At 37.9% G+C, this 288,358-nt stretch overlaps 3 protein-coding genes, 1 long non-coding RNA gene and 1 pseudogene across 5 annotated transcripts; 4 read left to right on the top strand and 1 right to left on the bottom strand.

Moving 5' to 3' along the window:
* The first annotated feature begins 60,092 nt into the window (after window positions 1-60,092).
* On the top strand, window positions 60,093-60,972 carry LOC101706084 (14-3-3 protein zeta/delta pseudogene; annotated as a pseudogene).
* A 36,032-nt stretch (window positions 60,973-97,004) lies between these two features.
* Window positions 97,005-190,723, top strand: Htr1e (5-hydroxytryptamine receptor 1E). Of its 2 annotated transcripts, XR_001184449.3 has the most exons (3): window positions 97,005-97,324; window positions 144,805-144,940; window positions 145,770-146,436. XR_001184449.3 is itself a non-coding variant. In XM_004860245.3 (2 exons), the coding sequence occupies exon 2, from the start codon at window positions 189,344-189,346 to the stop codon at window positions 190,439-190,441; it is 1,098 nt and encodes a 365-aa protein (XP_004860302.1). In that variant the 5' UTR covers window positions 97,011-97,324; window positions 189,158-189,343; the 3' UTR covers window positions 190,442-190,723. The 2 variants fall into 2 exon arrangements, 1 of the variants encoding a protein (XP_004860302.1); XM_004860245.3 differs by lacking the exons at window positions 144,805-144,940; window positions 145,770-146,436 and adding an exon at window positions 189,158-190,723 and having other exon boundaries at window positions 97,011-97,324.
* Window positions 190,724-207,490: 16,767 nt separating this feature from the next.
* On the bottom strand, window positions 207,491-210,895 carry LOC101704631 (discoidin, CUB and LCCL domain-containing protein 2-like). The gene is given in 6 exon segments (XM_087187890.1): window positions 207,491-207,579; window positions 207,582-209,621; window positions 209,774-210,029; window positions 210,031-210,152; window positions 210,155-210,272; window positions 210,881-210,895. Coding segments are annotated over 6 exon segments (2,625 nt in total). The 3' UTR covers window positions 207,491-207,505.
* Window positions 210,896-213,069: 2,174 nt separating this feature from the next.
* Window positions 213,070-220,457, top strand: LOC147824991 (uncharacterized). The gene is made up of 2 exons (XR_015441549.1): window positions 213,070-213,486; window positions 218,747-220,457. It is a non-coding gene; the product is annotated as an uncharacterized LOC147824991 (long non-coding RNA).
* Window positions 220,458-274,570: 54,113 nt separating this feature from the next.
* On the top strand, window positions 274,571-275,933 carry LOC101705347 (hsc70-interacting protein). The gene is given in 2 exon segments (XM_021240761.2): window positions 274,571-274,679; window positions 274,682-275,933. Coding segments are annotated over 2 exon segments (504 nt in total). The 3' UTR covers window positions 275,077-275,933.
* Window positions 275,934-288,358: the final 12,425 nt, after the last annotated feature.

The raw sequence follows: 288,358 nt of genomic DNA, 5'->3' as shown, positions 1-288,358 counted from the left end.
AAGATGGGACAATTTAGTCACAAGAAAACAATTTCAGGGCTCCCATGGATTCTGCATTATGGTGAGTTGTATAATTATTTCATTATATATTACAGAGTGATAATAATAGAAATAAAGTATACAATAAATAGACTATTCTTTAATCCTCCCCAAACCATCCCACCATGGAAAACTTTTCCACCATGGAAGAGCTGTGTTTCATGTAACCAATCCCTGGTACCAAAGGGATCAGAGACCACTTCCTTATGGCAAGCCCTTAAAAGAGTTATCCAATCACTTCTCAGCCTTTTGGCTAAGATCAAGTGAAGAGTTATCCACACTCATTTTCTAAATCTCTTAACCATGTGCTATTGATTCTACAGTCTGTACTCTTCTTCATTAAACACCTAAAAGTCCTCTCTAAAAAGGTCTTTAAGAGGCTTCTAAATATGGTTGCAATAAATTTTATTAATTGTCACCCTACAAGACTGCTGGAAAACTTCAAATTGTCAACCACTTCCTTCTAGATAGTATCTTTACGATTAGCTTTGTGAAACTGTCATAATGCTGACTCTCCCTTACTATTCTATTTAATCAATTTCTCCTGTTCCATTTTCTCATCCTTTATGTATTGGTTCTTCAATAGTTGTATTTTCAGATTATTAATACATTTTTACTCCAATAGTATATAATAACATGGACTATCCCTTACCTTATTTGGGTTAATTGTCTTCTAATCTTAGTCCACCCTAGTTTCTCTCCCAAACTGTAGATCAACTTTCTATCTCTGTGCTGGAAATGGTCAATGAATGATCCACAGCACTTGGAATCAACACTGGAGGCATGATCCTTGAGTAGTGAAGACACTGGGATCAGAGGCAACCAGACATCACTTCAAAATCTGATCCTGTTTTTTTATGAATTTCATTACCCTAAAGAGGAGTTAATTTCTCCATGCCACATTTTCACATCTATAAAGTTTGTGATTAAATTAGATAAAATACCCAAGCATGGTGGAGCATTCCTATAATCCCAGCACTTCAGAGGCTGAGGCAGGACAATCACTGTGAGTTCAAAGCCAACCTGGGCTACATAGTGAGTTCAAAGCCAATATGAACTACATACTGAGATCCTATCTCAAAAAAAAGAAAAGAATTAGATGAAACATATAAAATGCTGAGCACAGTGCCAGGGTCACGCCTGGTACTGAGCAGATATAGTAACTGCTGCTGGTGGTGGTGCTATCATCATCATCATCAACATTATCATTATCATTTTCATTTTCTCATCTGAAAGTTATAATAACCAAACCATCTTCTTCCTTTTCTCCCTCTCTCTCTCTTTCTCTCTCTCTCTCTTTCTGAATAATACAACACCCTCCAAATTATACTTTCTAAAATTCTCACTGCCATTTTTATCTCTTATCTAATCATTCAGTACATCTTGTCAATTCTTTTCTGTACACTGCCTCTCACATTCATAGCTTTCATATATTCCAGGCTGAATAATTCAGGCCCTATTTCAAACCTTCATCCCTTTTACCCTGGATCATTGCAAGTGATTTCTAACTCGCCCCTTAAATCTATGTGCAATTTAATCCATATTAAAGTAAGTTCTCCTCTTCCTCTCCACTCAGATTCAAATGGTCCTCCAGCTTCCCCAACTTCTGACACCTCTTGTCTCCATATGAGTGTCCCCACTTCTTTATATGCCTTTAGACTACAGCATATTCTTAGTATGAAACTCCTTCCCCATCTATGGAAAAGTACATACATTTGCTGGCCTACCTCGTCTGTGAAGTCTTCTCCAAAGTCCTCATAGTTAATATATAGGGGGAGAAAAGCAAAACACTAAGATAACAATGTTATTTCACATTCTATATGTATTTATAATTATACTGGACAAAACTGGGCAAAATGTTAACAGCAGCCATTTTAAGGTACAATGGTCTGGAAACATGTTATAGAACTTTAAGAAATTCTTGTGTTTTTTTGGTAAATTGTTCCAAAGAGTTAACATTTACTAAATGTTTTCTATGTACTAAAATCTTTACATACATTAATTGAGTAACACAAAGTCCTCTAATGTAAATATTATTATCTTTGTATTCATTAAGGTGTTGAGAGATAAGCAACATTCCAAAGTCATATGGCTTGCAAGAATAGCCTGATTCCACCACCTGATTCCACTGAACTGCATGAAGGATTTTGATAATTGGAACAAAATATCTTTAATTACCTTCTCTTGTCTCTGCTGTCCACCCACCCTCACCCTCATCCCTTAACACACCAAACTCCAAATTCTCCTTCTATTTCCTTCAGAAAGAGTAGTCTAGATGTTAAGGAGAAAACAATCAGATTAAGAAAATTTGCATGAATTTATGAATTAGCAATTGCCAACTTGAAGTAACTGCATCTTTAAAAGGATCCTTGTTAACATAAATGAATTCTTAATTAGTGGAATTTCAGTTGCTATGACTAAGCAACTATGTCTACTACTGGCAACATGTGCAGGAGCAGGGGTGTATTTTAAGAAAGAAAGATTTTCTTGTAACTCCTTAAAGTACACAAGATGCCCCATACACAAGGTCTCACTCCTTCTCACACAAGATTGTGTCAAAGAACCAATAATCCCCAACCTGAATCATGGGTGAAATTACATTCTACCATTCTGATGCTGTTGAGGCTGCCTAGAAAAAGACTAAGAGCTAAAGGCCCCAGAGTTTGCACCAAAGTGTGTCTTATTTTAGCCTCAAAGAACACTACAGTGTGGCTAATGAGCAATAGATATGCTTACGATAGTTGTCCGGCTTATAACTTCCACCTGAAAAAACCCTCCCAGGATAGGTATTTAATCTAACTTCTTTCCTTTGGACCTCTTTCAGGTTGGTTTTATTGGTATGATTTTTACTTGCTCAACATTGATAGCACATTGATGACACTTTTAAATGAAGGAATCTACTGCATGTTTGGGACCTCAAAAGAACACTAAGGATTTGTATGACATTTTCTTCCCCATACCTTACTAGGGACAGAATGTCAATCAAGTACGTACTTAGTGTGGTCTTGTCAGGATGGAAATCTGGTGAACTGAGCACAGAGGTATCAAAATCCATGCAAATTCTGTTTGCTGCCAGGGGGAGCAGCTGAGATGAAATAATGAGGTAAATGCATTTCCATTTATTTAATTAAGTTAAGGATTTAAAAATGATGTAAATGAAATGTATTGGGTTGAAAGATCCCTTGTAAGAACTTTAGAAACACTTGTTGATTGGATGGATGGATGGAAGAATTGATTGGTTGATCCGTGAATAAAAGACCTTTGGAAAAATCAATCATCTTCCAGGGAGAGGGAAAATATCTTTCCCTTCTACTCTTCTAAGCTCATCATTGGGACCCATATAGAAATGTAGATTAACAATAGAAAAGCATATAAATTTATTTAATATAATTTTTATGTGTAAAAAGAATTCACATAGGAAAATGAAGACCCAAAGAAAAATTTAAGCCTGATTTACATAATAGGGCTGATGAAAGATGGAGAGTCCTGAAGAAATATTAAAGGACAAAGAATATGACATAAATGTAGTATGGAAGAAAATTGGAAGAAATTTACCAAAGCTATTTGTTCAGATTCTTCTTAGTGTTCCTTTATCCTCTCAGATAAGGATACTGTTTTCTTTCAGGTCTAGACAGAGCTAATTTGAATAAGGGCCTTAAGACATTCTTCAGGGTTGAAGTGTGGGGAAGACTAGATAGACTTTCTTGCTTCTGCAAATTCCTTCAGCCTAAAATATACAATATCCCAAGGTACCATATTTTGGTATAACATCTCTTAAACCCCATCACAATATCATAGGGCATAATAAAAAGGGAAATGCAACAAGGGAAAAAATGAAATGTGCCACATTCCTTCTTCCTTTTAAAGGTTTTGGATAGAATTTTGTTTTAATATATATTTAGAGAATTGGGTACAAAGGCAAGAGCTTTGCTCTATCATTCTTCTGTAAGACAGCACCAAACAGTGAGAAGAAAGACTGATGCATGGAGGCAAAGCTGAGGAGAATCTTGTTTGTTCTAAGATGCCACATGTCACTGAAGTTCAGAAAGTGCTAATAGAATTATTCTAGAAGTGTAATCCACAGTCTTGCATATCCCTCAGAAAAAGGAACACCACACCAGAGGGAACAAGTGAGGTAGAAATTAGACAAGCTAAAGTTGCCTAGAAATTCTGATTACATGTTCTCTCCTGATTAAGTGTTTAAAATTTATTAACTTTCCTCTTGTATAAAACCTTTAAATAAGTTCATAGTGAGAATAGACATGGCAAAGACACTTGCTCCACAGTAAGCATTCTTTGCTCTGATACATTTCTCACCATCTTGCAGTGAAGCAGGGACATGTGACCAGCCCTGGAAAATAGGCTGTAAGCAGAAGTAGCTTTTACTGCTGGCAGGTGGAAACACTTAAGTGCCAGCATGTGATCCTCCACTCTTCTCCCCTGCTGAATAGACTGAGGAGTCTGCATGTTCCCGCTGATCAGTTACATAATGGCAGTGCCCTTGGAAGACCTGGTAAAGACCCAAAACACCACCATCTCCTCTCCCCATAACCTCTGTATAGCCACACTGAATATGCAGAGTAAGAAAAAGATTTCATGAGATTTCTTGTGTTAAGCCATTGAGATTTGGGTGTTGTTACTATTATGTCCTAACCAATCTTGACTGATACTGCATTTGCTTATGAAAACTTGCATAGATGATCTGTCCACAAATACAAAGTATACACACATAAGCACACATGCAGATCCATACAACATTCACACATATATTTCAAAGTAGAAAGAGGTATACTGGAGATTTAGTCAGGGAGAACTCCTCACTGCAAAATAGCAGGTTTAAAGGGGTAGTTATTGAACAGCAGTCTAAAGAATGCACTCTGTGCAATCTGGGCTGAATGTAATATCTCTTACATGCTAGTTGTGTGACTTTGAACATGCTGCTTTCCATCTGGGCCTTGGTTTGCTTGGCTGTAACATGAGTATATAAAAATAGTGCCTATCTTCGAGCTTTTAGGAAGGAACAGAGTAAGCACTTAATAAATGCTATCTATTATTAGTGACCTTGGAGATAGTAAGAAAAGACATGCATCCTCTAATCTTTATCTCTCTCAAAATTGAGATAAAGCTGACATTTTCAAAAAATAGTTGGTAAGTATTGTAATTTACACTATCATTTATGTGTTTTCTTGTCATTTGTTCCAAACTCAGAACCAATCTTCTGCTTTAAAATCGAGTAGAACATTTTTAGATTACACATATTTAAAAGATTTTAGAATTTCTTTTTTAAAGTAAGTATAATTTTTTAGAAAATAAGAAATAGTGATAGTGATTTACTTTGTCATTTAATGAATAGTTCAGAAAAATAGTGTATAAAAGATTGCAACAAGAAGAAAGGAAGAGTTCAGTTTCAAATAAAAGATTGACTATAAAATAAAACCTCTAAACATTCCTAAAAGCCAGTTCTCTCTAACTTAACATCAAATCTCATACATTATGTTAAACACTTCAGTACTTATAAAGCTACAAGAAAATTTTCAAAAAACGGTGATACTAAAGTTGTGTATTATCTAAGAATTATGTTAAACATTATATCAATTCTTATTTTCATAGCTGTTTGCATTACCTGTATCACACCATTTCCACTCTGAAATGAAAGTGAAATAAGTTTGTGTCTACTATTATAGAAAGTTTAGAGATTGAATCAAGACCATGTTCTCTGAAGAAACTCTGAATGTAAAAATGTCATTGATTAACCTTTAAGCATCCCTTTAAGGTTGATGTAATTTAGAGGGTACAAGCAATTCTCTTTTCCCAGAATATCTGTTTCTTGTCTGCTGGTAACTTCCTACTCCATCCTGAGTTGCTCCTTTCCAGACTTCGTCTTTTTCCTCCTATCTTCCCTGAAGCAGCAGCAGTCGTTTTTTCTATTCTGACCCTTCATAGCTGCATGGATTTCCTCTACTGTCCTTCCCACACACACTTTCTTTGCATCTCTCACAGCTGTGAAAGCAAGGTGCATGTCTTATATACTCAGGAGTCCCCAAACTTAAAAGGTCTCTCAGGGCTGGGGATTTAGTGCAATGGCACCAGACCTGCCTTGCAAGCACAAGGTCCTAAGTTCAATCCCCAGTACCTAAAAGCAAAGTCTCTCAAATATCTATTGAATGTCAAAGAAATGGTTGTCCAAATAGTTGAACATGTAGACAAAGGATTGATATTTATATACACTTGATATGGATTCATTTTGCCTTTGTAGCCATTCTAATACAACACCCAGGGTTTTCAAATCAATGAATTTTATGAATCCAGTTCCTTCACTAAATAGTTGAGATACTAGAGGACAGCAATTTTATGTCATTTACCTTTGTAAACCTTCACATCTTCTAAAAAAGGCTTTAAATACTATTTACTGAAATTAAATCATTAAGCCAGACATTGGAACTAGATAACTCATTCAGTAACAAAGTTCAGTCTCATTGTGTCATGCAATTCTAATATTTAGTCCTGAAATCATCAATATACTTATTAACTGGCCCAGTGCATCATTACATTGTGATTCTAAGGCTAAGCACAGAAGCTGTTCAATTAAATCTAACAAATTGTCAAAGTACCGTAAAAACTGCAATAGCCTTTCTGGAAAGCCAGTTTTCTGAGATATCAAATTCATGTAGATTGTATTTAAAATGTGCATGGCCTTTCTGAGTTTACAGTACAGTCACAGCCTTCATGAATTAAGCAGCACCATCAATTTCTTAGTATCAACATTTCCCCAAAGCCCAAAAAAGATACCTATTTCCTTAGAAGCCTAAAATATGAAAATTTTCTACGATTTTTGTATGATTTATGTTCCTCTATCATGTGCTTTGTTCACACACACACACACACACCCCACATTGAGATACTTCGTGAAATACTGAGGAGTTACCTCATGATTCATACTCAGGGTGATCTGAGATAGAAGCATAATGAAAAGGCAGCAATCTGGTTCTGTTACCAGAGATTCTAAGGTATTATCTGATGCTCTTCACCCACAGAAATGTAAATGCTGGGAGTTTTCTTTTCGTTCTTTTTTTTATGTCCTCTCAGTATTAAATGAAGAATGACAGACCCACAAAGTCTTGGTCCAAATGTTCGTGATGTGCTGAACAAAGCCACTATCCACACTCAAAGACAAAATATTTTCATCACTTAGATACCTCATCCTAGGTAGCTCACCTGACATCCCTGAACCCTAGTTTCTTCATCTATAAAATGGAGGGCTTATTTTCTCTCTTTATTGTCCAAAGTGAGCTTTTGAGGATATATGTGAAATATACCTTAAAGACAGTAGGGAAAATACAAATAAATGACATTAAATATCCAAAGAGGCAAAGGACATTTTCCTCTATCCATAAGAAGTTTATAATCTGTAAGTGGATTTTAAAACGTTATATTGCTTGGTGAATGAACAAATCATTCTCACATAGAATCATACTGTAAACATGAACCTGTAGAATGTCTTCAATAATTGACAGGTGAGATCAATTTGGGGGCAGAAGGATTATTGACAATTTGTTTGCAAAGCAGAGAGGAAATCCTGAGCAATCATTTAAAACAGTGAAGTATGGTTTGGTCATGAACTTTTGTTTTTGGCTTTGCAAAACTATTGGCTTATATAACATTTATGAAGTCAAAATAGGCAAGTTTGAGTCTCACAGTGCTATAAGAAACTACATCACAATTGCCAAATGTCATTTCAAAAATAATTCAAGTTCTTTACATGAATTTCTTGAACTCTGTGAGAGGTATATGTAGATCAAAACAAAACTTTATTACAATTTTCCTTTCTATTCACCTCATCCCCCTGCCACTGCCCTCACATACCACAATTGTTCTTGCTTTAAATGCTCTGGGAACATTTTATTCCTTCAGAAATCAACCACACACACACACACACACACACACACACACACACAGTAGCCCACAAGAATGTCACTCCTGCCTCCCACCATAGTGCTAGAAGTCAAAGAAACTGCAAGCAAAATCTCCATGCCACTGCCACCAACATCACCTGCTTGTACACAGACCTCTGGCAAGCACCTTTTATCTTATCTCCCAATGCTTTTTCTTTTGATAACTGTGATAAGCCCCTCCCTATCCTCTTTCATATTTCTGCAAGAATAGGAAAAGCTATAGACACCGTGTTACTTTTTATCCCGGGAACTTTATTTAAGGATATGTTTAGTACTTGCATTTGAAGTTCCAAATGTGACCATGGGGCCACGGAAGGCTGGCTTGACATTAAACAGAGGATATGAGCAGGCAGTCAAAGGAGGTTTGGTGCAGACTCAGTTGGGATGAACTCAGTGTCCAGGGCCTCTGCAGTTTTTTTGGCCACAAATGTTTGGATGGGAAAGTTATTGTGAAATAGTCAAATTCAATAGTAGAACTTCAAATTTAGGAATGAAAATTAATGTGTATGTGTATTCTGTTTTCATCTTTTAAGCATGGGTCTTCAGGAGTAGATGAAAGACATTCAGATAGCTCAACCAGAGAATCTCTCTCTCTCTCTCTCCTTCATCATTCTTTCTCCCCTCGCCACCTCTTTTCCTCTCTCTGAAGAATAATACTTACAAAATATTTACCATTTTTCAGGAATTATTCTTAGTACTTTATATATATTGGATAATTTAATTTTTAAAACAGCACAAGGTAATATATCCTCATTTTTCAAATGACAAAATTGAGTTAAAAATTAAATAACTGACTCATATGGGACCATCAGTGCTTAAGCTAACTCATAACAGATGGCATGGCCTTGGGAAGGATGCATATGGAACAGAAACATAAATTTTCAGGGTTCAACAAAATGAGATAAAAGTCCATCTTGTTACAGAAGCCAAAGAAAGAACAACTTTAAGGAGGAAGTTATAAAATATGTCAATGTGCAAAACAATCAAATCATAAAAGCCTGGAAAAGTATCCCTTGGATTTGGTAGTCAAAGAGTGACAGATGATATGCTCCAAACCAGTTATTGTGAAGTGTAGGGACCTAAGCCAACATGCTTAGCCAAGTGCTGGAGTGAGAGAAGATTTTGCTCATTGGGAAGGAATAGTCAAAGGAAAAACAGTGTGTCTCTTTGAGATGGGGAGCTGTCATGAAAAAAAAGTCCTTTCCTCATTTTCTTCTCTTCTTCATTCTTAATGCATTTCTAAGGAAAGAAAAATAGAAGCTAAAAGGATGGTGTAGTTGGTAATGATGCCTTTATGATATGGAGATAGGCACAAGAAAGGCTTTTGGGGCAAGCTCTGTTTGCAAAGTTCCTCATTAGGATGGGTCTGCTTGGGTAAAAAGATGGAGAAAATCAAGGAGAAATGAAATAGCAACATAGAGATGATAAGCCACAAACACCAGAAAACAAGGCCTGATTTAGGTAATACAATGAAATTTCCATCCTTCACTGATCCAATTTTTGATTAACCACTGAGATGAACTAACACCATTAGACTGTAACAGGAGCTCAACTTAACTATGGGAATCCATTTCCACAACCTAAAAAGTGAGAACTACAATCATTTCTGATACCTTCTGCATCTTTAAATTCTGTAACCCTAGGAGTACTAATCCAACTACAGCATTAGCCAAAGATAGCCATATTTCTCTCTAACCATAATGCCTCCTTCACTAATATCAATTTCCATAGCTGCAGGTATGTAAAATAGCCTCACTATTGAAACTAAGGCAGTTCCTGACACCAAACTTGTCAGGGGCCAGAAAACATCTTGAAACATTTTGGTAAAAAATTGAAACTGTCACAATTTTGGTAATTGAGAATGTCAGACTGTAAAAATATAAGCCTAAATGTTTTCTTAAAACCTTATCTGCTACAAGTAAGTAAAAATAGAAGCTTCATGTTAATAAAAAAAAGCTTTATTTGTCTTTGCATTTATTTAACCATGGGACATAAAAAGCATTGTACATTGTAGAACATCTATATGACTGTTTCCTTTAAGACATCTACTAAGAAAGCTACACCAGCATGCTTCAGAGATAGGCTATGAGTTCACCAAGTTATAAGGAAACAGAAAGAAGAAAGATAAATCAGCTGAATGTGTTGTGACCATGTTTCTATGAAAATAAGATCTAACTAGAGGGCAAAAATGCCAGCCCAAATCAGCCTATTATAAAGTACAACAAGCAAGATAATACTGAGGTATTATCTTCTACATGACCCTCCCATCACCATGGTAATGACCAGCTATTAATTACAGTTGCAGTTTATTTTCTAGTTAGGCCTTATTTTCAGGGAAACAAGTTATGAGGAGAGATCTCATTCGAACTGGGTCACTGAGAGCATTACTTGGAGGAGTGTATCTTGTTTCTGGCTCCTCCCTTGTCTAGTTGTGTCCTGGATGCCATGGAGTGAGCAGCTTTTGATTGCCATGCCCTTCCACCATGCCATTTCTGCCTGGAAGCCAACCAACTGTGGGCTAAACCCACTGAAAATGAAAGACACAATAAATCCTCCTTTAATTTGCAGGTATTGAGTATTTTCTTTCAGCAAAAAAAAAAAAGTGAATAATATAGGAAACTGGCACTGGGAGTGGAGTTGTTGCTATGACCCAACAATGTGTACCAGAAGCCTTTGGACCTGGTTTATGGAGGAGTATGTGTGTTTCATTCTGGCAAAAAAAAAATTGTCTATATTTTGGCCATGGTCTAAGACTTTGTGTGAGGCTGAATTTAAAGGTGATAGACTAATTGATCTAGTGGAGGAAATCTCAAGGCAATACAATATTCTGGCTGTGGCATGGATATATCTGATTGCTTTTAGCCAGACCTACATTGAGAATCAGGAGCAAAAAGCCAAACTTAATTATTTGAAAAATGTGCGGTTTGGCCAGAAAAGAAGTGCCTGTAAAGTTGGAGGTAATAAGAATATGGTTGCTGAAAAGACTAACATTATAAAGAAGCCAAGTAACTTGCATCAGGACAATAGGAAAGATGTCTTGAGGGCATGTTAGGAAATGGCCAGACTCTAACATTTGCAAAGATGACAAAGGGTAAACTCTTTTGAAAGACTTTGCATTGAGAAGAGAGCCCCAGGGCACCCTTCTCATTCAAAGCCACCTAGAGAAGTATTTCCCTGAGTTCAGTCATTGAGCCACTTAGAGGCTGCTGTAGCCATGGTTCAAGGACGCACAGCAACTGCTTGAGCAAGTGACAAACCTTGGCATCATCCACAGGGTGTGGATTTTACAGGCATGAGTAATACAATTACAAGCCTAATGAACACAGAGGCAAAAGTCATTAATAAGATACTGGCAAACAGAATGCAGAAGATCATCAAGAAGATCATACACCCTGAATGAGTTGGATTAATCCTGGGTATGCAAGGATGGTTCAACACATGCAAAACAATAAATGTAATACACTTATTAACAAAGTCAAGGACAGGGCCAGGGATTTAGCTCAGTGGTTCTGCCTCCTGCCTCGCAAGTGCAAGGTCCTGAGTTCGATCCCCGGTACCAAAAAAAAAAAAAAAACAAAGTCAAGGACAAAAAAACATTTGACCATCTCAATAGAAGCAAAAAAAGTGTTTGATGAAATCCAACACCCATTCATGATGAAAACCCTACAGAAAATTGGAATATATGGTCTTTATCTCAGCCTAATAAAAACCAATAGCCAATACCATACTAAATGGTCAAAGACTGAAATCTTTCATGCCAAAATCAGGAACAAGACAAGGATACCCACTATCACCACTCTTGTTCAATATAGTTCTGGAAATATTAGCCATGGCAATTAGACAAGAGAAAGAAATAAAAGGAATAAAGGTAGGAAATGAAGTTAAATTGTCAGTATTTGCAGATGATATTATACTCTCTATAAAAGACCCCAAGAACTCCACCAAAAGTCTTCTAGCCTTAATAACTAAATTCATTAGAGTAGCTGGATAAAAGGTCAACATTCAAAATTCAATAGCCTTCCCATAGATAAACAACAGACTCATTGATAGAGGAACTGGAGAAAAATTCCTTTCACAGGGCCGGGGATTTAGCTCAGTGGTTTCGCCACCTGCTGCACAAGCACAAGGACTTGAGTTCGATCCTTGGTACCAAAAAAAAAAAAATTCCTTTCACAATAACATTCAAAAAAATTAGATACCTAGGAATCAATCTAACAAAGGAATCAAAAGACTTCCTACTCTAAGAACTATAGCACTCTGAAAAAAGAGCTCAAAGAGGACATCTGAAAATGAAAAGACACCCCTTGTTCTCGGGTAGGAAGAACCAATATAGTGAAAATAGCCATACTTCCAAGGCTGCTATATAGATTCAATGCAATCTCAAAAGAAATCCCAACAGCATATTTTACAGAACTAAAGAAAACAATTGAAAAATTCATTTGGAATCAGAAGAGACCTAGAATAGCAAAAGCAATTCTGGGCAACAAAGACAAGGCAAGGAGTATCACAATCCCCAACTTGAAACTACAGCACAAAGGAAGTGTGATAAATACAGCATGCTACTGGCAAAAAAAAATGGACCCAATCCAAAAATGGGCACCTGAAATGAACAGACATTTCTCAGATGAAAAAGCAGTGAGCAAATAAACATATGAAAAAAAATGTTCAACATCACAGGTCATTGGAGAGATGCAAATGAAAACAGTGCTGAGATCCCACCTCACTCCAGAAAGAATGGTTTCTATGAAGAAATCAACTAATAACAAATGCTGGTGGGGCTGTGGGGAGAAAGGAACCCTTTTTCACTGTTGGTTGGAGTGTATACTGCTGCAACCACTATGGAAATCAATACAGAAATTTCTCAGAGAACTAGGATTAAAAGTCCCATTTGACCCAACTATTCCTCAGCTGAGTATCTTCCCAAAAGATTTAAAGTATCATAGCACAGCAATATATGCACACCTATGTTTATAGCAGCACAGTTTGTAATAGCTAAAACTTGGAAGTAATCCAAATGCCCATCAGCTGTTGACTGGATAAAGAAGATGTGGTTTCTCTATAAAATGGAGTACTACTCAGCCATAAAGAATGAGAAACTAGAGACATTTATAATTAAATGGATGGATCTTGAGGCCATACTCTTAAGTGAAATAAATAGGACACACATGTGTAAAACCAAATAGTTTCTCTGGTGTGAGAAACTGAAAGTGTGAATGAGGACCAAAATGTATAATAGATAATGTAAAATAGGAAGAAAATGACTAAAAGGGAAGAGGAAGTAGAGGGGGAGTGGGGGAAAGAAATGAAGGGAGAAAATATGAGAAAAGAAGAAAAAAATGGAAACAAAATTTTTGTAAATAGGGAGGGGTGGGGGGTGGAAGGGTGGGAAGGGGAATGGGGAAGAAATGAAAACCAAGATATATCATGTAAAGGTACAAATTCCCATGTTGAATGTGATCATAATGTATACCTAAAATGTACCAATAAATTTAATGGAAAAAAAAGACGATCAATCTGGAAAAGTTTCTTGGCACCAAGGAAAATATTATTTTGATCTCTTTCAAATTCCAATTCAGTTGTATCTCCTCTATGAAGCCTATTATTTGGCCTATCCCAAACACCTTGATGTGCCAAATTTGCAGTTTATTTTTTGGATGTAACCCTTCAAATTATTAATCTGCTTGTTATGGTAGCTATGAAAACTGCCTATTTCATTCATTCAACATATTGGTGGTTATAAAAATATGTGCATCCTCTACCATATGTCACATTTACAACAAGCAGGTTTCTATATTTGTCATTTTAAAACATCCCAAATCAGCTCATAATTAATAACTATGATATATCTTTGCCCCACCAAATCCACACTGCAAATTAAATCACTAAATTTTGGCTAAAGTAAAATGATAGATTACAATATTACTGTTTTGAGCCTCTCTCTCTCTAACACATACTCACTCCCACATGTGTGCACAGACTTGCAATGGGAAAGGAAAAAAGGACAGCTGTAATAAAATCTGCCATTTGTAAAAGACATCCAAGAATAGCACATGCACAACAATGGGCTGGTCCACCATGATCATAAATGTTGCCAGGTGGGATGTGGACCACACTCCCTATCTAGTTGAAATATGGTTCTTCTCACTGAGACAAACATCCTGAGTTAGTAACCCTGGCATTGCTCTGTGGAAGTTTTTTTCTCATTCACCATTGTGTTGACCCCATATCCACAAGAAATGGATATTGAAAAAAATACAAGCTTTGTGCCAGTAGTGGTTCAGAAAAGGAGGGAGAGGAGGTTTAGAACAATCACAAGGCTTATGTTGGCCAGACTTGTGATTTCTTGGACAAAATAATTTCCTTAATAATGTCATAGGCTGTTGTAGTTTTGTTTCTGCCACTTTCCATGTGCATTTGTCTGGGTTTACTTGCCTTTTGAAAGTGTAGCAAGAAAGAGTCTATGAACATCAAACCTGAGTTTTTCCATGAAATTACCCTAGACCAGCAACACTGTAAGTCTGTCCCATATCTTTCAAGTTATTGTAGGTAAAATTGTGTCAAATATTTTAGCATCATGAGAGCCTATAATACTTATTGCCTTATAATCTACAAACAGACTAGTAAGCACAAGTTTGCTTATTTCTCTGTAGGACCCCACCATTTGTACTATCTTCTATATTAGTTGCTATAACTTTAAAAAGATCCCAAACACAGTGACTAACAGTAAGAACAAATGGAGCTCCATCATTGGTAACCCTTGGTGTTCCAGGTTGCTTCAGTTCTCTATTTTCCAACCAGTAGGATGAGTGAATAAACAACCAAGTCAAACACACATTTCTGTTCACATCCCTAATGGCTTAAACTTACTTACATGGCCACAAGTGGGTACAAATATGTTCTCTAGCTGGGTGAACACTACTCCGTTAAAATTGCTGGACACAGATTATATTACTAAATGGGAAAGGAGGCATGTCTAGAGAAGGGCAGCCTTTGGACTTTGCCAGATGTGGATTTCTGAATTCCAGCTCACTGTAACACTTCTCTTCTGATTCTCTGTTTAAATTTAGGTTTCTAAGAGTCTGCAAAGCAGGGAATGCTATGTAACATTACAAATCCAGAGGCAGGCTCACCTTTGTCGAGTTTATGTAGCCCATAATCCACACATACTGCATATTCCCAATCAGCCTCCCATTGCCACAACATATCACATGAAGTTTAAGGAGGAAAGAAGGAAGCAAACAAGCATAGTAGTCTGTTGCTTCCATCTTGAAATATTTGTACTGGAAGATTTCCTTTCTTATCTTTTGTTGATATTGAATTTCTTTTCAAGTTCTACCACACAGCACTCTTCTATTAGCCACAATACAATCTCTGGATAGACCAGGGCACTATCAACATTTTGAGCCCAGAATATCATCTTCTCCAAGTTCCACAAACAACAAAAGTATGACTCACTGAATATGACTTCATCATAACATAGTCACATATAGTATGTAACATTCTAAAATAAAATGGAAGCCAAGCCCTTATTGATTGTAGTGAACTGTCCCCAAATCCAAGTGTGCAGTATTCCCTTTAGTCCTTTTTAAGGCCATTACAACACATTCTTTTTCCAGGACTATAATTCTATGCTAATCTTCTGATCAGTAATAAGCTCACTTCCCAGTTACCTTAATGCCAGGAAGTACATACTTTAGACAAGGGACTGATAAAAAAAAAAACTATCACTACCTATAAATTAAGTATAATGTCATTGTGTAGCAGGTACATGTGAATTTAATAGCATTGAAACTGCCAACAAGAACAATCTCTGAGGGGTTGAGGATGTACCTCAGTAGTCTAGTGCCTGCACAACATATATAAAGCTATGGATCCAAACCTCAGCACTGGAGAAAAATGAGGAACAATCTCTGTTTCAGATAAGCAAATTCATTCCTACACCTGAAGGAGAATAATATAAACCACAGGAAAATGGCAATTAGGAAACTTTTTTGTGAGGCTCTACCTATAACAGAATTGATCCCCAGATGACAACCTCGGACTTCTCTCAAACTCTTATACATACATTACTCATTCTCATCACTAGGTCTCTTGTGAACTACTAATCTAAGGAAAGAGTGAGATGAGCTTGATAGTTACTTTTCAAAATTTACAAATGGAAATAACCTCCACTAATTAAAGGTATATAATTATTTGTGCCATCTTATTTTCTTTAATGAACCCCAGGTTAGGAGGAGGAAACACACAAATGACACACACACTTGTGTATGCATGCTCCAAAAGACCAAATACTCTCAACATATTCTTTGTACAATAATGAGTTGGCAACATGCAACATTCCCCATCTACACCCACAAGAGATATTCTCAACCATTAGCACCTTTTCCCACCAATGCCAGAAGTAGCATAAGAATCATTCTTTATGCAAAACTGCAGGACATTGTCATCAATTAAGTTGCTTCTTGGTGTGAAAATAATTCATCACTCTTACAGTCACACACACACACACACACACACACACACAAACACTCACATGAAGTCCAAGATCACACAGAAAACGAGTGGTACATCTAGGACTAAGAGCCAGGGTTCCTATTTTCTGGGGCTTGTGCTCATCCTTTCACAAGGTGCTGTGATGGCTAATTAATAAATTAACAAGATCTGTTACAGCTATAATAGACTTTATTTGCTTAAGGGAAAATTGCTGAAAGCTGAACAAAATCAGTTCATAGTTCCCTGGATGGCATTTTCAAAGCTCTGTACTATAAAAAACTGCTACAAGGACTTCTAAATGTTAAGGAGGTTAAAAAAAATACTGCTATTAATTAAATGCTCAATATTTATAATACATATTATATTATTATTCAGTTACATTTATTAGGTTAAATGTGCATTTTATACACTTCATGGTATATTCATGCTCCCTTTTATAATCAAAGTTTGTGAAATGTCAATGCCAATTTAGGGCCTTATAAGAAATATAATTGGCAATATTCTAGCAGATCAGGCAAAACAGAGGAAGTGAACCCCCATCTTAGAGTAGATATACCTCTATGTACCCCAATTTTCTCACCTTTAAGTTCAAGGAGACTCTAGAGCTCAACTTCTATCATTCAAAGCATAATTTTGTTGTTTGTACATATATAAAATATTTTCAATTTCTTGACACCATAGTTTTGAAAAATTACATACTTCGTATATTTTTAAATTGTCATCTAAATTTTACCTCAAATGTAATAGGTACAAAGATACAATTTCTAGTATATACGTATTATACATGACATTTAAATATGTTAAGGTATACTTGGATTTGCAGATCTAGTCCATTAAAATTATAAAATATATCTGCTACATAAAATCTCACTAGAAAAGCCAGTCCACCTGCTCAATTAATCCAATCATCTTCATTTTTCAATTTAAAAAAAAAATCAGTATGTGCTCCATAGCAATAACTTTATTTTCTGAATCCTAACTCTAATATAAACAGAGACAATGTGGGCATAGAACCTTTCCATGAGTTTATTACCTGAGCAAAATAAAATCATGCTTTATATATACACACAAATACACATACATATACACAAATGTGCACAAATGCTTCTTGACTTATGATCAGATTATGTCCTGATAAATCCATCAAGAGTTGAAAATATCTAAGTTGAAAGTGTGTTTGATACACCTAACTTACCAAATGTTGGGGTCTCCTCGGTGGGAGACTGGAACCTGAAGACAGTATCTGATGAAACCTATTAAATGAAGGAGCATGGGGGACCAGAACTCTGTGTGGAGTTAAGGCAAGGTTTATTGGTAATATTCTTCTTTTATACATTTTTCTGTAGGATACATCAATCATTAACAGTTTACAATGCTAGTCAACTAACCACCAGTTATATCTGTGAGTACATAAAGCATCTAAAGAACCATCTATGCTCCTTTAATCTTGGTTCATTTTATCTGAATCATCCTGGCTACTTAAAGCTTCTAAAAAGTTAGCTATTCTTATCTAGTTTTATACCAAGCAAATATTTGAGATTCTCAAGGGACCGTGTGGAATGAACACTGTGGGATTGACAAACAGCCTTCTGAAGTTATCTTTAACTTCTCTATCTGGGCCTGGCACAGACATCAGGACAATCTGTCTTCCCAAGGCTGTCCAAGGGCCCAAGAACTTCTCATATCCTCCGCAACCAAACAGCACAGCTTAGCTCAGCCTACCTTTAACACACTGAGTACACTTACATTAGCCTACAGTTCAGCAAAATCATCTAACACAATACCGTTAAAATAAATTATTGAATATCTCATGTAATTTATTGAATACTATGCTGAAAATGAAAACTATAAAGTTGAAAGGATGCTCACCTTTAGCATGCACAGTGGAAAGCACACTGGGGCTACAGAAATGTGAAACACTGAACTAAAGTTAACTACTGAGTAATGAGGATGCTAGAGTGACAGTCATCAATTTCTTTCACTTCTGAGGAAGCTTGGGAATACAGTAGCTGCTAGAAAGTGCCTGGGGCATGAATACCTACTGATGGAAAAGGGCAGCTTTCTTCAGGAAGATATCAAGTTTTTGACTATACAGTTTCTTCTTTTCATTATATATTTCCCTAGCAAGAAATAGCATCCTGTATTTTTCTGTTAGCTCTTGTGAATCTCTCATAACTGACATCCATTTCTTCTAACATCAAAGGCCAGTGCTGAAAGTGGCAAAAGCCACCATCAATTTCTTTGCTCTGAACTTTCTTAGTACTTCAGATATAACTCCTTCATCTATCTCAACTGCTTTTCCTCTTCTTTCCTCCCGTTCTGTCAGTTCCTCATTGGAAACCTCCTCAGCCTCAAAGACAGCAAGCTCACAAATATCCTCTTCATCAATGTTCATTTCTAGCTGGTTTCTAAGCACTAATATCTTTATTACTATTTCATCAACAGCAGAATATTTGTTAGATCCTTTGAATATGTTCACATACATCTTCAAAATTTTCTTCCAAATACCAACCAAGCATTACTGCGTGGTTTCTTCCCGCGCTGTGGCAATGTTCTGGATAGTACTTAGAATGTTAAAACTTTCCAAAACTCTCAGAGCATTCAACCAGATTCAATTGCTTCTACACTTGCTCAAATTGTATAGTATAAATATCATGCTTTGAACATGGCTATTGTGCTTTAGTCCACTGGTTGAATGAGTCCTGTGTTCAGCAGCAAATACACAACCTTACATTAGGAGGCATGTCACTGATATGCTGTGCATGCCCTAAGTGCAAAAGAATCTCGAATGGCATGATTTTGCCTACAATATTCTCTTGGCTGAAGAATAAAATAGTTCAAAAACCAATTTCCAATAATGCTGATGTCATCCATGTTTTCTTGTTATGGCAGTATTAAACAAAAAGCATATACAAGTGTTTGATTAGGAAAAGCTTTAATCTGATCACTGTTACAATTCCACCAAGCACAGCCTTTGAATGTCCTGCATCCTAGTATTGTCTTGAACTCTTGATGAATGTATGTACATTTTGGCATGCATTTCCAGAGCAAGCTCATTTCACTAAGAGAAAATATTCAATCTGGCAAATATTTTTCATCCCAGTTATCCTGTGAAGCTCTTCCTTTAAGACTCCAGCAGTACCTGGGTGTAATGGCACATACCTATAGATACAATTACATTGGAGGCTGAGTCAGGAGGGTCTCCTAAACCCCAGATTGCAAGAATAACCTGGCAAACATAGCAAACCCTGTATCAAAACAAAACAAAAACAAATAAGTTTCAGCACCTTCAGTATGGACACTTTCTGTCTCATTGCTGATCTTCATATTATGAAAATTATGACACTATTTGAAGGATTGAAACCAACCATGAAAAATAAACATTTGTGGGTATGCAGAAGCACCAGGATTCTCTTTTATCATATGGGAAAAACTATTGGCTTAGCCTGGATTGATAGTAGTGTAAATAGTATGTATGTCTTCATAAGGTCTTCCACCCATATGAAAAGTAATTTTTCCATATCACCAATCAGTTCCACTCTTTTCTTTGTGATGACAGTAGATCTAACCAAAGTTGATTTCATTGCACCACTGATTTGTTTCTGTTATGTTAAGGTAGTTGTGAGGATCTTCACTCACATGTAATAGTCATTACTACCTTGTTACCTTAATGTTAATCAATTATCTTGAGTTTCATTTAAAGAATAATTGTCTTTCTCCTCTTGTCATCAGACAGGGATTTTATAGATATAATGGGTTGAAATGACACAAAACACAACATTTCAGTAATGCTGGCAATGCTCCACGCTATGTAGTAGGGAGTGTTTATCCACATGATTATGTGGCTAACTGGGAAGTATGAATCCCTGCTCCTGCTGAGTATCACCAGCATCAGTAGCCCAGGAAAGATCAAAATTCAACATTTAAAGTACAATTTCTTTATGAGAGCATATCGCTCTCATAGCATCTTAAAGCCAAAATATTGTAAGTTGAACCAACATAAGTTGGAGAATGAATATATATACATGTAATTTTCTTGCTGGGGAATATATATAATAATACATAAAATTTTATATATTAATATATTATATTTTATATTTTATAATATATTTTATATAATGTATTGTGATTATATTATATATTATATATCAATATAATGTGTAATTATTTATACTGTTATAATATGTAATATGTTGTATTATCATAATATATTATATATTAATATATTATATATAATTTTGTTACATACATGCGTAATTTTTCAACCAGTGCTAGAGCTCTTATTCAGGAGCTTCATATTTTCAAACCCCCCTTTATTTATTGACCATAAGTTTTATTTATCCTGGGAAATGCACCAAAGGGAGATTCAGGATGGACAAGATGTTCACATTTCTTTAGTAAAGTAGAAGACAATCATTGTCAAGAAAAAGGTAGGACAGAACACAGACTCCAGGAACTTTTCTCAGACAGATCGGTTTTAGGAAGGAATGCAGAAGAAGCTGGCCATCTAAAAAATAACTTCATTGAAGTAGTCCCAGCCATATGCCCCCAGGAAGTCTTCAAGTATAATCAGGTGCATGCACATATGAACTGAGATTTCTCTCAAGTTAAAAATGAGTCTTCATTGGAAGAAATGAAACAGAAAATAAATTCCATAAAGCATTCACTTCTCTGAGCCCCTTTCCCCTCAAGTTTTCAGAAAAAAAAGAAAGGAAAAACTGCCTGTAATAGCCAGGCACACAAATGGCATAGACGTTTCACCTTAACATCCTGCAGGCAGTGGCTTCCTGCTGTACTCAAGATGAGGGTGGGAAGGCTGAGTCTGTGGTCTTCAGAACAAGACATGCATACTTGACTGGTAATATCTGGAAGGAAGAGACAGCAACAGCGTTAAGTGTCACATCATTCCTCCCACATCCATTCAAAATAATCTTCCCCAACAACTTTATTTAAATTTTAATTGGTTATCAAATAAATTGCATGATTCCTGCAATTCTGAATGTGGGCACACTTTCAAAAGGGATATACACGAGTCTTACTTTATCATACAAATGGTACCATCTGTAGATTTTTCTTGTATAATGAAGGTTTGACACATTTTTTTCAACTGAGAAAAATAAGATTTATTCATTCAATTACTAATAAATATTTTTTGCAAAGCATGAACATGCTTTATTAAAGGAACTCAATTAATTTTAGTAGATTAGAAAATAAAATGTGAGGGGAGTAAGCAGTAAAGAGACTACTGTTTAGCAGGGACTATGTCATGAACAACCTTGTAAGTCACAGGACTGATGTTTTGGCAATGAAAACCATGACAGAAATTTTTTTAATCCATTTTATTTTTTAGTTTTTCAATTTTTATTAATACATGTTTGCAGTAGATAATGATTACATTCCTTGTGGGGAGTTGGTACTTGTACATTACACATCGTAATTCCTTTTTTCATCTCCTGTCCATCCACTCCTTTCCCCTTCCCTCCATCTCTTTGTCCCCTTCCCTTTCACAAAAGATTTATTTTCCTCTTTCCTATTATCTTTTATTTTGCTCCTTAATTTATTTACACTTTGCACTTTTCATATAAAAGAAATCATGATATTTAAACTTGTGTGTTGATTTATTTCACTTCACAATATGTAAACTAGTACAACCACTGTGGAAATCACAATGGAGATTCCTCAGAAAATTAAAACTAGAAATTTCATTCAACTGAGCTATTCCCATTTTAGGTATCTTCCCAAAACAATTAAAAACCTGATATTACACTGGTACATGCATACTCATGTTCATAGCAGCACAATGCATAATAGCTACTTAGAAGCAGCATATATGTCCATCAACAGATGAATGGATAAAGAAAATGTGATCTTTATATGCAGTGGAGTATTCCTCTGCTAAAAAGAAGGATAAACTTAAGTCATTTGTAGGAGCATGACAATTTTAATCTTTTCATGCAATTGGGTTTACACTGTGGACAACTCTCGCTGGTGGTGGTGCAGGGAATCAATACTGTAAAGGACAGTCATAAAAGAAAAGCATCTAGGAGCCTTGAGGTATTCTAAGTGAAAGAGATTATTAAGCAGAAATAATAGTAATTGCAGTGTGGGAAAAGAGAAGTGGAAAGACTCAAGATTTAAAATAGTTGGACTCTCCCAATCTTCATTGTCTGTGGATTTAGGCAGTGAGGGAGATGTTGGTGTCACTTTGTGGACTAAAAGGAGAAAAGACTTGAAATGAAAGACAAGCAGTTAAGATTTGAATGTACAAAGTAATACATATGGGACTATAACACAAAACAGAGATCAAAGCCAGAAATAGAAAGAGATGCTTCTATTCTTAGAATAGTGATAGTAATAGAAGCTATGAGAGTGGGTGTAGGGAATGTGAGAAACCATGAAGCATGGGTGAAAAGGAACACTATGATAGGAGAATCTATATGACAGGGATGATTCAGAAGGAGGAGCTTGTAAAGAAGACTGAGTGAGACAGAGAGAGTTAAAGAAAAACTACAGTATGGTGGGGTCATGGAAAGAAGACAAAGAAGAAAGTACATCTGAAGGGAGAAATAAAAGGTATACAATGTTTCAAGTGAAAATTAAGAAAGGACAAAAGCTATGTAGACTGTAAGCATGTCAGGGTATTTAGTGATAAGAAGTTTTTCCTGCTTTTGTAACTTAAAAGAGAATGTGAAGAGTTGAGAAGCAATGAGAGAAGGAAGAGGAGATATTTGAATATGAAAGGATAAGAGAATTACAGTAGCAGAAGAGGAGTACATAGGATTAAGAACATTTTTTAAATAAAAAGCATATACATTTAAAGTATACAGCATGATATCTTGATATACATACACAAGGTAATGATTACTACAGTCATACAAATTAACATATCTTTCACATCTCATAGTTACCCTTCTGCGTGTGTTAACAGCATTTGAAATCTACTTTCTTAGTAAGTTTCCAGTTTGTGACATAGTATTATTAACTCTAGTCATCATAGTGTACATTAGATCTCTGAATTATTGGATTAGTCATCTCTTCCATTGCAGGGACAAAATATTTGTTATATACAACTTAAAGGAGTACAGGAATATTTTGGCTCATGGTTTTAGAGGTTTTCAGTCTGCAGCAGAGGAAAACTGCTTATCTCGTGGCATCTATGAAGCAGAAAGTAAAGGGCAAGAGCCCAAGAAGCAGGGGCAGTGTACAAGACATACACATTCTTCAAAACCATATCTCCAGTCACCTGTTTAGTCTACTTTGGTCCCAACCTCCTAAGAAGCCTGGTGAGCTATGAATCATCAAAAAATGAATCTACTGGTTGACGACAGAGCCTCAAGATCCACTTACTTTCCCACAGGCCATCAAGTGGAAAGCCCACCTTTAGCACAACTGGGGGGAGGGTGTTAATATCATAAAACTATGATGCTACATTTATTACAGCTTTGCACCCACTGACCAAAATCTCTCCATCTGCTCACCTTTCCAAAACTAGTAATAAACATTCCACTCTCTGCTCCTATTGTTTTGGCTCTTTTAAAGATTCTGCATGTAAGTGAGATTGTGTAGTGTTCTTTCCCTCTACCTTGTTTACTTTACCTATCATAATGTCCTTCAGGCTATGTTTTGTTTTGTTTTACCTATTTAACATCTGAAATATTGGGAAAACTTTCTAGTGATGAAAGTTTTTTCAGAAAGCTACCAGAAAAGGAAGTTTCAGACTACAGAAATTTCCTCCTACAGAGTTGCAAACAATCACAGATTATAACAGCTATTTGAAAACACAAATACTTGGAAACAAGCCTGAGACACCCAAGTAGTTCACAGAACTGAATGAAAAATAAAGTATAAAGATCACAAAAAGGTCTCACATTGTCTGTGCTACTCCTTGCCCTCCCACAAATCTGTGTAATGCCAAGTAGAGGATTCTCCTGGGCACACAGTTTCTACAGATGAAAAAGATGGAGTCAGTCATCCAGCTTCTCTCATATTACTGACAAGGACCAGACGTGCACTCCAGGCTAACCTCACAGAAAACACTGGGAGTAATGACAAGGCTAGACAGTGCAAATAGAAATGAGACAGAGATCACAAGGACAAGCACATAAATTTTGGTGATACCTGTTTGCTGCTGTGAAATTTGTCACTGTTTGCTAATAATATGACCTTATAAAAAGAAAACTCTAATGACTCCATGAAAAAAAAAAACCTGTTAAAACCAAAACTAAATTCAGTAATGTTGCAGGATATAAAATTAACAAATATGACCAGGAGTGTTTCTACAATAAACTGTCCAAAAAATAAAAACCACAACAGACCATCAGGAAGTGCACTCAGATCCAGTGAAAAGCAAAATGGACAAGAGATTCATGGCGCCAGGGAGAAAAACACAGGGTTCCTCTATGACCCCAGTGGATTGGGCACACAGGCTGAAGTCAAAGGCCTGCATGGAAAAAAATTGCATAGGTGCACAAGCAACAGCCAGAGGCTTGCCCTGATACCATTGATAAGTGTATGAAGACCCTGGCGAGAAGCCTGCACAGAAAACAGAAACAGGGTTACACAGCCCCCAGCCAAAGGACCTCCCAGACAACAGCTACATAGGGGCCCCAGTGAGAGGCACACCTAGATACCACAAGCCCCCAGCCAGAAGCCTGCCCAGACAACAGGTAAGCTGAGGGATCCAGAAATGGATGCCTAAACCCAAGAATTGGTGTACTGGTGAGTAGCAAAGTAAAGGCTGCTCAGTGGCTTGCTGAGAATTGAAGACCACAGGGTGAGCAAAAACTCACCTCAACAAAGGCACAGCAGGCTGCATCTGTTGAAATGAGAAGACATGTAAATAATTCTCAAAATCAGACTTCCACAACAGCTAATGCAACCCCAAAGGGCAATGACATGGAACAATCTGATACTCAACCACCTGGACTCCCTGAACTGTCAATAAAAGAGGACTTAAAAAATAATGAAGAGTCACACAGAAAACACTGAATCAGCCCACTGCAGACAGGCAGGTCTGCAGATGTGGTCCTGAGGTAGCCAGGAATGCTGAAAACACTGAATCAGCCAGCGCCGCAGCAGCAATCCACTGAACCCCCACCACTCCTTTGGCCTCTTCTCTGTACAGCCACCTGGTTCCATACTACAAAGACACAGAGGACAGTGGACCACCAGACCACTGTACTGGACCTAATCAAGTTCTCAGCATTTAAAGAATTCCTGTCCAGAGGTAGGAGCTTCTGAGCTGCCGTCCCACCGCCTGGCCACTATCCCTCCCGACACTCCCAGCCCAGACAAAAGGGCTTTTGGGCTGCCATCCATCCCACCACTAATGAACCAGAGGTAGGGACTTCTGAGCTGCTGTCCCACTTCTCCTGGCATAGAGGAAGGGGCTTCCAGGCCAATAAACATCCTGCACCACCCAGCCCAGAGGAACGGGCTTTCAGGCCACCATCCCTACCTCCACTCCCAAACCCTGGCACACCTCTCCCAGCTTAGAGGAGGTGAGCTGCGTGGACGTCAACAGCATGCCCCCTGCCCCCCCAGTCGAAATGAGAAAACACGTAAATAAGTCTCAAAACCAGACTTCCAGATCACCTACAGCAACACCAAAGGGACATGAGATGTAACACTCTGATACTCAAACACCTGGACCCACTGGACTGGCAACAAAAGGGATTCTGGAAAAAATGAAATCAGAAATAATTTCTCAGATAATAGGAGAAATTGTGTTCCTAGTGCAAGCCATGATTATAAATCTAGAGAAGAACTGAGGAACATGATGGAATCCCAACATAGGAAACAAATGGAATCCATAAAACAGATGCAAACAGATTTCCAGGAGATTAAAAACTCCATTGAAAGTCTACACAGCAGAATGAGCCAATGTGAGGACAGAATTTCAGATATAGAAGATAAGATTGCAATTAGTGAGGAAGAAAAGAAAACTTGCTTCAAAATTATAAGGGAACATGAGAAATCAATCCAGAAGCTGCTAGATGATGCAAAGAAGAATAAAATAAGACTGATTGGAGTCAATGAAGAAACAAGAGAGAGTGCAGATGACATAAAAACGCTTCACAGAAATAATGGCAGAAAACTTCCCAAGCTGGGGAAAAGAGCTTGACATACAGATAAGTAAGGCATATAGGAATCCAAATAGCCTTGATCAAAATAAATCTACACATAGGCATATAATTGTTAAGATTCCAGAAACACAACAGAAGAACAAAGTTCTACAAGCAGTCAGAGAAAAGAAACAAATCACATACAAAGGAAAGCCCATCAGAATCACAGCAGACTTCTCAACACAAATCATCAAGGTAAGAAGAGCGTGGAGTAACATATTCCAAGCCCTAAAAGAAAACAGCCTCCAACCCAGATTGATGTACTCTGCAAAACTATCTTTCAAAATGGATGGAGAAATAAGATACTTTCATGACACAGAGGACCTTAGGAACTTCATGCATACCAAACCAGCACTTCAAAGAATTTTACACAGTATCCTAGGAACAGACATTAAGGATCACAACCCAGGAAGAAAACTGCAATGAACCCATCTGGCATGACAAGAAATTAAATATAAAAGGGGAGAAGCCAAGAAAAAGAAAAAGTCATGCAATGATAAGTTAATATGTTTCAGTTTTAACCATCAACATTAATGGTCTCAATTCACTAATCAAAAGAAAAAGACTGGCAGAATGGGTCAAGAAGCAAAATCCAACAATATGCTACATACAAGAAACACACAATTCAAAATGAAACTCATAGACTGAAAGTTAAAGGGTGGAAAACAATACTCCATGTGACAGGAACCCAAACAAAAGCAGGAGTAGCTACCTTCTTTGCAGATCAAGTAGATTTCAAGCCAACACTGATTAAGAGAGATGACAAAAGACACTACATCCTTGTAAAGGGAAGAATCCAAGAGGAAGAGATAACAATCATAAATATCTATGCACCAAACACTAGTGCACCCAACTATATAAAACAAATACTAACAGACGTGAAAAGTCAGATATGTACTAACACAATTGTAGTGGGGGACTGCAGCACCCCACTGTCACAAATAGATACATCAACTAGACAAAAAATAAGTAATGAAATACTAGAACTCAAACTCTTGAAGAAATGAACTTAATAGATGTTTACAGACTCTTTCACCCCACAAAATCAGAATACACATTCTTCTCAGCTCCACATGGATCATTCTCAAAAATAGACCACATACTTACACATAGAACATGTTTAAGTAAGTGCAAAGGAATTGAAGTTATCCCCTGTATATTATCAGACCATACTGTGATGAAATTGGAGATCCATAGAAAAAGAAACTCAAAAAATTTCATAAACACGTGGAAATTGAACAACACACTTCTGAATAACAAATGGATCATAGAGAAAATTAAAGAAGAAATCAGACAGTTCCTTCAATTAAATGACAATGATAGTACAACATATCATAATCTATTGGACACAATGAAAGCAGTCATAAAAGGGAAATTCATAGCAGTGAATACAAATATTAGGAAAACAGAATGAGCCCAATTAAATAACCTGATGCTTAACCTCAAGCTTCTAGCAAAAGAAGATCAGGTCAACCCCACAATGCATACAAGGGAGGAAATTATAAAGATCAGAGGAGAAATCAATGCAATGGACACTAAGAGAATGATACAAAAAATCAATGAAACCAATAGTTGATTCTTCAAAAGAATCAACAAAATTGACAAACCTTTAGCCAACCTTATCAGAAAAAGTAAAAGCCCAAATCTATGCAATTAGGAATGAAAAGGGTGAAATTAAAACAGACCCAGCAGAAATCCAGAGGATCATCAATACCTACTTCCAGAACCTATACACCAATAAGATGGACAACACAGAAGAAATGGACAGATTCTTAGATACATTTGAATTACCAAAGTTGAATGAAGAAGACCTAAAAATTCTAAACAACCCAATATCAACCAATGAAATTGAAAATGTAATTAAAAACTTATCAACTAAGAAAAGCCTGGGCCCTGATGGCTTCACTGCTGAATTCTACAAGACATTCAGAGAGGAACTGCTGCCACTGCTGTTTAAACTCCTCAATGAAACTGAAAGGGAAGCAATACTCCCAAATTCATTCCTGGAAGCAAGCATCACCTTGATCCCCAAAGAGGAGAAAGACCCAACCAAAAAGGAGAACTATAGGCCAATCTCGCTAATGAACATAGATGCAAAAATCCCTAACAAGATACTGGGAAATAGAATGCAGAAGATCATCAAGATCATACACACTGATCAAGTGGGATTCATCCCAGAGATGCAGGGATGGTTCAACATATGCAAATTAATCAAGGTAATACACTATATCAATAGAGCCAAGGACAAAAAAACATCTGATTATGTCCATAGACACAAAAAAAGCATTTGACAAAATCCAACATGCATTTATGATAAAAACCCTACAAAAAATTGGAAAAGATGGTCTCTACCTCAAACTAATAGAAGCCATCTATGAAAAACCAACAGCCAATATCATACTAAATGGTCAAAAATTGAAATCCTTCACAATAAAATCAGGAACAAGACAAGGATGTCCACTAACACCACTCTTGTTCAATATAGTTTTGGAAACATTAGCCACAGCAATTAGACAAGACAAAGAAATAAAAGAATAAAGATAGGAGATGAAGTCAAATTGTCATTATGTGCAGATGACATAATACTGTATATAGAAGACCCCAAGATCTCCACCAAGTCTTTTAGACTTCAAGACCAAATTCAATGGAGTAGTTGGTTACAAGGTCAACACAAAAAAATCAATAGATTTCCTCTACACAAATGACAGACTCACTGAGAGAGAAATAGGGCAAATAATCCTTTTCACAATAGCATCCACAAAAAGCACTAAAATACCTAGGAATCAACCTAACGAGAGAGATCAAAGACCTCTTCTCTGAAAACTATAGCACTCTGAAAAGAGAGATTGAAGATGATATCAGAAAATGGACAGACATCCCTTGCTCCTGGGTAGGAAGGATTAATATAGTGAAAATGGCCATACTTCCAAAACAGCTATATAGATTCAATGCAATTCCAATTGAGATCCCAGCAGCATACTTCATGGACACTGAGAAAACAATCCAAAAATTCATTTGGAAGAAGAAGAGACCCAGAATAGCAAAAACAATTCTAGGTAAAAGAGACATGGCAGGGGGTATCACAATCCCCAACCTGCAACTATACTACAAAGCTACTGTGATAAAAACAGCATGGTACTGGCAAAGAAACAGACCTGAGGACCAGTGGAACAGATTAGAAGATCCAAAAACAATGCCAGACACACTTAGCCATCTCATCTTCGATAAAGGAGCCAAACAGCCTCACTGGAGGAAAGATAGCCTCTTTAATAGTGCTGGAAAAATTGGGTTCCAACTTGCCAAACATTAAAACTAGACTTAGATCATCACAGGCTCCTAGGTCAGAGAAGGCGAGCTGGTCTCAGTACCCAGAAGGAAGCTCCCCACCTCCATCCCAGGCTCCAAGGTCAGAAAAGCTCAGCCAGTCCCAGCACCAGAAAAGAAGCTCCCCCGCTGCCATTCCTGGCACCTAGACCAGAGAAGGTGAGCCAGTCCCAGCACCAGGAAGGAAGCACCCCCACCGCCATCTCAAGCTCCTAAGGCAGAGAAGGTGAGCCCCATGGGCATCAGAAGCACCCCCCTATGCAAATGATAAAACACATAAACAAGCCTCAAAAACAGAGTTGCAGATCATGTACAGCAACCCCAAGGAGAAACCAGATGGAACAATCTGATATGCAACAACCTGGACTCTCTGAACTGGCAGCAAAAGAGGATCTGGGAAAAATGAAATCAATCAGAAATAATTACTCAGATAACAACAAAAATTTTGCTCATGGTACAAGACATGATTAATAAATCTAGAGAGGACAAAGATAAAAGCATAGAGGATCTGAGGAACATGATGGAATCCCAACATAGGAAACAAATGGAATCCATAAAACAGATACAAACAGATTTCCAAGAGATTAAAAACTCCATCGCAAGTCTGCACAGTGGAATGAATCAATGTGAGGATAGAATTTCAGATATAGAAGATGAGGTTGCAATTAGTGACTAGGAAAAGAAAAATTGCTTTAAAATTGAAAGGGAACATGAGAAATCAATCCAGCAGCTGCTCGACGATGCAAAGAAGAATAACATAAGACTGATTGGAATCAATGAAGAAAGAGGATAGAGTGCAGATGACATAAAAAAAAACCGCTTCACAGAAGTGATGGCAGAAAACTTCCCAAGGAGGGGAAAAGAACTTGACATACAGATAAGTGAGGAATATAGGACTCCAGCTAGCCTTAATCAAAAAAATCTACACATAGGCATATAATAGTTAGGATTCCAGACACCCAATAGAAGAACAAAATTCTACAAGCAGTGAGAGAAAAGAAACAAATCACATACAAAGGAAAGCCCATCAGAATCACAGCAGACTTCTCAATGCAAACCCTCAAGGCAAGAAGAGCTTGGAGTGATGTATTTCAAGCCCTAAAGGAAAACAGCCTCCAATCCAGATTGATGTACCCTGCAAAACTATCTTTCAAAATGGATGGAGAAATAAGATACTTTCATGATAAAGAGCACCTCAGGAACTTCATGAATACCAAACTGGCACTCCAAAAAATTTTAGACAGTACCCTAGGAAAAGACAATGAGGATCACAACCCCAGGAAACCCAGCAGAATGAATCCATTGGGAGTGACAAATTAATGCAAAGGGGGAGAATCCAACAAAAAGAAAAAGTCATGACAAGGCTTTTAAAACTTTTGACTTCATCTCCCTAATGAGTGTATAATTCAATCTTATTATTGCACTGATTAGTATTTTTCTGATTCTAGAGTTGCAAGCCATTCCTTATGCTATACTGGCTATTTATCATCCTCTTATGTCTACATTTTAATTGGGTTGTCTATTAATGAGCTCTAAGAATTCTTTATATATCCTGGTCATAGGTTATATGCATTGTAAATATGGTCTGTTTAAGGACTACTTTTCATTTTAATGATGTCATTTAAAGTTCTAAATTTTGATGGAATCTCATTTATCAATTTTTTTCTTTTATACATCATGGTTTTCTATTCTAGGTAGTTCTTGCCTACCCTGAATTCATAAATATTTTCCCTTATAATTTCTTCTTAAAGTTTTACACTTTTAGGCTTTCTTATTTAGGTTCATAGATCCCTTCAAGTTATTTTCATGTATGGAAAAAGAGGGTTGAGGTTGATTTTTTATATACAGATAGCAGGTATTCTAGTGAAATTTGCTGAAAACATTATCTCTTCCTTGGCTCTTGAATTGAGCTTATATTCTATAAAATGCTAATGTTAAATAATCTTTCAAAACTCAGTGGACCATATATGTGTGGTTCTATTTCTAGATTCTCTGTTTTATTCCAATGATCTATATGTCTTTCTTTACACCAACACTGCCTTGATTACTGTAGCTTTAGAGGAAGTTTTAAAATTAGGTACTAAATGTCTTCCAACACTTTTTGTTTTTGTTTTTGTTTTAACTTTTCCAGGTCCTTTGTACTTCTACATAACTTTTAAATTTCAATATCCATTTCTTCATTTATAGAAAGTATACACAGACCTGAACTTTTATATATACCTTGTGTTTTCTAATCCTGCTAAATTCAAGTACAAGTTCTAGGGGCTTCTAGAGATTTCTTAGTTTTTTCTCTGTAAATGATCATTTCATCTACATATAAAGATTTTGCTTCAGCCATGCCAATCGAATCCTAGTTGTATCATTTTATTACCAGACTATTTTGGTGGGGACTAGGTTTCAAAGTTTAATGGACAGATAAAGAGTAAGCATATCTGCCCTTGTTCCCCACCTTAAGGAGAAAGTATATATATTTTCCATTTATACAAGGCATTCTCCCTGGAAGTATGGAGTACATGTCTTTAATCTGTTGAGAAGGTTCTGTTCTATTTCTAGTCTCCTCATACTTTTTACCATGAACAGCTGTGGAAATTAGTCCAATACTTTTTCTCCCACTACTGACAGGATCATATGGCTTTTTCCTTTCCTCTGATTAAATGATGACTTTTGGGGTTGGATCTTCCAGTGCTGAACCAAAACTGCCATCCCTATAACAGAACCACTTTCTACATACTGCCAGATCTGACTTCCAATAGTTTGTTTTGTTAAACAAATTTCTATCTATGTTCATACCTTTTTCTTCTATTATCTTTGTCCAGTTTTAGGATTAGCACAATGTTGATTTCCTAAAATAAGGGGAGAAGTGTTCCTTCTTTTTTCACTTTGTTTGATATAATTTATCAGTTAAAATGTTTATGAGCCTGCTGTTGCCATATAGTTAGGTTTTCAAGCTAGGAATATACTTTCTTTAATAGGTGCTATTCAAATATTGTATTTCCTCCAGAGTTAGTTTCATTAATTTGTCTTCCAAGGTACTTCTTAGAAGTTGTCAAATTTATTTCAAAAACGATTTTTGCAATATGCTTTCTACATTGTTTTAAATTCTGTAAAATCTGTGGTAATGTCTGCTAGGTCTTAATATTTAATTTAAAAAATGTGTAACTGATATTGTGTAACAGGAAGAAAAGGTCTAAAAGAGCAGGGGAATTGGGAGGGGTAGGGGAAGGGAAAAGAGGAAAATGAAAAAATATGAAAAGAGAAAAAAATGAAAACAAGGTCTTTGCAAATAGGGAAAGGTGGAGGGGTGAAGGGAGGGCAAGGGAAGCAGAAAAAAAATAAGAACTAAGAAACTCATGTAATGGTACAAGGTCCCAATGATGAATGTAACTGTATTTTATACTGAAAATGTACCAATAAACTTAATGGGGAAAAAAATAAAAATAAAAAAATAAAAAATAAAAATAAAAAAATAGACCTATATCTCTCGCCATTCACTAAACTAAAATCAAAATGGATTAAAGATCTAAATATTAAAATAGAAGTGCTGAACCAGTTGGAACAGAGGTTAGGTAGAACTCTGGAAGACACTGGTGTAGGAAAAGATTTTATGAACAAAACCTCAGTTGCCCGTGAACTAGCACAAACAATAAACAAGTGGGATCTCTTCTTATTAAAAAGCTTCTGCACAGCAAGAGAAACCACCAACAGTGTGAAGACAAAACCCACAATGTGGAAAAAAAGTCTTAATCTGCTTTTCCTCAGACAAAGGTCTACTATCTCATATCTATAAAGAATTTAAAAAGATCAAGATCAGCCCGCTGCAGACAGGCAGGTCTGTGCACGCCCTACCGAGGTCCTGAGTCATGCAGAAGACACCAAATCACCCCGATGCAGACAGGCAGCCACCTGATTCCACACTACAAAAACGCAGAGGACATCAGACCACCAGACCAAGGTACTGAGTCCCACTGCTCCTGGTCCAGAGGAAGGGGCTTCCTGGTCACCATCCCTCTCGCTGCTCCCAACCCAGAGGAAAGGGCTTTTGGGCCACCTTCTGTCACACTGCTCCTGGCCCAGAGAAAGGGGCTTCTGGGCCACCATCCCTCCTACCAATCCCGGCCCAGAGAGAGGGGCTTCTGAGCCACCATCCCACTGATCCTGGTCCAGAGGAAGGGGTTTCCTGGCCACCATCCCTCCGGCTGCTCCCAGCCCAAAGGAAAGGGCTTTTGGGTCACCATCCCTACCGCTGCTCCTGGCACCTGTCCCACCTCACCCAGCTCAGAGGAGGTAATCCGTGCAGGGGCTAAAAACCCCCTGCCCCAGTCGAAATGAGAAAACACGTAAATAAGTCTCAAAACCAGACTTGCAGATCACCTACAGCAACCCCAAAGGGAAATGAGATGGAACACTCTGATTCTCAACCACCTGGACCCACTGAACTGGAAACCAAAGGGGATCTGGAAAAAATGAAATCAGAAATAATTTCTCAGATAACAGGAGAAATTGTGCCCCTAGTGCAAGATATGATTAATAAATCTAGAGAGGAGCTCAGGAACATGATGGAATCCCAACATAAGAAACAAATGGAATCCATAAAACAGATGCAAATAGATTTCCAGGACATGAAAAACTCCATTGAAAGTCTACACAGTAGAATGAGCCAATGTGAGGACAGAATTTCAGATATAGAAGGTTGCAATTAGTGACCAGGAAAAGAAAAATTGTTTTAAAATTATAAGGAAACATGAGAAATCAATCCAGCAGCTGCTAGATGATGCAAAAAAGAATAACATAAGACTGATTGGGCTCAATGAAGAAACAGGAGAGAGTGCAGATGACATAAAAAATAAAAAATAAAAAATCTCCATTTATTAAAGAGGCTATCTTTACTCCAGTGATGGTGCTTGGCTCCTTTGTTGAAGATGAGGTGGCTGAGTGCATCTGGAGTTGTTTCTGCACCTTCTAATCTGTTCCACTGGACCTCAGGTCTGTTTCTTTGCCAGTACCATGCAGTTTTTGTCACAGTAGCTTTGTAGTATAGTTTCAAGTTAGAGTTTATGATATTCCCTGCCATGTCTCTGTTACCTAGAATTACTTTTGCTATTCTAGGTCTCTTCTTTTTCCAAATAAATTTTTGGATTGTTTTCTCAAGGTCCGTGAATTATGTTGCTGGAATTTCAATTGGGATTGCATTGCATCTATATAGCAGTTTTGGAAGAATGGCCATTTTCACTATGTTGAGTTTTCCTACCCAGGTGCAAGGGATATCTTTCCATTTCCTCATATTGTCTTCAATCTCTCTTTTCAGAGTGATATAGTTTTCAAAGAAGAGGTCTTTGATTTCTTTTGTTAGGTTAATTCCTAGGTATTTCAGGTTTTTTGGATGCTATTCTGAAAGAAAGCATTTGCCCTATTTCTCTCTCAGTGTGTCTGTTGTTTGTGTAGAGGAAAGCTATTGATTTTTTTGTGTTAAACTTGTATCCAGCTACTGTACTGAATTTGCTTATTAAGTGTGGAAGACTTGGTGGAGTCCTTGGGGTCTTCTATATAGAGTATCATGTCATCTGCAAATAATGACAATTTGACTTCTTCATTTCCTTTCTTCATTCCTTTTATTTCTTTCTCTTGTCTAATTGCTGTGGCTAATGTTTCCAAAAGTATAGTGAACATGACTGGTGATGGTGGACGTCCTTGTCTTCTTCCTGATTTTATTGTGAAGGATTTCAGGTTTTTACTATTTAATATGATATTGTCTGTTAGTTTTTCATAGATGGCTTTTTATCAGACTGACTTAGAGACCATGTATTCCAATTTTTTGTAGGGTTTTTACCATAAATGTGTGTTGGATTTTGTCAAATGCTTTTTCAGCATCTATGGAGATAATCATATGATTTTTATCCTTGGCTCTACTGATATAGTGCATTACATTTCTGCTTTGTCTATGTTGAAACATGCCTGCATCCCTGGCATGAATCCCATTTGGTCAGGGTGTATGATCTTCTTGATGATAAACTGTATTGTACTTGCCAGTATCTTATTAAGGATTTTTGCATCTATGTTCATTAGTGAGATTGGCCTATAGTTCTCTTTTTTGATTGGGCATTTCTCTGGTTTGGGGATCATAGTGATGCTTGCTTCCAGGAATGAATTCAGGAGTATTGCTTCCCTTTCAATTTCATTGAAGATTTTAAACAGTAGTGGCAGTAGTTCCTGTCTAAATGTCTTGTAGAATTCAGCAGTGAAGCCATCAAGACCAGGATTGTCTTGGTAAGTTTTTAATTATATTTTCAATTTCATTGATTGATATTGGGTTGTTTAGAATTTTTAGGTCTTCTTCATTCAACTTTGGTAATACATATGTATCTAGGAATCTGTCCATTTCTTCTGTGTTTTACATCTTATTTGCATATAGATTCTCAAAGTAGGTATTAATGACTCAGGATTTCTGCTGGATCTGTTGTAATTTCACCCTTTTCATTCCTAATTTCATGGATTTGGGCCTTTTCTTTTTCTCATAAGGTTGGCTAAGAGTTTGTCAATTTTGTTTATTGTTTTGAAGAACCAACTCTTGGCTTCACTGATTTTTTTGTATCTTTCTCTTTGTCTCCATTGCATTGATTTCTGCCATTATCTTTATAATTTCCTCCCTTGTATGAGCTTTAAGTTTGTCCTGCTCTTCTTTTTCTAGGAGCTTGATGTTCTGCATCAGGTTATTTAATTGGGCTCATTCTGTTTTCCTAATATGAGTATTAACTGCTATGAATTTCCCTCCTAAGACTGCTTTCTTTGTGTCCCATAAATTCTGGTATGTTTGTTGTATTGTCATTGTCATTTAATTGTAGGAACTGTCTGATTTCTTCCTTAATTTTTTCTGTGACTCATTAGTTATTCAGAAGAGTGTTGTTCAATTTCCATGTGTTTATCAAATTCTTGCAGTTTCTTTTGCCTTTGGTCTCCAATTTCATCGCACTATGATCTAATAATATACAGGGGATAACTTTAATTCCTTTGCATTTAAACATGTTCTATGAGTGAGTATGTGCAGCTGAAAAAATGTGTATTCTGATTCTGTGGGGTGCAACAGTCTGTAAAAATCTGTTAAGTTCATTTGTTCAAGAGGTTTTATTTTTTTGAGCCCAGAATAAGCCTTTATTGCAGGGATGATCTTCCAGGCTGTCTCTGAACAAAGGTTAGACAAAAGCAATATGGCCAGGACTGGGAGTCCTTTTTATAGGAGCTAGGGTGGGGCTTGTAGAAGCTGGGGTATGGTTGAGTGAGGTAGTGGCTAGGGACTGGAGGAGCCAATGATGTCACTAGTTTCTAGAAGAGCAAGTATTAGGTTACTCTTTTGGCAGGAATAGGGGCATGTTGGGAAGAAGGAGGTCATCCTTTGGTGGGAGAAGCCATCTTGGGGTGACTTTAGGTAGGGAGATAGAGCAGGGTATTATGAGAAAATGGCAGCTATTATATATAGTAGCTGTATTAGGGTTAGGGAAATCTATCATTCCAGGCTTTTGTTTTATGGTTGGGCAAAGGTCTTCCAGCTGACAAAGGGGAGAGGGTTAGGGCTAAACCTGGATCTGATGGGGGCAGTGGTAAGTAGGGGGCTCTTTCTCTCTGCCACAGTGGCTGGTACCCTACCATGATGAGCTCCGTGACTATCTGGTTGCTAAATGCCCCCATGTGTTCCTGCAAGAAATTTTGAAAACTGAAACAAGCACAGTCCAAAGCAGAGGCTCAGACAGATAATACTTAAGGGTCCCAAGAGTGGTAATAGGCAGGGGAGCTATGAGCTCCAGTAACCAAATGTATCCCACCATTGATTATCACCTTGGGGGGCATATCTGGCCCATTGAGTCTTAAATCTTTCCCTCATTTGACTTGTAATTTCTCTCATTATTTACATAGGTCTTATAGAGACAGCTGGATGTTTAGGGGCTCATCTCTTATCTAAGTATGAGACTGTTAGAGAAGTAAGAGATCATAGCTCATGATCCAAAGGCCCATGTGTCATGTCCTTGCTCTGAGAGAATGAGTGGAAAAGTGATAAACACAATTTATATAATCTTTATAGTCTTTTTTGGAATATAAAATGTGCATGTAACTGAGCAAATGTCTTTCGGAGGCCAACATACCAATGAGTGCAGTGTTACTATAAACCTGACTTGTCCTTTAAATTCAAGGCCATGAAAATACACATTTTAGGTTGATGGTTTCAGCAAACCCATGGAATAGTTGTGTAAAGGACAGTTTTATTCCTGTATCTCTCAATTTTTGGAGGCCTCCTAGATATATTTAAAAATAAAGGCAACTGATAACCTCAACAAGGACACTGGCCAACTTAAGGAGATCAAGTGTAACCTAAAAGGCTTGATCTTTTCAGATATGGGTAGGTATCCAGGAAAGATGAGCACAATGAGAGAAGAGGCATCATAAACAGAGAACAAGGATGTACATTATTTTAAGAGGAATAAACCTTGTAGCTGCTCAGTATAGAACTTATCCTGACTGTGGCTGACAAGCAGGTGATCTTCTCCCCAATACTCTTACTTCATGTTTTTTATCACTACATGATAGTTAATTAGTTATCACAGAATCAGAAAAAAACACTTATCTAAAAGGAGAGATCTGGAGACCAATGGTTTCTAGGACTGGACATCTGCAAAGAACTTATTTTAATTTTTCTGAAAAGAATCTATGCACACTTGTAGCTAAATAATAATTTCCCCATTTATTTAGTCCCCAAAGTTTTGGTCTTTTGTTTTATTAAAATGACTGTGTCATGAGTGAACCAAAAAATTTTATGGATAAGCTATGTCTTAATTTCTTTGGAGACTAGCTTTTTTTATTATGTCATTATTTTATACCTCTTTTGGTTTTTTTTTTTCCTGTGGGGTGTTTAAGACCAAGTTAAAGTGAGACCTGTGTCAATCAATATGAACCTCTTGCTATCTATCAAGGTGAGTTAAGTCTCCCCAGGCCATTACTTTGGAACCATGCATAGAGCCTCTCTGCTCCTCCATAAGTGTCAGCCATCAGGTTGGGTCATGGCCTTACTTGACCAAGTTGTTTTCAGTGAAAACATGGGAGATTTTTTTTCTTGGTGACCCTCCTTTGGCACATGGTACATTGTCCTCTGGTGTTCAGAAATCTCTCTGTTCAGGAGGTTGAGTGACTTACCAAAGATGTAAGATACTGTAGAGAAGGTTCCCTCATGTCCTGGATCTTTGTTGACCTTGAGGGGCCAGGGCCAAAATATTGGCTGTCCTCATAGCCCAGTTACCTTTCTAGTTTTGTCTCCAAACTTCAGTTGTTGAACACCCAGAAAAGAAGGTCAATAACATTAGCATTGTAACAAGAGTAATGAATTTAACTATTACAATTATACCTGAATAGCAAACATTTTGGAATTTAAAATATAGAGAACTGTTATTGTTATCAGACATGGTTATTCTAGTAGTTCAATTCCTGTAGAATACTAACAGAAAAAGAGCCATAAATAAAATTTTAACATGACAATTATGATGACTTTACCTTTGTAACACATTTAAATGCCCATCTTGATATAAAATAGCCATTGTTAAGCATACTCATTTTTTTAAAACACCAAAAGTTTTCATCTAAATTATTATCTTTTGATAGGATACCATCTAAAGAAAATATCTCGGTCCATAAATGTATCTGTTATCATAAATAGCTGGAGTGTATGTAAAAGGCAAATACCTGAATCAAAAGAGGTTATTATCAGCCCAGGGATTTAGCTCAGTGGTTTTGCCACCTGCTGCACAAGTGCAAGTACCTTAGTTCAATCCCCAGTACCAAAAAAAAAAAAAAAAAAGAGGTTATTCTCATAAACAACATATTAGAAAAGCTGTACAGTCAGAAAGTATAAATATATTTAGTACACCAGAAAAAAATAAAACCTTGTTATTATTGTTTTTTACAGGAAATTTAGTCCTTTGAAAATGACTGGCATAAACATACCATAATAACATATTTAGAATTTATCCCTTTGATGACAACTGATGTAAACATAGTACAATAATACATTTAAGTAATATTTATTGATGTAAGTCTTTTATAAGGCTATGAAAACTATCAGGTCAGTCTGTTGTAAGACTGAAAGCTGTTGAGGTCCCCCTAGTGAACAAAGACTGGAAAATATTTCCATGCAGCTGCTCCTTTGTTTACCAAGGGGAGCATGCCTTGAACTTAATAACCTTTATCTATAAACAAAACAGCTGTATGATTGGACAAAAAACAAACATATAAGACAATTTATAAGACTAGAGTGTACTCAAATATATTTAGCCCAATGGAATTATAATATCTCTTTATAATGTTTAGTTTTATAATTATAAATAAGACTAGTCAAAACTTTGGTAAGTCAATTAACAGAGATCTCTTGTAGAATTAGAATCAGAATGAATGAAAACTCTATTCCTGTAAACCTTTTATAACAAACTTGAAACCAACAAGCAAACATACATATTTCCTTGATAAATCACTTCTGCACATGTTCTCGATATACCTAGGATTTTTGGTCTTGTCCTTTTAACAAGACAAACATACAAAATCCTTTCATATCAAAAATGTATTTCTTTTACTTATAGCTTTTTTAATATTTTTCCTCCAACTCACTATAAACCTTCTATAACAAGCTTGTCTTTGGCTGTTTAAATTTTAGTGTCCCTTTTTTTTCTGTTCTCAGATTGTTACATGTTAAAATTTGACTGGTTGTCAACAGTAATTGCAATTTAAGAATTTACAATGCCCAAGAAGTGTTTTAAGCACACCAATTAAACATCAACTCAAATTGGAACAAATACATTTATCAATTAGCTAAAATTTGTAACAATTTTTCTTGTAAAATCTCTTGATGTCTGGTAGAGCACAGTTGTAGTTTCTCTGGCTTTGTTTTGGGTTAACATAGCACTCGCCTTGGCATTTAAAGTCAGAAGTGGTTTTTTCTCACTAGTTTGTTTTATGCTCTTCAGAGCTTTTCTAGCTGTTTTTAATCCATCACTTACTTTTTTTCAGTTTTTTTAATCTGAGTGCAAGCCCTACTCGACCCTCTTTAATCTTTTTTAGCTTTCTCTTAATATCAGGGGCTGACTGATATAAAGTGAGTGTTAATAATGATCATGTCAGCCTGGGAGGTAGGTTCAATTTTGGTATATTTTTGAAGGGCATCGGCCAATCTAGAAAGAAACTGTGCTGGATTTTGGGGGTGTCCCTGAGTTATCTCTCTGCTCTTATCAAAATTAACTATCTTTTGAGAAATCCTCTTTAAGCCTTCTCCAAGACAAACAATCGTGTAATCCCAGATATCTCTGCCTGGGTCACCCATCCTGGTAAGTCCAATCAGGTTGGGTATCTGGTACTGCCTCTGTGCCTACTAGCTTGGTTGGGTCTGTGACATGGAAATCATCCACTGCTGCCTGGGCCACCCTCCAGACCCTCTGGCATTCCTCTGGGGAGAGAGTGGTTGAGAGAATCATGTAAATATCCCACCAGGTCATATCATAGGACTGAGTGAGGTAGCAAAATTCTTTGATATAGACATCAGGATCAGAGAAGGGGCCTAAGTATTTTTCAATTTGAGAAAGATCAGAGAAATAGAAGGGGATATGTACTGTAACAATGCCCTTGGTCCCAGCAACCTCTCAAAAAGGCAACTGTGTGGCTGGGGCCAATGTTGGAAGGGTGGGATAGCAAGAACAGGTGCAGGTTGGGGAAATACAAGATTGTGGAGATGAGGGAGGAGGCAAGGGAGCATCACAAGATGGCAGAAACAAAGAAGCACATGAAGAGATGGAAGAAGAGCTTACAGGTATATAAGATGGGGGAGGTGAGAGTGGTGAGTGATTGTTGAGATCGAAGGCATCAGAGTCAGGAAGGGTGGAATCAGGAGGGATGGGCAACAGAATTTGGGCTAGAAGTACTTGAGAAGGTGAGCAGGTTTGACAGAGGGATGGTCGAGAGCATAGGTAGAAGAAGGCTTGTAGGTAGGGGATTTCTGACCATTTGCCATTGTGTTGACAGATATTGTGTAAATCACACAGTATGTTAAAATCAAAAGTGCCATTTTGGGGCCATTGGGACCCATTATCTAATTTGTATTGAGGACAAACATGATTACAATAGAAAACAAGTCTTTTTGGCTTAAAGTCTGGTTCCAACAATCCAAGGGGCCTGAGTTGTGCCAGCAGGCAGCCTAGAGGCGTTGGGGGGGGGGTGGATTGTTGGGCTCCCAGTTTAGAATGGGTGAGGAGGAGGCAGATCTCTGGAAGAAGGACAAAGGGGAAGAGCATCCTCATCTCCATTGGCAATCTTTGAGTGAGTCTCTGGAGGGAGAGAATCAGAGGAGCTGGGACAGTGGGGCATCCCTCAGGGGCACAGTCCTGGGCCCAGCAGCCAAGGGGTCTCTCTGAACAAGCACTTGGATTTCTGTGAAGTCCCCAGAGGGAGACAATGAGAATGAGACACAGGACCAAATGAGAGGAAAGCTGAACTGCCTACTCACCCAGAGACTGGTGACCAGTGTGGATGGGTAGCATGAGCAAAAGGAGAAAGCCCCAAGAAGGTCCTGGCTCAGCAGATGTGATCTGGAGGAGGCAGCCAAAAGGCCAATTGACCCAACCTACAGGGGATCATCACTTAATCGACTGCCTACCTCCCGGATTTCAGCACCAGATATGTCAGGAAAAAAAAGCCAAAAACCAAGACCAGACCAGGTGACAACAAGCCTTTATTGCAGGGACGATCTGCTGGGCTGTCTCTGAACAAAGGAGAGACAAAAGCCTGTTCAAGAGTTTGATTGAGTTCTAGTATTTCATTGTTTATTTTTGTCTAGTTGATCTATTTGTGACAGTGGGGTATTGATGTCCCCCACTACTATTATATTAGTACTTATATGATTTTTCATGTCTGTTAGTATTTGTTTTATATAGTTGGGTACACTAGTGTTTGGTGCATATATATTAATGATTGTCATCTCTTCCTCTTGGATTGTACCCTTTACAAGAATGTATTGTCCTTCTTTGTCTCTCTTATTCAGTGTTGGTTGAAATCCACTTGATCTGCAGAGAATAGCTACTCCTACTTTTCTTCAGGTTCCTGATGCATGGAGTACTGTTTTCCACCCTTTAACTTTTAGTCTATGAGTTTCCTTTTGAATTAAGTGTGTTTCTTGTATGCAGCATATTGTTGGATCTTGCTTCTTACCCCATTCTGTCAGTCTGTTTCTTTTGATTGGTGAATTGAGACCATTAACGTTGATGGTTATAAGTGATACATATTGACTTATCCTTGTCATGACTTTTTCTTTTCATTGGATTCTCCCCCTTTACATTTAATTTCTTGTCGTGCCTGATGGATTCATTCTGCTGTACTTTCTGGGGTTGTGATCCTCATTTTCTTTTCCTTGGATATTGTCTAAAATATTTTGGAATGTTGAATTTGTATTCATTAAGTTCCTAAGGTTTTCTTTGTCATGAAAGTGCCTTACTTCTCCATCAATTTTGAAAGATAGTTTTGCAGGGTACATCAATCTGGGTTGGAGGTTGTTTTCCTTTAGGGCTTGAAATACATCATTCCATACTCTTCTTGCCTTGTCAGTTTGTGTTGAGAAATCTGCTTTGATTCTGATGGGCTTTTCTTTGTATGTGATTTGTTTCTTTTCTCCAAGTGCTTGTAGAATTTTGTTCTTTTGTTGGGTTTTGGGAATCTTAACTATTATATGCCTTTGTGTAGATTATTTTTTGATCAAGGCTAGTTGGAGTCCTATATGCCTCACTTATCTGTATGTCAAGTTCTTTTCCCCTGCTTGGGAAGTTTTCTGCCATTACATCTGTGAACTTTTATTTATGTTGTCTGCACTCTCTCCTGTTTCTTCATTGACTCTGATCAGTCTTGTGTTATTCTTCTTTGCATTACCTAGCAGCTGCTGAATTGATTTCTAGTGGTTCCATATGATTTTAAAGAAATTTTTCTTTTCCTGGTCATTAATTGCAATCCTATCTTCTATATCTGAAATTCTGTCCTTGCATTTGTTCATTCTGCTGCATAAACTTTCAATGGAGTTTTTGATCTCCTGGAAATCTGTTTGCATCTGTCTTTACTCTTCTGCTCACCAGTACACCAATTCCTGGGTTCAGGGATCCAATTCTGTATCCCTGAGCTGACCTGTTGTCTAGGCAGGCTTCTCGTTGGGGCCTGTGCACACTTGGGATGGTATCTAGGGGTGCCTTTCACTGGGGCCCCTATGTAGCTGTTGTCTGGGAGGGTCTTTGGCTGGGAGCTGTGCACCCCAGTTCCTGTTTTCTCTGCAGGCTTCTGGCTAGGGTCTCCATGCACTTATCAATGGTATCAGGGCAAGTCTCTGGCTGTTGCTTGTGCACCTGTGTAACTCTTTTCTGGGCATGCCTTGGCTTGGGCAGGTGTGTCTTAGCCTCTATGGTCTGGGTGGAGCCCTGGCTAGGATCCGCCTACAGCCACACTGATCTGTTCCATACAGCTGCTCCCTGGGATCTTCATGCAGTTATGGAGGGTATGGCTAGCTTCCTTCAAGCGATATTTTAACTTTATCTACTTTATCATCTTCTTGACTTCTCATTTGTCTCTTGGATGCATCTTCTGAGCTGGACAATTGATTTTCAACAGAGGTTCCAGGAATATACAATGGAAGAGGATAGTATTTTCAATAATATTACAGGGAAACTAGATACTCATATGCCGAAGCATAACATTGAACCCTTATATCATATACACAAGTCAACTTAAACTAGATTAAAGACTTAAACATAATACCAGAAAGTATAAAATAATTACAAGAAAATATAGGGGAAAATTTCACAAATTTGTTCTAGGCAATGATTTGACGGGTTGACCCCAAAAGTGCAGGCAAAAACAAAAAAATATATAAAACTACATCAAACTAAAAAAGCTTCTGCACAGCAAAGGAAACATTTTGAAGACACAACCTACAGATTGGGAGAAAATATTTTTAAAATATATGTGCAATCAAGGGTGAATATCCAAAATATATAAGAAATTAAAACAGCTCAATAACCAGAAAACTAAAATCCCTATTACAACTCGACAAGGGATATGAATAGATATTTCTCAAAAGAAGAAATAAAAATTCCCAATTGATATATGAATTAAGGCACTGTATCCTATAGATAAGACAAATATCTGCTGGGTTTTGAAAGGTTTTTTTAAGCAAAAGATTAAGAATTAAAAATAGAACTACCATATGACCCACTACTGTTTATTTACCAAAAAGATTTGAAATCAGTTTGTCAAAGAGATGTCTGCACTCCCATGTTCCCTGCAGCACTATTTACAACAGCCAAGTTATGGAACCAACCTAAGGGTCTGCCATGGTTTGCACTGGAGTCCCACAAAATATGAAGGCATTGTCCCCAGAATGACAGTACTAGGAGGTGCTATAGATCTGTAAAGTGTGAGGCTGACTATGTGGTCACTGGGTTATTGGGACATGCCTTTAAAGGAAGTATGAGGGCCTGCTCCTTTCCTGTCTCCCTCTCTGTTCCTAGCCTGACATATGAGCACTCACTCCAACACAATTTCCTGTCATGATATGCCATCCTTCCCAGAGGCTGAGACAAATGGCTGTTCAATCTTGCTTAAACACACAGAACTGTGGGCCAAAATAATTCTCTCAATACTTCCTAAGTACAAGTCAGGTTTCTTATATTTATGCAAAACTGATGAAAAAATGTTCAACATCACTGGTCATTTGAGAGATGCAGATGAAAACAACACTGAGGTTTCACCTCAAACCAGAAAGAATGGCTGCTATCAAGAAATCAACCAATAACGTATTCTGTCAGGGTTGTGCCAAAAAAAAGAACTCTTCTCCACTGTAGGTGGTAGTACAAACTGGTGCAACCACCATGGAAGTCAATATGGAGATAGCTCAAAAAAGTAGAATTTAAGGTCCCATTTGACCCAGCTATTCTCCTGTTGGGTATCTTCCCAAAAGAATTAAAAGAATCAAACCACAGCAATATATGTGCACCCATGTTTATAGTGGCACAGTTTGTAATAGCTAAAACTTGGAAACAATCCAATTGCCCAGCAATTGGAGACCGGATAAAGAAGATGTGGGGATTTTTTTATAAAATGGAACACTACTCAGCCATAAAGAATGAGAAACTAGGGCTGGGGATTTAGCTTAGTGGTTCTGCCTCCTGCCTGCTTCACAAGCAAAAGGTCCTGAGTTCGATCCCCAGTACCAAAAAAACACTGAGAAACTAGAGACATTTATAGCTAAATGAATGCACACTGAGGCCATATTCTTAAGTGAAATAAATAGGACACACGTGTAAATACTGAATAGTTTCTCTAGTGTGAGAAACTGAAAGTGTAAATAAGATCAAAATGTATACTAGATAATGTCAAATGTAAGACCGTGGGCCTTACCAAACTCTCCGAGGAGCTGACTACAGTGAAGATCACCTGGGAGGGAACACACTGGACAAGTTGTAAAACAGACCCTTATTAGTCTGGCCAGATGGCACTCTCTAAGCACCAAGCTTAGAGAGGCACCTGGCTCAGAGCCTGAGGTCCTTTTATAGGAGATGCTAGAGGGAAGTTGGCAAGCAGAAGTACAGAAGCGAAACACAGAAGGAACTTTTACAGATTGTTCTTAAGATAACATATTCAGATATGGAGTTGGGCAAGCATGACAGAACACTATGCACACAATAGGCCTTCCTGGCACAACAACAAGCACATCCCTCGAACTCGATGTCTACCTGGTGATCCATAACAGAAGCAGACAAGTTGGGGCCCTATTACAAAATGGAGTACAAAATGGAGTAACTGTTGTTCAGTCTCACATCAAATAGGAAGAAAAGGTGCAAAAGGGAAGAGGAATTGGGAGGGGTAAGGGAAAGAAAAAAATATGAGAAAAGGAAAAAATGGAAATAAAGTCTTTGTAAATAGGGAGGGGTGAAGGGGTTGAAGGGAGGGCAGGGGAGTGGAGAAAAAATAAGAAGAACCAAGATACATCATGTAAAGGTACAAATTCTCAGTGATGACACCATATTGCATACCTAAAACTTGCCAATAAACTTAATCAAAAATAAACTGATTAATACAGTGTCCCACAACAGGTACATGGATAAAGAAGAAACAGTTTATATGCACTACTAAATGCTATTTGGACTTTTTTAAAAAGAGGAATTTCTATCATTCAGGACTAAGATAGCATTGGAGAGTCTTCTGCTAAGAAAAATAAGCCAGGCCAAAAACAAAAAAGAACAAAATACAAATGATACATGCTTTCACCTACATATAAGCTCTCAAACAACTGAATTCATAGAAAACATGGAATAGAAGTGACTGGGAAATGGGAGGAATGGGGATATGATAGCAAAAAGGATGAAAAAACCTCAGCTATACAGGGGGAATAAGGTAGTTTTCTTCTTTTCTTTTGAGATATATGTATTTCAAAACAAATATTGTTCATAATAGTGTTATATGTCACCTTCCTGATCTTGTAGAGCTTATAATCAAGAGGAAAAGATATAATGACCAAATAAATATATAGATATTATAATATCAGGTAATAGTAAGTCTTCAAATAAAGATAGAAATGAAGAAACAGAAAGTGGGTACTATTTTAGATAAAATTAAGAAAAATTATTTTTGAGAAGATGACTTTCAAGAAAACATCCAAATAAGTAATGATCCCTGAGAATATTAAGAAGATTCTTGGCAGAGGAAAACCAGTACAAAGACCCTGAAACAGAAATGTGATTGGCATATCAAGAATAACAAGGAGGTTGCTCTGAGATATAGAGATTGTGTATATATGTATGTACTTAAAATAGAGGTTAAGAGACACGTATGATAGAAATAAGACATAAGGAATGAGGAAGAGTCAGCATGTAAAGAAACAATGGCTGACAATCTTCTAGAAAGCATGAAATACATCAATCATCCAATTGAAAATACATTATGAATCCCAAGAAAATTCATGCATGTACAAGCTGTAGTGAAACCTTGAAATATGAAAGATCATGAAACTAAACAAAGCCCACTACCTTGAAAAGAACTGTTCAGGGTAAACTCTTTTGCCTCACTCTTCATTTTTCCTGATCTCTCACCCAAAGAGGAGGAGAAATGCTTCATTTAACTGAAGAAAGCAGGGATGATTGGCCCATCCCCAGGCCGTGGTCTCTGCCTAAATCCACTGTCACACTGAGAACACACATCCTGCGTGGTGGAGAAAGGGACACTCAATTATAGCAAAAGAACCAGGTATTTCACAACTGTAGCATCTTCAAAAGGACATCATGCCTAGGCTGGAGCATCAAAACAAGCTTTTAATTTCCTACCCTCAGCACCTAAGGAGTAAGGTTACTAATATACTACTGTCCACAAAAAAAAATTAGGTTATTTTATCAAGCAAAAGTTGACTGATACAATCTTTGGGCAAGTGAAAAAATAGAAATGGTTGAACTATTAGAATAACACAGCAAATCTTAAATGTCACATAATTATTCCAAAAGTATTTCTTATGTTCTTCAACTAGGTGTCCACTAACACTTCTGAACAGTTTAGGAAATGTCTTTTTTAAATTGAAGTCTACTTAACATAAAATTAATCATTTTAAAGTGAACAGATTCAGTGGTAATTAGCATCTAGTTAGTTCCAAAACATTTTATTATCCTAAAAGAAAACTCTCTGTAACCACTATCCATTGCCCTTCTCTTCCAGCCTCTGCATTGTCACTGTGAATCCACTTTCCTTCATATTTCATACAAATTGAATCACAATTTTTGAGTCTCCTTCCTTCACATAGCCTAATGTTTCAAAGTTCATCCACATTTTTAAAAATTAATTACTTTATTTTATTTTTTAATTTTTTAGTTTTTTGAGACAGGGTCTCACTGTGCAGTCCAGTCCAGGCTGATCTTGAACTCACTATGCAGCTCAGGCTGGCCTCAAACTCACTGCAGTCCTCCTGCCTCACCCTCCCAAGTGCTGAGATTACAAGCATGTACCACCACAGCCACCCTCATCCACACTTTAGTGTGTATCAGAACTCTGTTTCTTTTACAAATCAATATTTATTTCAATGTATATATTTAGTACACTTTTTTATTCATCTATGAGATATTTGGGCTGTTTCTACCTTTTGTCTATTGTGAATAATGCTCCTACAAATATGCATGTACATGTATTGTTGAGTATCTATTTTGACTTCTTTAAATTCTAATTTAGCTATTCAATCACTCTTTCAACTTTTGTACTTTTACAAAATATTAACAATTTTACTTACTATATTTGAAGTAAAAGTCCTTATTTTACATATTACCATCTGTAAGTGATAAAAAAATTTCTGTATACTTAAATACCATTGTGCATTTGAGATGTAAAATCTTCAAATTTCAATGGTATTCTATTACATTTTCCTGGAAATTTCACCATACCTTTATAGCTATGGGCTATTTGACATACTAAAAACTGCACTGCTCCAAAGTATGATTCATTTGAAACTCTGAAATGAATGTTTTACTGTTTATGTCTATAAAAACATAGAACAAGTCTGTTGATTCGTTTTTGTTCATCGACATTAGAAATCTCTTATTTTATCTCTATATCAATTGATTAAACAGTACTCTGTGGAAACTACCATGACCAGTAAAAAATTAAATGTATTCCTGGAAAATCTATTTAAAAACTACATCTCTACCATTTACATTAAATGACATTTATAATATAATTATCATTTGAATACACATATTAGGAAAGGAGAATGAGCCCAATTAAACAACCTGATGCTGAACCTCAAGTTTCTAGAAAAAGAAGATCAGGACAACCCCAAAGCTCATACAAGGGAGGAAATTATAAAGATCAGAGGAGAAATCAATGCAATGGACACTAAGAGAATGATACAAAAAATCAATGAAGCCAAGAGTTGGTTCTTCGAAAGAATCAACAAAATTAACAAATCTTTAGCCAACCTGGTCAGAAAAAGGAAAGAAAAGGCCCAAATCCATGCAATTAGGAATGAAAAGGGTGAAATTACAACAGACCCAGCAGAAATCCAGAGGATCATCCATACCTACTTCCAGAACCTATACACCAATAAGATGGACAACACAGAAGAAATGGACAGATTCCTAGATACATATGAATTACCAAAGTTGATCAAAGAAGACCTAAAAATTCTGAACAACACAGTATGAATCAATGAAATTGGAAATGTAATTAAAAACTTATCAACTAAGAAAAGCCCGGGCCCTGATGGCTTCACTGCTGAATTCTACAAGACATTTAGAGAGGAACTGCTGCCACTACTGTTTAAACTCTTCAATGAAATTGAAAGGGAAGCAATACTCCCAAATTCATTCCTGGAAGCAAGCATCACCTTGATCTCCAAAGCAGAGAAAGACCCAACTGAAAAAGAGAACTATAGGCCAATCTCACTAATGAACATAGATGCAAAAATCCTTCATAAGATAATGGCAAACAGAATGCAGAAGATCATCAAGAAGATCATACACCCTGATCAAGTGGGATTCATCCCAGGGATGCAGGGATGGTTCAATATATGAAAATCAATCAATGTAATACACTATATCAATAGAGCCAAGGACAAAAAAACCATATGATTATCTCCATAGATGCAGAAAAAGCATTTGACAAAATCCAACATGCATTTAGGATAAAAACCCCACAAAAAAATTGGAATAGATGGTCTATACCTCAAACTGATAGAAGCCATCTATGAAAAACCAACAACCAATATCATACTAAATGGTCAAAAACTGAAATCCTTCACACTAAAATCAGGAACAAGACAAGGATGTCCACTATCACCACTCTTGTTCAATATAGTTCTGGAAACATTAGCCATGGCAATTAGACAAGAGAAAGAAATAAAAGGAATAAAGATAGGTAATGAAGAAGTCAAATTGTCATTATTTGCCGATGACATGATACTCTATATAGAAGACCCCAAGAACTCCACCAAAAGTCTTCTAGACTTAATAACCAAATTCAGTCAAGTAGCTGGTTACAAGGTCAACACACAAAATCAATAGCTTTCCTCTACACCAATGACAGACTCACTGAGAGAGAAATAGGGCAAATAATTCCTTTCACAATAGCATCCAAAAAACTGAAATACCTAGGAATCATCCTAATGAAAGAAATCAAAGACCTCTTCTCTGAAAACTATGGCACTCTGAAAAGAGAGATTGAAGATGATATCAGAAAATGGACAGACATCCCATGCTCCTGGGTAGGAAGGATTAATATAGTGAAAATGGCCATACTTCCAAAACTGTTATATAGATTCAATGCAATTCCAATTGAGATCCCAGCAGCATACTTCATAGACCTTGAGAAAACAATCCAAAAATTCATTTGGAGCAAGAAGAGACCCAGAATAGCAAAAGCAATTCTAGGTAACAGAGACATGGCAGGGGGTATCACAATCCCCAACCTGCAACTATCCTACAAAGCTACTGTGATAAAAACAGCATGGTACTGGCAAAGAAACAGACTTGAGGACCAGTGGAACAGATTAGAAGATGCAGAAACAACACAAGACACACTCAGCCATCTCATCTTCGACAAAGGAGCCAAACACCCTCACTGGAGGAAAGATAGCCTCTTTAATAAATGGTGCTGGAAAAATTGGGTTTCAACTTGCCAAAGATTAAAACTAGACCTGTATCTCTCACCATGCACTAAACTATAATCAAAATGGATTAAAGATCTAAATTTTAAAATAGAAACTCTGAACCAGTTGGAACAGAGGTTAGGTAGAACCCTTGAAGACATCGGTGTAGGAAAAGATTTTATGAACAAAACCTCAGTTGCCCATGAACTAGCACAAACAATCAACAAGTAGGATCTCTTCTTATTAAAAGGCTTCTGCACAGCAAGAGAAACCACCAGCAGTGTGAAGAGACAACCCAGAATGTGGGAAAAAATCTTCACCTGCTCTTCCTCAGACAAAGGTCTACTATCTCAAATCTATAAAGAACTTAAAAAGATCAGACCTCCCAAATTTAAAGACCCAATCCAAAAATGGGCATCTGAAATGAATAGACATTTCTCAGATAAAGAAGTAGAAATAACAAATAAATACATGAAAAAACGTTCAACATCACTGGTCATTCGAGAGATGCAAATGAAAACAATGCTGAGATTCCACTTCACTCCAGAAAGAATGGCTGCTATCATGAAATCAACCAATAACAAATGCTGGCAGAGCTGTGGGGAAAGAGGAACCCTGCTCCACTGCTGGTGGGAGTGTAGACTGGTGCAAGCACTGTGGAAATCAGTATGGAGATACCTCAAAGAACTAGGACTGGAAGTCCCATTTGACCCCGCTATTCCACTGCTTGGGATCTTCCACAAGAATTAAAAGAATCATACCACAGTGATATATGTGTGCCCATGTTCATAGCAGCACAGTTTGTAATAGCTAAAACTTGGAAACAGACCAAATGCCCATCAACTGGAGACTGGATAAAGAAAATATGGTATTTTTATTAAACGGAGTACTACTCAGCCATAAAAAATGAGAAATTTGAGACATTTATAGCTAAGTGGATGAACATTGAGGCGATACTCTTAAGTGAAATAAATAGGACACACATATTTAAATACCGAATAGTCTCTCTGGTGTGAGAAACTGAAAGTGTAAATAAGGACTAAATGTATAATAGGTAATGTGAAATAGGAAGAAAAGGGGCAAAGGGGAAGGAAGTGGGAGGGCTAGGGGAAAGGATAGAAGGGAATGGGATTAATATGAGAAAATGGAAAAATAGGAACAAAATCTTTGTAAATAGGGAGGACTGGAGGGGTTGAAGGGAGGGCTGGGCAAGGGTGAAAAATAAGAACCAAGAGAGACTATGTAAAGGTGCAAATTTCCAGCTATGAATGTCATTATATTGTATACCTAAAATGTACCAATGATTAGAATGAATAATTGATAATGTAAAATAGGAAGAAAAGGTCCAAAAGGGTAGGTGTAGTGGGAGGGGCAGGGCAAAGGAAAGAAGGAAAAGGAAAAATGATGAGAAATGGAAAAAATGGAAATAAAGTCTTTGTAAATAGGGAAGGGTGGAGGGCATGAAGGGAGGACTAGGAATGGGGAAAAAATAAGAACCAAGATGCATTATGTAAAGGTACAATTCCCAATGAGAAATGTAATTGTGTTGTATACCTACAATGTACCAATAAAAGAATTTAATACAAAAATATATATATATAATTATCATTCCAAAGGTAATGAAGAAGGATATTTTCTAAATAGATTTTGGTAACTAATTTTCTTCATTACTACATATCTTATCCCCAGTATAATCTTTGATCACCTGTTCTCTCACAAAATTTTTTTTAAAATACACCTCCACTGTTGAGCTATCATGATAGTTTATTGTGATCAGAGTCTGATTTATCATCAAGTATCCCTTCCTCTAGCTAAAATAATACTTCGCTCATGGACAATATCATGATATTTATGTTTCCTAATCTAGGTATTTGGGCACAAAGTCACATCTATACACCACTTAAGACATAAAGTTTTAAGCAAAGAACAGAAAAGTCCTGATTATCTGCCATACCATTTTCCTAGGGACCACTCAAGAGTAGTTACACTCTGAGGAAAGTAGCATCAGCAAGCAAAGAAACATAGGTATTACCATTATTGCCATAACATTATAAGGTAGCATCATAATTTCCATAATAGATATGTGGGAGATATAGAACTTGACAAAGGAGGAAGAAAGTTGCTGGACATGGGTCTTTCACCTTCACAGAGAATTAATTCTACATGGAATCTATACATTAGGAAATATATATGTATTAGGAAGTATAAGGAATTGCCGGAAAGACAAGAAAGGATCATTATTATGTACAAGACTCAGAGGCCAGAGCTGCCCAGTTCCTCCAGAAAACCATACGTTGTCTCATCCTGCTGCTTCAGGTGTGGGAGACATTAACCAGAAGGAGGGAGTGGGGACCAGATGGCATGCAGTCTCCTGGACCTCACAAACTAAGAATCTTGAATTTAATTTTGTAGATGATGGGAGCAACTAAAAGATTTTATATGAGACTAGTGAGGAGCTCTTTGATTACTCCAGGTAAGAAAAGATGGAGTTTGATCAAGACAAAGTTTAGCAGCAACAAAAGAAAATACAGAATTTATACATGGGTAGAGTGCAAAATGGACTGATCTTGGTGTCTGATTAGAAGTTGGAGCTGTTTGGCAGGGAAAGAAGAGACAAGAAAAGTATCAGTGTAGATAGAACTTGTCTTGGGTAAGGAAGTAGTTTATTTTGACCATGAACTATGGGCCTCAGGATCCCCATCTATCAAAGAGTGATGAGACAAGATGACCTCTAAGGTCCCTTCTAGCACAAGCATGCTATAATCCCACGTTATGGATCTGTGACAGAGAGGCCCAGTTCCAGTGACAGGCAGAAGGTAAAAGAAACAAAATTGACTGATAAAAAGAAGAAAAAAACCAGCCTTGCTGTTAAACTCATTGAATACTAGTAGACACAAAGTCTCAAACATCCTTCAGAATGGGCTTATTTAGCAAGTTTCAGGGTTTCTCATTTATCCATGCCATGTTTGAAAGGAAATGAGAATGAAAGTTCTTCAAGAAAGGCATTGATTTCTACTACACTAATACCTGTATCACCCTAATGAAAGTTAAATGTGATGATTGATTATGATATTCCAGGCATTTATAATATTGTTCTTCATTGGAAATTAATTTCATTTACACTCACATCTGAAGGAGCAGATGGTGACCAATAACAGAGTCTGCCACACAGAATGCAAAAAATCCTACCTTTCTTCCTCTGCAAAAGGCAAACAAACAAGCAAGCAACAAATCCTCAAAGGTCTTGTAAATGTTATAGGGAATTTGTAGTTAACTAGATTTCTGTAAAGCTAATGACTTTTCATATTCACCAAGACTCATATACTTGTCCAAAATTGCAAAATAGATTTCCTTTATAGATTCTGTTTTTCAAGTTTGAGTGTGGGGGTTGTAGTGCTTCTAAGAAAAAAAATCAAAAATCATTAACACATGGTTCTCAAAATTTTCATCCTTCCCATGTGCTAATTCACTTCTCTCACCAGATATATTCATTCAAAAATATTTTTAATTCCTTCTGTGTGCAAAGCACTCAATTTATAGAAGCAAACAATGCAAATGCAAACAATAATAATAGGAGTAATAGAAAAAAAACACTAAATGGTGTTTACTGTCTCTTTTTCCAATGCTAACTCCCTCCCCCCATCTCCAGTCCCAGCTTCTTCTCTCTGCTGAGATAAAGGTACCAATATTGCCTCACAGTGTTCTGCTTTTTATAATATGCTTATGGCAATACTGAGTGAGGTAGCAGAAAAAAAGAAAATTTAGAGATGTTAATGACTTTTAAAGTATGACTAACAGAGCTACTTCTGGGAGGGAATCACTATTGCAAAAGACAAAAAAGCCTCAAGTAGGCCATATCTGGACCACCCTGCTGGTCATGATGGAAAAGCAAGGGCTGGATTTATCCTCCTATTGTAAACAACTAGACAAATAGAATACATGAAATAATGGCTTTATATTTCCTCAAGAGAAGACAGTCAAAATCTTGTTTTTTCATAGAATGCCAGATTTCTTTGAAAGCAAGACTTAAGGTTTGGCCTTACTTGTGTTATACTTAGATAGTTGCCATTAGATTTGGGACTTGAAGTTCAGTACTCACCTGGCCTCAGAAAAAATAATCACCGCATATTTGTGCAAAGAGAACTTTTTACCCTGACAGAAGGAAATTACAACTACAGAGTACAGATTATAAAGGAACCATTCCTAACACAGACCCAAGAGTAAGTAATGGACATTCCCTAAGAATTCCTGATAAAGTGCATGGAAGCTAAAGAATCTGGTAATCTACTAATATTTCTTAGGAAATTAGGATCCCTGGGTGAAGATGGAAATCAATGGCAGACTGCTTAGGACTATCTCAAGGTCTTTGCCATGTTCCAATATCAGTGGTCCCATCTGCTGAAGATTCAGAACTGCTTGAGTACACATAGGAACAAGAATGCTATTTGAAATGTTAAAAATATTAATCTATTAAGTATTGGAACTGAAAACAAAGAGGTTATGTCATTTTTTAGGAATATTCCACAGAAACAGTATCCAGATAGATGGCAAGCATCAAAGTGAAAGGCCACTCCCTAAGCAGGATGGGCTGGGGCTGCACTAGTCATCACACATGTAGTTAAAATGCCCAATACCTCTTTGGCTCCAGCAGACAACTTCAAAATCCTACAAGGAGCATACAATGAGGTAGATAAGATATGGGAATAACAGCGTGGATTCATAATTCTGAGTCTAAGTGATCTAAATCAAAGCACAGGCTGATTGTATTTGGTCAACAAAACTTTTTATTTGGTCTGCATGATGTTTTAGAGATCAGAAATTTTCTTATAAAAAATCTAGATTTCTGGAGTATCTAAAAAGATTGGAAAAACCTAGTATAGTGGTACCTTCATTAATTGGTTTTGAGAGGCATAACAAGTACCAAAGATGAAGAGTACCAAACAAATTGTTTTGGTTGGAAAAAGCACTAAGTCATGACACTAGACATGTCAAGTTCTAGCTTGTATGTTCAGTACCAAACAAAGGACAAGTACTGGAACAAACTTTTCACATCAAAATGTGTCAAGTATCAAATGCAACAGTTTCAAAGATGTCAAGTGCCAAGGTACCAGTGTGACAGAATACTGGCAGCTAGCCCTCTTTTGATGGAGCTCGTATTCCTACAGTCACTTCAGTCCACGCCTTTCTCTATGCTCTTAAACCAAGTGTGACAGACATCCATTCCCCCAATTCTTCCTTGCAAATAATTTCTAGTTTTCTTTAAGACAGCAATGAACCCAGTTTCTAGCAAATACTCACTTTTGAAAACACCCTTCACAGCTGAGGGAGCCATGTGACAGTGTGCTGGCCAATGAAATATAGGGGGAAGAATTCAGAATTTATAAGAAAGCTTTCCTTTTCCTTCTCGAAGGACACTCCCATTTCCTTTTCTTCTAGACTAGAAAGAGGAGGTAGTAAATGAGACTGACATGGTCATTTGTCAAATGAGTAAAATCAGCTAGAGGAACTTAGTTCTGAGGATCTGGAGTAAACCTGGAGAGGTCAAAAGAAGACAATTTTGGCTCAGCTCTCCGATTGTAGGCCCCAACAAGCAAGAACCTAGGGCAGGAAAATCATAGGCATTGTAGAGGTTAAGCTTCTTAGCTAATTAGAGTATGATAGTTTCACACAAGTGCTAACATCATGACTATATGGACACCATTCTTTTGACATTTCAGAGGTATTTTCTTGGATAGGAAAACAAGTCCCTAGGAAGAAAAACAATTAACTCCTCACACTGTTACATTTCCCTCCTGGGAAGTTCCAAATTCCTCTTCATTTAGCATTAAATATACAGATTTAGTTTTTGTTGTTTTAATACACTGATTTGCCCTCTATTCTCCTGTTAGATGGAATTTTTATAAATACTATGGTCAGCTTATTATTAGAAATGGGATTTTTCCACAAGTTACAGAGATGCAAAATAATGACATAAATAGACTTTTATTTCTATCTCATATAAAAGCATGGTGTCCAAAGTGCAGAACTATATGGGGTTCTGTTCAAAATCTCAGGGACCCAGCCTCTTTAGCTCACCACTCTGCCAGCCTAAGATTAAGTCATACTCTGTCATATTCAAAGTGTCAGCTATTGCATCCATGTTTTAGTCAGCATGATAGAGAAAGGAATAAAGAAGTATGTTTTAAAGGCATGAAATCTTTTAAGGAAGGCTCCCAAAACCTACAAGAAAACATTTCTCTTTATATTTTATTGGCCAGATATAGTAATCTGCCCAATACTGTTCCAACCCCATCTTGTGCTGCTATAACAGAATTACCCACCTGGAACTCAGTAATTTATAAGAAAAGGGATTTATTTCTTAGAGTGCTGGAGGCTAGAAAGTCCAAGGTCGAGAGACCCACATCTGGAAAGGGTCTTCTTGCTTGATGGAAGACATATAGTGAAGGGACGGGGAGAGAAGGAAACTGAACTCATCCTTTTGTGAGGAACCCACTCACACTATAACTAACACACTCCTGGGATTATTAACCCATTCCAGAGATGATGGTATTAATCCATTCATGACAGCAAAGCCCTCAAGACCTAATCTCCTCTTAAAGGTCTCATGACTCAACATTGCTGTATTAAGGACCAAGTTTGCAGAGTAAAGGACCAACTTTGAGAGACACATTCACACCACAGCAGGCCAAACTCCATTGCAAGAGAAGCTAGTAAATAGGGCCATTATTTTTAGTCAGAGTGCCCAGTAAACAGATCAATAGCAATAGAAGGTAAAAAACGTTAAAAAATAACTAGTAGTGTATGTTACAGGAACTTACAGAAGACTATCTATTAAAATCTTGCCTATCTACAAATATATAAGGAAATTAATTCTTTCCTTCTTCAAACCACTTATTCAAGACACATTTTTAATGTAGGTCTAACTTTACTATTGCTAAGTGTGAAGGGCTGAAGATGTGGCTGGGTGGTAGAGTACTTGCCTAGCATGCACAAGGCCTTGGGCTTCATCCCCAGAATTCCATGCATGTGTGTGCATGCATGCACATACCCCCACACACACACACACACACTGTTGAGCATAGTAAAAAAAAAATAGACCTTTTACTGAGTATCTTTCTAATGTAGCATGTAGAAGAATTATCCACATTATATAAAAATTAAAGTAAAAAACAGTTGATCTGCTTAGCAACAATGTTTTTAACCTTTGTCAAACTTAGAGAAGTATCTCAAGGTAGCTTTTTTTATTTATTTGTGTTTAAAAATAAACCTGCTATATTAGTCCATTTTGTATTACTGTAATAAAATAGCTGAGGCAGAACAACTTTATAAAGAAAAGAGCTGAGCTTTCAGTTCAAGAGCATGGCATTGGCATCAAATAAGCTCTGGTGAAGATCCTTTTAGCTTTGTTATACCATGCCAAGAGTACATTTAGGAGGAGTAGATCACATTGGCAGAGAAGAAGCAAGAGAGGCTGAGTCCCATGATCCATTCTGAAAGCACCTCCCAACCGACCTAAGGACCTCCCTCTAGGCCCACATCTTAAAGGTCTCACAACCTCCCAAAATCATCACCCTGGAGGGCAAGCCTCCAACACCTAAACCTTTCAGACTGAACCCATATCCAATCCATAGCACTACTACAGGTCATTTACAACTTATATTAATTAATCCATTCAGAGTTCGTTCACTAGGACTTCAAAAGATAAAGCCACAGACTTAATTTCCACTTGGATAGGCATTCATTCACTCTGCCTAGCATACCTCACAAGTTTATCTTTTTTAATTCCTATTTTCAAGTGTAGTCAGTCAGCTGTTTGTTTGTATTTCTTGAAAAGGTATTTTTTTAATTTGCCATAACTAATAAAGACTTAAAAAGACCACAATATCTACTGTTAGCAGATTCTATATAAGGCCTTTAGCATATAAAACCAGTAAAAATTAAATTATATGTAATATCTATAAGTAATATCCATTAGTTTATCCTTATTATTTAGCAAATATTAGTGCATATGTACTATTCTCTTTTAATAAAACATAGAAGACTTTCAGTTTCTCACACTAGAGAAACTTCCGTATTTACACGTGTCCTATTTATTTCACTTAAGAGTATGAGTGGTGGGAGGGGAAGGGGAAAGGAAAGAAGGGAAAGGAAAAATTATGAGAAAAGAAAGAAAATGGAAATGAAATCTATGTAAATAGGGAAGGGTGGAGGGGGTGAAGGATACACAGGTAATGGGGAAAAAAATAAGAACCAAGATACATCATGTACAGGTACAAACACCCAATGATAAATGTAAATGTATACCTAAAATATACCCATAAAAGAATTTAAAAATAAAAATAAATAAATAAAATGTAGAAGAAGAAAATTTATGTTATATAAATACTACAACATGGGCCCGTCCATCTGCCACCACCCACCTGGGACACAGAACATCCAGGCATGGATAAAAACGAACTGGTGCAGAAGGCCAAACTGCCCAAGCAGGCTGAGTGATATGATGACATGGCAGCCTACATGAAGTCTGTAACTGAGCAAGGCGCTGAATTATCTAATGAGGAGAGGAATCTTCTCTCCGTTGCTTATAAAAATGTTGTATGAGCCCGTAGATCAGCTTGGAGGGTTGTCTCAAGTATCAAGCAAAAGATGGAAGATGCTGAGAAAAAGCAGCATATGGCTTGAGAATACAGAGAGAAATTGAGACTGAGCTGAGGGATATCTGCAATGATGTACTGTCTCTTTTGGAAAAGTTCTTAATCCCCAATGCTTCACAAGCAGAGAGCAAAGTCTTTTATTTGAAAATGAAAGGAGACTACTACCGTTACTTGGCTGAGGTTGTGCTGGTGATGACAAGAAAGGGATTGTGGACCAGTCACAACAAGCATACCAAGAAGCTTTTGAAATCAGCAAAAAGGAAATGTAACCAACGCATCCTATCAGATTGGGTCTGGCCCTTAACTTCTCCATCTTCTATTACAAGATTCTGAACTCCCCAGAGAAGCCCTGTTCTCTGCCAAAGACAGCTTTTGATGAAGCCATTGCTGAACTTGATACATTAAGTGAAGAGTCATACAAGGACAGCACACTAATAATGCAATTACTGAGAGACAAACTGACATTGCACACATCGGATACCCAAGGAGATGAAGCTGAAGCAGGAGAAGGAGGGGAAAGTTAACTGGCCTTCCAACTTTTGTCTGCCTCATTCTAATTTTACACAGTAGGCCATTTGTCATCCATGCTGTCTCACAAATAGTTTTTTGTTTATGGTTTATGACAGGTTTATGTTACTTCTATTTGAATTTCTATATTTCCCATGTGGTTTTTATGTTTAATATTAGGGCAGTAGAGCCAGTTAATATTTAGGGAGTTATCTATTTTCATCTTGAGATGGTCAATATGAGGAAGTGGAATTTTTATACGTTACAAATGTTTGGCATAGTACTTTTGGTACATTGTGGCTTCACAAGGGCCAGTGTTAAAACTGCTTTAAATAAACAACCCTCGTGTGTTTACATCAGAATCGGCTCCTTGGTGGTCTTTGGAGACTTTGTGATCTGGGCACAACAGCCTAACCACCGTCCACAAGACAGTCTCTGAAATATAGTCTCTAGGTGGCCACCTGCCCAACTAAAACTCTGACACTCTATTACTTTTCAAAACCAGAGGAGAGTAGATCTAGGGGACCTTTATTCTCTGCTTTATCTAGTCAATACATTTGACAGCCATCAAATGATAAGGAAAAAAGCATTTCTTGTAGATTCTGAGTATATATAGCATATCTCCTATGAATTAGTAAAATAATTAGCTGAGTATCAGTTAAAGGATTTTTTTCTCAATCTACTGTTATTTCAAGAAGGGTGCAGGTTCAGTTCTATAACACTGTTATCTATGTCTACCAAATATCCAAACTAGGTTGCTAAGATACCATTTGATTTGACATTTAGTTAAAACCTAATTGAATTAAGTAAGCTTTAATAATAGAAGATAAACTGCATAAGCAAATTTAAAGTGCACACCCTAAATTAACTTCAAGTAATGATTGCAAAAGGTTGTAGACAAATTAATTTGATTATGAAGATAGTACTTAAAAATTAATGTAAGAATAAATATAAACCAGCATTTTTCTTAAATAATTATTTCTACTATTTCTTTTCATTCTCATAGACATTGCAACCATTTATGGCAAACTCCACAGAAGATATACATGTAAGAAGTATAAATCTATTGGCAGTCTAAGAAAGATGTAGGAAACATGACAGAAGATCAGATATTAAGTTTCCAATAACCAGAAGGCAGAAAAATGGTTCCTCCAGCCTCATGATTTCCACTCACTCAACATATATCTGCTGAGCATGTACACCATGCTGGGCAATGGTGTCACACAGGAAAGGGACATAGTTCATGCTTGCAGAAAGCTACAATGTTAAGGTAAAGAAAAAGAAGCATATGGGCTCTTTTTTTTTTTTTTTGCCGTGTAATAAGGATCAGGTCAGCATATTTTGAGACTTTTCCCACAGTTTTTCACTGGCTTTACTGATGTCCCCTTAACTGCTCTCAGTTAGTAATAACCATTGCTTTATGAGAGAAATGAGGCTGCAGGAAAATGAAGAAGGGCTGTAAGAGAGTGGGCTTCTGAGTCTTAACAATATAACTCCTAAAGGAATCAGGGGTTAAAATTTATGTCAGAAATGACAGATTTGGAAGAGCAGATGTGGAAACTAGCTACCCCATCCCAGTCTGACCTGGAGAGAGGGAGACTTTGACGGGCTCCTGACAGAAGCTTCTATGTCCTACCCTGGATCGAGGCACAGTGGCACATAGCAGAACTTCCATGGTTTGGTTATCTAGGAGCATTGTGGACTGAAAAGAGGAAAATAGTGAACAGATGCTGAGAAAGCTGTCCTATTCCCTCACTTGCTTCTCAAAACTCCAACAGTGAGTTACACTTTTCATGAAAGAGTTCAAACGATTCTTTTCTAGGGAATCTGGTCAGACCAAGAGAAAAATGTGAAGATCCTGACCCAGATTCCCTGGTGACATTCCCACATACACAAAGCTTCCAACTGACTACAGAAGTGAGTCCCTCCTTTAAACCAAGGAGGCAACAAAAGGTCATGGGCCATCTGAAAAACATGCATGTGTACATGGTAGGAAGTAGTTGGGAGAAATGTGCCATTACAAATAAGAAAAACATAAATAAAGGACTTAAAACTATTTTATAAAATTGTCACCACATTTCCTGTTTGAGACCCAATGACTGCTGTGTTCTTTGATAGGGGTCAATGAACTACAGCCCAGAGCCCACAGCTCATTTACATTTTGTCTATAGCTGCTTTCACATTATAATGGAAGAGTTGAACAGATGAGACACAGACTATATGGCATAAAAGTATCCCTATATCCTTTTACCGAAAAAGTATATGAGCTTCTCATCTACAAAACAGATCTTTTGAATTGTCACTTCAATCATTCAAATGTTTTTAGTGTCAACTATATGAAGGGAGGAACAAACATGATTCAGACATAGATTACATCCTCAAATAATTTACCATTTAGGTAAGAAGAAATAGCATTTATATAAATAATTATATAAAGGAGGAGATGGTGAAAATTTGCCCTGGGGCACAGATATGGCCACTGGGGATATGGTAAATACTTACATAGCACAGGGACTCTGAGAAGATTCCTAATGTAGATGATATTTGTGTTAGAGCTTACATATAAGGTATGTCCTCAAAATCTTTACCTTATCTTTTACCTTTTGAAGTGGCTCAGGTATTTTCTGAAACTTCAGACTTTCCAATTCTAATTTTAAAGAGCAATAAAAATCTTATTCTTTCTTAATGTTAACTTTCATACCAGTTATTTGTGATGTAATTTTATTTAAGTTCCCTACTATTTAATTCTTTTTGTCAAGGATCTTGAAATTTTTCTCTAAGGAAACTACAATGTGTGCATATAATGTTCTTTTTAATATTATTTGGGTAGAAACCATTAATTATGAAATATTCCATGGCAGGGAAGAAGGAATGATTAGGTCAAAGTAATTATAGCCAAGCTGTCCCTTTAATCACAAGGTACCTTTGGCTGCTTGACTGGAATCTAATTTCACAAAAGATGTCATTCACTATTGCCTGTGTGAAAAAACATTTTTTAAAGAATATCACAGTTCTATAGCAACCAAGGACAAAATGTTATTTTCAATGGTTCAAGTTTTTAGGTTGCATTAGAAGAAAAGATGATCATCCCTTCTGAGCCTTATTTCATGTTCATATGTAGACCAAGACCGTTCACTTACATCTGTCTGGATAACTGTTCCCTTACATCTATCTGATATTGGTAACTTACGACTTTCCATTAAAACATAGCCAGGTACTGAAAATTTCACAATAAAAGGACAGTATGCTTGGGGTAGGGATACTTGGGCAATCCTATCCCAAGATTCTACTTGGAACATTCTTGCTAGCACCTCACTAGTTGTAAGCATTGACTACCATTAGTAACCAAAAACACATATACACACACACACACACAAAAAGCTGGAACATTCACCAAAGCCTTATTAAACGCTCTGAAATAGTAAGGAAAGAAACATACTATTAGAAAAAAAAGTTATTGGGGGAAGGAGAAGTAATGAGAGGGGAATGACCAAGGTATATTATATATATATATGTATGAATATGGTAAGATGAGAGCCACTAGTCTATATAACTGACAGTAAAGATGAGCTATATTCAAAACACCTCACCAAGACTCAGGCATGGTGCCATCCTCATAACCTTCAAAAGGGGAGAAAGGGAGAGGAAGGGGCTTCCAGCCTGCCATACTACTGATCCCAGTGCAGAGGAAGGGGCTTCTGGGCCACCTTACTACCCCTCCCAACAAAGGGGAAGGGGCTTCCAAGCTGCCATACCACTGCTCCAAGCTCAGGGAAAGGGGCTCCTGGGCCACTGTACCACCACTCCCAGTTCAGAAGAGGTGAGATAGACTTCAAGATCACCTACAGCAACCCCAAAAGGAAATGAGATAGAACACTGACATTCAACCACCTGGACTCCCTGAACTGGCAACAAAAGAGGATCCAGAAAAAAGGAAATCAGAAATAATTTCTCAGATAACAGCAGAGATTGTGCTCATAGTGCAAGACATGATTAATAAATCCAGAGAGGAGCTGAGAAACAAGATAGAATCCCAACATAGGAAACAAATGGAATCCAAAAAAAAGATGCAAACAGATTTCCATGAGATCAAAAACTCCACTGAAGGTCTACACAGTGAATGAGCCAATGTGAGGAGAGACTTTCAGATATAGAAGATAAGATTGTAATTAGTAACCAGAAAAAGAAAAATTGATTCAAAATTTTAAGGGACCATGAGAAATCAATCCAGCAGCAGCTAGATAATGCAAAGAACCTAAGACTAATTGGAGTCCAAGAAGAAACAGGAGAGAGTGCAGATGACATAAAAAAACAAAACTATTCACAAAAGTAATGGCAGAAAACTTCTCAAGCAGGGGAAAAGAACTTGACATACAGATAAGTGAGGTATATAGAACTCTAAATAGTCTTGATAAATAAAAAAAACTCTACACGTAGGTATATAATTGTCAAGATTCCCGAAACCCAACAGAAGAACAAAGTGCTACAAGCACTTAGAGAAAAGAAACAAATCACATACAAAGGAAAGCCCATCAGAATCACAGCAGACTTCTCAACACAAACCCTCAAGGCAAGAAGTGCTTGGAATGATGTATTCCAAGCCCTAAAGGAGAACAACTTCCAGCCCAGAATGATGTACCCTGCAAATTTATCTTTCAAAACAGATGGAGAAATAAGATACTTTCATAACAAAGAGCACCTTAGGAACTTCATGAATACCAAACCAGTACTCCAAAAAGTTTTAGACAATATCCTAAGAAAAGAAAATGAGGATCACAACCCCAGAAAGCACAGCAGAATGAATTCATCACATGAGAAAAGAAATTAAATGTAAAGAGGGAGAATCCAACAAATAGAAAAAGTCATGACAATGATAAGTCAATACATATCAGTTAAAACCATCAGTGTTAATGGTCTCAATTCACCAATCAAAAGAAATAGACTGGCACAATGGGTCAAGAAGCAAGATCCAACAATATGCTGCATACAAGAAACATACTTAATTCAAAAAGAAACTCATAGACTGAAAGTTAAAGAGTGGAAAACAATACTCCATGTAACGGGAACCCAAAACAAAGCAGGAGTAGCTATCCTCTTTTCAGATCAAGTGGATTTCAAACCAACACTGATTAAGAGAGACAAAGAAGGACACTACATCCTTGTAAAGGGAACAATCCAAAAGGAAGAGATAACAATCTTAAATATATATGCACCAAACGCTAGTGCACCCAACTATATAAAACAAATACTAACAGACATGAAAAGTCGTATATATGCACTAATACAATAGTAGCGGGGGACCTCAATAATCCACTGTCACAAATAGATAGATCAACTGGACAAAAAAATAAGTAATGAAATACTAGAAATCAATCAAACTCTTGAACAAATGAACTTAACAGATGTTTACAGAGTGTTCCACCCCGCTAAATCAGAATACAATGTTTTCAGCTGCATATGGGTCGTTTTCCAAAATAGACCATTTACTCACTCATAGAACTTGTTTAAGTAAGTGCAAAGGAATAGAAGTTATCCCCTGTATATTATCAGACCTAAGTGTGATGAAACTGGAGATCAATGGTAAAAGAAACCACAAAAATTTCATAAACACATGGAAATTGAACAACACTTCTGAATAGCCAATGGGTCACAGAGGAAATTAAAGAAGAAATCAGACAGTTCCTTCCATTAAATGACAATACAACATATTGAAATCTATGGGACACAATGAAAGCACTCCTATGAGGGAAATTCATAGCAGTGACTACTCATATTATAAAAACAGAGCAAGGCCAATCAAACAACCTGATGCTGAACCTCAAGCTTCTAGAAAACGAAGAGCAGGACAAACCTAAAGCTCATACAAGGGAGGAAATTATAAAGATCAGAGCAGATATCAATTCAATGGAGACTAAGAGAACAATTTTAAAAAATCAATGAAGCCAAGAGTAGGTTCTTTGAAAGAATCAACAAAATTGACAAACCCTTAGCCAACCTTATCAGAAAAAGGAAAGAAAAGGCCCAAATCCATGCAATTAGGAATAAAAAGGGTGGAATTACAAGGGACCCAGCAGAAATCCAGAGGATCATCAAAACCTACTTTGAGAAACTATATGCCAATAAGATGGAAAACACAGAAGAAATGGAAAGATTCTTAGATATGTATGAATTACCAAAGTTGAACAAAGACCTAAAAATTCTAAACAACCCAATGCCAATCACTGATATTGAAAATGTAATTAAAAACTTACCAACTAAGAAAAGCCCGGGTCCTGATGGCTTCACTGCCGAATTCTGCAAGACACTGAGAGAGGAACTACTGGAACTACTGTTTAAACTCTCCAACAAAATTGAAAGGGAAGCAATACTCTGGAATTCATTCCTAAAAGCAAGCATCACCTTGATCTCCAAAGCAGAGAAAGACCCAACTGAAAAAGAGAACTATAGGGCAACCTCACTAATGAACATAGATCCAAAAATCCTTAATAAGATACTCCCAAATAGAATGCAGAAGATCATACACCCTGACCAGATGGGATTCATCCCAGGGATGCAGGGATGGTTCAGCATGAGGAAATCAATAAATGTAATACACTATATCAATAGAGCCAAAGACACAAACCACATGATCATCTCAATAGTTGCAGAAAAAACATTTGACACAATCCAACATGCATTTATGATAAAAACCCTACAAATATTGGAATAGATGGTGTATACCTCAATCTGATAAAAGCTATCTATGAAAAACCTACAACCAGTATCATACTAAATGGTCAAAAACTGAAATCCTTCACACTAAAATCAGGAATAAGACAAGGATGTCCACTATCACCACTCTTGTTCAATATAGTTCTGGAAACATTAGCCACAGCAATTAGACAAGAGAAAGAAATAAAAGGAATAAAGATAGGTAATGGAGAACTCAAATTGTCATTATTTGCTGATGACATGATACTCTATATAGAAGACCCCAAGAACTCCACCAAAAGTCTTCTAGACTTAATAACCAAATTCAGTAGAGTAGCTGGATACAAGGTCAACACACAAAAATCAATAGCTTTCCTCTACATGAACAACAGACTGACTGAGAGAGAAATAGGCCAAACGATTCCTTTCACAATAGCATCCAAAAAACTGAAATACCTAGGAATCAACCTAACAAAATAAATCAAAGACCTCTTCTCTGAAAACTGTAGCACTCTGAAAAGAGAGATTGAGAATGATATCAGAAAATGGAAAGACATCCCTTGCTCCTGGGTAGGAAGGATCAACATAGTGAAAATGACCATATTTCCAAAACTGCTATATAGATTCAATGCAATCCCAATTGAAATCCCAGAAGCATATTTCATGGACTTTGAGAAAAATATCCAAAAACTCATTTGGAACAAGAAGAGACCCAAATAGCAAAAGCAATTCTAGGTAACAGAGACATGGCAGGGGGTATCACAATCCCCAACTTGAACTACGATACTTCAAAGCTACTGTGATAAAAACAGCATGGCACTGGCAAAGAAACAGACCTGGGGAACCAGTGGAACAGATTAGAAGATGCCAAAACAACTCCATACACACTCAGCCATCTCATCTTCAATAAAGGAGCCAAACACCCTCACTGGAGTAAAGTTAGCCTCTTTAATAAATGATGCTGGAAAAATTGGGTTTCAACTTATCAAGGGTTAAAACTAGACCTATATCTCCCACCATGCACCAAACTAAAATTGAAATGCATTAAAGATCTAAATATTAAAAGAGAAATGCTGAACTGGCTGGAAGAGTAGTTAGGAAGAACTCTTGAAGACACTGGTGTAGGAAAAGATTTTATGAACAAAACCTCATGTGCCTGTGAAATAGCACAGTCAATAAGTGGGATCTCTTATTAAAAAGCTTCTGCACAGCAAGAGAAACTACCCGCAGTGTGAAGAGACAACCTAAAATGTGGGAAAAAATCTTCACCTGCTCTTACTCAGACAAAGGTCTACTATCTCAAATCTATAAAGAACTTTAAAAAATCAGACCTCCCAAATGTAAAGACCCAATCCAAAAATGGGCATCTGAAATGAACAGACATTTCTCAGACAAAGAAGTAGAAATAGCAAATAAACATGAAAAAATGTTCAACATCACTGGTCATTTGAGAGATGCAAATGAAAACAATGATGAGATTCCACCTCACACCAGAAAGAATGGCTGTTATCATAAAATCAACCAATAACAAATGCTCCTGGGGCTGTGCAGAAAGAGGAGCCCTCCTCAAACTGCTACTGAAAGTGTAAACTGGTGCAAGCACTGTGGAAATCAGTATGGAGATACCTCAAAGAACTAGGACTGGAAGTCCCATTTGACCCAGCTATTCTCCAGCTGGGTATCTTCCCCAGAGAATTAAAAGAATCATACCACAGTGGTATATGTGCACCCCTGTTCATAGCAGCACAATATGTAATAGCTAAAACTTGGAAGCAGCCCAATTTCCCATCAACTGGAAACTGCATAAAGAAAATGTGGGGTTTTTTTATAAAATGAAGTACTACTCAGACATAAAAAATAAGAAATTAGAGACATTTATAGCTAAATGGATGCACACTGAGGCAATACTCTTAAGCGAAATAAATAGGACACACATGTGTAAATACCAAATAGTTTCTCTAGCATGAGAAACTGAAAGTGTAAATAAGGACTAAAAGGTATAATAGATAATGTGAAATAGGAAGAAGAGGGACAAAGGGGAAGGGGAAGTGAGAGGGGGAGGGGAATGGAAAGAAGGGAATGGAATTAATATGAGAAAATGAAAAAATGGAAAAAGTCTTTGTAAATAGGGAGGGTTGGAGGGGTTGAAGGGAAGGCAGGGGAAGGGGGAAAAATAAGAACTGAGAGAGATTATGTAATGGTGCGAATTTCCAATGATGAATGTCATTATATTGTACACCTAAAATGTACCAATAAACTAATATTTTTTTTAAAAGGGGGAGAAAGGGACTGTTCCTACACTTAATTCCTTTAGCATTCTCTGTACCTATTTTTCCTCCGCAATTCTAAGAGATACAATCATTTCTCTGTGAAAATTGCCTCACTATCATGTCCAAGATGGATACAAATCAATGACTTTTTCAAATTAAAGTATTACAATACAATTTGATGGATTATTTAAATATACAAATGTATCAATGTTTGTCATTTTTCTGTTGCATGGTCCTAGTAAAAAGCATTATTAAACAAGCTCAAAAAGGATGTTGTAATCCCAGAGAGAAGATGATGATAAGATGTTTAGTATCTGTCAAGGAATCAGCATTAAATGAGCCACATACATGACCAACTTGTGCAATGAAGGGGCAGTGCTGGTGCAGAGATTGCCTTGCCCTGTTTTCCTTCTACATTACATGGTTTAGCTTTTTAGGCTGGCCTTTCCTCCCATAATGTTTTTTGTTTTTATTTTTCTTGGTTTTATTGAATTTGTACAAAATTAATGCAGTATTGAATTGTCAAGACAGGTGTTGCAGTAAAGGTCACCTGAGTTAGACAAGTAAACATCTTACCATCTATATTTACCTTAAAATGGGATCTATATATGGAGGACCACTTGTCTGAAGTCTTCAGATTAGTGATACAATGGACCTATAGGTACAGCAAAAGTTATAGGTTCTAAGGTATAAAGTGAAGGCCTCATTTTGTCAAAGTAGTATTGTACAGGACACAGTTTTGAGTATATAATCCTATGGAATAATGTGTGACATGCATGTATATAGGACACAACAGAGAACAGTATGTAATACTACATGTGCAAAAAAGATTTTACAGTACTTTGAACTATACCATATACAATATTGTCTTCCTTTTATCCCAATGCTTGCATTAGCATTGTAATATCTAAATGATATAATGAGTTTATACAACTTGATAGCAAAAGCCAAATACCCCCATTTAAAAATGAGCAAAAGACATGAAAAGGCATTTCTTAAAAGAAAATATACAATTGCCAAGAGCCATATGAAAAGATGTTCACTATCACTAATCATCAGAAAAATGCACATCAATCAACACCATAATGAGATACTACTTCACGCCTGTTAAAATGACTACTTCAAAAAATGACATAGAAAAAGGGAGGCTGTAAAAAAAAGGAGACTCTAACACATTCTTGGTGGAAATATAAATTAGTAGAGCCATTATGGAAAACAGCATTAAGGTTTCCCTCTTCATTAATATGGAATTTTTGCACTTTACCTCAAAACTATAGACTACTTGAATTTCTTTTAAAAAATTCAAATGCTAATAAGAAAAATGCATTCTATCTCACTCAATACTGTAATTGAAGAAAAGCAGTATTAGTTCTTTGCTAATCAGCTAAGCTTAGAAATGTAATTATGGCAGCCTGACTGGGACCTGCTTCCTCCACCAGCTTGCGACCAGGACAGGCTTGGGGCCAAGACAGGCTTGCAACCAGGACTGGCTTGGGACCAAGACAGGGTGAGAAGGACCCCCCACCCCACCCCGGGCATGCCCACCAGCCCCAGCTTGCCTGCACAGGAGCCTCCAACAACAGGTCCCGCCTCCCCCCACCCCTGCCTCTGGCCTTCTGGTTGTGCAGCTACTTGGTTCCACACTGCAGAGGCACAGGAGGACATAAAAGCCATTGTCCTGAGCTTCAGAACTGAACAACACAGAGAGGGCCTCTCTCAGGCTCCATGATTAAAACAATCCCTCTGGAAAAATGAAGAGAATCTCTGCAATAAAGGCACACCAGACCACCATACTTGGTAAGTTGGAGGTATCATCAGCTCCCATCAGAACCTGGACTTTCTTCATGGGCGAGGCAGCTGAAACCTGCAAAAGAACCTTGGCAGAGTGCAGCCCTGCAGGTGGACAGGGAGCTCAACTTGGGACTTGAAGCCAGAAATCTGCCTGAATCTCACAGGTCTGGGACTAGCTTACTGAGACTTATTGACATAACTGCACACTGCTGCCCACATCGTCTATTGTGACAGCAGAGACATACCCTGAAGGAGGTCCTTCATTTTTAAAGGTGATAGATTAATAATTACCATAAATTCTTATTCTCTAATGATGTATTTGATGCTATGGTGTTTCTGATTTTATCACTTGGGCTAAGGTGTTGTGATTGATCTAATCAGTTGTCCATCCTGATATAATGAAAATGAGATAGCCTCAGAACCATTAGAGACTCAAAACCTAAAGACCAGCTATATCTGGAAGACACTTCTGAGAAGCAATCATTCCATAAGTGTTCTAAATACACCAACAAAGATACTTACAATAAGCAACTTCAAAATATCAACCCAGAACCTAAACCAAGGACAGTACCAAAAACAAAAATGAGAAGACATTTAAGCAAGGCACAAACTCAGACTTCCACCTCCCAAAAGGAAAATTCTGGGGGAAATGAGGTAGAAAAGTCTGATAATCAACCACCTGGATACCCTGAACTGATAGCACAGGAAGTAACAAAACAGATGAATGAAGCTCTAGAAAAATTCAAAGCAGAAATAATCTCCCAGTTAACTACAGAGATGGTGAGCAGAGTGAAAGACATGATTAGAGGCTCCAGAACAGAAACTGATAAAGAAAAATAGATGAGCACAGAATCATGCTGGAAGCCATGAATGCCCAGCATAAGAAAGAAATGGAAACTATGATGGCCCAACATAAGAAAGAAATGGAATCCATGAAACAGATTCAAACAGATATTCAAGAGATTAAAAACTCCATTGAAAGCATGCAGAGCAGATTAAGAGAATCTAAAGATAGAATATCAGATATAGAAGACAGGATTGCAGTAAAGGACCATAAAAACAGATTTCTTAAAAATAGTAAGGGGCCATGAGAAATCAATTCACCAGCTGCTAGATGATGCAAAGAAGAATAACATAAGACTAATAGGAGTCCACGAAAAAGCAGGAGAAAGTACAATTGACATAAAAAACTGTTCACAGAAGTAATAGTAGAAAACTTCCCAGAAAGAGGTGGAGAATTGGACATACAGATAAGTGAGACACATAGAACTCCATCCAGCCATGATGAAAAAAAATCTACACCTAGACATATAATAGTCAAGCCCAGAAACCCAACAGAAGAACAAAATCCTAAAGGCAGTTAGAGAAAAGAAACAAATCACCTATAAAGGAAAGCCCATCAGAATCATGGCAGATTTCTCAACACAAACCCTCCAATCAAGGAGAGCCTGGAGTGAAGTATTTCAAGCCCTAAAAGAAAATAACTTCCAACCTAGACTGTTGTATCCTGCAAAATTATCTTTCAAAATTGATGGGGAAATTAGATACTTCCATGACAAAGAACACCTGAGAAATTTCATGAACACCAAACCAGTACTCCAAACAATTCTAAGCAATATCCTAGAAAAAGGCAACGAAGGTCACAACTCCATGAGGCTCAATAGAGGGAAGCCACTAGGCAAGGTAATAAACTAAAGGGAAAGGGGGGAAAAGAAATAAGAGCCAACAAGAGTAAAACATCATGACAAGGATGAGTCAATATCTGTCAATTATAACTATCAATGTTAATGGCCTCAATTCACCAATCAAAAGAAGTAGGCTGACAGAATGGATTAAGAAGCAAAATCCAACAATATGGTGTATACAAGAAACACACCTAACTCAAAAAGAAATTCATAGACTGAAAGTAAAAGGGTGGAAAACAGCTCTCCACACAACAGGAACCCACAAAAAAGCAGGGGTAGCAATCTTATTTGCAGACAAAGTAGATTTCAAACCAAAACTAATTAAGAGAAAAAAAGCTGGAAACTACATCCTTGTGAAGGGAACAATCCAAGAGGAAGAGATGACAATCCTAAATATATATGCACCAAATACAAATGCCCCCAACTATACAAAACAAATATTAATGGACATGAAAAACCAAATAAGCATGAATACAATTGTAGTGGGGGACCTCAATACCCCACTATCACAAATAGGTCATCTAGACAAAAAATTAACAATGAAATTCAAGAACTGAACCAAGCTATTGAACAAATGGACTTAATAGATATTTCCACCCCACAAAATCAGAATACACATTCTTTTCAGCTGCACATGGATCATTCTCCAAAATAGACCACATGCTAGCTCATAGGACATGTCTAAGTCAGTGTAAAAGAACTGAAATTACCTCCTGTATATTATCAGACCATAGTGCAATAAAATTGGAGATCAATAGCATGAGAAACTGAAAAACTCCCACAAACACCTGGAAATTGAATAACATCCCCCTAAACAACCAATGGGTCACAGAGGAAATTAAAGAAGGAATTAGACAGTTTCTACAAGTAAATGATGATGCCAGTACAATATTTAGGAATCTATGGGACATAATGAAAGCAGCTCTACGTGGGAAATTCATAGCAGATATAAAGGGTAGAAGTGTCTATATGAACAACACCTTCCACATGTCCAGCACCTGACAATACATTTGTGTCAGATTATGTCATTTTGGGTCATTTAGGAAGAGATCCATAGATACTAAAAACCTGTATTAATTTCAGCTTAATCACTTGAACATATCTTCTTTCACTTTTAAGCAACAGACATTTCCTTTCCTGAGTATCTTGCATATCCCAGGCACTACTCGAGGTGTTGACAGCAGTGGTCAAAACCAAATTCTTGCCCATGGAGTGCATTCTAGCTGGAGAAAGCGAACGGTATAGTAACTAAATAGAGATGTCAGGATGTAGTGAGTTCTTAAGATGAAAAAGCATGGGAGTTAAGTGTAATTATTTCATAGTAAATTCTAAATTAATTAAACAGTTACAGTTACCTGAATTAATTCTTTTTTCTGTGTAGCTGTAACTTTATATACTGTAAGGGTTATGGTTTGGGGGGGGGTTAGTATTACTATTTGTTTGCTTTTCATTTCATCATTTTTATGTGTTTATTTTTGAGTGGATAAACATGTAAATATTACAAAAGTCAAAACTATTGAAAAGTACATCCAGAAAACTCTAGTTCCCAGTTGAACCTATTTCTTCTGCTTATGTAACCACTTTCCTTGGTTTCTAGTTTATCATTCTTGTATATCTTTATGGGAAAACAAAACATGTGTGAATGTATTATTCTTATTTCCTGTATTTTTTACCCCAATAGTAGTGCTCTTCATTTTTTGTACCTTTTTAAATTTAACAATATATTCTGAAAATCATTCCATATAGTTTCATAAAGATCTTCCTCATCATTTTTATGGTAGCAAGTTACTACATTTTGTGACCATTAGAATAATCTTCTATAAGTGAGTATCAGGTTATTTTCAGTATTTTATTAATACAAATAATTTTTCCATGAGTAGTTTTATACATTTCTGTTTTACATTTGTAAGTTGCATTTTGAATAGCTAACTTTTTAATATTTGACAAAATTCTTAGAAAATATAGGATAGCAAATGAATAGGAGACAGAGCTCTGACCCCAAATTGCCTACCTCCAGATTTCTTTTACATGAAAAAGAAACAAACTCTTATATTGCCTACATTGCTTGAACTAATCATTTGAATTTTTCTTATTAAAACCAAATAAAATTTTAGCTGGTACTAAGTACTATTAACAAGAACTTAAGCAAAAATGCACCATGGGTCAGTGAAATAGACAAACTAGAAAGCTGCTGACCTTTACCATATAGTAGCAAAACACTGGGTCACATCCTTGCCTCTTATACTTTGGGGGGATGTCCAACTGCTAATAGAGACTCCAGTGTTGGCGGAAATGGCTGGGATACCCACAGTGATTATATGTCGGCCCTTTGTCACTTGTAGCAAAACTGACAAGGAAGCTGTAAACTGAGATCACAGCTATCAAATCCATTAACTGAGATTAAAGGAAACACATTTTTTAAATGTTTTCTGCCTGAGGTCTGCAACAGAAGCTTAATGAGAAACCCATTTTGAAGCCTCCAAACTGTAAGAGCAATCCTGGCTTCCACCCTTTCAACCTCAGCAACAATAAGAGGTGCCTATAAAACTGCAGGTTCAAAGATTTAAGAGGACTTGCTGGCAATGACCAGATTGACAGTGTGACTTCCCACTGGTTCTATTATTTCAAATGTTCCCAGATGTCAGCCCTGAATCTGAGGAAAAGTGTTGATGACAATGCCAAAGCCATTCTTCGAGTTTTAGAAATTTGTGTCTATGGCAAAGCCAAAGTAGTGTCATCCTGTTTTGAAATGTATATGATACTACTGTAGCAACCCAGACTGTTGCCATGAAAAATATCCCTGCCTCCTTGACATCTTACAGAAGTGCTGCAAGGGAGGAATCTATTGGTTTTCAATTTCCTAAGGAGACCTAGCTGCCAATGGCAGGACTAAAGACAAGTTCACTCAATCAAAACATTCTTCCAAAGCAGCCTACTGACCAATTCAAGGTTATCTCGTAATCCTTTATATTTTTTGAGCCAAAATATTTGAATGCTGGTCTTTGACTCTTTTCAAGGGAAGAAAATCAATCTACATAAGCAGTGATCTATGCCAAATCTGCTTTGCCTTTTGCAAATAAATTCCCTAGGTTAGGTAATCACAAAGCTAAATTTAAGAGATGTCCCTTACAGACTTGATGAAGGAAGCAAAACTTGAAGGATGACTAGAACATAACCGTAAATGATTTCAAACAGAATAAACACCATACACAAAGTGTTGAAGGAGACAATTCTCGGGCCTGTCCATAAAAGGATGGGCTGAATGCCTGCTGCTTTGAGCACAGGTAAAGGAATACATTTCAAAGTGCCTTGGGTGCAAAGATAAGACATTTGGACTTTCTCCTGTAGATAATGAGTCCTTAGAAAACCATGATTAATGGTTGTAAACACTGCATTAGTAAGAGTTGTATTCACTGCCCAAAACTGAATCATGGAGTCAGAAAGGGCCCAAAAGAAGAAAACAGCATAAGTTAAACCAAGGAGCATTGGCCTGGAGATTTAGCTCAGTGGTTTTGCCGCCTGCTGCGCAAGCATAAGGACGCTAGTTCAATCCCCAATACAAAAAAAAAAAAAAACCTAAGGAGCATAAAAAACAAAATGGAGTAAATGAGGGGATGATTAAACTAACAAACCCTCTCAGTACTCACAAATAGTCAGTGGTGGCAGGGTTAAAACAGGATCCATTCTGCTTGTTTGTGTAAAAACAAAACAAAAAACCTCTTCCATTTGTTTTTCTACCAAACTAGACCAACACCAATTGGGGACTTAGGTAACACATGAAGAATTATCCGGACCATTTGTGAACTTTTTAAATCTTGCTTTTTCCTCCTTGTCTATCCAGCTTAAAATGTACTCACATGCATGACTAAGTAGGAATGTGTTGGAAATGGGGGAGGAGGGGTCCAAAGCTTAGTAAGTAATTTTGAATACTTGCCATCAACTTGTTCATTCTCTATAAACATTCTATAATTTATTCATCTATAAAACATTGTCTTTAGTCTCATTTGTATCTATCGGATCATGTTATCCTCTCTGTCAAGTCTGAGAATTTCTCTGAATTTTAGACACTTTGATAATGAAATGTAGCATAACATCAGGTGAACAAACATAACCATTAGTACAGCCAACTTGGCCTGTAAATCATAGGCTATGGATTATACATTTGATCTACCAATTCATAAAGCTGAGTCAAAGAGAGAACATCAGAAATTGCTTTGAAAGGGGATTCGAAGGAAAATATGGGACTCAAGTATAAAAGAGTACGAAAATAATAAAATAAAAATTATCTAAACATTATTATTTATCTAACCTCTCAGTAATGGAATGAGCTATACTAACATGAATGCAGTAGGATTTGCTAAAGTTTATCTTTATTCCATTTGCTAGAGTTTCTCTCTCTGTGTCTCTCATTCTCTTTTTTACTTCTTTTATATTTGGCACAGTGCATCCTCTCAAATTATGTTTTGTCAAAGGCAAAGGGAGTTTTTCTTGGCATTTTTCTGCTTCTGAAGGGAAAACAAGGATGAGTGTCATTTGAAGATGAACAGCATCTTATTTGTTCTGTTGGAAACTTTGCACACTGCAGAACTTGATAAAAGCAGGGAAGAAATCTACTCTTAGTGGCACCATCAAGATCAATGTCCAAAGTTATACTGACAAAAAAAGATTTAACTCCACAATCTCAGCATTTATGTCCCTGTCGAAATAGAAGCGGGGAAAAACCCTCTGAACTCAGGAACTTCACTGGACTGGTCTACAGAAAGTGAAAATCCAGGCATGGTGGTACCTGCCTGTAATCCCAGCATTCTTAGAGGCTGAGGCTGGAGGTTCACAAGTCCAAGACCAGTTGGTCAACTTAACAAGATCTTGTTTCAAAATAAAGATTTTAAAAAGGAGAGTGGGGATGTAGAACAATGAGAAGACCACAAGTTTAACCCCCAGTATCCTCCCGAAAAAAAGAAGAAAGAAAGAAAGAAAGAAAGAAAAAAAGAAAAGAAAAGAAAGAAATGAGGAAATTCTGTCTTTTTTCTTTCACAAAATATAGTTGTCCCAGCTTGTCTGCAGAGGCTATGTTCCAAGACCCCAGTGGATGTCTGAAACCACAGATAGTACCAAATGTAAATATAAGCACTATAGTACTGCAACAGTTAATGTGATAAACAAGATGGCTACTAAGTTGTTAATGGATGGGTAGCCTACACAGCATGGATACCCTGGACAAAAGGACGATTTCTGTCCAGGAGGGATAAAGCTACAGTGCTGGATTTGATCACACTACTCAGAAAGGCATGAATTTAAAACTTATTAATGCTTTTTCTGGAACTTTTCATTGAATATTTGCAGACTATGACTGAACAGACATAACTGAAATAGCCAAAAACAAAACCATGGATAACAAGGGTCATTGTTCACAATTCACACTTTTTAGTACTAAATAGTGTACATGATCACCAGAAAGAAATTAACTAAATATTTTAATTCATTCCTGGAAGCAAGCATCACCTTGATCCCCAAAGCAGAGAAAGACCAAACCAAAAAAGAGAACCATAGGCCAATCTCACCAATGAACGTGGATGCAAAAATCCTTAATAAGATACTCCCAAATAGAATGCAGAAGATCATCAAAAAGATCATGCACCCTGACCAAGTGGGATTCATCCCAGGGATGCAGGGATGGTTCAACATATGCAAATCAATAAATGTAATACACTGTATCAATAGAGCCAAGGACAAAAACCATATGATTATCTCCATAGATGCAGAAAAAGCATTTGACAAAAATCCAAAAAGTATTTATGATAAAAACCATACAAAATATTGGAATAGATGGTCTCTACCTCAATCTGATAAAAGCCATCTATGAAAAACAACCAGCTAGTATCACACTAAATGGTCAAAAACTGAAATCCCTCACACTTAAATCAGGAAAAGGACAAGAATGTCCACTATCATCACTCTTGTTCAATATAGTTCTGGAAACATTGGCCACAGCAATTAGACAAGAGAAAGAAATAAAAGGAATAAATATAGGAAATGAAGAAGTCAAATTGTCATTATTTGCAGATGACATGATACTCTATATAGAAGATCCCAAGAATGCCACCAAAAGTCCCCTAGTCTTAATAACCAAATTCAGTAAAGTAGCAGGACACAAGGTCAACACACAAAAATCAATAGCTTACCTCTTCACAAACAGCAGACTGACTGAGAGAGAAATAGGAAAAGTAATTCCTTTCACAATAGCATCTAAAAAACTGAAATACCTAGGAATCAACCTAAAGAAAGAAATCAAAGACTTCTTCTCTGAAAACTATAGCACTCTGAAAAGAGAGATTGAAGATGATATCAGAAAATGGACAGACATCCCCTGCTCCTGGGTAGGAAGGATTAATATAGTGAAAATGGCCATACTTCCAAAACTGATATATAGAGTCAATGCAATCCCAATTGAAATCCCAGCAGCATACTTCACGGACCTTGAGAAAAAAAAAAACATCCAAAAATTCATTTGGAACAAGAAGAGACCCAGAATAGCAAAAGCAATTCTGGCTAACAGAGACATGGCAGGGGATATCACAATCCTCAACTTGAAACTATACTACAAAGCTACTGTGAAAAAAACAGCATAGTACTAGCAAAGAAACAGACCTGAGGACCAGTGGAACAGACTAGAAGATGCAAAAACAACTCTAGACACACTCAGTCATCTCATCTTTGATAAAGGAGCCAAACACCCTCATTGGAGGAAAGATAGCCTATTTAATAAATGATGCTGGAAAATTGGATTTCAACTTGCCAAAGATTAAAACTAGACCTGTATCTCTCACCATGCACTAAACTATAATCAAAATGGATTAAAGATCTAAATATTAAAACAAAAACACTGAACCAGCTGTAACAGGGGTTAGGTAGAACTCTTGAAGACATTGGTGTAGGAAAAGATTTTATGAACAAAACCTCAGTTGCCCATGAACTAGCACAAACAATCAACAAGTAGGATCTCTTCTCATTAAAAAGCTTCTCCACAGCAAGAGAAACCAGCAGCAGTGTGAAGAGACAACCCACAATGTGGGAAAAAATCTTCACCTGCTATTCTTCAGACAAAGGCCTACTGTCTCAAATCTATAAAGAATTTAAAATGATCAGACCTCCCAAACTTAAAGACCCAATCCTAAAATGGGCATCTGAGATGAACAGACATTTCTGAGACAAAGAAGTAGAAATAATATGTAAATATATGAAAAAATGTTCAACATCACTGGTCATTTGAGGGATGCAAATGAAAACAATGCTGAGATTCCACCTCACTCCAGAAAGAATGGCTGCTATCATGAAATCAACCAATAACAAATGCTGGTGGGGCTGTGGGAAAAGAGGAACTCTCCACTGCTGGTGGGAGTGTAGACTGATGCAACCACTGTGGAAATCAGTATGGAGATACCTCAAAGAACAAGGACTGGAAGTCCCATTTTATCCAGTTATTCCCCTGCTGAGTATCTTCCCCAAAGAATTAAAAGAATCATACCACAGTGATATATGTGCACCCATATTCATAGCAGCACAATTTGTAATAGTTAAAACTTGGAAACACCCAAATGCCCATCAACTGGAGGCTGGATAAAGAAAATGTCATTTTTTTATAAAATGGAGTACTACTCAGCAATAAAAAAGAGAAATTAGAGACATTTATAGCTAAATGGATGCACATTGAGATGATACTCTTAAGTGAAATAAATAGGACACACGTGTAAATGCTGAATAGTTTCTCTAGTGTGAGTAACTGATAGTGTAAATAAGGACTAAAAGGTATAATAGATAATTTGAAATAGGAAGAAAAGTGGCAAAGGGGAAGGGGAAGAGGGAGGGGTTTGGGAAAGGAAAGAAGAGAATGGAATTAAGATGAGAAAATGGAAAAAAGGAAACAAAGTTTTGTAAATAGGGAGGGATGGAGGGTTGAAGGGAAGGCAGGGGAAGGGGGAAAAATAAGAACCAAGAGAGATTATGTAAAGGTGCAAATTTCCAATGATGAATGTCATTATATTGTATACCTAAAATGTACCAATGATTAAAATGAATAATTGATAATGTGAAATAGGGAGAAAAAGTCCAAAGGGGTAGAGGAAGTGGGAGGGGTAGGGGAAAGGAAAGAAAGGAAAGGAAAAATTATGAGAAATGGAAAAAATGGAAACAGAGTCTTTGTAAATAGGGAAGGGTGGAGGGATGAAGGGAGGGCAGGGAATGGGGAAAAAATAAGAACCAAGATATATCATGTAAAGGTACAAGTTCCCAATGAGAAATGTAAATGTATTGTATACCTAAAATGTACCAATAAAAGAATTTTTAAAAAAGAATACAAGTATCATTTGCTTTGTTTGATACTTTTACCTATTGTAAGCACTAAGTAACTGAGAATTTATTTGTCGTGATTAACAATACATTGCCAGCCTCACAAAACATGTGATCTTACATGCATCAAAATCACAAATTTTACAAGTTCATTATTTTCCCTTTCATGGCATTTTTCTGGGGCTACAAGGCCTTAAAGATATGAAGATAAACATGATATCTGTTTTAATTATTATTCCTAAATCCAAAGATTTAGAAGTAATTATTTAAAATTTTGTACTTAAAAACAGAACTTCCTAAAGACCCCTGAATCCTCTCAAGTGCATACAAATGATGCCAGGTGAGGATCAGTGAAGAATGACCCCACAGTCAGTCACTTTCTTACCCAACTGAGAGCAACTACCATTATATCTCAAAAAATCCTAAATTGTCATTGGTCTTACCAAATGCATCATTTATTTTCACTGAACCAAAATTCTCATAAAATATCCATAAGACAATTAAAAACTAATGTTTAAGAAATAAAATATTGTTATATTACATTTATTTTGGTTCCTCACATTAGAGATGACCACCCTCACCAATACTAAGTTATTTGCAGAGAAAAAAAATGCACTTTACAACCTAACCTTCCTCCTTCTGTCACTGTAACAGTCCAAAACACACACACACATTCAAAGGAGCTGATTTTTTTAAACACAAATGCAAGAATTCCAACATCACCTCATGAAAGGGTTTAGTATCTATTTTTTAGATCACAATGTATAATTAAATTTCAGTCAATTTTTTTGTCAATATTTTAAACCAAGAATAATGTGTCACTATAAAATCCATTTCAACAAATCATGCTTTCTTTCTTAAAGAATTAATTTAAAGAGTTAAGAGCTAACTCCTTAACTAATAAGATCAAGTTGCAACCTGTCCTTATATATGTAAATGCGTGTGATAAATTTAATAGTGAAAGGGTAGTGGTCCCGACTATTGACCTAAATATATACATAGTAAGATAAAGAATATATAAGTAGAGAGGACGAAGCCCAAAAGAATAGTCCCTAACATTTATGATTCAATTTGGAAGTCCCTGGGAGTATGTAGGAGGGATTTCTCCATACTCTCGGGAAGCTTCTCCACGGGCTGAGCAGGAAAGGCAGCTTCAATTTAGAGCCTCTCAGTCACGTCAAATGGCCAGCCTTTTCCTCAGTAAGTCACTGTCTTTTTTATTCCTCTCACTCTTTTCCCTTCCCATCAATCTTAGAGTCCAATTACCTCCTTTTGCTCACCATTACACAAAGGTCAAGCTGTCTCCTTCATCTTGGTTTTACAAGCAAGTTTTGCCCAGTTGGGCTCTCTTCCAAATAACCAGACAGGACAGAAATTGGATGAGAGGACACAGGAAGGAGCCTAAGCTGGGGTCTAGCTCAGGTTGGGTTACCTACAAGATAAATGAACCTCCACACTGTCCAAGCAGATCTTCTCTTGAGATATCCCCTGTTTACTTTTGTGCTACAACACAAAAGGTAGCCTCTGCCCCCATTTCAGCACCTTTCAAATTGCTTTCCAAAGGCCCTTCTTGCCTGAGGTATAGCTCAATGGTAGAGTGCTTTTACATGTGTGAGCCCCTAGATTTGATACATAACACTGTAAAAATGAAAAAAAAAATTCTCCGTAGTTACCTATATTTTTATGTTGCAAGTTCCAGAAATGAAGGTAAGAAAGAGGAAGGAGAACACAATCTTAATACATGTATGTCATGGTTATTATTTAAAAGAAATTCAGACCAAGAGATGGAGAGGAGGGGAGGGGAGGAGCGGAATGAAAAAAGAATTAAGCTGTGGTGTATATGTGCACCAACTCCCCATGATGGATGCGATCATTATGTTCTGCAGCCATGTACTAATAAAAACTAATTTTTTAAAAAAGAGGATGAAAAAAAGGAACAATTTGAAAAAGAAATTCATAAAGACAATCTTTTATTATGTGATAGTTTAGAATATTTTTACTTGGATTACAAAATGATTACTTTGATTTCTAAATGAATTATAAATGTACATTATAACTCTGTGAAACTGGTTCAAGAATCAAAAGAGCTACCATAAGGAAGTATGTGAATGTAGCTTTTCCTGAGGAGGTATAATCTGGATGCATTGAGGAGGCATCCAGGGTTAGCATCACAGGTCCTGCATTGGAGTTCCTGTTTGGCCACTTAGCAGCTATGTGATGCATGTAAAATTCATCATCTTAAAGTTCTATACAAATGCAGGATATTATTAGAGTAAAAATTGTGGATATACCTCAGGATAAATGAATCCTTTCATGTTTTCCCAAATAAAATGTGCAAGTTTTAAAACAATCCAAAATATTGGACTACTCCACTACTCCAGACTACTAGGACTAGAGTAGACCCTGTCAGGCATGCATTCTTTCCACCCAAATTCAAAGAAAAGCAGTTATGTATCCTTCACACATGCACTTTGCATTTCAATATCCTTCCTCTTAAACAAGCTCATCCTTCCCCTGTCTCCCAGGATCCTAAATGTCCCTATCAAATCAGGCTTAAACAGGAAACTAATGAAAAAGCACCAACAGTATAATCAGTAGAACCAGCATTGAATCCAGTTCCTACTAGAAACTACCAAGCTCTTTCACTGACAGATGTGTAATTTTAGAGAAAAACATATACATTTTTCTTTCTTTTTTCAGCCGACACCTCATCGATCCATAAGAGTTACACTAAGGTATCTACTTTATCTAAAATTTCCTGGTACCTGATGAATTTATGTCATATATTTATGTTATAAATGTGTAATATAAATTGACATTAGAGAAACAATGAGGATAACTTCCAACAAGTCATTTCCTAACTTCCCTAGGCCAAAACTTGTTCCAGATTACCTGGTTTGGTTTCAGAAGCCAGTTTTGCAATTTACCAGCTCCAAAGAATTGGGAATGTTACTTCAACTGTTTAAACCAGTCTACCAATACTCTAAAATATAACGAAAATAATAATTCATTCCTCATAAGGTTGTTGCAAGATTAAATGAGTTAATAAATAGAACATTTTTAAGCAGTTTTGCAAATAGTAAAAGCTCAATAAATGTCATCTTCTTTTATTAGTCTTATCATCGTAAGACATTCACCACGACTTTATCCCATGATTCCTGAAGATCAATTAAAAGAATGTATATCACAGTGATGTGTAAATTACAAGTATTATTTAAAGTTAGGAAGTAATTTTAAAAGGATTTTAAAATATGGCATATCCATACAGTGAAAAATAATTCAGCAATTGAAAAGAAGGAACTACTGGTACAAAGTCAAACATATGAATCCAAATATATTTTTCTAGGTAAAAGAAGCCAGACACAAGAGATTACATATTTATATGAAACATCTAAAAAAAGGCAAATTTATAGACACAAGGCAGACGAGTGATTGTCTAGAACTAGTGATGGAAGCAGGGACTGACTGCAGGAGGAGAGAACTCCAGGGTAACGGAGACATTCTATAACTACATTGTGGCCATGGATGCTCAACTCTAAAAATTTACTAAAGTCATTGAGTTGTACACTCAAAATGGATGAATTTTATGCTATATAAGTTATACTAAGCTATTAAAAACAGTAAATCAATATAAAATTGAAATATTATCATTACCTACTATGTTATTTTGTAAACCCTGTTTCTTTTTTTTTTAACATGATTTGAAACTGCTGGATCTTTTGGTGACAGTGGAATTACTTCAAAATATAAATTTCTAGACGTACTAATAACATTATTAATTAAAATGAATGAACACATTTGGGCATTGTATGATTGTTCTCTCTACACACATCCTATCCTATCAGGTACTCCTAGGTCAGGATTTCCCACTCTAGTGGTCCTAAATCTTCTCTTTCTACCCTTCTGCTCTATCTAGACCAGTCATTCCCATAACCAAACTTTTCTTAGAGTTCTGTTAGCCCATCTCTAGAATACATTGCAAAGGATTAGAAAACAACAAGCCTTTGATCTGGTCACAGGTTTAAATCTCAGCTCAGCTACATACTATGCTTGTGACCACAGTACCTCCTTTCCCCATCTGTAAATTGGTAATGATAATCTCTAGCTCCTAAATTTATTTGAATTGCAATGATTAACTGATGTACTTAAAACACCGTGTACATGTTAAGCATGGTTTTCTGTTGCAGAAAAGAACAATGATTTTTCTTAATATTTTAATATGCATCATTTATCAGTTATGTTGAGAAATTTTAAAAGAAACAGGATTTTAATAATCCTCCAGTGAAAGCCAAGTCTGATGGATAGCAGGTGTTTTACTTGGCTTTGGCAAGAAAGTGCACTGCACATGGTCTTTACAGCTTCTAAACTCTAGAGCCTGATAGAAAGGGTCTTAGCAATGCCTGAGTCTCCATTTTTCCATGAAAAAGAAAAAGTTTCCAAGATCAAAAAAAAAAAAAAAAAGAGGGCATGTTCTTTTCTCATGGAGGTCAGTTAGAGAATGCTGCCATGGATTAAAGATCAAAAGGATGTTTTCCTTCCTCTGACTTATGAATAGCCTTGGGTGAGTAATAAATTGCAAGCAAGATCCAAAAAGAAAAATTTTAAATATCTTAGAGAAAAATAAATCTCCAGGAGATGAATAAAAGAATATTCTAGGATAAGCACACTGATGTACACATGCAGTTTGAGTAGTTAGCCCACAAATGCACATCAATCCCAATGCCTAGTGACCACCAAAACAGTTATCTTCATCCCCCACTACTGACCAGAAACTATACAAATAGTATACAACATCCTCATATGTAACAGGTTCAGAACATAACTATAGTAGTTCTTCTGTCCAATTGTTTAAATCAGAAATTAGACCTAACCCTTTTCATGATCTCTGCTACCATCACTTTAATGCAGCTTTCTATCATTTCTTTATGAAAAGAATGGTCTGGAGAATAATACAGATGAGCCAATTTCTAAAGAAAGTGACTTAAAATCACAATTGAAAATTACTCATTCATTATTTATTGAGTGCCTACTGTACACCAAGAACTCTGTCAAATAGTAAAAGGTAGAGTATAATGCCATGCACTGGTGCTTGTAAATGGAGGGAAAGTTAGAGTTGATAACAAAATGGTCTGTTAAGACTAGAGTGAGCAAAGATCCAGAATGAGGATCTAGAAAAGGTAGGTAACATGGATAACAAAAGAGCAATAGCATTTCCTGCCCTACCACCTAGAGAGACAAGGGAATCCAACACAGCTACATTACAGCTTTGCAGGAAAGACTTGAGACAAAAAGAAGATTCTGGTACAGTGGGCTTGAGATAATAATGAATATGATCAAAACTCTGTCACTCTGTGTGCCAAGGAATGGTAGAGAATTACTAATCCAAATACCCTTAAACACCAAGCCCAGTGTTTAAAATTCCTTCCTTATCCACATATCAGAGAATACATAACCTAAGTGCTTCTTTTTTTTTTTTTTGAATTGTTTACATTTAACTATTAAATCTCTTTGGAATTTATTGTGATCTATAGTATGATGTGAAGACTTCAAATTGTGTTTTTTCATCCTGCTAGTTGGTCAGTGTTCTCAAGTTTTTATGTAGTAATTATTTTTTACTGATGTGTGATACTTTTCTGTTAGTGTTCATATATATTTAAGGTCCCTAGTTCTACTATCTTCTCTATCCTTTTTAACTATATTTTATGATAGTATTCACTTTTAAAATCATTTTAGCTTTATAACACTCTAGGTTATTTTACCTAAGACAATTATCCTCCAGTTAGTGTCTTTTTCAAAGTCTTTGCTTTCCTATTAAGTTTATAATTTCAGATAAATATTATAATATTTGTCAAATTGTTCCCATTAGAAAAAAATACTTTTTTTCCATTAAGTTTATTGGTGCATTTTCGGTATTCAATACAGTTACATTCATCACTAGGATCTTGTACCTTTACATGATGTATCTTGGTTCTTATTTTTCCCCACTCCCCTGCCCTCCCTTCACCCCCTCCACCCTTCCCTATTTACAAAGACTTTATTTCCATTTTTTACTTTTCTCATATTTTTTATTTTCCCTTCTTTCATTTCCCCTACCCCTCCCTCTTCCCCTACTCCTTTAGATGTTTTCTTCCTATTTCACAATATCAATTATACATTTTGATCCTTATTTACACTTTTAGTTTTTCACACCAGAGAAACTATTTGGTATCTATACTTGTGTGTCCTATTTATTTCACTTAAGAGTATGGCCTCAATGTGCATCCACTTAGCTATAAATGTCTCTAGTTTCTCATCCTTTATGGCTGAGTAGTACTCCATTTTATAAAAAAAAAAAACCCACATCTTCTTTAGCCAGTCTCAGTTGATGGCCAATTGGGCTGTTTCCAAGCTTTAGCTATTACAAACTGTGCTGCTATAAACATGGGTGAGCATATATCACTGTGGTATGATTCTTTTAATTCTTTGGGGAAGATACCCAGCAGAGGAACAGCTGGGTCAAATGGGACTTCTAATCCTAGTTTTCTGAGATATCACCATATTAAAGTCCAAAGTAGTTACACCAGTCTGCACGCCCACAGTGGAGAAGGGATCCTTTCTCCTCACAACTCCACCAGCATTTGTTATTAGTTGGTTTCTTTCTTTTTTTTTTTTTTCTTTTGTACTGGGGATGTAACTCAGGACTTAGCGCTTGTGAGAGAGGCGGTGGCACCACTGAGCTAAATCCCTGGCCCTATTGGTTGATTTCTTGATAGCAGCCATTCTTTCTGGGGTGAGGTGGAATCTCAGCATTGTTTTCATCTGCATCTCTCAAATGACCAGTGATGTTGAACATTTAGAAAAAAATATTTTAGTCTTCTTATTCAAATACATAAATATATCTCCACTTACTCAAGTTCACTTTTTAATTCTCTAACACCAAAAATTGTGCTTGTAAACAGCAATATCTAAAGGACACTCAAAGAAAGGATCAGGGATGGCAACTTATACACAATAGTATAAGAGACAGAAATACCAGCAGAGCACCATTCCTAAGGCCAAGGGCAGAGAAAGTTTAAGGAAAATCTATGGTCAACAGTGCTAAAACTGATAAAGGGAATAAGAACCAAAAATCAGGTTCTTTGTAATTTGGTAATTACACAGTCACTAAGGATTTTCCCAGGGAAATCTTGACAGAATCACAAAATCAGAAGCTATATTCAGTTTGGTGAAGAATGAATGGGAGTTGAAGAATGAGACATGCTGAGTATGGATCATTTTTCTTTCCATGACATTAAATGGTGATGCTATCTGGATGCAATCACATTTGCCTGCAATCTCAGCACTTTGGAAGGATGAGGTAGGAGGATTATAAATTCATACCCAGTCTTGGCAACTTAGCAATTTAACAAGACTCTGTCTCAAAACTTTAAAAAACTATATATTAAAAGCACTGGAAATATAACTGGTTTCAATCCCGAGTAAGATTAAAATTAAAAATAAATGCTGCTGTAAAGACAATGTAGATGAGAGCGAAAGATATTTTCAAGGAAAAGAAAAAGAGAAAAGAGTCAATTATAAGGACTATTTGGGTCAGAGAATATCCTCATATATAGGCTAAAAGAAAGGATTCAGAAACCAGTGGCACAGATATTGAAATAAATCTAATAAATGAATCTCTCTTTAGTAAAGAGAAAAAGAAATATTTTAATAGCTAATATTGATCACTTACTATGTGTCAGCCACGGTGCATCATCCCATGTGCAAAACTTTCATTTGAAAGTATGTTATAATCCCCATTCTAGAGATTTGGAAATTGAAATGAATGTCAAATAAGAAGTTGGCCCAACCTTGGTAGAAAAAGGAAAGAAAAGGCCCAAATCCATGCAATTAGGAATGAAAAGGGTGAAATTACAACAGACCCAGCAGAAATACAGAGGATCATCAATACCTACTTCCAGAACCTATATGCCAATAAGATGGACAACACAGAAGAAATGGACAGATTCCTAGATATATATGAATTACCAAAGTTGAATGAAGAAGACCTAAAAATTCTGAACAACCCAATAGCAACCAATGAAAGTGAAAATGTAATTAAAAACTTATCAACTAAGAAAAGCCTGGGCCTTGATGGCTTCACTGATGAATTCGACAAGACATTTAGAGAGGAACTGCTGCCACTAGTGTTTAAACTCTTCAGTGAAATTGAAAGGGAAGCAATACTCCCAAATTCATTCCTGGAAACAAGCATCACCTTGATCCCCAAAGCAGAGAAAGGCCCAACTGAAAAAGAGAACTATAGGCCAATCTCACTAATGAACATAGATGCAAAAATCCTTCATAAGATACTGGCAAACAGAATGCAGAAGATCATCAAGAAGATCATACACCCTGATCAAGTGGGATTCATCCCAGAGATGCAGGGATAGTTCAACATATGCAAATCAATAAATGCAATACACTATATCAATAGAGCCAAGGACAAAAACCATATGATTATCTCCATAGATGCAGAAAAAGCATTTGACAAAATACAACATGAACTTATGATAAAAACCCTACAAAAAAATTGGAATAGATGGTCTCTACCTCAAACTGATAGAAGCCATCTATGAAAAACCGACAGCCAATATCATACTAAATGGTCAAAAACTGAAATCCTTCACACTAAAATTAGGAACAAGACAAGGATGTCCACTATCACCACTCTTGTTCAATATAGTTCTGGAAACATTAGCCACAGCAATTAGACAAGAGAAAGAAATAAAAGGAATAAAGATAGGTAATGAAGAAGTCAAATTGTCATTATTTGCTGATGACATGATATTGTATAAAGATGATCCCAAGAACTCCAGCAAAAGTCTTCTAGACTTAATAACCAAATTCAGTCAAGTAGCTGGTTACAAGGTCAACACACAAAAATCAATAGCTTTCCTCTACACAAATGACAGACTCACTGAGAGAGACATAGGGCAAATAATTCCTTTCACAATAGCATCCAAAAAACTGAAATACCTAGGAATCATCCTAATGAAAGAAATCAAAGACCTCTTCTCTGAAAACTATGGCACTCTGAAAAGAGAGATTGAAGATGATATCAGAAAATGGACAGACATCCCCTGCTCCTGGGTAGGGAGGATTAATATAGTGAAAATGGCCATACTTCCAAAACTGCTATATAGATTTAATGCAATTCCAATTGAGATCCCAGCAGCATACTTCATAGACCTTGAGAAAACAATCCAAAAATTCATTTGGAACAAGAAGAGACCCAGAATAGCAAAAGCAATTCTAGGTAACAGAGACATGGCAGGGGGTATCACAATCCCCAACCTGCAACTCTACTACAAACCTACTGTGATAAAAACAGCATGGTACTGGCAAAGAAACAGACTTGAGGAGCAGTGGAACAGATTAGAAGATACAGAAACAATGCCAGACACACTCAGCCATCTCATCTTTGACAAAGGAGCCAAACACCCTCACTGGAGGAAAGTTAGCCTGTTTAATAAATGGTGCTGGAAAAATTGGGCTTCAACTTGCCAAAGATTAAAACTAGACCTGTATCTCTCACCATGCACTAAACTAAAATCAAAATGGATTAAAGATCTAAATATTAAAATAGAAACTCTGAACCAGTTGGAACAGAGGTTAGGTAGAACCCTTGAAGACATCGGTGTAGGAAAAGATTTTATGAACAAAACCTCAGTTGCCCGTGAACTAGCACAAACAATCAACAAATGGGATCTCTTCTTATTAAAAGGCTTCTGCACAGCAAGAGAAACCACCAGCAGTGTGAAGAGACAACCCACAATGTGGGAAAAAATCTTCACCTGCTCTTCCTCAGATAAAGGTCTACTATCTCAAATCTATAAAGAACTTAAAAAGATCAGACCTCCCAAATTTAAAGACCCAATCCAAAAATGAGCATCTGAAATGAACAGACATTTCCCAGACAAAGAAGTAGAAATAACAAATAAATACATGAAAAAATGTTCAACATCACTGGTCATATGAGAGATGCAAATGAAAACAACGCTGAGATTCCACTTTACTCCAGAAAGAATGGCTGCTATCATGAAATCAACCAGTAACAAATGGTGGCAGGGCTGTGGGGAAAGAGGAACCCTGCTCCACTACTGGTGGGAGTGTAGACTGGTGCAAGCACTGTGGAAATCAGTATGGAGATACCTCAAAGAACTAGGACTGGAAGTCCCATTTGACCCCACTATTCCACTGCTTGGGATCTTCCCCAAAGAATTAAAAGAATCATACCACAGTGATATATGTGCACCCATGTTCATAGGAGTGCAGTTGTAATAGCTAAAACTTGGAAACAGTCCAAATGCCCATCAACTGGAGACTGGATAAAGAAAATGTGTTTTTTTAGTAAAATGGAATACTACTCAGCCATAAAAAATGAGAAATTAGAGACATTTATAGCTAAGTGGATGCACATTGAGGCAATACTCTTAAGTGAAATAAATAGGACACACATGAATAAATACCGAATAGTTTCTCTGGTGTGAGAAACTGAAAGTGTAAATAAGGACTAAATGTATAATAGGTAATGTGAAATAGGAAGAAAAGGGGCAAAGGGGAAGGAAGTGGGAGGGCTAGGGGAAAGGATAGAAGGGAATGGGATTAATATGAGAAAATGGAAAAATAGGAACAAAATCTTTGTAAATAGGGAGGAATGGAGGGGTTGAAGGGAGGGCTGGGCAAGAGTGAAAAATAAGAACCAAGAGAAATTATGTAAAGGTGCAAATTTCCAATGATGCATGTCATTATATTGTATACCTAAAATGTACCAATGATTAGAATGAATAATCGATAATGCAAAATAGGAAGAAAAGGTCCAAAGGGGTAGGTTAGTGGGAGGGTCAGGGTAAAGGAAAGAAGGGAAAGGAGAAATGATGAGAAATGGAAAAAATGGAAACAAAATCTTTGTAAATAGGGTAGGGTGGAGGGTGTGAAGGGAGGGCTAGGAATGGGGAAAAAATAAGAACCAAGATGCATTATGTAAAGGTACAATTCCCAATAAGAAATGTAATTGTGTTGTATACCTACAATGTACCAATAAAAGAATTTAATACAAAAAAAAAAAAAAGAAGTTGGCCCAAGATCACTACTATAAGGGGTTGTGCTGGAATCTGAATCATGAAGTGTAAAATCAGAATGCTGTACAATCAGCCTAAATATTGTCACATAGGATGGTAAAAGAAAGGAGGGGGCTGCCATAACATGGAGTTCCAAATCACCAAAGTCCTTCTGTGACCACAGAACAAGGACTGCCAGCCTTCTCTAGAACTCAGGAATAGCAGATCCAAATGATTTCTCCATGTTAGATGCCCAAGATGGAATGACATACTCAAATATGTGAATCACTTTTACAGGTGACCATCACCTCCCTCATACCAGTTTATAAAACTCAGTCTGCACATTGACTGAAGGAAGGGTTGTGCTTTCATAGTTTCCACTTGAAAGTTATTTACTCATTGAAACAGGGGCAAAGAGCCAGCTATGGTGGCTCGTGCCTCTAATTCCAGGTCTTGGAAGGCTGAGGCAAGAGGATGTGAGTTCAAGGCTATCCTGAATTACGTAAGGAGACCTTGTCTTAATACAAAAACAAGGGCAAAAGAACATAATTGTTTAGAACACACAGTCATAGCATGTGGTTTCTGGCTTGTCCATCTAGAGAGGATCAGGCTGGAGAGTTCCCAGATGCACATGCTTGCTACCTTCAAACAACTCCCTTAAGTACATGGAAGCATGCCCCCAAGGACAGGAAGATAGAAGGATTAGTCCTACAGAGAGATGGCCTACTCTACTCTGTGCACCTTCCCCACACTAGCTTAGTCTCCATTCCGCCAGAGTTTCCTCTGCTCCTTCAGCTTCTTCATATAGTAATCCATGTAAGCCTTCACCTACTTAGGATGTTGAGCTCCTTGAAGACAGGGACTAGTTTCTACATGTATCCTTCAAACTTCCAAGTTTGAGGTATTCAGTATATTACCCATGACCACTCATCAGTGAATGATCTCTCCACTACATTTGATGAAAATTTGTGTTTACCATGAGCCATTCTCAAAGCCACTAGAGTTAGAGATCTTGTTCCATCTAATGTACCTTACTTATTTTCTCCCAGGAACAATTAGTCATATGTGTCACCGAGGAAGAATCAGCTGGTGACCAGAAAGTGGAGCTTTTTCCTGGGGCAAGTACAACTTGCCAAGTGCTACCAATATAATTTAGACCAAGAGGACATATTCTAATCAATTAAATTCTTTAACCTAGAATTACTATCTTGTTCCCTGTATACTGAAGTTGTTGAACACAATTAGCAAATAGGCTCAAACCAATAGAGAAAATGCCTCCATTCAAAAGTCTTGCTGAAGACTGTTACCAATTGAATGATTTGTTCATAATATTTTATCATTCCTAGGTCCATTTCTACTAAGCCCCTCCTTGGAATCTCTCCTATTTTTATTCAAATGACATCAAGCTCAGCCATGTGACTTATTAAACAAATGAAATTTGAGCAGAAATGTTTTATCCTATAATTAAGCAGAAATGTTAAAAGCTACTGTGATGTTCCACTATTCCTGTCCCTTTTACCTTGAGAATGGCCTGGCTCTATCTGTCTGAGTCCCAGAATAAACATGTGGAGTGGAGTTACAGCCAATCTAGAGCTAACATGTTCTGTGTGTGAGATACTTTTTTGTAGTAAGCCACTGAGATTTGGGGGTTTTGCTTTGTTACCATACCATAGCTTACTGAAAGTTGACAAATGGAGGTACCTATCTGGAGACATTTCACACTCTCCTTCTGGCCTTTGTGACACAATGGATAAAGAATGCTTATAGAATGCAATATGAACCTCAGGACTATTGGGAATGTTTGGTGGGATAATGCTTGGAGAGCACCTAGGATGGTGTGAACTTAATGAATATAAATGCCTTCTCCATCCTAACTCCTTCCCTTCCCAGCTTATTCCCACTTCCACAGTGGAGGTAGGAAATCACAGACAATGTCAACCAGGGTCTTGACACTTCTCTGTACTGGTGTAATGAAGAAGTCATACACAGTCTCTGGCTCATAAAGCTTGTAATCTAGATTCTAGTAAGAAAGTATGGATGAGCACCCTTGCTTCCTCATATATTAGGATTCTAGCATCCAAACAAAGTTAATAAATGTGATTAGAGTGAACTGGGGGATGCAGGTGATCCATTGTTCATCATTTCCTGCTCTCTACCACTACCAACAACATTCCCCCTAAATGCACACATACCACCACCACCAAAGGCAGAATTAGATTGTCCTCCTTTGTACATCTTGTACTTCCCCAACCCCCAGACTATTACTCTAAATCAGATTATCTAGTTTGTGAATCAGTCTTTCACTGAACTCTAGGATCTGGGAGACAAGAAACTGGATCATCTTTATCATATTCCTAGAAATTGGCTCATGCCTGGAACGTTTATCAACATTTTTAAATGAATGAATTTGCTAAACTAATTCTTTATGAATTTCCTTTGCACAGTGATGAATTTGTTATGCCAGATGCCCAGGGTTCCACTCAATCTGTAAAGGTAGGTTTTTAACTACAACAAATTTTCAACTATGAAATGGTAATGTCATTTACATATACCTATAATCATTAAGCACTCAGAGCTCACTGGAAATTCAAATGGGTAATCCACAAATTAAATTAGCAGTTCCTGATTAAGTGGGTGTTGAATTTTATTAAAACTAGTAAAATATATCCCAGACATTAATGAATAGCTTGAGAATAACCATGAACTTCATGAACCTGCAATCTGCCAAAATGGAGTATTTTGAAATATGTTCAGGATAGTTTCTAAGTGTTTAATACATATTCCCGTAGTTGTTTACATTGTAATAACGAAAGAGCAGGTAAGCTAACTTTCTAAAAGAGAGAGACAGAACAGAATAAATTCAACTCTCTTTTCATCTTTTGAAAAGACTCAAAGATATTAGAGTAAAACTATTATCCAGTAATACTCTTGAGGTATCCAAAAACTTTAGTTCTATGAGGTTCTTTTTTTAAAATGAGAAATAGTTCTTGTTCTCTTTATTCTTACATAGCACCTTCATCATCAAACAGATTTCAAGATGCATCTTTCTTTGGTAGAGAAATATTTCCCCACCCTATTCTACTGGTAAAATTTTGTCGATTTAAATCTGTTCTCTTATTTTAATGGGATAGACAAATGCAAGTCACAGTTTGAGACTATAGTTAATTAACCTTCCTTTCCCTGCTCAGTGAAATTTCCTTCACACCCATCACTCAGTTCTTGCTGACCTCGAGATGCACTCCAGAAAGCAGGATGAAGGGCATATAGGCTTCCTTTTCTAAACGTAGGATTTAATCTGTTTAGAATTCTCAAGCTGCCAATAAAAATAATTTGACAACAACTAAAAAAGAATTCTCAAGCTGCAAAACAATAAAAACTAAAACATACCCCTGTGTTCAGACAAGCTACATACAAGAAAGTAGCATAAAGCTCAAGTTTTGGGAAGCTGTATGGGCTGTCTACACGGGTTCTCAAGTTTTTTTAATTCTAAGGGGTGCATCAGGCTGTCTACGGCCATAATTAGCTCCCATACCTGTCTTTTGGTGGGGGGGAGTTCATTTTACGGTTCTTCTCCTGTCAGAATTCCAGTTCAAATAATCTCATTGTTTTTCCCCCATAATATCAGGGAATCAATCCACGTAAAGATCCAAAGTTTTAATTACCCAAGTCTCCAACAGAAAACAGATAATTAGCCCTAAAGAAAGTTCCTTCAGAGCGCCAGGATTCTATAAAGTCCCTCCCAGGTTAACTTCTCTGGTCTTGCGGCAAAACCGAGAGCTCCTGGAACGATAAGAGGACAAAGTCTTTGACCAACCTGAAATGTCAACCTTCAGAGAATTCACACCAGCAAAACAACTCGGTGCTTCAAGAGGTCGCTCAGCTTCAACCACCCCACCCCATCTCCTCTTCGCTATTTTCCCCACCTCTCTGTTTCCTTCCACTTCCAGGAACCCTGTTTTTTCCACTTCTCCCTCCCCTCCCTTTCTTCTCAACCTGACCTTTAATGCATCCTGTGAATGTTGACTATCATTTTCCTTTCTGAGGGAAAGGAAAACCACTTCCAGAAGGTTTCCATGGAGGAGTCCTACACTACTCTTTTCCTCTCCCTCCCCAGCGCAGCCTTGCTACAGAAGAGGGGAACAGGGTCTGCCTCTGCCGAACCAAATGGCCTTCCTCGGCCTGGGCTGCGGCCAATTTAGGGCACCCAAGGTGGGACCTTGTTCACACCTCCAGCTCCATACGCCAGGTTTATAGCACGGACAGCGCCGCCCTCTAGTGTTTGCAACCGGGAACCCTGGGGCTCCATCAGATCCGGAATTTGGAGCCCAGTTCTCCTCCAGCGCCACCCCGCGCACTGCGCCTCGGCTCACCTTTTCATCCCACCCACCCCCTTCTCCGTCCAGTGGTGACCTGCGTGCCTGCAACCTCCGCGGCTGATTTGACAGACTGCCCTCTGTTCCTGCTCCTCCTCTTGCAGCCCGTCAGCGCGTGCCACCCACTGCTCCGCGGCCGCCCAGAGCGCCGCGCTCCCCGCTCAGTCTGGCCCAGGGCCCGGGCGGCCGGGACGCCGGAGCGGAGGGCGCCCCGTGGCTCCTCGTACGCCAGACCCGGGTGTTGAGAGAAGCGGCGCTTTGATAAAGCTCGAAAGATAAAGGAGCGGTTCCTAGGGAGACTTCTGGAGCTGCACTCGCCGTCCACAAGGTGAGGGGCGCACACCTTCCTGGGGCTTCGCTCCCCCCTACCCCGGGCCAGGGGCGAGCTCCAGCTTGGGGATTTTTGTCCCCTCTGAGATGTAAAGGCAGGGAGAGTTCGGGATCGGGTGTGGGGAGGGAGACTATGGGGGTCTGTGCGCATCTCCTGGAGTTCTTGGTATGGAACGCATTTCTCCTTCAAACAATCCCTCAAACGTGTGAGCCTGAGTATGTATTGATATATGTAACTGTGGTTTAAGAATTTTATCCTGCTTCCGTGCAAAAGGATTTAAGGCAGTTTAAAGATTAAATTATTTTGGAAGGGATGCTAGGAAGGAAACAGGAAAAAAGAAAAAAAGACTTGAGAAGAAACCGCACGCGAAGATGGTGTGCCCTGTGGAACTGCGGGAGGGCGAGGTGATTTCAAAACCAGCAGTGATCATAAAACCTTTGATTAGAAATGACTGCACGATTGCTTCAGCCCTCAGAAAATAATGATGTATTCACTCCTGATAGACAGAATACTCAGGTGATACACCAAAAATACCCAGGTGAGGTATTTCACAAAATAAAGCTTGGAAGTGTGGCTTCATATGGGAAGTTTGATCTGAAGCTATTTCCACCCAGTACTTTCAGGTGAGACGCTGACACCTATCACAGGATCATACATGGTTTTGCACTGATAAATATATGTACTTTAATGGATTTCTGCCACGTCCAGTTTCTGGAAAGGGCGTTGTATTTAACCCAACACTGCTTGTCCTTGAGTTAAAAGGATGAAGTAAAAGGTGTCAGAATCTCAGGGTGCTTCTTCCTAACCTTCAATATTGTCTTTTCCTGCCTCCTGCATCAAATCTCTCTGTAAGGGAAGGGGTCTGGGGGGGAATAACAGATGATCAAATGAGGTTTTTCCCGAATAATTAAGGCTTCATTTACCATTCTTCCTACGTATTCCCTTAAAAGCCCAAGCAGTACATGCTGCTGGTCTGAACTTGACATTGCTTCAGAATATATATTTACCACAGTTGCACATTGGGACACAATGTGCATCACCTTGAACACCCAGATGTCACGGGCTTGTCTGATTTAGCCCTGTGCATGAGAGACAGAGTAGGCATCTGGGTCTGGTTCCCTATGCAGCCTCTTCTGTGGGAAGGATATTTGAAATACCTTTGAAATACAAACAGTAAATGATGAGCCTTTCTTCTCTTACTAGTGCATTTGTTTCCCTGCTGAATTAAGTAAGATTACCCTGTGCTCAAAAAATAAATGAGCAGAGGCATTGAAAGCCCTCTTAATAAATGCACAAAATAGGCCTGCCTACCTTTTTACTCCCTTCAAAACTTTAGCCTCTGGCCCACAGCTGTATGATGATGCCAACCTTAAAGCAGGGCTCAGCTCAGTTTTTGTATTGTGTTTAATACAAGACGTGTTGCTTATTTCTAAAATTGCATATTACCTCACAATTAACCATTTTGCTGCACAAAGGTGAAATACTTAAACCCAGGTATTTCATCACTGAGAGAGCTATAAAGAGAAATCAAACCTTGATTTGTCACTGTTGATAGAACTTAAGTATTATGTCATCATCACCTGACAGGGGCTGTAGAAGTCCCAAGGACTACTACAAACTTTTGTATAAATTGAGACATAATGAAAAAGCCTGAAAGGAGCTTTAAAATATGTAGCTATGACTCTGGCCCTCAGATATATGCATGTTGAAATATGCCTTTAAGTAGCTATTAATGAAAATTTCCAGAGATGCATATACACTTCGGAGATCATTGTTTTTCATTTTTGTTTTTGTTTTTGTTTTGAGATCATTGTTATAATAGAAAGTATTCGAATGAACAATATGTGTCTACCAACTGACATTTAAAATTCTGTAGAAATCAACACCACAAACACTGTAAACTCACTTTATATTCTTTCTCATTGTCTACCCTTGGAAATTCCACTCAAGATACGTTCCCAGAACAGGTGCTAATATGTATTCTCCTGGGCCTTCCATTCCCGTGGGCAAGTGTACAGACAGGAGACACAGCCTTCTTTACAACTCATCCTGATGACACCTTTGTTACCCACTTTGGTGCCTATTCAGAATATTTGCTTCCTATTTCTTCTTCTGCATGCCTGGTCAAGTGCAATCACATTAACAAATTTCAATTCTTTTGAGGAGATTAACCAAGTCAGGGATTCTCAGAGGTAGTATCCAGGAAAAGTCAAAATCCATGTCACAGCTCTAGTCCAGGTGACACTGCAGTACAATTCCTTTCCCTGATGTTTGTTGGAATTGTTACTGGGTAATATATGTTACTAGCAGCACCTTGTCCTTACCTGGCTCAAAGACCTCCATGTTGACATACTACTCCATCACTACAACCACCACCAAGATACAAAGGCTTAACTGAAAAGTGGATCCCTTTGCAAAAATCCTCAGACAAACCTTGTGTTTTGGGGTCATCTTCCCAACACTCAAGCATCCAGGTCTCTATGCCTCACCTTTACACACAGAGCATTTTTTCATGTTTCTATTGACCTTTTTGAAATGTTATTTCTATACTTCACTTTAAAAGACGCACATCTAATATTTTAATATAGGGATTTTTTCTCTGAGATTGTTTCTGCAGGCCTATTTACATAAAATAAGCATGAGACTGCATGAGAGCAGAATTTCAACAAATAGGAACTTATTGTTTGTACCACATGTTATCAAGGCCATCTCAGGGCAGCAAGGAGCCTGGCATCTTGTGCTTTATGCTCCTTTCTTTTCTACTTGCCACATTTTTATATGTGTGAAATTATATGAGAATTTGCTTTCGGTAAACAAACAATAAAGATGCCATATGGTGAAGAGTGAGAAAGATGAGGGAACATAGGAGAGAAAAGGAGGAATTACTTGATTTGGAATGGGGCCGAAGCTCTTCAAAGTGGCAGACTTCTCCCTTATAGTTTCCTGCCTAAGCCATTTCTATAACCAGTATTGTGACCCTTAAAACTTGAAGCCCAAGGCAGTCAACTTAACATTATCTGTGTTCCTTCTATTTTTCACAAAGTATTTGTTTCCACATTTCTTGGATTAAGAATCTAAGATCCAGAATTTATAGAGATTATTCAATCAATTGGCATAGTCCTGAATCAGGACAAATAAAGTCTTTTAGAATTATAGTCTTAACACAGTTTGATTCTACAGTAGTCCTTCCCCTTACACCTTCTAAGATCCCCCCAATGAATGTCTGAAATTGCAGATAGTCCCATCCCTATTTATACTACAATTTCTCTTATAGGCCTTAAAGCATTGCCACATAGTACCAGAGTTAATCTGTTCTGCCATATGTTATGCCCTAATGCCTCTTTTGTATTGCTACACTTGCATTTTAGTGTCATTATTGAGTAAAATAAGGATTACTTAAATGCAAACTTGGCAATACCAAAACTGTTGATCTGATGAACAAGACAACTACTAACAACTAACTGGCAGGTAGCATATGCAACATGGATATGCTAGACAAAGTGATATGACTCATGTCCCAGGAAGGATAGAGCAGGAGGGTATAAGATTTCATCACATTATTCAGAACAGCATACAAGACAAAACATGAATTGTTTACTTCTGGGATTTTCCTTTTAATATTTGACCACAGTTAGTCACAAGTAACTGAAACCATAGAAAACAAAACTAAGTAAAGGGGAGGTGTTGCTACAATTTAATTTTCATGTTAGCTCTCATTTTTTTCTCCCCCACTGTAAATTATTATATTCACTGTGGTCCTTGATCTAACGGATTTCAGTGCTTTTATTTCATGGTTGTATTCCCATAAAACAGGTCAAATAAAAAATACACACAGTGGAATTTTTTAATAGGTTGTTAGAACTCTCTGTTGTTGATTAGTACTCAACATGTGCAGTTAAAGGATTAAGAAAACAAAATCCTCTGGAAGGAGCTGTGAAACCCAATTCTTCTATATCTGGATGGTTTTAAATGACAAATTGCAGGAAAAATTGGCATCCTGAGATTCTGGTTATCAGTACAGACCAGATGGACAGTCTTAATGAAATCTGGCATGAAAAAGATAGCATTTTTATAGCAAAAAGATAGTATTTTGAGAAATAATAACCAGCAGCACAAACTTGTAGTTTAAGACCCTCAAAACCTTCAAATGAACCCTTCAACTTTGAGTACCCAAATAAAGTGAAACCAGACCCCATGAAATATTTTTCCTTATACACAGCTATGTTTTATCCTTTTATCATGTCAATTAATAGATATATGGTGATATTTCTAAAGGCTTTAGGGAGCCTGACTTGAATGTTATAGTTTGGGATTTTTTAGGGCATCTTACCCAAGATTGTGTCAAGAGTAACATTCTTGGGAATAGAAGACAAGTCAGAGTATCTTTCTGGAGTAGGTTCCAATAAAAGGATACTGAAATTCATAGGCAATTAATAATGTTCAAGATTGTAAATTTATTCGTCTATACTGTAGAGAAAGGCAAGGAGGAAGAAGTTAATTCATCCTGAGCTCAAAAAAAGTGCTGTAAGGGATTACCAGCTTCTCTGGTCCTTCATTCATTGAAAAGTTCTATTTAAGGTTCAATTCTCCAGTACTAAAAAGAGAGGGAGGGGAGGGGGGAGGGGAGGGGGAGAGGCTATCATCAAACTGCCTGCTTGATGACCTTTTCAGGTAAATGCAAAAGATTCATATTGAAACAAATTTACATACACAAGGAGAATAACTAGAGAGAAGGTTTGAGAAATGTGCAAGTCATGGAGCAGAACCTACCAATTTGATTCATCTAATAATCCTAGGGGAATTAGTATGGAATTTTTAAACATATTTACTAAGATTAATATACATACAGAAAACAAATTGTAAGTATTATGTTTACAGACTTTTCTCAAAGTGAATATATCCATGTAACTTACCCTCTTGAAAATAAGAAATGGAACATCATTACTACAAATACCCTTCCTGTCTCCACCCAGTCATTACTTCACCCTCCTATCTAAATGTATCACTACCTGCTTTCAACATATTTAAGCTTCATACACATGTAAATCGTATAGAATGACACTTTTGTGATTTGCCTCTGTTATATTCATAAGATTCATTTATGTGGATGATTATGCCAGAGGCTTGTTTAGTCTTTGTTGTTGTATAGCATTATGTTATATGAATATTCTACAATTTGATGATCCACTTTGATAGGCTTGGTTTCAGGTTTTTGCTATATTAGCAAATGACCTTGGGAGCCACATAAGAGAAAGGAAAAGAAACATGATTGAGCAGAGGGAATTGAGCTGTAAAATGAGCTCCACAGCAGTCTCAGTCAACTTCATAGGGAGCTCTGAGCTAAAATGATTCATCAGACTTGTCCCAAGATTTACGAAAATGTTGGTCTTTCTCCATCAGTCATTGAATATGTTTTGCCCCAGTAAGGGCTTGATCAGGGGTGAGGCAGCTCTCTATGGCTGAGGAATCCCTGAAGGGGACGAAAGCCAAACACTTTTCTGACAGATATCCCAGCAGCTGGGATGTGGCCTTTTTTTTGACGTATCGATGTGAATGAATCTCTGTATATATCCTCACACATATTAACTGAACACTCTACCACTGAGCAGTACCCCTAGCTCTTTTCCCCTAGGAATTCTTAGCATGGACTTCAACCATGGAAAATTAGATAATTATAAAATTAGATAATTTTCTAGGCTACATCCAACTCTGAAATCTGCATTTACTCATTTCATTATACTCATTTCTAAGCCACTGAAGAATTTATAAATTATTGTAAATAATATGCCATTTCACTTTTAATCTTGTCCTCCCTTCCATCTCAGCCTGTAAGTATATTACTTGAACCATTCAGTGGGTGGGAGGCTGGAATCCCTATAAACTTATATTGGCCTGGCAATGAAGAACTTCTGTTTGGAAGGTAGAGAGGATGTACCTGTGAACTGCCAACTTTCTTCAGCAGAACTTCTTAGATGATTATAAAGGGACACTGTATATGTATGCATGTGTGTGAGAGAGAGAGAGAGACAGACAAACACAGATAGAGACAGAGACAGAGACCAGAATTTAATACTTAATATAGAATACTGTAAAACTGCTCTCTTTTATTACTAGACTTGTATGACAACTGAAATATAACAGGAAAAAAAAACTGCTAAAAAAGTGCCCCTTACTACATCTTCTTTGCAACTCAGGAACATAGTGTTTTGCACAAGATTTTATGCTGTACAATTTTGAAAAGGGGCTGACTGATACATGTCAGCTTGAAGATAGGTTTTCAGAGTGGCACTACTGAGAGGTGGTGCAGTCTTTAGGATGTGGAGACTAATGGTAGGTTCTTAGGTCATTGGGAGCATCCCCTTAAAGAAGATTAGGGACTCAACCTCTTCCTCTTTCTCTTTTGCTTCCTGGCTCACGAGAGGAGCAGTTTGCTCTCACAGAGCAGACCGCTGGGAAAACACTTTCTTTACATCAAGCATTGCAGCCCTTTGGCTGAAGGTGATGCCTCTGACCTGATGATTCATTTTTTTTTTTTTGTCTTTGTTTTCACTGCTGGCACAGCTTCCCACCAGCTTTATTTAGTGGACTCTAGGAAGAGCCACTCCACAATGTTTTTATGGTCCAAAAAGGACAGAATTATACTCCCTTTTTGTGCATCCAACCCAGGTCCAATCCTAGGTGTAATTTGCTTCCTTTCACCTTAATGTCCTTACAGAAATAGTTTTCATGCCTCCAAAAGCATCATTATAAAAGAAATACAGGCTTTTAAGAAAGTGTCATTAAAAAAAAAGAAAGTGTCATTGACTATTTGACCTTCGTTGTGTTTCTCCTCTATAGCATTCACATTCTAGTTTCCCAGTTTGCTTCTCTTTTTTTCCCCATTAACTTTATTGGTATTGTAGGTATACAGTGCAGTTACATTCACCATTGCGATCTTCTACCTTTACATGACGTATGTTGGTTCTTGTTCTATTCCCCATTCCCCTGCCCTCCCTTCACCCCCTCCACCCTTCCCTATGTACAAAGACTATGTTTCCATTTTTTTCCTTTTCTCATATTTTTTCTTTTTCCTTCTTTTCTTTCCCCTACCCCTCTCACTTCCCCTACTCCTTTAGACCTTTTCCTCCTATTTCACAATATCAATTATACATTTTGATCCTTGTTTACACTTTTAGTTTTTCATGCCAGAGAAACTATTCGGTATCTACACATGTGTGTGCTATTTATTTCACTTAAAAGTATGGTCTCAATGTGTATCCACTTAGCTATAAATGTCTCTAGTTTCTCATCCTTTATGGCTGAGTGGTACTCCATTTTATAAAAAAAAGGAAAAAAAACACCTTCTTTATCCAGTCTCAGTTGATGGACAATTGGGCTGTTTCCAAGTTTTAGCTATGACAAACTGTGCCACTATAAACATGGGTGAGCATATATCACTGTGGTATGATTCTTTAAATTCTTTGGGGAAGATCCCCACCAGAGCGATAGCTGGGTCAAATGGAACTTCCAGTCCTAGTTGTTTGAGGTATCTCCATATTGATTTCCACAGTGTTTACACCAGTCTGCACTCCCACCAACAATGAAGAAGGGTTCCTTTCTTCTCACAACCCCACCAGCATTTGTTATTGGTTAATTTCTTGATAGCAGCCATTCTTACTGGGGTAAGGAGGAATCTCAGCATTGGTTTCATCTGCATCTCTCACATGACCAGTGATGTTGAACATTTTCTCATATGTTTACTTGCTGCTTTTACTTCTTTATCTGAGAAATGTCTGTTCATTTCAGATGCCCATTTTTGAATTGGGTCTTTATATTTGGGGGCTCTCATTTTTTGAGTTCTTTATATATTCTAAATAGTAGACCTTTGTCTGAAGAATAGCTGCTAAAAGTTTTATCCCACATTGCAGGTTGTCTCATAGCTCTGTTGGTGGTTTCTCTTGCAGTGCAGAAGCTTTTTAATAAGATGAGATTCCAGTTGTTGATTCTTTGTGCTAGTTCCCGTGCTACTGTCAATTTGTTCATAAAGATTTTCCTATGCCAATATCTTCAAGAGTTCTACCTAACTTATCTTACAGCAAGTTTAGTGTTTCTATTTTAATATTTAGATCTTTGATCCACTTTAGTTTTAGTTTAGGGCATGGTCAAAGATAGGGGTCTAGTTTTAATCTTTGGCAAGTTGAAATCCAGTTTTCCCAACACCATTTATTAAAGAGGCTATCATTCCTCCAGTGAGGATTGTTGGCTCCTTTGTCAAAGATGAGGTGGCTGAGTATGTCTGGAGTTGTTTCTGCATCTTTTAGTCTATTTCACTGATCCTCGGGTCTGTTTTTTTGCCAGTACCATGCTGTTTTTATCACAGTGGCTTTGTAGTATAGTTTCAATTTGGGGATTGTGATATCCCCAGCCATGTCTCTGTTGCCTAGAATTGCTTTTGCTATTCTAGATCTCTTCTGGTTCCAAAGGAATTTTTGGATTTTTTTTCTAGCTCTATGAAATATGCTGTTGAGATTTCAATCAGGATTTCATTGAATCTATATAGCAGTTTTGGAAGTATGGCCATTTTCACTATATTGGTTCTTCCTACCTAGAAATAGGGGATGTCTTTCCGGTTTCTTATATCCTCTTTGATCTCTTTTTTCAGAATGCTGTAGTTCTCAATGTAGAGGTCTTTTGCTTTCTTCATTAATTGATTCCTATATATTTCATTTATTGGGATGCTGTTGTGAAAGGGATTGCTTCCCTAATTTCTCTCTCAGTGAGTCTGTTATTTGTGTATGAGACGGCTATTGATTTTTGAGTATTGACCTTGTATCCAGCTACTGTACTGTATCTGTCAATTAAGTCTAGAAGTCTTTTGGTGGAGTTTTTTGGGTCTTCAATGTAAAGTATCCTATCGTCAGCAAATAATGACAGTTTAACTTCTTCCTTTCCTATCTTTATTCCTTTTAGTTCTTTCTCTTGTCTAATGGCTGTGGCTAATGTTTCCAAAACTATATTGAACAGAAATGGTAATAGTGGACATCCTTGTCTTGTTCCTGATTTTAGTGTGAAGGTTTTTAGCTTTTGACCATTTAGTATGATGTTGGCTATTGGTTTTTCATAGATAGCCTTTATCAAGTTGAGATAAAAACCATGTATTCCAATTTTCTGCAGGGTTTTCTTTTAATCATGAATCAGTGTTGAATTTTATCAAATGCTTTTACTGCATCTATTCAGATGATCTGTGGATTTTGTCCTTGACTATGTTAATGTACTGTATTACCTTTATTGATTTATGTATGTTGAGCCATCCTTGAATCCCTGAGATAAATCTGACTTGGTCAGGGTGTATAATCTTCTCGATGACCCTCTGTATTCTGTTTGCCAGTATCTTATTGAGGATTTTTGCATCTATGTTCATTAAGGAGATTGGCCAGTGGTTCACTTTTTTGGTTAGGTCTTTCCTTGGTTTTGGAATCAAACACTTCCTTCCAGGAATGATGTTGGGAGTATTGCTTCCCTTTCAATTTCATTGAAAAGCTTAAAGAGTAGTGGCAATAGTTCTTCTCTAAATGTCTTGTAGTATTCAGCAGTGAAGCCCTCAGGGCCTGGGGTTTTCTTTGTTGGTAATTTTTTTTTTTTTTGGTACCAGGAATCAAACTCAGAGAACTCAGAACCTTGTGCTTGCAAGGCAGGCACAATGCCACTGAGCTAAATCCCGGGGCCTGGTAAATTTTTAATTACATTTTTAATTTCACTGATTGTAATTGGGGTATTTAGAATTTTTATATCTTCTTCGTTCAACTTTGGTAATTCATATGTATCTAGAAATCTTTCCATTTCTTCTGTGTTTTCCATTTTATTAGAGTACAGGTTCTTGAAGTAGGTATTGATGATCCTCTGGATTTCTGCTGGATCTGTTGTGACTTCACCTTTTTCATTCCTAATTGCATGGATTTGAGCCTTTTGTCTCCTTTTTTGATAAGGTTGACTAAGGGTTTATCAATTTTATTTATTCTTTGGAAAAACCAACTCTTCAATTTGTTGATTTTTTTGTATCGTTCTTTTAGTCTCTATTGCATTGTTTTATGCCCTGATCTTTATAATTTCCTTCCTTGTATGAGCTTTGAGTTTGTCTTGCTCTTCTTTTTTTAGGAGTTTAAGATTCAACATTAGGTTGTTTACTTGAGCTTGCTCTGTTTTCCTGGTATGGGCATTCACTACTATGAATTTCCCTCATAGAACTGCTTTCATTGTGTCCCATAGATTCCTGTAGTTTTACTGCATTATCATTTAATTGCAAAAACTGCCTAATTCCTTCTTTAATTTCCTCTGTGACCCATTGGTTGTTCAGGAGAGTGTTGTTCAATTTCCATGTGTTTGTGAAGTTCTTGCAGTTTCTTATGCTATTGATTTCCAGTTTAATTGCACTATAGTCTGATAATATACAGGGAATAACTTCAGTTTCTTTGCATTTGCATAAACATGTTCTATGAACTAGTATATGGTCTACTTTGAAGAATGACCTGTGTGCAGCTTGAAAAGAATGTGTATTCTGATTTTCTGGGATGGAACACTCTAAAAACATCTGTTAAGTTCCTTTGTTCAAAAGTTTGGTCCAGTTCTAGTATTTCATTGTTGATTTTTTGTCTAGATGATCTGTCTATTTGTGACAGTGAGGTATTGAGTTCCCCCACTACCATTGTATTAGTGTTTATTTGATTTTTCATCTCCCTTAATATTTGTTTTGTATAGTTAGGGGCATTAGTATTTGGTGCATACATATTTATGATTGTCATCTCTTCCTCTTGGACTGTTCCCTTCACAAGGATGTAGTGACCTTCTTTGTCTCTCTTAATTATTTTTGATTTGAAATTTACTTTGTCTGCAAATAAGATAGCTACCCCTGCTTTTTCTGAGTTCCTGTCACATGGAAAACTGTTTTCCATCCTTTTATTTTCAGTCTATGAGTTTCTTTTTGAACTAGGTGCATTTCTTGCATACAGCATTTTGTTGGATTTTGCTTCTTAATCTATTCTGCCAGTCTGCTTCTTTTGATTGGTAAGTGAGGCTATTAACATTGATGGTTATAACTGATACATATTGACTTATCATTGTCATGTTATTTTCCTATTGTTATCTCTTTTTTATTTTTCCCCCTCTCTTTTTAAATTCTTGCCTTGCCTGATGGATTTGCTCTGTTCAGCCTCATGGAGTTGTGACCTTGTCTTTTTCTAGGATACTTTTTAGAATTGTTTGGAGTGCTGGTTTGGTATTCATGAAGTTTCTCAGGTGTTCCTTGTCATGAGAGTATCTTATTTCCCCATCAACTTTTAAAGATAGTTTTGCAGGATACATCAGTCTAGGTTGGAGGTTGTTTTCTTTTAGGACTTTAAATGCCTCACCCCAGGCTCTCCTTGATTTGAGGGTTTGTGTTGAAAAGTCTGTTGTGATTCTGATGGGCTTTCCTGTGCATGTGATTTGTTTCTTTTCTCTAACTGCTTGTATTTTGTTCTTCTGTTGGGTTTCCAGGATCTTGATTATTATATGTCTAGATGTAGAATTTTTTTGATCATGGCTAGTTGGAGTCCTATATGCCTCATTTATCTGTAGGTCAAATTCTTTCTCTCTGTTTGGGAAGTTTTCTGTCATTAATTCTGTGAACAGTTTTTTTATGTCATTTGTACTTTCTCCTGCTTTTTTGTGAACTCCTATCAGTCGTATATTATTCTTCTTTGCATCATCTAGGAGCTGTTGGATTGATTTCTAATGGTCGCTTACTAGTTTTAAGAGATCTCTCTTTTCATAGTCACTGACCACCATCCTGTCTTCCACATCTGATATTCTGTCTTCAGATTGGCTCATTCTGCTGTGTATACTTTAAATAGAGTTTTTAATCTCCTGATATCTGTTTGAATATGTTTCATGGATTCCATTTCTTTCCTATGTTGGGTGTTAATGATTTCCATTTCTTTCCTATGCTAGGAATTCATGGCTTCCATCATAGTCCTGAGCTCATCTATTTTTTTAAATCTGTTTCTGTTCTAGAATTTCTAATCATACCTTTCATTCTGCTCACCATCTCTATAGTTATCTGGGAAATTATTTCTGTTTTGAGTTTTTCTAGAGCCTCATTCATCTGTTTTATTACTTCCTGTGCTATCAGTTCAGGATGTCCAAGTGGTTGATTCTCAGACTTTTCCATCTCATTTCCCCCAGAGTTTGCCTTTCGTGAGCTGGAAGTCTGGGATTGAGCCTTGCTTAAATGTCTCCTCATTTCTATTTTTGTTGTTAGTACTGTCCTTGGTTTATTTCCTGGCTTGATTCTTTGATATTGCATATTGTAGGTATCTTTGTTGCTTGTACTTAGAACCCTTATGGAATGATTGCTTCTCAGAGGTGTCTTCCAGATATAGCTGGTGTTAAGGCTTTGAGTCTCTAATGACTCTGGGGCAATCTCATTTTCATTATACCAGAAGGATAACTGATTAGACAATCACAACACCTTAGCCTAAGTAATACAATCAGTAATAACAATAATATAAAGTACATCTTAAAAATAACAATTTGTGGTAGTCATTAATTTATCAACTTTAACCATGTGAATGAAATCAAATCAAGGACCACCCCAAAATATGTTTACAGTGAATAGACTCTTTGATGTAGCAACTTTAACCTTTGAGATGGGAACTTAGGAGGAGTTGGGGAGGGAGTGATAGATAGGTAGAAGGATAGGGAAAGGTTAGAAGTGAGACCAGAGGACACAGGAAGATCATGCAAACTCTAGGGAACTGTTGAAGACAAGAGGAAAAAACAGAATGAAAGAACAAAGAAAAGAACAAAACAACCTATCAGCAATAGGGAAGCTAAAAACTGTATTTTCTTTCCTTTGAAACTAATGATAGTTGAGAAAAGGAAACAGTGAGAAGAAAAGAAAGAGAAAGAAGAGATCCAAATTAGGGCCAGAACAGGAACAAAAAGAGAGATGAAGAACAATGTGGGAGAGTGAAAGAGTGAGAGAAAGAGAGAGAGAAAAGAAAAAGAAGAAAGAAAAAAATTTTGAAAAGAGTAGTAAAAACAAATAAAAGTTAAAAAATTTAAATGAGAGAAAAAATAATTTTGAAAATAAAAAATAAAAATGAAGGGCCTTCTTCAGGGTATGTCTCTCCTGTCACAATAGACAATGTGGGCCAGAGTGTGCAGGTCTAAGTCAATTAGTCTCAGCAAGCCAGCAGCAGAACCTTGAGATTCAGGCTGATTTCTGGCTGCAAGGCCCAAGTTGAGCTCCCTGACCTCCTTCAGGGTTGAACTATGCAAGGTTCTACTACAGGTTCCAGCTGCCCTTCCCATGAAGATAGACCAGGTTCCAATGGGAGGTGATGATCCCTCCAACTTAACAACTAGGGCAGTCTGGTGTGCCTTTATTTCAGAGATTTTCTTCACTTTTCCAGTGGGCTTCAATTTTCATCAAAGAGCCTGAGAGAGGCCCTCTTTCTGTTGTTCACTTCTGCTCTATCTTCTGGAGCTCAGGACAATGGCCTTGATGACCCCCTGTGCCTCTGGGGTGTAGATTCAGGTACAGGCACAACCAGGAGCCCAGAGGAGGAGCGGGGCGGGGTCTTGGGGTCTGCTCCACTCCTCACCCATCCGCCCTTGGCTGGGAGGCCTGGAATGGGGTGGTGTAGCTCCTATGGCTCCAGGCGGTTCCCCAGTTTGCTTCTCTTGATTGTCATTTCATGCTCCCCTTCATTTTGGTCCTATCATAACCCAAAATAAGTTCTTTAACCACTCTGCACCTCAATTGTCTCATCTCTGAAATGGTTATAGTAACTCCTGTCTTATTTGGAGTAAAGGCAGTGTTGTGCAGCATAGACTGGGAAGAAATGGTAGGAGTATTACAGTTACTATCTTCCTTAGTATTCCTGTGAGAGAACTTAGAGAAATACTCCTGGCTGAAATTTAAGTGAAATGTATGGTGCTGGCATTCTAGAACATAACATAAGATGGGCCCATACTGAGTCTATTACCCTGAACCCCGTGGACAAGAATTTGTTCCCGATTTCTAAACGTTGCCTCAGATCAGGTATGGCCACAAGTCCCAAAGTTTGCCCTTGGATGCTACTGTTTTCAATCACTAAATCCTTAAACTTTGAACCCATTAACAAAACCTTTCATTACATATGCAGGAGAAAGTACTGGTCCCCAGGCAGTGACTCTGCAATTCTATTAGTCATTGCTATGCACCCAGAGAGTCATATGACTTCTGCCCTGTAGTTATGTCTCTCAAGGCCTAGTGTGCAGAAGAATAGAAAGCATGCTAAACCTGTGAATTCCTATCCCCACCTGCAAAGCTTCTAATCAGTACCATTGGGGAAGGCCAAGAATTAGTATTTCTAAAAATTCTTAGGTATTGCTGTTGCTGCTGGTCTCCAGACTGCACTTTGGATAGCGAGAAACAGAAAAATATGTAATGGAACTTGCTCTGAAAGAACTATCGCTGATTATAAACATGAAATCTTTGCGCAAAGAAACATATTACTATCTGGGCATCGTGGCACATTACTGCAATACCAGCATTCTAGAAAACTGAGGCAGGAGGATTGCAAGTTCAAGCCCAGCTTGAGCAACTTAGCAAGACCCTGCCTTAAAAAATAAAAATAAAAAAGGGCTGGAGATACAGCTCAGTTTTGAGGTCCTGGTTCAGTCTCCTGTACCACAAAGAAGAGGAGAGGAGGGGAGGGGAGGGGAGAGGAGAAAGGAAACATGTTACAAATAGTTTGCATGTTGCAAATAGTTTATTATCAGAGTTTTCATGGAGAAATTAAACTGCCTTTAAAACTGAACACGAATATCACACCAGTGAGCAAATAGTCGTCTCAAAATTTACTTCCCACCTTGAATTCAGGAATATTGATCCCTCCATGATTTCTGACATTGTATGTCATTGTGATTAATTTTCTCCAGTATTTTAGATGAACAAGAGTTGTACACATAATTAGCTGCTTTGGAAAAAACAAATATTAAATATGTTTTTTAATTAGTCATTAGCAAATAAATCATTTCCAAGATCCATTTATATTGGCAAGCATATTTTATTCTGTGGACAAAACTGGTAAAGTAATGTCATCTCCTTGACCTTTCAGCAACACAAGACCAATACTAAGGCCACTGAAATCCTTACTTTATGCCTAACATGTTAGATGACAAAATGTACTGACACCAGGGTTTGGTGGCTTACACATAAATGAAGTATTTTACCAAAAAGGGAGTACAAATGATTTTAGAAGAAACAAAAGTTTAAAGTCTCAGACTGTATTAGTTTTCCTCTTGGTGTCAGAAGACATGCTCCTGTGTTGCAGATGGAGCAGTTTTCTCCAGCACATCTGTGGCAATTTATACCTTTATACTAAAAAGGCTCCTAGCCAGGTCCCACTGGCTTTTGGATAGTCTCTCACCTTGCACTAATAATTGTGCTGAGTGCCTCTTTCTCTGACATATATACCATTAGCATGCATTTAATCAATTATTGAAGGTACAGATTATTGCTCTTAATGATTGCTACACATTACCATTATATTAAAATATATGATTTTTGTAGAATTTGTTTTGCCTGTCTAATAAAATGAGCATGAACCTAAGGATGAAGAGGCATGGAACAGAGATTTGGGGTCAGGTATGGCTCAGGTTAGTGCCCCACCCTCCTGGCTATGTGAGCTGCATGGTCTGTCATTATGATGGAGAAAATAATAGCTGCTCTGCCTACCTTAGCCTTCTTTTAGGGGTATTCAAATCAAAGTGGGCTATTAGAATTCATTATCACCTGTGTTAAGTCACATTGCATCTTATATTTTTTTCCAAGGAGGCAACACAGCACAGGGCTCAACCTGAAGTTTTGGAGTCCAGCAAGCTAAGCTCAGATCCCAGTTGTGCCACTTAACAGCTTGCTTTTGGGAAGATTACTTCACCTTTCTAAACTTCAATTTCCTTATTTGTCAGATAGGGTTTGCATAATAGTATTACCTCATAGGGCTGTCATGAGAATTAAATATGTAGGCTAGTTATCTGTTGCTACATAATAAATTATCCGAAAACATATTAGCCTAAAACAACAAATTTTATTATCTCACAATTTCTATGAACTGGGAATCTGGGCATGGCTTAGCTGGGTCTTCTGGCTCAGTTCTAATAGGTGCAAAGTGTCAGGTGGGACTAAAAACATCTCAAGGGTTGAATGAAGAAAGGTAAACTTCTACTTTACTTGTGTGGTTGTCATGAATTGTTCAGGTCCTGGCTGGCTGCTGGCTAGAGACATTAGTTCACTGTTACATATTCCTATTTATAGGGCTACTATTTATAGGGCTACTAACAACACAGGCCACTACCTGTATTAGTTACTTTTCCATCTCTGGGAAAAAACAGCCAACCCCCACAACTTAAAGGAAGAGAGGCTTATTTTGGCTCACGGTTTTCAGAGGGTTCAGTCCGTTGTTGGTTGGCTCAAATGCAGAAATGGCATTGCACAAGGTCTGGAATAGGAAAAGCTGCTCAGCCCTTGGAAGCCAGGAAGAAGAGACATTTTAGATCAAGCCCTGTATGTGGTAGCTACATTCCTCTAAGCAAGGCCTGAGAATGAGAGATTCCAAAATAGAAGCTACAGTATTCCAAGTGACATCTCATCACTTCTATATTCTAGATATTGAAGACAAGTCACTAGTTCCAGCTCATATTCAAAAGATGGGGATTACACAAAGGCATAAATTCCAGGAGGACCCAGAGCACTAGGGGCCCAGAGGCTGTTGGCCACAATAAGATAGCAAGGACCTGGGCTAGAGATTTAGCTCATTGGTTCTGCCTCCTGCCTCGCAAGTGCAAAGTCCCACGTTCTGTCCCCAGTATCAAAAAAAAAAAAAAGATTACAAGGACCCAAAATTCACTATCATCTGGCCTTATAATCTCATGATAATATATAATATGATAATATTGTACTGAAGTTAGATAATCTAATCTTCTAAAAGAATTTGTAAAATATAAAACTCCATGCAAAGTCAAGATTATGCTACTTTTATTAATGTTGACATTTTAGTTCCCTATTGTAGGTAGAACATGCAAACAAAGGATTAAGATACCTGACTTCTATATGGACACGGTAGTGCACAACTTAATCCCAGATACTCAGGAGTCTGAGGCCAGACCAGCCTGGGCAACTTTGCAGGACCCTGTCTCAGGGGAAAAAAAATTTGAACGCTCAGCATGTAAGTCAGTGAAAGGCCCTGGTTTCAATCCTCAGTAATTTGAAAGGGGGAGGGGAGAGAGAAACATGTTTATTCTACAGCTCTCTCTGTATATGACTTTGGAAAAGCCGTTTATTTGTTTCATTTCTAATTTGTAAGAGTAATAATAAGTTAATCTTATGTATTATTAGATATCCTATCCTTAAAAGTGGCATGCAAATAACATTGTTGGAAACTGAGCCAGATTTAAAATACACAGAGAGGGTTTCCATATATCTAGTAGAATTTTACAATGTATATGTAATTCTGAAATATAACTGCTTCTTTGTAATGTTATCCTCTTTATCTTATTTGCTTGAATTTCAGATATTGTATCAGTGTTCTTCAATTGAGCATACCTGTATAAATATTATTTTAGCATATAATAAAGCATTATAAAAGAAAAAATTCACAAAACAGCCTTTTGAAGTAGGCAAATAGAACCAATTCCAGGTCATCTTAAAGAGTGCTTTTTGTTTGATTCTTACACTATCTACATTTTGTCTCTCACTGTAAATTGACACAAACTTAGCAGGTATGAAACAGGTAAGGTTTAAACTACTTTAAGGGTTTTATTTTCTGCATGTGTTACATATTCATTAGAGAAAATTTAAAACCAAAATATGAAGTATAGGATTAAAGTTACTCATATTGCTACTATCAAAGGATAGCCAGTATTGATGTCCTTAATGTATTTCTGCCCCAATGTTTTTCCTTTATATAGGTAGAAAATGTATGTTTCCTTTTCAACAACATCAGGAGAATGCTATGTTTTTTTCACATTCAATACAGGCCGATCAGAGCACCTTATTCTCCTAGCCACTTTGATTGGTTCAGGAATGACCCATGGTCCAGGACAGGCCAATAAAAATCAATGAGACTTAGTTCAGAGTTTAACAGATGCCAACATCTATAATGGAGTTTTGAGGATAGTTGTCTGGAATTGCTGGGATCCACCATCCCAAGGATAACTTTACTTGAAATACATAAGAGCCAAAAAATGGGGAACGACTCTGGATTATACCAAGTGTCTGGATCTACCTCTGCTGATCTATCCTGGACACTGAAGTTTCATGAACAAATGAATTCCCTTTCTTGCTTAAGCCAGTTTAAGGGGATTTCTGTCATTTGTCTTTGAAAGTCTTCACTAATCCGATCCTACATCTTTATTAACGAAGATGAGCTGTAGTTAGGACATTCTATACATATACAGTATAGATGTTTGTTTTTTGGCTTTGTGAGTTTTGATTAGCAGTTTTCTGGACCAAGAGATGGAAGGAGGGGAGAGAAGGGGGAGGGGATGAACAAAGAATTAAGATGTGTTATGTACATGTCCCAACTCCGCAGGAAGAATGTAATCATTATGTTCTGCAAACATGTACCAGTAAAAATAAACATTTAATTAAAAAAGAAAAGAAAAGTTCTGGACCTGAATCCTAGTTCCTTCACACAGTGAAATTGAGGGAAAAATTACATGAGTTTTTGAATCAGCTTCCTCATCTATAAAATGAAGATTAGGCTAATTCTTACTTCAGAATATTTTCAAAAACTTAAATTAGGTAATATGTGGAAAGTGCTTAAAACAGTGCCTGGCACATAGTAAGTGCTACATAAGTATGTTCCTGCCTCTGCTGTTTTTATTTTGAAGATGTAAAGTGAAACACAGGAGTGTGAATAAACTTCTTACTTCACTCACACAGTGAAATTTCAAACCAAACCAAGCCAAATTTCAAACAGATGTTCTCTGCTCAGTGTTCATTCTCAAAATTTAAGCATATAATCATCTTTATGATAGCAATGTGTACATTAAGGCTTCTGAAGGTGTCTGTCCACACATGGGAATCACACTGTGTTGTGCATATGCACCTACTCCCTAAGATGTATGGAAACTTCATATACTGAGAACATATACTAATAAAAAGTCATTATTGTAACTTAAAAATTCACATAAAAAAAACAGTTTGAGGAAGATCTAAAGCCAACAAAATAAGTTGACCTTACTACCAATGACTCAACCCTACTGTTAGGACTATAGGTTATTATAACTTCTTACAGAAAAAAAATTAATTTTATTACAATAAATTTAGTTAAATGTATTCTTGCTTAATTGTATTCTAATTGAAATTCATTTTACTGTAATTTAAGTTGTAACAAATAACTGAAAAAAAAATGCTTTTTATCTTTCACAGAGTTGAATTCTTTGAATAAAATATAGCTTCTTACTCAACTAGTTGCTTTTGCTAAAATGCTCTAATCATTCAGCTCTTGGTTAGAGAGTTCCCACTACCTACACTAGTGCCAAGTGAGAGTGTTTGCAGGAGGAGGCAGCTGGTCTTTCCCAAATGTAAATCAGATATCAATATGTCTGGCTCAGAGAGAATGTTACATATGGCAGACAAATACACAGCTGCTTGGTGAATTTTTCCACTGAAAAGACAGTGAATAAAACACTTTCTAAATAAGAATATTATATTCAAATTCATAATCATTGTACATATTAAGAGTCAGGTCATTCCATTGAATTATAACAAAATCTTATTATCTTATTTGAAAATCTTTCCTTGGTATTTAATTCCATGTTGTTCCAGTTCAAGCTACCTTTTAATTCTATTATTAAAGAATATTTTCAAATAGCTATATTGCCTGCTATTAATTAAAACACAAACTATTTCTCTTTGGCTAGAGACCTATTCTATAAGGCTTTACAAGTTTGGATAGAGATGAAGTGTGTGGAGGAGTGATAATGAGATAGGATGGTCAAATCAATCAAAATGAAAACAATCCTACTATTTTTAGGCTGTAAGACACTGAGCAACATACTTAACTACTCTCTGCTTTAGTAAAATGATAATAATATTATGCAGTGATAACACAAACCTGATTAAGACTGCCAGAATCAAAATGAGAAAGTGTGGACAATACGCTTAGCATAGTACTTAGAGCTTAATAAGCACACAAAATAATGAGACCAGCTTTATTTTGTTTCTAAAATATTGCCAAACTACCTTTGTATCCCTGGGCAGGTTATCAACCTTTCTGGGCCTTGAGTGAATAAATTGAACTAGCTACTCTATCAAATGGTTTTCAGGTTTAAAATGCTAACACTGCCCATTGGGTAAATAAAAAAATCTATAACAGGATCAAATTTGGTAGAATTTTTCCCCATTGAAATTGAGCTGCATCTCCTCTCCAAGAATGATCATCTTCTGGTGACACAGCAAGGTTATCTATTCATGACTTTCATTCACCCAGTATCAGGTTCTTCACCTATTGTGGAGTGTTCAGTGGCCCATTGCAGAATTTCCTTGCCATGACATTTCTAATAATATTATTATCATCTTTCAGATTTTATAGTCTTTGTCATAATCAAAGTGCTCGTGTTATTTATAACAGACAAAATTAATCAACTGAAAGATGACCTTGGTTAATGAGAATCACCACTATAAATTATTTCTTCATTATTTTGGTAGGGTGCATTATTTGTTTGGGTGCATTATCTTGATTTTTCCACTGATCAAGATAATATGAAAATCTCCTTATTAACCTCAACTACATAGTTTACCAGGAAGGTGTTTGTTTTTCCTTTTTTTGTTTTTTATTTTGTTTTGTTTTTTAATTCTGTTTTTTTTAGATAGGGTCTCACTATGTAATCCAGGTTATCCTTGAACTCACTATGTAGCCTAGCTGGCCTCAAACTCATGGCAATTCTCCTGCCTCAGCCTCCCCAGTGCTGGAATTACAGGCATGCACCACCACACCCAGCTTGTTTTTACCTTTCATGAAGTTTGTTTTATAATTTTTTGCCTAGACTCCAAAGTAATAAATTAATCTTTAAAACATTACTTTCTAAATAGACTTTTGAAAGCCTCCGATGCAACTTTTCTGTATCCTGTGTGAATAATTGTGGCTTTATTGATTTACAAACTTCTGGAAGAATTACTCCTTGAGAAAATGACAGGAAAAAAGACCCTTAGTTACTAAGCAGATATAACATTTTAGACTGATGATAATACTCTTATTATAACACATTTGTGTTAACTGATTTTTAATACTCATTTTTGAAAGATCGATTGTAGATTTATTAAGAATATATTCAAAACTCAGTTCACTAAAGGAAATAATAATGCATACATTCATTTAAATATACCCTGAGAAATTTAAAAATGTTTTGTTCGATAAGTAAAATAATGCACATAAAAAGGTTACCTGAATATTTTTTTTAAATTAAATTCTTTTATTAGTACATTGTAGGTATACAACACAATTACATTTCTCTTTGGGAATTGTACCTTTACAAAATGCATCTTGGTTCTTACTTTTTCCCCATTCCTAGCCCTCCCTTCACGCCCTCCACCCTTGCCTATTTTCAAAGACTTTATTTCCATTTTTTCCATTTCTCATCATTTTTCCTTTCCCTTCTTTCCTTTCCCCTGCCCTCCCATTGCCCCTACCCCTTTGGACCTTTTCTTCCTATTTTGCATTATCGATTATTCATTCTAATCATTGGTACATTTTAGATATACAATATAATGACATTCATTATTGGAAATTTGCAACTTTACATAGTCTCTCTTGGTTCTTATTTTTCACCCTTGCCCAGCACTTCTTTCAACCCCTTCGTTCCTCCCTATTTACAAAGATTTTGCTCCTATTTTTCCATTTTCTCATATTAATCCCATTCCCTTCTATCCTTTCCCCTAGCCCTCCCACTTCCTTCCCCTTTGCCCCTTTTCTTCCTATTTCACATTACCTATTATACATTTAGTCCTTATTTACACTTTCAGTTTCTCACTCCAGAGAAACTATTCGGTATTTATTCATGTGTGTCCTATTTATTTCACTTAAAAGAATCGCCTCAATGTGCATCCACTTAGCTATAAATGTCTCTAATTTCTCATTTTTTATGGCTGAGTAGTACTCCATTTTATTAAAAACCATATTTTCTTTATCCAGTCTCCAGTTGATGGGCATTTGGGCTGTTTCCAAGTTTTAGCTATTACAAACTGTGCTGCTATGAACATGGGTGCACATATATCACTGTGGTATGATTCTTTTAATTCTTTGGGGAAGACCCCCGGCAGTGGAATACCAGGGTCAAATAGGACTTCCAGTCCTAGTTCTTTGAGGTATCCCTATACTGATTTCCACAGTGGTTGCACCAGTCTACACTCCCACCAGCAGTGGAGCAGGGTCCCTCTTTCCCCAGAGCCCCGCCAGCATTTCTTATTGGTTAATTTCATGATAGCAGCCATTCATTCTGGAGTGAAGTGGAATCTCAGCATTGTTTTCATTTGCATCTCTCGAATGACCAGTGATGTTGAACATTTTTTCATGTATTTATTTGCTCTTTCTACTTCTTTGTCAGAGAAATGTCTGTTCTTTTCAGATGCCCATTTTTGGATTGGGTCTTTAAATTTGGGAGGTCTGATCTTTTTAAGTTCTTTATGGATTCGAGATAGTAGACCTTTGTCTGAGGAAGAGCAGGTGAAGATTTTTTCCCACATTGTGGGTTGTCTCTTCACACTGCTGGTGGTTTCTCTTGCTGTGCAGAAGCCTTTTAATAAGAAGAGATTCCACTTGTTGATTGTTTGTGCTAGTTCATGGGCAACTGAGGTTTTGTTCATAAAATCTTTTCCTACACCAATGTCTTCAAGGGCTCTACCTAACCTCTGTTCCAACTGGTTCAGAGTTTCTATTTTAATATTTAGATCTTTAATCCATTTTGATTTTAGTTTAGTGCATGGTGAGAGATATAGGTCTAGTTTTAATCTTTGGCAAGTTGAAGCCCAATTTTTCCAGCACCATTTATTAAAGAGACTATCTTTCCTCCAGTGAGGGTGTTTGGCTCCTTTATCGAAGATGAGATGGCTAAGTGTGTCTGGCGTTGTTTTTGCATCTTCTAATCTGTTCCACTGGTCCTCAGGTGGTCTGTTTCTTTGCCAGCACCATGCTGTTTTAATCACAGTAGGTTTGTAGTAGAGTTGCAGGTTGGGGATTGTGATACCCTCTGCCATGTCTCTGTTACCTAGAACTGCTTTTGCTATTCTGGGTCTCTTATTTTTCCAAATGAATTTTTCAATTGTTTTCTCAAAGTCTATGAAGTATGCTGCTGGGATCTCAATTGGAATTGCATTAAATCTATATAGCAGTTTTGGAAGTATGGCCATTTTCACTAGATTAATCCTTCCTACCCAGGAGCAGGGGATGTCTGTCCATTTTCTGATATCATCTTCAATCTCTCTTTTCAGAGTGCCATAGTTTTCAGAGAAGAGGTCTTTGATTTCTTTCATTAGGATGATTCCTAGGTATTTCAGTTTTTTGGATGCTATTGTGAAAGGAAATATTTGCCCTATTTCTCTCTCAGTGAGTCTGTCATTGGTGTAGAGGAAGGTTATTGATTTTTGTGTGTTGACCTTGTAACCAGCTACTTGACTGAATTTGGTTATTAAGTCTAGAAGACTTTTGCTGGAGTTCTTGGGATCATCTTTATACAATATCATGTCATCTGCAAATAATGACAATTTGACTTCTTCATTACCTATCTTTATTCCTTTTATTTCTTTCTCTTGTTTAATTGCCATGGCTAATGTTTCCAGAACTATATTGAACAAGAGTGGTGGTAGTGGACATCCTTGTCTTGTTCCTGATTTTAGTGTGAAGAATTTCAGGTTTTGACCATTTAGTATGATATTGGCTGTTGGCTTTTCATAGATGGCTTCTATCAGTTTGAGGTATAGACCATCTATTCCAATTTTTTGTAGGGTTTTTATCATAAGTTCATGTTGTATTTTGTCAAATGCTTTTTCTGCATCTATGGAGATAATCATATGGTTTTTGTCCTTGGCTCTATTGATATACTGTATTACATTGATTGATTTTCATATATTGAACCATCCCTGCATCCCTGGGATGAATCCCACTTGATCAGGGTGTATGCTCTTCTTCATGATCTTTTGCATTCTGTTTGCCATTATCTTATGAAGGATTTTTGCATCTATGTTCATTAGTGAGATTGGCCTATAGTTCTCTTTTTCAGTTGGGTCTTTCTCTGCTTTGGAGATCAAGGTGATGCTTGCTTCGAGGAATGAATTTGGGAGTATTGCTTCCCTTTCAATTTCATTGAAGAGTTTCAACAGTAGTGGCAGCAGTTCCTCTCTAAATGTCTTATAGACTTCAGCAGTGAAGCCATCAGGGCCCGGGCTTTTCTTAGTTGATAAGTTTTTAATTACATTTTCAATTTCATTGGTTGATATTGGGTTGTTCAGAATTTTTAGGTCTTCTTCGTTCACCTGTGGCAATTCATATGTATCTAGGAATCTGTCCATTTCTTCTGTGTTGTCCATCTTATTGGCGTATAGCTTCTGGAAGTAGGTATTGAGGATCCTCTGGATTTCTGCTGGGTCTGTTGTCATTTCGCCCTTTTCATTCCTAATTGCATGGATTTGGACCTTTTCTTTCCTTTTTCTGACAAGGTTGACTAAAGGTTTGTCAATTTTGTTGATTCTTTCGAAGAACCAACTCTTGGCTTCATTGATTTTTTGTATCGTTCTCTTAGTCTCCATTGCATTGATTTCTCCTCTGATCTTTATAATTTCCTCCCTTGTATGAACTTTGGGGTTGTCCTGCTCTTCTTTTTCTAGAAGCTTGAGGTTCAGCATCAGGTTGTTTAATTGGGCTCATTCTGTTTTCCTAATATGCATATTCACTGCTATGAATTTCCCTCATAAGACTGCTTTCATTATGTCCCATAGAGTCTGATATGTTGTATTGTCATTGTCATTTAATTGAAGGAACTGTCTGATTTCTTCTTTAATTTCCTCTATGACCCATTGGTTATTCAGAAGTGTCTTGTTCAATTTCCACATGTTTATGAAATTTTTTGAGTTTCTTTTGCTATGGATCTCCAATTTCATTGCACTATGGTCTGTTAATATACAGGGGATAACTTCAATTCCTTTGCACTTACTTAAACATGTTCTATGTGTAAGTATGTGGTCTATTTTGGAGAATGACCCATGTGGAGCTGAGAAGAATGTGTATTCTGATTTTGTGGGGTGGAACACTCTGTAAACATCTGTTAAGTTCATTTGTTCAAGAGTTTGAGTTCTAGTATTTCATTACTTATTTTTTGTCTAGTTGATCTATCTATTTGTGACAGTGGAGTGTTGAGGTCCCCTACTACAATTGTATTAGTGCATATGTGACTTTTCATGTCTGTTAGTATTTGTTTTATATAGTTGGGTGCACTAGTGTTTGGTGCATAGATATTTATGATTGTCATCTCTTCCTCTTGGATTCTTCCCTTTACAAGGATGTAGTGTCCTTCTTCATCTCTCTTAATGAGTGTTGGCTTGAAATCTACTTGATCTGCCAAGAGGATAGCTACTCCTTCTTTTTTTCGGGTTCCTGTCACATAGAGTATTGTTTTCCACCCTTTAACATTCAGTCTATGAGTTTCCTTTTGAATTAAGTGTGTTTCTTGTATGCAGCATATCCTTGGACTTTGCTTCTTGATCCATTCTGCCAGTCTATTTCTTTTGATTGGTGAATTGAGACCATTAACATTGATGGTTATAACTGAAACGTATTGACTTGTCATTGCCATGACTTTTTCTTTTTGTTGGGTTCTCTTCCTTTCCATTTAATTTCTTGTCATGCCAGATGGGTTCATTCTGCTTTGCTTCCTGGGGTTGTGATCCTCAATGTCTGTTCCTAGGATATTGTGTAAAATTCTTTGGAGTGCTGGTTTGGTATTCACGAAGTTCCTAAGGTGCTCTTTGTCATGAAAGTATCTTATTTCTCCATCCATTTTGAAAGATAGTTTTGCAGGGTACATCAATCTGGGTTGGAGGCTGTTTTCTTTTAGGGCTTGGAATATGTCACTCCAAGCTCTTCTTGCCTTGATGGTTTGTGTTGAGAAATGTGCTATGATTCTGATGGACTTTCCTTTGTATGTGATTTGTTTCTTTTCTCTGACTGTTTGGAGAACTTTGTTCTTCTGTTGAGTTTCTGGAATCTTAACAATTATATACCTATATGTAGAATTTTTTTGATCAAGGCTATTTGGAGTCCTATATGCCTCACTTATCTGTATGTCAAGCTCTTTTCCCATGCTTGGGAAGTTTTCTGCCATTATTTCTGTGAAGAGATTTTTTATGTCATCTCCACTCTCTCCTGTTTCTTCATTGAGCCCAGTCAGTCTTATGTTATTCTTCTTTGCATCATCTAGCAGCTGCTGGATTGATTTCTCATGTTCCCTTATAACTTTGAAGCAATTTTTCTTTTCCTGGTCACTAATTGCAATCTTATCTTCTATATCTGAAATTCTGTCCTCACATTGGCTCATTCTGCTTTGTAGACTTTCAATGGAATTTTTCATGTCCTGGAAATCTATTTGCATCTGTTTTATGGATTCCATTTGTTTCTTATGTTGGGATTCCATCATGTTCCTGAGTTCCTCTCTAGATTTATTAATCATGTCTTGCACTAGGGGCCCAATTTCTCCTGTTATCTGAGAAATTATTTCTGATTTCATTTTTTCCAGATCCCCTTTTGTTGCCAGTTCAGTGGGTCCAGGTGGTTGAGTATCAGAGGGTTCCATCTCATTTCCCTTTGGGGTTGCTGTAGGTGATCTGGAAGTCTGGTTTTGAGACTTATTTATGTGTTTTCTCATTTTGACTGGGGCAGTGGGCTGTTAGTGCCTGCCCAGATTACCTCCTCTGAGCTGGGAGATGTGTGACAGGGGCTGGGAGCAGCGGTAGGGATGGTGACCCAAAAGCCCTTTCCTGTGGGCTGGGAGCAGCGGGAGGGATGGTGGCCAGGAAGCCCCTTCTTCTGGACCAGGAGCAGTGGGATGGTGGCTCAGAACCCCCTCCCTCTGGGCCGGGAGCGGTGAGAGGGATGGTGGCCTGGAAGCCCCTTCCTCTGGGCCAGGAGCAGTGTGACAGAAGGTGGCCCAAAAGCCCTTTCCTCTGGGCTGGGAGCAGCAGGAGGGATGGTGACCAGAAAGCCCCTTCCTCTGGACCAGGAGCAGTGGGACAGCGGCTCAGAAACCCCTACCTCTGAGCTGGGAGCAGCAGGACTCAGTACCTTGGTCTGGCGATCTGGTGTCCTCTGTGTCTTTGTAGTGTGGAACCAGGTGGCTGCCTGTCTGCAGCAGGGTGATTCAGCGTCTTCTGCGTGACTTGGGACCTCGCTAAGGCATGCTTGTTACCTGAATTTTAAGTGGAACATGATATTTCTGGCCCCAGATAGACTCCTGGCATCAGTGCCATAAAATAAACTAGAAATTACATACGACCAAACATGGTCAAATATCCTTACATACTATTAAGAAATCTTAGTAATTGCCTCTTCACTGATTTGAATTTTTTTGTTGTTGAAGCTCTCCTGATTATAAGTAACAGATCCCACTTCAAATTAGCTTAATCATGAGAGGAATTTATTAGAAGATGCAAAGGTATATGATGGAAGTCAAGAGCCAGAGTTAGTTACCAGGAAATTTTGAGGAGCCTAGAACTCAATCTTCTCTCCTCTCTCCTCCCTTTTCCTCCCCTCCCCTCCCCCATCCCCTCCCTCCCCTCTCCTCTCTTCTCTTTTTTTCTCTCCCTCTCCGGACTGGTGTTGAATATTTCTGTTTGCTTGTAGCCAAATACATATGTTCCACAATTGCTTAGTTTATGTATCCAAGTTCAAACAACTCACAGAGAAAACTAACCAGTATCGCTCATCAAACACATTGGCTCAGCAGGAATTGGGAATCTACCCCTGACCTATCAACAATGGCCAGAGGGTCAGGTTATATAGTGCAAACTTTACCCCTGGAAGTTTAGTCCTCACAGGAAGTGAACAGTATGAATAAAAGACAGAAACTTGATTGTATAGATATACCCTGCAAACGTTTTCTATTCTTTGTTTTGGTGCATATACAGAGAGAGAGAGAGAGAGAGAGAGAGAGAGAGAGAGAGAGAGAGAGAGAGAGAGATTCTGTTTATTAGAGGTTTTCCCCCAAGATTTTACTATTTTATATTAAAACTATATTTCCAGTCTCTCCCTAAAGGGAGATAATCCAATCAGTCATAACTAGCAACTGAATTAGAAAATGTCATCAGTGGGTCCCTCCTCTAAAAGTGAATGATTCCTAGATTAGTCCAATTTTCCTCTAGACTAGGCTCCATCTTCTGCAGGCAGAACTTATTTCTATCTTGTAACTCAATAATTCAATACCAAAGTTAGCAAGCTTTCAGTAGTATCACAAACATTCCTACTCAGAAAAAGATACAAAAGCAAAAATTTTCACTGCAAAACATACATTGGTTACCAGACCAAAGAATATATTGCATCCAGCAGGAATAGGGTAGCAAGGTCAAGGGTAGGATAAACATTTTATGAGAAACTTTTGGTTTTGGGGTGGGTTCCTTGCTTAATTGACTGCTTTACTACTACTTAATCCATAATGAAGTTAACAGGTCTTCATGCTGCCTTAACTGACTCAGCTAGTCCATTCCACAATGTCTCCATAGCTCTATTAGTGTTAGCGCTTCCTATTGATGCAGTTTCTCTCTTGGTCAAGATTCTTTTGTCTATATATAAAAACATACACAAGAAAGTCACAGAATAAACTTAGTTGTCTTAGAGAAGGAGAGCAAAAGGCCATATGAAAGGCTGAAAGACTAGCAGAGCCCATTTTTATTCAGGCTCTCTATCTGCCTCTCACATGGCCTCTTGCTCTCCTTCTCATTCTATGACTTCCTTTCCTTGATTTGACATGTGTGTACAAGACCAGAGAGGACAGCCCCATGATTCTTCCACGTCCATTTCTTAAGTTCAAGTAATCCACAAGCACCAATTCCAGATTCCTAGGACAAAAGATTTGATTGCCTCAATGTGAGGGAAGCAATTCACTCCAGTCTACCCACTGCATCTGGGTGGAGGTCCACAGAATAGATATGTGGTTGGCAGAAAGCTTCCCTGTGGAAGAGGGTGGTGCTGTGGGATCCTACAAGAGGATGAGAGACCCAAGAAATGCTTTCCATTTTTATGTACAATGATAAAGCTTGCATGCAATTCAAAACGCAGTTTTCCACTTGAATAAATATTGTTACCAAGTCAGTACCAGGCAAATGTAACAAAAATTGAAAACAAGCTTGTCATTTTCTTTTATTCCTTCTGAGCCCAAAGTACCTGTAAAAACTGTTCATTTAGAAGGTTTGCAAGCAATGTTTAGTAGAAGTCTAATTTGATGTGCAGAGATTTCTAAAATTTGACCCCTCCTCTTATTTGGGGAACATCCTCTCATGAGAGAAATAGTCCATATCACATCATAAGATGCATCTAAGAAATGATAACTCATAGCCCAACCAAATAGCATTCCACCCTCTGACAGTTTGGGTTTTCAGCAGCTTCCCTGACCCTGTGTCTTATAACTTCACCACACTTTCCTACACTTCTAGAGTCCAGAAAAGATTCAGTTTCCCTCCAGCTCTTATCAGGGCAAACAATGTCTCTTGCTTTGTTCCTTCTCTACCGAATGAATAAAAGGGAAACTGGGTCCCCTGCAGGTTATTTTCTCATCTGAATTTATCATTCCAGAGGCACCATGCAGGTCTGCCTCTCTGTCAACTTGTCTACCACAAAATGCAGATTTCAAGCTGGGCATATTGGTGCAAGCCTGTAATCCCAACTCTTAGAGCCTGAAAGCAGGAAGATTACAAATTCAAGCCCAGCCTGGGCAACTTAATGACTTAATAAGACCTAGTCTCAAAATAAAAAGTTAAAAATGGGCTGGGGATGTAACTCAATGCAAAGCACCTGAATTTAATCCCGAGTGCCAAAAACTTTCAGATGTTAAGTATTTTCTGTAACTGCTACTCCATGTATTTGAATCAAGATCAAGTGAGATGAGGTGTGTCTGGCCCATTGGTGGAACTTCTCTCAAAGATGCTTGGCAGCAAGACAAATTATCCACAGGTCAATTTATATCCAGTGTCCTACTGCAGATATGAAGTCTCACCTCAGAAACATAAGGAACAACATGTAGAGTTTTATCTCTGCCACCTGTGAGACCTAATGCAGGAGACCCACGTCATGCTCAGACTCCTCATCCACAGAAAGTGAAGTAAATGTCTTAAGGGCTAAATTTGTGGTAATTTTTTACAAAGCAATTGATAACCAATGCAGTGCTCAATCTTTTAACATGTCACATAATAGAGTCCTGAGAATGTATGAGTGTGTACAGACATAAGTGAGAGAATGTGACAGAATATGAGTCTTAAAAATGAAATATATTTTTAAATGAAATACATTTTAAAACATTTCTTTAAGTCAGGAGTTCTGGATGCAACTTGCTTGTCATGTGACCTTGCACAGTTACTTAGTTTTTGTTGTTTTGTTGTTTCATTTTCTTTTTTTTAAATTAGTGCAACCGCACCAAATTCAGAGTGCTATGAGAATAAAATGATTAAAATATTTGAATACACTTAGCTCATTTTGCCTAACGTAGAGGACCATAAATTTGGATTTGATTATTTGTTTGATTCTTTATTGAACTTCACTGAGTTGAGGGTCTGGGGTCTATTACATGCCAACCTTATTGATCAGTATGTAAAAAGTGTAAGAGTCGGCACCATTGTTGGAACCCATCAAACCCATGGCACTGAAGCAACTTAGTAAAACCTATAACCGAAATTTAGTAAGTCTTCAAAACAGATGTCTTGAGGAGTTCTTAGATAACTTTAGGCACCAGCTCAGAGTGAATTTTTGTGAAAAGAGAGCTAGCATTGAGTGACTTTTTAAAACAGTAAGTAGTCAGGCACAGGGGGGCATAAAGCCCATTGTCCTGAGCTGCAGAAGTGAACAACGGGGGGGGGCGGGCTCTCTCAGGCTCCCTGATGAAAACTGAAGCCCACTGGAAAAGTGAAGAGAATTTCTAAAATAAAGACACACCATACCACCGTGCTTGGTAAGTTGGAGGGATCATACCTCCCACTGGAACCTGGACTATCTTCAGAGGAAAGGCAGCTGGAACCTGCAATAGAACCTTGCAGGGTTGAACCCTGCAGGAGGGCAGGGAGCTCAACTTGGAACTTGTAGCCAGAAATCTGCCTGAATCTCATGGGTCTGTGACTGGCTTATTGAGACTCATTGACTTATAACTGCACATTGCTGCCCATGTTGTCTATTGTGACAGCAGAGACATACCCTGAAGGAGGTCCTTCATTTTTGTCTTTTCTTTGTTATTTTCAAAATTATCACTATTTTTTTTGCTCTTATTTCTAATTTTTTATTTGCTACTCTTTTAAAATTTTTATTTTTCTCTTTTTTTCTTTCTTTTCTCTTTTCTTTCCCTCTCTCTCTGCCTTGCTCCCTTGCTGTCCCACATTGTTCTTCATCTCCCTTTGTGTTCCTGTTCTGGCCCTAATTCATATTTCTTATTCTTTCTTTTCTTCTCTTTCCTTCTCTTGCCTGTGCCCTCTGGCCTCACTGCTAACCTTCCCCTATGATTCTACTTACCTACTCCTCCCTCCCCAATGCCTTCTCACTCCCCATCCCAAAGGGTAAAGATACTATATTGAAGAGTTTATTCACTATGAACATATGTTGGGCTCGTCCTTGATTTTGATTTAATTCTCACAGTTAAAGGTGATAGATTAATAACTACCAAAAACTGTCATTTTCTAAGAGGTACTTGATGCTATTGTGTTGCTGACTGTATCACTTGGGCTAAGGTGTTGTGATTGATCTAATCAGTTGTCCTTCCTGAGCCATTAGACACTCAAAACCAAAAGACCAGCTATATCTGGAAGACACTTCTGAGAAGCAACCATTGCATAAGTGTTCTAAATATATCAACAAAGATACTTACAATAAGCAACTTCAAAGTATCAACCCAGGAACAAACCAAGGACAGTACCAAAAACAAAAATGAGAAGACATTCAAGTAAGGCACAAACTCAGACTTCCACCCCACAAAAGGCAAATTCTGGGGGAAAAAAGGTGGAAAGGTCTGATAATCAAACACCTGGACAACCTGAACTGATAGACAGGAAGTAACAAAACAAATGAATGAGGCTCTAGAAAAATTGAAAACAGAAATAATCTCCCAGATATCTACAGAGATGGTGACCAGAGTGAAAGACATGATTAGAGGCTCTAGAACAGAAACACATTAAAAAAAAAATAGATGAGCTCAGAAACATGCTGGAAGCCAGGAATGCCCAGCATAAGAAAGAAATGGAAATCATGATCACCCAACATAAAAAAGAAATGGAATCCATGAAACAGATTCAAACAGATATTCAGGAGATTAAAAATTCCACTGAAAGCATACAGAGCAGATTAAGGGAATCTGAAGATAGAATATCAGATATAGAAGACAGGATTGTGGTTAAGGACCATGAACACAGAGATCTCTTCAAAATAGTAAGGGACCAAGAGAAATCAATCCAGCAGCTGCTAGATGATCCAAAGAAGAATAACATAAGACTGATTGGAGTCCACAAAAAAGCAGGAGAAAGTACAATTGACAGAAAAAAAAACTGTTCACAGAAGTAATAGTAGAAAACTTCCCAGAGAGAGGTGAAGAATTGGACATACAGATAAGTGAGGCACATAGAACTCCAACTAGCCATGATCAAAAAAAAATCTACACATAGACATATAATAGTCAAGGTCCCAGAAACCCAACAGAAGAATAAAACCCTATAGGCAGTTAGTAAAAAGAAACAAATCACCTATAAAGGAAAGCCCATCAGAATCATGGCAGTCTTCTCAACACAAACCTTCAAATCAAGGGAGCCTAGAGTGAAGTATTTCAAGCCCTGAAATAACTTCCAACTTAGACTGTTGTATCCTGCAAAATTATCTTTCAAAATCAATGGGGAAATTAGATACTTTCACAACAAAGAACACCTGAGAAACTTCATGAACACCAAACCAGCACTCCAAACAATTCTAAGCAATATACTAGAAAAAGACAATGAAGGTCACGACTCCATGAGGCCCAACAGAGGGAAGCCACCAGGCAAGGTAAGAAACTAAAGGGAAAGGGGGAAAAAAATAGAAATAAAAGAGCCAACAACAGCAAAACATCAGGATGAGGATGAGTCAATATCTATCAATTATAAATATGAATGTTAATGGCCTCAATTCATGAATCAAAAGAAATAGACAGAATGGATTAAGAAGCAAAATCCAGCAATATGCTGTATATAAGAAATCCACCTAACTCAAAAAGAAATTCATAGACTGAAAGTAAAAGGATGGAAAACAGTTCTCCACATGACAGGAACCCAGAAAAAAGCAGGGGTAGCAATCTTATTTGGAGACAAAGTAGATTTCAAATCAAAACTAATTAAAAGAGACAAAGATGGTCACTACATCCTTGTGAAGGGAATGATCCAGTGGAAGAGATGACAATCCTAAATATATATGAACCCAATAGGAATCCCCCAACTATACAAAACAAATATTAATGGACATGAAAAACCAAATAAGCACTAATACAATTGTAGTGGGGGACCTCAATACCCCACTATCACAAATAGATCATCTAGACAAAAAATAAACAATGAAATTCTAGAACTGAACCAAGCTATTGACCAAATGGACTTAATAGATGTTTACAGAGTGTTCCACCCCACAAAATCATGATACACATTCTTTTCACCTGCACAGGGGTCATTCTCCAAAATAGACCACATGCTAGCTCATAGGAGCTCTAAATAAATGTAAAAGAATTGAAGTTACCCCCCATATATTATCAGAACATAGTACAATAAAATTGGAGATCAATAACATAAGGAACCACAAAACTCCCACAAACATATGGAAATTGAATACCATCCTCCTGAACAACCAATGGGTCACAATGGAAAATAAAAAAGAAATTAGACAGTTTCTACAAGTAAATGATAATGCCAGTACAACATACAGGAATCTATGGGAAACAATAAAAGCAGTTCTACATTGGAAATTCATAGCAGTGAATGCCTATACTAGGAAAACAGAAATAACTCAGATAAATAACCTAATGCAGAACCTCAAGCCCCTAGAAAAAGAAGAGCATAACAAACACAAAGCTCGTACAAGAGAGGAAATTATAAAGATCAGAGCAGAAATCAATGCAATGGAAACTAAGAGAAAGATACAAAAAATTAATGAATCAAAGAGTTGGTTTTTCAAAAGAATAAATAAAATCAATAAACTTTTAGCCAACTTTATCAAAAAAAAGGAAAGAAAAGGCTCAACTTCATGCAATTAAGAACAAAAAACGTGAAGTCACTACAGATCCAGCAGAAATATAGAGGATCATCAATACCTACTTTGAGAACCTGTACTCTAATAAAATGGAAAACACAGAAGAAATGGACAGATTCCTAGATACATATGAATTGCCAAAGTTAAATGAAGAAGATATAGAAATTCTAAACACCCCAATTACAATGAGTGAAATTAAAAATGTAATTAAAAATTTACCAACAAAGAAAAGTTCATGTCCTGATGGCTTCCCTGCTGAATTCTACAAGACATTTAGAGAAGAACTATCACCATTGCTCTTTAAACTCATCAAGGAAATTGAAAGGGAAACAAGGCTTCCAAATTCATTCCTGGAAGCAAGTGTTACTTTGATTCCAAAACCAGGGAAAGACACAACCCCAGAAGAGTACTACAGACCAATCTCCCTAATGAACATAGATGCAAAAATCCTCAACAAGGTACTGGCAAACAGAATACACAGGGTCATCAAGATCACACACCCTGACCAAGTTGGATTTATCCCAGGGATCCAAGGATGGTTCAACATTCATAAATCAATAAATACAATACACTATATTTACAGACTCAAGGACAAAAACCATATGATCATCTCAATAGATGCAGAAAAAACATTTGACAAAATCCAAAACCCATTCATGATAAAAGCCCTACAGAAAATTGGCATAGAAGTTCTTTATCTCAACCTGATTGAGGCTATCTATGAAAAACCAACAGCCAACATCATACTAAATGGTCAAAAACTGAAAACTTTCATGCTAAAATCAGGAACAAGACAAGGATGCCCACTATCACCACTCCTGTTCAATATAGTTCTGGAAACATTAGCCACAGCAATTAGAAAAAAGAAAGAAAGAAATGAATAAAAATAGGAAAGGAAGAAGTTGAACTGTCATTATTTGCTGACGATAGGATACTTTACATTGAAGACCCAAAAACCTCCACCAAAAGACTTCTAGACTTAATTGACAGATACAGTACAGTAGCTGGATACAAGTTAAATACTCAAAACTCAGTAGCCGTCTCATACACAAATAGCAGACTCACTGAGAGAGAAATTAGGGAAACAATCCCTTTCACAACAGCATCTCAATAAATGAAATATATAGGAATCAATTAATGAAGGAAGCAAAAGACCTCTACATTGAGAACTACAGCATTCTGAAAAAAGAGATCAAAGAGGATATAAGAAACTGGAAAGACATCCCTTATTTCTAGGTAGGAAGAACCAATATAGTGAAAATGGCCATACTTCCAAAACTGCTATACAGATTCAATGCAATACCGATTGAAATCTCAACAGTATATTTCATAGAGCTAGAAAAAAAAATCAAAAAATTCATTTGGAACCAGAAAAGACCTAGAATAGCAAAAGCAGTTCTAGGCAACAGAGACATGGCAGGAGGTATCACAATCCCCAATTTGAAACTATACTACAAAGCCACTGTGATAAAAACAGCATGGTACTGGCAAAGAAACAGATCCGAGGATCAGTGGAATAGACTAGAAGGTGCAGAAACAACTCCAGACATACTCAGCCACCTCATCTTTGACAAAGGAGCCAACCACCCTCGTTGGAGGAAAGATAGCCTATTTAGTAAATGGTGTTGGAAATACTGGATTTCAACCTGCCAAAGATTAAAACTAGACCCATACCTATCACCATGCACTAAACTAAGATTGAAGTGGATTAAAGGTCTAAATATTAAGAAACACTAAACTTGCTGGAAGATAAGTTAGGTAGAACTCCTGAAGACATTGGCATAGGAAAAGACTTTGTGAACAAATCCTCAGTAGGATGGGAACTAGCTCAAAGAATCAACAACTGGAATAGCATCTTATTAAAAAGCTTGTACACTACAAGAGAAACCACCAACAGAGCTGAGAGACAACTTACAATGTGGGGAAAAAATTTAGCAGCTGTACCTCAAACAAAGGACTACTATCTAGAATATATAAAGAACTGAAAAGAATCAGACCCCCCAAATTGAAAGACTCAATTCAAAAATGGGCCATCTGAAATGAACAGACATTTCTGAGACAAAGAAGTAAAAGCAACAAATAAATATATGAAAAAACGTTAAACATCCCTGGTCATTCGAGAGATGCAGATGAAAACAACACTGAGATTCCACCTCACTCCAGAAAGAATGGCTGCTATCAAGAAATCAACCAATAACAAATGCTGGTGGGGGTGTGGGGAGAAAGGAACCCTTCTCCATTGTTGGTGGGAGTGCAGAATGGTGCAACCTCTGTGGAAATCAGTATGGAGATACCTCAAAGAACTAGGGCTAGAGGTCCCATTTGACCCAGTTATTCCCCTTCTGGGGATCTTCCCCAAAGAATTAAAAGAATCATACCACAGTGATATATGTGCACCCATGTTCATAGCACCACAGTTTGTAATAGCTAAAGCTTGGAAACAGCCCAAGTGCCCATCAACTGGAGACTGGATAAAAAAAGATGTGCTTTTTTTGTAAAATGGAGTACTACTCAGCCATAAAGAACAAGAAACTGGAGACATTTATAGCTAAATGGATGCATATTGAGACCAAACCCTTAAGTGAAATAAATAGGACACACATATGTAAATTCCGAATAGTTTCTCTAGTATGAGAAAATGAAAGTGTAAATAGGAATTAAAATGATTAAAATGAATAATTGATAATTTGAAATAGGAAAACATCCAAAGGTGTAGGTGCAGTGGGAAGGGAAGGGGAAAGGAAAGAAGGGAAAGGAAAAATTATGAGAAAAAAAATGGAAACAAAATCTATATAGATAGGGAAGGGTGGATGGGGTAAAGAGTGCACAGGTAATGGGGAAAAAAATAAGAACCAAGATACATCACATACAGGTACAAGCACCCAATGATAAATGTAAACGTATACCTAAAATGTACCAATAAAAGAATTTAAGGAAAAAAAAACCAATAAGTAGTCAAAATTGCCCCAAGTTAAGTATGTTCTGTCTTTTAAGGTGACTACTTGGGCAACACCTTCAAACAATCCAAATCTAAAAGGAATTTATTATTTTAACCTTTAAAAAAGACAGTAAAGGAAAGCATTTTTTCTCTTAATAGTTATGTCAGATAACTTCTGTTATGACATATGAAGGTTTTTGTTTAATCACAAATAGTGATAACACTTTTGAAACACTGTTAAAAGTAAATCTCAGAGGGCTGGGGATTTAGCTCAGTGGCATCAAGCCTGCTTTGCAAGCTCAAAGTCCTGAGTTTGCTCCCCAGTACCAAAAAAAAAAAAAAGTGAATCTCAGAATTTAGAATGAGCTTTCTCCCATAGTCATTTTTCACCCTACCTTTTACCTTTGAAGTGTCCATTCTCCATGGATACCTGAGCCCTACCATCTCAGTCACTTGGCATAGGAGAAAAAACACAGTGGAACCTATCTCCTGAGTCAATTTATCTGAGTGTTTTAGTATTTTCCTTTGTTTTATAATTTCTTAATGATATAAATTATTCTCCCAGTGGAAAAAAAAGAAAAATTTATATGCATTTGCATGGAAAGATTTCAGATAAATGTTATTAAATGGGAGGGGGTGTGGAGTGGAATGAAGACTAACATGCCTAACAAGATCTTATGCATAGAAATGTAGGGGCAAAAGTTTGTGGAGAATACAATAGTCGGTTCTGGAAATGGAGAAAAGAGGAGTGAAATGTGAAGGTGGAAGGCAGCTTAGCACCTTTAGTTACATATGCGTCCATATTGGGAAAATTTTTACATTCAAGCTATAGTCACACATTGTTTAATTTTGAATTTAGGAGATGGTGGTGTAGTCCTTGACCAATGGAGGCAGTTTTCACTTGCAAGCCCATGGGGGAAGCCCATGAGTTACGCTTACATATTACCTCTTCCCCATGACCTAGATCAATCTATCTAAATCACTCCATCTTCCTCTAGTCTGTCTCTACATCCCTTTTTTCCCTCATATCACTTGCCATAATCCAACCGTAACTTGTATAGGTGTTTCTGACCTCTCTTCCAACTAGAATGCAGGCTTTGTGATATCAGAAGTGTCACCAGTCTTCTGGATAAGAACCCATCATAGAGTAGATGATCAATAAATATTTGAATAAATGTTTGAGACAGATGCCCCTCACTATTGTCCTAGGCTACAGACCTCCAATGGGACAAAGACAGCAAAAAAAAAAACCAAACAAATAAATATTGCCCAAGTTTTACATCTGCATCTACATCATACACCTTTCTGCCTTGTTTCAAGAGCCTGGGAGAACATTTTCCCAGTAGCCATGGATTGTGAAAAGGAAGTATGTGTCAATCACGTGTTGGCCTAGCTCACAATCACTATGAGGCAGTGTATTAATCAGGGTTCTCCAGAGGATTCTAAGAGATTGGCTCACACAATTATGGACCTGGCTAGTTCAAAATCTGCAGAGTAGACCAGCAGGCTGGAGAGGCAGGGAAAAGCTGATCTGGAAGCTTGAATCTGAAGGTTGCCTGGATGCAGAATTCCCTCTTCCCAGGGGAACCTCAGACTTTCTTCTATTATTAGGACTGTCAACTAATGGGATGAGACCAGCACATTATGGAGGGTAATCTGCTTTTCTCAAAGTCTACTAGTTTAAATGGTAATCTCATCTACAATAAAAAAAACTAAGTATTTAATTTTTCTTGGTGCTACTGTAAATGGTATTATTTTCCTAATTTTTTTCTCAATGAGTTCATTGTTGGTGTACAAGAAGGCTATTGATTTTTGTGTGTTGATTATGTATCCTATTACATTGCTAAATTTGATTATTAATTCTAGAATTCTTTTGGTAGAATTTTTTCAGTCTTCTATGTAGAAGATCTTGTCTTGTGCAAATAATGATCATTTGAATTCTTCCCTTCCTATACATATTCCTTCTATTTCTTTCTCTTGCCTGATTGCTTTGGCTAATTTTTCAGATACTACTAATTCTTCCTATCCAGAACTATATTGAACAGAAGTGGTGATAGTGGACATCCTTGTCTTATGCTTGATTTTAGAGGGAAAGCTTTCAACTTTACCTCATTTAATATAATGCAATCTAACCAAAGAAGTGAAAAAAGTGCTACAAAAAAAAAAAAAAAAAAACTACAGCACTCTGCAAAAAAAAAAAAAAAAAGTACTGAAGAAATCAGAAAATGGAAAGATAGCCCTTCTTTCTGTGTAGGCAGAACCAATATTGTCAAAATGGCTATACTTCCAAAACTGGTATACAGATTTAATGCAATCTTAATCTAAATAACAACAGCACCTCTCATAGAATCAGAGAAAACAATACTAAAATCATACAGAACCAGAAGAGACCCAGAATAGCAAAAGAAATCCTGGTCAATAAAAGAAATCAGAAGAAATCACAATCCTTCATTTGAAGTTATATTACAAAGCTACTGTGATAAAAACAGCATGATACTTGCATAAAAACAGACATGTGAACTAATAGAACAAAGTACAGGATGTAGAAACAACTCCAGATGTATTCAGCTACCTGATCATTGATAAAGGGGCCAAAAACAAATGTTGGAGGAAAGATAGCCTCTTTAATAAACACTACTGGGAAAACTGACTATCCACATGCAGAAGATTGAACCTAGACCCATAATTCTCACCGTGTTCTAAAACAAAATAAAAATAGATTAAAAATCTAAATATCAAAATAGAAATAATCTGTTGAAGAACAAAATAGGTAAAATTTTTGAAGACATGGACATAGGCAAGGACTTTCTGAACAAAGCCCCAGTTGCATAGGAAATAGTACTAGGAATAAACAAACAGGATCATGCCAAATTTAAAAGCTTCTGCACAGCAAAAGAAACAACTGAGTGAGAAGAAAACCTACAAAATGGAGAAAAAATTTACCAGCTAGTCTTCAGAGAACTAATATTGGAATATATCCAGAACTCAGAAATATTAGGCCCCAAAAAATAAAAGACCCAATCAAAAATGGGATACTGAAATGAATAGATATGTCTCAGAAGAAGTGCAGAGTCAATAAATATATGAACTTCTCAACATTGTGGCCATTAGAGAAATGCAAATTAAAAAACACTGAGATCCCATATTACCTTAGAAAGAATGGCCATCATCAAGAAATCAAATAATAACAAATGCTGGTGAGGCTGTGAGAAAAAAGGAACCCTTCTACATTGCTGGTGGGAATGTAAACTAGTACAACCACTACGAAAACCAGTATGAAGAGTCCTCAAAAAACTAAAACTAGCAATTCCATTTGAGACAGTTTTCCACTTCTAGGTATTTTCCCAAGAGTTAAAGTCATCATATTTAAGTGATACATACCTATGTTTATAACTGCACAATTTATAAGAGCCAAATCTTGGAAGCAGCCTAGCCTATATGTTCATCCATAGATGACTGAATAAAGAAAATGTGGAGAAGGGTTCCTTTTTCCCTGCAGCCCCACCAGGATTTTATTATTTGTTGAGTTCTTGATAGCAGCTATTCTTTCTGGGGTAAGGGTCAAAATGTATAATAGATAATGTGAAATAGGAAGAAAAGGTCCAAAGGGGAAGGGGAAGTGGGAGGAGTAGGGGAAAGGAAAGAAGGGAAAGGAATAAATATGAGAAAAGGAAAAAATGGAAACAAAATCTTTGTAAATGGGGAGTGGTGGAGGGAGGGCAGGGGAATGGGGAAAAAGGAGAACCAAGAGAGATTATGTAAAGGTACAAATTCCCAATGATGAATGTAACTGTATTGTATACCTTAAATGTACCAATAAAATTAATTAGTGGGAAAAAAAGAAAATGTGGTATTTTCATACAATGGAGTACAACTCTGCCATAAGAGAGATAAACTTGAGTCATTTGTAGGTAAATGGATTCACTTGAGACCATAATTTTAAGTGAAATAAATCAGGCACAGAAGCTTAAATAGCACATGGTTTCTCTTATATGAGAAATCCAAATTATAAATAAAGAGCAAAAAAGATAGATAATAAGAAGCAGGGAGATAGATCTTTCTCATGTGGGAAGGGGATCAGCAGATGGAGGGAAGATGTAGGAAGGGAAGGAAAGGAGGTGAAGAAAGAAACTAAGATGTGTTAATGTACTTGTACCAACTGCACACAAGGAATGTAAACATGTACTGCAAACATGTACTAATTTTTAAAAAAGAATATTCTTCTTTGACTCCCTGCTCAGGCAATCCTGTCTTCAGAGCTCTATTGGGGCCTTATTGGCATTGTTGTTAGGCCCCTCGTGGCTTTGCTGAGCACAACCTATAATTCAACACTCTTTCATCAAAATTGTGCAGCTTTCTCAAGCTGGGCTGCCCCCTGCTGACCTATACAATTCTGTGTTCTCCAGTGGTGATTCTGCCCCCATAGCTATACTAAGCATTGGTCTAGTAAGAGCTCTCTGCTGAGGCTCCACCCCTGTGGCAGTTCTCTGCCTGGGCCTTAGACTCTCTGAGACATCCTTTGAAGTCTAGGTAGATGGAGTCATGTGTTGGTAGCTCTTGCACCTTTGCCTACAGAGCTGGTACCACATGAGCACCACCAAAGCATATAACTTCACCTTCTAGAGAATGGCTCAAGTAGCTCCTGGTCTCTCTTGAGCTACTGCTAGGGTGGCCTAAGAACACTGCATGGAATTTGAGAAGCAGAGACCCGAGGCAGCCAGGGACCCCAGATCCAAGGTTCCAAGGTGCCCCGAGCCCCACTCTTTAAACCAGGAGTCCTCAGGGACCTGTCTCTCTGAGCCTGCAGTGGGGTCAGGGACAGCCTGGAAGATGTCTGAAATGCCTTTGGGGTTATTCTCCCATTGTCTTGATGAGTATGACCTGGCTTCCTCCTACTCATTCTAATCCTGTCAAGGTTTAGTGCTTTCTCTCCTAAGCATGATTTTTTTTTAATTCCTGGCAGAGCCATGATGAAAATTTTCCAAATCTTAAAGTTCTGCTTCCCTTCTGATTATACATTCCATCTTTAAATCACTTCTCTCTTCTCACATTTTAAAATAGGCAATTGAGAGAGGCTACACAGCACCCTAAAATGCTTTGCCACTTAGAAATTTTTCTGCCACATATCCTAGTTTGTCATTCTTTTTCTTTCCTTCCCAGGAAAACCCAGAACCTTCTCACTGATCTATGTCCCCAGACCTTGTTTATATTTTTATGATTTTTTTTTTAGTTTTGAGACAAGCTTTCATTGACTAAGTTGCCAAGACTGGGCTCAAACTTGTGATCATCCTACCTCAGTCTCCCAGGGTGCTGGGATTACAAGCATGCACCTCCATGCCCAGCTTCATAGTTTATCACTCTTAAATTCTCCTTTTTACAAAGTCCTAGGGCATGGACACAATTCAGCCAAGTTCTTTGCCACTTTGTAACAAGGATGGCCCTTCCTCTACCTTCTAATATCTTTTGCACACACACACACAAGTGTGTGTGTGTGTACATTTCTCTTTGATTATCTTTTAATTTTATGAAAAAATAAAACAAAATTTTATAACAAAATAACTAGTTAATACACAGTGCATCATAATCTTGAAATTGGTTACTCAGAGTACAAGACTTGTTTCCATTTCCTCATTTCCATCTGAGACTTTATCACTTTCTTCTCTTTCTTTCTATCTCTATCACTTTCTTCTCTACTTCCCAAAAGTAATTTTTAAGCAAGATAAGCCTTTCCCTACAGTTCTCCTCTTCTTCTCTGGCCATCACCAGAACCACCCTTAATGTTCCATTCATGACAATTCAAGCTTTTCCTAGCATTCACTTCAAACTTCTTCAAGCCCTACCTATTACTCAGTTCCAAAACTCTTCCTCATCTTTAGGTGTATGTTATAGCAACACCCCACTTCTCTGGTATCAGTTTTTGTTTTGGTCCATTTTGTGCTGCTGTAACAGAATACCACGGATTGAGGGATTTAAAAAACAAAATTTATTTCTCACAGTTCTGGAATCTGGAAAGTCCAAGGTCAAGGTGCCAGCATCTGGTGACTACTAAGGGCTCTCCACATCCTCACAGGGGAGAAGAACAGAAGAGAGCAAACTCACTCTCACATGTTCTCTTTAAAGAGGCATTAACTCATTGATGAGGGCTGGGTCAGCCCTGTGATCACTTCCCAAAAGGCTCCACCCATCAACACTGTTGTCTTACAGATGATAAATCTAACACATACATTGAACACATTCAAGCGACTGGAGCAAATAAGTTTGAAAAGCTTGTATTTTGTTTTCACATTATTCCAGCTGATTAACTTCACTATTTAGGTTCTCTTTGGGACTCAACTCAAGCAGATGTTTTGTTATCACAAGTGTTTAAATTGTATTGAGGTGCAGGTGAGGGGAAAGGGAAAAGACCAGGAGCAACGACTCTAGGAAAATGAGTGTTAATGAAGAATGGACAGGCTAGGTGTGAGGGAACCTGAATTCTAGCAGATTTTAATATGCCTCTTGGTGATTTAGAATGAGTTAACTGCAAGTCTCAATTCCCTCTCTGATTCTACCCCTGCCCTATAATATCACAGGCTTTCTAATCTTAGGCACTCACTGGCAATAAAGGACTTGTAGCTTTCTCCTAATGCCTAATATGTGTTAGTGTCCTTTGCTCTTTCAAATATCCACTACTACTATTGTTCATTTTATATCACTAAAGAAATGTAAAACTCATATTAAAAAGCATTTATTTTTCCCACAGTGATGAGTAAGAAGAGATTTTTAATTGCTTTCCACATACACTGTATGTTTACCTAATTATAATAGAGAATAATATTGTGCCGCTTATAAAAATGAAACCAGGAACTATCAAGAATCTGGTCCTGTTTCCAGATTCTTTCTTTATATTCTTTAATACTTTTGTCTTTAAATCAGCTTCCAGTATTTTGGGAGTCAGGTTTTCTTTTTTAATATTCTTGCTGTTCGGCTAACTCAGAAAATCGCTTGTTGCTATGGAAGTCGAATGGATTCCTTTCATCTGCTTTAGAATCGTATGTTCGTGCCTTTACAATTAAAAGTCATCCCTAATTGTAATGCTAACCTACTGAATAGAAGATCATGTATTAAACAGAATATTTTTTCTAAATTTATTATTTGACCAGATTTTAACCCTTTACTATTCTCTCATATCCCATTTGAAAAAGACTAGAATGTGACTAAAGTCAATTGTATGAGTTTAATTTGTCCAAGCTTGAAATAAAATTTTATTACTCCTTTCTTAAGCATCTGATTATTCTAATTAATTTTCTCCTTATCGCTAGATTTAATGATTCACTTCCATCTCCTTCTTTTGCCAAGTGCATCAGGAAGGTATTGTTAGCCAGAGGTGTCTGCATGGCTATTAAAAAGCTCTGACTCTGGATGAAGAAACAGCAGCAGCATGCTGAGCAGAAGAGGGATGAGGTCACACCTCTGAGCATGAGTAGAACCTTTATTTTCCTCTTGGGCTTTGCAGTGCACACATATCCACAGATATACAAATAGTTGAATGCATCTTAATGTTGGAAATGAGTGGCAGGTGAAGATGAGAACAGATTCCACATTTTAACCTGACCTAAATGCAACTCCTTGCAGAATTTGTGTAGCTGCTTCTAATTCCATGCCTTCCAATTACTCCAGATTCTTTTAAGACTTGGTTACTCACATGCTTCAGCTGTCAGAGCAGTGTCACAGCCTGACATCCACAGCAGGAGAGATAAGTAATAAACGCATGAATTTCTAGCATATAGTCATGGTGCATGTTCTTGACTGGCATTGAGGAAAATGTTAGATCTGATAAAAATTATTAAGTGTATGATGTTGGAAGTTCCTGGAATTAAGAGTGGAGACAAATTAAATCTGAAATGGTGTATGGCAACTGTGATGAAGATGTGGAAAATGTCCCTGCTACATTACAGCCCCTCAGTAGATTTACTTATTCTGCCCCTAAGATACATTCTGTATACCTGGCTTATACACATGCACTTAAGTCTCTACTAATATTGAGAAATGTGTGGGAGAACAGATCCATGAACATGAATATATCCATGGGGAAGGGCATTATCACCACCAAAAACTGAGCTGAAGTCAATCATGCAGAAAAAATAAATTGACAACCCATCTCCTGTTTAGCTGCTTATTCCCAGGGCTACGTTTCTAAGCAAGAACTGCCTTACTGAGAGCATTTTTCCATGTAATTTTTACTAGTCCATAGAGTATGGTCAAAAAAGCAGGGGAAATAAAGGAGGTGGGATTTTTCTTTGCACAGTAAAGAAAATTTCTTGTTTAGTAACAATAGAACAGTTTATAAAATATAATAATGTGATCCCCCAACCCTGGAGCACATAAGGAAGAAAATCAAAAGCCGTTTTCCTGAAGTTGTTGTCAGAAATGGCAGAGATTGAGTGAAAAGCAGTTTAACCAGCTATATAAAACTGATCACACATAGACATAAAGACATTAATATAGTCAAGTCGTCCGTAATACTTACCAAACACCTGTTACATGCCAAAGGTACACTGGAGACACAATGGAAGGCCCTTTTCAAGGCCCTTGCAGTTTCAGGAGGACTAACTAAAAATTGCTGTATAATTCAAGACATAATTGTAGAAAGCCCTACAAGTTTGCCCTGGGTGGTATAGAGTCGGGGAGAGGTACCTTCCTTGGGGCAATTGAGTATAGGGATGCCTTCCTTACAGTATCCAACTCTCCAGCTCCAAAAATCTACATCATCATGCAATTATGAAGAAAGCTCAGATACCATCTATAGGAATAAGATCATGCACTTTGGACTCATACCTTGGAGTGTGGGGCAGTTGGCACTATTATCAAACAAATCAAGTATCTATAATTATCCCTTAAAATTCTTCATGTTGACCATAAAGAAATACATACAAGAATATGTGCAAGTTTTATGTTATAAATATATTTAGTAATAAACATGCTGAAATATATGGTCCAAGCAATAAACACAAGAATCACTGTGATGGACCAGCCGTCACCAGTCAAAAGGTTCCTGAATGGGGGAAAGGAGGACTGAGAAAATAAGACAAAGAGACAGAGTCAGGAGGGCTCCCAAGACCGAGCAAGCAAGTTTATTTACACCTCTCTTTTATACCCTCAGTGGGTTAGGTCATTAATCATGACCTTTATACAAAAAACACCTGTTTCCTTGTTTACTAGTTTTTTGAACATTCCCCGCCCTCAAGGGCTACTTTGTTTTTTGAGGTTACAGAACATTTATCTTGTTTCTAAGGCAACCTCTGAAGGTAAGCATCGGAGTTGGCAAAGACACGGTTCCCCATAACATAATCTCCTAACTATTTACAATGGAGGGTAAACTTAAAATGGAGCTTTTTTGGCTGCCACCGCTCCCCACAAATCACAATCAATGTGGCAAAATGTTATCATTCTGAGAGACACAAGGAAAATGAGATCAGTCACAGGTTCTAAACCATTTAGTGAGAGAGCAGAATGTTTTCAGTAAATTCTTTCTTCTTTCCTCAACCTTGGTATTTTTTCATGCATAGGTGGTTGGATTTTTTTATGTTAAACTCACTTCACAATAGAAAAGTAGTAAGCTTTAAGTTGTAAGCTTCTCTTTACAAGTGTAATAAATTATAATATAAAGAAAGACCTTTGAAATTTCTTATCAAATTCTCTTAAATTAGTGATTCACAATCATGAAAAGCTAATTGAAAAAAAAAGTAAAATAAACCTTTACAAATAACTAATGTTTATTTTAGGATCCTTATATTTCTTTTTTTTAGGATCCTTATATTTCTTAGTGCTTTGTAATAATGAACTATGTCATTTACAGGAATAACTTTCACATAAAATTACAGTTGATAATTTAATGAGACCAATAGAGTAGCATTATGAGAAAATAAAGGAATAACATCAGAGAGATATACTCCAAATTTAATGTTCTTCATCTACTCCCAGATTGTGGTGTTCGGGGAATTGAATCTGCTTAACTAATGTCACCTTCTTCCTCATTTCTCTTGCCTCTACAGGCCAACTTCCCCATCACGCCATGCCTCTCATGCAGGCCATAAGACCAGTCCTGACTCCTGACTTGGGGGAATCAGTGTCTGGAGATTTCCACCTCTTTTGACAGAGCTGCCTGGGGGCTCCTCCATCGATCCTATGGTAATCTCACTGCTCCTCTGACTGAACCTAACCATTGCTTCTAGACAGTTCTGAGAGAAGCCATGTTCTTCAGTAGAGCTTTCTGTCTGACAATGACCTCTCTTTCCAGGCATGAAATCAATCTCATTCCCCTGTCTTTTAAGAGTACCAGTTCAGGGGCCTCAATTTTTAGCTGCAGTAATTCTCAACCTTAATTGCACATTTTATTCATTTGGAAGAATAGATTCTGATTTAAGCTTTGGAATGAGTAAAGTCATCACAGTCTTGTAAAATTTTCCCAGGTAGTTCTAAGGTGTAGTCAATATCCAGGACCACTACTTTGCCTCACAGATAAGCTCATTCTCCTTCTCTGAACTGGGGCAATTCATTCAGGAGTTCCCAACTCACACATACCCCAAATAAGTGGTCTTCCCCTATAATTACTTCTAACTGATAAATTATTTCTCAGAGGGTGGCAAAGAATGAAATATGGGGCAGTCTTACAAATTCTCAGACGCTGAAAAAAAAGTGAATAAAAAAATGCCTTGGCCATATGGAATTTAGGAGCACAATGATATTATCAAAAACAGAGAAGGAAAACAGCTGAAGACAAGTTGAGTGAAATAACTGAGTCCAAAGAGATTGGGGGGAAAATTACATAACAAGGTGAGAGAAAAGAAATAACTTAGATTTTGAAGAAGGTTAATTTTCCTTGAATTAACAGCCTTATAATAAACTCACCACCAAATTATTGGCATCATCAAACAACTGAGGCCTTGTGGTGTAAGAAAGAGTGTACAGGGACTGAACTAAAATGGACAGTTTGAATCTCACCTCTACTTCTTTCCAGGTCTGGAATCCGAACAATTGAAGATTTTCCAAGATTCCTACAAAGGTCTCTTACTATATATGTTTTTCTTACGATATGAAGTTAAATCTCCTCCCATTGTGAAGTACAATCTACTTTCCTCATCCTTTAAGTCTGGGAGGGCCTGTGACTTCAGGGGATCTGGCACAACATTGATCATGCCAACTAGTTCATAAGAAGCAATGCAGCTTTTCTTGGTCCTCTTGGGATGCCCCCTTTTGGGTGCCAGTCACCATGATGAGAGAACACAGAGAGGCTACCTGTAGGCATTCTGGCTGCCCACTTCAGCAGAAATGAACTGACTATAATTGTTCACCTCCCAAGAAAGACTTTAAATTATTCCAGCCCCCAGCTATCAGACATTCTCAGCCTTCAGGTTATTCCAGTTGAGAACCTAGATATCATGGAGCTTGCTGTTGTACTGGTTCTCAATTCCTGACCCACAAGAATTGAGGGAGAAAGTGGTTGTTATTATATATCATGTATTTAAAGTCTTTTGTTACAGCAATAGATGATGGGAACAGCAACCTATATTACTTTTCAAACATTAGTTCTATCATGTTCCTTGTGAAGTCATGTAAAGAATTAGAAATAATGTGTGTAATTTGCTTGACATAAAATAAGTGTTCAATAAATGATACTGATTTGTGCTGGTGATTATCATACATTTCCATTAACTATTGTCTCTTTGAGAATTGATCTCTGCCACATGTCTTTATTTGTCCTTCATGCTTGAAGATGCTTAAGAATATGAACAAAAAAGTCCGTATGATGGATGCTCTTTCACAACTTACCAGACATAAGGACAGGACAAGGTCTTTGGTTTGAAGTGGTACCAATTATTTGCTCAACAATTCAGTTACTGAGAAGGTTACTTTTCATAAAACATTTATGTCATGTTCTTCTAAGCAATTTAATAAGCATTTATGAAACAATGTGGTATACACAGTGATGCAGAAGATAGAATTGTTGCTGAAAGGAGTTAATAATCAAGTTAAGAAATCAAAATTATCAAATAGACCTAAACAGGCCTCTAACATATCTTTTCATTTTAAACTTGAGAAAGCTGAAATCTGGAAAATTAGTCCAATTTCTCAGTATTACATATTCTTTGCAGCAGAGTTAATAATAACCAAAATTTGTGGCTCTTTACTTTCCCTCAGAAAATATTTATTGAGCACCTGCTGTATTCCAGCCACTCAGGAAACACACTTTCTGCAAAGGAGCTCACAGTCTGATGGGAGAGAGTCACAGATGTAGAGGTGACAGAGCCCTAGAGAAGCTCTGCAGCACTGAGATGGGTGGCAGCAGGGAAGAGAAGCCCATTCTGCCTCGTTGGGAAAGGATTCAGATAGGAGTTGAGTTTGCAATGCTGAGACAGAGTTTTCCAGGCAGAGAGAGAGAGAGAGAGGGAGGAGAGAGCGAGTGCATTCCAAGTAAGGATAACCAACATATGTGAGGATCAGAGATACAAGCATGCATTTTCATTACACCACAATTTCTGAAACTCAGCTCCATGGACATATTCTTAAAAGAAGTAGAGCGTTTCATTCTTTTAAATACTTAATGCTTTATTAAAATTTATTGAGCAGACATAATTCTTCATAACCAAAGACAGTGAAAGGCACATAAAATGTACATCTCTTCTAGAAAATATAGAGCTCCTGAGTTGGAGGAGAGCTCAGAGATCATTTAGCACAACCTCCATGTACCCATGTACCATAGTTGAGGAGGAGATAGTATAATGAGCAGTAAGACTGTGAAGCCAGAGACATCGCTAAAGAGGAAGAGAAATTAAAGCTTAAAATTAGGATATTATTCTCTTTGATGCCCTTCCCCCATGGCATGTAACAAAATATAAAAGCAAGAGGAAGAAAAAAACAGCAAATGGGAAGACTATACCTTCTTAGCTAGCCCATCACAATTATAATATGGTATTTGAGAGAAGAAAAGACATTTCAAAAGGGCACCATTATTAATGCCACCAAGAGGGAATTGGAAAGTTGCAGTTTAAGTCATTGGTTTTGTGCCAGTTCTCCTTTTTATACAAATATCAATTCTCAGTGTGAGTTCTCACACCTTAATTTAGTTAGAAATACATTTTAAAAATGGCTTGCTAAAAGGTATGATTCAATGGAAAAAAAGTATTATCAAGCAGTGCAATGATCCATAAATAGCTATTATTATTATTTAACATTCACTAAACACCCACAGCAAGCTAAGCACTGTACTAAACTTTGGAAAGATGTGGTTCTTACCCTGACAGGAAAGATTAAATACTCAGAAGACAGGAAAGCTTAGTCTGCTTAGGATCAAGGAAACTTATTTTTCTACTCTAACCTTTCCTTGTTTTACTTGTCAAATTAACATAATTCAAGATATTAGACTACTACTAATAATAGTTATTCCTTACTTGTGTTCAGTGTTTCATACTTTACAAAGGGTTTCATGTACCCATCTCATTAGATAACTTGGCATATAGACTCTGAAAGATGAGAGCATAAAAAAGAGTTAGTTTTATTTCAAGAAAAGAGTCGGTTGGCCTGTCATACCTTGGGAATGATGAAGATGCTTTTGGATAAGTAACATACAAACAAAACATTGTCCCTCCCACCTCTACCTTGCAGTCATCAGTTTCCATCCCTACAGGCAGTCACTAACCAATTTTTCTTATGTTTCTTCAAAGATATTAAATGAGAATACTGGCACCCAGTTTATACATGTGGTATATTATATGTACTGTTCTGCACCCCACTTCTTTCTCATACATTGTGGAGATTATTTCACACTGCATTTTTTTTTTTTGGTACCAGGGATTGAACTCGGGTCCTTGTGCCTGTGGGGCAGGCGGCAGAACCACTAAGCTAAATCCCCGGCCCTTGTATTATTATTTTTAATGATTACATTATATTCCATATAAAAATGTGCCATAATTTAACTAGTCTGCTATTAAGACATTTTAGAAGATTTTTGTGTTTTTTGCTTGCTTCTGAAAACTTCTACTATTAAAACAATAAATCAACATATGAATTTTGACACCTGTTGCCAAATTCCTTCCAGAAACTATATATTGATTGAAATTCCCAGCAGCAATATACAAGCACTTCCTTCCTCACACTGTCACCAATCTACTGTGTTATCCAGATTCCTGATCTTTAGTAATCTGATAAGTAAAAAAAAAATAGAATTTAATGGAAGTGTTGTTTGTACTCCTAATTCTAAAATTGCTTGAACATTTACTCATAGTTTTAAAACATTATTATTTCCTTTTCTATGAACATTTCTTACATCTTCTTATTTTTTTCTTATGAGGTAGTGTTCTTTTTCTGATTGGTTTTGGGGAACTCTTACATTATTCATGAAACTAGTCCTCAGTCAATGATCTGAACTGCAGTATTTTTTACTAACATAGCATTTGTCTTTTGACTTTGCTAGTAGCATTTTTACTTTGCATAATTGTCTAGTTTTAATTAGTGTATAAATATTTTCTTTATAGCCTTTATTTTATTTAAATAACAAGTTATTTTAAAAATGAATCTCCCAAGTTTTCATCCAATACCATGATGTGTATATAAATTATTAATCACTTTGGTATTTATTCTAGTTTTCAAGTAGAGACCTAACTATATTTTTTTTATTGATGACTTCTAAGTTGTCCAAATCTACTCCTGAGTAATTCACCATTTCTCTGCAAGTTTGAAATGCCACCTGTATTGGTCAGCTTTCCTGTTGCTGGGACAATGACTAATATCCACAATTTAAAGGATAATAGATTAATTTTGGCTCACAATTTCAAAGGTTTCAGTTCATGGCTCTGGTTCCAAGGCAGAAACATCATGGCCTGACAGAAGGCCTGGTGGAGGAAAGCTGCTCAAATCATGGTACCTGAGAAGCAAAGACCAGGGAAAAAGCCCAAGATGAAGGGCCCATTTATAGTCCCCAAGGTCAGTCCCCCATAACCCACTTACTCTAGCTAGGCCCCACTTCCTAATAGCCCATTGCACTATGAACTTATTCATGGGCTCACCTATTGATGAGGTTAATGCTCACAATCCAATCACATCTCCAGGAGCCTCTCAATCCAGTCAAGTTGATGGTCAGCATTGACTGTTGTTGTCCCTCAGCATCCAAGAAAGATTGGGTCTAGATGCCTTCCCCATACTAAAATCTGCACATGCTCAGGTTCCTTTTATAAAATGACATAATATTTGCATATTATCTATGCACATCCTGTCATATACTTTAAATTATCTCTAGATTACTTACAGTACCTAATACAATGTAAATACTATGTCAGTAGTTGTTATACTGTATTATTTAGGGACCAATGACAAGAAAAAAGTCTACATATTTTCAGTACAGATGCAGTTTTTTTCCAGTATTTTTTAATTAATTTTATCAGTACATTTTAGGTACACAATACAATGACATTCACCATTGGAAATTTGCACCTTTACATAATCTCTCTTAGTTCTTATTTTTCCTTTGCTCTGCCTTCCCTTCAACCCCTCCATCCCTCCCTATTTACAAAGACTTTGTTTCCATTTTTCCTTTTCCTCATTTTCAATTCCCTTCTTTCCTTTCCCCTACCCCCCACTTCCCCTTCCCCTTTGCCACTTTTCTTCCTATTTCACATTATCTATTATACCTTTTAGTCCTTATTTACATGTTCAGTTTCTCACACTAGAGAAACTATTCAGTATGTACACATATGTGTCCTATTTATTTTACTTTAGTATTGCCTCAATGTGCATCCATTTATCTATAAATGTCTCTACTTTCTCATTTTTTATGGCTGAGTAGTGCTTCATTTTATTTTTTAAAAACCACATTTTCTTTATCCAGTCTCCAGCTGATGGGTATTTGGGCTGTTTCCAAGTTTTATCTATTGCAAATTGTGCTGCTATGAACATGGCTGCACATATATCACTGTGGTATGATTCTTTTAATTCTTTGGGGAAGATCCCCAGCAGTGGAATAGCAGGGTCAAATGGGACTTCCAGTCTTAGTTCTTTGAGGTATCTCCATACTGATTTCCACAGTGGTTGCACCAGTGGTTGACACTCCCACCAGCAGTGGAGCAGTGTTTCTCTTTCCCCACAGCTCCATGAACATTTGTTATTGGTTTATTTCATGATGGCAGCTGGAATCTCAGTGTTGTTTTCCTTTGCATCTCTCAAATGACCAGTAATGTTGAACATTTTTTCATATGTTCATTTGCTATTTCTACTTCTTTGTCTGAGAAATGTCTGTTCATTTCAGCTGCCCATTTTTTGATTGGGTCTTTAAATTTGGGAGGTCTGATCTTTTTAAGTTCTTTATAGATTTGAGATAGTAGACCTTTGTCTGAGGAAGAGCAGGTGAAGATTTTTTCCCACATTGTGGGTTGTCTCTTCACACTGCTGGTGGTTTCTCTTGCTGTGCAGAAGCCTTTTAATAAGAAGAGATCCCACTTTTCCAAAGAGAGTGCTCTTTTCCAAATATTTTCAATCTGCTTTAAATTGAATCCACAAATGCAGAACTCAAAGATATAGAAGGCCAAATTTAATAAATTTCAGGTAGTGCTTTGTTGAGGCCATCATTATTTGGTTTACAGAAATCCCGTGGGTCATATCCCCACAGTTAATTCTTGATATAACCTACTGAATCCAAGCAGATGTGTGTAGCAAGAAATACAGAACAAAAGGAGCATTCAGGAAATAAGCTGAGTGCCTTGATGGAATTGAAAGAATAGGAACAGATAAAAGTGAAGATGAAAATATTAGAGAAAAAGTAGAAAGACTTCAATACCAATCATTAGTGATATTGAAGGTGATGGAAGGGTTATCTAGTCCAATTTCCTCATTGTTGGGTTCAAGCACCACCACATGAACCCCAGGATTTTTCTGATCTGGCCTCTGCCTCCCTCTCTATCCCAATGCAGAGTTCCCACTACTTGTCTTTCAGGTTTTTGCTTGAGCAGAATTTCCCTGGTATCTACACTTCCCTAACATGGCCAAGACCAAACAAACACCCCTCTAATGGTCTCTGCTGCTTTCTGACTATTACATCATCTAGTGTGGTCTCTTAAGGCATTCACCTCAGATGTAAGCATTGTCCTTTCACTCCAAGCTTCCATTCATCTTTCTCCTGGTAACTAGATTTTTCTCTGAGTGACTGCCCATTTTCTTACCTAAAGGTGAGGTGCTTATTGGTGACATTGACTTGACCCTAGTCCAAACTAAGGGCAAAGCCACTTAGCACAAGTTATTCTCCAAGACCCAGTGACTGGTTCCAGGAGAAATAGGTGTCTAAGAAGAACAAATGGGACACATGAAACTCGAGCTGGGTATTCCAAGCAAAAACTCAGATCAGAAGTCATCACAAGGGTTTAGGATGTAGCTCAGTGATAGAATATTTGCCTACCATACATGAAGACCTGGATTTGACCTCAGCACTGAAGAAAAAGAGAAATTACCTTATGATAGGAGGCTGCAGAATGTATGCAAAATGAAGAAGACCAAGAAATAGAGAAATAGAAAATCACTTGAAGCCATAAATCAAACCAATCTTATCACTGGACTACTTCATTATGTAAGTTAATATCTTCCCTATTTTTCTTCAGGTCATTTTAAATTGGATTTTCTGTCATTCTCAGCAGAAACTTTTTAATAGATCCTAAAGCTTCAGTTTCTTAAGGGCATAAACTTTGTCTTGATACTGTTGTAATCTGCAGCTGGAGCACAGAAGCAATAAATATACAAGAGAAAAAGAAAAGGAATCTGACAAAATTCTCTAAATTCCAAGAGAAGGGTTTCCTTCCCTCCTTGTTGATGTGCATACCCTCCTAAACCTGTTCATTCTCTGAAAACTCAGTGCCTGGCCACACACACCCATATTGATGCCTTCTTCTTTCCTGCTTGGTGCTGGTACCCATCCTGTGTGTGTATTGTCCTCACTTCACCAGGCTTCCCCATATGTGAACATCTTCTCAACTGTAATTTCAAATGAAAATTTTTTTAATTTAAAGAAAAAGAAATACTAGTAGAATTCTTAGTCTAAGGACATTCACATACTTTAAAGTTCTTGCCCAAATTCTAAGTGTATTAATATACCTGAAATATAGTGTTTTTTATCCATCTGACCAGTGATCAATTATTTAAAACTGTATCCATTTTTTATTTTTAAATATCTCTCTCTCTCTCTTTCTCACACACACACACACACACACACACACACACACACTTTTACTATGAATTTTCCTTCATTCCTGCTCCTTTGTAAGCCAATAATTGGCAAAGAAGAATCAAGTTGTGATATTTTGTGTAAAACATTGCCTATAATATTCTGTGGCTAGAACAATTCCTATGAGACTGGATGATGGTACTAAAAACGGAAATGCAAGGATAATATTATGGAAGACAAAAGGGAGTGAGAAAAGAAAATAAGAAGTGGGAATGAAGAAAGTAGCAAGAAGAGGGATGGAGAGAGGATATCTTGGAGAGAAGAGGTAGAAGTGGGACCTAATGGGAGGAGTGCAAAATGGAAGTGGAAATCAGGAGAGCCTCACTTGGTCACCAAATCCATGGCAAACAGTCCAACCCTATTATCAGCACTAAAGTAATGCACTGTCAAAATGAAAATATATATATATATATAATAATATATATTATATATAATATATGTTATATATATAAATATATATATCATCTACTCCAAAATCATTTACAAATCTAAGCAAATAATGGTGAAATTGCTGGTTCATATACTTCTTTTCAACATATGATTGAATGAAATATATCCAGAAGCTTTGTGCAGCCAACATTGGGTTTTGTCTATGTACTGTATTTGCTTACTGGTTTGTTGAAATACTTGCTATTTTGAGTCACTGTTGAAAACTACTTGGAAATCAACATCTTCAAAATGGTAAAAGAACCCTTGGTTAGTCAAAACTTTAATGAGAAAAAATATTAACATTATATGTATAAATGGAGCACATGCAACATTTAGCATCACATCTGATTTTTTGTGTTGATAAAGAAACTACACATCTTGTAACTCATAATGTCAATTATCCAAATCAGGCCTCTATCAATCATCCAGGAAGATGTATTACCTAGTGTTGAGGTCTTGTCACAGGTATTAAGGTTATTAAGCCATTACCCTTTGAACAATTGTAGTTCGAAAGAAGTGTAACAAAGTATGAAGTTATACTCTACTATGCCTAAGTTCACCAGATTTCTAAAAAGTAATTGTTTAAACACAATAGAACTAAAGCACAAGTTTTCTCTTTTTAGAGAAAAAGAGTATCCTTAGAATGACTTAATGAAAATTTATTTTCTAGTTTAATTTAATTATCAGACTTTTTAGCTGAGATAAATCTTTATGCTTCCTACAGTTTCTTCTTAGATGCTGCTAAATATATTGAGTTACCTTCTCAATATCCATTTATCTTTCTTCCTTCTTAATAGAATCCTGATTTTGTTTAGATATTCTCTCCCCATCCTAAATGACAGAAAAAAATAGATCTCATTGTCTAATTATCCCTGCTTAGCTGAAAGCAATCACCACATGGCATTGCTCTGGCTACTCCTAGAAGTAGAGAAAAAGTCAAATGGTCTACATTGGTCCAGTAGTAGTTGGGAGAAGGGTTCCCTTTTAGAACATGAACAAGAGTATATGTTGCATCAGATACTCCAGCTGCGTATATAGAAATCCAAGCCCAATCTGAATTCCAACCTGTCTAAGTAAGGAGAGAAGAAAAATATGGGAAGAATTAAGGTCCCTGATGATATCATTGCACACTGAGTCACCAATCTGACCAAGGATGACTCTACTTCTAGACTCTTTGTTGTATGAGATAATAAACTTTACTATATAATTCTTCATTCATCAAGATTTTATACTCACATCCAGGAGCATCCATTGGTTAAACCAGGTGCAAGCTCAAATCTGAAGTACCATATTTATCACACCTTTTAAAATCCAACCAATTGAAAAATAATAACAAAAAATCACAATCATAAAAATCTGAAGTAATTCCTAAATAACACTAATTATATATTAAGTATTCTTCACAGGTTTTAAATCTGTTTACTTATTTTTCTCTTCACAACAATCTCAAATTTCCACATAGGGATCATGACATCTGCTTTATCAAAGTTGGCTGGCAAATTCAGTTACACCTAATGCAAAAATTACACTTTTTGGCAGTCTCTTTTAAATTGAGGATAATCAGGGGATGACTGCCCTGGTTTTTCCAAGTGTCATGCCAAAAAGCTGGAACACAGAGAACTGAGCTCTGACTTAGACAGGATTGCATGGTCAAATAATCTGCTTATCAGTAAAGCTGAACCTGTACACTCCACCATTGCCCAGCCAGATCATGGGAAGGTCAGCTCATGGGAAGGTGGGGAGGATGAATATCAAGTCTTCCCCAATCACACCAATCTCTCACACATTTCTCCAATGGGTGGAAAATTGTTCTGAAAATGCTACTGCTATCAGTTAGGAACCAAAGCAGAGGTCCCCATGCCTCTACAGGTAAATCACAGGGAAGAAAGACTTACCCTTATCTTCAACAGCTAGCTTGGAGGCACTAAGGACCAGATAGGTTTACTATATTCCTCAGAGTCAATGAACAAGCAAGTAGCAAAGACAAGCCTGAGTCCCAGCACTGTGATAGCAGTGTTCACACCACGTTCACTCCATACTATATTAGAAATCTTCCACTCAGACAAGGTCAACAGAAGCTGAAAGGCAAACATCCTAAATATTAAAACTACAGAACACTCTTTCAGAAATGCTTTCATGCTCTAACCGTAGTGTTTTTCTCATACTTTCTTGTCACATGCTCTGAAAACACATTCAAACCACTTCTTTCTGAACTGTACTAAGTGATGAAACAAGAAATATTTTTTCTAAAAGTTATGATTGTGCTTCATTCTACATAAATATATTTAAAATATGATGCAGTTTAACTTTGGTATATTTCTGTTGCTCAATAAGTACTCATTATGAGCGAATCCCAGCACCTGGAAGGAAGCTCCCCTGCTGCCATCCCAGGCTCCTAGGACAGAGAAGGTGAGCTGATCCCAGCACCCAGAAGGAATCTCCTCCACTGCCATCCCAAGCTCCTAGGGCAGAGAAGCTGAGCCAGTCCCAGAACCCGGAGGGAAGCTCCCTCACCACCATCTCAAGCTCCTAGGACAGAGAAGGTGAGCCATGTGGGCCTCAGAAGCATCCCCCCACCCATGGAAATGAGAAAACACATAAACAAGCCTCAAAAACAGAGTTCCAGGTCACCTACAGCAACCCCAAAGGGAAACGAGATGGAACAATCTGATACTCAAACACCTGGACTCTCTGAACTGGCAACAAAAGAGGATCTGGGAAAAATGAAATCAGAAATAATTACTCAGATAACAGAAAAGACTGTGCTCATGGTGCAAGACATGATTAATAAATCTAGAGAGGACACAGATTAAAAAAAAATAGATGATCTGAAGAGCATGATGGAATCCCAACATAGGAAACAAATGGAATCCATAAAACAGATACAAACAGATTTTCAAGAGATTAAAAACTCCATGGAAAGTCTGCACAGCAGAATGAACCAATGTGAGGATAGAATTTCAGATATAGAAGATAAGATTGCAATTAATGAGAAGGAAAAGAAAACTTGCTTTAAAATTGTAAGGTAACATGAGAAATCAATCCAGCAGCTGCTAGACGATGCAAAGAAGAATAACATAAGACTGATTGGAGTCAATGAAGAAAGAGGAGAGAGTGCAGATGACTTTAAAAAATGCTTCACAGAAGTGATGGCAGAAAACTTCCCAAGGAGGGGAAAAGAACTTGACATACAGATAAGTGAGGCATATAGGACTCCAGCTAGCCTTAATCAAAAAAAATCTACACATAGGCATATAATAGTTAGGATTCCAGACACCCAATAGAAGAACAAAATTCTATAAGCAGTGAGAGAAAAGAAACAAATCGCATACAAAGGAAAGCCCTTCAGAATCACAGCAGATTTCTCAATGCAAACCTTCAAGGCAAGAAGAGCTTGGAGTGAGGGATTTCAAGCCCTAAAGGAAAACAGCCTCCAACCCAGACTGATGTACCCTGCAAAACTATCTTTCAAAATTGATGGAGAAATAAGATACTTTGATGATAAAGAGCACCTCAGGAACTTCATGAATACCAAACCTGCACTCCAAAAAAATTTTAGACAATACCCTAGGAAAAGTCAATGAGGATCACAACCCCAGGAAACCCAGCAGAATGAATCCATTGGGCATGACAAATTAAAGGCAAAGGGGGAGAATCCAACAAAAAGAAAAAGTCATGACAAGGCTTTTAAAACTCTGAACTTCCTCTCCCTAATGAGTGTATAATTCAATCTTATTATTGTACTGATTAGTATTATTCTGATTCTAGAGTTGCACACCATTCCTTGTGCTATACTGGCTATTTATCATCTTCTTATGTCTACTTTTTAATTGGGCTGTCTATGAATGAGCTGTAAGAGTTCTTTATATATTGTGGTCATAGGTTATATGCATTGTAAATATGGTCTGTTTAAGGACTACTTTTCATTTTAATGATGTCATTAAAAGTTCTAAATATTGATGGAATCTCATTTATCAATATTTTTCATTTATACATCATGTCTTTTGTATCCTAGGTAGTGCTTGCCTACCCTGAATTCATGAATATTTTCCCTTATAATTTCTTCTTAAAGTTTCATAATTTTAGGCTTTCTTATTTAGGTTCATAGATCACTTCAAGTTATTTTCATGAATGGAAAAAAGGGTTGAGTTTAATTTTTTATGTACAAATACCAGGTGTTCTAGTGCCATTTGCTGAAAACACTCTTTCTTCCTTGGCTCTTGAACTGAGTTTATATTCTATAAAATGCTAATGTTAAATAATCTTTCAAAACTCAGTGGACCATATATGTGTGATTCGATTTCTAGACTCTCTGTTTTATTCCAATGATCTATATGTCTTTCTTTACACCAACACTGCCTTGATTACTGTAGTTTTAGAAGAAGTCTTAAAATTGGGTACTAAATGTCATCCAACACTGTTTTTGTTTTTGTTTTTAACTTTTCTAGGCCCTTTGTACTCCTACATAACTTTTAAATTTCAATATCCAATTCTTCATTTATAGCAAGTATACACAGACCTGAATTTTTATATATACCTTGTGTTTTCTAATCCTGCTAAATTCAAGTACAAGTTCTAGGGGCTTCTAGAGATTTCTTAGTATTTTCTTGGTAGATGATCATTTCATCTACATATAAAGATTTTGCTTCTGCCGTGCCAATCCTATCCTAGTTGTGTCATTTTATTTGCCAGACTATTTTGGTGGGGCCTAGGTTTCAAAGTTTAATGGACAGATAAAGACTAAGCATATCTGCCCTTGTTCCCCACCTTAAGGAGAAAGCATTGTATCTTCTCCATTCATATAAGGCGTTCTTGCTGGAAGTATGGAGTACATGTCTTTAATCTGTTGAGAAGGTTCTGTTCTACTTCTAGTCTCCTGATAGCTTTTACCATGAACAGCTGTGGGATTTAGTCCAATACTTTTTCTCCAACTACTGACAGGATCATATGGCTTTTTCCTTTCCTCTGTTAAAATGATGACTTTTAGGGGTGGATCTTCCAATGCTGAACCAACACTGCCATCCTTATAACAAAACCACTTTCTACATACCGCCAGATCTGACTTCTAAGAGTTTGTTTTGTTAAACAAATTTCTATCTATGTTCATACTTTTTCTTCGATTATCTTTATCCAGTTTAAGGATTAGCACAATGTTGATTTCCTAAAATGAGGGGAAAAGTGTTCCTTCTTTTTTCTGCTTTAATTGTTTGATATAATTTATAAGTTAAAATGTTTATGAGCCTGCTGTTGTCATATAGGTAGGTTTTCAAGCTAGGAATGTACTTTCTTTAATAGGTGCTATTCAAATTTTATATTTCCTCCAGAGTTAGTTTCATTAATTTGTCTTCCAAGGCACTTCTTAGAAGTTGTCAAATTTATTTCAAAACAGATTTTTGTAATATGCTTTCTATATCCTTTTAAATTCTGTAAAATGTGTGGTAATGTCTCCTAGATCTTAATATTGTAATTTTAAAAATGTATAACTGATATTGTGTAACAGGAAGAAAAGGTCTAAAAGAGCAGGGGAATTGGGAGTGGTAGGGGAAGGGAAAAAAAGGAAAGGAAAAAATATGAGAAGGGGAAAAAATGGAAACAAGGTCTTTGCAAATAGGGAAGGAAGAAGAAGGGAAGGGGAAAAAATAAGAACCAAGATACTCATGTAAAGGTACAAGATCCCAATGATGAATGTAACTGTATTTTATACCTAAAATGTACCAATAAAGTTAATGGGGGAAAAAAATAAGTACTCATTATATCGAATAATAGGTTTGTAGTTACCAATTGTACCAAAAGCACTAATATTTTGTTTTAGAGACTATGGCAATCAGGAGCAAATGCTACATTCTTCTTCTATTTGTATTTTTACTAATCTTCATTCAATAGATAACCCAATATGAAATTCCTTATTAGTTTACTTTCCACCAAATACATACACTTAATTAATGTATGCTGGTTCATGGTCTGTTTAACTTATTGTTAATTAACAGGCTCAAATTGCAAAGTATGAATAAATTTGACTTTATATTGCCACTAAAAGAATCTTATCTGTCTAATTCAGTTAGAGGGTTTTTTTAATTTATTTGGTGTAAAGGGGTGTAAATGACTAGTGTGAACAACATCTTGTATTCCTAACATTCTTTTTAAGAATTATTCTATGAGAATTAAGAATTTAATAGTTTTCCTCTCATGTTGCATCTGGTTTCTTGTGCTATTCTCCCACCAATAAATCTCCAACGTCAATTATAGTATGAGGTTCTGTAATTGATTAAAATAGAATAGTCAAACCTAGACTATGGAAAGGGAAGCATAGATTTTGATGTATAACTAACCATTATACTCATAAATGATATCATATAAGAATTTACCAATACCTATTTTGTTCTGGATATTGTATTAATAATCAAAGAAAGCATATGCCAAAAAACAATAAAGAACTACAATTTACTCACTGAGTCATTCAACAAATGCTTATAGAACAAATGTCTGCCATATGCTAGACTGTGGTCTAAAGAAACAAAGATGGTATGATCAAACCAGTGTAGGAAATAAACTTGGAACAGTGCTAGATTAAGCCAAAGCAGATCAAGTACAGTTTTAGAATTTTGAGCAAGAGCACCAACATGAGACACAGAAAAATAATGCTTCTTAAACAGTTTGATTTTTGATATGCCCTTAAAAGGTATTAAAATAGTCAACAAAATAAAAGTATAAATCTTGCAGAACTTCATTATACTTAAAGTTGTTTTGTATTTTATTAATTACATATAGAGGAAACAAGAAAATATTTTTATAAAACCTGAGCTTTTTTTAAGTTTCAATTTGGTCATGAATATTTAAATAAGTAGCTGTAAGAAATATCCAAAAAGACTCACAAATAGGATGAGTTTTAGATACCATAGAAAAAGAATAGAGCTGAGTGTTTCTCCCCACAAAATCAGACTATACATTCTTTTCAGCGGCACACAGGTCATTCTCCAAAATAAACCACATACTAGCTCATATAACATGTTTAACTGAATGCAAAGGAATTGAAGTTATACCCTGCATATTATCAGATCATAGTGCAATTAAACTCGAGATCAATAACATAAGAGACCACAAGAACTCCACAAACACATGGAAATTGAATAACACTCTCCTGAATGACCAATGGGTCACAGAGGAAATTAAAGAAGAAATTAGACAGTTTTTGCAATTAAATAATAATACCAATACAACACACAGGAATCTATGGGACACAATGAAAACAGTTCTATGAGGAAAATTCATATCAGTGAATGCCCACACTAGGAAAACAGAGTGAGCTCAAATAAACAACCTAATGCTGAATCTTAAGCTCCTAGAAAAAGAAGAGCAAGACAAATGCAAAGCTTGTACAAGGGAGGAAATTATAAAGATCAGAGCAGAATCAGTGCAATGGAGACTAAGAGAATGATACAAAAAAAATCAATGAATTGAAGAGTTACTTTTTTGAGAGAATAAATAAAATCAATAAATCTTTAGCCAAGCTTATCAAAAAGCAGAAAGAAAAGGCTCAAATCCAAGCAATTAGGGAAAAAAAGGTGAAGTCACAACTGATTCACCAGAAATCCAGAGGATCAGCAATACCTACTTCAAGAACCTATATCTAATAAAATGGAAAACACAGAAGAAATGGACAGATTTCTACATACATATGAATTAGCAAAGTTGAATGAAGAAGATATAAAAATTCTAATCATCCTAATTACAATCAGTGAAATTGAAAACATAATTAAAAATTTACCAACAAAGAAAAGCCCAGGTCCAGGTGGCTTCAGGCTGCTGAATTCTACAAGACATTTAGAGAAGAACTATTGCCACTACTCTAAACTTTTCATTGAAATTGAAAGGGAAGCAATACTTCCAAATTCATTCCTGGAAGCAAGTGTTACTTTGATTCCCAAAGCAGAGAAATGCCCAATCAAAATAGAGAACTACAGGCCAATCTCCCTAATGAACATAGAGAAAAAAATCCTCGTTAAGATGCAGACAAACAGAATACGGAGGGTCATCAAGAAGATCATACACCCTGACCAAGTTGGATTTATCCCAGGGATGCAAGGATGGTTCAACATATGTAAATCAATAAATGTAATACACTATATTGACAGAGTCAAAGACAAAAGTCATAGATCATCTGAATAGATGCAGAAAAAGCATTTCATAAAATTCAACACCAATGCATAATTTGAAAAACCCTGCAGCAAATTGGAATACATGGTTTTTATCTCAACTTGATAAAGGCTATGAAAAACCAACAGTCAACATCACACTAAATGGTCAAAAACTAAAAACCTTCATGATAAAATCAGGAACAAGACAAGGATGTCCACTGTTACCACTCCTGTTCAATAGTTTTGGAATCATTAGCCATAGCAATTACACAAAAGAAAGAAATAAAAGGAATAAAGATAGGAAAGGAAGAAGTTAGACTGTCATTATTTGCTGATGATATGATACTCTATATAGAAGACCAAAAAAACTCTGCAAAAACAATTCTAGATTTAATTGACAGATTTAGTAGAGTAGCTGGATACAAGGTCAACACTCAAAAATCAATAGCCATCTTATACACAAATAGCAGACTGACTGAGAGAGAATTAGGGAAACCCTTTCACAATAGCATCCAAAAAATGAAATATCTAGGAATCAATCTAATGAAGGAAGCAAAAGACTTCTACATTGAGAACTACAGCATTCTGAAAAAAGAGATCAAAGAGGATATAAGAAACTGGAAAGACATCCCTTATTTCTAGGTAGGAAGAACCAATATAGTGAAAATGGCCATACTTCCAAAACTGCTATACAGATTCAATGCAATACTGATTGAAATCTCAACAGTATATTTCATAGAGCTAGAAAAAAAAATCAAAAAATTCATTTGGAACCAGAAAAGACCTAGAATAGCAAAAGCAATTCTAGGCAACAGAGACATGGCAGGAGGTATCACAATCCCCAATTTGAAACTATACTACAAAGCCACTGTGATAAAAACAGCATGGTACTGGCAAAGAAATGGACCCAAGGATCAGTGGAATAGATTAGAAGATGCAGAAACAACTCCAGACATGCTCAGCAACCTCATCTTTGACAAAAGAGCCAAGCATCCTCACTGGAAGAAAAAAGCTTCTTTAATAAATAGTGTTGAAAAAATTGGATTTCAACTTGCCAAAGATTAAAACTAGACCCCTATCTTTCACCATACACTAAACCAAAATTGAAGAGGATCAAAGCTAAATATTAAAACAGAAACACTAAACTTACTGGAAGATAAGTTAGGTAGAACTCTTGAAGACATTGGCATAGGAAAAGACTTTATGAACAAATTGTCAGTAGCACGGAAACTAGCACAAAGAATCAACAACTAGGATCTCATCTTATTAAAAAAAACTTCTTCATTGTAAGAGAAAGCACCAACAGAGCTAAGAGACAACCTACAATGTGGGGAAAAATTTTTAGCAGCTGTTCCTCAGACAAAGGTCTACTATCTAGAATATATAAAGAACTCAAAAAAATCAGACCTCCCAAATATAAAGACCCAATTTAAAAATGGTCATCTGAAATGAACAGACATTTCTCAGACAAAGAAGTAAAAGCAGCAAATAAACATATGAGAAAATGTTCAACATCTCTGGTCATTCAAGAGATGCAAATGAAAACAATGCTGAGATTCCTCTTCGCCCCAGTAAGAATGGCTATCAAGAAATCAGCCAATAACAAATGTTGCCACAGTTGTATGGAGAAAGGAACACTTCTTCATTGTTGGTGGGAGTGCAGACTGGCATAACCACTGTGGAAATCAATATGGATATACCTCAAACAACTAGGACTGGAAGTCCCATTTGACCCACCTATTTCTCTGGTGGGTATCTTCCCCAAAGAATTTAAAGAATCATACCACAGTGACATATGCTCACCCATGTTTATAGTGGCACAGTTTGTAATAGCTAAAATTTGGAAACAGCCCAATTGCCCATCATCTGGTGACTGGATAATGAAGATGTGGTTTTTTTATAAAATGGTGTACTACTCAGCCATAAAGAATGAGAAACTAGAGACATTTATAGCTAAATGAATACACATTGGGGCCATACTCTTAAGTGAAATAAATAGGACACACATGTGTAAATACTGAGTAGTTTCTCTGGTGTGAAAAACTAAAAGTGTGTAAATAAGGATCAAAATGTATAATTGATATTGCAAAATAGAAAGAAAGGGTCTAAAGGAGTAGGGAAAGTGGGAGGAGTAGGGGAAAGGAAAGAAAAGAAAGGAAAAAATATGAGAAAAGGAAAAAAATGGAAACATAGTCCTTGTAAATAGGGAAGGGTGGATTAGGTGAAGGGAGAGCAAGGGAATGGGGAAAAAATAAGAACCAAGATACATCATGTGAAGGTACAAGATTCCACTGATGATTGTAACTGTATTGTATACCTAAAATGTACCAATAAACTTAATGGGAAAAAATAAAATACAGATTAAAAAAAGAAAGAAAAAGAATAAAGCTTAAATGAGCAGAAGAAATGAGAGAAGGGTTTTCCAGGTAAAAGGAAATGGAATATTGATAGTCAATAGAGACTGCATGAGGACTATAACTATGGCTAAGAATGATTGATTACAATGGAGTGAGGGGTCCTCTTATTAGCTGAACTTCCCTGTTCTACCTTCCCTGTTGAACAGTGAGCACCTCAAGGGCAAAGATCATGGTCATCTTTTAGCCCCAGTATTATCTGCTCAATTATAGGTGCCTATCCTATTTTGGAGAAATGAATAAAATTGAATGTGTGCATTCATTTCTTATGAACTCTAGAGTATAAATTAAAACAAAAGGAAATTTAAAGCATATTTTGACTTTACATTCAGTAGAAGTCCAATGCATTATCCATTGCACCACAGAGCCTGCCCATTATATTGTAACTCTAAAGATCATGTCAGGTCAGAATAGAAGGCATATTATGTCCTTGTCTATGTAGTACTGTAATACTTTTGACTTTTCTCACAAATTAAATTTAGTGATTTATTTCTTCTCGGTGTATATCTTCTGTAATTCCATATTATATTGTGTGGTAAATATGAGCTATTTTTCTTTATAATAATCTTTACCTTACAAATCATCCATTATCTATTTTATCAGTTCTATTTGATAAATTGGTAGAAGTATTAGTTAAAAATTCATGGTGACATTCTTCAAATTTGGTGGTGCTATTTTGTTTTGAATTGGTGTTTTTGTTTTGTTTTGTTTTTTGTTTTTGTTTTTGTTTGGGGGTGGTTGGAGTTTTATTAGTTTGTTTTGGGAGGGATTGGTTTGGTTTGGTTTGACTTTGTTTTGCTTTGCTTTGCTTGATTTGATTTGATTTGATTTGATTTCTGTACTGGTTTTGAATCCAGGACCTTGCACATGTGAGGCAAGCACTCTATCACTGAGCTACATTACTAGCTCTTCATTCTTCATATTTTAAAAAATAAATTCTGATGATATTTACTATTTCCAATATCTAAAGTTACATTATTTACTAGTCATGCTATTTTGGAAAAATAAAAACATGTCACTACCATGGTGTATTTCTCATAAATATTTTTACAGTATCCTGAAGGGTCACAATTCTACCAGTTTTCTCACAAGAGCTTGAATTCATAATCAAAGTGATCGGAAGAATTTGTTTTTCTCTAAGCAGAGTCAAAACTGAAATTAGACTGAGTCAAAATGGTGGTCCTTGACATCTTCGCTCTTTTTACATGCCAATCTAGGCTAGTGATTAATGAATATTCACTGACAGTCATAACTCTCTTCTGCTGAGTCTAGACATCACCTCTGAATCGTCAGCCCAACATTCCCTCAGCAACACCTATGAGTTGGAGTTTATATGAGGTGAACTATTTGCTCTTCCTATTATATCTAAAAATCTTCATATGTAGCGGTTTAGGAAGAAAAAAATAATATAATCCTCTAATATTTACAGAAATATCAGTTCCATTTCAAATTCTAATTAGTGCTACTAATCTCTACAGACTCTTTCAATGCTTGCTGGAAAATAGTGAGATCTAATTAACTATATTCCAGAAGAGACTGTGGCTAATAATAGCTTAGCTACTGAAGAGGCTCACCACAGATGCAAAGATGCATAACAAAGTCCTCTTGGCCCCTTAAATAACCATAATATTGAGCAAAGGAGAAAAAAGGTGGCAAAAATTGACAAAGTAAATATTGTAAACCTGGGGTCCAGGCTATAAATATGGTAATGCTTGCTTCCAGAAATAAGTTTGGGAGTGTTGCTTCTTTTTCAAATTTATTAAGGAGTTCGAGGAGTATTGGCATGAGATCTTCTCTAAATTTCTTGTAGAATTCAGCAGTGAATCCATCAGGATCTGGGCTTTTCTTTTTTGGTAGATTTTTAATTACATCTTCAATTTCACTGACTAATATTGGGTTATTTAGAATATTATACTGCTTGATTCAGCTTTGGTAATTCATGTGTATCAAGGAATCTACCCATTTCTTCTCCATTTTCCAATTTATTAGAATATAGGTTCTTGAAGTAGGTATTGATCTTCTGGGTTTCTTAAGTATCCATTGTGATTTCACCATTTTCATTCCTAATTTCAGGGATTTGCATCTTTTCTTTCTTTCTTTCTTTCTTTTTTTGATAAGGGTGGCTAAGGGTTTGTCTATTTTATTTCATCTTTTTCTGGAGATTCATTCATCTTCTTTGTTATTTCTGCTGCTACCATTTCAGAAAGTTCAGCTGGGTGGCTTTTGATTTCTTCCACTTCAATCCCCCCTGGATTTGCCTTGGGTGAGCTGGAGATCTGAGGTTGCATCTTGCTTCTGTGTTTTCACATTAACTCTTGTAAATTGTTTATGGTAGTTAGCTTTATTACTAATACTGAGACCTACTTAGGAAATGACTACTTTTCAGAGATATCTTCTAGGTGTAGCTGGCTTTTGGCTTTTGAGTCTGTCCCAAGATCCTGCCTCTTAAATTTATTAGGGACAAAAAGTTGCTGCCTATTTGGCCTAGACCCAGTTTTTTGGTACTGAACTGTGTATTGGTACACAAGGAAGAATAACTGATCACATAACTATATCACCTTGGCTAAAGTAGTACAATCAGTAATAACAATAGCATCACGCACAGTCTAGAAAATGACCAACTGTGATAACTCTTAATTTTCCACCTTTAACCATAGGTACAAGATTTATAGTTATATGACAAAACCTAAAACAAATATGAAAATTATATACAGTAAATATGCCTTCAATAGCACAATTTTACCCTCAGAGGAGGAAATTTAAAAGGAATAAGAGGAAAAGATAGAGAAATAAAAGAAAAGAAAGATTAGAGGCAAGGCTGAAGGACAAAGGAAGATTACCCAAGCTTTGGGAAACTGGTGGAGACAGGAAGGAAAGAAAGAAAGAAAAAAATGAAAGCAAGAATTAAAACCAAAAAAGTAAAAAATGTTCACACTCATGAAAAAACAAAAATAAGATAGAAGAATAAAAAAAAAAAAAGAAAAAAAGAAGAAAGATTTCTCTATGATTTCAAACCTGTGGTTATCTTCTAAGGCCTATAGTTTTGTGCTAGTGTACAATTCAGGGCATGTCTCTGCTGTCACTGGTAGACAAAGGAGTCCAATAGAGCCCAGATCCATGCTGGATGATCCCAGAAAGCTGAAAGTAGGATTAGGGTAGGGTGCTGGATAATCCAAGCAAGTGGAATTTGGAATTGGGAAGGGTGTCAGTTCTGGTGCTTTAAACTCCACAGAAGTTCAGGCTGATCCCGGCCCCTTGGTGTGGAGTTGAGGCCTGGGTTATTCAACCTACAACATTCTGAGTGTCTCTTGCTTTCCTGCTCTCAGTTCCCTGGCCTGGGATATCTCCCATGGCTGTGCCTCACCCACTCCCCAGGACCCCTCAGATAAAACCAACCCAGGTTCCTCCAAGTCCCAAGTTCAGTTGGCCCCTCCCTAAAATGGCATCTGTCCATCCCTCTCGGGATGCTTGATTTACTCACCAGCTGTTGGACTTGATTCACTCACCAGCTGTTGGACTTGATTCACTCACCAGCTGTTGTAGTTCACAGTATCTCTGTTCCACTTGTGCATTTTTCCCTGAAGGGCTCTGGAGTCACCTGCCTTCACTCTGATTCTGTAGATTCAAACCTCCTCTTTCATGCTATGAGCCATGAATCAGGGACAAAATGTCATTTGAATCTCCTATTTCTGAGTTGAGGTCTTTCTCTTCACTTTCCCTATGGGCTCCAATTCTCCCTTCAGATACTTCCTGGATCCTGGACATCCACCTCCCTCCTTCCTTTCTTTCCGAAGTTGTTATATTCCAGTGTCTGGATTCTGAATCTCAACGAAGCTGATTTGGTGCTGTTTACCACTCTGCCATCTTCCTGGAAGTCAATAGCACATTTTAAAAAGTAATTTCCCTAGGGCTGGAGATGTAACTCGGTGGTAGATCACTTGCTCAGCATGTGCAAGGCTCAGTGTTTGACCCTCAGCACTGGAGGGGAAAAAGTTCATTAAATAGTAATTTTCCCCCAGCCCTGAGGGTACTTATCCCTTGGAATTAGACCAAAATAGATACATATATCCCCCTTCCAGCCATAGTTCAAGGCAACCCTCTCTTCTAGGATGCTCTAGCTTTCTGTCCCTGCTGCAATACCAAACCACCCCCTAGATATCATTCTTCCCATGACCATCCCAGATCTTCTCTCCCGGAGCAGCTGTCCCTCTTCCTGCCTTCCAGGTAGCCCTAAAATCATTAAAATGTACCTTGAATGTATTAAATGAAAATGTTCAATATTTTATGCCCTCCTGATTTTGATGTTACCTGAACCAACTTGAGAAGCTATCTCTGTGTCATGAGAAAAAATGATAAGCTACTTATGACTTGCAGAAATCATTACTGAAAGAGAATTGAATAACTAGTATTTGGGGATTCTTGTGACTTTGTAAGATCCAATTAAATATCTAGAGGGAAATAATAGACAGTATTGTCCTAGGAAGATGTTATCTACTTACCTTTTAACTTAAATTTATTTTTAACTTATACATAAAACGTGTACATATTTGTAGAATTCCATGTGATATTTTGGTACATGCATATATTGTGTAATCTTTATATCAAGTTACATATATCTCCTTAAATATTTATCAGTTCTTGTGTTGAAAACATTCAAACTCCTTTCTTCTAGATTTTTTAAATATATGGTACATTATCAAATCTATAGTCATTTGAATGTGCAATGTCATACCAAAACTTTTTATTCCTATCTACTATAACTTAATACCCATTGATTCTTCTAACCATTACTTTCCTAAACTATTGACTATAGCCTTGTGGAAGTTATATATCTTGGTAACAAATAATCATAATACTTTAGAAAGTTAAAATTCAAGGATGCTCAGAAATAGTGAAATCTTAATATTTCAGATATAGAAACTGAGACCCAAAGGTATGGAGCATCTTTTCTCAGGTTATATAACAAGCCATCAATAGATCTGAGATATATTTGCAAGAGAATTCTTGTTTCTGACCCCTCTGTTTCTATGTATGACACTGTTTCCTGCTCCTCAAGCTGAAGCAAGTTTTAAAATTTTTTAAAATACAAATCTCCTTCTATAACATGGCTTTGGAAGCCATTGTAACAGAGCTAAGTGGTCTAAGATAACAATAGTGATGCTTCCTCAAGTGGAAGCCCAGTAGGAAACCTTAGCTCTGCAACCAGTGTACATTCTTATTCTTTTAGCTCTGCCACAAAGATACACAGCATTATAAAAGATTCAAAAGAAAAATATATGCACAGCACAGGAAGGAGTCCAGATCTTCTGTGAGAAATTCCATGCTACAGAAGTGTCATTGAGCAGGGTACAAAAAAAAAGGCATTTTTTAAATTATGCTAATACAACCTCAAGAACTGGCTAGCTTAAATGGCAGGCACCTCATAAAGTTCATATTTGCTAGTCTCAGCTCCTACAGGTGTTCTTTATATTAAAAGGCTTTATTTGCCTGCAATATTCTATTGACTACAACCTTATCTATTTCACAAGACAGATCATTTTCCCCCATAAGCTTTGAAAGACATTGTCACCAAACCATACAGGACAAAGGAAAATTCTTATAAAAGAGGTGGCCCCACAGGAGCTAACTAAAAGAGCTGTCAATGGCCAAACTTGGAACACTATGACATCAAAACATCCCAATATTGGATTGTAACCCACAGAATAAAATAGACATTCATGAGTTCATACTTACATAAGCAAATGTACATAATCATCAACAATACACTATGAAAGTAATTTCTCCAAAACCAGAGGCTACTGCCTCTGTGACTAAATCATAAATATGAAGGTAATAAACATCAATATAGATAAACTATTGGATAAATAAGGTAGAGGAGAAGAGATAAAGCTTCCTTCCAAAATTCCAAATAACACATATGCATAGTCCCTCTCTCCAGGAAGTGCCACTAATTCCCCACTCCTGAGGATGAGCTACACTTAATGATTTCTGAAAAATAAAGCAAAGAAAGCAAAAACTAGCAATATTACAGTGGAAAATCCTGGAAAACTCTACCTAAGCTAAGTAATGAAGGTTGACTCCACCAGCAATATAATGTGAATATACTGTTTTCTGGTATGAAATAATGATAAGAGCACTTTACTTCTAAGGTATCCTTTAGAAAAATCCAGAACTTTAGTCTAATCATTAGAAAAACATCAGACAAACCAAGATCAAGGGATTGCCATTCTAAAGAATACCTAGCCAATACTCCTCAAGACTATAAAGGTCATGAAAAACAAGCAAAGATTCAAAACTGTCATGGAACAGAGAAGACTGGAAAGATATGAAAACTAAATACAATATGGTATCTGGGTTGGAACAGAAAAGGGGTATTAGTGGAAAACTGGTTAAATCCAAATGAAGTCTGGTTAGTGAACATTTATGAATCAATGTCACTTTCTTAGTTTTGGTAAATATTTATGGTAATAACAATGGATAAAATTGAGTGAGGGATACAGGAGCTCTCTATACTATCTTTGTAACCTTTCTGCAAATACAAGATTATACCAAAATTTTAAACTTTATTTACAAAATAGATTCGTCTTACTGCATGCACCTGCCAGGAATATGGCAGTTGTATAGCCAATGAATCATCACATCGATGATTAAAGAAAGCTTAGGAAAACTAGATGAGTTCAACAGCCAGGGGTTGGGTTGTAACAAAAGCTGTAGAATGAAAAGAAAAGCAATGTTTGATCCTCACAGAGCAAACTAAATATGATTTTTGTAGTAGTCTGAGAAGCAAATTTTTTCAAAACCTATCAAAAATTTGAGGGAGGGAAAAGACCAAACCAATAAGCAAATCAGATTTCACAAAAGTATCTATCCAGTAATGAATATGTTTAATAGTAGAAAAGACTCTAATATAAACATAAGTTTTATGCAAACTTTTAAAATTTGGGAATCTCTGACTTTTATATAATTATCTCAAAAGTAGTGAACCCATTGGTCTACAAACTTGTATTCCTTCCCTGACACCTGTTCTCTAATTTCCTTTAACCTCTCAGACCATCCTGTGCTCTCAACTCTGGGGGGTTCTGTACCTACTCAAATTATCCCTTCTATCTATACTGTCGAGAGCAATGTTACATAATTTTAGGGAAAAATCATTTGGTTAGCCTAGTTCTCTTGCCTACAGCCCAGCTATGGAATTCCAAGACATAATTCCATTTTGGCCTCTGGTCACAACTAAGACCTCAATGATCCGGTGATGCTGTGATTCTTTAGGACAAGAAACATCCTGGGAGTTGAAAACATCCTGGGAGGAATAAACATCTACTCAGTTCCTCATTGTTCTTGGACTGTTACCATCTTATTTATGCAGGATGTGCTGAACTCTCTGCAAGCCATTTGTTACATTTGTTTCTCCTGATGTACTGAATAAAAGTTGTGGTAAACTGGGGGCTTTTGTCTTTGCCACCCAGAGCAGCACTGATCAGACCCAAAGCTCAGCTTCTTCTCAGTCTCATTTTTCTACCTTTTGCTGTAATTTGCCATGTACTGCTGTGGCTCACAGGAGACTAGGACTTAACTGCAGAGGTTCTAGTAACGTCCCCTTTCCGTGTTCCCTACATTTGGCACCCAACTTTAGCTCTTCTGTCAGTGTCAGCCATCAGGATATGTCATGGCCTTGCTTGACCATGTTACCTTCTGCGAAAGCATTAGAGATTTTTTCCTCCAGGTGACATTCCTTTGGCACACTTTTTGTTGTATCTTTACTGTTTTGGTGTTCAGCAACCTCCCTGCTCAGGAGGTTGGGTGACTCACCAAAAATGTAGGATCTTGGAGATGGTTCCCTCATGACCTGGATCAGGGCCAAAATATTGGCTACCTTCTTAGCCCAGATACCTCTTTAGTTTTGGTCTCTAAATTTGATTGTTGAATACCCAGAAGAGAAGATCAATAACATTGGTATTGTAAGAGGAGTAGTGAACTCAAATATTATAATTTTACCTGGATATTTTCCATTTTGGAATAAAAATATAGTTAAACTGTCGTTATTGCCAATCATGTTTGTTCTTTTTTTTAATTAAATTCTTTTATTGGTACATTGTAGGTATACAACACAATTACATTTCTCATTGGGAATTGTACCTTTACATAATGCATCTTGGTTCTTATGTTTTCCCCATTCCTAGCCCTCCCTTCACACCCTCCACCCTTCCCTATTTACAAAGACTTTATTTCCATTTTTTCCATTTCTCATCATTTTTCCTTTCCCTTCTTTCCTTTCCCCTGCCCCTCCCACTACCCCTACCCCTTTGGACCTTTTCTTCCCATTTTACATTCTCGATTATTCATTCTAATCATTGGTATATTTTAGGTATACATTATAATGACATTCATCATGGGAAATTTGCACCTTTACATAGTCTCTCTTGGTTCTTATTTTTCACCCTTGCCCAGCCCTCCCTTCCACCCCTCCATTCCTCCCTATGTACAAAGATTTTGGTCCTATTTTTCCATTTTCTCATATTAATCCCATTCCCTTCTATCCTTTCCCCTAGCCCTCCCACTTCCTTCCCCTTTGCCCCTTTTCTTCCTATTTCACATTACCTATTATACATTTAGTCCTTATTTACACTTTCAGTTTCTCACACCAGAGAAACTATTAAGTATTTATTCATGTGTGTCCTATTTATTTCACTTAAGAGAATCGCCTCAATGTGCATCCAGTTAGGTATAAATGTCTCTAATTTCCCATTTTTTATGGCCGAGTAGTACTCCATTTTATAAAAAAACCACATTTTTTTGACCCAGTCTCCAGTTGATGGGCATTTGGGCTGTTTCCAAGTTTTAGCTATTACAAACTGTGCTGCTATGAACATGGGCACACATATATCACTGTGGTATGATTCTTTTAATTCTTTGGGGAAGATCCCCAGAAGTGGAATAGTGGGGCCAAATAGGACTTCCAGTCCTAGTTTTTGAGGTATCTCCATAGTGATTTCCACAGTGCTTGCACCAGTCGACACTCCCACCAGCAGTGGAGCAGGGTTTCTCTTTCCCCACAGCCCTGCCAGCATTTGTTATTGGTTGATTTCATGATAGCAGCCATTCTTTCTGGAGTGAAGTAGAATCTCAGCATTGTTTTCATTTGCATCTCTCAAATGACCAGTGATGTTGAACATTTTCTTCATGTATTTATTTGCTATTTCTACTTCTTTGTCTGAGAAATGTCTGTTCATTTCAGATGCCCATTTTTGGATTGGGTCTTTAAATTTGGGAGGTCTGATCTTTTTTAATTCTTTATGGATTTGAGATAGTAGACCTTTGTCTGAGGAAGAGCAGGTGAAGATTTTTTCCCACATTGTGGGTTGTCCCTTCACACTGCTGGTGGTTTCTCTTGCTGTGCAGAAGCCTTTTAATAAGAAGAGATCCCACTTGTTGATTGTTTATTCTAGTTCATGGGCAACTGAGGTTTTGTTCATAAAATCTTTTCCTACACTGATGACTTCAAGGGTTCTACCTAACCTCTGTTCCAACTGGTTCAGAGTTTCTATTTTAATATTTAGATCTTTAATCCATTTTGATTTTAGTTTAGTGCATGGTGAGAGATACAGGTCTAGTTTTAATCTTTGGCAAGTTGAAGCCGAATTTTTCCAGCACCATTTATTAAACAGGCTATCTTTCCTCCAGTGAGGGTGTTTGGCTCCTTTATCGAAGATGAGATGGCTGAGTGTGTCTGGCATTGTTTCTCATCTTCTAATCTGTTCCACTGGTCCTCAGGTGGCCTGTTTCTTTGCCAGTACCATGCTGTTTTATCACAGTAGCTTTGTAGTAGAGTTGCAGGTTGGGGATTGTGATACCCTCTGCCATGTCTCTGTTACCTAGAATTGCTTTTGCTATTCTGGGTCTCTTCTTATTCCAAATGAACTTTTGGATTGTTTTCTCAAGGTCTATGAAGTATGCTGCTGGGATCTCAATTGGAATTGCATTAAATCTATATAACAGTTTTGGAAGTATGGCCATTTTCACTATATTAATCCTTCTTACCCAGGAGCAGGGGATGTCTGTCCATTTTCTGATATCATCTTCAATCTCTTTTTTCAGAGTGCCATAGTTTTCAGAGAAGAGGTCTTTGATTTCTTTCATTAGGATGATTCCTAGGTATTTCAGTTTTTTGGATGCTATTGTGAAAGGAATTATTTGCCCTATTTCTCTCTCATTGAGTCTGTCATTGGTGTAGAGGAAGGCTGTTGATTTTTGTGTGTTGACCTTGTAACCAGCTAATTGACTGAATTTGGTTAAGTCTAGAAGACTTTTGGTGGCATTCTTGGGGTCTTCTATATAGAATATCATGTCATCTGCAAAGAATGACAATTAGACTTCTTCATTACCTATCTTTATTCCTTTTATTGCTTTCTCTTGTCTAATTGCTGTGGCTAATGTTTCCAGAACTATATTGAACAAGAGTGGACATCCTTGTCTTTTTCCTGATTTTAGTGTGAAGGATTTCAGTTTGTGACCATTTAGTATGATATTGGCTGTTGGTTTTTCATAGATGGCTTCTTTCAGTTTGAGGTAGAGACCATCTATTCCAATTTTTTGTAGGGTTTTTAGCATCAATGCATGTTGGATTTTGTCAAATGCTTTTTCTGCATCTATGGAGATAATCATATGGTTTTTGTCCTTGGCTCTATTGATATAGTGTATTACATTGATTGATTTTCATATATTGAACCATCCCTGCATCCCTGGGATGAATCCCACTTGATCAGGGTGTATGATCTTCTTGAGGATCTTGTGCATTCTGTTTGCCAGTATCTTATGAAGGATTTTTGCATCTATGTTCATTAGTGAGATTGGCCTATAGTTCTCTTTTTCAGTTGGGTCTTTCTCTGCTTTGGGGATCAAGGTGATGCTTGCTTCCAGGAATGAATTTGGGAGTATTGCTTCCCTTTCAATTTCACTGAAGAGTTTAAACAGTAGTGGAAGCAGTTCCTCTCTAAATGTCTTGTAGACTTCAGCAGTGAAGCCATCAGGGCCCAGGCTTTTCTTAGTTGATAAGTTTTTAATTACATTTTCAATTTCATTGGTTGATATTGGGTTGTTCAGAATTTTTAGGTCTTCTTCATTCAACTTTGGTAATTCATATGTATCTAGGAATCTGCCCATTTCTTCTGTGTTGTCCATCTTATTGGCGTATAGGTTCTGGAAGTAGGTATTGATGATCCTCTGGATTTTTGCTGGGTCTGTTGCAATTTCACCCTTTTCATTTCCAATTGCATGGATTTGGACCTTTTCTTTCCTTTTTCTGACAAGTTTGGCTAAAGGTTTGTCAATTTTGTTGATTTTTTTGAAGAGCCAACTCTTGGCTTCATTGATTTTTTGTATCATTCTCTTAAACTCCGTTGCATTGATTTCTCCTCTGATCTTTATAATTTCCTCCCTTGTATGAACTTTGGGGTTGTCCTGCTCTTCTTTTTCTAGAAGCTTGAGGTTCAGCATCAGGTTGTTTAATTGGGCTTGTTCTGTTTTCCTAATATGATCATTCACTGCTATGAATTTCCCTCGTAAGACTGCTTTCATTGTGTCCCATAGATTTTGATATGTTGTATTGTCATTGTCATTGAATTAAAGGAACTGTCTGATATCTTCTTTAATTTCCTCTGTGACCCATTGGTTTTTCAGAAGTGTGTTGTTCAATTTCCACATGTTTATGAAAGTTTTTGAGTTTCTTTTGCTATGGATCTCCAACTTCATCACACTATGTTCTGATAATATACAGGGGATAACTTCAGTTCCTTTGCACTTACTTAAACATGTTCTATGTGTGAATATGTGGTGTATTTTGGAGAATGACCCATGTGCAGCTGGGAAGAATGTGTATTCTGATTTTGTGGGTTGGAACACTCTGTAAACATCTGTTAAGTTCATTTGTTCAAGAGTTTGAGTTCTAGTATTTCATTACTTATTTTTTGTCTAGTTGATCTATCTATTTGTGACAGTGGGGTGTTGAGGTCCCCCACTACAATTGTATTAGTGCATATGTGACTTTTCATGTCCGTTAGTATTTGTTTTATATAGTTGGGTGCACTAGTGTTTGGTGCATAAATATTTATGATTGTCATCTCTTCCTCTTGGATTCTTCCCTTTCCAAGGATGTAGTGTCCTTCTTCATCTCTCTTAATCAGTGTTGGTTTGAAATCTACTTGATCTGCAAAGAGGATAGGTACTCCTGCTTTTTTTCGGGTTCCTGTCACATAGAGTATTGTTTTCCACCCTTTAACTTTCAGTCTGTGAGTTTCCTTTTGAATTAAGTGTGTTTCTTGTATGCAGCATATTCTTGGATTTTGCTTCTTGACCCATTCTGCCAGTCTATTTCTTTTGATTGGTGAATTGAGACCACTAACATTGATGGTTATAACTGAAACGTATTGACTTGTCATTGCCATGACTTTTTCTTTTTGTTGGGTTCTCTCCCTTTACATTTAATTTCTCGTCATGCCAGATGGGTTCATTCTGCTTTGCTTCCTGGGTTGTGATCCTCAATGTCTGTTCCTAGGATATTGTGTAAAATTCGTTGGAGTGCTGGTTTGGTATTCACAAAGTTCCCAAGGTGCTCTTTGTCATGAAAGTATCTTATTTCTCCATCCATTTTGAAAGATAGTTTTGCAGGGTACATCAATATGGGTTGGAGGCTGTTTTCTTTTAGGGCTTGGAATATGTCACTCCAAGCTCTTCTTGCCTTGATGGTTTGTGTTGAGAAATGTGCTATGATTCTGATGGGCTTTCCTTTGTATGTGATTTGTTTCTTTTCTCTAACTGCTTGTAGAACTTTGTTCTTCTGTTGAGTTTCTGGAATCTTAACAATTGTATGCCTATATGTAGATTTTTTTTGATCAAGGCTATGTGGAGTCCTATATTCCTCACTTATCTGTATGTCAAGCTCTTTTCCCATGCTTGGGAAGTTTTCTGCCATTATTTCTGTGAAGAGATGTTTTTGTGTCATCTCCACTCTCTCCTGTTTCTTCATTGAGCCCAGTCAGTCTTATGTTATTCTTCTTTGCATCATCTAGCAGCTGCTGGATTGATTTCTCATGTTCCCTTATAACTTTGAAGCAATTTTTCTTTTCCTGGTCACTAATTGCAATCTTATCTTCTATATCTGAAATTCTGTCCTCACATTGGCTCATTCTGCTGTGTAGACTTTTAGTGGAGTTTTTCATGTCCTGGAAATCTATTTGCATCTGTTTTATGGATTCCACTTGTTTCTTATGTTGGGATTCCATCATGTTCCTGAGTTCCTCTCTAGATTTATTAATCATGTCTTACACTAGGGGCACAATTTCTCCTGTTATCTGAGAAATTATTTCTGATTTCATTTTTTCCAGATCCCCTTTTGTTTCCAGTTCAGTGGGTCCAGGTGGTTGAGTATCAGAGTGTTCCATCTCATTTCCCTTTGGGGTTGCTGTAGGTGATCTGGAAGTCTGGTTTTGAGACTTCTTTACATGTTTTCTCATTTTGACTGGGGCAGTAGGCTGTTAGTGCCTGCCCGGATTACCTCCTCTGAGCTGGGAGAGGTGGGACAGGGGCTGCGAGCAGCAGGAGGGATGGTGACCGGGAAGCCCCTACCACTTGGCCGGGAGCACCGGGACTCAGTACCTTGGTCTGGTGATCTGGTGTCCTCTGCATCTTTGTAGTGTGGAACCAGGTGACTGCCTGTCTGCAACGGGGTCATTCGGCATCTTCCGCATGACTCAAGACCTCAGTAGGGCGTGCACAGACTTGCCTGTCTGCAGTGGGCTGATTTGGCATGTTGTGTGCTACTCAGGACCTCGGTAGGGTGTCCAATCATGTTTGTTCTTGTGGTTGAATCCCTAAGTAGCTATCTTTTTATAGGATGTCATCTAAGGAAAATATATCAGCCTACAAGTGTGTTTATTATCATAGGTAGCTGGAGCATAAGAGAAAGGCAAATATCTGAATCAAAAGGTTATTACCATAAACAATATGTTGAAAGACCCATACAATTAGAGGGCATGAATACTTTTTGTACAACAGAAAAGGAGCGGTAATAAATATTACGGTTATATAAAACATGTTCTTCAATGTAGTTTGGTGCCAAAAGCATCTTCCTAATAACATTTTTTTATTTATGTCACAGAAATTGATCTTTTGAAGATGACCAATGTAGACATATCACAATAACATATTTAGAACTTAACCAATGTAAACATTTTATAACATATTTAGCACTTAAATGCCAATGATAACTGATGTAATCAATTTATAATAACATTTAGAATTTAAACTTCAATGATAGCCAATGTAATCAATTTATAATAACATATTGAGACAATATTTGTTGTGGTGTGTCTCCCATAAGATTATGAAAATTACTAGGGGGTCCCTTTAGTGAATTAAGACCAGAATAATTATTTTCTGGGTGGCTGATTCTTTATTTACCAAATGGAGTACCCACAGTCTCTATGTACTTTGACAAATAAATCTCAATGGCACTTTGATCAGTTAGCAACCTGGGAGAAGAAGGGCATGACTTTAATTTAATAACATTTATCTGTAAGCCAATCCAATAATAGGTGAATATCTTTTAAGGAAAAAATTTTTTTTTCAAAAGATGAAAAGTATAAGTTAAAAAAATTTTGAGCTCAACTGTACAGACAGACAACAGACAGACACACAAGACAATTTATAAAACTAGAGTGCACTCAAATATATTTGTCCAAATCAAATTATAATATCCCTTTTATGATTTTTAGGTTTATAATTGTATATAAGAATGGTCAAAACCTTTTGTAGTCAATTAGCAGAGATGTCTTGAGATTAGAATCAGAAGGAATGCAACCACCTTTATACCTATAAATATAGAAAGAACATTTTCAAGTTGTGCCCCCCCTTTTTAATCTATATTTATTCTTCCTCTGGGGACATCATCTCAATCCTGGACCCTGCTGTGGATTTGTTGGTCATTGCTGGTGAAGTGGGTCACTCAGGCACAGCTGGCTCATCGCTCTCAGCTGGGGTGCTATCACCCATTCTCCAAGATGTTGGTGGTTCCACCAGTGTGACCCATGGTTTCACATTCTAGGAGGTCAGCCACAAGGTTTCATCATTATCTGTTAGGACACAAGCAAAACCTCTCCCCCAAGTTATTAAGGCAGGAGCAATTTTTTGACATATGGCCTTTTGTAACCTTAAAAACGAGCTTAATAATTTAGGTTCTAAGGTAGAGCAGACCATAGCTCCTTCCAGTCTTTGAGTCAACCAAACTGTTTAAGAGAAATCACTTAAAATATTAAGCGGTTGGGGAGGGAAGTTTTCAATCACAAATAAAATGGCTAGCAACTCTGACCTCTGAGCAGAGTGGACCAAGGCCCAAATGGGGAGCATTTGGGGGGAGAGACGATCACCCCTTCACCGGACTCATGGAGAATGGTACCTACATGTTCCCATGCTATTAAGTTAGTTGTCCCTTCCTGGGGAAAAGATGGGATGTACATTTGTATGTCTTTTAGCAAATCTATCACAGTATCCTTAGGTACTGGGTACATAGCTTGTTTTAACAGTGACTTAAGTAATTGACAAAGTTACACTGTTCTGATGACAAAGACTAACCCATAGTTGTAACTCAGCAAAGATAGAAAATTACCCCCAGCTGGACACACTTACCACCAGTGTCCCTTGTCCAAGTTTGGAAATCATCCTGGGAGGTCCATGTGCTGTCTCTCTTACTCCAAGTTTGTCTCACAGGTGAGTTCACCCATGGATCCGATTCACATCCAAGTTGGGCACCAAATGTAGGGAACAGGGAAAGGGGACATTACTAGAACCTCTGCAGTTAAGTCCTAATCTCCTGCAAGCCACGGCAGTACATGGTGAATTACAGGAAAGGTAGAAAAATGAGACTGAGAAGAAGCTGAGCTTTGGGTCTGATCAGTGCTGCTCTGGGTGGCAAAGACAAAAGCCCCCAGTTTACCACAACTTTTATTCAGTACATCAGGAGAAACAAATGTAACAAATGACTTGCAGAGAGTTCAGCACATCCTGCATAAATAAGATGGTAACAGTCCAAGAACAATGAGGAACTGAGTAGATGTTTGTTCCTCCCAGGATGTTTCTTGTCCTAAAGAATCACAGCATCACCGGATCATTGAGGTCTCAGTTGTGACCAGAGGCCAAAATAGAATTATGTCTTGGAATTCCATAGCTGGGCTGTAAGCAAGAGAACTAGGCTAACCAAATGATTTTTCCCTAAAATTATGTAGCATTGCTCCTGACATATACTACCAACATCCCCTTCATTATAGAAAATTCAACCACCTTCCTACCTTTTAAACTTGTTTTTATTTGTCTTCTAAACCAGGGATTCCCAACAACCATTGCCACCCCTCACCACCCCAGGCCATGGACAAGTACAGATCCATGGCTTGTTAGAAACTAGGTACTAGTTGTATAGCAGGAGGTAAACAACAGATGAGTGAGCAAAGCTTGATTTTGTTTACAGTTCTTCACCTTCACTCCCATTACCACCTATCAGATCAATGGCAGATGCCATTAGATTCTCATAGGAGAGTGAACACAACCATGAACTGCACATGGGAGGAATCCAGATTACATACTCTTTATAAGAAGTATATTGCCTAGTGATCTGAGGTGAACCTGAGGCAGTGATGTTAGCACCGGAGAGCAGCTGAAAATACGAATTAACATTATTAGAGATTTGACAATACTGAAACTATAATAAAACAATTGCTCACAGACTCATATAAAAACCTTATCAGGGAGTGGCAAGTGACAATTAAGTTGCATCTGGTGGCAGGATTTATAGTGGCAAGTGAGTCAATGTACTTCAATTGTACAGCTGCATCTAGTGTCAGCTTTAAGTCAGAATCTAACACTTATTCTAGTGTACACATGGGCTGCCCATTATTTTACTTACTTCACTGTGCAATGTTTGTCATAGTTTTGGTAAGTCCATGAGCTAACCTTGGCCAAAATGAGTAAAACACAAACGTCATTGGGGATCTTCTTCAAAAAGGGTAAAAGACCCAATGATTGTACATCAGAAGACTCTAAGACTGCCAAAAAGACAAAGCTGCATTTAAAAGAAAAGATCAAGAGTCCATATTAAGTTACCAGTTCATTATAACAGGTGATGCATATTCTCCAAGCCCACTTGTGGCAACTGGCTATCCAACAAAGCCATGAAACCTTCAAAATTGCTTTTCCACATGGAGACCAAGCACCCTGTATTAAGAGACAAATTTTTAGAGTTTTTCAAATGAAAAAAGAAAGTGATCTTGAAGACCAGAAGCAATTTTTGAAGGCCACCACTCCTTAAATATCTCTGCACTGAGAACATCATTCTCAGTGACTAAATGCATTTCCAGAGCTAAGAAGACCTTCACTATTGGTGAAGAGTTGATACTACTGCTGCTGATGATTTGTGAACTTGCAGGACTCAGAAAGTCACAAATGTTTCTCTTTTGGTTATCACTATAACTAGGTGAATTGATGAAATAGCAAAGGATATTGAGGCACAATTGGTAGAAAAGATTAAAGAGTCACTGTGGTAAAAAAAAATCCTGATTAATCTCAATCATAACAATATCCTTTGTATATAGAGAATCTCTGTAGTGATATTCTGTCATTCTTGATGATACTAATTTTGTTTCTTGATATTTTTCAACTTATTGATCATTCAGAGAATAAGCTTCTAAAAAAGACTCAATCTCATGGGGGTTTTTTGGTTTGTTTGTTTGTTTTAGTTTTTTGAGATAAGGTCTTGCTGGGTAATCCAGGCTGGTCTCACACTCATGGAAATCCTCCTGCTCCAGTATCTCAGAGTGCTGGGATTACAGGTGTGCACCACCACACACAGAAATCATATCTATTATTATCTATTATTTATTGTATCCTATTTAGTCTTCATATTTACTGTTTCCTTACTTTGGTTTAATTCACCATTCTTTTCTTCTGGTCTCTTAATGTAGAGGCTAAGATAATTAATTTAGAACTTTTTTCACCAAAAATATAAGCATTTAGAAGTATAAATTTTGCTCTAAGTATGATTTTAGCTAATATCCTAGATTGAGATCTAGAATATCCCCTAAAAGTCTCATGTGTTCAAATATGGGGATTTTGAAAGAAGATTGGGTCATGGGAGTGCAATAAATACAGGTAGATTAATCCATTGATGAATTCATGGCTAAATGTGCTCTTAGGAGGTGGGGCCTGGTAGGTGTCTGAAGACATGACCTGGAAGTATACATTATTTTCCTTGTCTCCTCCCTGCTCTCTGGGCTTCCTGGGTGCCATGGGTTGAGTAACTATCCTCCACCATGCCCTGCCACCATTTCTGCTATTTCTACCTTAACACCAGCTGACCATGAACTGAATTTCCCAAAACATGTACCAAAATACACCTCACCTCCTTTAAATTTCAGGTGTAGGGTATTTTTTCCTAGCAACAGAAAAGTGACTAATACAAATATGAAAGGGATATTATGATTAACTTTATACCTATGAATTTGACAAATGAGATAAAATGGAAAACTTCCTTATAGGTTGTAAATCATCAATACAATACAACAAGTTGGGCATAGTGTGCACACCTGTAATCCCAGCACTCTGAGAAGCTGGGGCAGGAGGACCAAAAGTTCAAGCCCACCATAGGCAATTTAGTGATTTAGCAAGACCTTGCCTTAAAATTAAAAATTTAAAAAGGGACTAGGGATGTAGCTCAGTGTGAAAGCCCTGGGCTCAATCCCCAATGTTAAAAACATTAAATTCATATAAATCTTCCCATAGAGAAAATTCAAACTACAGTGGGATTCACAGATAAATTACAAGAGTTATCCACCAAAAAAAAGTAACATACATTTACCTCGAACTGTTTCAGAAATTTTTTAAATTCATCTGCAAGGCAAGCACAGCCTTGGAACCAAAAGTAGATAAGAGCAATATAAGAAAGAAATTTTCAAATATCTCTCATAAGTATATGCAAAAAAAAATCTTAACAAAATATTAGCAAAACAAATTCAACAATACACAAAAAGGACAACAAACTACAACTAACTGGGATTTTTCCAAGCATGTAGGGTTGATGTAACATTCAGAAACCAAGTGTTGCAATTCATTACATTAACAGAATGAAGAAAACAATCACAGTTATCTTCATTGAAAAAGATACATTTGATAACAATGGGTATTCATTTATTATTTTTAAAACTACCAGAAATTTAGGAATAGATGAATATTTCCTCAAACTAACAAAGGTAGAGTTGATTGGATCATGGGGTACTATACTCATGTGCTGTTAGGAGGTGGGACCCAGCTGTAGGTTGGTAATTGACATACAGCTTTGAAGGTTATACAGTATTCATCATTGGTGCTCCTTCCTATGCTTTGGTTCCTGACTGCCATGAAATAAACACCTTTTCTCCACCATCCCTTTCCACTATGGTGTTCCTGCCTTGGAACCAGCATCCTCTGCAAACATAAGCCAAATTAAACCTCTCCTCCTTTAAATTAGAGGTGTTAGCATTCTTTTCAAATGCATATGGGTCATTCTCCAAAATAAATCACAAACTTGCCCACAGAACATGTTTAAGTAAATGTAAAGAAATTGAAGTTATCTCCTGTATATTATCAGATCATAGTGCAATGAAATTGGAGATCAATATCAAAAGAAACCACAAGAACTTCATGAACACACAGAAATTGAACAACACACTCCTGAGCAATGAATGGGTCATAGAGGAAATTAAAGTAGAAATTAGACAGTTTCTATAGTTAAATGACAAAGCCAATACAATATATTGGAATTGATGGGACACAATGAAAGCAGGCTTGCAAGAGAAATTCATAGCAGTGATTTCTCATATTAGGAAAACAGAGTAAGCCCAATTAAACAACCTGATGCTGAACCTCAAGCTTCTAGAGAAAGAAAAGCAGAAGAAGACCAAAGCTCATACAAGGGTGGAAATTACAAAGATCAGAGCAGAAATCGATGCAATGCAGACTAAGAGAATGATACAAAAAAAATCAATGAAGCCAAGAGTTGGTTCTTCAAAAGAATAAACAAAATTGACAGAGCTGTACACAACCTTATCAGAAAAAGGAAGGGAAAGGCCCAAATCCATGCAATTAGGAATGAAAAGAGTGAAATTACAACAGACCCAGCCGAAATTCAGAGAATCATCAATATCTACTTTGAGAACCTATACAACAATAAGATGAAAAACACAGAAGAAATGGACATACTTCTAAATACATATGAAATACCAAAGTTGAATGAAGAAGACCTAAAAATTCTAAACACAATATAAATCAATGAAATTGAAAACATAATTAGAAACTTACCAACTAGGAAAAGCCCATGTTCTGATGGCTTCACTGCTGAATTCTATGAGACGCTTAGAGAAGAACTATTACCACTACTGTTTAAACTCTTCAGTGAAATTGAAAGGGAAGCAGTACTCCCACATTCATTTCTAGAAGCAAGCATCACCTTGATTCCAAAAGTAGAGAAAGACCCAATTGAAAAAGAGAACTATAAGCCAATCTTCCTAATGAACATACATGCAAAAGTCCTCAAAGTGATACTGCAAACAGAATGTAGAAGATCATCAAGAAGATCATACATCCTCATTCCACTGTTCTCAGCCCAGAGGTAGGGGCTTCTGGGCCACTGTTCTACCGCTCGCAGCTCAGAGGAGGTGAGACATGCAGAAACCAACAGTGCCTGCTCCCGGTTGAAAAGAGAAGACACGTAAACAAGTCTCAAAACCAAACTTCCAGACAATCTACAGCAACCCCAAAGGGAAATGAGATGGACACTCTGATACTCAACCACCTGGACTCCCTAAACTGGCATAAAAAGAAGATCTGGAAAAAATGAAATACAGAAATAATTTCTCAGATAACAGCAGACATTGTACCCGCAGTACAAGACATGATTAATAAATCTAGAGAGGAGCTGAGGAACATGATGGAATCTCAATGTAGGAAACAAATGGAATCCATAAAACAGATGCAAACAGATTTCCAGGAGATCAAAAACTCCATTAAAAGTCTATACAAGTCCCGCTGCTCCTGGCCCAGAGGAAGGGGCTTCTGAGTCACCATCCAACTGCTCCTGGCTAAGAGGAAAGGGCTTCTAGGCCAGCATAAGTCCCACCACTCCTGGCCCAGAGGAAGATGGCTTCCAGGCCAATATCCATACCACCACTACTGGCACAGAGGTAGGGGCTTCTGGCCACCATTTGACCCACTGCTCCTAGCCCAAAGGTAGGGGCTTCTGGGCTGCCATCCATCCTGATGCTCCTGGCCCAGAGGAAGAGGTTTCTGAGCTGCTGTCCCACTGCTCCCAACTCAGAGGAGGTGAGCCTCATGGGCATCAACATCACACCCCCGACCAGGTCAAAATGAGAAGACACAAAAACAAGTATCAAAGCCAGACTTTCAGATCACATACAGCAACCCCAAAGGGAAATTAGATGGAACACTCTGACACTCAATCACCTCCACTCCCTGAACAAGCAACAAAAGAGGATCTGAAAAAAATGAAATCAGAAATAATTTCTCAGATAACAGCAGAGATTGTGCTCATAGTGCAAGACATAATTAATAAATCTAGAGAGGAGCTGAGGAACACAATGCAATCCCAACATAGGAAACAAATGGAATCCATAAAACAGATGCAAATAGATTTCCAGATCAAAGACTCCATTGAAAATCCACACAAAAGAATGAGCCAATGTGAGGACAGAATTTCAGATATAGAAGATAAGATTGTAATTAGCGGCCAGGAAAAGAAAAATTGCTTCAAAATTGTAAGAGATGATGAGAAAACAATCCAGCAGCTGCTAGATGATGCAAAGAAGAATAACATAACACTGATTGGAGTCAAAAAAGAAACAGGAGAGAGTACAGACGACATAAAAAAACTGTTCACAGAAGTAATGGTGGAAAACTCCCAAGCAGGGGAAAAGAACTTGACATACAGATGAGTGAGGCACATAGGACTCCAAATAGCCTTGATCAAAAAAAATCTACACATAGGCATATAATTATTAAGATTTCAGAAACTCAACAGAAGAACAAAGTTCTACAAGCAGTTACAGAAAAGAAACAAATCACATACAAAGAAAAGCCACTCAGAATCACAGCAGACTTCTCAATGCAAACCCTCAAGGCAATAAGAGATTGGAGTGATGTATTCCAAGTCCTAAAGGAAAACAGCCTCCAACCCAGATTGATGTACCCTGCAAAACTATCTTTCAAAATGGATGGAGAAATAAGATACTTTCATGACAAAGAGCACCTTAGGAACTTCATGAATACCAAACAGAATTACCTAACAGCAACAGGGAGGCTAGATACCAAATTTACTTTCCTTTAAACCTAATGATAATCAAGAGAAGGAAAAAGAGAAGAAAAAAACAATAAGGGAGAAATCTGAATTCAGTGCAGAAAGGAACAAATGGGGAGATGGGGAGCAATGTGGGACAGCAAGAGAATGAGTGAGAGAGAGGGAAAAAAAAGATAAAAGAAAGAAAAGTACAACTTTGAAGAGTAGAGAGAAAGTAAAAATTAAGAATTGAAAATAGGAGAAAAAAAATTTTTTTTTTTTTTTTTTGCAAATAGCACTAGAAATTATGGACCTCCTTCAGGGTATGTCTCTGCTGTCACAATAGGCAACGTAGGAATCCCTGTGCATATATGAGTCAATGAGTCTCAGCAAGCCAGCAGCAGACCAGGTACGGTGGTCTAATGTGCCTTTATTGTAGAGGTTCTCTTTACTTTTCCGCTGAGCTTTAGTTTTCATCCAGGAGCCTGAGAAGCCCTCTTTCTGTTACTAACTTCTGCTCTATCTTGTGGCACTCGGGACAAGGGTCTTTATAATCTCCTGTGCCTCTGTAGTGTGGGACCAGGTAGCAGAAAAGCCAGAAGGCCAGAGGCGCACCGGGGCGGGGGGGGGGGGCGCGGGGGGGGCTGGATTGGGCCTTGAAAGGTGCCCGCGAGGCTAAGCAGACCTCACCGTGGCGTGGGCGGGGCCTGGGACGGCCACCGCGTAGCTTCAAGCTGCTCCTCTCATCTAGCAGGTACATCTTAGAGAGCCTCCCATCCTCTTTCAATGATAACATAGTAGAAGAAAACATTCAGTCTATAAGAAAGAGGATATTGTTGGTAGAATGAGCTCCATGGAAAAATTAAAGAAACATCCAGAAGTAGGTACATCCAAGAAATACTGAAAGATAATGGAAAAGTCAGGCAGAAATAATATCATTTATTCACAGAAAAATATAGAATGTCCTAAAACAATCGTCCCATTTATGGTCTTTAATGAAATCATCATTACTTTATTTTCTGTACCTTAAAGATAAATGACTCCCATATCCCTCTCCTCTTGGTTTTTGCTTGTTGAACAGGAGAAATCATACCCATGGTTGTATCTTATCCACAGACTGGAGATTTTTATTCCTGCTTCCTGACTTCTAGTCACAAATCCATTTGAAGACTCTCACTGCCTGTTTGACACATACCTTGCTGCTCCTGCCCTCATCCTTAGCTAAAGTTATTGTATCTGTTAAACCAAAGCACATCAATCTATATCACTTCTTAAAATGGTTAAAATACCCAGTTTTTATTTGAAGTCTTATTGAACCTAATCTCATGGAGTCAAATCAGAGAATGTGATCAGCTTTCTTTCCAGCAACCATTAGCTTCTAATATTCTCATGCAGATTTTGATTGCCTGGTTCTCATAAATGTACATCTATATTTGGTTATTATCTTCTTTACAAATGTCACTGCCTCAACCAACTGACCAGCTTTATCACAGCTCTCTGGGAGATAGATAAATACATACATACATACATGCAACACAAATGTTAACTGACACTAAACATTTTAAAATTTTATCATATATGTATTTTTGTAATTATTTTATCTTAATACATATTAATCATACATGTTTATGAAATTCAATATGATTCCACACTTGCATGCAGTATGCATTGATCATATCTGACTATCTTTTCTCCATCCTCCTTCTCAGGAAGAATTCAGGTTGGTTGGTTTGTTTGTTTCTTTTTACAGTACTGGGAATCCAACACATGACCTTACACATGCAAGGCAAGCACATGACAACTGAGCTACACCACAGCCCCAATAATTGAGCTTGGTGATGGTGCTGTTTCACAGTTGATTTATTGTATCATACCAAGAACAATTTGCCACCAATATCAAAGTGCTATTATATGCTTTTTTCTCTTTTTTCTCCAAAGAAATGCACAGTGGGATATGTAAATGTCAGAAGTAATTAGATGAAGCTGTACAATCCCTTTGTGATACAAATATACCTTTGGATTTGAATATTCACTGTGAAAATTTAAAATCTGGTTTGAAGCCTGCTCACTGATAAGCAATATAATTTTTTCTCTTTAATGTAATGGCACAAGAACTTTTAAAGGCATATACAGTGAACATATGTTTTCTAATATAAAAGGCCTTTTTATATATAAGTATATATAAAGAATAAATATAAATAAAAAATTAACTCAAGTGGCAAAATAGACTTAAAATTTGGTGATATGTTCATCAGAAGGAGTTTGGGACCTTAACTCAAAAAACTTATCCTTAAACAAATAATGTGAATGTATAAATACTGAATAGTTTCTCTCGTGTGAGAAACTGAAAGTGTAAATGAGGATCAAAATGTGTAATAGATAGTGTGAAATAAGGAAAAGAAGTCTGAAGGGGAAGGGGAAGGGGAAGTGGGAGGGGTTGGGGAAAAGAAAGAAGGAAAAGGAATAAATATGAGAAAAGGAAAAAATGGAAACAAAGTCTTTGTAAATAGGGAGGGGTGGAGGTGTTGAAGGGAGGGCAGGGGAATGGGGAAAAAATAAGAACCAAGATGAATTGCGTAAAGATACAAGATCCCAATGATGAATCTCACCATATTGTATACCTAAAATGCACCAATAAACTTAATGAATAAAAAAAGAAATAATTTGAAGATAAACTCAAACTGCAGAGAGAAAAAAGAAAGTATATCTAAAATGCATAGTATTTTATGAATGCCAAAATACTATCATGTTTTCCAAGAAAGTGTGGCTTTTTCATTCATTAACCACTACCATAATATTTTTCAGGAACTCTCCATTCAGAAGAAATGCTGTGGCCTTTCCCTTTACCAACAGAAAATGAAACACAAGAGACTATGTAGATGAAGAAATTATAGCCTTCTTATAAATGAGAGACAGTCAAGATCACACAGCTTCCCACAGAAGGGAAATAACCAACAGCTTCTCCACAGTGTAGATTGGAACCAGAGAAACATGAACCTCACGAACTATACCACGGAAGCCAGTGTGGCTGTAAAACCCAAGACTGTCACTGAGAAGATGCTTATTTGCATGACTCTGGTGATAATCACCACACTAACCATGTTATTGAACTCTGCTGTCATCATGGCCATCTGCACCACCAGGAAGCTCCACCAGCCTGCCAACTACCTGATCTGCTCCCTGGCCGTGACTGACCTCCTAGTGGCGGTGCTCGTCATGCCCCTGAGCGTCATGTACATTGTCATGGACAACTGGAGACTGGGGTACTTCATCTGTGAGGTGTGGCTGAGTGTGGATATGACCTGCTGCACCTGCTCCATCCTCCATCTCTGTGTGATCGCACTGGACAGGTACTGGGCCATCACCAAAGCTATTGAATATGCGAGGAAAAGAACAGCCAGGAGAGCTGGCCTGATGATCCTCACCGTGTGGACTATCTCTATTTTCATCTCCATGCCCCCTCTGTTCTGGAGGAGCCACCGCCAAGTCAGCCCGCCCCCCAGCCAGTGTACGATCCAGCATGACCATGTCATCTACACCATTTACTCCACACTTGGAGCATTTTATATCCCTTTGACTTTGATCCTGATTCTCTATTACCGGATTTACCACGCAGCCAAGAGTCTTTACCAGAAAAGGGGATCGAGCCGGCATTTAAGCAACAGAAGTACAGATAGCCAGAATTCTTTTGCGAGTTGTAAACTTACACAGACGTTCTGCGTGTCTGACTTCTCCACCTCAGATCCCACTACAGAGTTTGAAAAGATCCATACTTCCATCCGGATCCCTCCCTTTGACAATGACCTCGATCAACCTGGAGAACGCCAGCAAATCTCCAGTACCAGGGAACGCAAGGCAGCACGCATCCTCGGACTGATTCTGGGTGCATTCATTTTGTCTTGGCTTCCGTTTTTTATCAAAGAGTTGATTGTAGGTCTGAGCATTTACACTGTGTCCTCCGAAGTGGGTGATTTTTTGACATGGCTCGGTTATGTTAATTCTCTGATCAACCCACTGCTGTACACAAGTTTTAATGAAGACTTTAAACTGGCTTTTAAAAAGCTCATTAGATGCCGAGAGCATACCTAGATTGTAAAAAACCAAAATGCATGACTTTTACCAGAGCCTCTGGAGTACATGGGGGTAAGGGATGCAACTTATTAATTCTTGAACATACTTGGTTCAGGAGAGTTTGTAAGTACGTGAGATTCATTTATTTCTTGGTTTTGTCCTATTTTGTTTGAGGCTTGTTATTTGGTGTACTGTTTTCTACCTCTGGTCTTATCTGTGGTACATATTTCAAATAAATATTATCATACAAAAACAGAAGTTACATAGAATAATAATAAAGTTAAATAGTAAAAACTTTTAATGTTTTTCTAGCTATTTCAGTTAACCCTGAAATTAAATAATGCCCCCCAAAATCTTTATGTACAGAATTTCTTATTTCTTATAAATCAAATATCTGATAACTTGCCCTCATGTGGCATTAAATTTGAGGTTATAGCTCTATATGTACACATACTCCACTAGTAACTGTATGGCTTCAAAAAGAATAGAAAGTGACATCCTATCATCTCTGCTTGCAGACCTAAACTTAAATCTTCTACTCTAGCACTGTGACTGCATAGCCCACTCTTTCCAGGCAAATAGTATAGTTGCCATGTTCTTTTCAGCTCACAATTAAATAAACTTCCTAATTCTCTAAAAAGAACCTGTAATGAATGCACTAGCTCTTTCCAAATTCTTTTGGTATGAATATGAAACATAACCAAATAAGAAATCATTTAAATCTACTTTTGTCTTTACATTGCTGACAGACACATTGGGTCTCCTCCTATTCAAAACACATCCCAGCTAAGCTTCCTGTATACAGTCACTCTGGCAGGATTCAGGTGAGAATTTAACATTTGGGATGCTTTTCTAAGAAGCTTAATAGAGTAATCAAATGAAGAATTTTATTGAGATAAAAGACAGATTGTTACTCATTAAATAACTAGTCACATATTTGAAAAAAAATTAAAAGCTGAAAAACTGTTCACAGAAAAGATGACCTATCAGGAAATGAGTATGGATGGTGCCTCCTGATATTCCTGTTGCTTCCATGTGAGACTGCAACCTGGGACCAGGCAAATGCAGGTGGTGATATGGGGATGATATAGGAGATGAAGTAGGACCTCCAAATGATATAAGAGAAATATTATAATTCCCAACCTGTTAGATGTCTGATACACTGAGTTTGTGTTCCCTAACACCAAAGAATGAATTCTAGGAACAATGGAGGATGAGTAGAAAATATTTATTGAGAAGATAATTCCTGAGAGGCAGGAGCAGTCCTGAATGGGTGGTGAGGACCTCACTTTACAGGGAAGTTTTATAGAGCAAAAACCATGTGGGTACAATGTGGGTTAAAGCTATGATCAACCAATAAGGTTACAAGTATAATCACTTAGGGAGTAGTGATCCAATGGGGGAACAAGTCATTTAACAAGTGTGCATGGAAAGAACAGACTTTTTCTAGGAAATGATGGGTCCGGAGGTCTTGGTTACCCATCAAGGTTACTGCTGTCTATCTAGACTTCATTAGGCCACATTTTACCATTTATCTTGTCCTTTAGGGAAGTATGAAGGCCTGGTCTTTTTGTCTTTATCTTGAGGCCTGGTCTCCAATGGATATGGATGTGTCTCTAACCACCTTTGCAATATGTTTTACCTTTGTCCTAACTCTCTCAAGGGCCTAGCCTTGTCTGACTCCCTATAATATTTCTACCTAACTTAGCTGTCTATAACAGTGGGACCTGAGGCCACAGAGAGTGGACTGACAGCCTGCCCTGACCTCGAGTGACTGTTCAAATCCATAGAGGATCTCACCACTACAAACTCAAGAATGCTAACAGGAGAACTGAAATGTGGAAATTCTTCTATACTCCTAAGTAGATGACTGTCCTAAGCCTCTGCCCCTCACCTCTCACCCAGAGCCTCCCCCATCTCTTCATTCTTCTTTCTTTACTGAGAAGACATTCATTTGCCTCCTCTCCACCTCCATGAATTTATCCCTTAAATCTGTGCCCTCTTGGCTTTTCTGCAAGCTTGCTTTTATCCCACCCTGACTTCTTTAATCTCATATTACTTTGCTCACAAGTTTTGGACACTAATTTCAACTTTTTCTAGCCGTACTTCCCATTAAGCTCCTGCCTCCTCTCTCCCTAAGTCTCTCACCTAAGTTTCATTGATCGTTATTCCATTCATCTGCCTTCACTTCTTACCTTCCATTGGTTTTTCATCTTTTGCCCTCTAAGTACAACTTCCCAGTCCTCCCCAGTCTGATCTCCCAAAAGTCATCGGTAACTTGCCAACAGGCAATTACAGTGGCCTTCCCTACTACCTCTCATTTGCTTATCAGTTAAAAGAGCTGACCATCCTTTTCTTGTTTAAGTCCATGCCTTCTGGGATATTTTGTTCTCCTTATTCTCCAACTATCTCCTAACCTCCTCATTCTTTGCTTCTCTTCCTTCATTTGGGGGCTTTGACCTCAACAATCACTTCTTCTATCTCTATATTCCATCCCAGTCTCTGTCACTTTATTAATTAATTCCATGCCTCTGGCATCTACACTTATGACTTTAATTGTGATCTCTCTCTCTCCACACCCCTCCAAACCTGTGAATTATGTCTGGTAACATTCCCTATAATAGTCCACTGGTATCTCAAACACAGCCATTCTAAACTAACTCATGGTCATTTTCCTAAACACAAGGCTTCTCCTTCTTCCATTTTTTTCTCCTTGGTCTCAACAGAATTAGAATGCTTTTTTTCCCATTTAGTTTATTGGTACATTCTAGGTATACAATACAGCTACATTCATCCTTAGGATCTTGTACCTTTACATGGTAGATCTTGGTTCTTATTTTTTCCCCATTCCCCTGCCCTCCCTTCACCCCCTCCACCCTTCCCTATTTACAAAGACTTTATTTACATGCTTTTCCTTTTCTCATATTTTTTTCTTTTCCCTTCTTCCCTTTCCCCTACCCTCCCACTCCCCCTAAATACTGTGATTTTTTTTATTGGTCACATTAGACAAATGTGATTCTCTGTCACATGCAGGCTTCCCACATCCAGATAGTCTTAAAGTCTTGTCTATTTGCCACTTTAGAAACTTTTGTTTATGCCACCTTCTTCAATAATTTGGTCCTCTTCTTATTGGATCCACCTGATTCTGGACTTCTCCACCTCCTTTCCCACACACCTGTCAGAAATAGCTTCCTATAGCAGTGTGAGGTTTTCAGAATGGCATCTCCAGACCAGAAGGCTTAGCATTTCCTAAAAACTTGTAAAAAAATTCCAAATCTAGGGTCTCATTCAAGACTTAATCAAAAAATTCTGAATAAAGCCCATTGATTTGTTTTAACAAGCCTTTCTGAAGATTCTGTTATATACAAAATTTGAGAGCCACTCTATTAAAGTGCACTGATAATTTTAAATTCCAATATTCAAAATCTATTCTTTCCTCAGTAGTATAATACTCAAGGCACCTTCACTATGTGGCCTCAAACTGCCTTTCCAGAATTATTTCTCATCATTTCTTCTCATCCACCTCGTACCTCAGAAAATTCTGAATAATACCTGTACTTTCTAGGCCACCCTACCATTTGTTCTCATTGTTTCAGAAATTGGAGCCCCAAAACTCTCCATCTTCCATCAATCCTTCAACATGTAGCTCAAATGAAGTCTTTTCTGTAAAGTCTTTCTGAGGTCCTCCTTCCTCTCCTATCCCTGTAAAAGTTCCCTCCTGCAGCTCTATTCTACAGAGAACCCCACTTGTATTTTATTATTACATATATTCTACCTTCTAGTGTATTTGTATATTTGTCCTGTTTTCTCCAGTAGATTGTGAACTCCTTGAGAACAGCGACTGTGTCTTGTGTCCCTACAGACTCCTACAATGTTTCACACTGTCGTTAATGTAAATGACATTAAATCCCTGGGGAAAAAACACATAAATATGCTATCTTCTTTCAGTGAGGAAATCAAACTTCTAAATTCTCATAGTGCAATACTGACCTCTTTTTTTCCCTAAAAATTTGTCCTGTTATTCCAGCTTTGCCCACCCCACCTCCCAAGAAAAAGGTGGTGATAACTTCTAAGTGGAAAAAAAGTGGATTTCGCACTGCATATAAATAAAAGGTTTTTTATTAGCTAGAATCCCAGATAAATCCTATCAAAATAGAGACTCTCAAATATAGTGGCTTTTTTAAAAATCAACATTTCTCCCAAACATTTCTCTCAAATGGTAGGCAGTTAGTCCAGAATGAGCAGGGAATTCAGCTCTGCAAGGTTATCTGGGGACTCAAGGTTCTTCCCTCTTGCGGATCTGCCTTTCCCATGGAACTAGTCTTCATCTCATGGTCAAAGCTGACTCACTATCACATCCATGTTTTGTGCATAAAGAAGTGAAGAGCAAATGATTTCTTTTTTCTGGAAGTTTTGTGGAAATTGTCCACATCGTTTCTGCTTATATTCCACTAGTGATAATGTAGTCATATGGCCACACCAACTCATAAGAAAAACCAAGAGAGTAAGTCTGTAGTTGGGCCTTGCTAACAATAAGGGATGAGACCATAGACCAAAGGGAGGAAGGAGAGAATGGGAACAAGTGGACAATGAGCCATCCCTGCCACAAAGGGATATTGGTTTCATTACAGAGCTTCCCAGCTAGTGGAGATTTGTGTACAGGGAGGAAGATATTTCAATAATAGGTGACTTAACTGAGTTTATACCTATGCTAAAAATCCAATATTTATCATCTCTATTATATCTAGAAAGTATAAGGTCAATTTATTCTCCATGTATCATCCTTGAAATTTTTGGAAATTATAAGAGTTCTACATTTTTAAGAATATAATAAATAAAATGTAAAACACAGATGCATAACTGATTCACTTGCACATTTTCACTAACTCATTTCAAATTAACCAATTAAGTGAATTTCTTTCACAAGTACCTCTGCCTTTAACAAAGAAGTAGCACTATTTATTTCCTGATATAAACCAAACTTATTAAAAAAGAGATCTACACCAAGGTCCCAAGCAGCGTGGAAGACGCTGAATCGCCCCGCTGCAGACAGGCAGGTCTGCCCATGCCCTACCAAGGTCCTGAGTTGCACAGAACATGCCAAATCAGCCCACTGCAGACAGCCAGGTCTGTGCACACCCTACCGAGGGCCCGAGTCTCACGGAAGACACCAAATCACCCTGCTACAGACAGGCAGCCACCTGGTCCCACACTACAAAGACGGAGAGGACACCAGACCACCAGACCAAGGTACTGAGTCCTGCTGCTCCTGGTCCAGAGGAAGGGGCTTCCCGGTCACCATCACTCCTGCTGCTTCCAGCCCAGAGGAAAGGGCTTTTGGGCCACCTTCTGTCACACTGCTCCTGGCACAGAGGAAGGGGCTTCCTGGTCACCATCACTCCTGCTGCTTCCAGCCCAGAGGAAAGGGCTTTTGGGCCACCTTCTGTCACACTGCTCCTGGCCCAGAGGAAGGGGCTTCCAGGCCACCATCCCTCCCACCACTCCCAGCCAGGAGATAAGGGCTTCTGAGCCACCATCCCACTGCTCCTGGACCAGAGGAAGGGGCTTCCAGACCACCAAACATCCCGCTGCTCCTAGCCCACAGGAAAGGGCTTTTGGGTCACCATACCTACCGTTGCTCCCAGCCCCAGTCCCACCTCTCCCAGCTCAGAGGAGGTAATCTGGGCAGGCACTAACAGCCCACTGCCCCAGTCAAAATGAGAAAACACATAAATAAGTCTCAAAACCAGACTTCCAGATCACCTACAGCAACCCCAAAGGGAAATGAGATGGAACACTCTGATACTCAACCACCTGGACCCACTGAACTGGAAACAAAAGGGGATCTGGAAAAAATAAAATCAGAAATAATTTCTCAGATAACAGGAGAAATTGTGCCCCTAGTGCAAGACATGATTAATAAATCTAGAGAGGAACTCAGGAACATGATGGAATCCCAACATAAGAAACAAATGGAATCCATAGAACAGATGCAAATAGATTTCCAGGACATGAAAAACTCCATTGAAAGTCTACACAGTAGAATGAGCCAATGTGAGGACAGAATTTCAGATATAGAAGATAAGATTGCAATTAGTGACCAGGAAAAGAAAAATTGCTTCAAAATGATAAGGGAACATGAGAAATCAACCCAGCAGCTGCTAGATGATGCAAAGAAGAATAACATAAGACTGACTGGGTTCAATGAAGAAACAGGAGAGAGTGGAGATGACATAAAAAATCTCTTCACAGAAATAATGGCAGAAAACTTCCCAAGCAGGGGAAAAGAGCTTGGCATACAGATAAGTGAGGCATATAGGACTCCAAATAGCCTTGATCAAAAAAAATCTACATATAGGTATATAATTGTTAAGATTCCAGAAACTCAACAGAAGAACAAAGTCCTTCAAGCAGTCAGAGAAAAGAAACAAATCACATACAAAGGAAAGCCCATCAGAATCACAGCAGACTTCTCAGCACAAACTATCAAGACAAGAAGAGCTTGGAGTGACATATTCCAAGCCCTAAAAGAAAACAGCCTCCAACCCATATTGATGTACCCTGCAAAACTATCTTTCAAAATGGATGGAGAAATAAGATACTTTCATGACAAAGAGCACCTTGGGAGCTTCATGAATACCAAATCAGCACTCCAACGAATTTTACACAATATCCTAGGAACAGACATTGAGGATCACAACCCAGGAAGCAAAGCAGAATGAACCCATCTGGCATGACGAGAAATTAAATGTAAAGGGAGAGAACCCAACAAAAAAGAAAAAGTCATGGCAATGACAAGTCAATACGTTTCAGTTATAACCATCAATGTTAATGGTCTCAATTCACCAATCAAAAGAAATAGACTGGCAGAAAGGGTCAAGAAGCAAAATCCAAGAATATGCTGCATACAAGAAACACACTTAATTCAAAAGGAAACTCACAGACTGAAAGTTAAAGGGTGGAAAACAATACTCTATGTGACAGGAACCCGAAAAAAAGCAGGAGTACCTATCCTCTTTGCAGATCAAGTAGATTTCAAACCAACACTGATTAAGAGAGACGAAGAAGGACACTACATCCTTGGAAAGGGAAGAATCCAAGAGGAAGAGATGACAATCATAAATATTTATGCACCAAACACTAGTGCACCCAACTATATAAAACAAATACTAACGGACATGAAAAGTCACATATGCACTAATACAATTGTAGTGGGGGACCTCAACACCCCACTGTCACAAATAGATAGATCAACTAGACTAAAAATAAGTAATGAAATACTAGAACTCAAACTCTTGAACAAATGAACTTAACAGATGTTTACAGAGTGTTCCAACCCACAAAATCAGAATACACATTCTTCCCAGCTGCACATGGGTCATTCTCCAAAATACACCACATATTCACACATAGAACATGTTTAAGTAAATGCAAAGGAACTGAAGTTATCCCCTGTATATTATCAGAACACAGTGTGATGAAATTGGAGATCCATAGCAAAAGAAACTCAAAAGCTTTCATAAACGTCGAAATTGAACAACACACTTCTGAAAAACCAATGGGTCACAGAGGAAATTAAACAAGAAATCAGACAGTTCCTTCAATTCAATGACAATGACAATACAACATATCAGAATCTATGGGACACAATGAAAGCAGTCTTACGAGGGAAATTCAGAGCAGTGAATATGCATATTAGGAAAACAGAAAGAGCCCAATTAAATAACCTGATGCTGAACCTCAAGCTTCTAGAAAAAGAAGATCAGGACAACCCCAAAGTTCATACAAGGGAGGAAATTATAAAGATCAGAGGAGAAATCAATGCAATGGAGACTAAGAGAACGATACAAAAAATCAATGAAGCCAAGAGTTGGTTCTTCGAAAGAATCAACAAAATTGACAAACCTTTAGCCAAACTTGTCAGAAAAAGGAAAGAAAAGGTCCAAATCCATGCAATTAGGAATGAAAAGGATGAAATTACAACAGACCCAGCAAAAATCCAGAGGATCATCAATACCTACTTCCAGAACCTATACACCAATAAGATGGACAACACAGAAGAAATGGACAGATTCCTAGATACATATGAATTACCAAAGTTGAATGAAGAAGACCTAAAAATTCTGAACAACCCAATATCAACCAATGAAATTGAAAATGTAATTAAAAACTTACCAACTAAGAAAAGGCTGGGCCCTGATGGCTTCACTGCTGAAGTCTACAAGACATTTAGAGAGGAACTGCTGCCACTACTGTTTAAACTCTTCAGTGAAATTGAAAGGGAAGCAATACTCCCAAATTCATCCCTCGAAGCAAGCATCACCTTGATCTCCAAAGCAGAGAAAGACCCAACTGGAAAACAGAACTATAGGCCAATCTCACTAATGAACATAGATGCAAAAATCCTTCATAAGATACTGGCAAACAGAATGCACAAGATCCTCAAGAAGATCATACACCCTGATCAAGTGGGATTCATCCCAGGGATGCAGGGATGGTTCAATATATGAAAATCAATCAATGTAATACACTATATCAATAGAGCCAAGGACAAAAACCATATGATTATCTCCATAGACGCAGAAAAAGCATTTGACAAAATCCAACATGCATTGATGCTAAAAACCCTACAAAAAGTTGGAATAGATGGTCTCTACCTCAAACTGATAGAAGCCATCTATGAAAAACCAACAGCCAATATCATACTAAATGGTCACAAGCTGAAATCCTTCACACTAAAATCAGGAACAAGACAAGAATGTCCACTATCCCCACTCTTGTTCAATATAGTTCTGGAAACATTAGCCACAGCAATTAGACAAGAGAAAGCAATAAAAGGAATAAAGATAGGTAATGAAGAAGTCAAATTGTCATTATTTGCAGATGACATGATACTCTATATAGAAGACCCCAAGAACTCCACCAAAAGTCTTCTAGACTTAATACCAAATTCAGTAGAGTAGCTGGTTACAAGGTCAACACACAAAAATCAATAGCTTTCCTCTACACCAATGACAGACTCACTGAGAGAGAAATAGGGCAAATAATTCCTTTCACAATAGCATCCAAAAAACTGAAATACCTAGGAATCATCCTAATGAAAGAAATCAAAGACCTCTTCTCTGAAAACTATGGCACTCTGAAAAGAGAGATTGAAGATGATATCAGAATATGGACAGACATCCCTTGCTCCTGGGTAGGAAGGATTAATATAGTGAAAATGGCCATACTTCCAAAACTGTTATATAGATTTAATGCAATTCCAATTGAGATCCCAGCAGCATACTTCATAGACCTTGAGAAAACAATCCAAAAGTTCATTTGGAATAAGAAGAGACCCAGAATAGCAAAAGCAATTCTAGGTAACAGAGACATGGCAGGGGGTAACACAATCCCCAACCTGCAACTCTACTACAAAGCTACTGTGATAAAACAGCATGGTACTGGCAAAGAAACAGGCCACCTGAGGACCAGTGGAACAGATTAGAAGATGAGAAACAACGCCAGACCCACTCAGCCATCTCATCTTTGATAAAGGAGCCAAACACCCTCACTGGAGGAAAGATAGTCTCTTTAATAAATGGTGCTGGAAAAATTCGGCTTCAACTTGCCAAAGATTAAAACTAGACCTGTATCTCTCACCATGCACTAAACTAAAATCAAAATGGATTAAAGATCTAAATATTAAAATAGAAACTCTGAACCAGTTGGAACAGAGGTTAGGTAGAACCCTTGAAGACATCATTGTAGGAAAAGATTTCATGAACAAAACCTCAGTTGCCCATGAACTAGCACAAACAATCAACAAGTGGGATCTCTTCTCATTAAAAAGCTTCTGCACAGCAAGAGAAACCCCCGGCAGTGTGAAGAGACAACCCACAATGTGGGAAAAAAATCTTCACCTGCTCTTCCTCAGACAAAGGTCTACTATCTCGAATCTATAAAGAATTTAAAAAGATCAGACCTCCCAAATTTAAAGACCCAATCCAAAAATGGGCATCTGAAATGAACAGACATTTTTCAGACAAAGAAGTAGAAATAGCAAATAAATACATGAAAAAATGTTCAACATCACTGGTCATACGAGAGATGCAAATGAAAACAACGCTGAGATTCCACTTCACTCCAGAAAGAATGGCTGCTATCATGAAATCAACCAATAAAAAATGCTGGTGGGGCTGTGGGGAAAGACGAACCCTGCTCCACTGCTGGTGGGAGTGTAGACTGGTGCAACCACTGTGGAAATCAGTATAGGGATACCTCAAAGAACTAGGACTGGAAGTCCCATTTGACCCCACTATTCCACTGCTGGGGATCTTCCCCAAAGAATTAAAAGAATCATACCACAGTGATATATGTGTGCCCATGTTCATAGCTAAAACTTGGAAACAGCCCAAATGCCCATCAACTGGAGACTGGGTCAAAAAAATGTGGTTTTTTTATAAAATGGAGTACTACTCTGACATAAAAAATGAGAAATTAGAGACATTTGTAGCTAAGTGGATGCACATTGAGGCAATACTCTTAAGTGAAATAAATAGGATACACATGAATAAATACCAAATAGTTTCTCTGGTGTGAGAAACTGAAAGTGCAAAGAAGGACTAAAAGGTATAATAGGTAATGTGAAATAGGAAGAAAAGAGGCAAAGGGGCAGAAGTGGGAGGGCTAGGGGAAAGGATAGAAGGGAATGGGATTAATATGAGAAAATGGAAAAATGGGAACAAAATCTTTGTAAATAGAGAGGAATAGAGGGGTTGAAGGGAGAGCTGGGCAAGGGTGAAAAATAAGAACCAAGAGAGACTATGTAAAGGTGCACATTTCCAATGATGAATGTCATTATAATGTATACCTAAAATGTACCAATGATTAGAATGAATAATCGATAATGCAAAATAGGAAGAAAATGTCCAAAGGGCTAGGGGTAGTGAGAGGGGCAGGGGAAAGGAAAGAAGGGAAAGGAAAAATGATGATAAATGGAAATAATGGAAATAAAGTCTTTGTAAATAGGGAAGGGTGGAGGGGGTGAAGGGAGGGCTAGGAATGGGGAAAAAATAAGAACCAAGATGCATTATGTAAAGGTACAATTCCCAATGAGAAATGTAATTGTGTTGTATACCTACAATGTACCAATAAAAGAATTTAACAACAAAAAAAAGAATTTGGACTACAAATAATGAATAGATAGTCTATTGTCTTTGTAACTAAAAGGAAAAAGGTAAGCAAACAGAGGCTGAAACTAAACAAGGTAATTAACTCACATCCCAGGCACAGCACAAGAACAAACTCAATTAATTCATCCTAATCCCAAATAGCCTTCCTGTTTCTAAACTAGTCATCAAATTCTTGAGATTTAACTGTAAGAATAGTCCAAAGTTTCCTTTGTCTCTTACTGCCATAGTTACAATAAACCACCATCGTTTAAGGTAATCTGTGTTGTCTCTCTGATACACAGAGATCCCCGTTTTCTAAACCGTGAGCTTGGTGAGCATGCGCAGTGGCTCCGTTTGGATAAGGACAGTTAAAGCAGGTTCACATCTTTCCATTTCTGTTGACCTCTCCAATGTAGAATTGATATAGTTTTAGTTACTCCCCAATATGTTTCAGCTCTTTACGTGCAATTATATTTCTCCATTTAGTTTTTACTATATATATTTCAATTCTATTTATCAAGTGAATTACTATGATTAGTTATTACTGCCTTTACTTTGGGTTGCTAGGTTAAAGTGATGTATTTTTTGCCGAGGAACCAACTGGTTTTGATTTTCATTCAGTATTGGGAGTGGGAAAGAGTGGTATGAAGGGAATAATGGGAGGAGCAGAGGGCAGGGAGATGAAAGTACTAACAGATGTCTGTAAAGAGTTTGTGAACGAGGATTCATCTGCCTCACTTCCATCCTCCCATGTTTTGAGGGCTTGGGGGAGTAGAATTATGATATTGACAACCATTACTTGCTCACAAGGCTTAGTTCAGGTGCATCCTCGAGGATGGGATCATCTTCTTTAACCTTAGAAAAAGTATTGCTATAGACCTGAATACACTCTGGCATGATAATGAGCATATTTCTAATGAGAGAAGCTCTTTTCTAATTGAAAAACTTGCTAAAATCCTGTAAGGGAAGAAAAGAGGACTTAGTCTACTAAAGAATAATTTGAAGATAAAGTTCATTCAATCAACAAATATTCATTAACATCTGCATGTCAAGATATGAAACATATTGTGCTGTGAATAAAACATAGCCCAGACTCCTGAGGAAAAATATAGTCTCTTAGGAGAGAAAGCTAAGTAAATAAGTAAGTGATTGCTGTAGAGCATGATACATTCTGTAAAAGAAATGTGTACAATATGCTATGAAAGCACAGAATAAATAGTCTTGTGGGAGACGGGAGAGAGGAGCCTGGGATAATCATATTTTGAACTAAAAAGTGGTATAAAAATTCACTAGGCCAACACTTTATTTAGATAAACTGCATGAACAAAGGTATGGAAATACAGAGTTACAAATGGTATTTGGAGACTGAGGAGAGGTTTGCAGTAGCCAGAGTTTTGAGGTGAGAAGGAAAGTCATGGAAGAAAAGCCTAGCCAGGTAGTCATATGCATGAGTGACCTCAAATGGCTTGCTAAGGGCATTGGATTCTTATCTTGCAGCACCAGAAAATCACCCCAAATTTTTAACCAAAGGAGAACATGATCAGACCAATAGTTTTGAAAGCATCCTTGAATGAAAGACAGAGGATGGTAGAATAAAGACCAGGTGGACAAGTGTTGGTAAAAGAGAGAGAAAAGAAGAGACAGGGCAGAAAGGGTCTATACTAAAGAGGGAAGGAGTGGGGGGGGAGAAAGATTTCAAAAATAAAATCAGGTGAAAGACATAGAAGTAGATTTAACCAGAAGGTGATCTTTTTAAATTGAAAGGAAACAAAATTTCAGACTGCAAAAAGACCATGTAGTAATTTCAGCAGTAGAACACAAATCTCACAATTAGAGGATATGGTAGACTAGAACAAGTAAACTTCTTTGCAAAGCTGTCCAATAACTATCCAAACCTGGACATTATCTACCCTTGCTTAATAAGTTGACTAACCAGAAAATCTCTTCAAGCAAATAACAATAGCATCAGAGGCATTAAATACATACCTTACTTATCTCCTTACTTGTCTCCACTGTTAGCACTACTCTTTCATTGAGTTCATCTATACACATTGGTTACCTAAGAACTTGGTAATGCAAACAACCCTCACTCCAGCATCTATCCATTTGTTCATCATTCAATGGTCTTTACTAAGCACTCACTATGTGCTAGGAATTATTCCAGGTCCCCAGGCATCCAATGGTGAACTACACAATATAGATTCCTTCCTTGACTCAGATATCAGTCCAATAGGAGAGAGACTATAAGTAGTGTTTTCAATAAAGCATGTTGGAGTTTAATAAAGGGAAATATGCTTCATATTTCAGATTCTGTAAGTCTGGAATAGGACCTAAGATAGTGCATTTCTTTTTTTGTAATTCTCTTACTTTCCTTCCCCCTCCTCCCTCCTCCTCTACTTCTCCTATCCTCTTTATCAGACTTTTTTTTTTTTTACAAACTTCAAGGGTGGTTTATTTAAGCCAAATAATCTGAGCAAGACACATATACACAATTTTTTAAAAACATGAATACAATAAAATCTCACTATACAATGTAAAATTCTAGCAACATATACAAATACTGAGTGACTACAGTACATGTCAAGGTAAGAAAAGTACATTCTAGGAGAATACAACTGACACCCAAACATTTTTACTTTCAATATGTATTTCAATACATGTTGTTCTGTTTACACCTTTCCCAGTACCAAAAAGAAAACCAGTCACAAGTTGGATTAAATGAGAATTGGTGCAAGAGTTGACCTAAAAGTATTTCAGTAACCACCCAACTCATACTTGGATGTTTTGCAGTTCAGCGACTTCAAGTTCAAAACCAAAGGCAGAGCTAATAACTATTTTCCTGGGCAGAGGCTGGTCATTTGTCTTGGTAGGGGATAACTGAAAAGCTTTCAATGTTCCACATAATGTACTGGTTCTTCATCTCGTTGGACACGGTGTTTCTAATAGCCCTTCTCCTCTCCAGATGACAATGTAGAACCAAGGCAAAGAAGCACAGCTTTATCACTTTCCAAAGCTTTGAGGCCATATTCATATTAAATGAGCTCATATTCTGCTTCTTGCCCCTGGGTGAGGGGAGAAAGGTAAACATAATGGACTTTTAAATCTGCATAAATTCTCTGCTTGGAACACTTTTATCAGCGAATGAATCCACTGCTTAATGCAAAGTGCAAATAGTGAAACATGAACTTAAATACCTGGACTAGACCTGGCACTTACAACAGGATCCATTTAGGTTTACAGCGTTTAATAAAAGATAAATCAGAAATAACAATATCATTAACTGTGCTGGTTCCTAGAATCAAGTAACAGGCCAAGTCAGCATAACTCTATGAAACCTATAGTGGTCACGCTTGCCAATCACTTCTGATTCTATTTCTGTAACTACGGTCAGGGGAAAAATAAAATAAACCACAGTGACTGAAGTCTTAAATGTTTCAAGCAAAGAATAAACATTCAAGAGAAATTTGTCAAAAATTGTTATATACCTTCACATTTTCGGCTGTTATTTGATTGTCTCCAAGGCTGTGTGCTGTGTTTGTGTGTGTGTGTGTGTATGCAAGTATATATATAGTCTGATATAATCAGACATATAAATATACTGCAAAACAAAAAATTTAAAAAATCTCTAATATGAAAAAACAACTAAAAAGTACAAAACTAGAAAAACGATTTGAATCAGGCTCAGCTCTTCTGTAAAGTAAAATATATAAAAATAGTAAAAACTAGATATTTTATTAAAATCATTGGTAGTTCAAGGACAGCACAGTAGCAATATGAATCAAGTGTTAAAATATGCATCATTTCAGAAAATTTGCCTCATCAAAAAAGAAACCAAGCTCCAAGGAAAAGCAATCAGGTCACACAATTACACAAAATATTAAGTTTCTTTGGGAAAATGAAAATTACTGAAAACATTTCTCTTAAAGCTTTACACAGGTACATGACTTGGGAATAAGTATATTTTCGGTGATGAATAAAAACAATAAAGCAACTGGTTTACTCCATTCCCACCTGAAAGGACATAGGTGCGTTAATACATGTGCTTTACACATTCATATACGGTTTAACAGAAGTTTAGCAGCTGTGCTTTTTGTTTCAAGTATCTTGAAACAAAATATGCATTGATTTTTCAATGATTGAAATTGTGCCTCAAAGTTTGAAAAATGAAAAGCAAATGTGAATAAAACCAACAAAATATTGGAGAAGGCCAGGAAGCTGCAGAAATAATTCATTTTTATGCAGTTTCTAGAATACAGTACTAGTATACTTACGGGTGCATCCAAAATGAATACTGTTCATCTTTATTCAAATTTAGTAAATTCTGGCAACAAAATAATCTGGTGGCATTAAGTCAGAAGAAATGACTAGAATCTAATGGGAAATAGCTCTAGTTCCTTACTATTATCTTTTATTTTACTCTTTACTTTTAATTTGATTTTTTTCATATGTACCTGAATCAACTCCACACAAGGAATGTAAACATTATGTACTGCAAACATGTATTAATGAAAAAAAATTTTGAGTACATTTTTTACATCAAGTCTACCAACTAATATTCATGGAAGGAGGGATGTCAAATTTATATATTTTTATCACATAGTGAACTTACGTTGTCTTGCCAGTCTAAAGATGTTTAGATGTGGTTTTTGTACTATAGGCTAATAAATTACATTACATATGACTTCTCATTCACTCCATCTAAAACAAGTTCTGGGCAGGTCATGAACAAATGGTGACTAAGAGTTGCTAGGAGGTATGAATTTCATTTGCTAGGATGCTATCCCATCTATTCTTTAGGTGTGACACAAAGGACTACTCACAACTCTTACGATACACAAAAGACACAAGCACATCGTACTGAAGGATATGCACTGGATTTCTATTTCTTATAATAGTTTTACTGAGGAAAACAAATTAAAATTATTTGACTAAAATAACACATCTTGAGACTCAAGTTTTGTGTGTGTGTGTGTGTGTATGTGTGTGTGTGTGTGTGTGTGTGTGTGTGTAAAAAACCAAAGAGGACAACTCTGGTCACTTCTTTTGGTTTTCAAGGTAATTTATATTACTTCTGAGTAATATAAGCAATATTCCCTTAGAGGGAATCTTCTTTACAGCTTTTCTAAATTTTAAATTGCTTCTCTCCTGTTTCCATATAGAGATGTATACTTAAAGCCATCAGAGGATCTGATTTCAAGAGACTGATAAAGCAAGCATTACCTACAAAAAAAACACTAATATTTTATAAACAAGAATGGACCCAGTCACAAAGGGCCCCAAATAGAATAGGCACGAAGGAGACCAGGTCCTGTACCATGAAGTATTAAAGCTCTTTAAGAGTGCCATCAAGTGACAAGTTGGTCGCCCAGCTTATTATAAGTCACTTTCCTAGCCACCAATCTTCCTAAGACAGAGAAGTGTGTATAATCAAAACAATGTTATATCACCATTTTTTAAAAATCCAGGATGCAATATAGAAATAGAAAAGGGGAAAACATAATAGTACCCACCTTTCACAAAAGGAAAATTTCAAGCCATTAGATATTTCAAGAACAGTACCATGCATTATTGCCCATCAGGCTTATAGAACCAATTTGAGTTCATTAATGTACCTGCAGCATTGGCAATAAATACTCAGTGATTTTCAGTTTCTTTGAAGTGCATTACAGGGATCTTTTTCTGTATTAAAAATAGTGTTTTACAGTAGTAATAAACAAGTTGTTGAAAATTTAACAGGCAAGCAATAACTGTACAACAGTAACACCTTTAAAGCAAGATGTCAAGATAAGTAGTTTTCTGTACTTTGGCCACATTTTCTCAATCACTTCAGTGACAGATATGTAATACATTCTACATATTACTACCACTAATAATTCTTTTAAAAGGCCATGTGCTTTAAATTGATGCTTTGTAAAAAGCAGCAGCATCTTCAAAGGATTTCTTTAAAAACATCATACTCCCCACCCCCTCTTGCTTCTGATACTTCCTGTGTGCCCTGTGGCACTGGTACACCAATTCTTCTGGGGCAGCTGGCTTCCCACCTTTAGGGGTATCATACTGGGCCTGGGCTGAGGAGCAGCTGTCAGTCCTGGAGAGAAGTGTATTGTAAGTTCCCACTAAAGGGGGATGATGGTTCCCTGTAGCTTTGAAAGTGGATGTAGAGGGCAGACCAACTGAGGCTGTGGGGTGCCCTGACATGTCCATGACAATTGGGGTTGCATACTCAGGCCCAGTGATTGGGAGCGGTTCAGCGTAAGCATGATAAACTTCCTGCATTGGAGAGTTGTAAAGATCTAGGTCTGCATAACCCGCTTCTTTTCCTTCTTCTGGTTCAAAGGTAGATCTCTGATGAAGTGTACCCACAATTCCTCCCACAAGTGGTTGTGCATACTCTGCAGAGTCAGTTTGTAGCATTGTGGTGACTTCTCTCGGATTTAAATGATTAACTTCACTACTGCTGTAGCAAACTGGGGTTTCCTCGTGTTCCACTGATTTGGCAGGGAGAAACTGCTTCATTCCTTTCCACCAACCTGCCCGGTCCCAGGTAGGTAAGTCATAGGTGCCTTCAGTTTTTTTCTTTTTGCTTCTCCAATGCCAAGCACATACTAATATTAGGATAAGAGTGGTGAGGACCATGACTAGCACAGGGACAAGAACAGCAGCCAATGCTACATCTTTGGTTACATTTGGAGTTATGGTCGTATTTTTGATATCAGGAGTGACAGTTGTTTGGTCTGTCTGTGCAGGAAATTCATTACTACTGCGCGGTTGTAATGGCTGAGTAAATTTTGGGGCATGACCTTTGGCTACTTTGGGAGGGGCTGTGGTGTTTTTGCAGTCATTGTTCTTCTGAGGAGGTGGAGGTTGAGTAGGTTTTGGAGGACGACCTTTAGGAATAAACTGACATCCGAGCAGTTCCACTTTCATGGCAATTTTCTGCTGCCATTGCATAGGGATCACTCTAATAAAACGTGAAATAATTGGTGGCAAAAAGTTGTTACGCACATCCTGGTGATAATCTTTGTTTCCTTGAAATATCTTGTACGGCTCTGTCCTCCTCTTACTGTACGCAGTCCAATTCCGCCCATCATCACTATACTGAATTCTGTAAGCAGATACGTAATAATTGTGCTCTACCATGGTGGATCCAGTGGTGATAATGCCTGTTATTTTCTTTTCCTTATTCAGATCTATTTGTAACCACTGATTTTTATCAGTGGCCAATGAAGCCCAAGGAGGTCCAGGTTTTTTCAGTCTGGACTTTTCAGGTTTCCAACTGTTCTTCTGCCCTGTGTGGTCAGTCCACTCCAGTACTGATGCTGCTGTTATCTGAGGGTCAGCAATCACACCAGATTCCATTCCCAATGTTCCATAACAACCACTTGTCTTAAATGTAAAAAGACTTGTAGATAAGTATCCCACCACAGATGTGAGGTTGTTGGCCGAAGAACTTTCATAGTATGGGATGCCTTTACTAATTACAACACTGATCTGGCCACCCAACACATCCGACACTACTCCTGCATGTATACCAGCCACGCATAATGGTGAGGAATCTCTATATCCATGGGGAATTGTTCCAGATATCTCAGCAAAAGGAAGGAGACAACCAGGTGGGCAGTACTTACTGAATTCAGGTTCCAAAAAGTTGGATACAGTATCTAAACAAGTAATTAGATCTTGTTTATTTATAACTGAGTATACAGCAAAAAATCCTCGTCCAGAGTTATGGTCTCCACTCATGAACATCACTGTAATTTCATTGTTTTTTGATTCAATTGAATGGTTCACTTTTAACCCCAGACCACAGTATTTACCTATTTCTGTTCTGCCGAGTCCAATTCCATTATAAATTTTCAAGTAACTAAAGTGACAAGAATCAGTATCTTGAATGTCATCGTCACCCAATTTGATGGGAATTCGTTCTCCCATCTTGACACGGATCTCCCATTTGCAAACAGTGCTGTTGGGACAGGTCTTCGGATAGTTTATGGATGCAAAAGTTCCACTTTCAGGGCCTAGTACAGTGTGTCCACATCCATCACCTTTGCAACTCCACCCCACGAGCGTCCTCGAGGTCTGGCCAAGCACGAGTTGTCCCGCACCTCCCCGAGTCTGCAGATCCGCCGAAGAGCTAAGAGACGAGGCGCCCCAGTGCGGGACTTCGGGGGCGGCGCTCTCCACGGGGACCACTCACCTTGCTGGGCCCCGGCGTCCCCGAGCAGCAGGAGCAAGATAAGTAGGAGCAGAAGGAACAATGGCTTGGAGGAGGAGTTGGAGCCGGGAGGGAGGGAGCGGGAGAGGGGGAGCGCGGCCCGGGCATGGGCAGCGGCTGCGGCCCGGACTCGAGGACTCTGCGAGCTGCGCCTGGCTCTCAGCACCGCCCAACTCGCCGTCGCGGCGGCCAGCAGCCCGCCTGCATAGTGCGGGCGGCTGGAGTCCGGCGCGCCCCGGGGCCGCAGCACCCGGCTGGAGAGAGAGCACGCTAGAAAGCGAGGCAGCGCGCGCCTCGCCCCGCGCCGGTACCCCTCCGCCCCTCACCCTGCTTTCACCTCCTCCTCTGTCCCTTCCCTTCGCCCCCCGCCCCGAGACCCCAGGCGGGAGCGCAGGGGAGGGGAGGGAAGGAAGCCAGTGCTCGGGCCGCCGACGGCGGCCGCGGCGGAGCAGAGGAACACGCCGCCGTTCGCGCCGCGCTCCTAGCTCGGACCCCAGCTCGCCGCGCTCGCCTGCGGCTGACTAGCTGGCAGGCAGGCCGGCCGCCCGCTCGCAAGTGCCTTTTTCATACTTATTGATATTATTTGTCTTAGTTCATGTCATGCCATGTAATGTTTACATTAATTTGGGTTATTGGGTTCCTGTACTTAGCACATCTTTATTCCTCTCATTTCCCCTTCCCCTCCACCTAACCCCTTACCCTTGTTCCCTTGGACCACTTCCCTGTTGCAAGAGATCTGTTTCCTTATCATTTTCTATCTGTTGTTCATCATTTTCTTTGTTTGTGTTTTGCCTCTCTCAAATAAGAGATACTATATGGTATTTAAGCTTGTGTGTCTGGTTTATTTCACTCGACATTATATTTTCCAGGTGCATCTATTTTCCTACAAATGTCTCAAATGTGTTATTCTTAATATCCTAATAGCCAAGTAGTATTTCATTATATATAGATTCCACATTTTCTTTATCCAATTGTCTGTTGATGGGTATATAGGCTGCTTCCCTTTAGCTATTGATAGTGAATTTCTAATAATCCCCAAGTAATGATGTTTCTGGGCTAGGAATCATGCTCTAAATGTCATAAACTCACATGGAAGTGTCTCATTCAAAGTTATTTGAGCAGAAATTGAAAAGAGAATAAAACCCTCTGCATTTTCTGCATTTCATGATTTGAAAAATACCAGTGAAGAAAAGAAAAAGACAAAACAAGTACAACATGAACATATTGGCAGAACTCTGATGGGGCTATGCCTATGGCAATAATTCTACACTGAGCGTGGAACAAGCTGGGACAAAAGGACAGTGGGGATGTGAGTATCCTCCCTTGGGACCTCCAGCAGATATGGGGAACTAGAGCTATGTAAACAGGGAACAAAGGTCAGGACAGAGCACTTGCCTCATCATTGATTTTGCCTATAGCCCTGTACAGAGGGATTAATTTTAATAACTGACCCAAAATTAAATTATACTGGTACTTCTAAATAATTTACTATGTACATTTATGCTTAAATTGACTGTCTTATAAATAAGTGTATTTTATCCCATGGGTTCATATCTTCACAACTCACCCTTTAAGTTGTCCTAATAAAACCCCTAGATATTAAAGATGTTCTTCAGGCAAGATGAAAGAAAGAGTACCTGAACTAAGAAAATTCAATTGACCAAGGTCCTGAAACCATGTCCTTCGTCTTTCTAAAGGAAATTAAAAGGCCAAGAGGGGTCTAGGGGTATAGCTCAGTTTGAGAGTGCTTATCTAGCAGGCCCTGGATTCAAACCTCAGCACCGGGAAAGAAAGAAAAGCAAGAAAGCAAAGAGAGAGAAAGAGAGAAAGAAAGAAAGGAAGAAAGGAAGGAAGGAAGGAAGGAAGGAAGGAAGGAAGGAAGGGAGAAAAAAAGAGAGAGAAAGAAGAAAGAAAGAAGAAAGAAAGAAAAGAGAGAAAGAAGAAAGAAAGAAAGAAAGGAAGGAAGGAAGGAAGGAGAGGGACAACTCAAACCTACAGAGGCATAGTGACTACTGGTGACCTCAGAGGCCTCCACAGAGAAATGCACCAGTGGAACATAGAAGTGGACACTGCAGACTGCAGTAGCTGGTGAGTTCTTTGGGTTAAAATGCCCCCACCCGGAGAGGGTGATTGACTCATAGCCATTTTAGAAAGGGGCCAACTGAAGTCAGAGGTCAGAGCAGTTTCAAGTTGGCTCTGTCTAGATGCTCCAACTGTCAGGGTGAGATGTAACCAAATTCAAGCTGACCAGAGGTCAGAGAGCTGAGTTTGAACCAGCAGAAGGCACTCAGAGTGTTGCAGGCTGAAAAATTTGGGTCCTAGCCTCACAGCCAGAAACCAGAAGCAGCCTGAACTTCAGTAGAACTAATCTGCTGGGATTATCCACCACCACCATAATTCTACTGCTGACTTGCTGGGGTCAATCAACACAGATCTGTGCTTTGTCAGCCCCTTCTGTCAACCACCAACAGCAGAGACACAACCTGAAGTGAACATTTTTTTTTTTCTGCTTTTCTTCCTTTCTTTGCTTTTTTATTTATATTTTTTATTTTTGTTCTCTTTTTGTTGATTGTTCATGCTTACATATGAGTGAATACATTGTTTTTAGTTTTGTTGTTGTTGTTGTTGTTTTCTTCTATTGTGGTTTCTATTTCTTCCTTCTACCTTTCACTCCTATCTTGTTCACCAGTTTCCAAAGCTTGTATAATCTTTCCTTTCCTTTAGCTTTGCTTCTAATCCCTTTCTCTTCTTCTATTTCTCTATTTTTTCTCCTAACCACGTTTAAATTTTCTTCCCTGAGGGTAAAATTGCCATATTGGGGTGATATTTACTGTACACAATTTTCTAGTTTGTTTTACAAATCTTGTTCATATGGTTAAAGGCAGCAAATTAATAGTTATAACAGTTTGTCATTTTCTATTGTATGTTTGATGCTATTGGTATTACTGATTATACTACATTAGCCAAGGTGACATGACTGTTCTAATCAGTTGTGCTTCCTTGTATGCCAAGACTGAAATTAACTGAGGATCATAAACAATACTATTGGCCTGTGCCAAAGAATCAGGGGCTAGGCCAAAGAGGCAGCAATTTCTTATCACCAATAAATTGAAGAGGTAGGATCTTACAACAGACTCAAAATAAAAAAGCCAGCTATACCTGAACGACATCTCTGAGAAGTAGTCATTTCCTAAGGGTTCTCAATACTAGCAACAAAGATGCCTACTGTAAACAATTTACAAGCATACGTGCAGGAATTAAACAAAAAATAGAAAATGTGGGGGGCCTTGCCCCCCCGCTAGAACTCTTGAGTGCCTTTTACGGACATATCCGGGCCTGCTGCAAATCTACCCGGCAACAAGGAAGTAGCCCCAGTACCCTCCTCTTGCTCCTCCCCTCTAGCCCTACGGTATATATGTTGTAACAGCTTCTGCAATAAACGAGACTTGATCAGAAACCTGTCTTGTCTCCATCTCTCGTGTCCCCTGTCCCCTCACATCCTCGCTCCCCCTCTAGGGTCTCCGTTGACTTACCCGCGGGCCGGGACAAGTGGCGCCCAACGTGCGGCCAGAGAACGGGGGATCCAGTGAAGGACGCTGCTCAGGGGCCCTAAGATTAAGATTGAGGAACAAAGAGCACACTCGACACGGGAGAGGCTTGCAATTGACGTGGACCTGCCGTCTTTTTGCACCTCGGTAAGTTGAGCAGCGATTATGGGACAGGGCATTAGTCAGCACGAATTGTTTGTGCAAGGTCTCAAGAAGACATTACAGGCACGAGGGGTAAAGGTTACAGTCAAACAGTTGTTAAGATTTTTTGATTATATTAAAGATCTCTGTCCCTGGTTCCCTGCTGAGGGAACCATTGACGAACAGAGATGGAAAAAGGTGGGGGAAGCTCTCCAGGATTATTATGCCACTTGCGGACCCGGGAAGGTCCCTATTGCGGCGTTCTCATATTGGAATTTGATTAATGATATTATTTCTCATAAAGCGAGGGATCCACTGGTGGCGCAGGCTATACAGGCTGGGGAGGTAGCTCTCCGAGATGGTAAGGGGCTGACACCCGCCAGTGATTCTGACGCAGTCTCCCGGGCCAATATGGCGCCGGGGCCCAGGCCCGTTGAGACCACGACTTCTTTGTCAGACAAAGAAGAGGACTTGATGTCCTTTGACAGTGACGACGATCCCGCCCCCGACGGACATGACGTCCCTTCGGACCAACCCCAAACGGCCACGAACCCTGCCAAGCCCTGTAGGGCAGGGCCTCGCCGAACCCCTGCTTCCTTGCTTTCCGCCACCGCCTCTAGGACAGCCCCACCCTCGCGGAAGGTTCCGCCCCTATATCCCTCCCTTCAAGCCTATCGTGGCCCGCCTCCGCCCCCAGATCCGCCCCAAGAGGGCTCCGGGTCGGAGGAGCCCGCGGGGGGAGCATTGTGGGGCGACTCCGGATATCCCCCTCCTTATATCTCTTCAGGCCCCGACACTCCCACTCTGGCATGTCCTGTTGTTGATCCCCAAAAGGAACTCCGGGACAAAATAGAATTTCTAAAAGAACAGATAAGGTTAGAAAAGGAACACCAAGAACTTATTACCCAGCTTGAAGGCTTAAGAACAGGCAAAGCCCATAAAAATGTCCGTAGAGAAGACAAACTTAAGCCACGACCCCCCGTTAGAGGGGCGGCCCCTAGGGTGCCATCCGGGTCGGGAGTATCCCTGAAACTTAAAAATGCGGAAGCCTTTCCCGTAACTAAAACTACTGACGCACAGAGACAGGCGTGAAGACACCACAGTGGTTTTGATTTTAAGGTCATTAAAAAATTTAAAACGGCTGCAGCTCAATATGGGGCCACTGCACCTTACACCATGGCTATTTTAGAATCGGTGGCAGAAAATTGGCTCACCCCAATTGATTGGCAGACTCTGGCCCGCGCCACCCTTACAGGAGGTGATTATTTATTATGGAAATCTAAATATGTTAAAAATTGCCGAGAAACTGCTAGGCGCAATGCTCAGGCGGGGAATGGATGGGTGCTTGACATGCTCCTTGGGGAGGGGGCCTACGCCGCCAACGACCAACAAATACAATTTGATGCGGGGTTATATGCCCAGATTCAGACCGCCGCCACTAGGGCCTGGAAAAAGCTCCCCTCCAAAGGAGACGTGAGTGCCTCCCTCACTAACATTCGGCAGGGCCCAGACGAGCCATTTGCGGACTTTGTCCACCGCCTTCTCACGGCGGCAGGCCGGATTTTTGGGAGCGCGGAGACAGGGACAGATTTTGTTAAACAGCTTGCTTTTGAGAACACCAATGCCGCCTGTCAGGCCGCTATCCGCCCCTATAAAAAGAAAACTGACCTTTCCGGCTACATTCGCCTTTGTTCTGAGATTGGGGCCGCCTACCAACAGGGCCTTGCCATGGCGGCCGCCATGCAAGGCTTCACAGTCAAACAATTTTTGCAACGCCACGTCGGCAATAAGTGTTTCCGGTGTGGGGCCACCGGCCATTTTGCTAGAGAATGCCCGACCACTAAAATGCAGGGCCCCAATGCTCCGCCCCCCGGGCCCTGCCCCCGATGTAATCGGGGGAGGCATTGGGCGAGTGAGTGCCGATCCAAAACTGATGCCCAGGGCCGACCCCTTCCCCCTCTTAAGGATTCGAATTCGGGAAACGGGAAAGGGGGCCAGCCCCAGGCCCCCAACTCCAAACAAATTTACGGGGCGCTCAATTTTGCTCCAATAAACAGCAATCCATTTCAGACCTCATCAGAGCCACAAAAGGAAGTGCCGGATTGGACCTCAGTGCCACCACCCACACAGTATTGACCCCAGAAATGGGAGTCCAGGCCCTCGCCACAGGAGTCTTTGGACCCTTACCTAGAGAGACTTTTGGCCTCGTAATAGGCCGAAGCAGTAGTACCATAAATGGGCTGTTGGTTTACCCAGGAGTGATAGATAATGACTACTCTGGGGAAATTAAAGTTATGGTTTCTTCTCCCAAAGTTATTAATACCATTCAATCAGGCCAAAGATTTGCTCAATTGCTACTCCTTCCCCTTCTCTCTACCTCTAATAAGGCTCTAAACAACGCCCGAGGCAGCCAGGGATTCGGCTCATCTGATGTTTACTGGTCAGAGATACTTTCAGCACAAAAGCCTCTCGTGACCTTGTGGTTAGATGGGAGACAATTTTCTGGGCTGGTTGACACTGGTGCCGATGTAACTATCATAAAGGGAGAGGATTGGCCTCAGGCATGGCCATTAAAAGACACCCTCACCCATCTCGGGGTATAGGTCAGAGTGAAAATCCTAAACAAAGTGCCAAAGATCTGACCTGGAGAGACCAAGATGGTAATCAGGGCACCATTCAACCTTATATCATTTCAGGGTTACCTATTAATCTATGGGGAAGAGACTTACTATCACAAATGGGGATAATTATTTCCAGCCCCAATGAAATTGTCACTATGCAGATGTTTAAAAATGGGTACATTCCAGGAACGGGACTGGGGAAACACCCTACAAACCTTACTCACCCCATTGAGCCTGTCCCTCGGCCCCCTCGGGCAGGGCTAGGCCATTTTCCATAGGGGCCATTGACACTCCTGCGGCCCATGCTGAAAAGATTACCTGGCTCTCAGATGATCCAGTGTGGGTCGATCAGTGGCCCCTCTCTAAGGAGAAATTGTCAGCAGCTCAACAGTTGGTGCAGGAACAGCTTCATGCTGGCCATATTATTCCTAGCCACTCCCCTTGGAATACTCCCATTTTTGTCATTAAAAAACGGTCGGAAAAATGGAGACTCTTACAAGATCTTAGAGCAGTTAATAAAACCATGGTACTCATGGGAGCTTTACAACCTGGTCTCCCTTCGCCGGTAGCCATTCCCCTTGGGTATTACAAGATTATTATTGATTTAAAGGATTGCTTTTTCACCATTCCCTTACATCCTGCTGATCAAAAACGCTTCGCATTTAGCCTTCCAGCGACCAATTTCTGTACCCCAATGCAGCGCTTTCAGTGGCTGGTTCTGCCCCAAGGCATGGCCAATAGTCCCACCCTGTGCCAGTCATTTGTAGCCGCGGCACTCCAATCCACCCGAGACAATTGGCCTCAAATGTATATTATCCATTACATGGATGATATCCTTGTAGCGGGGCAATTAGGAAGTGAGGTTTTAGCTTGTTATGCTGACCTTCGACGGGCACTTGAATCTCATGGCCTCCAGATTGCCCCTGATAAGGTTCAACTAAAAGACCCTTATAACTACCTTGGATTTCAGATGAAGGGACGTCACATTTCCTCCCAAAAGCTTACCTTGCGGCTGGACGGTCTTAAGACTTTAAATGACTTCCAAAAATTGCTAGGAGACATTAATTGGCTTATGCCCTATTTAAAGCTCACTAAACATGACCTGAAGCCTCTCTATGATACCCTACAAGGTGATAACCACCCTACTTCACCTCGACAGCTCACTGCCGAGGGGCGCAAAGCCATCAGTACAGTGGAACAAGCCATTCAAAATCAAACAATTAATTTTATGGATTATAACTCTCCTTTACAGTATATCATCTGCAAAACCTCCCTCTCTCCCACTGCTGTCTTTTGGCAAACCGCTCCCCTTTTGTGGGTTCATCTCCCAGTTTCCCCTAAGCGGGTCTTTTACCCCTATTATGTTGCAGTTGCAGACCTAGTTATCTTGGGCAGAGACCATGGAAAGATGTACTTTGGAAAAGAACCTGATGTCATTATCCAACCCTACCCTAAGGACCAGGTCGATTGGCTTATACAAACCACCGATTCCTGCCCAATTGCTCTTGCTTCTTATTCAGGGTTATTGGACAACCACTATCCTCCCAGCAAACTTATTGACTTTGCCAACAGACATGACTTCATTTTCCCGAAGATCACTTCTTGCTTTCCTCTGCCAGAGGCTCTACCCGTTTTTACAGACGGTTCTTCCACTGGAATGGCTGCCTATGTGTGGGATGATAACATTGTCCAGTTCCAAACCGCCCACTCTTCGGCCCAGTTAACCGAGCTCCAGGCAGTCATAGCGGTCTTTACCGCATTTCCTGCCTGAGCTTTTAATCTCTTTACTGACAGTGCTTACATTGCCCAATCTGTTCCCTTATTAGAAACATGTGGACTGATCAAACTTGCCTCTCAGACTGGTGGTCTTTTCCTCCAATTACAAGATCTAATCAGAAAACGATCCAAATCCTTTTTCATTGGGCACCTTCGAGCCCACTCTAACCTACCCGGCCCACTTGCAGAGGGCAACCGCTTAGCAGACCTAGCCACAAGACCTCAGGCTTTTGCCTATTCAATAAATACTGATGCCCCCAGTCCGATTGACCAAGCACAGAAGGCACACCAATTCCATCATCTTAATGCTCACACGCTTCGCCTTATGTATAAGCTTACTAGAGAACAAGCTAGACAAATTGTTAAGGCCTGCCCTACGTGCACTCTGCACCTTCCTACACCTCATCTGGGAGTTAATCCTCGTGGCTTGATTCCAAATGCCCTATGGCAAATGGACATCACACATTACCCTAAATTTGGAAATCTTAAATATATACATGTCAACATTAATACATATAGTGGATTCATATTTGCCACCCTGCAATCTGGGGAAGCTACTAAACACGTCATTGCTCATCTCCTCACTGCCTTCTCAGTGCTTGGCTGCCCACAACAAATTAAAACAGATAATGGTCCTGGCTATATCAGCTCTGGCTTCTCCAAATTTTACAAACAATTTACAATAACACATATAACGGGAATCCCATATAATCCACAGGGACAAGGCATTATAGAAAGGGCTAATCTCACACTTAAAATTACTTTAGACAAAATAAAAAAGGGGGAATGGTATCCTACTAAGGGGTCTCCTAGAAATCTGATATCACATGCACTATTTATTCTTAACTTCTTAAATTTGGATGCCAAAGGTTTATCTGCAGCCAATCGTTTCTGGCAACCAGAGACGCAACGACAATTTGCCTCGGTGATGTGGAAAGACCCCCTGGACCACTCATGGCACGGGCCGGATCCTGTACTTATCTGGGGCTGAGGATCGGTGTGTATTTACTCCAAGGAAATGAAGTCAGCCAGGTGGCTCCCAGAACGCCTAGTAAAACAAGTTGATAGGTGTGCTGATGATGCCGATGACCTGACGTTGTCCAATCTTAACCAGTTAACAATGGCACCTACAATTACAATCTAATAATCATCAAGAGTATAGTATAATTCAATTTGGCTAGTTATATTTGGGTGCACCCTAATTTTACACACTGTCTTATATGTTTGTCTATTGTCTGTTGTTTGTGTTTGTACAGTTGAGCTCAATATGTTCCTTCCTCTTCAAAGGATATTCGCCTATTGTTAAATTGACTTATAGATAATATTATTAAACTAAAGACATGCTTTTCTTCCCAGGTTGTTAATTGATCAAAGTACCACTGAAATTTATTTTATGAAAGTGACGTGCATTGTTACCCACACGCAACAATCAAATTACAATTAACAGTTATAAAATAAAAAGATATATATTCTTAATTGTTTGTCAAAACGATTATAGATGGGAACTCCCTTTGATGAATATAGAAGTGGCCACCCAGAAAATGATTATTCTGGTCTTAATTCATTAAAGGGACCCCCTAGTAAATTTTATATTATATAATCTTATGGGAGACATATCACAATGAATATTATCTAAATATGTTATAAATTGATTGTATTGGTTGTCCTTGATATTTAAGCACTAAATATGTTGTTACAAAACGTTCATATTGGTTAAGTTCTGAATATGTTATTGTAGCATGTCCACATTGGTTATCTTCAAAAGCTTAATCAGGGTAGCTTAACTCTCTTATTCACAGTCTAGCCTTAAATGAACATTGCTGTTTTTATGCCAACAAATCTGGGATCGTCAGGGGAAAAATTCGCGAACTTCAGGAAGATTTAAACAGATGACGACAAAAATTCACTCAAAATCCCCTCTGGACTGGCCTCAATGGTTTCCTCCCTTATCTCCTCCCTTTGCTGGGACCCTTATTGGGTCTACTCTTGCTCATTTCTTTAGGGCCCGTACTTTATAACAAAATCATGGCCTTTCTTAGAGCCCAGATAGAGGCAATAAAAACAGCGCCCATACAGGTCTACTATAATAGATTGGCAATGGCTGACCAGGACGAATGTCGGACCATCGATTAGGTCCTTGCCGTGGCGAAGTGTTCTCGCCCCACCTGGTGAGTGGGCTGGCAAGCCAATGACGGGCAACTGAGCAAGCGTGCCATGCAATGAGAGAGCCCTCGTGTGCCGCCTAAGACAGGTGCCAGAGCCTTGATTCTCTGGTTAACCGATGACGGGTAAGGTGCACGGTGCAGACACGTGTGTTGCTCTGACCCAAGACAGGCTCAGCCCCCGCAGGCTTGGCTCTCCTGACGCCTTTCTAAAATTATAATTTTAAAGGGAGGACCTGTGGGGGGCCTTGCCCCCCCGCTAGAACTCTTGAGTGCCTTTTACGGACATATCCGGGCCTGCTGCAAATGTACCCGGCAACAAGGAAGTAGCCCCAGTACCCTCCTCTTGCTCCTCCCCTCTAGCCCTACGGTATATATGTTGTAACAGCTTCTGCAATAAACGAGACTTGATCAGAAACCTGTCTTGTCTCCATCTCTCGTGTCCCCTGTCCCCTCTCATCCTCGCTCCCCCTCTAGGGTCTCCGTTGACTTACCCGCGGGCCGGGACAAGAAAATGATAAGAAACAGAAGCAAGATGCCACTTCAGACTTCCAGCTCACCAAAGACAAATCCAAGAAGTAATGAGGTGGGACAGTTTGAAAGCCACCCACTTGGACTCTGAAGTAGTAACAGCAGAAGTAACAAAACAAATGAATGAGGTTCTAGAAAACAATCAAATCAGAAATAATTTCTCAGATAACTTCAGAGATGATGACCGTAATGAAGGGCATTAGTAGTGAATCTAGAGAAGATACAGATTTAAAAATAGAGGAAAAGTTTCAATAAAAGTAGAAGAAAAGGTTCAAAGGGGTAGGGGCAGCAGGAGGGGAAGGGGAGAGATCAGGTTACAGGCTGGAATCTGGAAAGAATCCATATATAGATTGTGTTTAAAACTATAGGAAGAGATGTGGATAGAGACTAGGCTGGAGCTCATCAGTGGGTTGGGAAGGAAGAGCCACTGAGATCAAAGGAGAGAAGGATATGTTTCCAGAAGAACCACATACAACTATGTATAGTACACAGTACTCAATAGTGTGATAAATGACTGTTACTGTTTTAGGTACTTATCATAACATGCTGTGTTTTTCATCCTTTAGAGCATAATCCTACTTATATAAAAGAGTTTACTGTAAAACAATGTGCTGCTATGCCAGTGTAGCCTCATGTATCTCGTGTTTAACTGCATATTTGGATAATATCAAGGGGCCATCACAGATGATTGACGTATACATTTTCAGTTTGCACTTAGAAGTTGGCACTCTGTGTGGTACTTTGTGATACACATGGATGAAATTGTCTAATAACATATTTCTCAGATTATATTTCTATCAAGTTTCACATGACTGTATTGAAATTTAAATCAAAAAAATTTGGCCTATGTGGAGTCTACTAGTTAATTAGAATTTTTTCTCCAGACCACTATTTGTTCAATATTAGTTTTGAATATCTTTCTAAAACAAATCACATCTTCTGATATCTTGTTAATGCTTGAGATTTTTTTTAATTATATGGAAAAATGTTTAAGCACTTTTCTGTTTTCTTTGGTTGAGTGCTATTATATTTGAATATTATTACAGTTTTTTCCCTTGCATTGTTTTTCTTTGAATAATTTTAATTTTTGTATATGTGTTTAGTTAATGATAATAAAGTTATACATTAATAAAAAGAGGAGCTTAGGAAAATGAAGGAAATCATGAATGCATAATTTAAGAAAGAAATGGGATCCATGAAACAAATGCAATCAGTTATTCAGAGGATTAAAAATCCTATTGAAAGTATACACAGCAGAATGAACCAATGTGAGGACAAAATATCAGATCTAAGAGAGCTACTAGAAATCATGAAAGAAATATTTCTTAAAAATAGCAAGGGACCATGAGAAATCAATGCAATGGCTGCTAGATGATGCAAAGAAGAATAACTAGATTATTTGGAATCAATGAAAAACTAGGAGATAGAAAAAAATGACATTAAAAAACCTGTCACAGAAGAAATGGCAGAAAATTTCCCAAGCACGGAAAAAGAATTTGACATACAGATAAGTGAGGAACATAGAACTCCAATTAGCCATGTTCAAAAAAAAATCTACCCCAAAGCATATAATAGGATTCTAGTAATTCAACACAAGAACAGAACATTAAAAGCTGTTAGAGAAAAGAAACAAATCACTTATAAGGAAAGCTATCAGAATCGCAGCCAACTTCTCCACACAAACCCTTAAGTCAAGGAGAGCTTGAAATGAAGTATTTCAAGCTCTAAAGGAAAGAAACCTCCAACCCAGATTCATGTACCCCACAAAACTCTTTCAAAACTGATGGAGAAATCAGGTACTTCCATGACAAAGAACATCTGAATAAATTCATGACCACTAAACCAACACTCCAAAATGTTCTGAAGGAATTCTAGAAAGAGCTAGTGAAATTGACAACTCCAGGAACCCCAACAGAATGAATCCACAAGGCAAGGCAAGTTTAAATAAACAAAGGGGAAAGAAAGAGACCACAGAGACAACAGGAAAATAATATGCCAAGGATAAGGTAATACATATAAGATATACCCATCAATGTAAATGGTCTCAATACACCAATCAAAAGAAACAGATTGGGAGGATGGATTATGAAACAAGATCCAGAGGGGTAGGGAAAAGGAAAGAAGGGAAAGAAATAAATGTGAGAAAAGAAAAAAATGGAAATGAAGTCTTTGAAAATAGGAAGGGGTGAAGAGGTTGAAGGGTGGACAGGGAAATAAGGAATAAAATAAGAACAAAGATATATTATGTACAGGTTCAAATTCCCAATAATGAATGTCAGCATATTGTATACCTAAAATATGTACCAATAAAATTAATAAATGAAAAAAAGAAACAAGATCCAACAATATGCTGCATACAAGAAACACAATTAACTCAAAAAGAAATTCATAGACTGAAAGTCAAATCATGGAAAACAATACTCCATGTCACAGGAATCTGGAAAAAAGCAGGGGCTGCTATTCCATTTGTAGATAATGTGGATTTCAAGCCAAGACTGATCAGAAGAGAGAAAAAAGTCACTACATTCTTGTTAAGGGAATAATCCAAGAGGAGGAGATAATCATAAATATGTATGTAACAAATACCAGTGCACCCAACTATATAGAACATTAATGGACATTAAAAACCAAATAAGCAATAATACAGTTGTAATGTGGGGAACTCAATACCTCACTGTCACAAGCAGACCAATCAACTAGATAAAAAAATCAACAAAGAAATATCAGAGCTGGGCTGGGGATTTAGCTCAGTGGTTCTGCTGCCTGCTTTGCAAGTGCAAGGATCCGAGTTTGATCACTGGTACAAAAAAAAAGAAAAGAAAAGAAATATCAGAGCTGAACCAAACTTTTGAACAAATGAACTTATTAGATATCTACAGAGTGTTCCAACCCACAACAGAATACACATTCTTCTTAGCGGCACATGAGATGTTCTCCAAAATAGACCACATACTAGCCCATAGAACATACCTAAGTAAATGCAAAGGAATTCAAATTATCTCATGCATATTATCAGACCATGGTGCAATGAAATTGGAAATAAATGGCAAAAGAAACCACAAAAACTTCATAAACACATAGAAATTAAATAATACTTTCTTGAACAACCAATGGGTCACAGGTGAAATTAAAGAAGAAATTAAAGAAGAAATTAGAGTTTCTACAATTAAATGATAACCCCAATAATATATAATGGAACTTATGGAACTCATTGAAAGTTGTCCTACAAGGGAAATTTATAGCAGTAAATACACACATCAGAAAAACAGAATAAGTTCAAATAAATAACCTAATGTTGAGCCTCAAGCTTCTAGAAAAAGAACAGTAAGTCAAGCCCAAAGCTCAAATGAGGGAGGAAATTGTAAAGATTAGAGCAGAAATTATTGTAATTAAGACTAAGAAAACAATAAAGGAATTAATAAATTGAGTTGGTTCTTTGAAAGATTAAATAAAATTGACAAACCCTCAGCGAACCTTATAAAAAAAGAAAGAAAAGGGTCAAATCCATGCAATTTGGAATGAAGGGTGAAATCACAATGAATCCTGAGAAATCAAGATCATTAATACCTACTTCAAGAACCTGTATTCTAATAAGATGAAAAACACAGAAGAAATGAACAGATTCCTTGATGCATATGAATTACCAAAGCTGAATCAAGAAAGTATAAAGAGGGCCGGGGATTAGCTCAGTGGTTCCACCGCCTGCCTTGCAAGTGCAAGGTTTCGAGTTCAATCCCTGGTACCAAAAAAAAACAAAAAGAAGATATAAAGATTCTAAATAATCCAACATTAGTTAGTGAAATTGAAGATGTAATTAAAAATCTATCAAAAAAAAAAAAAAGCCTAGGTCCTGGTGCATTCACTGCTTAATTCTACAAGAAATTTAGAGAAGATCTAATGCTACTACTTTTCAAAGTCTTTAATGAAATTGAAAGGGAAGAAATACTCCAAAACTCATTCCTGGAAGCAATCATTACCCTGATACCAAAATCAGAGAAGGAGCCAACCAAAAAAGAGAGCTACAGGCCAATCTCCCTCATGACAATAGATACAAAAATTCTCAATAAGATAGTTGCAAACAGAATGCACCAGATCATTAAGAAGATTATACACCATGACCAAGTAGGATTCATCCCAGTGATGCAGGAATAGTTTCACATATGCAAATTAATAAATATAATGCACCATATTAACAGAACCAAGGACGAAAATCATATGATCATATCAATAGATACAGAAAAACCATTTGATAAAGTCCAACCCCCATTCATGATAAAAATCCTACAGAAAACTGGAATAGATCGTCTTTAGCTCAATCCGATGAAAGTCATTTATGACAATCCAGCAGCCAACATCATAATAAATGGTAAAAAAGTGGAAAGTTTTCACTCTAAAATCAGGAACAAGACAAGGATGTCCACTATCACCACTTATATTCAATATAGTTTTGGAAACACTAGCCAGAGTAATTAGACAAGAGAAAGAAAAAGAATAAGGGTAGGAGAGGAAGAAGTTAAATTATCATTATTTGCAAATGGTATGATATTCAACACAGAAGACCCCAAAAACTCCTCGAAAAGACTTCTAGATTTAATAAACAAATTCAGCCTAGCTGTATTCAAAGTCAGCTCTCAAAAACCAATAGCATTCTGTATACAAACAATAAACTTGCTGAGAGAGAAATTAGGGGATTATATCTTTCACAATAGCATCCAAAAACATGAAATACTTAGGAATCAATTTAACAATGAAAGTAAAAGAACTTTATTTGAAAAGTAAAATACTCTAATAAAGGAAATCTAAGAGGATATCAGAAAATGGAAAGATATCCCTCGTTCTTTGGTAAGAAGGACCAATATAGTGAAAATGGCTACACTGCCAAAATTGCTACACAGATTTAACACCATCCTGATCAAAATACCATTAGCATGTCTCACACAATTAGAGAAAAAAAATCCTAAAATTTATTTGGAATCAGAAAAGACCTAGAATAGCAAAAGCAATTCTGGACAACAAAGGCAAGGCAAGGGACATCACAACCCCTGACTTAAAATTATACTGCAAAGCTAGAGTGATAAAAACAGCATGGTACTAGAAAAAAAAGACCTGAGGATCAATGAAATAAAGTAGAAGGTGCAGAAACAACTCCAAACACACTCAGTCACCTTATCTTTCACCAAATGGCCACTTTCACTGGAAGAAAGGCTTTTTAATAAACGGTGCTGGAAAAATTGGCTTTTCACATGCCAAAAACTAAAGCTAGACACATATCTTTCACCATGCACTAAACTAAAATCAAAATGGATCAAAGATCTAAAATATTAAAACAGAAACTCTAAATCTACTAGAAGAGAGACTAGGTAGAACTCTTCAATACATAGGTGTAGGCAAAAACTTTATGAACAAAACCCCAATCACACAGGAAATATCACAGAGAATCAACAAGTGGGATCTCATCTTATTAAAAAGCTTTTGCTCATTAAGAGAAACCTCCAACAGAGTGAAGAGACAACCCACAGAGTGGGAAAAAAATTTTGCCACCTATTCCTCAAAGGACTAATATCTAGAATATATAAAGAACTCAAAACAATCAGACCCCCAAACTTAAAAACCCAATGCAAAAATGGTCATCTGAAATGAATAGACCCTCCTCAGATGAAGTAGAAAGGGCAAATAAATATATGAAAAAATGTTGAACATCACTGGTCATTCGACAGATGCAAATTAAAATAACACTGAGATTACATCTCACTCCAGAAAGAATGGCTATTATCAAGAAAACAGCCACCAACAAAAGCTAGCAGGGCTGTGGGGAAGAAGAAACCCTTCTCCACTGTTGATGGGAGTGTAAACTGGTGCAACCACTGTGGAAGTCAGTTTGGAGATTCTTCAAAAAACTAAAACTATTATACATTTAGTCCTTATTTACACTTTCAGTTTCTCACACCAGAGAAACTATTCAGTATTTACACATCTGTGTCCTATTTATTTCACTTAGGAGTATTGTCTCATAGGTCATGTGAAATAGGAAGAAAAGGGGCAAAGGGGAAGGAAGTGGGAGGGCTAAGGGAAAGGATAGAAGGGAATGGGATTAATATGAGAAAATGGAAAAATAGGAACAAAATTTTTGTAAATAGGGAGGGCTGGAGGGGTTGAAGGGAGGGCTGGGCAAGGGTGAAAAATAAGAACCAAGAGAGACTATGTAAAGGTGCAAATTTCCAATGATGAATGTCATTATATTGTATACCTAAAATGTACCAATGATTAGAATGAATAATCGATAATGTAAAATAGGAAGAAAAGGTCCAAAGGGGTAGGGGTAGTGGGAGGGGCAGGGGAAAGGAAAGAAGGGAAAGGAAAAAATGATGAAAAATGGAAAAAATGGAAATAAAGTCTTTGTAAATAGGGAAGGGTGGAGGGCATGAAGGGAGGGCTAGGAATGGGGAAAAAATAAGAACCAAGATGCATTATATAAAGGTACAATTCCCAATGAGAAATGTAATTGTGTTGTATACCTACAATGTACCAATAAAAGAATTTAATACAAAAAAAACCTAAAACTAGAGGTTCCATTTGACCCAGCTATTTCTCTTCTTGATATCTTCCTGAAAGAATTAAAAGCATCATGCCACAGTGATATATGCATACCTATGCTTACAGCAGCACAGTTTGTAATAGCCAAATCTTGGAAACAGCCCAAATGCCCATCAACTGACAAGTGGATGAAGAAGATGTGATCTTTATATAAAATGGGGTACCACTGTGCCATAAAGAAGGCTGAACTTGAGACATTTCTAGGTAAACAGATGCACCTTGAAACCATACTCTTAAGTGAAACAAATCAGACACACTTGTTGAAATACCACATTGTCTCTCTGATGTGAGAAACTGAAAGGTGAGTAAGGACCAAAATGTATAACAGACGTTATAAAATAGGAAGGAAATATTCAAAGGGGAAGGAAGAGAGAGGGAGAAAGGAAAGAAAGAAAAAGGAAAAAATGAATAGAAGAAATAATGGAAACAAAGCTTTTGTAAATAAGGAAGAGATGAGGGGTTGAAGGGAGGGAGGAAATTGGCAAAAAAAATAATAATAATCAAGAAAAATCATGTAGAGGTACAAATTCCATATGATGAATGTTATTGTGTATATCTAAAATGTACCAATAAAATTAATTTTTATTAAAAAAAAGAAAGTTTCACTATGTAGTAGCTGGCCTCAAACTCACAGTTTACAGCGATCCTCCTGCCTCAGCCTCCCTAATACTGGGATTATAGGCATGCACCACACAACCAGCAGAAATCCAATCTTTTCCATTGCCTTTGGACATCAGCTGCCAGGTTCTTTATCCTTTCAACACAGACTCATACCAGGTAATCTACAGTGAGCTTCCAGGACTTTGAATGATGCTGCTTTCCTGATCCCTCTTGTTCGATGGCTTCCATCTTCTAGGGTTGAGCAGCTATTAGATCCTTCAACTTTCTGGCAAGCAGGTAGCCATTATGGATTCTTCTGCCTCTTATCCATAGGCAACAATTGTGGATTCTTCCACCACTGATCCTGTAAGCCTCTCTAATAAGGCCCCTTGTATAATTAATTATACATATATGTTATATTTTTTCTGTTCCTTTATAGAACCTTAACTAATACAGGCCCTAAACTATCAAGAAAAGTCACAAAACATAGTTTTGCATTCCTCATTTTGCTGATAATTTATACTTTTGTTATACTGGTAATCAAAAATACCATACAGGATATCTCTGAGAATGGACCTTAATAGCACTTTACTCTTTGGGCCTTTCCTATACTTACTCTTGTTTCATTCAGCCAAGACTAGCCACTAATGAAGGAGTTAGTCAAATTCACTTTCTATGCTCTTTACTCCTTTGATTATCACTAAACACTAGTCCTCTTATTACTCAAACTGCCCACAGGCCTTCCTAATACTTACCATGGGCCATCCCTAGTAAGTAATGGCATGTGACCAAGACCTAGCCAATCCAAGTCCTTCTCTGGAATTATACATGGTACCTGGGAACTGCTAACAATGAGAGTCCACAGCTGCCAGTGATCACATTCCGTGATTTGGAGGAGACTAAGCTAATGAGACCAACACTGAGGAAGATGAAATGAGATTTAGAGACACAAAGAAAACCATAGACAGGAGCTGAGCCCCTCCCAGCACCCAGGAGGAGACTTCAGGGGCTAAGTACCACCCCCTGCCCCAGCACACAGGAGGTGAGCAGCTCCCAGCACCCAGGAGGAGACTTCAAGGCTGAAGTACCACCCCCTGCCCCACCGCACAGGATGTGAGCAGCTCCCAGCATCCAGGGGGAGGCTTCCGGGCCAAAGTACCATCCCCTGCCCCACCACACAGGATGTGAGCAGCTCCCAGCACCCAGGAGGAGGCTTCTGGGCCAAAGTACCACCCCCCTCCTGCAGCACACAGGAAGTGAGCAGCTCCCAGCATCCAGGAGGAGGCTTCCAGGCCAAAGTACTACCCCCTGCCCCAGTGCACAGGAAGTGAGCTGCTCTCAGCACCCAGGAGGAGGCTTCTGGGCTGAAATGCCAACCCCTGTCCCAACACAGGAGGTGAGCTGTGTGGGTGCCACCAAACCCCCCCCATCAAAATGAGAAGACACGTAAACAATTCTCAAAACCAGACTTCCAGATCACCTAAAGAAATCTCAAAGGGAAACAAGATGGGACACTGTGATACACCACCTGGACTCCCTGAACTGGCAACAAAAGAGGATCTGGAAAAAATAAAATCAGAAATAATTTCTCACATAACAGCAGAGATTGTGCCCATAGTGCAAGAAATAATTAATAAATTTAGAGAAGGCATAGATAAAAAAAATAGAGGAACTGAGGAACATGATGGAATCCCAACATAGGAAACAAATGGAATCCATAAAAGAGATGCAAACATATTTCCACAAGATTAAACACTCCATTGAAAGTTTACACAGCAGAATGAGCCAATGTGAGGATAGAATTTCAGACATAGAAGATAAGATTGCAATTAGTGACCAGGAAAAGAAAAATTGCTTTAAAATTGTAAGGGACCATGAGAAATCAATTCAGCAGCTACAAGATGATGCAAAGAAGAATAACATAAGACTGATTGGAGTCAACAAAGAAACAGGAGAGTGTGCAGATGACATAAAAAAAACTGTTCACAGAAGTAATGACAGAAAACTTCCCAAGCAGGGGGAAAGAACTTGACATTCAGATAAGGGAGGCATATAGGAATCCAGCTAGCCTTGATAAAAAAAAATCTAAACATAGGCATACAATAGTTAAGATTCCAGAAACATAACAGAAGAACAAAATTCTACAAGAAGCTAGAGAAAAGAAACAAATCACATACAAAGGAAAGCCCATCAGAATCACACCAGACTTCTCAATGCAAACCCTCAAAGCTAGAAGAGCTTGGAGTGACATATTTCAAGCCCTAAAGGAGAATAACCTCCAACTCAGATTGATGTACCCTGCAAAACTATCTTTCAAAATTGATGGTGAAATAAGATACTTTCATGACAAAGAGCACCTTAGGCACTTCATGAATATCAAACCAGCACTCCAAAAAATTTTAGACAATATCCTAGGAAAAGACAATGAGGATCACAACCCCAGGAAGCCCAGCAGAATGAATCCAAGGGGCATGACAAGAAATTAAAAGGAAAGGTGGAGAATCCAACAAAAAGAAAAAGTCATGACAATGATAAGTCAACACATATCTGTACTGGCTATTTATCACCTTCTTATGTCTACTTTTTAATTGGGTTGTCTATTAATGAGCTGTAAGAGTTCTATATATATTCTGGTCTTAGGTTATATGTATTATAAATATGGTCTGTTTAAGGACTACTTTTCATTTTCTTAACCATGTCATTTAAAGTTCTAAATTTTGATGGAATCTCATTTATCAATTTATTTCTTTTATACATCGTGTTTTGTGTATCCTAGGAAATTCTTGCCTACCCTAAATTCATGAACATTTTCCCTTATAATTTCTTCTTAAAGTTTTATAGTTTTAGTCTTTCATATTTAGGTTCATAGATCCTTTCAAGTTATTTTTATGTGTGGAAATAAAGGGTTGAGGTTAATTTTTTACATATGGATACCAGGTGTTCTAATACCATTTGCTGAAAACACTTTTCCTCTGCTCTTGAATTGAGTTTATATTCTATAAAATGTTAATGTTAAATAATCTTTCAAAACTCAGTGGACCATATATGTGTGGTTCTATTTCTACATTCTCTGTTTTATTCCACTGATCTATATGTCTTTCCTTATGCCAACACTGCTTTGATTACTGTAGCTTTAGAGGAAGTCTTTAGATAATAAATGTCTTCCAACACTGGTTTTTTTTCTTTTTACTTTTCTAGGTCCTTTTTACTCCTACATAACTTTCAAATTTCAATATCCAAGTCTTCATTTATAGCAAGTATACATAGTCCTGAATTTTTATATATACCTTGTGTTTTCTAATCCTGTTAAATTCAAATACAAGTTCTACGGGCTCCTAGAGGTTTCTTAGTATTTTCTCTGTAGATGATCATTTCATCTACATGTAAAGATTTTACTTCTACCTTGCCAAAAAAAAGAAAACCATAAACATTTCTGTTAATGAGGAATTAGAACAGCTAATATCTTCTACCTCTAAAACATTAGAACTCTTGAAAATATATCCATGAATAATCATAGTTAAATGTTATTTTTCTCAAGTAAAATTTTATGAATTAAGTTGAAACTTACTAGAAAGAATAGTGATCATAGAGTAAGACATCCTATCTTTAAATCTCCATTCCAAAATTATTAGCTGAGTGACATCAGGAAATATATTTCACCTTTTAACCTCTCAAAGCCTCAGTTTTTTCATCTTTAGAAGTAAGGGTAAATGACAGGTACATTGTTATATGTGGGGGGCCTTGACCCCCCCCACTAGAACTCTTGAGTGCCTTTTACAGCCATGTCTGGGCCTGCTGTAAGTCTACCCGGCAACAAGGAAGTAGCCCCAGTACCCTCCCCTTGCTCCTTCCCTCTAGCCCTATGGTATATATGTTGTAGCAGCTTCCGCAATAAACGAGACTTGATCAGAAACCTGTCTTGTCTCTATCTCTCGTGTCCCCTGTCCTTTGTCATTCTCACTCCCCCTCTAGGGTCTCCATTGACTTACCTGCGGGACGGGACAAGTGGCACCCAACGTGGGGCCCGAGAACGGGGGATCCAGTGAAGAACGCTGCTCGGGGGCCCAATAAAATAGAAAAAAGAGGATTGCATTTGACGTGAACCTGCCATCTTTCCTGCACCTCGGTGAGTTGAGCAGTGATTATGGGACAGGAGATTAGCCAACATGAGTTGTTTGTACAAGGTCTTAAAGAAACTTTACAGACACGAGGGGTAAAGGTTACAGTCAAACAGTTGTTAAAATTTTTTGGTTATATTAGAGATCTCTGCCCTTGGTTTCCCGCCGAGGGTACCATTGACGAGAGGAGATGGAAAAGGGTAGGGGAGGCCCTTAAAGATTATTATGCTACTTGTGGACCAGGAAAGGTCCCGATTACTGCATTTTCTTATTGGAATCTTATTAATGAAATTATCTCCCAAAAAACCAAAGATCCACTGGTGGCTCAAGCCATCCAGGTCGGGGAGACAGCTCTCTGATCGGAGGAAGGGTCGATCACTCTCCCTCGGAGTGAGGAGTTTGTAAACAGCCCCCGAGATGCCAAGATGGCACCGAGGCCCGAGCCCCTGTGGGTCGGGACTCCCTCAAAGAATGAGGAAGAAGACTTGATGTCTTTTGATAGTGACGATGACTCAGACAAGAAAAAACAAAATGCAACTGATGAGGGTTTACAGGCAGGCTCTGCCTCTTCCAAGCCTTTTAAAGAAAAGCTTCGGCGCTCCTCAGCTTCCACCTCCGCTCTTTCAGCCCCTGCCTCTGACCCCGCCCCGCCTGTTAAGGAGGAACCGGCCTTGTACCCTTCCCTCTGCCACCTCAGACACCCCCCCTTGCCACAGAACGATCCGGGGGAGGCTGACTGGGCCAATCTTGAGGAGGAGGCAACCAGATATCATAATCCTGACTGGCCGCCCGTAGTCCAAGGTCCGCCTCCTTATGTTCCGGTACCCAACACTCCCAATGCGCCCGTTTTGGCATGCCCTGCTGTTGATCCCCAAAAGAAACTCCGGGACAAGATAAAATTTCTAAAAGAACAAATAAGATTAGAAAAGAAACACCAGGAACTTATTACCCAGCTCAAGGGCTTAAAAACAGGCAAAACCCATAAAAATGTCCGTAGAGAGGACAAACCTAAGCCACGACCCCCCATTAGAGGGGCGGCCCCTAGGGTGCCATCCGGGTCAGGAGTATCCCTAAAACTTAAAAATGTGGAAGCCTTTCCCGTAACTAAAACTACTGATGCGCAGGGACAGGTGTAGAGACACCACAGTGGTTTCTATTTTAAGGTCATTAAAGAACTTAAAATGGCCGCAGCTCAATACGGGGCCACTGCACCTTACACAATGGCCATTTTAAAATTGGTGGTAGAAAATTGGCTCAACCCAATCGATTGGCAGACTCTGGCCCGCGCCACCCTTACAGGAGGTGACTATTTACTATAGAAATCTGAATATGTGGAAAATTGCCGAAATACTGCTAGACACAATGCTCAGGCGGGTAATGGTTGGATACTCGATATGCTTCTGGGGGATGGAGCCTATGCCGCCAGCGATCAACAGATGCAATTTGATGCGGGGTTGTATGCCCAGATTCAGAGCGCAGCCACTAGAGCCTGGAAAAAGCTCCCTTCTAAAGAAGATGTGAGTGCTTCTCTCACCAATAACCGACAGGGGCCTGATGAGCCCTTCGTGGATTTTGTTCACCACCTGCTCACAGCAACGGGTCAGATTTTTGGGAGCGCAGAAACGGGGACAGATTTTGTTAAACAGCTTGCTTTTGAAAATGCTAATACTGCTTGCCAGGCTGCCATCCGCCCTTATAAAAAGAAAACTGATCTCTCAGGTTACATTCGCCTTTGCTCAGAAATTGGGACCGCCTACCAACAGGGGCTTGCTATGGCTGCCGCCCTGCAGGGTTACACGGTCAAACAGTTTTTGTCACGCTGCCCGGGTAACAAATGTTTCCGGTGCGGGGCAACGGGTCATTTTGCCTAGGAATGTCAGGCCCCTAGGGCGTCGGCCCCTAGGGCCACACCTCCGGGGCCTTGCCCTCGACGCGATAAAGGGAGACATTGGGCAAATGAATGAAAGTCCGTGAGGGACGCTCAAGGCCGGCCCCTCCAGCTTGCCCATAACCCGGACCAGAGAAACGGGAAAGGGGGCCAGCCCCGGGCCCCCGGACCCAAACAAATTTACGGGGCACTCAATTTTGCTCCAGCAAACAACAATCCATTTCAGACCTCTTCGGAACAACAACAGGAAGTGCCGGACTGGACCTCAGTTCCACCGCCCACACAGTATTGACTCAGAAATGGGGGTACAGGCCCTCCCGACAGGGGTCTTTGGACCCCTACCTAAAGAGACTTTCGGGCTTGTAATAGGCAGGAGCAGCAGCACTATGGATGGGCTGCTGATCTACCCTGGGGTGATTAATAGTGATTACTCCAGAGAGATTAAAGTTATGGTTTCTTCCCCCAAAGCCATTAACACCATTCAGTCAGGCCATAGATTTGCTCAATTGTTGCTCCTTCCCCTTCTCCCTACCTCTAATAAGGCTCTTAACAACGTCAGAGACAACCAGAGATTCGGCTCATCCGATGTCTACTGGTCAAAAATACTCTCAGCCCAGAAGCCTCTCATGACCTTATGGTTAGATGGGAGACAGTTTTCCGGATTGGTAGACACCGGTGCTGATGTAACTATCATCAAAAAAAAAAAAAAGATTGGCCTCAGGCGTGGCCATTAAAAGACACCCTCACCCACCTCAAGGGTATAGGTCAGAGTCAAAACCCTAAACAAAGTACCAAAGATCTGACCTGGAAAGACCAAGATGGCAATCAGGGCACCATTCAACCTTATATCATCTCAGGGTTACCCATTAATCTATGGGGGAGAGACCTATTATCACAAATGGGGATGATTATCTCTAGCCCTAATGAAGTCGTCACTATGCAGATGTTTAAAAATGGGTACATTCCAGGAAAAGGGCTAGGTAAAAATTCTGCAGGTATTATACAGCCCATTGAGCCAGTCCTTTGACCCCCCGAGCAGGGTTAGGCCATTTTCCATAGGGGTCATTGACACTCCTGCGGACCATGCTGAAAAGATCACCTGGCTCTCAGATCATCCGGTATGGGTCGATCAATGGCCCCTTTCCAAAGATAAGTTATTAGTGGCTCAGCAGCTGGTACAGGAACAGCTTCACACTGGCCATATCATCCCCAGCAATTCCCCATAGAATACTCCCATCTTTGTCATTAAAAAAAAAAAGTCAGGAAAATGGAGACTCTTACAAGATCTTAGAGCAGTCAATAAGACCATGGTATTTATGGGACATTTACAACCTGGTCTTCCCTCACCGGTAGCCATCCTCCTTGGATATTATAAAGTTGTCATTGATTTAAAGGACTGTTTTTTCACCATTCCCTTGCACCCTGCTGATCAAAAAGGCTTTGCATTTAGCCTTCCGGCGACCAATTTCTGTGCTCCAATGCAACGCTTTCAATGGCTAGTACTGCCCCAAGGCATGGCCAATAGTCCCACCCTATGCCAGTCATTTGTGGCCGCAGCCCTCCAATCCACCCGAGACAACTGGCCTCAGATGTACATTGTCCATTATATGGATGATGTCCTAGTGGCGGGACAACAAGGAAGTGAGGTTTTAGCCTGTTATGTTGATCTCCGACAGGCCCTTGAGTCTCGTGGCCTCCAAATTGCCGCTGATAAAGTTCAGCTAAAAGACCCCTATACTTACCTTGGATTTCAGATGAAGGGACATAACATTTCCTCTCAAAAGCTTACCTTATGGTTGGACAATCTTAAAACCCTAAATGACTTCCAAAAATTGCTCGGAGATATAAATTGGCTCATGCCATATTTAAAACTTACTAAACTTGACCTAAAACCTCTCTATGATACCCTGCAAGGAGATAGCCACCCCACTTCACCTCAGGAGCTCACCGCCAAGGGATGTAAAGCCATTAGCGCGGTAGAACAAGCTATTCAAAACCAAACAATTACCTTTATGGATTATAACTCTCCTTTGCAGTATGTTTTCTGCAAAACCTCTCTCTCTCCCACTGCTGTTTTCTGGCAAACTGCACCCCTTATGTGGGTTCATCTCCCGGTTTCCCCTAAACGGGTCTTCTATCCCTACTATATTGCGGTTACAGACCTGATTATCCTAGGCAGAGACCATGGAAAAATGTATTTTGAAAAGGAACCTGATATTATTATCCAACACTACCCTAAAGATCAAATCGATTGGCTTATGCAGACTACCGACTCCTGGCCAATTGCTCTCGCTTCTTATACAGGCTTAATAGACAATCACTATCCTCCAAACAAACTTATTGACTTTGCCAATAGACATGAGTTCATTTTCCCAAAAGTCACTTCCTGTTCTCCTCTAACAGAAGCCCTATTAGTCTTTACAGATGGTTCTTCTACCGGGATAGCTGCCTATGTGTGGGACAATAACATTGTCCAATTCCAAACCAGCTGTTCTTCAGCCCAAATAACCGAGCTACATGCAGTCATAGCGGTCTTTTCTGCATTCCCTGAACAAGCCTTTAATCTCTTTACTGACAGTGCTTACATTGCTCAATCTGTTCCCCTATTAGAGACATGTGGATTGATAAAACACACTTCTCAAACTGGTGGTCTTTTTATTCAATTACAAGATCTAATCAGAAAAAGATCCAAGCCCTTTTTTATTGGGCACCTTCGTGCCCACTCTAACCTACCCGGCCCACTTACAGAAGGCAACCAGTTAGCAGATCTGGCCACAAGACCTCAGGCTTCTGCCTACTCTCTAAGTATTGATGCCTCCATTCAGATTGATCAGGCACAGAAGGCGCACTAGTTACATCACCTCAGTGCCCACACACTTCGCCTCATGTATAAACTTACTAGAAAACGAGCTAGACAAATTGTTAAAACCTGCCCTACATGCACCCTCCATCTTCCCACACCTCATCTAGGAGTTAATCCTCATGGATAAATTCCAAATGCCCTATGGCAAATGGATGTCACACATTACCCTAAATTTGGAAATCTTAAATATATACATGTCAACATTGATACATATAGTGGATTTATATTTGCCACCCTACAATCCAGGGAGGCTACTAAACATGTAATTGCCCACCTTCTAGTTGCCTTCTCAGTACTTGGATATCCACAGCAAATTAAAACAGACAATGGTCCAGGCTATACCAGCTCTGGTTTCTCAAAGTTTTGCAAACAATTAGATATAACACACATAACAGGAATCCCATAAAATCCACAAGGACAAGGCATTATAGAACGAGCCAACCTCACACTCAAAATTACATTAGATAAAATAAAAAAGGGGGAATGGTACCCTATCAAGGGGTCACCCAGAAACCTAATATCACATGCACTATTTATTCTTAACTTTTTAAATTGGGATGCTAAGGGATTATCCACAGCTAACCATTTCTGGCAACCAGAGACACAAAAACAATTTGCCTCTGTGATGTGGAGAGACCCCCTGGACCACTCATGGCAGGGGCCTGACCCCATACTCATCTGGGGCCGAGGGTCAGTGTGTGTTTACTCCAAGGAAATGAAGTCGGCCAGGTGGCTTCCAGAATGCTTAGTAAAACAAGTTGATAAGCGTGTTGATGATGCCGATGACCTAACATTGTCCAATTTCAACCAGTTAACAATGACGCCTACAATTATAATCTAATAATCATAAAGAGAATAGTATAATTCAATTTGGCCAGATATATTTGAGTGCACCCTAATTTTATAAACTGTCTCATATGTTTGTCTGTTGTCTGTTGTTTGTGTTCGTACAGTTGAGCTCAATATTTCTTTTCCTTCCTTTTCAAAAGATATTCACCTATCGTTAAATTGGCTTACAGATAAATGTTATTAAATTAAAGGCATGCCTTCCTTCCCAGGTTGCTAATTGATTAAAGTGCCACTGAGATTTATTTTATAAAAGTAATGTGTATTGTCACTTACAGGCAATAATCAAATTACAATAAACAGTTGTAAAATAAAAAGATATATATATTCTTAATTGCTTGTCAAAATGATTAGAGACTATGGGGACTCCCTTTGATGAATATAGAAGTGGCCACCCAGAAAATGATTATTCTGGTCTTAATTCATTAAAGGGACCCCCTAGTAAATTTTATATTATGATCTCATGGGAGACACATCACAACGAATATTGTCTAAATATGTTATAAATTGATTACATTGGTTATCCTTGATATTTAAGCACTGAATATGTTATTACAAAATGTTTACATTGGTTAAGTTCTAAATATGTTATTGTAATATGTCCACATTGGTCATCTTCAAAAGCTTAATCAGGTTAGCCTAATTCTCTTATCGGGTCACGTGCTCATTTGTGGAGGGAGCTTGGCATTCACCTCCCTCCCCACTAATTGGACTGGGCTGTGCGTGGTGGCAACTGTCCTCCTGGACATCACCCTCATTCCTGGAGATGAGCCAGTGCCCTTGCCCAGCTTTGACTATATCGCTGGGTGACATAAAAGGGCCGTTTCACTGGTCCCCTTGCTCGTGAGGCTAGGGGTGTCCAGCGCCCTTGCCACTAGCTCCACTGGCATCAGAGTGGCATTACACTCCTATGCCAAATTATCCAACCAGTTGATTAATGATGTTCAAGCTCTCTCCAACACTCTTACAGATATACAAGATCAGATCGATTCTTTGGCTGAGGTGGTCCTTCAAAATAGAAGGGGCCTGGACCTCCTCACGGCGGAACAAGGAGGGATTTGCATAGCCCTAAATGAACATTGTTGTTTCTATGCCAATAAATCTGGGATCGTCAGGGGGAAAATTCATGAACTTCAGGAAGATCTAAACAGACGATGACAAGAATTCGCTCAAAATCCCCTCTGGACTGGCCTCAATGGTTTCCTCCCTTATCTTCTCCCTTTGCTGGGACCCTTATTGGGCCTACTTCTGCTCATTTCTTTGGGGCCCATAATATACAACAAAATCATGGCCTTCCTTAGAGCCCAGATAGAGGCAATAAAAACAGCACCCATACAGGTCCACTATCATAGGTTGGCAATGGCTGACCAGGACAAATGCCGGACTGTCGATTAGGTCCTTGCCATGGCAAAGTGTTCTCGCCCCACCTGGTGAGTGGGCTGGCAAGCCAATGATGGGCAACTGAGCAAGCGTGCCATGCAATGAGAGAGCCCTCATGCGCCACCTAAGACAGGTGCCAGAGCCTTGATTCTCTGGTTAACCCATGACGGGTAAGGTGCACAGTACAGACACGTATGTCACTCTGACCCAAGACAGGCTCAGCCCCCACAGGCTTGGCTCTCCTGACTCCTTTCTACTATAGTTATAATTTTAAAGGGAGGACCTGTGGGGGGCCTTGCCCCCCCCTGCTAGAACTCTTGAGTGCCTTTTACGGCCATGTCTGGGCCTGCTGTAAGTCTACCCGGCAACAAGGAAGTAGCCCCAGTACCCTCCCCTTGCTCCTTCCCTCTAGCCCTACGGTATATATGCTGTAGCAGCTTCCACAATAAACGAGACTTGATCAGAAACCTGTCTTGTCTCCATCTCTCGTGTCCCCTGTCCTTTGTCATTCTCACTCCCCCTCTAGGGTCTCCGTTGACTTACCCGTGGGATGGGACAGTTATACACTGGCAATCTCAGCTAGTCTGGAAGCTGAGGCATCAGGATTGCAAGTTTGAGGCCAGCCTGGGCAATTTAGCAAGTTTCTGTCACAAAACAAAAAATTGTAAAAGGGGCTAAGGGTATAACTCAGTGGTAGAGCACTTGTCTAGTATGTGTGAAGACCTGGGTTCGATGCCCAGTACCACACACAAGAAAGAAAAAGAGGAGAGGGAGGAAGGAAAGGAAAGGAAAAGAAAAGAAAAGAAGAAAAGAAAAGAAAAGAAGGTAGAAGTATAAACTTCACAGATTGCTGTGAGGGCCAAATTACATAGTATTTTTAAAGTGTTTTGGTGAACTGCAAAGCCAGAAAAAGAGAAAGAGATGGGGGAGGGGAGAGAGAGAGAGATTGAGGGGGATGGGAAGTAGAATTAGAAAACTTCTGAAACAATTGGAAACTGTGTAGCACTTTTAATCCAAGTTCTGATTTGACAGAAGCACCCTCCAGAGTTTGACATAAGATTTGTGGTGGTATTCCCTGAAGAATGGATAAGGAAGTAATGTATTGTGAATAGAAAAGACTGAGAATATTTACCCAATCTCCCACATTAAAGACATGAAGAAAGAATCACTAAAAAAATTGCATATAAACATTTCAATATCAAACTTGTGCTATTTATTTCAAAATTTAACACTTTATTTCTTCCTAAAAATGTCAAAATTCAAGAATTATTTTGATATAAATAAGATCAACTCTTAATATGTATAATTAAGGCACATCTATATTGACTGAGCCTCAAAATTATCTCTAAGCAATGTAAACATGATGCTATAAACACATTTATGTTGTGGTTTCTATTAGTGGATACTTTGGCTGAAATTGTTCGGCAATTAAAACTGCAATATTTATGTCTTAACAAAATCTGTACTTCTGACAAATCCTTGATGCCCTCTACTGGCCATGATGTTATCCATCCAAAGTACAATAAGAATTACTTGTATACATCACTTCTCAGCCTTTTGGCTAAGATCAAGTGTAGAATTACTTGTACATGGCCCTCTAACCGCCTTTATAGTAGGCCTAAACACTAACAAGGTTGACTTGGGAAATAAATTAAGTAAATAAAAGAACAAAGAAATATACAGCATATAAGGATGTAATTTAGGCAATGAAATAAACCCAAATAAGACACTACCAGGTAAATATTCTAATGTTAAATAATTGTGACATTAATTATTTTTACCCAATATTTGAAAGTATAATAAGCATGCTGTGAAATTTTTCCTTTATTTAAAAATTTCCAACTGCACTAGGTTCTGTAACATTGGTCTATTGAGATGTTCAGGTAACATTTTAAAAGTATGAGTAAAAGCACTAACCACTCAGATAACCTTATGATCAAAATGGACTTAACCAAAATACAAGTGTATTCATGATTCCCATAAAATTTTATATATACACATGAATGTCCCTCACCACCTAAAATCACACTTTTTACCCAACCCCTAAAATAAACCAAATTATGGCCAGCCTAAGGCCATAACCAATTAAATCACTGATGATCCTCCATGCCCTAACACTAGCAATATGCCATTTCTAGGGCCTCTACTTCCCCAGCTTCTAATGCATAACCCTATTGATACTTTCCCTATATGAAAGAACAGAAGGCTGTTTCCTAAGCAACCATTTTTTGAGATCCAATGTATAGTCATATTCAATATCCTAAAGGGATTGTATTAGTCCTTTGGTAATCCTTGCCACCAATGAGTCCTGAGGTATTATACTTCTGTATCACAACTCTATGAACCCAAGCTTCTAGCCCTAGATTTCTCTTTTAATTTCTACTTTAAACCTTATTCTACTTGTCCTTTACACCCCCACCCAATCTCTGTATTACTTTGCTAAGGCTACTATATCCAAATACTATAGAAAGGTTGGCTTGAACAGTAGAAATTAATTTATTCTATGTTCCAGGGTCTAGAAGTCCAAGATCAAGGAGTCATCAGATTTAGCTTCTCTTGAAATCTCTCTCCTTTACCTGTAGATGAGTACCCTTGCAGTACATTTTCACATGATCTTTCCTCTGTGTGGGCACACTCCTAGTATCTTTCTATATGTCTCCTTATAGGTATACCAACTAGGCTGGATTAAGATTAGGTTCACCCTGACAGCCTCATTTTACTTTCAATGCCTTATCTCCAAACACAGTATGGGATTATGGCTTCAACATATGAAGTTTAAGAGGATACATTTCAGATCATAACACCGATGGATACCTGATACACAGGCTTCATGGTGTAGTGACTCCATGCCCTGCCCATAGGTTGGAGCCACTTCTATCTTCCTATGTTCCTGGGCTCATGGTAGCTGATGCTATCTGTCAACAGGGAGCTCACCTGAGGCTCTCCAGCATGGTGGTCTCAGGGTAGGAGGGTCTCTGACATGGTGATGGCTTCATCCAGAGCAAGCATTCCAAGAGAACCAGGTATTTTCTGATCTAGATGCAGAAGATGGAGTAAAATTTTGTCCTACTCTGTTGGTCTAGGCCATTGATGGCAAACCTTTTAAAGCTTTCAATGATAATAATCCATTGCTGCACAGGTGCCAAAGTGTTCTCCACCACTGGCCAGGCAGCCACAAATCCATCTGAATTCAGCAGAAGTTAATCTTCTGATTGTTGCCTGACTCTACCCAAGGTTTCTGCTTCCTTGAACACAGAGTGTTACCAGCTTTGGAAGCCTCTTAGCAGCCCATGTTAACCATTACATATATTCATTCCTCAGTCTGCTGGGTGAGGTTCAGGCTGAATCACAGGTTCAACCACCTCTTTAACTATACCATGCTGACAAAGGATTACTTACTACTACTTATAATAATAAGAGTTGAAGCATTTGTTCAATTCTAACCACATCCCAGGTGTTGTGACAAGCATTTCTTGTGCATAATTTTCACTATAGTCTTGTAAATTTGGTTCATAATAGGAGCTCAGTAATTGCATAAGTAAATTCATGATTGCCCTCATTTTACAGGTGAAAAGATGTAGATATGTACAAATTAAGTAGCTTTGCCCTGGTCATCTATCCAGTAAACAACAGAGTTGGAACCAAGAGCCTTCTTAACCCCAAAACCCATGCACTTAATCATCTCATGCACAACCCTGGCCCATGCACACCCCCAAGCCATCTGCTGCTCTTAAGAATCAACCTTGAACATTAGCTCATGCTTCCAAAAAATGGGACAAGTAAAAAAAGTTTTTATGACATTTAAAATCTAAATTTGCCTACAAGATGGACACACTTAAAAAAGGTCAAAAAAATATATTTAAGATTTAAAACACTTGCCAATCTAAATCATGCTACTTCCCTCTTGAAGCAAGGTCTGTGTCTCCTTTCTTTTTATTTTTTTTTTTTTTTTTTTAAATTCCATTAAGTTTACTGGTACATTTATTTATACATTGTGATGACATTCATCATTGGGAATTTGTACCTGTACATGATATATCTAGGTTCTTGTTTTTTCCCCTTTCCCCTTCCTTCCCTTCCACTCTTCCACCCCTCCCTATATACATAAACTTTGTGTCCCTTTTTTCTTTCTTTTCTCATTTTTTTCTCTCCTTCTTTCCTTTCCTCTACCTCCCTCCCTACTTCCCCTTCCCTTTTGGACCTTTTCTTCCTATTTTATATGATCTATTATACATTTTAATCCTCATTTACTCTTGTAGTTTCTCACACCACAGAAGCTATTTGGTATTTACACATGTGTGTCCTATTTATTTCACTTGAGTATCATCTCAATGTGCATCCATTTATGTATAAATGCCTCTCATTTATCATTCTTTATGGCTGAGTGGTACTCCATTTAATTTTTTTAAAACACACATTTTCTTTATCCAGTCACTAGTTGATGGGCATTTGGGTTTTTTCCAAGTTTTAGCTATTAAAAACTGTGCCACCATAAACATGGCTGTGCATATATTACTGTAGTATGGTTCTTTTAAATCTTTTGGGAAGATACTCAGCAGAGGAATAGCTGGGTCAAATGGGACCTCAAATGGGACCTCTAATTCTAGTTCTTTGAGGAATCTCCACATTGATTTCCATAGTGGTTGCACCAGTAGTTACACTCCCACCAACAGTGAAGAAAGGTTCCTTTCTCCCCACAGCCCTGCCAGCATTTGTTATTGATTTCTTGATAGCAGCCACTCTTTCTGGGGTGAGGTGGAATCTCAGTGTTGTTTTCATCTGCATCTCTCAAATGACCAGTGGTGTTGAACATTTTTTCATATGTTTATTTGTTGCTTCTACTTCTTCATCTGAAAAATGTCTATTCATTTCAGAATCCTATTTTTGGATTAGGTTTTTTAATTTGGGAGGTCTGATTTTTTTAAGTTCTTTATATATTCTAGACAGTAGTCCTTTGCCTGAGGAAAAGCTGGTGAAAATTTTTTCCCACATTGTAGATTATCTCTTCACAGTGTTGGTGGTTTCTCTTTCTGTGCAGAAGGTTTTTAATAAAATGAGATCCCAGTTGTTGATTTCTTGTGCTAGTTCAAATGTGACTGGGATTTTCTTTATACAGTCTTTTCCTATGTCAATGTATTCAAGAGTTCTAACTAACTTATCTTCCAGCAGGTTTAGTGTTTCTGTTTTAATATTTAGATCTTTGATCCATTTTTATTTTAGTTTAGTGCATGGTGAAAGATATGGGTTTAGTTTTTATCTTTGGAAAGTTGAAATCCAGTTTTGTCCATCACCATTTATTAAAGAGGCTATTTTTCCTCCAGTGAGAGTGTTTGGCTCCTTTGTCAAAATGAGGTGGCTGAGTGTGTCTGGAGTTGTTTCTGCATCTTCTAATCTGTTCCACTGATCCTCATGTCTGTTCTTTTGCCAGCACCATGCTGTTTTTATCACAGTAGCTTTGTAGTAGAGTTTCGAGTTGGGGGTTGTGATACCCCCTGCCATGTCTCTGTTGCCTAGAATTGCTTTTGCTATTCTGGGTCTCTTCTTGTTCCAAATGAATTTTTGGATTGTTTTCTCAAGGTCTGTGAGGTATGCTGCTGGAATTTCAGTGGGGATTGCATTGAATCTATATAGCAGTTTTGGAAGTATGGACATTTTCACTATATTGGTTCTTCCTACCCAAGAACAAGGGATGTCTTTTCATTTTCTGATGTCCTTCTCAGTCTCTTTTTTCAGAGTCCTGTAGCTTTCAAAGTAGGGGTCTTTTATTTCTTTCATTAGATTGATTCCTAATATTTTATTTCCTTTTGGATGCTACTGTGAAAGGAATTGTTTCCCCAATTTTTCTCTCAGTGAGTCTGTTGCTCATGTACAAGAAGGCTATTGATTTTTGAGTGTTGACCTTGTATCCAGCTACTCTATTGAACCTGGTTATTAAGTCTAGGAGTCTTTTGGTGGAATTTTTGGGGTCTTCTATGTAAAGTATCATCTCATCAGCAAATAATGACATTTTAACTTCTTCTTTTCCTATCTTTATTTCTTTTATTTCTTTTTCTTATCTAATTGCTGTGGCTAATGTTTCCAGGACTGTGTTGAACAGGAGTGGTGATAGTGGACATCCTCGCCTTGTTCCTGATTTTAGTGTGAAAGATATCAGTTTTTGTGTGTCTCCTTTCATTGAGTTTAGATGAGTTTGTGATTGCCTAGACCAATAGAGTAGGACAATCTGACTTCTGCAGCTAGATCAGAAAAGATCATCAATTTTCTTCCTAGATCTCTCAGAATACCTGCTCTGGATGAAGCTTCCACCATATCAAAAGTCCACCTACCCTGAAACCACCATCCTGGAGAGTGAAAATATAAGTGCTCTGATAGATAAGCCTAAGTGAGCTCCTGGCTGACAGCCAGCATCAGCAGCTCAGAGCCCAGTCAAACTGAATATTCAAATGCCTGCAGCCCTGACTTCTGACAGCAAATGTGTAAGCCATCCCAAGCAAAATCGCCTATGAAATCCACTATTGAAATGTATGTCCACAAAATTGTGAGGAAATAGGTGATCATTTCCTCAGGTATATTGTGAGAATCAATACATTTTGGGTTGATATCTTTTGGAGTAATAGTAACCTGAGAATCACTCCATCAAGTGTTAATTTCTCTTACTACCTCAAGCTCCTAACCTTGTTCTGGCTTCCTTGGGAAGCTCTACCAATCATATCTACCTGTCATTTAGACATTGTTTTTTGTTGTTGTTGTTGTTTTTGGTACCGGGGATTGAACTCAGGACCTTGCACTTGCGAGGCAGGTGGCAGCACCACTGAGCTAAATCCCTGGCCCAATTCTTTTTTTTTTTCTTTTTTTTTTTTGGTACCAGGGATCAAACTCAGGATCTTGTGCTTGCGAGGCAGGCACCAGAACCACTGAGCTAAATCACCAGCCCTCATTTAGACATTGTTAAGTAAGTTTTCAACTAAGGCATCTAGAAAGGAAGAAGCTCATGAAACTAAGACAAAAGTACAGACACATTTCCAAAAATCTAGGCTGTTTTTACTTTTTAAAAAGAGATAAATAAAATATTGTTGTTTGAAATAAACATCCAGGGAAGCATAACTGGACTATGAAAAACATAGGAGAAAGCCTTCTTTCTCAGTCCATTGTCCTTCCCAGACTATATGGACCATGTGAAAGTGTCATGTTGTGCTGTTACTCTGCTTCCTCCAAATTCTGTTGTAAGGTCTTCTCCTGAGTTATCCCATTTTCACACAACTAATAGGGTGCCCAGGTGCCCACCCGAGATCCTGTCCCCTCTAGAATGGGACATGCAAGTAGGAAACAAGATTCACACCCTCACAGAAAGAGCCACCTCTCTACTTTCCCAGGCTCTGGAAATTCAATTCTTGCAGGTTAGAATACATGCCACTTCTCCTCAAAGCAAAAGTCTCTATCCGAATCCAGAAAAATCTGTCCTAATTGCCTTGAAGGTTTTCCACATTTAAAACCTCTCTCCAATTATATTCTCCAGCTAGCATGTTGCTGGAAGTATCATCACTGGTCTCTGAGCCACACTGACAGGCTCATTTATATAAACAACTCACAACTGTTTTATACTCTTTTCCCAATAGCATAGAAATTCCAAACTTTAAAAATACAGCTACTTCCCAGTAGCAATGACTATATCCAGTACCCAGATCCTGGTTTCTAACACCATTCTTCAACAAATGGAACTCAAACTCCATAGAAAAATGGCTGATTCTAGAGCCAAGGCAGAGAATATACAAAATGAGCCTACAGGATGTTGTAGTTCCAGAAAACAAGGAAGTTCAATAAACTCAGTGATAAGCATTGTCAAAGGAACACAGGCGCTAATTAACATAGCTCCCAATGGCCAAAGCTAGAGCAATTTAAGCAACAAAGTATATAATTGGATTATAACCCAACATATAAAATGAATATTCAGGAATCAATAGTAATGTAAGTAAATATTCAAGTAAATTAATAGAAATAAATGTAAATAAATGTTCAAGTAAATTAACAGATTAGGAAAATCTTCCATACAAAATTCTGAGTAATACAGAGATCCTGCCCCTTCAAGGAATCTCCCCACCTAAGGGAAAGCTGCATATAAAGATTTTCTGATGAAGAGAACACTATGGAAAATGGAGGAAGGAGTCACCATTTGTTAGGAGAGACCTAACAAATATCTCCTCAACTAGGTGACCAAGGTTAATATTAACAGTGGCAAGTCATGATGACAGCATGTACCTATACTACAATGTCATGAGAATAGTACTTTGTCTCTGTGGTCTTCTTTCCAAAAACGCATATCCCCAGTCTAGTCATGAGAAAAATATCAAAAAAATACAAATAAATCCAAACTTGGTGGTATTCTACAAATAATTGACCGGCACTCCCAAAATTTTAAGATAATGTTTTATTAATTTTGTTGGTGCATTTTAGGTGTACAATATAATGACATTCACATTGGAAATTTGCAAGTTTACATAATCTCTCTTGGTTTTTATTTTTCCCCATTCCCCTGCCCTCCTGTCAACCCCTCCATCCCTCCCTATTTACAAAGACTTTGTTTCCATTTTTCATTTCCTCATATTAATTCCATTCCCTTCTTTCCTTTCCCCTACCCCTCCCTCTTCCCCTTCCCCTTTGCCCCTTTTCTTCCTATTTCACAGTATCTAGTGTGCCTTTTAGTACTTATTTACACTTTCAGTTTCTCACACTAGAGAAACTATTCAGTATTTATATATGTGTGTCCTATTTATTATGATTGTCATCTCTTCCTCTTGTATTCCCTTTACAAGGATGTAGTGTCCTTCTTTGTCTCTTGATCTGCAAAGAGGATAGCTACTCTTGCTTTTATTCAGGTTCAGTCTATGAGTTTCTTTTTGAATTAAGTGTGTTTCTTGTATGCAGCCTATTGTTGGACCTTACTTCTTGACTCATTCTGCCAGTCTATTTCTTTTGATTGGTGAATTGAGACCATTAACATTGATGGTTATAACTGATATGTATTGACTTATCATTGTCATGACTTTTTCTTTTTGTTGGATTCTCCACCTTTGCTTTTAATTTCTTGTCGTGCCCCTTGGATTCATTCTGCTGGGCTTCCTGGGGTTGTGATCCTCATTGTCTTTTCCTAGGATATTGTCTAAAATTTTTTGGAGTGCTGGTTTGGTATTCATGAAGTTCCTAAGGTGCTCTTTGTCATGAAAGCATCTTATTTCTCCATCAATTTTGAAAGATAGTTTTGCAGGGTACATCAGTTTGGGTTGGAGGCTATTTTCCTTTAGGGCTTGAAATACGTCACTCTGACCTCTTCTTGCCTTGAGGATTTGCTTTGAGAAGTCTGCTGTGATTCTGATGGGTTTCCTTTGTGTGTGATTTGTTTCTTTTCTCTAGCTGCTTGTAGAATTTTGTTCTTCTGTTAGGTTTCTGGAATCTTAGCTATTGTATGCCTATGTGTGGATTTTTTTTTATCAAGGCTAGTTGGAGTCCTATGTGCCTCACTTATCTGTATGTCAAATTCTTTTCCCCTGCTTGAGAAGTTTTCTGCCATTACTTCTGTGAACAGTTTTTTTTATGTTGTCTGAACTCTCTCCTGCTTCTTCATTGACTCCAATCAGTCTTATTTTATTCTTCTTTGCATCATCTAGCAGTTGCTAGATTGATTTCTCATTGTCCCTTACTCTTTGAAAGCAATTTTTCTTTTCCCGGTCACTAATTGCAATCTTATCTTCTATATCTGAAATTCTGTCTTCACATTGGCTCATTCTGCTGCGTAAACTTTCAATGGAGTGTTTACTCACGTGGAAATCTGTTTACATCTGTTTTATGGATTCCATTTGTTTCCTGTGTTGGGATTCCATGGTGTTCCTCAGCTCCTCTATTTTTTTAACTGTGTCCTCTCTAGATTTATTAATCATGTCTTGCACTATGGGCACAATCTCTGCTGTTATCTGAGAAATTATTTCTTATTTCATTTTTTTCAGATCCTCTTTCATTACCAGTTCAGGGAGTCTAGGTGGTTGAGTATAAGATTGTTCCATCTCATTTCCTTTTGGGGTTTCTCTAGGTGATCTGGAAGACTGGTTTTGAGACTTGTTTATGTGTCATATGTCTTCTCATTTCAACAGTGGGCTCTGGGATATTTGGTGCTGGTGCCCATGGCGCTCACCTCCTTGGTGCTGGGGCAGTTTTGCTCCTCAGTGCTGGGGGCAGTGGTATGGCAGCCCAGAAAGTTCACCTCCTCTGCACTGGAGGCAGCTCTGCTCCTCAATATAATTGTTTTTGAAAGGCATCACAGGCTATTACAGTCTAGAGAAGACTAGGAAGATGAGGTGATTAAATACAGTGTGATAACCTGGGCAATGTCCTGGGACAGATAAAGAATATCAGATTTTAAAAAGATTTAAAGAACAATCTAAATAAAATGTTCACTTTATTTAATAATAATAATATATCACTACCATTATATATTGTACATATACATTAGTTGTGACAAATGTACCATATTAACATTGGGTATTAATAGAACAAACCAGATATGGGGTACATAGGATTTGTCTGTATGATTTCTTTAAGTATTATAAATCTAACACTGTTCTAAAATAAAAATGTATTTTAAAAGAATTTTTTAAATGCCTGATAGTAGTTTACCAAATTTTCACAATTACTGACAAAAATTTTAGTGTATTTCACTCATTTATATATATATAACAAACTCAATTAATATTATTTTTAGATATTATATTTAATAAACCTAGAATCAAGGGCTGCATTATTGATGTGAACATTTTGCTAAGCTGTACTCTTTCCTGTTAGTTTATCATTCCATGTACATACTCTATAAAGATTTCTCATAATAAAAAAAGTGTGTAAGATAGTATTTAATGTACTTATTACCTGAACTTGACTGGCCACAGCATCTAACATTTAAATGCTTACAATAAAATATAGTTTATAAAACATATTTTTCTGTTATTTTTTTCTAACTTGATTATAAGTTATTGATTACTCATTTCATTTTGATTAATTCTAAAATATTTTCTTCCCCTTCTGCATTCCAATTTTTTTATAATGTTAAATGGGACAATTCTGAACCTTAGCTAAAATGAATAGCTAACAGATGTCCCTACATTCTAAAGAAAAAGGCCAAACACAGGACTGACTAACAAGCATCAAAAAAAAATCAAAACTACAATCCTTAACATATCACCAGTATGTCAGAGAGAAATCCAATAAATCATTTAGGGTTACTGGTGAGTCTCTCAAACAGAATGGCCAGAATATTGTGCACTCTAACTCCAGCCCACATTAGAGGAAACCCCTCCCTACCATAACGAGCTCAACCAGAGACAGATTCACAGAAATGCTCAGAGTAAACAGTGATGTATGCTAGGAAGACAGTAAGGAGGGAAGTCCCTAGTTTAATGTTTGCTGAGCCGAAAGTATGGGTTGGCCTTCCCTGGTGCAGCCATCTCAGAGAGTTAACCTGTGTCCTCTGCATTTCCAGAGTATAGTTACTGAGGTCTGTTTCCTATCTGGAAAATCTTAAGGTGAGAGCCTGGCTGGAATGGCTTTCAACTACAAGGAAATGCACCAAATTCAAGAAAATGTTGAAGACTTCAGCCAGCAAAGGGGATTTGGTCTTTCAAAAGTACACAAAATGTTCCTTAAGGGAAAGAATCAGCATTGGTGTATGAGCCATACGCAGGGCACCAATTCTAGATTACAAACCCACTAACCTAGGCAGAATTGCTCTATAGGAAATGACCACAACTGATCTTGAAATTAGAGAAACTATCCTTTTAAGATTGTTTTTAAGCCTGAAAACAAGCATTTTCATAGGTTCTGTTTGAATTAATATGGCTTCTTTCTCCTAAGGCAAAGAGTTTAAAAACAGGTTGCATTTTGGAAGAAAGGAAAGAAGGGAGAAAGGGATACTTATCATCATTATAATTACTGTGCAAATAGAATCTGGCAGATCAGCTGTCACCTTTGAACATACAAAACTGATTTTTAAGAGAATGGAAAGCTTAAAAGAATTCTAAAGAACAGGTGGAGGTTGCCTTTCAAAACCATATTGATTCTTTCTGGAAACCAACTATTACACAAATACAAATTACAACAAATTGATTTAGGAGAAAAGGCTTGTTGTCATAGTATCAAATAATGCCCATCAACCAAATGACAGTTTACTAACTATGCAAATAAATGTGTCACTCTCTACTATTGTCAAGATACCATTAGTCACTCACAAACTTCAAATAGAGTCCATGAATTATTACCCTACATTAAGAAACACAGCTACTCTAATACAAATGTGCAGATTTTCTTAGGAAATGTCAGAAGCAATTCTACATAATTTGGAGGGAAAATCATTTCACAATTAAAATTATGATTAGGCCTAGTTTTCCTGCCTACAGGCCAGCTATGGTATGTTGAGACATAACTCCATTTTGGCTTCCAGTCACAGCTAAAACTACAATGGTCTGGTGATGCTGTGATGCTCTGAGGTAAGATTACACCAGCTGAAGATATCCTAGGGAGGAACAAAATCTTCATCTTCATAGTTCCTCATTGTTCTAGGATTTTTGCCACCCCTGCCCTCTGAGCCACCTGTTACATTTGTTACTCAGATGTCTGAGTCATCTGCTACATTTGTTACTCCCGATATACCAAATAAATGTTTTTCATCTTTGCTGCCTAAAGCAGCATTGATTAGGCCCAAAGCTCATTTTCTTGTCTAAGTCTTATTTTTCATCTTTTCTGTCTAATTAATTCGCCTTGTACTGTCATGGCTTGCAGGAGACTAGGACTTACTGCAGAGGTTCTAGTAATGTCATCCCCTTTCCCTGTTCCCTTCAAGGAAAATTTCTCATGAATTTCTCACCCATGACCAAAATTTACACCTATTGCAAAGAAACTACTCCTTGAAATTTGACAATTGCGTGTACACTATGATAAGAAAGTCAAGATTGGAGTCATCATACTGATATAGGAGAAATATAACTGCCAACCTGCCAGATGTCAGATTTGCCTACTTTGGCCCTAAAATTGAAGAATGAATTCTAAGGAACAATGGAGATTAGGAGTAGGAAAGATTTCTGAGACATAGGTCTTGAGAGACAAGAGGTGTCCCAAAAGTGGGTTGCCACCAAGGCCCTTTATCATGGGTAATTTATACAGCATGGTCACAATGTGATTACAAGTATAGCTGCTTAGTTAATATTGGTCCAATAGGGAAGTGGGTCACATAGCAAGGTTACATGGAAAGAACAGGCATTTGGGGGAAGGGATGGGTCTGGATGCTCTCATCACCCACCTAGGTGAATGATACCTATCTGGACTTCTTGGACCAGTGATGTTAATTATAGTATAATTCCAAGATACTGCTTATCCCTTAGGTCTGGTCATTGCATCTTTTGAGACAAGGTCTTGTTAAGTTGCCTAAGTTGGGCTCTGACTTGAGATCCTCCTGCCTCAACTTCCCAGATTGCTGAGATTCTAGGCATGTGTCACCATGCCAGGCTACAATGTGATATCTATTGCAACTTACCTTTACAACTACCCCTCTACCCAAAGTCAACTCTAATATGATTATAGACACCCATACACATATAAAGCATAAAAGCTAAAAATACATACCTTTACTAAAATTCTAGACACATGAAGACAGATGGATTAAACTGAAGTGCCTAAGGTACCCCTGCTAGAAATGAAGCACAATTTCTCAGCACTTTCTAATGTAGACTACAGTAACTAAGCAAAGAGGCCTCACAACTCCCTTTGAGTTCCATGAAGTCTGATAATCCAAACAGCATTTCCCAATGTTTTCAGATAAAGAATTAATTCTAGCTGAACATAGCTATAATTTGCCATTGAGACTATCTTTGAATCATCCCTAAAATTTTAAGAAATAGTAACAGTTTTGTACCAAAATTATACAACCAAAAGGCCCCTGCTTAATTGAATGGTGATCTTAATAAACCATATATAGTAAGTTGAAGACTGGCCAAACATGTTTCCTTCCTTATACCCACAACTCTCTGTCAATCTGAGATTGACCATGTGATATATTTTGACCAATGGGATGCAAGCAAAGGTTTGAAAAGCACCTGTGTGCATTGAAGGTTCCCTTCTTACCACTGTTGCTATGGTATGGGACAGCAACACCCCCCTTGCTATGTGAAGAGGCCTAACCTAGTCTACTGGGTGATGAAAAGTATGTGGTCAACCCAGATGGAAGCTCCCCCACTGCCATCCCAGGCTCCTAGGACAGTGAAGCTGAGCCAGTCCCAGCACCCGGGAGGAAGCTCCCTGCCTCCATCCCAAGCTCCTAGGGCAGAGAAGGTGAGCCACGTGGGGGCCAGAAGCACACCCCCCCACAGGGGAAATGAGAAGACACATAAACAAGCCTCAAAAACAGACTTCCAGATCACCTACAGCAACCCCGAAGGGAAATGAGATGGAACACTCTGATACTCAACCAACTGGACTCTCTGAACTGGCAACAAAAGAGGATCTGGGAAAAATGAAATCAGAAATAATTAGTCAGATAACAGCAAAGATTTTGCTCATGGGGCAAGACATGATTAATAAATCTAGAGAGGACACAGAGAAAAAAATAGAGGATCTGAGGAACATGATGGAATCCCAACATAGGAAACAAATGGAATCCATAAAACAGATACAAACAGATTTCTAAGAGATTAAAAACTCCATCGAAAGTCTGCACAGCAGAATGAATCAATGTGAGGATAGAATTTCAGATATAGAAGATGAGGTTGCAATTAGTGACCAGGAAAAGAAAAATTGTTTAAAATTGAAAGGGAACATGAGAAATCAATCCAGCAGCTGCTAGATGATGCAAAGAAGAATAACATAAGACTGATTGGAGTCAATGAAGAAAGAGGAGAGAGTGCAGATGACATAAAAAAAAACACTTCACAGAAGTGATGGCAGAAAACTTCCCAAGGAGGGGAAAAGAACTTGACATATAGATAAGTGAGGAATATAGGACTCCAGCTAGCCTTAATCAAAAAAAATCTACACATAGGCATATAATAGTTAGGATTCCAGACACCCAATAGAAGAACAAAATTCTACAAGCAGTGAGAGAAAAGAAACAAATCACATACAAAGGAAAGCCCATCAGAATCACAGCAGACTTCTCAATGCAAACCCTCAAGGCAAGAAGAGCTTGGAGTGATGTATTTCAAGCCCTAAAGGAAAACAGCCTCCAACCCAGATTGATGTACCCTGCAAAACTATCTTTCAAAATTGATGGAGAAATAAGATACTTTCATGATAAAGAGCACCTCAGCAACTTCATGAATACCAAACCAGCACGCCAAAAACTTTCAGACAATATCCTAGGAAAAGACAATGAGGATCACAACCCCAGGAAACTCAACAGAATGAATCCATTGGGCGTGACAAATTAAACGCACAGGGGGAGGGAGAATCTAACAAAAAGAAAAAGTCATGACAAGGCTTTTAAAACTTTTGGCTTCATCTCCCTAATGAGTGTATAATTCAATCTTGTTATTGCACAGATTAGTATTTTTCTGATTCTAGAGTTTCACACTATTCCTTATGCTATACTGGTTATTTATCATCTTCTTATGTCTACATTTTAATTGGGTTGTCTATTAATGAGCCCTAAGAATTCTTTATATATTCTGGTCATAGGTTACATGCATTGTAAATATGGTCTGTTTAAGGACTACTTTTCATTTTAATGATGTCATTTAAAGTTCTAAATTTTGATGGAATCTCATTTATCAATTTTTTTCTTTTATACATCATGTTTTTTGTATCCTAGGTAGTTCTAGCCTACCCTGAATTCATAAATATTTTCCCTTATAATTTCTTCTTAAAGTTTTATACTTTTAGGCTTTCTTATTTAGGTTCATAGATCCCTTCAAGTTATTTTCGTGTATGGAAAAAAAAGGTTGAGGTTAATTTTTTATATATGGATACCAGGTGTTCTAGTGCTGTTTGCTGAAGACACTATCTCTTCCTCGGCTCTTGAATCGAGTTTATATTCTATAAAATGCTAATGTTAAATAATCTTTCAAAACTCAGTGGATCATATATGTGTGGTTCTATTTCTAGATTCTCTATTGTATTCCAATGATCTATATGTCTTTCCTTACACCAACACTGCCTTGATTACTGTAGCTTTAGAAGAAGTCTTAAAATTGGGAGCTAAACGTCTTCCAACACTGTTTTTGTTTTTGTTTTTGGCTTTTCTGGGTCCTTTGTACTCCTACATAACTTTTAAATTTCAATACCTAATTCTTCATTTATAGCAAGTATACACAGACCTGAATTTTTATGTATACCTTGTGTTTTCTAATCCTGCTAAATTCAAGGACAAGTTCTAGGGGCTTCTAGAGATTTCTTAGTTTTTTCTCTGTAGGTGATCATTCATCTACATATGAAGATTTTGCTTCTGCCATGCCAATCCTATCCTAGTTGTGTCATTTTATTGCCAGACTATTTTGGTTTAGACCTATGTTTCAAAGTCTCACGGACAGATGAAGAGTAACCATATCTGCCCTTGTTCCCCACCTTAAGGAGAAAGCATTGTATCTTCTCCATTCATACAAGGTGTTCTCGCTGGAAGTATGGAGTACATGTCTTTAATTTGTTGAGAAGTTTCTGTTCTACTTCTAGTCTCCTGATAGCTTTTACCATGAACAGCTGTAGAATTTGGTCCAATACTTTTTCTCCAACTAATGACAGGATCGTATGGCTTTTTCCTTTCCTCTGTTAAAATGATGACTTTTGGGGGTGGATCTTCCAATGCTGAACCAACACTGCCATCCCTATAACAAAACCACTTTCTACATACTGCCAGATCTGACTTCTAAGAGTTTGTTCTGTTAAACAATTTTCTATCTATGTTCATACTTTTTCTTCTATTATCTTTATTCAATTTTAGGATTAGCACAATGTTGATTTCCTAAAATGAGGGGAGAAGTGTTCCTTCTTTTTTCTACTTTAAATGTTTGATATAATTTATAAGTTAAAATGTTTATGAGCCTGCTGTTGTCATATAGGTAGGTTTTCAAGCTAGGAATATACTTTCTTTAATAGGGGCTATTCAAATTTTATATTTCCTCCAGAGTTAGTTTCATTAATTTGTCTTCCAAGGTACTTCTTAGAAGTTGTCAAATTTATTTCAAAAAAGATTTTTGTAATATGCTTTCTATTTCCTTTTAAATTCTGTAAAATCTGTGGTAATGTTTCCTAGATCTTAATATTATAATTTTAAAAGTGTATAACTGATATTGTGTAACATGAAGAAAAGGTCTAAAAGAGCAGGAGAATTGGGAGTGGTAGGGGAAGGGAAAAAAGGGAAAAGAAAAAATATGAGAAGAGGAAAAAAATGGAAACAAGGTCTTTGCAAATAGGGAAGGGTGGAGGGGGTAAAGGGAGGGCAAGGGAAGGGGAAAAAAATAAGAACCAAGATACTCATGTAATGGTACAAGATCACAATGATGAATGTAACTGTATTGTATACCTAAAATGTACCAATAAAGTTAATGGGAAAAAAAAAAGAAAAGTATGTGGTCACCCCCTGCTACAAGCCAAGAGGCTCCAGAACCCCAGAGGACAGCTGACCAATGACTAAAATGAAAACCAGCCAAAAACCAAAAGAATTACCAAGGCACATCTCAGTTCTGACTGCTGATGCAATGAATTTTGAGCTAAATAAATTCTTTTTCTTTGTTTTGTTTTTATTTGGTTTTCTGAGACAGGGTCCCACTGTGTCATTCAGACCAATCTTAAACTCATTCCAGTAAGATCCACCATACTTGGCTGAGCTAAATAAATTGGCTATTATTTAAAACTACTACATTTTGGAGTGGTTTGTTACTCATTGGGAGCTAACTGACACATATGAGAATTCAAATGATAGACTCATTCCTACACCTTTAACTCCTACAATCCCTTGTTTAAATTGGTCATTCCAAGATCTTTATTTCTCCTAAATTACATGGGATTACAGGATGCCAATCTGGAAACTAATTTAGAAATTTAGGAGATTGCCTCATAAATGGAAACATAGAGATGCAGTTTTGCCACCTGAGTCTTACTAGTATTCAGCTATTCCATCTCTATAATATATTCTAAATGACTGAAATATATGCACCAATGTCCAGCATTTTTTACTAGAAAAGGCATTTGAAATCTAGTGCAACAATGAAAGTTTTTTGAGCACAAGAAGAGCTTTCCTTTGCTTTTTTTAATACCCCAGGGAGGTGGCCGCTCTAGCCACATAAAAGCATTCAAATGTCAATCCACTCCAAAAGAAATATATTTAACAGTTATCTGGCTTAATCATAAGTTTTAAGTCCCCAAGTATATCTAGTTTTTGCACTAGAGGCCAAAACTGAACCAAAAGGAAACCATAAAACTAAGTGTAGCACATCCAATGTAAATTGTTCCTTTATATCACTGTTGAAAATCATGTTAATTTAATACCACTATAGGTACAATTATTATAGCATCTATTTTTATGTCTCCAATAACATGATATAATGTTTTTAAATTTTGCATACTTAATGACTGGTTTTGCTTAACTTTAAGGACATTTGGATATATTTCTCCAAAAATATCTCCTGGCGTGAATCCACTTTCAAACCAAAACTTAAGCAGAATTATTTTTTCTCATCATCCAATGAGGATGTAAACTGACAACTTAAATAAAGGCTTGTTACAAACCAAATATGCTGGAGAGGATTCTTGTAACATTTTTGGAGTTAAAACTTCAGACACTGCTAAATGTCTTGTAAGGGTTTTTTTTTTTCCTGCTATTTTTATGTTTATTATATTGTAGGGAATTAAAAGACAAAGGAGTTTTAGTATCCTCAGTAGAATCTTAACTGAGACACTGGACAGACATCTTCGCTGAAGAATGCATTTCCACCTGAGTTTCAGAAACTCTGCTCATGTAATGCCAAAAATGAATTGAAGTAAGAAATACTCCTTTACAGTGTAAGTGTCTGATAGACACGTGTGTTAGCTTTCCATACAACTTACTTTAGCTCACAGGTTTGGAAGTTTCAGGCTGTGATTGGCTGGCCCTCTTGCTTATACCTGTAGTAGTGTATCATGGTGGGAGCATTTATTAGAGCAAAACCATAACTATAGACAGAATGGAAAAAAGAGAAAGAGGAAGTGACAGGAGTCCCACAATCCTCTTTTAAGGGTATACCTCCCAGTGACCTAAAACCTTCCAATAGACACTGCCTTTTGAAGTTATCACAACCTCCCAAGAGCACCAATTTGGGGACCAGGTCTTTAACATGTGCAACGCTGAGGAAATTCCAGATCCAAACTGCAGTAGCAGGTCATTTAGATGAGCTAGGTTTCTGATTAAATTTGCCATTTGGCTTTTTCAAAATCTATAATCTTAACAGAATAAAAACAGAATTCAAAATCTGAAGTTGAACAGAGCCAAATCTTTATATGAAAACAGTGATGGTTTTTGTTTGTGTGCTAGATGAGGACAGGACACTAAGGAAAGAATTGAGAGAATATATAAGGGCATTTACTTAATAAAAATGAAAGCTAGATTCCTCTTCCCTAACATCTAATGATTAGATATTATTTAATAGCTCATTAAATGCTGGAAAGGAATAGAATAAGACTAATTTCATGATTAATAGAAACTGATATGGCAAATGCAAACAGAAGATGTTGAAAAGTATACTTTAGCTGGCCTATAGTTAAAAAATTTAACTTTCTGTTACTTGGATAGTGAACTGGGTCTATGTGATCACAGTCTTAAATTTTCATTATACATACAAACAAATAGTCCACTGAACCTTATTCATGAGAGAAAACCTTCCAGAGGTAGTGGAAAAAGAAGTCTAGTCTGTCCATTCTGGAATTTCTGTGGTTTCCTGTTCTATATGGATGTACAATATTACATACCATAACCTCAATCCCTCAGGACATGTAAGAGTAAATCATTATGACCCTTTTATTTGAAATAGAGTACATAGATAAATGGAAACAAGTTAGCAGGACTTTTCTTTGGGTGTGAAGTTACTGCAGCAAACATAATCTCTTCCAAATTTTTAATAGCTACTGACATTGTATTACATGTTCTATGTACCTTATCTCAACCCTCACAAACAGTCTTGTGAGTTACATGAGAAATTGAGAGTAATGACCAAAAATAACTCACCTATGGTCACATGGATTATAAGTAATTGAGCCAGGATTTAAGCTGAAGAATTTTGCTGATGACTATTCTTAGCCACTACCTTGGTCCTAACAGAAGAAGTGGCAAAAAAAAAAAAAAAAAAAAAAAAAAAAGACCTTTGCTTTATAACTATAAGTTACATTTAGCTAGTTTGCTTTGCCCATAAAGACAAAAAAGAGGTGACTTGCACTACAAATTAACCCACACAATACATTAGACTTGACCACTAGAGATATTTTCCTAGATCCCCTCAGTCATTAAGCCTTCACATTCTTTTTTTTTTTTTTTTTGGTACTGGAGATCGAACTCGGGTCCTTGTGCTTGCAAGGCAAGCAGCGGAACCACTGAGCTAAATCCCCAGCCCCAAGCCTTCACACTCTTAATAAATGTCCACTGGGTTTATGACATGTAAAAAGTAGCCAGAATCAAACAGGAGAAATAATATGGTGTTTTCAGAAGCAAGAGAAAGATTATTGATCATGATAAATGATGTTCACACAGCTGCTTTGCTGTAGGTAAGGGGTGGGAGAAAAGAAAAACAGCTCGATAAAATGGACCTTATGTAAAGAAGTGGCTGCCCTGCAAGCTTTCACCAAATTTTATTTATGAGTATATATTTGTGTCACATAGCTTGCCACCTGACAACCACACAAAACCTTCTGTACTTAACCTAGTAACTGCTATAATAACTTCATTCTTTGGTATTCAGAGCTAATCATAGGATACACTGAAGGAAAATACAGAGAATTGAAAGAAATTGCAGTGAGGTCAAATCTGTGAATGCTGGAGTTAGCATTCTGGCAAAGCTTATTGTCTTCAGACTAAATCCTATCTATAGGATAATTGGGGAGATAATTCTGAATATTCTACTATTTTTAATTATCATTGCTTATAACTTCATTAAGTAAAGAAACTGAAATTGGCTCTGCTTGTGGAATTTTATACAGTTCATGCCAAATGTCCTAATGTACCTTCTCTTTCCTGATTCCTTTAACTTTTCCCTCACTTTAAAAATGAGACCCTTCAAAGAACATGTACTCAGTTGTGTGTGGTGATGCACATTGTAATCCTAGCACTCTAGGAGGCTGAAGCAGGAAGATTGCAAGTTGAAGCCCAGCCTGGGCAATTTAGCAATTTAGGGAGACTCTTTCTCAAAATAAAAAGTAAAAAAAGGACTGGGGATGTAGCTCAGTGTCAAGCTCCTAAATTCAATCCCCAGTACCAAAAAAAACAAAACAAAAACAAAAACCCTGTCCTCCCCCCACCTTTCTTTTCCTGTCTCCCTATTCTCTTGGCTTCAATCATCAAATCTCAGGACTGGATTCTGAATCACTAGCTTGAACTTCTCTCCTGAATGCCAGACAGTGATTTCCACCAGAGTACTAGACATCTTCATTTACTAATACATTTGCTTGTTTTAAAAGTCACTAAAATGGTCTACCCTAATATACCAGCATATTTCCACCTCTGGCCTTTGTTTTCACTGTTTCTCTGCCTGGAACCTGGTGTGCATGGTTTGCCCTCTTGCCTCCTTCACATCTTAGCTCATGTCACTGAGATTGTGCTAATCACCCTCTTCAAAATTACAACACGAACTACCAGGAACTCCCATCCCCTTTTTCTGCCTTAACACTTACCACTTCTGAGCCATATATTTTGCTGATTTATTTTCTGTGTTGCCTATTTCCTTTTCAAGCTCCACGAAGGCAGAACATTTTTAAATTTTATTTTATTAGTACATGTTTGTAGTACTTGAAGTTTATATTCATCCTAAGGAGTAGGTACATGTATATAACATGTCTTGATTCTTTTTTAATCCCCTTCCCCAGCAAACATCTCCCTCCCTCCATCTGTAAATTCCCTTTCCCCATTTTCACTATTATTGTTATTATTATTAGTTCATGTTTATGACATACCATGTTTACATTCATTGTAGGTATTTAGTACATATACTGACACATCTTAATTCTTTTTATTTTCCCTTCCCTTCCCCCTTCCCCTTGCCCTCAATCTCCTGACTCCTTCCTATTTGCAAAAGATTTATCTACCTGTTTCTTTCTATCAATTCATTACTTTGCTTTTTATTTGTACTTTGCCTTACCCAAATGAGAGGTACCATACAATGTACTTAAGTTTGTATGAAGGCAGGAAGTTTTGCATGTTGCGTTCAATTCTGTATTCTTGTTGCTAAAAACAGGAAGTGATGTAAGACAGGCACCCAGTTATTACTTGCTGCATGGAATTAAATAATTAATTAATTAATTGTGTGAGATGCCCCATCGGACTTCACATAAAACTCTTTATCTTCCATAAATTTACTAAGCCTCCTCCCCATACTTCTTAGTAGCTTCAGCCTCCTCCCACTCATTTAGATCAAAACTCTATCACTTCAACAATAACTCTCTTTATCTCTTTATCCAAAAAAATATCAAATTATTCTACGAGGTTTCAAAATTCCTTTTATCTGCAACTTCCTCCATATTCCATTTCTACTTCCCCAGCCCTAATTCAGGGCCTCATCACTTCCAATGCTTGTCACAGATACTTCAAGCCTTACTACCTCTACCTCAGCCCCTGTTCTTCAGTTCATCTCACACACTGACCTAAATTAAATTCTCTTTCTCTCTCTCTCCCTCCCTCCCTCCCTCTCTGTACATCCCACTGACTTGGTTAATATGTCTGTTCTACACTCATTTTGTCTTAAATGTTAAATTGTTGTCTCTCGTCACAAACCAAAATCCCCTTGAATACCAGGAGTATTCATCATCTTTCTTTATGTGAGCCATACTGCCCAGCCCAGTGTATGGTATATGGTAGGTGCTAAGGAAATACATGTTGACATGCTAAATGAAATGTGAGTAAATACTGAAATTCCAACATTATGTGATTAGATAGAATTCTCAAACAGGATTCACAAAAGAGACACAGGTTTAATTAGGGCACAACTGAAGCCGATTTCTGAAGCCGATTCAGACCACATGACAGGACACCACTAAGAAAGGCCCACAATCTAGATCTGAAGGACGCAGCCTGAGCTTTACTCCACCTATGTGTCAGAATTATGTGTGCTCGGTGAGTTCCCCCAGACTCACTTCTACCCTCCTAGTATTCCATCTATCCACTGCCTTTCCTGGGTTGGACACCTACCACACTTTGAAATAGAGCTATTATTATGCAAGGAAATCAAAATAAAGGAAAGAAGAAAATTGGGGTAGCGTATTTTGGAAAGCAGAAGGGATAATTCTATACAGTCTTTCTTATTTTGTTTCATCTTTTTGATTTCACTTTTACAAGTAAATATATAAATGTTATCTGTACATGTGTATATATGTGCATGTTATTGTGCATAAATACACAATAATATAACTAAATCAATGTTCTTTTTTCCCATTAATATTTTTCTCCTTTTTCCCCCTTGCTCAGCTCTCCTTCCCTTTTCTACTCTTTTGCCTTAGGTACCCCAAGTTAACAGCCTAGTGTTTGATCCTCATAATTTTGTTCTTTTTCATATAAGCATATGAGAAATTTATTAATAATGCATACATAGCAATTTATGATTATTTTATGAAAATCTGATTTTTTATATATTCTTCAGCATCTTACTTCTGTCACTTATGTTACCTGGTTGAAATCCCTCCAAAGCAATCAGAATAGGTAGATGTAACTCATTTTTATAATGGCTATATAAAATTCCACAATCTGGCTGCTTTGTGGAAGGCATTCACTTCAGTTCTAGGTTTTCTTCACTATAAGCCATGTTATGATAAACATGATTGCAAAAATATTGTGTTAGGTAGTTAGACATTATGTGGGCCTGAGGAACAGAGGGAATCAAAACTCATGTGGCACAAGTTAAAGATAAAATGACTTCTCTGTATAATGCATTTGTAATCATCTAATAAATCTTAGACCAAAAATACTCCCACAGAGCATTATGAAATCTTAAGGTCATACATCATGCTCTGTCACAAGACCATAGAAACCAGGACTGTTGAATGCCTTTAAAAATAAATGGCCCTGACTGAGCGTGACCTACTCAGGAACAACAAGACCAGAGTGGTTGAAGTGGAACAGAGGGGCAGCTTCAGAAGAGGTCAGAAGAGTTAGAATAGTACAATATGAAGTTATAGAGAGTGTGAAGATCAAATCAAATAGGGCCTTGTTGCCTTGCCAGTTTGTTATCAGAACTTTAATTTCACTCTGAGGGAAATGGGGAAGCCATCAAACAGTTCTTTTAAAAAGCAACATGACCAGACTTACTGTTTAACAGACTGATTAGTCTGATTTCTATGTTAGTAGTGAAGTATATGGAGACCAGATGAGTCAGAAAGTGATTGCAATAATCTGGGCAAGAGATAATAGTTATATGGATCAGAGAGAACTAGAGGTGACACATGGTCAAAAAGAACATATTCGTAAAACAGTAGACCCAAAGCTGAGGGATTAGACATGGAACACATGAGAAAAAAAGAGGTCAAGAAAAACTCCAAAAATTTTCATCTGTGCAACTGGAAAGATGGAATTCTTTTAACTGAAATAGAAAAGTATAAGAGGAAAAGATTGTGGGAGTGAGGATTGGTATTAAACATGCACATTAGACTTCTAAACAGCTATGCTGAGATGATAGTTGGATACACCAGATTGGTGTTTAGAAGAGCGTTCTAGACCAGACATATAAATTCAGTTGTTAGTATATGATTGGTTGTTAGTATATGATTCATACATGAATCTATGAAAGTGTATAAAATTATCAATAAGGTCAGTAAAGGTAAGGAAGAGAGACTGAGAGTATAGCTCAGTAATACAATACTTGCTTAGCATTCAAAGGATTCTGAGTTTACTTACCAGCATCAAAACAACAACAACAACAATAATAATGGAGAGAAAAAGTTCAAGAAGCTTACCATTGAGAATTCCAAAGTTAAAATATTAGAAAGCTAAGAGGAACCAGGAAAAGAAAAGTAAAAAATGTGACTGGTAAAATGGAAGGAAAACTTGGAGAATAGTAGATACTAAATGAAGAAAGTGTTTCCATGATGACGGAAGATCAACTTTGCCAAACATTACTAAGATGACAAAGACTCAGAATTGTCCAATGGGTTTACTAACATGGACATCATTGGTGATCTCAACAACCTATTTATGTGGGTGATGCTAAGGAAGTTTTTGTAATGATATAAGTAGATCATTATGCTAAACAAAATAAGCCTGGCACAGAAAGATAAATACAACATGATTGTATGCATATGTGGAATGTAAAAAAGTTGATCTAATAGAAGTTGAGAGTAGAATTGTGATTACAAGAGGCCAGGAAGAGTTGGCAATGGGGGAATCGACCAGTTCTAAATTACAATTACATGGGAAAAGTAAGTTCTGATGTTCTCTCATACAGTGGGGGGATTGATTATAGACAATAATGTACTGTATGCTTCAGGATAGCTAGAAAAAGAGTTTTGAATATTTTACTACAAATAATTGATAAGTATTTGAGGAGATAGATATCCTTAACCATCAGAAAGACAGTATCTGAAAACTGAAATGATACAGTTATTAAAATTAAGCCTATATTTATACTTCTATTGTTACCTATAATTTTCTTGGTACCTATAGTTTAAATTAGCCAATGATAATAAAAGGCATCTTCATCTCTTACTAAACTCATTTTGTCTTGCAAGGTGTCTACTGAATGAACAGGTATGACTTTAACATTCTAACACTTGTTGTTGACCTCACTGGATCACTTGGTGGGAGCCAAGAATACCTATACATGATCTTCTTGAAACTAATAAGCCATCATTTTTTTCAAAGGATTGTTTAAAATCCCAATTGCTAAGTAGTGTGCTTTCCCAATATGCTAAGTAATAAAGTGACATGTCATCGATTCTAGTCCAACTTACATAATATTTGCACATTTCTAGTTAAGCAAGGAGGAAATATATCATGTATGACAGATGACACTACTTTATGACACTTTTATTAAAGATCACAATATTTTTTCTCAGTTTCACCAATCTTGCCTCATGTATAGCTCTTTGTTTATAGATTTAAACATCTATAAAATTCAGAGAAATATTCTCTTCTATTTGAGTTTAAAAGCACATCAGAATGAAATCTATCATGCAATATGTCAGCTAGAAATTCAATAGGAAAGCATGAGTGAGAAGAAAAAAATTCCAATTACTAAGGTGCACAGTTCAGTCAAGGTGCTCCCTTGATCCTTAAATAATGAAGAAATCTGATGAGGATTTTTTTTAAAAGTTATCATTTACAAAGCTTTGGATCATTTGCCAAATTTAGGGTATTTAAACTGAAAAATTAGAGTATTTCATCCAATCTTCCCATGTTAAAGATGAAAAGACTGAGTTATGTCAGTTTTGCTAATAATGAACTGAAAGCATAGATCAAAAAATCAGTAGTTCCCAACTGTGGCTGATTTAAAAAAAAAAAATGCCTGGCTAGATCCTAACTCAGAACAATCAAATCAGAATCAAGGTTACTCTTGACTAGAAGTTCAGGTTGCCTATGCTAAAAATCTAAGAAAATTACGAAGGACAGGAAGAGTATCATTACATCAGAAATAAAAGCCAGAGCTGGGTGTGTAGCTGAGTGGTAAAGCCCTTGCTTGTATGCAACAAGGGTATGCATCCATTTCTCAGCACCACAAAATTACAATTAAATAAAAATTAATTGAGTAATTAAAAGGCAGAAACTTCAGCAAACTTCTGCAAAAATTTCCATTTTCTAAATATACACTTATTCATTAAATATGTGGTCCAACTCATTCTAAAACAAGTTGACCACTGGGGTACTATATCTGTCTCTTGTGGTAAGGGTACAATTACTTCTTCTTTGTCCCCTTAGGTAAATTTCAATCTCAGACTCTGCAAAATGTAAGTTATATTTATTGAGCCGGGTATGGTGGTGCATGTCTGTAACCCCAGCACTTAGGACAATGAGACTGAAAGATTGTCACAAGTTTGAGGCCAGCTTGGGCTACATAATGAGTTCAAGGCCAGGATTAACTATGTAGTGAGACCCTTTCTCAAAGAGAGAGAGAGAGAGTTGTTTGAATGTGTACTATGTTCCAGGCATTGTTCTACATGTTTTATTCCTTTAATTATCTCACTCCAACATACTAAAGCAGAATAATGCCTGCCTTGTCACAAACTAATAAAAAGATAATAGATATAAATGCAATGGAGAAATAATTCAATTTATACCAGATAATTTACATAATAACACAGTGACACTGTGAAATGAAGCATTCAGAGTGGTTTGAATAAAGAATAGAGGTGGTAGAATTCAGGTATCATAAAATACACTGAATAAGATAAACTAAAACAACATTGTGGCAGTCAGGATTATATGCACTTTGCTAGAAAATGTATTGCTTATATATTAGTAGTTTAATATGAATTTATTTTTTAAAGGCAAAATAATTTTGTAATGACTGGATAGTATCTAAAAGGTGTCAAGGGATTTTTGTTTTGGGTTTGTTTTGTTTATGGTGGTACAGGGGATGGCTGAATTGAATTCAGGGCCTTTGCACTCAGCTACCTCCCCAGTCTTTTTTTGTGTGTGTGTTTGTTTGTTTATTTGTTTTGGATACATAGTCTCACTAAAGTCACTAAGCTGGCCAGACTGGGCTCTAACTTGCAATCCTCCTGCCTCAGCCTCCCAGAGTGATTTCAGGCATGCACTACCATGCCCAGCTTAAAAGCTACATTTTTCTATAACTATGGCCTTTTTCCCATCACTTTGTATCCCATTACCAGGCAGGCTCATGCATAACCATGCTAGTGTTGACAATAATTAGAGTAAACCTGTCAATCATGAAAGATACACACTAACACAAAATAATTGATACTGCAAAACTAAGGTCATTTTCAAATAGGAAAGGCAGCATACATGTAGAGTGTGTAAAATACAATCCATTTATTTCAATCAAAATATATTATCCTGAGGCCCAGGATGTAGCTCCTTAGCACTGTGCCTGACTGGCAAGCACAAGGTCTTGAGTTTGATTCCCGGTACCAAGGAAGAAAAAAAATATACTATCTTAAAAGAATTGTTTGATGAATAGAAATAAACAAAGCAAGTTTTCCTAAAATGAGAGTGAACTGGAAGTTAATGCAATTGGAAAGAAATGTCCAGTTCCATCTTATCTAAAATTTTCAGGGAGCTCAAGAAAACTGATCGGCAATCTTCTTGCCTTGCTGGGCATGATCACTAGTTCTAGCTCTATTTTTCTTCTTACTATCATGGCTAGCAATCAATTTTAATGTAGTGCACTTCTACCCTTGATCCTCTTTGAAGGTCTCTGAAGAGAGTTGAAACTTTTTACCCAAAATATAAGAATATTGCTTATGTCTCCATACATGACTTCCTTTCAGGTTTATATTAGTTTTTTAAATGTTGTGATTCTTTTCAATGCTAATAATGAATGAATTTATTAAGTTATTTAACAGGTAAGAAAAACTTACATCCACTCTATTGTCCTATTAAGGTTAAATGGAACACAGTGCAGAAAAGAAGAGATTTACTACCAACATGACTGAATTAAACATAATCAGCTTATTGACAACTTGTAAATTTTTTAAACCAAAACAAACATAAGAAAAGTTGTGCAAACTTCTGAGGTTTGGTTTGTTAACCTGTCTGTATGCTCAGGGTAAGAAGCACTGAACACAGAAACAGAATAACAAGGAATTATTTAAGTCTGAGTTTCCCTTCAGCAAAATCAGGCTTTCTATTTCCTTCACAGAGATGCTGAGAGAATCATAATGCATGGTATGTACAAAAAACCTTCCTCAGCTTTCTTTTCAACCTATTTCCATTGCTGGCTGATTAAACAGGAAAGCAATTTCCAAATATAATGGTTTAGGTCATCCAAAGAATCATGGCAGGGCTGAAGAAACAGGTTCAGAACTAAGTTTTCAGATATAACAGCCTAAACTTCTCTGTAAATTCATCCAAAATGAAAAATACCAGAGGCATTTTTCCAAAGGCCAAATTGAACATTTTTAAAAATCCAAACCTAGCTTTACTTTTCAAGCCAGAGGGTCAAGATTGGCTAATCTTCATTCACAGGATGTTCTTTTGAGTGACTAATCATTCCTGAACACAACCCAAGGATCCTGGTTTAGAGGCTAGGCTGCAAGTCAGGAAACACTGCTGTCAGTAAGTGAGATAAAGGGGTATGGGTGGAAAAAGAAAAGATTTGGTTGGGGTGAGACAGAGAGCAAGGAGTCGAGTGCTACAGCCTTACATGAGGTCTGTGTTGCCTTAAATTATGAGTAGATTCAAAACTCACAGGAAATTTCATTGCTTAAGAGAGGAGAGAAAGAAAGGAAACAGAAGGGTAAAGTAATTAGGCTGTCTTTTCCACAGGATTGGTTACAAACTGAAGAAAGAAAGGGAGGGAAAGTGGAAAAGAGGGAGGGAGGGAGGAAATTAAGGAAAGAAATGATGGGTAGGGCCGGGGATTTAGCTCAGTGGTTCCGGCACCTGCTTTGCAAGCACAAGGTCCCGAGTTCAATCCCCGGTACCAAAAAACAAAAAACAAAAAAGCACACACACAAGAAAGAATGAGTAAGGTTGAGGGAAAGAAAGAGGAAAGGAAAATTTAAGAATTAGGACAAAACAAGACATTTCAGACAAAAACTGAGAGCCCCACCAGCACACCACCTCATTAAAGAAATTCTAAAGATCATACTTTATTCATAGGAAAACTACCTCAGATCAAAGATCTAAGATGTAAAAGAGTGTTCTGCCCATTGGAAATATTTTTCAAGGCCATCCTTGAGGCAGTTGTTGTTTTCAGCTTGCACCCATATAAAATGTGATACCAGCAAATTAAATAGAGGTATGGTAGAGACCACCATTTCTGCATCTTTTCGTTAGTGGTGGCACCAGCCCCTGGAAATGACAGAGTTTTTTGCCTTACTATCTTAGTCACTAGCCACAGTGAGAAAAGGAAGCAGTTTTAGAGACTTCCCCTTGGCTTTTTTCTTTTTTCTTTCTTTTTTTTTTTTTGTATATCCTTTTATTGGTACATTTTAGGTGTACAATATAATGACATTAATCATTGGAAATTTGCACCTTTACATAATATCTCTCTTGGTTCTTATTTTTCCCCCTTCCTCTGCCCTCCCTGTTTACAAGACTTTGTTTCCATTTTTTCATTTTCTCATATTAATTCCATTCCCTTCTTTCCTTTCCCCTACCCCTCCCACTTACCCCTCACCTTTGCCCCTTTTCTTCCTATTTCACATTATCTGTTATACCTTTTAGTCCTTATTTACACTTTCAGTTTCTCACACTAGAGAAACTATTTGGTATTTACACATGCGTGTTCTGTTTATTTCACTGAAGAGAATCGCCTCAATGTGCATCCATTTAGCAATAAATGTCTCTAATTTCTTGTTTTTGATGGCTGAGTAGTACTCCATTTTTTTTTTTTTTAAAAACCACACATTTTCTTGATCCAGTTTTCAGTTGATGGGAAGTTGGGCTGTTTCCAAGCTTTAGCTATTACAAACTGTGCTGCTATGAACATGGGTGCACATATATCACTGTGGTATGATTCTTTTAATTCTTTGGGGAAGATACCCAGCAGGGGAATAGCTGAGTCAAATGGGACTTCCAGTCCCAGTTCTCTGAGGTATCTCCGTACTGATTTCCACAGTGGTTGCACCAGTCCACACTCCCATGGTGGATTTTTTTTTTTAGTTCTTTTATTGGTACATTTTAGGTATACAATTCATTTACATTTATCATTGGGTGTTTGTACCTGTACATGATATATCTTGGTTTTTATTTTTTTTCCCCATTACCTGTGCACCCTTCACCCCCTCCACCCTTCTCTATTTACATAGATTTCATTTCCTTTTTTTTCTTTTCTTTTCTCATAGTTTTTCCTTTCCCTCTTTTCCTTTCCCCTTCCCCCCCTTCACTCCTTCATCTTCGGACCTTTTTTCCTATTTCAAATTATCAATTATTCATTTTAATCATTTTAACCCTTGTTTACACTATTAGTTTCTCACACTAGTGAAGCCATTTCATATGATATCTCTAACCCATGAGCCAAAAATCCAATTTGTGAGATTAGAAGATTGTCCAAAAGAACCTCAGATACTGGCATGATTCTTACAAAATCTCAAACAGATAAAGCCATCACTAAAGTTGCTCATCAGAAGAACCCCACGCAGGACAGAGATGATCCAGTTCTGGTGCTCATGCTGTGCTCAGTCACCAGATCATGGGAAGCAGTCCTGGCTTGAAGCACTCCTCAAAGTGCAGCAGTGAGAAGCTGTCCATCAGCCGTGTTGCCCAAAGCTTATTCTCCTGAAGGTCATCTGAGCAGAAGACCTCCATCTTAGATCATCTTAGAGAAGAAATGGCATGAGTACTCAAAGAAATATGTACAATAATATTTAGAGTTCTGTGTTTATAATAACCCCAAAGTGGGAAATCCTAGCTGTCCATCATCAGGAGGATGAATGAATGCATGGCAGCACCTGCATATGGCGGCAGGCTACTCAGCAGTGCACAGATTACAGCCACAATGCATTGAACTGAATGAACCTCAAAAACAGTGCTGAGCCAAAGAAACACAAGGACAGAAGAATCAGTACTGCATATTTTCATTTATCAAGTTCAAATATAGGCAAAAGTAAATTATATATTCTTAATGATATGTACCTGGGTGGTGAAACCATAGTAAAAAGCAAACCATTAACACAAATGTAAGAATAATGATTACTTCTGGAGTGAGAAGCCACAGTGTTGATTAATGATGCTTGACAGGGACTTCTGGTATGCTGCTATGGCCCTGTCCCACCCCAATATGTTTATCAATAGCTTGAGACACTTGAGACATGGTTGAAATAATTATTAAATTTCTACATGAGGCTATAAAACTACAATCTACTATCAGACCATAAAACTATAACACTTCAGTGATCCTCAACACTGAACCAAAGCCAATAAGATAACATTTGCTGAGAACCCAGGCATGGTAGTGAACACCTGTAATCCTAGCCTCCAGGAGGCTGAGGCAGGAGGATTGCTGAAAATTTGAGGCCAGCCTGGGATACTTAGTAAGATCAAAGCCAGCATGAATTACACAGCGAGATCTTGTCTCAAGAAAGACAGGAAAAAATTACTATCTATAATGGCCTCAGGGAATAAGTACTACAAACCAACACAAAAACATGGGGTTTTTTAATGCTAGCAATGATAATTTTTAGAACTGCAGAAAAAAACCAAAGAAACAAAAAATGATAAAGAAGAAAAACAAAGTGTTACAATAAATGTTGATTGCAATGCCTTGCTTATATTCTTACTTTTTAAGCAGTAGGCTCTGTAGTTCATTTTAAAAGAAATGCTTGTTTCTTCCATCTCCAAACTTTTTAAAATTTTTGGCTATATGTATATGGCCACTGGGTGGTGCTCAAATGTCACAAAAACATGTGAAAATGCAGAAAGCAAATAGCAGCCAGCCACTGGCTGGCCTTCACACACACATATTTAAAATATTTCTATCGCTTATTGATGCGTAAAGGACCACAAACACTGAAGGAAAGGAAGTAGCCATCTTTAAAAGGATAGAAAATAACACTGCAGCTGGTGGGGCGGGGGGGGGGGGGGACACCCAGCCAGGACATAGGTTAACTGAAGCAGTTTTCAGAGATCAATAATATGCTATCTCCTTTAGCTGAGGGTGTGATTGGTGGCTTGCAATAAGGACGGAATTGATGACCTTACACAGAGGTTTGGTTTTATTTTTTTAATCAGCTTCATTTTAGTTGCACAGAGGCTCCCACCATTTCTGAAGTAATAGTTTGCATGTATACACTGTGCAGATGTTTGCATATTAATCATTAGTATACATTAAATACACTCCTGTAAGAAGGGCTGGAGGCAGCCCTTGGGGTCCAGGCAGTCCATCTGGCTCCAGCCACTATATAACCTTTGGGAAAATCAAATGCAAAATGTCACGTTGACAACCAATTATCACACTGTTTTAGATAAGGCAACTCACACTTTCCCCTCCTTGTCCTCCTGAAAGGAAGGACTGCAAACCAGAGGAGAAAAGAATAATAAGCTTTTCCTTATCTATAGAGCATGTCCTGAAAGGTCCTTTAACAAAGAGAAGATAGAAATCAGGTATGTCTCAGCTTGCTCCAGCTCTACTGCCATTTTCTTTTGCAGCTATACTTCACTTTTTCCAATTTTCTGTATCTTTTTCTTGTGCAGATTTATCTAATACTCATTTATCAAAATGTAATTGAGTGATAAAATAGGTGCAAGTGGTGGGAAATAACAAAATAGCTAACATTTAAGGAGCATTTATTATGTCAGATGCTGAGCATTTTTACTGCTCACCCCTTTAATACTATCAACAACTCTATAAGGAAAGAATTATTATCATCTCTGATTGGCAGGTATGGAAACAAAGCCCCAGCAAGATTAACTTGTTTAAAGATATACAGCTAGGAAATGGCAATATCCAAGCCAGATAACTTTCTGTAACAAAACTCCAGCTCTTACTTCCTCATAAGAACATTTCATTGAGATCTCAGGATGTCCTGGTTTAGCAAGAGAAGACGTCCTGGTTATAAGCCATCTTGTTGGTCCACAGCACTGCGACCCAAAGATGAAGGTAGACAATATCTGCTTTTCCAAGGTTCAGATTCTCCTCTGTCCCCTGCAGTGAGGCTCAGCAGTCTAGATTCTACTATAACCCTCGTAGAGAAATTCAAATTTTCCTTCTGAAGTTTCAATAATTGAATTTGCTGAAACAAATCAATAGAGCGGTAACAGTAGAAAATGAATACAAATGTATTAACATGCACCTGAGCATGGGAGCCACACAAAACATGAAATTTAAAGAAGGACCAAAGAATTGAGTTTAAATAACCTCCTCATAGGAGAGAGGGAAGTGGAGACTGCAGACACTTTGAGAGGGTAGCAAATTATTTTTAGAGAAGAACAAACAATGACTGGGACAAAGTTCTTCTACGCTCTAGGTGTGTCATTTGATTTTCAGTCTCTTCCTCTATGATATGAGCTTAATCTTCCTGAGTTAATGAAATTTTAAGAATAAGAGTGGAAGGAGTTATGCTCTTCTTTGGCAGATTCAGTTTTAGAGAAAGGAACTTCAGAGAAAGCCTTCCTGTGTATCTTGTTCCCTAGATGAGCTCAGTTTAAAGTCTAAATTAGCATATTTGGAGGTCTCATTTTCTGAACTCCAATACCTTCCATTTCTACCGCATGGTAGTCAATAGAGAATGCCCCAAATCTTAAGGGCTGTGAGATCTTGGGCAGGTTACTTGACCCTATGTTTTTAAACCTGTGAAACACAAGTACTAACAGTACTTACATCATAGGTTATTGTGGAAATGAAATGAGTTAATGTACATGTTGTGTCTGACAGTGCCTGGAACATTCTATGATTTAATAAGTGTTGACCATCATTATTATTAGCACTGATCCAAGATCTCCAGATTCCTTCCTTTTCCACTGTTAGCCTTCTTACCTTCTCCTCGCTTCATAAATGACCACTGTTTACTGTGAAAGCATTCTCACCTCCACTTCCCTCCCCTCCTAAATCTTGCATTTGGCTGACAGGATAGGCCCACGAAGATTATGACACTCTCCATACTAAAAAGGGGGGGACTAGATGCTAAAACTTATCTAAAGGCTAAAATTCTACAGCCTTATTCCAATATTCAGCCCTTTTCAATCTGTTCCCTGCTCATACTTCCAGGCTTTCCTCCACTTCTCCTCTGCTCTTGCTTTGTCCTAGTCATTCCACGTGACCATTCCACTTGCCTGTAGGCCCAACCCTCATTTGTCAAAAGTTGACATTACTTAAGACATAGGTTGCATGCTCTCCCTCAGCTAGAAGTAACTTTTGTTAGTAGGAATTTCCATAGCTTTCTTTTATGACCACTCACTGATTTCTCTCTACTTATTTGTTCTATTATTCTACTCTTGGTTTTAGCCTTCTTTCCTCAGTAGACTTTAAGCAGCTTGAGGGCAGGGTGTATTGAAGTGATTATGTCTATTTACATAGCTGAAGTTTCTAAGCTGATGTCTGGGAAGCTCCAAAGGAATGTGTCACCAGAAAAAGGCTGCCAAGAACTCCTGGCCCAGCCTGACAGGATGTAATCCTGCTCTTGGGAACCTGAAATCATAAGTTTCCAAGAAGGTGAGTGTGATGTCCTTCAAGATTTCCTGAGGTAGGAAGTATCGTTGGAGTTGTCAAAGGAGAAAATAGCACCCTCAAGAGTATCAAGGACCCAGCAGGTCAATTTTTTGGCCAACCAGACACTCCAGCAACCTCTAAGTATATAACAGAGACGCTATTACCAAGAAGTATTAAGAATGATCAACTCGCCTAGCCAGCGCCTGGGCTTGGGATCTGGTAGCAGCCTCCTAAGCAGCCACTGACCATAGTCTGCCAACCATGGATCTCCACAAAGTAAATGAGCTTCGGGCTTTCGTGAAAATGTGTAAGCAAGATCCAAGCATCCTGCACACAGAGGAGATGCGCTTCCTGAGGGAGTGGGTGGAGAACATGGGGGTAAAGTACCACCTGCTACTCATAAAGCTAAATCAGAAGAAAATATCAAGGAAGAAAAAACAGATAGCAAGAAGATGGAGGAAAACATAAAGACAGACGAGCCATCAAGTGAGGAAAGTGATCTAGAAATCGACAGTGAAGGTGCAATTGAACCAGACACTGATACCCCTCAAGAAAAGGGAGATGAAAATGTAGAGATAACTGAGGAGATGATGGATCAAGCAAATGAAAAGAAAGGGGCTGCCACGGATGCTCTAAATGATGGCGAACTACAGAAAGCCATTGACTTGTTCACAGATGCCATTAAGCTGAATCCTCGCCTGGCCATTCTGTACGCCAAGAGAGCCAGTGTCTTCATCAAATTGCAGAAGCCAAATGCTGCCATTTGAGATAGTGACAGAGCCATTGAAATAAATCCTGATTCAGCCCAGCCATACAAATGGTGAGGGAAAGCGCACAGACTTCTGGGGCATTGGGAAGAAGCAGCCCATGATCTTGCCCTTCCCTGTAAACTAGATTATGATGAAGATGTGAGTGCAAGGCTGAAAGAAGTTCAGCCAAGGGCCCAGAAAATTGCTGAACATCAGAGAAAGTATGAACGAAAACGTGAAGAACGAGAAATCAAAGAAAGAATAGAAAGGGTTAAGAAGGCTGGAGAAGAGCATGAAAGAGCCCAGAGGGAGGAAGAAGCCAGACGACAGGCAGGTGCTCAGTATGGCTCTTTTCCAAGTGGCTTTCCTGGAGGGATGCCTGGTAATTTTCCGGGAAGGCTGCCTGGAATGGGAGCTGGCATGGCAGGAATGCCAGGGTTCAATGAGATTCTTAGTGATCCAGAGGTTCTTGCAGCCATGCAGGATCCAGAAGTTATGATGGCCTTCCAGGATGTGGCTCAGAATCCTACAAATATGTCAAAATATCAGAGTAATGCAAAGGTTATGAATCTCATCAGTAAATTGTCAGCCAAATTCGGAGGTCAAGCATAATACTCATCTGACAAAGTTCTTTCTGAAAGAAAAACAACCTAGATCACTTAATGGATGTCACAATAATACAAACCAGTGTACCTCTGACCTTCTCATCAGGAGAGCTGGGGTGCTTTGAAGATAATCCCTGCCCCTCTGCACCAAATGCAGCTGAAGCATTTTACAATGGTTTGCCATTAGGGTATTCATTCAGATAATGTTTTACTACTAGGAATTACAAAGCTTAAACACTTTTTAAATCTTAAAAATAATTTAAAGCAAATTCAAAGGGTTTATTAATCCTTACATTTTTCTTTATTAATCATTTTAGATTTTTCCTTGAAATTATTGGTCAAGGAAGATACTTAAGTATGGGAGATCTATGGATCTAGTGTGAGTGAAACAAAGTTTTTGCTGGGAAGCAAATCTCATTTAAATAGATAAAGTTTGAGTTGGATGTATGGTTACTAAGGCATTTTGATTTGTCTTTTTAAAGGTTTTTCTTTTTTTGTTTGGAAGATGATTTATTTCAGTATAACTATTGGGACCACCAGTATTTGAATATGATCTGGATAGGGACTGGATGTACTGGTAGAGCAGCAGCGGTCTTAGGCAATATTTTATATAATATGTACCCTTGTACAGTTTGCATTTAAATCTTACACTGTGCTAATGGGGTGATTTTTTTTCAGCCACAGAGGAAGTTGGGTTATTTAGCTCTATTCTTATCCAAAATATCAAATAAATATTTCATATTATTTCCAAAAAAAGAATGATCAAGAAAATACATGCAGCATATTATTTTTAAATAATTTTAACCTTCTTCAATAAGGAGCTATTCTCTAAGCATCAGAGACCTCTGGTCAAAGTCTGTGAAATAAAATGTGTACTTGTTTTAATTTATCCCTGTCTCCACAAGTTTGATTTTTGATCTTCTAAACAGTGATCATCTTGAAGAGTTCATGTCTCAGGATTTTAAAACATATTTTATAATGCCTGCATTGGTTAAGCCTGAGTAAACTGCTATAATCTCAGCGGCTCAATAAAACAAAGATTAATTTTTTACTTCCTGACATGTCAATTAGAGGGGCAAGGGAACCCTCCTTATGAGTCACTGCAGGATGTGTAATCAGTCAGGAACACAGGTTTATAGAGGCTCCATCATCTGAGACAGCACCAGTGTCTCTAGGGGGCAAAGAGGATGAATGCCAGGCCAGAAGTGAGGATCCATTTCACTCACAGTTTATTCGCTGGAAGGGGTCACATGGCTCACCTGTCTATAAAAGAGGGGGGAATGTACCTGGGCATCTTAGAGAGCAAAGGTCCGGGAATTCTGACTTCTATTTTCCAGTGGAATTTTCTATCATTAATGTAGTCTCCATTTGCTCAAATTGTGAAACTGAATCAGGCTATCAAGTTCCCACAGAAAAGCATTTCAATCAGAGCTGAAATGCCCTCTAGGATTTTCTTAAGCAGTAATTTGCAGCTCATTATTTGCAGCCAAGTAGGTAGTAATTAAATTCTTCTTATCAGTAACTTTCTGAACTGTGTGTGGTTGTTATCTGCCTATGAACAGCTTGTCAGTGTGTAACAGCAAAGCAGTGACATTTCTCTCTGTACTTGGGATAAAAGTAAATCCTATGTGATGTGCTCCTGTCCACCTTCACTCATTCCAGCTGCACCAGGAGGCTTTTTCTAATTCACCATGTCAGTGGCCTCAAATTGAGGCAGGCCTGAGTGGGCAGAAACAGAATTAGATGGCCCTGGGTGGGATAGACACTGGGGTGAGGAATCAGCAGTGTCCTGGTAGCAGTCCAGTCTGGTTGGGAGACATACCCTCTACTCAGGAGTGGCTGGTCAGAGTCAGAGAAGCCCACCATGAAGTATGAGTGGGCAGAAGACTCTGGTCACCAAGAATTCAGTCAGTTAGTGTCTGGACATCTGGGGCTAGGGGCATAGCTCAATGGTAGCACATTTGCCTAGCACGCAGAAGGCTCTGGGTTTGACTCCCACAGCCCCCCAAAAAAATATATTCTGGAAATCCACCAGATTTCAGTCTTGAATGGCATTTAATTAGACCTATTCCTGTTTCCAGGTCTCCTAGAAACTAGGGTAAGGGGGCAACAAGCTGATCTGTGTAACTTTCAATTTCTGCTCTAATAAACATAAAAACTATCTTAGATAAACATTTAATAAGATAGAAAGTCAAAGAAGAACATGTTAGAGGAGACTTTGATTAGGAAACATTTAAGTAGTTTAATTGATTTTATTGATTTTTTAAAATGTAAACAGGCAGGATTTTTTGCTAATCCCCTTACATGAATTGAGAGTAAACCTTCCCTTGGAGTGGCACCCCAGTCCTTTGTCATCTGGACCTCATGGCTTCCACAGTCCCAACACATAGCATTCACCTATTGCCCTCAAGTGCTGGACTACCTTCCACTCTCATTATAGGCCTGTCGTGCTTCAGCACATGCACAAGCTATTGACTCTCACTGAAATGTCCTTGGTCCTCCTTTTCTGTCTTGTGAAATTTTGTTTATGGCTCCAAGCTCCGCTTAGAAGCTGCCACCACAGTAAAGTGGTCCCTGCCCTGACCTCCTTCTCCAGGCAAACCTGATTCCCTCACATCACCGCCTAGACCGGCACATCTGAGGGCATTCACTCCCATGTGTGGCCAACTTTGAAAATCTTTGTTGTAGGATTAGTATCTATCATGCATTCATTTGAAATTCAACAATTCTGTTTCTTTCACTTAGGTTGAACCCATGTGAAACCAAATGGTAATGATTTTTATTAAGACGGCTTAAACTATGATCACTTTCTTTTGTGCTTTTATTCTTCTGTATGCATATATATATTAAAAATTTTTACCACAGTTATAGTTTCTGGGTGGGTGGGGTCTTGTCATTTTTTTCACTGATCTTTGTACTTTTCCATGCTGCTAGAATCTTTAAATGAGATCTATAATATCTCATTTATTAAATGAGATCTATAATATCTCATTTATTAAATGAGATCTATAATATCTCATTTATTTAATGAGATCTATAATATCTCATTTATTTAATGAGATAAAATAGTCTCTATTTTATCTCATTTTATTAAACTATTATTATTTAACTATTAACAATTATTATTTTATTAAACTATTAAAATAGTTTAATAAAATAGTCATTTTTAAAGAAGACTTCTCTGCCATATCTAAAAATGTCTACCCACTCCTACCCCATTAATCTCTGTCACTGAATGCTATTGATTTTCTGTTTAGATCTTGCTACAGTTTGTAGTCGTATATTTATGTGTTCATTTATTTTGCTTGTTCATTCACTACCTTTGCTCTTAACTATAAATTCCTCAAGGCAGGACTATTTTTTATAATTTATTTATTGCACTATTAAGGATCAAGCCCAGGAGCACTCTATCACTAAGCTACATCCCCAGGACATTTTATTTTTTATTTTGAGTTACTGTTTCCCTAAGATGCCCAGATTGGGCTCAAACTTGTGATCCTCCCACATCAGCCTCTCAAGTTGCTAGTATTACAGGCATATGCCACTGCCCCTAGATAAGGACAATGTGTACTCAAAACCTAGCAGAGAGCCTCATACAGAGCGGATGCAAAAAAAAAAAAATTGTTGCTTAATGAATGAATGAATGAATGTATATAAAAGTATGATGAGAGTTCAACATACATTGGAGAAAATGAATAATTAGTGGTTTGTTTGGGGTTTTTTGGTACCGGGGATCAAACTCGGGTCCTTGCGCTTGTGAGGCAGGTGTTGGAACCACTGAGCTAAATCCCCAGCCCCAGAAAATGAATAATTCTGTTAGTAAAATGCAGGGAGACATCTCAGAGAAGGAAATGTATGAACTGAGTCTTGAACAAGTAATAGAATTTTCCAAGGCAGTGAAGTGGAAGAGCTTTCTTGTCAATGAGAACACCCAGGGCAAGAATCAGAGACATGAAAAGGTACACAGGTCTATAAAACAGAAGTTGGGTATGGCGAGAAGGCAGACAGTTATATGGGGAAGCAGAGCGGCAGGGATGAGTTGGAGCTAACTGTGAACAGCCTTGTCCTTTGAAAAAACAGGTCGTTAATGTCTATCTAGGGACCCAGTACAGCAGAAAGGGACTGCAAAAATTAGGTTAGAAGAATTTTTTTTGCTAACTTTTTTTTAAATAATTTTAAACTTGCATAAAAGTAGCAGAAATAGAGTTCCCATGTACCCTTTACCCATTCCTTTTAATGTTAACATCTTGCAAAAACAGAATATAATTAGCCAAATGAAGGAATTAACTCTAATGAAATACTTGTAACTAATGATACATTTTATGTGGATTTCCTCATGTTTCCACTATTTTTTGTCTCTTCTGGGATTTAATACAAGAATCCTGCTTTGCATTTGGCGGTTGTATCTCCTCAGTGTCCTCCCATTTGTGGCAACCCCTTGTCTTTCCTTGACTTTCATGAATTTGACATCTTCAAAGACTACTGGCTTTTTATTTTGTAGACTGCCCTTCAGTTTGGGCTTGTCTGGTGCTTTTTTTGTGATTAGATTTATGTTTTGTATTCTAGGTCCTTCTCTGGGTATCATTTTGGGGTTATGATGTTGATGACACATTATTACTGGTGATGTTAAGCTTAGTCAATTGGTCAAGGTAATGTCCACAAGCTTTCCCTTGGGTAGTTATGATTTTTGCCTTAGTGTACTGGAGTATTTTAAATAGGTTTTATTGGATATATTTAAGGTATAAATGTTTTATAAGATAAATATAAATAATAAAAATGATTAGGGGCCGGGGATTTAGCTCAGGGGTCCCAGCGCCTGCCTCACAAGCACAGGGATCCGAGTTTGATCCCCGGTACCAAAAATAAAATGATTACAGGGGCCGGGGATTTAGCTCAATGGTTTCGCCACCTGCCTTGCAAGTGCAAGGACCCGAGTTCAATCCCCAGTACCAAAACAAAGAAAATGATTACTAAGGTGAAGCAAATTAACTTATCCATCATCTTACAAAGTTGGAGTAGATATTTTTTGACCACTCAAGTATTTTGTTTCTCCAAACAAACAACAACAACAAAAAACCTTTGCCCACATTGGAGACTGAGTTATTATCAACTTCAAAGACACAGTGGCTCTTTCATTCTGCGGTCAAAAAGTTTTACCTGTTATGGGAAAATGTAATAAGGTGACTATTGGATGGATTCAGGACTAGAAATCAAGGAACTACTAAAGACAATAGAGAATCTTTAAAATCATGCTTTTATTTTATATATCTTGGAACTACCAATTCAGAACTGATGGAACTTGCACAATTTGCCCCTGAACTCAGGTCCACTCTCCTACCCACTGAAGGACTTTTATCCATGAAACTCAATCACTACAACATGGAAGCATTGTCTAGAGTCCAATGTTCTACACATAGCCTTTCAAACATTTACTAGTTCATTGAAGTTGGAAAGTAAAAAAAAAAAAAAAATTTTTGTATCTCCACAAAGTTATGCCCACTAATCTCAGTATCTAACAATGAACCTTGCTCACAACAATGACCACTGTGAGAGTAACTTTTCCATTTCCTTCATTTCTTCCACATTTATTAATTTTATTTTTGCTTTTAAAATAAAGTCAGACTTGTGCAAAGACTGTACTGTAATGCTCTATGCCAAAACCCCCCTCCCCGCTGCATTTCCTCCTCTAACCTTGGAACAGACTGACAGGGAGCCTGGGGAGAGGTCAAAGGCTGTTGTCATGGGTAAGATTATTTTAAATTATCTGCTGCCAACTTACAAGTGGCTATGAGGACAGGATGAGAAGAAAGATGCTCTCTGGGAGAGGGTGTCAGAGTCACCTGTGGAACTACAATCACATCTCTTTCAAGGCTGCAAAGACCACCTGCTACCATGTATGTACAGAATCCTTTAAGTCAGTTCTGATGGAAAATAAAAATGGAGAGAAACAATAGTATAAGAAATTTTGGAAGTGGGGACACAGCAGTTGGCTAAGTATCTCCTAAGCTGTCACTGGTCATAGACTTATAGTCCTTTCAAAACAGATCTTCAATCTACTAATTCCCTGAATTCTCAGGCAGCCTTCCCACAGAACAATTCTGGAAAGCAAAGGGACCCACCTTGGCTAACATGTGTATGTTTGGGGGCTAGAAGAGTTTCAGTGGAAAATAGTAGGAAAGAAAGAAAATGTTCCAAGTGTAGGATAAGCATCAGTCTCCAAGTCTCCCACAACTCCCAAATTTGACCACAAATTGCTGCTTCTCACTTTTATGTTGTTATTGAATTAGGTCAAACCATAATATAAAAGTACATTATTTCTATTGTAAAATATAATCAAATATTTACTGAGGTTCTGGCATCAGAGATAAAAGAAACTGAAGACTTCAAAGGTTGATGCAACTGGCTGGTGCCCTTAGGAAAATTGTGGAATTGATATTGAATTTCTTCAAAGTCATGGAGTGGAAATTTTTGAGAAGGAATTTAATGAAGTGCCCAGCAAGAGACCCTGAAACCTGCCTAACTTCTCTGTTTCTTTATAACCCTTGCCCTTTATGTCTTTTTTCCTTCCGCTTCCCTTGTTATTCCTGAGATAGGATGGGTCAGTTAGCACAGCCTAGGGGTCCAGCTGCAAACTCCCTCATGTGAATTGCCAGCAGATTGTTACTAGCTAGGTGGAGGGAGCCAATTTCCTTTCAAGGTCAAGAGTCTTTTCTCAATTGTTCTCAACAGTAAACTGGGCCTGTAACTCTCTGAAACCTTAATAGTAAATAAGTTTCACCATTTTATCCAAATTTGGCTCTCAAATTCACACAAAGAGATAGGTAAATGAGCCTATACATATGTCCTTCTCCCAACCACAGGAAAGAAAGTGGACTTGGAAGAATGAGCCTATGAAAGCATTTAAAATATTTTCATGTTCACTAACATAAAACACTAAAGGCAGCAAACCAAGTGAAAATACTGCTGATGTAGGGGGAATAAATGTAACTCCCAACATGCTAGGTATCAGATATGCCAAATTCATATTCCCCAAAATCAAAGAATGAATTCAAAGAAAAACAGAGGTTAAAAATAGGAAAATCTTATTGACAGAGATAGCTCCTGAGAGACAGGAGGGGACCCAAAAATGGGTTGCCAATGAGCCCACTTCTCAAAGGAAGTTTAATAGAGCAAAATCACAAGGTGGTACAACATGGGTTAAAACTATGATCAACCAATAAGATTACAAGTATAATCCCTTAAGTAATATTGATCCAGTGGGGAAGCAGGTCACATAGCAAATGTGCATGGAAAGAACAAGGACCTTTTTTGCAAAGCATAGATTAGGAGGTCTTGGTCATGCACCTGGGTGACTGATGTCTATCTAGATTTTATTAGACCAAGTGATAACATTTATCTTATCCCCTGGGAAGGTATGTAGGCCTGGTCATTCCATCTTTATCTGAGGCCTGGCCTTTAACAGATGCACCTTCAGCTACAGTTGCAATGTGTTTTCATCTTCTGCACTGACTCCTTTGAGTGCCTATCCCTGTCTGACTGCCTATAATATTTCTACCTAACTTGGCCCTCTATAATACTGCTAATACTATTCCATGAGTCTTAAACTTGTAATAAGTTACTATACATTTGTAGTAAATTGTCCTCTAAACCCAAGCCAAAGCAACTCCACCTTGTAGTAGACCCCTGTTTAGCTGTTCCTTTAGCTGCAACTGATTCCCAACTTCTCATGTCATGGCACAGAGGAAAAGAAGTAGTGAACTGGGAGGTTGGGGGGTGGGGGCTATCTATATGTTCATATGGATCTTGGTAAAAAAAAAACTATATTTATGAAAAAATATGAAGTATCAACTTTGAAACTTTTTCAAACAAAATATATTCAGTATTCCAATTCAAAATTTGAGCTTATTCCTTTATTACTTTTGTTAGGTTTTGTTATTGAAATGGCTATATGAAATTCATCATTAAGATTTTTTAATGATAATCAGTAAAAGCTTGTAGCTAATAAGAAACTTTAAAACCCATTGTTTCACAATTGTCCAAAATTTTACAGTAATTTAAACTATGTGTAAAAGCCTAATTAATTTTCCTGTTCTTTCATAATAAATGTAATATTGACATTCTTGTAATAATGTGGATTTTGGCATTTAATTTTAGCTTATCAAATATTTCTACATAATATTGAAGCTATAATTTGGCAAGTATACATGCATTACAGCTTTCACTCCATAGCTAGTTGGATGCCACTAACAGGGCACATCAGGGTACATTAACAGAAGAACCGTGTTATGGCTCATATCTAGATGTCTCCCCAAAGCCTCATGCACTCATAGGTGAGGTTTTGAGAGTGACTGGATCATGTATATGTGATACTAGATTATGGGTGTGCAATAACTAGATTAGTCCACTAATTGGATTAGCATAGATCTGGATGGGGCTGAATGGATTTACTGAAAGCAGAAGACCCACCCTGGGTATGAGTGGCACCAACCAATAGGCTTGTATCCTGGATGGAATAAAAAGGAAATGAAAGAAGAAGGAAGGCACAGCTGCTCACTGTTTTCTGCCTACCCTGCCATGACATGTTTCTCCTCTGCCATCTCCTCCCCTGCCATACTCCCTTGCCTTGGAGCTAGCCAACTATAGACTGCAAACTCTACAAATTGTGAGCTAAAATATACCTTTCCTCCTTAACTTGTGGGAGTTGGCTGGTAACCAGTTCATGAACTTATTTTGTTCCATGATTCTGGTCATGAACAAAATTGATCATAAACTTAATCAAATTTCTCCATAAAGTTCAATGTAAATAAGGTTAATTCATTCTGGACCATCTGTATCTTTAACCACAAAAATATGAAACAAAGTGCAGTACTATGAAGAGAGAGAACACTAACTTTGTTTGAGAAAACTTCTGGTGTGGAGGACAAGAAGGCGGGTGAGGAGGAGGTTGCTGTTTGGAGGGAGAGTTCCCCCCCATAAGGACATCAGGAAGATCTCCTTCAGGATTTTCCTCTCTTGTCTCTTAGCTGAAAGGCCAGTTTTGATGAAAAAAATCTATCTAATGTCACTTGTTTTTTCCTGGGCTGCATAACTCACTGGAAATGAGAGACCACGTTATCACATCAGATTCAACACTGTTTATTACAGGTACTGGGGTGGTACTTCTCCAAGAAATCCTGAACATACTACATTTTTTCATAATGGATTTATCACATCACTGTTAACCTCCTCCCTATCTTCCTCTCCCTCAGTGAAATGCTCCTCAACAAGCACCTTCTGCTGCTCCCTCTGGAGTTCAGCAAGTTCTTCCATCATCAGCTCCTCCTCGTGGTCTTCAACAAGCTTCTCTGTGTCTGTACCATGGACCTCTCGACCCATACTCTTGCCCATGGACACAATCTTCTCCACTGCCTGTGCATCCGACCCTTCAAAGTCATGTTCAGTGACACATTTTGGCCACAGTTTTCTCCAGGTTGAGTTTAAGGTCGGGTAAGTGACATCTCCCCAGGCTTTGTTAGTCAGGTTGATACAGTGGAGAACATTGAAACGTTCCTTCCAGAACTCTTTCAGAGTCAAGGACATCTCTTCAGTGACATTAAAACACCTGGTGAAGGGCGCCTTTGAGTGTAGCTTCTTAAAGCTGCAGATCTCTTGCTGGTCTGTGGGCTGCAGAAGAGGTGTTCTGTTAGTGGGGAGGACCTCGACCTTTATAAAGTCATACTCAGTGTCCATATATCATTCACTAAGGCTATAGGGTGTGCTGGGGCATTGTCTATCAGAAGAAGGCCCCTTTCCGGCAGTTGGTTGTCAGAGAGATATTTCTTAATGGTGGATGCAAACACCTCATGCAGCCATTCCAAGAACAACTGCCTGTGACCCAAACTTTTGCATTGGCCCTCCACATGACAGGCAGTCTGGCCTTGTTCACATTCTGTTCCTTGAATGCAAGAGGGGTCTGGGAATGGCACACCAGTAGTAGCTTAATCTTCAGGTCGGCACTTGCATTCACCCACAGCAAAAGAATCAATCTGTCCTTCATGGTCTTTTGCCCCAGTAGTGCCTTTTCCTCTATGTAATATAGGTTCTGTTGGTATCTTCTTCCAGAAGAGCCAAGTTTCATCACAGTTGAACACTCACTGAGTGACGTATCCTTCTGCCTTCATGAATTCTGTGAATTCTTTCTTGTAGGCTTCTTCTGTGGCCTTGTCAGAACTGGAGGCCTTACTGGGTGTCTTCTCATGCTGTGGATGCCACTTCTCTTGCAGAATTTATCAAACCACTCTCTACCGGCTTTAAATTCATCACTTGTTGCACTTGTAGAGAGGTTTTCTTACAGTAAATCGTTGCGTAATTTCCTGGCTTTTTCACAGATCATAGCTTCACTAAAGCTATCACCTGCCAGCTATTTCTCATTCAACCACACTAACAAAATTTTTTTCACCTCTTCCAGCATTTGTGTCCTCTGGTTGGCTAACATTGTTGCCATGTAAGTTCCTTTGTTGGCATTGTTCTTCTTCAAAATAATTGACATTGTCAATTTTGCCATCTTGTTCTCCAAGACAAGAACAGTCACACAAATACCACACTAATGCTTTTCCACAATTTCCCCCTTCAATTTGCTGGCTATTTTCTTCAAAACCTTCTTGTTACCATTCTTACTCTGCACTTTCTTATGTTCTGCACATTCTTGTCACCTTCATTACTGCTCTCCACTTTCTGGTTACCTTCATTACCACTCTGAATGTTCTTATCACCTTCATTACCACTCTGCACTTTCTTTTTACCACCCTGCTTGCCTACACTTTCTTTGGAGCCATGCTAGACTGAGTAATACTGTACAGTACAGTATGTGCTAAAAAGCTTCACAGCAAGTGTGCACAGGTCTGTGACCTCAATCTCAACTAGAGGAAGCCACAACCATATGTCAGAGTGAGAAACATGGCTGCATTTGTGTTTCTGTGGGGAAGATGGCCATGATCAAGTTCACAAACAGAAGCAAAATTTTGCTGAATGCTTCTGTTCACAAACCGAGCTGTTCACGAACACAAACATTCATGAACTAAGGTATTACTGTATGTTTCCCAACAACGAGAAAGTAACTAAGACAAACCCCATAAATATGAAGACATATGTGCTCGGTCAACTTGCCAGGCATCTCTAGAAAAGCGCACATTCTCCCCAGCCTCACCTACTAATCCTCCCAGAAGTGCATGGGCCCCTTGTCCACAAGGGGCAGCAGTGAGTTCTGCAGCCCATAAAAAATAGTCTAGTTGGGGAGACGGGGAGCTGCTGTTTAGCCAAGCTCAGCTTCTTGGTGAATGTGTTTTCAACTTCAGGAACCACAGTGCATACTCAGGGCCTTTTGTGCCCATCCAACATTAGCACATCTCTGACATTTTGACTCTTCCACATCAGTGTGGTTGCAGACACATAGTCACTAGAATAACTGGGGTGGTAACCACAATTTATTTTAGATAGTTAAGAAAGTCTCTCCCTAACACCCAAGATTAATGAACGCTTTAGTTCCTGCACTATGAATTCAATCCAAGTACCTTCTAGCAGTTCTTTATAGGCACAACCTGTCCCATTCCTTCCACATTCACAGACATTTTGCATTTCTAGGTGGAGCCCAGGTCCCTGTCCTTCCTCTTCCTTTGTCCTTCAGAAGCATCTTGGGAAAACCATTACCACTGCTCTGCCTCCTGGTTCATGTGCACTTACTAGGCCCAGCTCTGCTGCCAGCTTTGTCTAATTACCACCAATATGAGTTGCAGTTGAGAAAAAGGTATATAGAAATAAATTTTCACATTCTAAAATTCTACTTACTACCAGCTTATTTGAAAATCAATTACTGCTCACAGACAATTTACAACTAAATAAGTGACTATAATTCTTGGAGAGAACAGTTTACAGATTTAGTGCTTTTCACTTTACTCTCCTACTTTCTGCAAACATCGTATTCAGGAAATGGTTTTAAAACACAAATAACAGACTCACTGAGAGAGAAATTAGGGAAACAATTCCTTTTACACTAGCACCACCAAAAATGAAACATCTAGGAATCAATCTAACAAAAGAAGCAAAAGACCTCTACACAGAAAACTGCAGCACTCTGAAAAAAGATACTGAGGAGGATATAAGAAAATAAAACAATATCTTTGTTGGAAGCTTTCTCACAAAATTTCTGATTATATGCCAACCTTCTGACTGTGTCTTCAGAGTCTCCTTGCCTGACCCTTTTTCTCCTTTGTCCCTCTTTCCAAAGCCTCTGCAAGAACTTGAGCCTAGGGAGCCTGGAAGTCATGTTCAACAGAAAAGAAGTTTTCAGGGTGTGTGCTTTTCTTGGGTTCAAAGAGGAATTCATTACAAAATATCTAACTGTTATTTTCTTTTTATGTCTCAAATTTTGAAGTTTGATGTAATAATTAACCTCTCTTTTGCTCTAAGGAAACTCAGACTCAGTTTCACTTCTTTATAAAAATGGTGTTTAATGTTTATAATTCCATGTGTTAAGTAAGGTGGACTAGGAGAATGTAAAAATCCTACTAGACTTTTATAACAGAGAAATTTCTTTGTGTTTCTCCTCCTGAGGGCTGAGGTAGCTATGAGGTGCTAATTGAGCTCAGAAAAAAAAAAGTGACTGAAGAGGTGCTAAGCAAATCAATAGGAACTGTGAGGATAACACTGAAGTCCAAGCT

The sequence above is a fragment of the Heterocephalus glaber genome, unplaced genomic scaffold, assembly GCF_053883595.1.
Source record: "Heterocephalus glaber isolate CG9 unplaced genomic scaffold, H.glaber_assembly_v1.0 deba00001523, whole genome shotgun sequence".
Lineage (NCBI taxonomy): Eukaryota > Metazoa > Chordata > Mammalia > Rodentia > Bathyergidae > Heterocephalus > Heterocephalus glaber.
Note: the sequence above shows the minus strand (reverse complement) of the source record. Positions and strands in the feature narration are given on the sequence as shown.

What these genes read in the sequence shown, in the direction of transcription:
- Htr1e (XM_004860245.3), top strand. Translation starts at nt 189,344, where the DNA reads ATGAACCTCACGAACTATACCACGGAAGCCAGTGTGGCTGTAAAACCC.